The sequence below is a fragment of the Scophthalmus maximus genome, chromosome 13 (assembly GCF_022379125.1).
Source record: "Scophthalmus maximus strain ysfricsl-2021 chromosome 13, ASM2237912v1, whole genome shotgun sequence".
Classification (NCBI taxonomy): domain Eukaryota; kingdom Metazoa; phylum Chordata; class Actinopteri; order Pleuronectiformes; family Scophthalmidae; genus Scophthalmus; species Scophthalmus maximus.
In genome coordinates this window covers 7,780,006-8,068,363 of record NC_061527.1, presented here as the reverse complement: position 1 = coordinate 8,068,363, position 288,358 = coordinate 7,780,006, and the positions used below count along the sequence as shown (strand labels likewise).

At 42.4% G+C, this 288,358-nt stretch overlaps 10 protein-coding genes and 1 long non-coding RNA gene across 33 annotated transcripts in view; 3 read left to right on the top strand and 8 right to left on the bottom strand.

Moving 5' to 3' along the window:
- Positions 1-113: 113 nt before the first annotated feature.
- Positions 114-2,469, bottom strand: uba52 (ubiquitin A-52 residue ribosomal protein fusion product 1). Of its 2 annotated transcripts, none has more exons than XM_035647567.2 (5): positions 2,340-2,469; positions 1,778-1,889; positions 1,108-1,194; positions 721-823; positions 114-292 (listed from the first exon to the last, which is right to left on the bottom strand). In XM_035647567.2, the coding sequence occupies exons 2-5, from the start codon at positions 1,878-1,880 to the stop codon at positions 289-291; spliced, it is 297 nt and encodes a 98-aa protein (XP_035503460.1). In that variant the 5' UTR covers positions 1,881-1,889; positions 2,340-2,469; the 3' UTR covers positions 114-288. The 2 variants fall into 2 exon arrangements, with proteins under 2 accessions (XP_035503460.1, XP_035503459.1); XM_035647566.2 differs by having other exon boundaries at positions 114-268; positions 2,340-2,464.
- Positions 2,470-5,935: 3,466 nt separating this feature from the next.
- Positions 5,936-10,044, bottom strand: LOC118318159. The gene is made up of 3 exons (XR_004795631.2): positions 9,907-10,044; positions 7,775-7,879; positions 5,936-7,479 (listed from the first exon to the last, which is right to left on the bottom strand). It is a non-coding gene; the product is annotated as an uncharacterized LOC118318159 (long non-coding RNA).
- Positions 10,040-21,265, top strand: arrdc2 (arrestin domain containing 2). 2 transcript variants are annotated; one of them, XM_035647529.2, is made up of 8 exons: positions 10,040-10,172; positions 11,025-11,279; positions 17,848-18,065; positions 18,167-18,269; positions 18,371-18,627; positions 18,734-18,896; positions 19,351-19,511; positions 19,828-21,265. In XM_035647529.2, the coding sequence occupies exons 2-8, from the start codon at positions 11,027-11,029 to the stop codon at positions 19,879-19,881; spliced, it is 1,209 nt and encodes a 402-aa protein (XP_035503422.1). In that variant the 5' UTR covers positions 10,040-10,172; positions 11,025-11,026; the 3' UTR covers positions 19,882-21,265. The 2 variants fall into 2 exon arrangements, with proteins under 2 accessions (XP_035503422.1, XP_035503421.1); XM_035647528.2 differs by lacking the exons at positions 10,040-10,172; positions 11,025-11,279 and adding an exon at positions 15,721-16,144.
- Positions 21,266-56,067: 34,802 nt separating this feature from the next.
- Positions 56,068-61,058, top strand: LOC118318850 (interferon-induced protein 44-like). The gene is made up of 10 exons (XM_035648877.2): positions 56,068-56,229; positions 56,335-56,495; positions 57,096-57,144; positions 57,315-57,361; positions 57,611-57,662; positions 58,415-58,610; positions 58,861-59,013; positions 59,688-59,859; positions 60,055-60,155; positions 60,247-61,058. The coding sequence occupies exons 1-10, from the start codon at positions 56,084-56,086 to the stop codon at positions 60,436-60,438; spliced, it is 1,269 nt and encodes a 422-aa protein (XP_035504770.1). The 5' UTR covers positions 56,068-56,083; the 3' UTR covers positions 60,439-61,058.
- Positions 61,055-156,865, bottom strand: rabgap1l (RAB GTPase activating protein 1-like). Of its 6 annotated transcripts, XM_035648871.2 has the most exons (27): positions 156,714-156,863; positions 156,365-156,475; positions 152,531-152,752; positions 152,034-152,184; positions 150,262-150,466; positions 149,525-149,699; positions 148,417-148,574; positions 147,561-147,671; positions 145,832-145,898; positions 145,462-145,564; positions 143,605-143,771; positions 138,585-138,708; positions 133,872-133,965; positions 131,703-131,853; positions 98,049-98,162; positions 91,865-91,939; positions 89,567-89,692; positions 87,594-87,737; positions 85,172-85,213; positions 80,445-80,573; positions 71,157-71,249; positions 67,654-67,764; positions 67,121-67,225; positions 66,178-66,261; positions 65,567-65,638; positions 64,534-64,734; positions 61,055-64,002 (listed from the first exon to the last, which is right to left on the bottom strand). In XM_035648871.2, exons 3-27 carry the CDS (start codon positions 152,666-152,668, stop codon positions 63,847-63,849), a joined length of 3,096 nt encoding a protein of 1,031 aa, XP_035504764.2. In that variant the 5' UTR covers positions 152,669-152,752; positions 156,365-156,475; positions 156,714-156,863; the 3' UTR covers positions 61,055-63,846. The 6 variants fall into 6 exon arrangements, with proteins under 6 accessions (XP_035504764.2, XP_035504765.2, XP_035504766.2 ...); XM_035648872.2 differs by lacking the exon at positions 156,365-156,475 and having other exon boundaries at positions 156,714-156,865; XM_035648873.2 differs by lacking the exon at positions 156,365-156,475 and having other exon boundaries at positions 152,531-152,778; positions 156,714-156,836.
- Positions 115,875-122,982, bottom strand: gpr52 (G protein-coupled receptor 52). The gene has a single exon (XM_035648878.2). The coding sequence runs from the start codon at positions 121,245-121,247 to the stop codon at positions 120,126-120,128; it is 1,122 nt and encodes a 373-aa protein (XP_035504771.1). The 5' UTR covers positions 121,248-122,982; the 3' UTR covers positions 115,875-120,125.
- Positions 156,866-157,695: 830 nt separating the features above from the next.
- Positions 157,696-178,972, bottom strand: fam163ab (family with sequence similarity 163 member Ab). Of its 4 annotated transcripts, XM_035648595.2 has the most exons (5): positions 177,500-178,082; positions 161,712-161,811; positions 161,369-161,390; positions 160,647-160,761; positions 157,696-160,159 (listed from the first exon to the last, which is right to left on the bottom strand). In XM_035648595.2, the coding sequence occupies exons 4-5, from the start codon at positions 160,737-160,739 to the stop codon at positions 159,761-159,763; spliced, it is 492 nt and encodes a 163-aa protein (XP_035504488.1). In that variant the 5' UTR covers positions 160,740-160,761; positions 161,369-161,390; positions 161,712-161,811; positions 177,500-178,082; the 3' UTR covers positions 157,696-159,760. The 4 variants fall into 4 exon arrangements, with proteins under 4 accessions (XP_035504488.1, XP_035504492.1, XP_035504491.1 ...); XM_035648599.2 differs by lacking the exons at positions 161,712-161,811; positions 177,500-178,082 and adding an exon at positions 178,720-178,972; XM_035648598.2 differs by lacking the exon at positions 161,712-161,811 and having other exon boundaries at positions 177,500-178,083.
- Positions 178,973-189,293: 10,321 nt separating this feature from the next.
- tdrd5 (tudor domain containing 5) lies at positions 189,294-201,897 on the bottom strand. 5 transcript variants are annotated; one of them, XM_047336980.1, is made up of 18 exons: positions 201,775-201,897; positions 200,407-200,643; positions 200,037-200,248; positions 199,352-199,670; positions 198,846-199,021; positions 198,630-198,713; positions 198,020-198,076; positions 197,573-197,735; positions 197,088-197,212; positions 196,561-196,775; positions 195,240-195,449; positions 195,059-195,125; positions 194,642-194,842; positions 194,227-194,358; positions 193,001-193,066; positions 192,349-192,537; positions 192,019-192,202; positions 189,294-190,356 (listed from the first exon to the last, which is right to left on the bottom strand). In XM_047336980.1, the coding sequence occupies exons 2-18, from the start codon at positions 200,633-200,635 to the stop codon at positions 190,289-190,291; spliced, it is 2,697 nt and encodes an 898-aa protein (XP_047192936.1). In that variant the 5' UTR covers positions 200,636-200,643; positions 201,775-201,897; the 3' UTR covers positions 189,294-190,288. The 5 variants fall into 5 exon arrangements, with proteins under 5 accessions (XP_047192936.1, XP_047192939.1, XP_047192940.1 ...); XM_047336983.1 differs by having other exon boundaries at positions 198,846-199,015; XM_047336984.1 differs by having other exon boundaries at positions 199,352-199,658.
- Positions 201,898-202,026: 129 nt separating this feature from the next.
- Positions 202,027-211,981, bottom strand: axdnd1 (axonemal dynein light chain domain containing 1). 3 transcript variants are annotated; one of them, XM_035648463.2, is made up of 26 exons: positions 211,755-211,981; positions 211,003-211,151; positions 210,809-210,912; positions 210,436-210,529; positions 210,184-210,269; positions 210,017-210,073; positions 209,688-209,796; positions 209,200-209,321; positions 208,863-209,003; positions 208,646-208,750; positions 208,339-208,459; positions 207,941-208,042; positions 207,634-207,800; positions 207,315-207,384; positions 206,650-206,884; positions 206,280-206,508; positions 205,873-205,966; positions 204,962-205,152; positions 204,620-204,704; positions 204,358-204,492; positions 204,111-204,194; positions 203,733-203,777; positions 203,538-203,639; positions 203,319-203,410; positions 202,905-203,033; positions 202,027-202,797 (listed from the first exon to the last, which is right to left on the bottom strand). In XM_035648463.2, the coding sequence occupies exons 1-26, from the start codon at positions 211,810-211,812 to the stop codon at positions 202,791-202,793; spliced, it is 2,913 nt and encodes a 970-aa protein (XP_035504356.2). In that variant the 5' UTR covers positions 211,813-211,981; the 3' UTR covers positions 202,027-202,790. The 3 variants fall into 3 exon arrangements, with proteins under 3 accessions (XP_035504356.2, XP_035504359.2, XP_035504357.2); XM_035648466.2 differs by having other exon boundaries at positions 206,746-206,884; XM_035648464.2 differs by lacking the exon at positions 204,111-204,194.
- A 764-nt stretch (positions 211,982-212,745) lies between these two features.
- crb1 (crumbs cell polarity complex component 1) lies at positions 212,746-233,891 on the top strand. Of its 4 annotated transcripts, none has more exons than XM_035648711.2 (14): positions 212,746-212,956; positions 216,167-216,403; positions 216,938-217,133; positions 217,292-217,431; positions 217,702-217,884; positions 219,734-220,699; positions 221,903-222,474; positions 222,567-222,732; positions 223,478-224,429; positions 225,100-225,144; positions 225,847-225,969; positions 226,778-226,904; positions 230,810-231,085; positions 231,189-231,331. In XM_035648711.2, the coding sequence occupies exons 1-13, from the start codon at positions 212,881-212,883 to the stop codon at positions 231,050-231,052; spliced, it is 4,026 nt and encodes a 1,341-aa protein (XP_035504604.2). In that variant the 5' UTR covers positions 212,746-212,880; the 3' UTR covers positions 231,053-231,085; positions 231,189-231,331. The 4 variants fall into 4 exon arrangements, with proteins under 4 accessions (XP_035504604.2, XP_035504605.2, XP_035504606.2 ...); XM_035648712.2 differs by having other exon boundaries at positions 230,810-231,081; positions 231,189-231,329; XM_035648713.2 differs by lacking the exon at positions 230,810-231,085 and having other exon boundaries at positions 231,189-233,891.
- dennd1b (DENN/MADD domain containing 1B) overlaps positions 232,911-288,358 on the bottom strand; it is a 101,881-nt gene continuing 46,433 nt past the window's right edge. For 2 of the 4 annotated variants that reach the window (XM_035648718.2, XM_047337000.1), the window contains exons 7-23: positions 288,175-288,255; positions 286,796-286,855; positions 283,359-283,412; positions 282,671-282,781; positions 275,151-275,251; positions 273,159-273,204; positions 271,574-271,675; positions 262,261-262,386; positions 257,832-257,933; positions 251,611-251,701; positions 250,315-250,355; positions 248,914-248,949; positions 248,273-248,329; positions 247,202-247,291; positions 239,283-239,368; positions 238,724-238,946; positions 232,911-237,509 (exon numbers count right to left, since the gene is read on the bottom strand). In XM_035648718.2, the coding sequence (XP_035504611.1) occupies positions 236,622-237,509; positions 238,724-238,946; positions 239,283-239,368; positions 247,202-247,291; positions 248,273-248,329; positions 248,914-248,949; positions 250,315-250,355; positions 251,611-251,701; positions 257,832-257,933; positions 262,261-262,386; positions 271,574-271,675; positions 273,159-273,204; positions 275,151-275,251; positions 282,671-282,781; positions 283,359-283,412; positions 286,796-286,855; positions 288,175-288,255 (2,295 nt within the window). In that variant the 3' untranslated portion in view covers positions 232,911-236,621. Of the gene's footprint in view, positions 237,510-238,723; positions 238,947-239,282; positions 239,369-246,651; positions 246,853-247,201; positions 247,292-248,272; positions 248,330-248,913; positions 248,950-250,314; positions 250,356-251,610; positions 251,702-257,831; positions 257,934-262,260; positions 262,387-271,573; positions 271,676-273,158; positions 273,205-275,150; positions 275,252-282,670; positions 282,782-283,358; positions 283,413-286,795; positions 286,856-288,174; positions 288,256-288,358 lie in introns of those variants that run through there. The other 2 variants (XM_047337001.1, XM_047337002.1) reach the window with 2 other exon arrangements.

Below are 288,358 nucleotides of genomic sequence, written 5' to 3'. Positions count from 1 at the left end.
TTGTTGCTGTCAGTCTGGTAACTTTTCATGTAGTTCAATAACCCTGCTCAGCCCCATGACATAAAGTAATTCAAACCAACCACTACTGAATAATACAAGCCAGACAAGCAACATCATTTTCTTAAATTTATTTTAACACAAAATGGCACACAGAGCCAATTGAGTGAAAAGCATCTACTTCAGCTTCTTCTTGGGGCGAAGGTTGTTGGTGTGTCCACACTTCTTCTTGCGGCAGTTGACAGCACGTGGGTGCAGACGGGCATAGCATCTGTATCAGAAAAGGTCAGATCAGCTACAAGGAAACAAAACCAAGTTGATGGTCATATTCACAATGGATCATGCTGTTCTTGGGGAAACTAGGATGTTTACTTTAATCCCACATTTGAAAAGAGAGAAAGTGAGAGTCACCGACTAAATTCTGGAAAATGTGCAAACCCAATATCCACATCTGCCAACATTTAATGTCAAAACCATGGAGTCTCACAATTACTTGTTTTTCATTTCAGGCCATGTTTAGACAAACAACCTGCAATTAAATTTTTCATCTCGTCTTATTTATATGTAGTTCATTACTTTACTAGATAGGTGTGTGCTTAATTTTATTATTTTGTTGAGCTCTAAACTCAAACAACCATTTCACTTAACAGAACAGCAGCACTATACAAATTATATTCCCATGCCCTCATCAGATGATGATGACATCTGCAGGACTGGACTTACTTGCGGCAGATCATCTTGTCGCAGTTGTATTTCTGGGCCAGCTGTCTCAGTGAGGGCTCAATGATGCCACCACGCAGACGCAGAACCAGATGCAGAGTGGATTCTGGGGGCAGTTACAAAAAAAACCTTGTCGTCAATCTTAAGTTCAGTCGCATCCACATAGACCTACAGGAAGCCCTCTGTACTGTATATTTAGAAAATTCACAGGATGCTGTACAATCACTACACTTCCATAGCAAAGTTAATCCAATTTCAGAATTTAGAACACAAGTCACAAACACAGTAATGATAAGCTTCATTAGCACCATCATTCTTTCCCATTTAAGGCCATTTTTAGAAAGAGAATCTCAGTCATTTACAGTGTTAAAAGACACGTTGAACCATTACCTTTCTGGATGTTGTAGTCTGACAGTGTGCGTCCATCTTCCAGCTGTTTGCCAGCGAAGATCAGACGCTGCTGATCAGGGGGAATTCCTGCAAACAATAAAAAAAATTCAAATATTCAACCAATATTTATATTTCACACAAAACAGCTTTGTTTTTCACAAGGCAGAGATTCCAAGTGGCTGAAAAGATTGGATATTAGAGCTGCAACAGTTAATTGATTAGTAATCGAGTGCTACACTAATCAGCAACTACATTTATAATCGATTAAATACAAGTCAAGTAGTTTTTAAGGGGAAATGGTCAAAGTTCACTGATTTCAGTTTTTTAAATGTGAATGTGTTCTGGTTTCTTTGCTCCTCTTTGAGAGTGAGCTGAATATGTCTGGGTTTTTGGAAACGCCGTTTCCCACCATTGTATGGACCAGACGTGAGTCGATTTGACTCTGCTTTTACAGTATCACAGCATCTGTCATGTCCCTGAATGGAGTAAAGTGGTCTGACCAGAAGACTGCGTCTACCCGCTTGTCCTACAACTACACAGGGTCAACAGGTCAAACTATACACTGTTCTGTCAGATGGTGAGTATTGTCAAATTGATGTAAGAAAGATCACGTTTACTGGCTAACGTCAGCAAACCGTTGACTTCCATCGGTAGTAAACCTGTGACTCACCTTCCTTGTCCTGGATCTTAGCCTTGACATTTTCGATCGTGTCGCTGGGCTCCACCTCGAGGGTGATGGTCTTCCCCGTCAACGTCTTCACGAAGATCTGCATGTTTGCAGGCTGGAAGAGAAGAGTGGCGTTAGCCCCGGTTGCAGCTAGCTTCCTCTAAACACGCTCACTTTGACGGCGACCACAGAAACAACAACCATACAAGGATTATTAATCTAAGATTATATGAAGTCAACGTTTGTTTTCATCACCACCGTGCTGACTGTGAACGCGAGTTGCGGAATGTGGAGTCTGTTTGTCGGTGACGATGCTAGCTAGCCAGCTAGCTAGCTAGAGTTAGCCGCGCAGTGGACCCGGTGCGGGGCCTCGCCACATGCGTGTCGTTAGCGTCAAACTCTTGGGTCAGTTTTCTCCACTTTTCGCCCCCGAGTCGAGTCAGAAATACTTTTCAGTCGCTCACTGCTGATGTTAGACGAACAATGGTGTGTTCAAACCGCACTCAACGACTCCGAAATCAGTCAAATAAATCGTCAAAGTGTGCCGGACGCAACGTGTACCCACCCGGCCGTTAGCTGAGCCTCGACGAAAAGAGAGCGGAAGAGGCTGACGCCGAGCTACGTCACTTCCTCCTGCTAAGTATCCTCGGCAGTAAAATCTGGAGGGATTTTTTTTTTTTTAACACGGTTTTTAAATTGATTTTACTTAACTTTCTCTTTGAAAAAGCATAGAAAATAACACCCAAACTAATTTCTTAGAAACGTGTATTAAATGTAATATTATTAATTTAGTCTCATCCTCCAGAAAACAAACCCTGTGCAACAACCCTGAAATACTGTAACGAAATCACATTTATATTACAACTGACATCGTGCAGTAAAAAAAAAAAAATCAATGAATAAAAGCATGCTGTATATACGGCACTGTCCATAACTACGTACTATATTTATGTAAAATAATTGTAATATGTCTCAGCTTTAGATAAAAGGTTTAATGTAGTAATTATAATTATAATCCAATTCTGTGATATACATTATTTGAAATGAGCCATTTTGTATAGTCAGTAATTTCATTTTTGGAAATTCAATGAAGCTATAGCGTCCTCAGACAATTGTCTTGATGATTTTCATTAATTTAAAAGTGGAAATGGAACATGTTTTTCGATCCGATGTCATTGGGCAGGAGAGAGAGAGAGAGTGCTAAATGATAGCCTACCTGCGATGACAAATGAGTATACTGTGTCTAATACCTACCTTATTGGTGATTTTAGGCACTTTGGACATTTTCTTTCTCTTTTTAAAACTGTCCAAAATTGATCAGTGCAGGGAAAAAAACTATATTTTTGCCTGCAGCATCTCATCTTCACGGTTTCTGCTTATGCAACAAATGTATAAAATAACCAGAAACCAGAATTTTATTCAATAAATACACAGAGGAGGGCGACAGCGAGCCGTGTGAGTCACTCAGCTCATTGAAACACACACACAGACACACAGACACACACACACACACACACACACACACACACACACACACACTCTGTAATGACTGACAGAGGGTGTTGGGGCATGTGTGTGTTAGAGATACAGCATATTTCTGTGCTGAACACGACTGATTCAAAATGACAGACAGTGGCTGTTGTACTGACTGAAGTGATTTTAAGCCACATTGTGAACATGCATGAACACGACTGCACCATGTGTGAATTTGAACAGTACTGTCCTGTAAAGTGTATAATTTATTGCAATTTTGAATTAAATTACATTAATTTGTACTTTAAATACTGAGCATGGATTACTTTTTGTCATGACTAAAGCCTTTCCGTGTCATGTGATGTCACTACAAGTCAGACTCATGTTACTGTGCAAGTTGATATTGTAGGTTTATCTTAGATGGAGCTGAATTATGAATTAGACTCTTGTGTTGAGTAAGTCCACTCCAAGTCCAACAAACAACTGTTCTCATTGATTGATCTTATTATTTTTGATCAATTAATTAGTTGTTTTGTATTTAAAATTTTTAGAAAATAGAGAAAAAGTTGAATCACATTGAAATTGCTCGATCAACAATTATAACCTCCAAGTATATTCAGTTTCCAAACATGTATGACTGGAAAAAATGAAAAATATTCACATTCTAGATTTATCTTTTTAAATTCTGGCAAGCATTATCACCTGAGAGCGAGCAGTGGTTTTGTGTTTCCTTATCGTGGATTCGAATGGTACAACTCAATAGCTTTGTGTGTCTACTCACTGTATTCGGCCTGGTAATAGGACATCAGCCTTGCATGCATTTGTGTCTATGCAGGAGCAGCAACAGTATCAACATCATCATATTCCACAGCAGAGAGGTTTCCATGCAGAGGCACTGTAACATTTTGTTCACCTGCTTCAGAAGAAGGTGGCTCGCTTAACTTAAGAGTTACAGTAACGTAAGGAAGACATCGGCAGTATTAATCATGCCGGCAGTGGTGAAAACACTGATTCCAGCCGGTCCTGCTGAGTTCCTCCCGTCTACCATCATGCTATTTCTGGACAAAGACAATTCAGATGTATATTCAACCCAATTCCAGGAGGACCGCGAGCCTCGTTCTTCCCAAAAAGCAGAACCTGTTCGACAGCCGACCCCAGCCCAGGTGGACCACAAGGACTTGAGGCATATCAAGGAGTACCTGACAGAGGTGAAGGTTTCCTACCAACGTCACCCATTGCCACAGATGACCCGCACGCTGCGATGGACCATGCTTTGCACCAACTTCAAGATGCCAACAGACCCTGGGAAAGTTACTTTAATCACCACCCAGTCCCAGAACTTCCAGCCCTTCCAGGTCCCTCCCACCCCCATCAGACCACAACAGGCCATCAAGAATATCCAGCGAAAGGAAAAGCTTCCAGAAAGCACCAACAAAGCCACCTTCACTGCACACCGTGGTCTTTCTATTGTAAAAGCTGCAGTAAAACATCTAGGTACATGACATAAGTTTAATCAAACCCTTGCGCTGCATTTTTCTAAGTAAAGAAATAAACTCATTAGATTATGGATTAAGCAGTTAACCATTTATGCATGATGCAAACATTCATCATATTTGGTTAGGAATTTACCCTAAAGAAGTTGTTCATCATCATCATTCATCGTCTACCGCTTTATCCATTTAAGGGTCGCGGGGGGTCGCTGGAGCCAATCCCAGCTAACATTGGGCGAGAGGCGGGGTACACCCTGGACAGGTCGCCAGCCTATCGCAGGGCCACATACAGACACGGACAATCATTCACTCTCACATTCACACCTACGGTCAATTTAGAGTCTCCAATGAACCTAACCCCATTCTGCATGTCTTTGGTGTCTTCCTTGTGGGAAGAAGCCGGAGAACCCGGAGAGAACCCACGCATACACGGGGAGAACATGCAAACTCCACACAGAAAGGCCCTGGTTGAACCGGGATTCGAACCCAGAACCTTCTTGCTGTGAGGCGAAGGTGCTAACCACTACACCACCGTGCAGCCCCAGTTAAAGAAGTTGTTAAACATTCAAAAAAATAAATAATTGCCAGGATAACAAAATCATTGTCTTGTAATGAATAACAGTGAAAGAGGCTATATGTGCGAATCCTGCAGAAATAACTATGTTTAAGTTTAAAAATGTATGTGCTTCATTTTTTCGAAGAGGGCTTTCCCACAATAAAAGGGGACGAGCGCCATCGCAGCTTTGTCTCGCAGCACAACGACACCTTCCAGGGAGCCTGGAGCAGAGCTGCTCAGCCTGTGGACCAGGTAACACAGCATGTGACTTTTGGTCATGAGCCATCATGATAATTCAAAGTTAACACCCCTAGGCTGGAATATTTGATTCAAATGTGGATAACTCTGAACCTAAATATTGTATCAATAGTTTGAGGTCGTTACTTTACTCAAGCATTTCCATTTTCCCCTACTTTACACCTCCACTCCACTATATTTCAGGGGGATATGTACTTTTGATTCCACAGCAGCTATAATTACCAGTTACTTTGGGCATTCCAATTTTACATTGAAAACACCTTTAAAATCTTTTTTTTAATAGATTCAACAAACCAGTGACAGCATGAGCTCACCCTGGATTATCCTACACTGACTGTGACTGTCACTGTTTTCATCATGTCTTTCCTCCAGCACTCCTCAGTGATTATGGGTGACCCTGTGAAGATTGTAGAGAGAGAAACAACCCACACTGCGTCATTCAGCCGGCCCACAGTCTGCGGGTCTGCAGCTTTTCTGCTTCACTGTAAAGCTCCCGCCTCGTGAGTCAGTTTACACAGATATGTCAAGTAAAAGAAGTCAATCAATGAGATCTCTGGGTGTGAATCTTTATCGGTTGACATTTTATTGACTCTGAGGCCTCAAAAACCAAAATTGTAAAATGGTCTAAAAATCTGCTGTTGAATTTATCCCCCTTGCAAATGCAATAAAAGCAATATCTGTGTTGTTGCTACAGTCCACATGTGATCAAAGAGCATTTAAAGCTTAACCTTGGAAATTTCTCTGAGGACTCATGGTCATCTACTTCCAAAGAAGCCTTTTGTTATCACAAGCTGGGTGAGTGTTTCCTGCACTAAAAGTCCAGATTTTATGCTAAATTTCCCACAGTGACACTTTTAAAATTCTATTTTTTTTCAGTTTAATTATTTAGCTGCCAAATGGGCAAAGTAAAAACATAAACATGAATGACCTCATATTTCTTCTGCACTCTATATATTTGAGAAAACTGTATTGCGCTGATACTGTTTAGTGTTAACTTTACTTTTCTAAAACATTTTTTTTTATGATCTTTTACACTTGACAAGTATTTTAAGTATTTAGATATCACAGTTGGGACACAACTTTGACATGGGATCTCAGCCGTGTTGAAACACTCTCTTAGTAAAACTCCTGGATGACCTTGATATCCGCGTGTTACTGTACAATACACAGTCTGTGTATCATGACTTACCTTTTTCTTACTTATATCCTGAACCAGTCAGACCAATATGCCACAGTATTATAGATTAACATACCTCCTTTTATTTTCTCAGGCAGTCCGGTTATGACGACAAGGAGAAACTAAAATTTCAGTTCCATGCCCAAGGGGGACACTGATACGAGTTGCAACAGAGAAAGAATGTCAGTCACAACGAACAGAATCTCCTTCTCTGATGTGAGATAACAGACTCTACTTAGTTGTTGTTGTTTTGTAATTATAACTTTACTTGTAAATAATGTCATATACATTGTAAACTGAACATTCTTCACTTAAAGGTAAATGTATGACCTTTGCGCACATTTCACAATAGACTGTGGAGTTGATTTTGAGTTGGTATGGCAGTAAATTATGAAAGTCATTTTTTGACCATGCATGACTGTAACTCTTTGTAGCTGAACCACACAGAGCGTCCAGTGTATGTGCCTGGGCCTGAGCTGATGTCCAAAAGCCATGTAGAGTTCAGCCCACCAGCTTTGTCAGGCCTGTACTACACAACCACAGCAAAAGAGAACTATGGCAAAAAGGACGGAGAGCAGGCCAGACCAGCCATCCAGCTGCCAAGCAACATACTGAGTGGGCCAGGTGATGGATCGCTCCTGTGCGTGTGTATATAAGGAGGTACAGGCAGATATGAAATGTGTTTAATCTCTTTGGCAGACGCTGGGCTTAGCTTTAGCACCACCAAGACCGACTTTGTCCCTTCGAAGGCCTGCAAACAGACAGCGTGTCAGTTACCACAGAGCGTGAGCGATCATAAAATAAACTCAAAAATACATTCTCCATTTTGTGTAACAGTTGGGATAGAGAAAGTAGCGCCAGAGGTGGTAATAGTTGTGGTAGTGGTAGCAATAATACATCTCCATTTTTGTCTTTGCTCACTGTAATATTATATAATAATGATTGAATTGTTTGTTGTTGTCTTTTACTGAAATAGAACAACATCAGGTTTCCACTGTCCACACGACACTTCAGCACCACCCACAGTGAAGACTACACAGCCAGACCTTTGATCGTGCAGCACCCGGGCTGCAGCCAGCTCCTCTCTCATTTCGTCATCAAATGACTGGGAATCAGCACTTGGTCCTGGCTCCTGTGTTCTTGTCCAGTTCCTGAAAAAAAAAAGATAAAATCCAACCATTTTTTTTTATATTCAAACTTATTCTTCTCTCACCATGGAATTTCCATAATTGTGCAGTATTGGTTATATATTGATAGCTCCTTTTTGTGACTGTTAGTGTCAGCAGGGCTTCTAGACCAAACTGAGAATTTATTTATGAATAAGTGACTGAATGGGATATGAAAACAAATGACTATCACTTGAATTTTACAGGTTTTCCAACTTTAAAAATGTTTAAGGAAGTGACTTAAATGACATTGTGACACATGGTTTTTTTGTTTGGTAAAAAAAACGAATTCAGCTCTAGCAGTTAGGTGGCTTAAACATAAACTTTAGCCTCGCCTGTCATATTTAGACCAGGAAGCCTTGAACTCGACTGTCCTACTTCCACACTGTTTACACTGTCAATGTTAAACTGCTACGACGAAGGTTAGCGTCTGTTTCTGAGAGATTCTCATTCCCTCCTTCAAGCATGATTGACCACAAAACTCTGTGAAAACAATCCATGTTGTAGCAATAACACGGCCTTGACCCTGATATGCAGGTTCTGCTGATAAAAAAAAAGTTGGCAGGCGAGCGGATGTAAATAAACCGAATGTGGAGTTCATAAACCTGGTCCCACGGCAGCAGTCCAGGCATGAGCTGAATGTTTACTGACCAACAAATCCAGATTCAAGTACAAGGGGTACAGCTGCACTTTTTTAACCAGGACTAACTGAGAAACAATATCTCTTCAGCCAACTTGAATGAAATTTACGAGCTGAATATAAATCCAATATCATCCACTCCGTCATCACCTCCCATCTGGACTACTGCAATGGAGTCCTGTAGCCAGCAAGGACTTGAACAGGCTCCAGTATGTGCAGAACTCAGCTGTCAGGGTTCTCACCCGAACCAAGCCCTGGCAGCACATCTACCCCCCCTCTTCCATCTTCACTGGGCAAGTCCTGCATCATGAACAAAATCCTCCTCACCTATAAATCCCTCCATGCCCTGGCCCCCACAGCACATGTCTGACCTCCTCCACCCCTTCACACCATCCCAGAAAGAATGGTCCTCTGATATGGGTCAGCTCACCATCCGCCCAACCAGCCGGAGATTGTGGAAGTCCCTCACCCTCTGGAAAAATCCATATTACCCACCTGTTTTTAAAGGCTGTTGACCACAGGTGTCATCATCCCCAGCTTCTCATTTTTGTTTTCTGTCCTCGGATTGTTTTTATTTTTTCAATCTCTGTAAAGCGTATTTTTCATTTTGATGTAATTGTTACGTCTCATCATCCTGTGCCACACTCTGTCAGAGCCTTGGCAACCACACTCTCCCAATGTGTGATTAATTGTATTACAGACAGAAATGACATGGACTTAACCTGAGGATTGGGTCTGGGGCCCTTGAGTTTTTTGGTCAGTGCCATGTTATTTTTTTAAAACCAGAAGTAACCATATTTGGAGGAGTGGGTCGTTGGCCTGACTGTGAGCTAGTCCACTGTACGTCAACCTACACCTGCAAACATGCACCTATTGGATGGTACTAGCTGTCAATCACGCTGGTATACGCCGCAGTGCATAATGTGTTTATCATCTATTTCACTAAACTGAGACAACAATTTACAAAATGAACATCATGCTGTATTGGAGAAGACTTGAAACTGGAGATTGAGACCATAAACTCCTCAGGAAAATGTTTACTGACGTCATGAATCAAGTTTTCTCATACACTTCTAAAGAAACTGACTTATTTTTTTGCAGCCGGTAGAGTCGCCCTCTGCTGGTCATTTGAGAGTATGCATTGGTTTCACGCCTTCCAGACCCAATGACTACATCCACATTTTAATATACGGTCTTCGTCTATACCCCAGTGTTGCTGTCAAGTACTCTTTATATCTTTGAGTCGTTACATCTCTGCTCACTCACAGGTCTACCAGAAAAGAACAATAAACAGTTTCATTTTGAAAGGTACAAACAATTAAAAAAAACGGACAACACAGATTCATTTTGACAGGTACAGCTGGAAAATCACCTTGTTGTTTGCCCGACTTGACCTACAGTCAGCTGTCCACGCTGTCCCCCTCCTCCTCGTCATCCCCCTCCTCCGTGGTAAAGTGGGCGGGCGTGACTCGCATGTGTTCCTTATCATTGGTGTAAAACAGACAGTCGCCTTGTTTATAGGCGTTTTAAGACCTACCAGCGCTTATAAAGACCCGGTCCGCATTACACATTCGGTCGGATTCGACACGCAGGGTTGGCCTTTGGACCGTGCACCTTCGTGGCGCACACGTCCCGCGGGTGAGTGTTAAGAGTCTTTTAAAAACGTCAACGGTCACAAGTGTTGTATTTAAAGACGTAGTCCCGGGGTGTCCCCAAGCCTGATTGGCTGTCACGTGCACCCTGCTGATTACACAAATGACCGTTGGACACGCGCCGGCCGGGTGACGGATAATGTGAATAATATAGAGGAAACGGTCACTCGTACTCTGCCTGCTGGAGCGGGACTACTTGTCGTGGTGGAGGAATCGTGACAGTCGGTCACGACGACGGTGTTATTCACATGTTGCAGTTTGGGACAAGGGTCGCTGTTGTTCGACTGCGTGTATCAATGCGCCGAGCAAATACCGAATTGGTTTAGGAATCATGAAAAGATAATAATGATTTAGTGTGTGTGTGTGTGTGTCTGTGTGTGTGTGTGTGTGTGTGTGTGTGTAAATATTATATAATATATATAATTTGTAGACTTTTTTTTAGTGTAGATTAAGGGAGTGTTCAAGAGCCAATGTAAGACAAAGTATAACATTGTATGTTAATAAACCTTTCTAAACCATATTCGACAAGACAACCAAGACAGCCGTTGCTGCAGTGTCTACTGGCAGGGCTGGCTCTGACATGTCGGGGACCCTGAGCAGAACCACCCAGCCCCACCCTTTACAAGTTTCATTTGAGTTTCTGTTTAAGAGCAGCCCAGAAAGATTGCATAAAAAAAATGATGCACATTTTGTATGTTTTGGGGTTCCCTGGTGTCCAGAAAAGCCATCGCAGACTCTTCAATAATCTATGACCTTTTTTGCATTTTGGTTTACAGCACGTGCAAACCATTTCAACACAATCCTAACTTTTTGTTACCCTTCCTGTCTTCTCTCCTAGGAATGACGTTGAGCTCAATAAGGTCTTTCACGCTGGTGCTGGATGGTCCGGCCGATGCAGCGTTCACGGGCGGAGAGGTGGTGTCCGGCCAGGTGGTCTTGGAGCTCCGCAGGGACACTCGGGTGCACTCCATGAAGGTGCAGGGTAGAGGGGTGGCCACCGCACACTGGCTGGAGAACCGTGGCATGAACTCTGTCTATAATGACTACACGTCCAAGATCACCTACTTCAGGAAGAGACAGCATCTGATCAGAGGTCAGTGGTGAAAGCTGCAGACGGGCTCAGTCACCTGAGCGTTTTATTTGTCAGACTGGCTGGGCAGGGTGAATTATCTTATCAGGGTGCTTCTTGCAAACAACCCAATAGCTATCCTGCTGAGTGATGTATGCCATGATGTAACATTTAGATGATACAAATTTCTACGTTTTGCATATTAAATTTGGTAAATGATTCAATATAGACCTAGTTAGTTATATTTAAGACAGTTGAATACATTTTAATCACGCTGTTTCACAAAGCGGGTTCAGCTTCTGTTTAAAATGCAGAATAGTTCCTTCACTTCTTTCTAAGGAGGGATATTTGTGTCACTTGTTCTGACCTAGTACTTTCTTTTTGTCCCCTACTGTACTTCTATAATATTCTTGTAAGATACAATCCGTAGTTGGTGGATGAAAAGCTTGCCCTCTCTCTTCTACATAATGTGTATGAAAAACTGCTGATATGCTCGGTCATGTGCCAGCTGGTGGATTCTGTGTCTCTCCCGCTGCAGTTTACAAAATGAAGCCAGCTGGGCCTCATGTGTTGCATGGAAACGTGGGAGAGGAGTCGTCGCTGGCTCGTGCAGATACAGTTGCCAGTTAAGACTGAACACAAATCCATTAGTGCTGAGCCCAAATAATCACGACTGGGTTACTGGTGATAGGATGTTACTCTGTGTGCAAGGGTGAAATTCTCCTGGCAATAGGCAGCTTGAATACAGAGGCCGAATATATTGGCCATAGTAGCTGAGTAAATAAATTGTACATAGTGGTTAATGTTTAATTAGATGCCGAGTAAACAGTACATTTAGTTTTTCTCCCCAATCTGGTCGGACTGATAAATATGAACTGACACCAGATGAAGAGTCTCAGACCGAAGCTGCATTATTGTTGTAGTTGTTGTTGTTGTTGCTTTGGCAGAATACAGACAGCTAAACACGTTTCAAAGTAGTTGAATCTAAAATGTCATTCCATACAGCGTATCATCTCCAGGTCATTTAGTGCTGCAACAGCCTCATCCAGTATGAACTGTGGTCAAAGGTGCACTCAGGTCATTTTGTATATTCAGCCCACAACTCTGGCTAAATCATACACTGTGGCTGCAATAACACATCACCCATTAACTGGGATGCTGTACTTAAGTCCGCAAGTGACTCATATTTCAATTATTGATTGTCCATAATTTTGTATTCATTGTTTAGGCTTTAAAATACAGACGATATCAACACCAATCACCAGATACTATCAGTTACCAAAAATAAAACAATTTTTTTCTTTTACTTCTTTTTTTATATGTTTTAGACTGAGCGGCTGCAAAAAAACCCCCAACAACAAATTATTGTGATAGTAACATGCGATTCAGAAAAGAAAGCAAACAAATTTAAAAAATCTGTAAATAACAAATGTTTGGTATTTTTACTTGACAAATTACCAATGATTAACAGATTAATATTATAATGAAATGTATGTTTATTAATTAATTGTTTCAGCACAATTGTTCCTTCCTTCCGTTCTGCCAAAGAACAAACTTTCTTTTCTGGTTATTTTATTCACTCATGATCTCTGAGCATCTCTGTATAAATTCACATAGCGCATACTGTAGTAGATCCACATCCACATCTCCCACCCCTAATAAATCACCACAAGATGATGTGATCACTAAAAATCACAAACTTGTGATTTTGGGTTGTATGAATAAAACTGATTTGACTTGATTCGATGTCACCATGTGGGATTTCTTAATAATGCAGTTTTCACAGTTTCCTCTCTTAGCCATTTTAATACCTGTTTGCCTAATGCAGCTTTAATTACAGACAGATACTTAATACTAATACAAATAGGATATCATAGAATTCCACATAGCCATTTAAAATGTCCAAATGTCTACATGATATAATTCTGCTGATAAGGTAGTTTACAGATCTTCTACGGTGGTCAAATAAATATAAATCATAACAAAACATAAGATTTTACAAAATGAATGTTTTCTAGACTTTAGACAATTACTTGCACTAGTAAGAGACAAAGCAGCAATCAGTCAGTTTATCTTTCCAGGAAATAACAGCGCTAATTGTTTGTGCCAAGCTTCAAATTTCTCATGGACTTCCCAAAATCCTGTCAGGCGAAACATTTGTTTTATTCACCCACCACATTTGCAAATAAGCAACTTGGGCAAAGCACTAAATATAAATATGAAGGAGTAGAAACAAGGATGTTGTGTTTGGTTCTGTTTAGCTGTGACTGCAGCAGCAGCAGCAAGAAATGAGGAGTAGGTGAAAGACGGAGGAGAAAGGAAGGAAAGAGGAAGCGGTGGGGGATGTTTGAAAAAAATGCAGCCTGTGCTGCCGCGGCAACCAGGAAAACAACACGTGGCTCCCCTCCACCCCGCCCTAGACCTTGCTGCCAGCTGCTGTTGTCCATTCATTTTACAATATTGTGTCATTTTCAGTTCAAGGGAAAATGTATCAAAGACTCAACTTGTCAGACCACTGTGGAGTCTTTTCTTAACATGGGCTTGAATGTTGATATTTGTTTTACAATGTCACGCACTTCTGCAGCTCTTCTGGTAAACGGTGAGGAACTCTCAGGGCTAAATATGTTTACTTCAGTCTGAAGCAGACAGAGAACATGTTTTACAGCCATGATTAAGTTGATCACAGTGAGTCATTTGCACTTATCAGTTCCATCAGTCAGTGCAGGGAACTTCATGTTCACGTTATCAGAGACCAGACGGCCATGAAGGAGCCAGGTGCTGCTCCTAGTCACCACCAGGTGGCGCACTGGGCTTAATTTATACCACAGGCCAGAGTTTCTTGAATGTATTTACAGTAAAAGCGCCATGCACTTATTACTGTTATGCCAACCTGCATGGAGTTCAGAAAGAAAAATGACAGTCAGGGGAGACACTGGTTTGTCATATCTAGTAAGCATCGTCTATCTGATGCTTCACAACATCCCGAGATTCACTCCCATGAGTCCCATCTCCTGGCTGTAACTGCTTCCTGGTAGTCCTGCAGCTGTGCACACTGCCTCCACACCGCCAGTTGGTGGCAGTGGACAGCTAACTCCTCATCTCTGGGAACAAAGGAGTAAACAACTTTGTTTTTCTCAGACCAGACTTGATTTCTTGCTTGAACGCCATTGAACTGATTGAAAGGGAGAAACCCAACTCGAGGGTGACTGTGACTAGTTTATCGATTGCATTAGAAGAGTTTTGGAGGAAAATGTTGGAAGTGAGTTAAAGGTGTTAAAATACTGCACGGGTGCCATGATTCATGCAAGTGACCCAGTTGCTGCACACGTTTTCTTTAAGTAGTGTTTTGCAGTTCTGCTGTGCTGTTGGCGTTGTATCCCATTATTATTGAAGGTACAATTAGAGTAGTTGTTTTTCGGTTTCATGCTTTTGTGCATAGCGGTGTGTTTTCCATGTGTGTGAGCATGCTCTGAGCGACACAGAAGAAGTGCAGTAAACAGCTTCGGTCCAGAGTGAAACAATTTTTCTCCTGAGCTGTGCCGGGAGGGTCCTTGCCAGACTGAGGCATGATCAGTGGGCCTGTTTTCTTCTAAGAACCTGTAACCATCAATCATCATAAGGCTAGCCTGTTTTCCTCTGGGCTCCCTCCACACCCAGTCCTCATGTTTACTATGGTGCGTTAACGCTCAGTCTGGAATTATGGGCGCTGTGAGAAGAGATGCACCTAAGTGGCTCAGTCAGATGATAATTAATATTGATAAGGAAGTGGAAATTTTACTTGACACCCACGTTGTCACAAATCAGGTGATTAGGAGTCATGGTAGATGTGTCAGCTTTGTGACCGTACATTTAGGTTTTTTTTTAGTTTCATTTTCATAAAGGTTTCGGTTGTTGTAAATGCTGACGTCATGAGGTGGTTGCCTTTGTCCAGACTTGTTCTGATGTGTCTGCAATTGTCGTCTCCTCAGAGGGAACCATGTAAATGTTCAGGTGATTATTGATGATTTGATAGTAAAATAAAGCTATAGGTGATTTTATGGCCAGGCGAGTTGTTTCCTCGGTGTAATAATGCAACATAATAATTAACATATCAATCCAACAAGCAGAGGTAGTTTCAAACTGAGAGCTGCGAGTCTTTTTGTTTCAAGCAGCAGCAACTGACTTTACCTCTCTGTTTGAAAGTGTTGTTGTTGTTGGGAACAGCTGCTGCAGTGTTTGTACTAAAACAAATATTCCCCATTGGAAACTTTTCTGATAAGTTTTTGTGATTGACTCGGCTCTACTGACCGAATAAAGCAGTCAAATGAATGCTATGTCCTGTTGTTCACAAGTGCAGAAGTTAAAAGTCGGTGGCAGAGAAGAGCACCTGAAGGCGGCGCCGCCCAGCCTTCAAACCTCTCCTGAGGCCTTACATAATAACCCTCTCGAAGCCCCGCCCACTCGCTCCGGCTGCAAATAGAGCTGCAGACCCGGACGAGCACAACAGTCCGAGCTCCAAACAAGTCTGAAGACTTCGACATACTTCGACACACTGCGGAGCAATCGCACACTTCTCCAGAGGATTCGCACCAAGCTGCAAGAAGAAGAAGAAAGAAAGAAAGAAAAGAAAGACAAAATGATTTTCGACAAGTTGAAAAAGTTTGACATCGTCTTCGACTCGCCGGAGTTCGACTGTCCGCCGGTGTTCAGCAGCGGCGACGTGGTGTCCGGCCGCGTGCTGCTGCAGCTCGGCGGGGCGAGCAGCGTGGCATCGCTGAAGCTCCACGCCGAGGGCTTCGCCAAGGTCCACTGGACCGAGTCCCGGTCCGCGGGCTCCAGCACCGCGTACACGCAGAACTACAGCGACGAGGTGGAGTACCTGAACCGGCGGGAGGTGCTGCTGCAGGCAGGTCAGTCGGCTGACGGTGATGGAGAGAGAGAGGAGAGGAGAGGAGAGGAGAGGAGGGGGGGGGGGTGCACACATCAAAACTCACGTCCCCACTTTGACGCCAAACTGATGGAACAACAGTGAGAGGGTTGTATTTGTCCGGAGACACTGCCTGGTTGTTTGCAAACCGGGGGATAGTGTTGTTTCCATGAGTTTAGTGTGGGCACTTGAACACAACACAGTCCTTTTTTAAATGTCAACCTTTTAAACCCCACTTTGTTTTTGTACTTCCTGTACCAGGAAGGAACAAAAAACAAACAAGTGGTCATGATTTTATAATCTTGTTCTACCGTATTTGCAGAGTTGACTGATTAATACTCGGCGATGAAACAAAAAGGTGATTTTTTTTTTTTTTTTTTTTAATCCGGAGCCTTCCAAGAGGGATGTTTACTCTCTTGTTCAAAACTTCCTTGAAGAAATCAAAGTGAACATCCTGAATCAGAAAACGCTTAAAAAAACAAGGAATCTTCACGTCCAGTCATTCATTTGGCAAAAGCACTTTTGTTTTGGTTTCTGGTTTCTCTTGGTTTAGAATTTTTTTCTTTTTCTGTTGGTCATAAATGGATATGCAAGAATAAAAACCTTACAGTACCGTAAGAGAGTGAGAACATGCTCCGTCAGCTGCCTATATGCAGCTTTGTTAGAGTGAAAACAACTGTTGTCCTGATATGGGACGTTTCCTCGGTCGAGAGAAAATCCTGGGTTGTTTTTCTCGTGTGACGCGAGTGGGCAAACCTCGGCTCTGCCTTCATTCATTGGACACGGGGGTTGTTTTGGTCTCAAGTGCACACAGGAAGTGCACAGCCAAGGCTTTGTCCATTTTTATGGCGTTTTCCTGCTTCGGTTGTCTTCTTTGCAAATCTGCATGCAACCAGCAATTTAAAAGAACACAATATAATGGAAATCAGTTTAGTCCCTGGTGTATGAATATGTTTTGGAAGTGTGTGTGTGTGTGTGGGGGTTCACAACAACCCACTTGATCCATTAAGAGGATTCGACGGCGACGCTTTTGTAATTTGAAACAAATGGGAGCTTGTAGCCAACAAACGGACAAAACACATTGAGTCTGTTAAACGCAAACACGTGTTCCTGGACCTGTGCAGAGAGAGAGAGAGAGAGAGAGAGAGAGAGAGAGAGAGAGAGAGAGAGAGAGAGAGAGAGAGAGAGAGAAAAAACAGAGCAGATGAGACGGGGCTGTATAATACAGCTTGAGGAAAAACATGTCCTCGCTCAGCACAATGGAGCGAGAACCGCCCCTCTGAACAAGCACAGCGGCCATGTGACTGCAAAGAAACACAGGGAGATTTCGCTTTCAGCAAAAGTCGTGCTCAAACAATCTATTCATACTCAATCACCAAGTTGACATGATTGAAAGGATTTTTTTTTTGTGCTGCAAAGTTTTATCTGGACTTTACCTCCAGCTGTTTGCTTCCTTTCTTGTGCAGTATGAATTTCCTTACACAGAATCAGATAAGCAGTCATTGTAAAGGTTAAGAAACTTTATTTCATTGTCCTGAAGTGCTTTATTATTTAATGCTCTGCTTCCTGATACAAACATGACATCAACAGGAAGAGGCTGAGTGAAGCTACTCTGAATGTCCTGTAGAACAAAACGACGAGTGAATGAAGTGTAACTTAAATGTATTTTTTTTTCTTCCTCCTCAGATAACGGCGAAGTAATCGTCCTTCCCGCTGGCACACATGAATTTCCATTCAGCTTCCAGCTGCCAGAGGAGACGCTGGTCACCTCCTTCGAGGGGAAACATGGCAGCATCCGTTACTGGGTCAAGGTCAAGCTACACAGGCCGTGGGCCACCGTCAAGAAGCTGAAGAAGGAGTTTACCGTCATTGAGCCCATCGACATCAACACACCAACCTTACTGGTGAGCATCTCAGGCCTCACTTTTCAGGAATGTTTCATTACAAACTTGATTGTTTTCTTGGAGTTCTCGGCCACTTGCTCATTGGGTCTCATCATTTCCAGGCACCACAGGCTGGAACAAAGGATAAGATGGCGCGGGCATGGTATCGCAACTTTGGACAGGTGTCAGTTACGGCAAAGATCGACCGCAAAGGCTACACTCCAGGTAAGAGTCTAAGCATGCAAAACAACAACCTCCATAGATAAATTCTTTGCTGGCCAGATTAGAAGTGTCTGCAATTTGTAACGCGCTCTCCCTCTCTGCAGGTGAGGTGATACCCGTCTTTGCGGAGTTTGACAACTCTACCTCCAGATCCGTTGTGCCCAAAGCCTTCATCACTCAGACACAGACGTTCATCGCCCGCGGCACAATGAAACAGAAGCGCTCGGTGGTGGCCACGCTGTCTGGTGACATTGTTGGCGCCAGATGCCGGGAGACTTGGCACGGTCGCGCCATCAAAATCCCTCCTGTGGGGCCCTCCATCCTGCAATGCCGCATCATCAAAGTGGAGTACATGCTCAAGGTGAGCTTAGTCAACTGCGGTTTCATTTCTCTTGAGTTCAAATGCTTTCCTCTCTTTCCGCGCATGTTGCTGGATCCCAACCTTTCTCCGCTTTTCCCCCTAACAGGTTTGTGTTGATGTTCCTGGAACGTCAAAGATGTGTCTGGAGCTGCCGCTGGTCATAGGCACCATTCCCCTCCATCCCTTCGGCAGTCGAACCTCCAGCGTCAGCAGCCAGTACAGCGTCAACCTGGAGTGGCTGCGTATGGCCATCCCCGAGCAGCCTGAGCGTAAGTGTCCTTTTGTACATACTTGATTATTAAAGATGAACTTTTTTATTTTCATGTCACAAACGAGGCAGGAACATAGCTCAATTAGCTGAACATTGTTCAACATTTCATGCTAAAAATGGGAAGATAAACACTTGACTTTCTTTATCGTCATTTTCACCTTTTAAGTAATCAGTCAACATAATTCAAGGATGTTTGCTTGTCAGTGAGTCGGATTCACAAGGTCCAGCTAAAGTCAGAAGTTGCTACTTTTTGCTCTTGAAGAGTTTCTCTAACCTCTGAGTTTGTGACCCTGTTCCCTCTTTTATTAATATGATCACTGGGTCAGATGCCAACATGCATAAACAAACACAGGTTTCGATTCAGCTGAGATTCATGTCAGGGTTTTTGTTAGTGCAAAAGGCAGTTAAGTTGAGTCAGACCAGTTGGACTAATCCCGCCTCTTTCCTTGCAGCTCCTCCAGATTACAGCTCTGTGGTGACAGCAGAAGAGGCTGGACAGTGCAACAACACGGCGGTCTCATCGCCGGCTGATGACCTGAGCGGGATCCTTGAGCGCCCCCTCAGGGCTTTTGTCCAAGAGTTTCGCTTCCGACCTCCACCGGTGTACTGCGAGGTGAGTCCCCGACTGAAACAACACCCTCATCACCCACAAGTTCCTTTTGATTGGCACATACAAGGGCTCTTGGGGACTTTTTTTTTGTGCCGATTTAAAAAACAAAACAAAAAAAAAAACAACAAACCCTGCAGCACTTTTGCATGCCAAATTTTCTTTTGAGATGACAGGTGAATTGTATAACTGTACCTACATGAAAATATATCTGTGGGTGTAGGCTGAATAAAGGAAGATGTATTATAGCTCTGAATGTTTTTCCTTAGAGGAAAATTTACATTTTCTGCTTACTTAAACTTTCTTATTTTCCTGCCCATAGATTGACCCCAACCCTCAGCCCATCAACATGAGACCTCGCTGCATGACGTGTTGAACCATGAGCTCGGCCTGAAAGTCAACCGACTGAAATTAATGAAATGAATCAAGAGATTTGACTTCTCCCGGATTACTTCTCTATGATAAATGGTACCTGGTCCCACCAAGTGTTGTGGAGAGGGACTGGAGTGCCACAGAGAGGTCAGCAGAGAAGGGGCTCACAGGACCTGGGTGTCAGTGGCGGAGCTGCCACTTCGTTCCCAGTCCACAAAGTAAAGTGGACGCTTTCCTGTTCTGTCGAGAGGGAAGCAACTTCTCTACATCAGTTCCTGTCCTCCCCAAGTGATTTTTGGCTCACGACAAAGCGAGCCGCAATACCTCCCAATCAACGATTCCCTCACGTGAAGAGATTTTTGAGATTTAAGGAGCTTGGGTGGTGGACGGGGGGAGATCACTTGATATTTTTCAGGTGGTGAGTTGGAGTTGCAACTGGTGTTCAGACGTTAGAAAGTCGCTCTTGATAGGTTGACATATGTTAAGAAGTACATTGTCATCGTTGAGTGGCGTAAAGGAAGAAGTGCAATTGTCTATAATCTCCACTCCCGTTTGCCTGGCAACACAGAGGACTATAACAACCCACATTGCGAAGCATTGTGTGACTCAACAGCAGTGTGCCTGAGAAGATTTCTACTGTTACTGAAAGCACATACTGTATCTGAAGGTGCCATGGTGGAACAAATAAGCAGCTGTTGATGTATTTTATGCATGCAGGTAACAATATGTAAAAGGGAAAAATACGTATGCCTTAATAATCTGCAGTAGAAGTTTGTATGAGAGTTTCAGGGTGTCGTTCTCTCATGGAGATGAATAGAACTCTGAGCGAACTTGGAACAAAAAACGGTTGGATTGTATGCGGATGAATTCCAAGAAAAGTGTTGTGTCAACGCGATGGCTGGGGACACAGGTAGCTGTGGTTGTGGTCAGCACAGTGAAAAAGAGAAAACAAAGTAGGATGAGCAGTTTGTCTAAAGCTGCTTGTAGATCAGCTCTCTCAGCTGCTAAACAAAAGGAGGAGATGGAGACTTCTGAGCCATGTGGTCTGAAGCTTGTGATGGCAGCCAGATGCCTCGGTGCTGTGGCGCTCTGTGAAGCTCAGCCGCGGCACACCGCTCAGCGCTCAAGTGGAGCCTTAAGCTGGAGATGCCACTGAAGTTACACGGACAGAAAACATTCCAAAAAAAACGAACTCGAGGACCATGTTTTCTCCTCAACTTCCCAAAAAAAAAAAAACTGGTCTTCAGGGTCAGCTGTGCGACTTCCTTGGCATGCACTGAAAAAAAATAAAAGAATGTATTTTTATACAAATGCCATAGTTGATTTATAATCTTGCCAAAGTTTTGTAATTGTCTTTTTCTAATAATAAAAAGTAAATCTTAAATGGATGTTTGTCTCTAGAGTTTCTTTGAACCTTGACTGGTATGTGAGCTGTACTTGTTTGTTAGTAGAGCCCCTCTGTCTTCTGTCTAGCATGTTGCGTGCGAGTGGATTGGTACATCATGTTCAATGGTGTGAGTCAAAACTAAAATGATGCCAAGGGCAGACTTCCCTGGAGAAACGAGCCTCAGTCATTGGACCAAAACAATAATTACCGACATAAGTTGTGCCTGTGACAGCTTTGATATTGTCAACAGATGCAATCCAGTTCTTCTGGATGCCTCTGTTGCTCCATAAAAACTATAATATATAGATATATATATATATATATATATTATAAAAAGTTATTGCAACAAATCACAGCTGATTTGTTAAGTTCAGTAAATGCATGGATCTCATCTAGTCTCCTAGTTTGTACCATGTTTACATAAATTTCCGACTCCATGTATCTCTGCTATTTTTTGCCACTTGTGAACACGTAACACACAGGAACAAACCAGCAGCTCAGTGATTTGTACACAGTGTTACTCAAAGCTGTAAACATGGACAAAGGCCGGGCTGAAGAAACACAAGTTTATTGAACAAACTGCCTCAAAGTAGAAGCGCACGGTAGTTCAGCGCAGTGCTGTGGAAGGAGAAGACGTGTTGGAGAGAACTCACTAAAATCTGTGTTTGGGAAATTTCCCAATTAAGAGCCAAAACCATCAGCTGAGTAACTGATATGTAAATCGTCAACAATTTGGTGGATTGTTTGAGCATTAAAAAAAAACAGATTCTGTGGTTCCATGTACTTCACTGCGAGGATTTGCTGTTTATCTCTGTTTGAAAACACTAGTAACTATGATCCCATCTATTGAAAATGTGTCTGTGTTTGTGTGGCGTTGTTACAAAAATGGCCCGACGGAGGTGAAGCAACATTCTCTGATATTACGGACGAGCTCAGTCCTTCATCAGAGTGGTGTACAGGGTGGCAGTGATATTAGTGTCGTTCTGTGCACAGAACAATATAACAATATTCTGTTTGAGTAACCTTGTGTACAAAGTTATGTTGTCTTATTGGGAGTATTTCAATACTTTTTTAAAGCCTTTATCAGGATTTCGAGATGTGGCAATGGTGTGTCAGGGGCGAACATGTAAGACAATGTCAATGTAATTGAATCTGCCTGTCTGACTGTTTGTCTGTCTAAGCTTTCCAAAGGTCTTTTAGGAATAATTCAGTTAGAATTTTACCTTAATCTTAGTGGATCTTAGTGAACATCAAAGGGTCTTTTCAGGTCCTTAGTGAATGTAAAGATAAATGGCACAAACATCCTTTGACTATTGATGGTTAAACTTAAAATCAAATACTGCATGTACAGGACGAAAACTTTATTCTGTATTTGAATGGGACTCAAGTCAACATGAGCACTGGTACGCCCGTCACCCTGAAGTCTTCCAGGTCGACCCCACGGCAAACCCTGCGTGTTCAAAGGGACTCTTCCGCACAGAGAACAGAGGTGATGATAGACGTTAGCCAGATGTTTCATGACTTTGTCTTTCGCCATCTTTCAGCCTTGGTACTCGTTTATGTTTTGCTGTGGATTGATTTATCTGGGTAAGTCCCAGTGAGTCATTCAACTTTTTTTTTTCACAGATGTTTTGTCCTTTTAATTTCTAACGCTGTGTAACCTGCCTGTCTGGTTATGGTGTGTGATACCATAGCTCAGATATTCTTTTTGTTTATAGATACTCATCTGCATCGTCTTGTTTACCTCTGTTTGCTTGTGTTTTCCCAGTTGACAACTTATTTCTGTGATTGTGTATCTGAGCAGTCCGGTTGTAATGTGAAGACTATATAAAAAAGGGGCCTTCACGTTCAAATTCATTGCTTTGTACCACTTATCAGATGTTATTCATTTCTACCTTATGTTTCTCCATCTACTTACATATTCTTTTGTTGAGTTAAATTTAATCTGAACCATAAAAACAGTCCACAGGATTCTTGCAAATGGATCCGTGGCCCACATACTGTATTTGTTTCTACGTGTAAGGACATTAACTGTTTATTGTTTCACTGCAGTGTGTTTGTGTTAGCACCTGTTTCGCTCTGTACTCTTTTGTCTTTGCTTCCTCTTCTTGTTTGCAGCTGCAATTATCTTTTAACACAAAGAAAATAAGGTTTTGATAATCATGTAGTTATAACCCTCTAAACTACCAAGGATCCAGTCTGTCTAAATGTCAGTCAGGAGCTTTGCACTTGGCTGAGACTTTTAACATATAACAGTGAGTTACTTGTCACGTTTTTCTGAGGGCTGACGTCCTATTTTAGCAGGAAACTCTTCCTGTAGATTCAACATTGTAACCTACATACCTCCGGTCTTGCCTCTGGGTATCTGGTGGACATGCACAACAGGTCTTTTTGTGCATCTGTTTTCTTGACCTGATTAAGTGAAAGACTGCATTTGAGCTGCAACTCTTAATTTGACTCAAGAAATCCTAATATAGAACAATGACCTTTTTACAATGTAGACAACATCCAATTCAGTGTTTAAAGCATAAAAAAAAATCAAACACACATCATACACTCAGATAGATAATCTCCTCTCTGATGTCTTCCAAGAAATCTGTACATCCAGCATGCAGGCAAAGGGAAATATAACTTGACAATTTCCTGAGAAGACCTTTGTTCAGTGCTAAATTAAGTAAATATAACCACATGACCCTAATGGAGATGAAGTTCTTCCTTCTCGAACTGTTTTGTACAAGTTGGAACTCGTGCAGTGGCAGTGCATCCCCAGTCACTTATCACATTACTGCTTCTTGAAAAACACACTTTATGACCAAAAGTATCCTGACACCTTCAAACTTGGGACCAGGCTGCAGGGATTTGCTCCCAATCAGCTACATGAGTATAAGTGAGCTTGGGCGCTGGTCATCGAAAGAGTTAGGCTTAAGGGCTAAACAGTTATAAACTGGTGGTTGTTGGTCTGGAGGATATATTGCAGTAATCCTTTCCTGCAAACAGGCAGCTGTCATGCAAAATACTACTCTGTATAACGGTTTGGGTGTGCACTCAACAGGCGGTAGCTGCAGCATTTATTGCATATATGTCTGCAAAGACGGATTCCTCCCTCATTGCTCTCAGGTTCGTCGTCGTATGTCGTGCAAATCGTTAATCCTTAATTCTGTCAAAATCAATTTGTGATCTTGGGAATCCACAAATAAAACGGACTTTCCGTTAAATCCTCTTCCTTTAACTGTACAGCACATTAAAGCTGAGGGAGTTTAAGACACAATGAGACATGCAGTACAAGACTAACAGCCCCGACAGGTCAGAAGAGTCTTTTACGTTTTGTGGGAATGGATTTGCTGATGCAGCACTATGGTGACGCATGAACACAAGCAGCTGATGGGGCTTTTCACATAAATGAGGAGAAACTTCCTCATTTATCTTCCTCACATATCACATCTTGTGTGATTTAGTCAAGTCAAGTCAAGTAGCACTTTATTTGTCGCCTAAGGGCCAATTGGTTTTGTTCCTGTTGGATCAAATATACAAGGGAGCACACTGCAAAAAAGACTTAACTGTAACATCTTGTAATGAGACTAAAAAACAACAAAACACATAAGTCTCTCCTGTGTAAACTGTCATAGTCCGCCTGAATCATGAGAAAGTCAAGCCCTCAGTTGTCAATTATCTTCAGTCATCCCTCTTCAGGATTTAGATTTAGGGTTTTTTGCTGACTCGGCACATCAATCTTTCGATCTGCAATGATTGGACAAGATCAGTGATGACTTTGTCGGACGAAACTGTCATTACGTGCAAATATGTGCAAAATAAGCATACTCACATCCTTAAAATTATGATCAAGACCACAGAAACTGATGAAACTGCCAGTTAGGACTCCACTTAGGGAAAATGAGATGTCATTCAGAAAAATGGCCAAGTACCGCAAACAATGCCAATTCTTATCTGTCTCAGAGTCCTTGTTTTTTATGTTCACTACAAAATGCAGATGTTTTACTTTTCTCATGTGCAGATGAATGCAGCTGGCAAACTCATTATGCTGCGATTAAATGTCTAATTTACTAAGAATAATGAGAATTTTTTTTAAAAGCAGGACAACTGATTTCCTCCAGGCAACTTTTACGTGTTTCCTCTGCTCAGACGTGTCCCGACTGGGTATGAAAAAGTGTTAAGTTTTATCCAGAGAAGAAACAAGTAACAGTAGTGCCAAATGTTCCCTGAAAACACTGACTAATGCTTCCTTAAGACTTTAGAGATATGAAGAGTTGCACAACCAGTCAGCTCATTTACAAGAAAGGGAGTGCTGGTATCAAAAGTCCTTTATCTGTTTGCCAAACACAGTATCTCAAAAATAAAGCATATACGTGCATAACAGACAGCTGATAAAAAATGGATACCAGAGTATCCATATTCAGTGTCATATCAAAAAATTATATGAAAATATATTAGCAAAAAACCCACAGTACATTACTGCACATAACACAGGAAAGCAGAAGTAAAATGTGTGAAAAGGCAGAACATAAGAGGAACATTTTGTCAGTTTTCTGTGGACAATTGTCGTTGACATATCGATAGGACATAAAATTCAGGATATATACAATAATAAAAGTATGCACGTTTGACTTACTGGAGAAAAACACAATAACTGTGTTCTTATTCATTTCTTTTTGTCCTTATATGTTTAAAGTCAATATCGGCCTGCACACACAACCAGAGGGAACAGTGGCAGACAAACCAAAGCAAAGTTGCTTTCCCTTCAGCGCCGAGACGTCTGAATGAGAGGAGATATCATCGCTTTTGAAAGACATCATAACGCTTTGTTGTGCGCTCTGTTGCAGGGAAATGCAAGGAACATTGTTACATGTTTGAGTGTGCAGATTCATCCATGGCCAAATGTGTTTTGTCTTTGGAGACAAAGAATTTACTTCAATCTCTGTTCCGTCTCTGCATTTCTTAGTTGTGCCTCACGTGGGACTGAGTTATATACAACCTTGTGAAAACAAAGCGGGTGAAGTTAACAAGCCTGCCAACTTACAGGCAAAGAGGCCAAGCAGCAATGAAAGGAGGCTGGAACATAACATAATAAACTACAACACAAAATGCAATTTGCAGCAAACATAATTGCTGACTGGATTATGTTGAGGCAATGTATGTATTTGAATCATTCCATTCCTACTGAAGAAGTTTCCCACGAAACGTACTTGGTGTTGCAAGTTAGTTGTATGGAAGTGACATGAATCATACGGCAAAACAACGCAAAAGCAAGAACATCCAAGTATTAATAAATCACATTTATTCTTTCAGATGTTGATGAAAAGCATCAACTCAGAAATTATGGATTGCGACAACAGCATTTCAGTTTGATGTTTGGATGTTTTGTTTAACAAATGAACATGGGTTTGAATGTGCAGATTTCACGGTTATACATTGTACTATAATGCAATTCATCAATTAACCAATCATGTTTCCAAGTATTTGCGGACATTCAGTATTTTTATCTAGAAATACATCAAAATGAGTTATGTAATTACACTGTAGAAACTGTCCTCGTGTTAAAGACAACCCCAAAGGGTCAGTTTATGTTTAAACCACATTTAGCGCTCAAGCGAGATGCCGCGTCGGTCTTTTCAGCAAACGTCCCACACTGACATCAAGCCTCTTAGTGGCCCTCGGTCGCACCAGGGGGTTGAAGGACTTGTTGACAATGTAGGTCTCCATCCTTTACCCGTTACAGAAAGCCACACATGCCAAGCTTTATCTTGTCAGTCTTTAACTTGTACATAATCATACACGGTCACCACATATTCATCAAGTATCTATTATTTATTTAATCCATTCTTTAACTTGTTTGTTCAGTTTTCTCCTTTCGTTGTCCTTGTGTCTAGCCACATGTCTATTTATATCAAAGTACTGAGAGCAATTTAAAACCAGAATCAAACTCCTTGTATGTGTACTAGGCCAATAAAACAGATTCTAACTCTGATTTGAGTGTGTGTGTGTGTGTGTGTGTGTGTGCGTGCACAAGTGTGAGGAGGGTATCAGCTTGCGGGTCCCCGCCCTTCCCAAGGCTTCATGGAAATCAGTGTAACTTTAGAGGGCTCACGGAGCAGACAGCAGAGCTCTGCACAACCAACTGCTCCCCAGAACACTCTGTAATGGGAAAATACCATGTTGGAACAAACAATATCCCAAACAACATGCAAAAAAGAACAGCTTTGTTCATGTCTGTTCCTCCCCCCCTCTTGTCATTCAGGGTTCCACGAAATCTATTTGTTGCTTTGTGTTTCTCCTATAATCTGTCTCTCTTTTGTTGTCCCGGCTCTGCGATGCTCTTTGTTTGTGGATCCTCCTCAGCACAATGGAAGCTCCACACAGAGCCCAAAATGCATGACGTGATGAATTTCAAACAGTAATCGATCTTCAGCATCTTGAGGCGCACACAACACCATGAGTGACAGATTGTCAGATATCTCATCAGATGTGAAAGTGATGACCTCAGAGTCTAAAATGCAGCCTTTGGAAAGTGAAGCAGACAGCTGATTTTAGACTGTTAAACTTACTGATTAAAATTAATTCATCAAATTAGACAACTTGTGATAACGAAGATGAGTCTGACAAATGTAAACCTGTAATGTATTTTCATCATACACATTGAGAAAAAAATAGCATTTTCAGATTTGAACCAATGCATTATGCAGATTCAAGGAGTAGGAACATTTCCTCAACCCTTATGCAAACACTTATAGTTTAGTTTTTCTAAAAGAGAAAAATTTAAAAAAAATCCAAAATCACCAACGCTCTTATTGAGGCATGGTGTAAACAGGAATTATGAAATCTTACAAAAAGTCAAACTATCATCAAGTGTCTGGTTTTCTGTCTCACACTTTTCAGTGGCATCAATGACTCACGTGTAGATTCCAGCACGAGGCTGTGGCTATTTGTTCGAACATGAGGTGAACTGGACACATATATTCCCTCTGTGCTTTATGTGTAGAAAGCATATGCAAGCTATTTCCCCTGGCATGCGATGGTGCACGTGGCCAGGTTGTTTGGTCGGTAGAGCTGGCTGCCTGCCAGCAGGGAGAAAGTTTCTCCTCCTTTATGTGACAAACATGAAAGGAGCGCTCAGGAATGTATTTTTCTTGGATAGAGCGCAAGATTAGCACGTACTGAAACTGGCCCCGAGCTGCAGCGAAGGAAAATAATAGCGGGGGTAGGCTGACGAGACCAGTAAGTTGTGACTTGAACGTACTGTATTGCCCAATCCGCTTCCTTTCGAGGCCAAAAAACAACTCTGCGAAAACAAGTCAGATGTAAATACTCTTTGAGCTGAAAAAAGGGATGTAGCAGAGCAAGTTGTCAGACATGCATGAGGAGGAGGCTTGAGATAAACTCAGACCTCCAACTGAACAGACTCCTTTGCAGCTTTTCTTCTCTGCCAGCAAAAGTATAGCCATGTAGGTTTCACAGCTGCTTTACATCACCACTAGAGCTGCAACAGTTAAACAACGAATCAATTACTAATCGACTTCTAAATTAATCGCCAACTATTTTTATAATCGATTACTTTAAGTAGTTGTTTTTTGTTTTTTTTTTAGTCAAAACTCTCAGATTTTAGCTTCTTAAAAGTGAATACTTTCTGGTTTCTTTGCTCCTCTGTGACAGTAAGCTGGATATCTTTGGTTTGTGCACACAAAACATCATCATCGTCATCTTGGGGTTTGGGAAACACGATCGTCATCTTTCACCATTTCATGACATTTTATGGTCCAACCTACTAATCGATTAACTGAGAAAATAATCGATAGATAAAAAATAAAAAATTGAAAGTAGTCGTTAGTTGATTGGTCTGTTGTCAATTTCGGTGGGCGGAAAGCAACTGAGCCACATTGTTGGACCGAGTCTCTGATGCAGTAGTCACATCAGAGCGAGGTGTCAAATCTACTGATATTAAACAGCAGCTGAAACACTCCACAAAGTATTTTAATCACATTTACACTGCTGTGTCAAGGTGGCCTCTCTCTTCTGGGAGGGGAGAGTTTTGTTTTCACACACCATGGACTGGATGTTTTTTCTCAGAAAAAGGATTTCAACATAAATCTGCTCATATTTGATCATTTCCTCGAGTGGGTTTCTGTTTGCTTCCGGTCGCTGTTCTGGATTGTTGTGATTGGTGTGCTTCTTTTGAATGTGGGCCACATCAACAAAGTATTCAACAGGTATCTGCACCAGCTTGTTAAAATCCACCCTCCTCCTGGAACCAGTGTTTCTACTGAGAACCCCATCATCACTGCGGACAGGAACACTTAGTATGAATTATTTCACATGGAAAAATACGACAAATGCAGTCGGTGTGTCATAGAGTATATATGCATTGCATCTCGCTGCTGACTGTCTTTTACCTGGTCACCGTCTCTGTGACCCTTTGACCTCCTATTGTTTCCTGTTGTGCTGATTTACTGAAAGAACCAAAGCTGGCTGCACTCCCGCACGCTGCCAGTGGCACAGGATAAGGGTTTCAGCCAAACGCCTGAAATGTAAATATTACTGTGAGTGTAATTTGATTCGGCCTGTCTCGGACGTGTTGTTGCCTCGAGGCTCCTTGTTTGGAGTGATGTGATCTGCTGAGGGGAAGTGTAACTCCCCTCAGCAGATCGGGGTAAGGCAGTGGGCCGTAGCTGAGACATAAGGGGTCGATGTACCATGCCCTGCCTGCAGCAACAAGAGCTGAGGGAAAGAAAAAACATCAAAAACACTTTAAATGATGTAAGTGGGGGATAAAATATGTTTCTCTTGTTTATTGTTTACTTTCTCAAATGTTTGCTTGAAGGAGACACAGAGGTTGTTGTTGTCGTGGCGTTGTCCTATGCTAATAGAGAGTCAAGAGTCAAAAGAGGTCAGTGCCATGCCAGTCCAGTCTCTCCTACGCATTCACTGCAGATTACAAAAAAAAGTCACGTAAACATATTGAAAGATGCTCATTAAAACAAGAAATATTATCGTCAGCCTGACTTCCTGCTGAAGTCACTCACTGTTGAATTGATGTACAACATGTTTGCAGCACTGCAGTAGCATTCACCAAGGCAAAAACAACAACAACAACATCCCAGTGTGGACATTTTCTATACTGAGCAGACAATTATCCAGTTAGAAATCACATGACAGAGACACGACAGCCGTTTGAACTCCTTTCTTTTGGGGTCAAAACAAGATATCATAAGCAAAAGCAATAAGGGATTTCCATCATAGCCCCTTTCTCTTTTTCCTCTTGTATCTTTTTCTCTGTTACAGTGTACTATCCTCTTTGCTCGACCAGATCATCCTGTTTACTAGGGTGTCCCACGTAGGTCAATTTGTGATCAACTCTTTTTTCCCCTCGCTATCACGCCAGCTGTATGGATTATATAACACATCCGACGAAAAGAACACATAACAAACTATCGCTCTGTGGGTTTTTTAATCATGCTCATTTCTCACCGCTTATCTTCCTACAGCCGTCCCTGGGGAGGAAGGGCTGTCCCGGGTTTTGAAGTCAGTCTTTATGGGTAAGTAAACAAAGACTAATCGAGGAAGAGCCCCCATGTAAACAGAGATGTTGTCACTGTCAATAGGACTTAGATGCAGAGATAAACATAGGCTATAAGGTCAAGTTTGGAGATCTGAGAAAAGAAGAAGAAGAATGGCAATGGAGTGAAAATTGGGTGTGAAGGAAGGAGTCCACTTCTAGTTATTTCCAATGGACCAATCAAGTCAATATATTATATTTACTGTATATGATTTACCATGATGATGTCATTTGGGAGAATGTGAACCGATAGTTCATGACACCCAAAGACACTTTTAATCCTGAAGTTTTCCTGAAACTGCACATATTGGACCCATCCTTTTTACCAACTCAAAACTTGAACAAACAAATTTAACATGAATAGTAAATTTGGGCGATCATGGGAGATGACCGAGGCTGAACATACTTCTCTCTGGTCATCTGACCCGTACTATCTACACACTTTACCTTACTGTTAGGTCATCTTCCACTTCTGGTCATTTCTTCTCAACATTGTCATAATGCAGAGTTCTTAACATGCATTTTTATAAACAATGCTGATTTTAGAAATGAAAAGTGTAAACAAATGTATTTGTCTCAAGTGTGATGCTGTGTCTGATTTCTATACTCTAGTTTTAATCCCGAATGGTAAATTGACTGTATTTATATGGCGCCTCGACCAATGATGCTACTGTGTCTCCCTTGTGTCTCCTTACTGTATCCTTTCCCACAGAAATCTCTTCTTTTCCGCAGCTATGACCTAAAGCAGGTTCATGACAGAAAAGTTATTAGTTCACATTTAGACTTCTTGGAAAACGAGCAACACTCCAGTCCTTGGCGGCTTTGTGTATGACCTTTGGAGCTGTCAGCGTCATTGCTTTTTATGTAAGAAATCTTGATATTTCCCTCCCTTTTTTCCACAGTGACAGGCAGTCATCTCCAATGTCACTGTGGGGTTTTCTCGTCCTAAAACCTTCCGTATGAGGCCAAAGGCTGCCTCATTGACATCTATCTATCTGACCGTCATAAACCTGCACAAATCCATTAGTAAGAACAGTGTGTCTCTGAGCGGTTCACGTTGGTTGTTTATTCTTCCACTGGCTCACTCGGGATGACATGGTGATGGAGGGAGGGGGAGCTCTGGGGTCGGTGGTTGCATCCCTGACTCATGACTCAGTATTTACATGTGCACGTGTAGCTGTGCGCTGGCCTGCACGATTGCCTGCGGGAATGTCAGAGTCAAGCTACTTTTACTGTGTCACTGTGAAGTTCTGCAGAGGAGCTGTGGGAGGTTCAGTGAGCGGACACGCCACCGGACAAACCATCTTTTATTGAGGATTTATTCACACTCTGACTAAAAGTTACCTGTCATGTGACTCTGGTTCGTGTAAATAGCAAAAATCTGCACAGAGCTGGACACTGATTAAGTTGTTCTTTTGAGAAACGGATGACAGAGCCACTGTTCAGGCTATAGTTGCTTGAAGCCACTGAATTTTGCACACTGAATGGGAGCTTTTATGAGAGACAATATTTTAACTTCTAAGTCCCGACCTCAGGGTCTTAGTGTTGCATAATTGAATACAAAAATCAAATTTAGTCATTTGTGGTAGCAAATACGATTTGGGAGAAACATAATGGCACCTACATTATCATGTAAAATTGCATACAATAACCAATAACGTTACAATACAATACAATAACATATATGCCAATTTGCAAAATGTTCACTTACATCAACATTTACTGTTACATTACCTTTTACATACTATTACTGTTGCTATTCCTATTACAACTAAAGCATGACAAAACTTTATGTGATTTCAAGCAATGGATGAAATAATATTCAGCTGAAACCAGGATCCCTCTCCAACCTTGACCAAAGTGCTTATGTTGACTGAAACTCCCCACAGGTTGTCTGCTGCGCTTCCGTCACTGGACACAAAATGTTTCCTGCTGAATCCGGCCGTCCACAGGCTGATTACAGTTATCTCAGAATATAATGGAGTACTGCGTAAAATGTTATGTCTATTCCATTTTATTAGAATCAATCACACGTAGAGTTGTAGATGCAGATGAGTTTTATAAATGAGCATCACAGTAGCCGTGGGCGCATCATTTAAACATCAGCAGTTTGTTACCAGAAGAGTAGGAAGCCTTTTATGGCCACTATGGTCCTTTTTACCTCTTTTAATATTCGCTGCAAGTAACAGTTACATAACTGTATTACTGTAAATGGGCGTAGACTCCAATAAGCCATTTTCTGTGACCTTGGCGTTTACGTGCTTTATCTCAGGTGCTTTCCACTTTGTGGGAGGCGGTCAGGTTATAAACTCAGCCTTTGAAAGCTATAAAGTTGACTGGTGTGTGATATTTGAACAGCCTGTAGAGGGAAGAGAAACTGAAAAGGAAATAAAAAAAACGAAACCAGAGTATTTCACTGGTCTCTGCGGATCTTTTTTTTTGTTGCCCCGAATAAAAATATGTCATATGTTATTTTATGATTTTCAAACCACACAATCTATTTTGGGGGTGAATAGAGAATGTGCATGCCCCGACTTGACACTGACTTTCATTAGCAGCTTCAACATGTGAGTTTAGGAGGAGAAAAGAAAAAACTTTGGTACATTTAGTCCTCGTCTCTAACCGCAACTTCTCTCACCAAGAGGAAGTAAACAGTGCTCTGCACTTCTCAAAGTTAACCGAGATGAAGGTGTCGTGAGGTGGTGATGACAGACAGAATTTAGATATACATCTTACCACAAGTTGTACGTCTTTCTTTTTCATATAGCTCTCTTTCTTTTTACCCTTCAGTATCATGGAGATATTCACAGTAAAGACAAATTACCCACCGAAAAATTCATCATGTTCTGTTTACTGTAATAAAAAAAACACAGAAACAACCACCGGCAGCTCCGCCTGGTTTATTAATGAGATGACTCCTTATCTTTAAGGCTGCAATAATCAATGTTTTTATGTTTTCAGACTCGAAATGTGGCAGTGTTAATTTGTCAGTCGGACAGTCCATACTGAAATTAGTACAGTAGGGAGGCGTTAGCTCGTGTCTAGACTCATCACATTGGGCATTGTTTTGGTTTTTGGTTCAGTCTCTCCTCTCTCATCAGTCTCATTCCAGGTGGCAGATGTTTTTAGATCTGATAAACCAACCATCCCACAGTAAATGGCGGCTGGACAAAGTAAGTGACTTTAGCTACTGAACTGAGTGGAGCAGTGAGCAGAGAGATTGGTTGAGACCAAAACAGAGGTAAAAGAGAGTAAGAAATTGGACTTATGAGAGAGGTGATTTCATATAAATGCTAATTGTGTCTGCTGGATATGTAAAGCAGACAATTCTTAAATAACACATTCACCATATTAACTTCATACACCGTTAATATGTCAGTGTTTTGTTACTTTCTGTGTCATTTTGAGTAAGTGGGTGTTGATATTTTGCAATATTAGGCACCATATTTTGAAATCTGTTTTGCTCCATCTTCTCTCTGATATCTCTGAACGTTGGCCTTTGTATTTATTTTCCAAATGACCTAGTCGCGTTAAATGTCTTTCCAGTTGTTCACCTGACTTTAACAGCACCTCGGTCCAGATGTGAGTCTCTGCTCAAACATCCATTCATCAAACATTAGCGAGGAGAGAAGGACACAGCTGCCGTGCTCCTTGTACCAACTCCTAAGATTTAGTGGGCACTTCCCGCGGAAAACGCAGGCTTCAAATGGATCCCAGATGGGGTTTTTTTTTTTGCATAGCAAAACCATCCTCTGAGTTTTCAGTATGGAACGTATGCGACATGCTAAGCCTGCTTACATACAGCGGTATTGAGGGAGGGAAAATAAGAGGCAACTGGGAAGCTGGAATCACGCTTCACTTGAAGAGAAAACAAGAGTAGAACACGAGAACGTGGGAAGTATTCAGATGTGTGTCTTTTTAATTTCAATGGAAAACAAACAATTCAATTATCCCCAAACATCGTAGCATGATTCCTCTCAGTGGTGCTGTAATACATGTTTATCATAGAAGCTCCTGATTGGACACATTTGTTTTCAATTTTTTTTTATTAAAAAAAACAACCTTCATTGAATAATAAAGGTGTTTTGTGATGCCTACCCTAAAAATCCATACTGACATTAACAACTTAGTAAGGCGAACATCTGTGTTCAGACCTTCTGCTGTATTTAGTTTCTTTATTCTGATTCACGTGGTCCTTTGTCACTGCTGATGCAGAGTGAAACTAACAGTATTTGCCGATCGGAAATCTGACACCGTTGCCAGTTGGTTCGTGTAGTGTTGCTACGCAGAGCTGGGATTTGAGATCAACATTTCTGTGTGATGAAAAAACATCCTGAGGTTAAGACACTGCACACACTGAAAGTGGTCCTGCATCAGACAGGACACGGTTAGAAACTGATTTTGTTGTTCTACATCTCAGACGTTACAGGCGACTGCAGGCAACGCCAGTAAAATCTGGGAAATTGTCTCCGCGTCAGTTTTTCTAAATTCAAAGTGATCCAAAATGGAAAGGCAGACAGATGAGGAAATTCTTTGTTTTGTCCGTCCCTCGATTTTCATCGCAGGATTTCATGAAAGGAATGTGCTTGTGCTGATGAACATTGTGTGCAGCTGCTGTTGAAAACAAGCCTCTCATGAGTCCTCAGTGGTACAAACCTCACGATGATTCAGGATTCAAGATGTTCATTGTTTATTGTAAGCAAGTAATAAAGGACAAGAACAAGGACAAATGAATGGGCAACATGCGAAGACGGTGAAAGGATGAATCCTCGACATCTGCTGACTGCCCTGGCACAACATTTGACCAGAGCATTCAAACATCCCTGCTTCTCTCCCCATGAGGTTGACCTTTGTGGCTGCGAGTGACAATTGAATTACAATAACGTCTAGTACAGACCTTCTGTTTACGAATATAGCCTCCTTTTAATTCAACTGCTGCCCTCTCTGTATCTGTTATCCCTCTTATCCACACGCGGCCTCGGCGTTGGAGAGGGTAACAACAACTGGCTGTGGCCTGACGTCACGGCAGGAGGAGCGAGGTGTTTTTGTTCAGCTCGTCCCCCTGGAGAGGATACAGTGTCAGAGGATTGTTCGGGCGAGCGCGGCTGTTTTTGCAGAGTCCGCGCAGCAACTTCAGACTGGGGCCCGGATTGTATGTTTCTTATTTAAAAAAAAAAAAAAAAAAAAAGCCCGCCTGTTGCCGTCTCGAATGTCTGTTTGGCCAAGCTGCATTTTGTACAGAGATAAAAAAAAAACCATCGGCAATAACAAGGAGGCACATGGGAAAGAATGAGAGACATGCCAGACGAAAGTTGTGATGCTACACATGTGGCAAAGAGATGAAGATGAAGAGGATTATCATAATTACTTATGTCCTAATTCATTCATTTGATATATTTAGATTTTAGTAGATTTGAGCTGCTCGATGAGCGTTTAAAGTCGACACTATGGCACATGGAATGTGTAATATTTGCTGTCGTTTTTCGCGTCATTACTCAATGTTTTTTTCTTTTGGCACGTGCTGAGGTGCTGGTTTCCTCGAATAACGTTCTCTCTGACTTTTGGCGAGGGGATGTGACTTTGTGGAATTATGGCCTGTTTGCTACCAACAGACTGGGTTAAACAGAGGACAACCTCCCTCCTCCCTCATGACCACAACCCCATTGGACCATCTTCCTCCCAACCCACCCACAGCCTCACAGCCTCACAGCAAACTGCTACTTCAGAGGAAGTCCTACTGGTCCCGTGTCGGAGGGCAACACAACAGGCTCAACCCCATCATCCTCGCCTCCCTCTCCCCCTGCGTCTCCCCATGGGCTCCTCTGTCACTCCTCCTCGACTCTCTGCCTGTTTGTTTTTCATTGAAAGGAAAGGTGAAACCTGTCGGGGTTGTTTTTCTCCTTCTCTTGGCAAAGTGCCTTCTTTGAAAAAGCCCAGGTGTTGGCGAACAAGGGAGTCATCTTTCACAAAAACACGCGGTGGAGCGTTGGGTAATGGGGGCGGAGCGGAGGGGAGGGAGGCAGACCCGGCTGCATCTCCATGTCTCTGTCATCTTTGGATGTTTTCGTCTCTCAAACCGGTTGGACAATCTGCCAGTCTGTCAAAACACATTCCTCTTATCCGACTTTGAACGCGCGGTCACGACAGCTAGTTCTTTTCCACTTTCTTCTCGAAACAGTAGACTCTTTTTAAAGTAGAAAAAAGAAAACGTTCTTTATTCACTGGGTCCTCTGACTGGAACTTAAAACTGAACAGCGCAGACTTTTGGCACAACATTAGAGCAAAACTTGTCTGTAGAGGTGTAGTAAACACTTTCCATCCATCCATACTCTGTAACACTCCTCGTCCTGCACGACACACTGTTCACAGCATCGTCAGAACTTCTTTTCAAACTTTTTGTTGTCACATCTTTGGTCTATAATATGTCAAATAAAATGGCGGTTATGATTTTTCTAAAGCAGATGCGGTATCAGGGAACACTCGCCTGCTTCAGTGGAAACACTGACTTTTATTTTAACAAGATAAAAAAAGATTCATGCCTAATGATTAAGAGAACCTTTTTCCTTGACCATGAGGCATTATTTATGTAACTTATTATCATTATCTTTGTCATGTGAACCCCCCCCCCCCCCCCGTAATGTTGTAGAAACTATTCCTGCTGATATGACATAGAAAATGTCATCTTACATTAATAATAATAATAATAATAATACATTTCATTTATGCTACAAAAGATTAACTTCATAAACTTTTTTTTCCCCATCACTGGTGGACTTTTGTCTGTTGAAATTAGAAGAAAATTAACAATATCTGACGAAATCACGTCGGGATCAGCATCACTGGGAGGACTTTCCCAATATTTCAGGAACCAGTTGAACTACTTCGATGACATCAGCGTTAGAGCTCAGTGAGTGAACTGGACTTCCCCCTGTTTTTCAGCCAGACTCGTGATATTACTGCCACATTGCATCTCAGGAACTACAGAGATCTACTGTATTAGGGGTGTGGCTTTTTTTTTTTTTTTGGTCTCATATTACAGTAGTCAATGCATTTTTAAAAGCAAAATTGTATTATTCAGAGCCACAATTATCATTATTATTTTAAAAATCCTTACACTTTCATTTTTCCTTCATTGGAGGCCTCTGTACAACATGGGATCTGTAGACATCTGGAACAACAGCCACAGTCGGTCTGTGTCCGCCTGCGTCCGTCTGGATCTCCCACTCAGTGGGGAATCTTTGTGGAGAAACAGAACTAGGAAAACAGATTCAACCCCTGATGTTACCCCTGACAGCCATCCACCACGGCCCCCCGGGGGGAAGCCTCTCCGCCGACTCCTCGTCTCTTCTCCTGCAGCCAGAAGGCCCAGCTGGAGAGTCTCAAGGCCACTCAGCTGATCTAATCCGCAGCCTAGGTCACATAAACACACAACAGTGGGAAAACTACCAGCAGAGGTTAAGGTTGATGTTTCTGGGTGCTTGTTGTGACACTTTTCACCATCTTTGTCCTGAAAAACATGTTTCTTTGTCGGCACCACGGAAACGGCAGCTTCAGTAGATGACAGCAAAGTTCAACGATTTTGATCTAATCTGTGTTCATCGATCCGTGGGAACATACGGTATGCACGGTATGAACTTTCTTAGAATGACGTCCTTGTTAAACAGTATGTGTTTTTTCTTCCTCGGTGATGTGGTGACATTGCAGGAGCTGGACCAAAACTTAGGTAAACCAGAAAGTGCTATTACAGCTGAGCAGTAAGAACTAATAGTGTGAAGCTAACAAAAGTTTATAATTATTATTATTATTATTATAGTTTATTGAGGCTGTGTCAAAGAGGTTGTGACTGAACGCATCTCTTTTTGTGCTGTTGTAATGTTCTTGGTCATAAACAATCAGCCGAAAATTATGTTCTTTTAATTACATCTCCAGTCAAAATTACTAAAACGTAATTATCCTATTCACTAAGCTTTATTCAGCTATATTCTGTGTGTTTATAGCTATTGTTTTTGTACACAACTGACTGTAAATTTTCTTTTCCAAACTCCTCTAGCGGCTGTCGACCTGGTTCAGGGCGAACACAGTGTTTCACACACTTGTGCTGCGTTGCATCTGTCCTGCATTACGCTGCGACCGCGGCTCGCCCATTTTCTCGTCTGTCAAATGTACAGAAACGCACGCGACTTTGCAAAACAACAGCGGGGGGATTGTGCAAGAAGTCTCTGGTCACGCAATACCAGGCGGAACAATACCGTAGCATTGGAGAAGAAGAGGGGGAAGGGGGTAGAAAAAAAACCCAGTGGAAGTGAAAAGAGAGAAGAGAGGTAAAGTGAAAGAAAGGTTGAGAAAGAAGAAGACGGCAAGAAGCGAAGGAACACAGACAGTGCTTGTGTTTGAGAGAAAGTTGGGGGGAGGTGGGTTGAAGGAACTAGAGATGGAAGAATGATAAGAAGGGCAATGTAAACTAATAAGTAATACACATGGAGGCCGAGGTGTGCGACCGAAAGAGCGGAAGAGATGAGACACAAAGACTTCATTCTTAACTGTGGTATTTTTTCTTTAGGAAAATACAACAAAATTGAAATAGAAAAAAAGTCAGAAAAAAGGATTAAACAGAGGCAAGTTTGTCTTATACACCTTTCATACACCACGTGTTTATCAGTTTGTGTACACGATGAAAGAAAGATCGGACGGGTGATGCCACGCACAGACTGAGGCCCGACGAGGCCTCCCTGTATCTGGAACCAGGGAAGTGCATGAATGCCTCCGATACAGAAGGTCCATTGTGAGTCTTATCCCATCGGAAATCAGCAAAAACCAAAGGAAGGGACACACTGACTCTGGGACGGGTGAAGGAATGAATGAGGGCAAACAGACAGACTTGGTGAGAACACACTGTATCTGGCCGTTGAGCTCTGACAGGTGGATCAGCTGAGAGAAGAAAACAAAACCACCAAGTTCTGCAGAGCAGTAATATACACAAAAGAAACAACATATAGCATAATAAGAAAGATATGATAAAGATTAATCACATGTGATAAGTGAAAACTGGCTCCAGCAAAAAGACTGTTTGGTTAAAGTCAGTATCAGAATTCATAAAATCAAAAGTAAATATTTGGGATATTAAAGGTCAATATTTACAGTACACTTTAAGCTTGTTCTCCAGTTGTCTTAAAACTCTTACTTATGGTGGTACATGTTTGGCTGACAGACTGGTGTGCAATTAATTTTTTCAACAATCAAAACAGCGTCTCATATCTCAGCAGAGAGAAAGCACAGATCTGTGGCTCTGCAAGACATCGTCAGCTTCTTTAAACCTAGAACAGACCAAACAATCAAAGGCTTGACGAGTGAGGAGCGGTTATGACTGACACGAGAATAACACTTTCACTACTGTTTTTCACTTTTCAAAGCACTTTTTAATCTTTCAAAACTTACTTTCAGTCTTAGAAATCTCAGTTTTGATTCCCTGAATGGTGAAATTGTAAAAGAAAAGAAAATTCACTGCACAAAAGTACATAGATCACTTAAAAGTATGTGATAAGTATTGGTATAATGAATAGGACACCCTACAATAAAAAGTTAAAGTTGAGGTGAGAGATCTGTTATATATATTTCCATAAATAAGGTTCATTACCTTGGAGCGCATTGTTTTTCTTTTACAGAAACTTACTTAACAAATCCCCCTCAAGACTAAAGGTGACTGGGCTTTTTGCAAAAACATAAAAAAAACCCCAAAGATTTTGTATTAATCCTTGTATACCATTTTATTACCTGCATGCATTGTCTGATTTCAATATTTTATCGTGATTGTTTCTAGTGATCTATTGTAATCTGAATAAAGAAATCCATGTTAATGATACGGTCAACTCACACTGGATGTAACACATAATATGTACAGTTTATGAGGATGTCACACATACAAAGTATCTCGTTGAACTGTGCTGTGGTGTGATGGGCAGAGTGATCCCGCACTGCAAGTCACTCTGTTAGGGCTGTTTGTCTATATACACAAAGATATGCGCATATGCCAATGTATAGCATATGCAAAAACACAAACACACACACACACACACACACACACACAAAAACACACACACACACACACACACACACACACACACACACACACACACACACACACACACACACACACTTCCTCTGTGCAGCACCAGCTGTGTTGAGGCTCCAGGCATTTAAATGTAATAACATATGGTTGATGTGTGTGGTTGGCTGTATGCTGCTGCATGTGTGTGTGCGTGTGTGTGTGTGGGTGTTCTTTCTGCACGTTTTCACTTGTTTGGACTGGTGTGTGTCATGGCTCCTGTGCACAAACTGTCACTGCTCTTCGGCCTGCTTGTTAGTGTGTGTGTGTGGAACGTGGGGAAGATGAGACGAGACCGTGGCAGAAACACGAGTAAACACCAACAATGACTTACAATCAATGAACTGTGGCTGAATCCAAAATAATCTCAGAGGTGTTTTTCAAGGTGTGTATGTTTTCAGTGCAGAGTTTAGCAAACCTTCCCTGCTGACTCTGAGAAAAAAGAAGAAAAAAACACAGAACAAACAACATCAAGTCACTTTGTATTGACTCTGACCTTTGACCTCTTTACTGTTATTGTGGGAAATAATCGTGTGTCTTCACTGATTCTACTCTTGGCCTCATTGAAAACTGGAGATTTAACAAAATCTAGTTTTTATTACTGGGAGCCAACAAAGCACATTTGCCATCTGTATAATCTCTCCATGTCATTTCTCTATAGTGAAATATGAAAGAAAATATACACATATGTCTTTTCAAAAGACTTCCTGTGCAAAGGCCTTAAAAGCTGTTGATGTGTCAAGCATCATTTACAGTAAAAGGCAGCGATTTCTCCAACACGCCATGTTTCTGATTGTCTCTCACTTTCATTGTTCACCACAGATCACATTAGTTGCAAACACTCGCAGTAATTCATACTGTCTTTTCAGTTTGATGCTAAACTGATTTTGTATTTGTATTCAGCACAAGTGAGCAATGACATGATTTCCTTTTGTAATTGTCTTTTATGTTTGATATATATTTACACTATATTAATATAGTGTATATAACCTGTGGAATTCCCTTTTGAAACTGTGGAAAAAACTTCTTTGAACAAAAAAGTTGATGTGTTTTCTGAAGACTGACAACATTCAAACTAATTACAAAGCTGGAAAACTTTGTAGAGCGCCAGACAAACTTGCTTTCAGCATCAGCCCCGACAACAAAGAGGAAGTTGAACTCAAAACTGTGTGTATGTGTGTGTGTGTGTGTGTGTGTGTGTGTGTCTCTGCGGAGACAGCTGGGAACATCGGGCGCCACCCACTGCTCTGCTCTCATTGGCCGAGCTGTTGTCAAGTGCATTAAAGGTAAGACAAAAAAGAAAAAAAGTTTGTGGTGACATCACATGGCCCTTTAAACAGAGTTTAAATGGCCTGATGTGACTGAGCACAACCGGAAAAACAAAAGAAAAAAAGTTTCAGTTGTGTGTGTATGTGTGTGTGTGTGTGTGTGTGTGTGTGTGTGTGTGTGTGCGCCGAGGCATTGTGTTTATAACAATGACACCTTGTGGCACATTTGGTCGCCATGTATTTGTGGTCTCAACATATTTGTCCATATGTTAATGTGTTTAGGTCTCATTGGTTAACTGGTTGGTAAATATAATCGTTCATAATTCTAGGGATCCACAACTGGAGAAGGCCAATAAAAAAATTCTGTGTAATATACTCATAAACATTTGGTGCTTAACTCACACATGCTTGCTTGAGCGTTGCAATGCAACTGCAAAGCATCTGTTGCATCCAGGAGCGCTACTCGAAATGTTCCCGAAGAAGAGAAAAAAAATGGGCGAAAGCTCTGCCACAATAAATATCTGTTGTCTCTGTTTTCTATTTCATGTTCTCTCAACTTGCCTGTGTTTTATGCAGATAAAAATCAGCTGCACACGCCTCTATGCTGTGGGCAGACACACTCACACACACAGACACACTCACACACACACACAGACACACTCACACACACACACACACACACACACACACACACACACAAACACACACCTACTGTGACGCACGTCGCGCATGTGGAGTGGAGAGAAGTGTTTCCTGTGTTTCTCCGTTCTGAGCAATGTGACCCATCAGAAACACACTCTTCCCCCTCCTGCCGTTATATGGACTTCACTGTACATGAAAACATGCCTTTGTTTTTAATCTACACTTGTGCCTCTGATCTGTGTTTGTTGCGCCCGTAGCTGTTTGTGTGTGTGTGGCTGAAGAAAACAGCAGTGACGTCAAAACTGTGATTCACTGTGGAGTTTTAGATACCAATGTGTCCGTGAGCATTTCTCGCGGGAAAAAAACAGAAAGTGAGGAACTTAACTCAATTGTTTTTGAAGCCTGCTGACACAGTCACTGCTGGCAGGCCGTGCAACTCAGCTCGGACAAAAAGCCTCCACCACGCCACAAGTCTCTGGCTCGCTCTGTTTTCTCAAAGTCAATTTAACAATTTGTCAGGGGAAAGAAATCAACCCGCTCTTTGTGGTGGGTCCCTCTGGAATCAAAGAAATCAGAAATTTCACAGCGATAACCTTGGTCTGCTCAAGCCCGAACATGTCACGCTTGACCTGGTTTGGGGAAATGGAACCTGGTGCGACTGCAAACTGATGTCCGTTAGCGTACCATCCATTTATCTGAAGAGGTGGGCATTGCCAAGGGACTGGGGAGGGACCTTTCATTTACTGTGTATCCGCGGAAATATGAGGAAGTTGTTTCGCATTTTCCCTTTTGAACTCCAGAAAATGTGTCCTTGACTGAGTGGGGACTAATGGGAAGTTGGCTCAACAACATGCTTCACAGCTCCTCAACAACAGGAAAAGGCCTTGTAAACTTGGAGCCACTCTGGGTAAACCTTTCTCAAGAGCTTGACAATTCTCACGCGTGAGAATCATTTTGACTGCATTTCACATATACCACTGTAGTCATTGACGGATGAGGATTAATCTACCTGTAAATGCTGTTTACATCATGTTACAGTCATCAACAACAGGAATAATAAGAAATCAAAACACCTGCAATGAAATAAAAGCAAATTTATGATCAAGGACGACTTTACTTTTTGCAAAAATGCAGCCGAGTCAGAAAATAATGTTTATTTGAGGGATCAAATATCGCACAGTCAAAACAGACAATGGCAGACCCTCATAAGTACACTAATCCTAATGTATGTGTGTGTGTGTGTGTGTGTGTGTGTGCGCGCGCACATATAGGAGGAAGAAGTTGGAGGAAGGAGGAGGCGAGGGGTGATGCAGCCCCCAGCTCTGGCTCACGCCGGTTTGCGCTGCTTCTCGCTGGCCCGGCCCCGCAGCGAGGCTTCGAGGTTTGTTGGCGAGGCTGATGGATTCGGGGTGGGTTCGGAGAGAGAGGGGGTCATTCAGTGCCTCGACTGCCCTTCGCAGCACGGAGGGCCTTGGCAGGGCCACGGGCCGACATGCCAGACGGATATCTGCACGTGGAGAATGCTGCAGCGTGACCCCTCCCTCCACGGGGAATCAGAGATACTCCGACTTGTCATATGATCACTGATCCATGCGTCGCACAGACGCAGCATGGTGATATGATTTCCTGTTCATCAGGGACATTTTTGAAGAAGAAGAATCGTAAATCATTTTCTTCCGAAAATATCATCACATCAGGCGACAAATGGTGCATGGTAATGTTTTTAGCAACTCTCGTGCAGCATGACAAACCGTTCCACATGTCTGCTATGTCAGAGCATGCCAGTATATGTACTCCATACAGTCTTTCATAGGTTCTGCCACTTTATGCTTCACGCGCCAGCCGCAGCGCGTCGGACCGGCCGAGAGGCAGATCACTTCCACAGCTGTTTAACTGGAACATCAGCGGCAGCAACAGTCGCTGCGGCATGTGTCTGGTCACGTTCAGAGGCAACGAGCACAGCTGAGCTTTCACAAGAGCAGAGCGGAGACTACAGCGCGACGCTGTGCAGATCTGAAGAATCTCTGAACGCTGAGGCTCGGACTCCCTCTTCATGCCCAAACCTCTGTCACCGCCTTGTCTCGGTGGCCGGACCTCTGTGCAACAAACAAGCAGCTTGTGAATTCTTGGCGCTTCACGATTACACGCTCGGGCTCACTTGTAATTGTGTTTAAAACAAACTTAAACAAACAAAACAAAAAAATGCAAAGAGAACACACAGAGCGTTTTGCACTACGGTACGACCGCAACCTGTAGAGACTGATGTAATTGTGAGCGCTCTCAGGCCTGAGGATCATGCCGCGTTCCATGACACCTCGGAAGTCGGACCCCGGGAGGAGATTTGACTATTAAATTGAATGTTTTGCTTGAGAAAAGTCACCAGACAGTGAATTCACACTTGTCTTGATGTGTTCTACGGGGACTTCTCTGTCGCTTCGCTTGAACGCTATGCGGGAAAGCAAAGTCCTTCTAATGCAACACGCTGTTTTGACCAACGATTATTACTAGAAGGTTTCATTGAATGTTTGGCACCAGAAGATAGAGAAAACATTTTTTTTCCCCCCCATTTTTTCTGGAAGCAATAAATAAAATGCAGCTGGAGAGTTGTGCAATGGAAAAAAAAAAGGAAAAAAAAAGTGGAAGCGATTTTCAGCTGTGGCAAACACAGAAACTTTGCCCAAGTATGCTTTTCTTGGAATACAGCACACGTTTTTCCAATCAATGAGAGGGTGAGGATTTGGAGAGGAGACGCTCATTCAGGATTTGTGCTTTTGGCCTCTCTTTTTATAACCACCAATTATCCACTGAGGTCATTTATAGCAACGTCCTGCCTCATATCTGTTCACCTCCTTACATTCAAATGTTGGAAACTGAGCTCCAACCTCCAGGGGGTGTTTTGCTCGAGGGCACTTCGACAGAGTCTTTCTGTACTGGAACGCCACTTTCCCCGACTTGTTTCTCAGGCTAAGTCTGGCTTAGTTTGTGTATGGTAGTATTGCTGTGAACAAGAAAACAGCTCAAACACCCCTCAAACTATTATCTCTAGTATCAAAAATGAATCCATTAAACCCAATAAGAATCACAGGGCCTGATAAGTTGTTTTCATGTTATTCGCGTGAGTAGGGCGTCAACAGGAGATGGTCACACTCGGCTAAAAGGGGACTTTAGTGGACAGGAAATCCTAAACATTGTTTTTCTTCATATTCTCCCAGTGAGCGATTTGAATCGACGGGGTTCCATCTTCGAGAATAGTGCAGACTTCCATTCACACAACAATGGAGACAAGGCTCTGTACTTCTTTTTTTGTTACTTTCAGATTTAGATGTTTTGCAAAAATGACCGACAAAGTGTTCATCCTCTTCCAGAAGGGACAGGGAACGATGAGGCTTATGTTTTGAATTTGCACAACATCAGAGCTATAGCCGACAACATCTGATCGCTAAGAATTTGACAGAAATCAGTGTTTCAAAAATCCTTCATACAAACTTCATGTCTACTGCGAGAGAAATATGCACACGTGTACACACGTTGCTTGCTTTGCCAATAAAGTTGTGTGGCGTTGTCAGCAAAAGTAACAAAAGAAATGACCCCTTGCATTGACAACTGCTCAGCTGCTCCAGCGGTATAAAGCTGTCTTTGGCCACGCGTTGTAAAACCAGTGAGTCAGCACAGAGCGGTGACTATCTCACTGCTGACTCTCTGGGCTGCTGGCAGAGTTATGGGGTGAGGTCAGGGGTCGGGAGTTTGACCTCTAGCTGCGTCTCCTCCCCTGCTTCAGACATCTAATGAGGGGCGTTGACCCCACCGGGCTGAAAAAAACCCTCAAACAGGTCACAGAAGTTATCGTACTCTGCACGTCAAAACCTACAATCTGATCCGGAATAATCCCTTTTCACCATGTCGCAGCATTTCCATATATATTCTTGATATTAATTCATGCGGCAGCAGCTGCCAAAAATTTAATCTGTATCCATGAAGCTTCCTTTTACAAAGAGTTGCTCCTGGTAAAGATAAAACATCTTTGAAGAGTCTTAACAGTTTCTTTTGCGGAGGAGAAAATGGCTCTATTTATTTTAAGTTAAAAATGAATAGAGACTAGATTCTATATATCGTTTTTTTGTGTGGTGTGTTTGTGAAGTCATTTCTGCTCTTTAATCCACAGTTACAGAGTTTGAAGATAAATTCAGACACACACAAAAAAAGAAAATACAGTATTTTTCCCAAACTACACAATAATTTTACTTTTTTACATTAAATTAAACTCTCATATGAAAATAAAATGCCTAAAATATGATAAAAATAAAATATAATACTGAGATTTAAAATTGAATACTGAGATTTAAAATATAATTGTGAGAATGGCAACACTGGAAAATATAACTGAAATGTGTTTACAGCATCAGTTAAAGCCTTAAAATGGTGACCGACGCCGCCATGACTTGGCAGCGGTGTGTGTGTGTGCAGTGATTCCATGTTTGCTCGGATGAGTGAAGATGACTGGAAGTGTAACGTATATTAATAGATTGGATCTGATCTTCGGTGAAGAAGACAGCGGCCAACACTAGCTGGTCTTGGAAAATAAGTTTGGGACCTGGCAGCCGGCTGAGTCCAGGAATAGTCTCAGTTCTCATGAGCTCTGTGAGCGGCGGCCAGCTTACATCAAGACTGAGCTCATCACAGGCAGCGAGACGCCGCGGCCTCTGACCGCGCTGACGCTCTGTTATCGTGGTTTCATGGGCAGATCTCATCTGCTAACAAACAAGACCAAAAGTCAGGTCCAATCGCTCCTCTACAACCAGTCATCTCTGTATTTATTTGCATGAGCTGTGCCAAACTAAACTAAGTTACTTTTCCTTTTGTTTCTCCTGGCTGATTTGTGTTCCTTATTTCATGAGACCACTCGCGAGCCAATCAGTGCTGCATCCATTCCCTCGTCATCATCATCTCCTTCTTCAGCTGCTTCTGATCCTGATCACCATCATCATCATCATCATCCAAGACCTTAAGTAGCTCAGCACTTTCAAATCCATCATCTCACATGCAGTGTGAAATGTTTGAAGCAGGACGACATCATCACTACATGTTAACCAGCAGTCAACCAACTATCATTTGGTCGCTGTTGCATTAGAGTCAATCAACAATGTCACTGTCATGACCTTATATCTAAAGAATTAAACTTCAATAAGTACTGGGACCTTAACATGTTTAGACTATAGACAGATTCCATTTTCTGATTCCATTTTTAATTTCTTATCATTTTGCCCAATTTATAACTATCATAAATTGACATTTTCTTGATGGACTGTGGGATTATCTGATTTCTAGAGAGAAGAGACTGTTGGAAAGAAGGTTGGTTGGAGAAGCAGAGAATAGAAAAAGATGAGAACACTTCTACTCTACAAGGGAAGGAAGGGGTGGCTAAAGTTTTCACACTGATGTTTGTTGACCCTGATGAATAAGTAGTTCATAAGGAAATCAAGTAAGTCAGAACGTTCTAGGCATCTTCATTGTTACTGCACAAAATGTAAAGATTTGTTTGTGTTGTGTTGTTAGTTGCTTATATCACTGCAAACATTGTTCTGCCTATTTTTCATGCACACTTCATGCATAAAATGCAACACTAAGCAGTTTGAAACATTTATGATAAAAAGACCAAATAAAAAAATGAAATTTAAATTTAAACTTACATTTTGATAAAATGAAAAAACCTAAAATATAATGAAATAAAAAAAAATTGTAAGAAAAAAAAACTGATTGCCATTTCCCTCCGTCATTTCTGTTGTTAATTCATTTCATGGTCAGGAGTATTAAAATTGAATTGTTTTATGCCATCAGCAGATTATCTGCAGTTGTGTTAGGAGCTTTTTATACTTCATATAATAATTCACATAACTAGCTGAGTAAATACTGCTGAGGCCAGTGTTAGTGTGTTGACTGAAGGAACATCTTTATTGGCCAACAGTATATTCAGATCCCTAAAAACAAGACCGTCATCTTGTGCAACGAGGCTGAAAGGAGATACAGTTCACTTCCTTGAAAGTGTCACCGCTCCGTTTCATCTTTGTAGTATCCACATATAGATCCTCAGCTTATAGCTGCCTTCTGATGGCAGCGCGGGAACAAACTGTCCCACCGGAGGTACAGTGTGTGTGGAGCGTCACCAGTCCCAAGCATGTCTGCCCGACCATCGATACACCCAATTCGACCTTCTTGGGACGCCTCCTGATCCGTTAGGGAATGTGCAGGGGAACATCTGCCCGGCACTGGATCATCCCAACAACTCAACGCCACGGAATTTATGTAGCGCCTTTCAAATACACTACTGATTCACATTTCAGGATAAAAAACAACAACACACGCACAAAAATGATCATTCTAAGTCAAAATTTACAAAAAATTAAATGACAAATAAAATCCATAATGCAAAAATAAACTCTAGAGATAGAAACCTATAAAATGATAGTTAAAAAACTAAAAGCAATAGTTGTAATTGACATGATTTCAAATTAAAATCCAGATTTTAAAAAAGCTCTTTAATCCCTGTCCCTGCTCTAGAGGCCCGTACACTTCTGGGGAATGTGTATCCAAACTGTTCCTGGTGACAACAAGCGCATGACGGAGCGCCAACAGAAAAGGTTCCGCCAGTCTGAGTCAGAGGAAAGATGAGGAGGAGGACGGGGGGACGGGGGGACGGGGGCAGGAGGGGAGGGGATATTGCCCAGAGAGTCAGCCCATGCTGGTTCAGACCGGTTCCTCCCCCCTTCCCCTTCTCCTCTCTTGCTTCTCTCCCTCCACCTTTCCTCCAGTTGACTCAATTCTCTGGGTCTTCTGGGTTCTTTCTCCTGTTTCTTTTCTCTTCCTCACGCCCTCCACCTCTTTTCCTTTCTCTTCTCTCTTCCCTCCTTCTTTGCAAAGCTTCCCTCCCCTTCCTTCCTCTTTATTTCCCTTTTACAGATGCTTGGCTGCAGACTTCACCCTGATCTTCAGCGAGAGAGATAGAAAGAGTTTGTGCACAGCTTCAAAACGAAAACAATTCATCGTCTTGATATGGTTTGAATGTGCAAAAAGCCCAGTTCAGACACTGTTTGTGATAAAGAAGGCCACAGGCCAGTTGGAGAGTGTGTGAAATAAGAGACGCAGACAGACAGAAATTAAAAGTGTGATGACGCGTACGCGCGTGTGTGTGTGTGTGTGTATGTGTGTGTGTGTGTGTGTACGTGTGTGTGTGTGTTGCACGAGGAAGTAAAAAAAAAAAGACCCAGTAAAGAAAAAAGAAGCTTCTGCGTTGCACATTTCGTCAAACAACATAAAGAACATGACGTATTGTACAGTGAACATCACATGGAGCGCCCCACGATGGCAGCAGCCATCAGTAACACGTAACATGCTGCTTGTAGACAGAATTGGAGAAAAACAACCTCTAAAGAACAAACCGAGCGAACAGAGGTGAAGAGTAACACACGGAGAAGGATGCGCTTTGGTATTTCTCAGCAAAACGGCAGACGCTGGCTTCTCCCCCTGAGCAGCGGGGCCTGTTCGCCCGGAGGAGGCCGGAGATGTAAATAATGTGAGGCCCGAGCACCGTTTCCTTCTCCAGGCCGGCGGCCAAACGGATTAGATGCCTGTCAGCGCGGTGAGATCTGACACGAAGGCCACGGCTCGGCCGGCTGAGAGAGGAAACCCTGACGGAAGATTCTCGAACCCAAGATGGACTTTTTGTGAGGTTTTCACGTTCAGGCATCATAATGTCCACGCTTCCTGCGTTTCCGTTCATGTTCCTCGCGGCATGACGTCAGAGTGCCGCGCCATGGTTCGCTCCACGCAGAGCTCGGAGGAGTGGGTGAAGTGGGAGCTCTCCTCCTTCCCGTGACGAATCTCTGTGCCCAGTTATTTATGGCTTTTCTCGTACATACTCCTAACAACCCACTGCAAAGACATTCAATCTTAAAGTTGTTTATGAAAGCTATTTTAAGCTATCGCAAAAGTCCCGTGCACAAACATGCAGCTCTGGTGGCGGCCCGGACATTTGATAGCCCGACTTGCTAATTCAGGCTTGTTTACTGTCTGCCCGACGTGCAGCCGGCCGATTGGCTGAGCATGTTGACCAGCAGACTCACAGCATCTGATAATCCCTTCGACCAGCATCTGGTAATAAAGTTGGAGGCCTCGGGTTATCGAGATTCATCTTTACTACTGGATCACGATATCGCTTTTTTTGGTCTCATCGTTCTTCTCAGGTTGCAGGAATACAGTCCGACGCTCTGGCATCGACTCCTTCTTAGATATAGAGCATTAGTTGTTCTATATCTAATGTGGGAGTTCCACAGTTTGGACCCTTTCAACCGGCATTTGAACGGCCTGTAAGAGCCACAAAAAACTAAATGATGGTATATTGCACTTATCTGCACCAAATGACCTTTCTGTCTGTCTGTCTGTCTGTCTGTCTGTCTGTCTGTCTGTCTGTCTATCTGTCTGTCTGAGACAGAGACCACAACAACCCAGTGACAGCAAAGTGACATCATTAAGCACTTCCTGTTGACACGCATAACTATCATCGTCGCACTTTGAATTCCCCATCCTTCAGCAGACTGCAGAGAAGCGTCACTGTGATGAGGACGGCTGCATTCGAAATTCTGCAAGTTACAACAAGCTTGAAGAAAAGAAAATAAGAAGATACGATCTGTGAACTGCAGGGAAGACAGCACAGTCACGTTTGCCCATATTACTCATTCCAGGAGTGGAAGAGGAGTCGGAGAGGGCATTTCCCTCGTGCCCTTGCTCAGAGCAGCAGTGCAGTAAACAGGAGGATCTCTGTGTTTTGTTCGAGGACACTCTGACCACGAAGAATCAACCGTGAAGCGGCCTCCACTTCTGAGCACTGCAAAATCATGCTTTTGATTAAAAACAAAAGCAAAAGGAACAACTTGCAAATGCTTTTCTTGTCAGGGAAATTCTTTTTTTATACACTTGATGACGGAAAGGAAAGTCGAACTGTATTAATAGCTCCCTCCAGACATGGAGTCACAGAGCAGAAGGCAGGCTGCAGTCAGACACGCGGGGGCACAGCAAACTGTCGAGTCTGCACCTGCAGCGACCTGCAGGCAACATTCACCTTCCAGTGTGTCATTCTTGGAAATTTGAGAAAAAAACAACAACAACAAAAAAGCAATATGTGTATAGGTATACCTATATAGGTATACCCGAATGTCCCCATTGTGGGACGAATACAGGTATATCTCATCTCATCTTATCTTAGCAGCCTGTGTTCAATGTCATGCAGACTAGGGACATCACCTTCACAGGCAGGTTTGCCACAGTGGTGGTTGCTGCTCTTTCTCAACTCAGATCGAGTAGATGACCCACGTCACGCTTGACGTGAAGGCGCAGTGATTGCCTTTCCCCCGGCTGCCGTCCGTACATGGCACTGTGAACACGGCGAGAGGCTTTACGGCGGAGGACATCACGTCCCGTCCATCAAAACCCAAACGTCGCCCCCGTGACCTCCACAGGGCTACAGAGGAAGGAGCGCAGCAGGGGAAATAAATAGAGTAGAACAGAAGACGGGTGAAGCCCAGAAGACCATTTCCTATCTGTTGTCATCTCCTCACTCCAATATTTACTAATTCCATATTTGCCTCAGTCATATTTTCTGCCTAAAACTAGAATAGGACTGCGTGATTTTTCCATCATTGTTTTTATGTTTTTTTAAACAAATATACTTTGTGGGAAAATGGGGTCTAAAGAAATCTAACTGCAGTTGTAACTCATTTGATATAACTTCATGACATATCAAATGCCTGATGGGACAGCTGTAGTCAATATTTAAATCCAGTCCAAACCTGTGGCCTGAGGGATTCCTGCGTCTTTCAAAGACGAAGCCATGTTTCGGGTTTCAGAAGCGGACGGAAACATTACTAGCTAAACAGGCACAGTTTCCACATGTTTTAAAAGATATGTATCGTAAAATGTATCTATGTTAATGTCGTGCTGTATTGAAATACATAAAATGAAAAGCAAGAACTTCATTTTATCCGTCCCCCTATTTTAGAGCTTTTCGTCGGCCGTGTGTTTTTGACTGTGACGCAAACACTTCTGATGAGTTCTACTTGATCATCTAGTTTTCCCAACTGTCACACTCACTGCACTTTGGATTAAACAGGCGCCCGGCAGGTTCAAGCAAAGGGAGAGAGAGGAGTCGGCTGCACGTGTCACCCAGAGGCTCGGGGGGGCGGGGTGAGGTGGTGGGGGCTGGTTGTTGCCTGTGTCACACGGACACATTGTCAGCACTGCTCCCTGTATAGACGCCCCTACTCCCCCCCCCCATTCCCACCTGCAGCTCTCCGCTCGACGGACATCAGCTGGAGCGGCTGAGTCAGAGAGGAATCCGTCTGTGAACTTCCTGAACTCACAACCCCAGTCGATGACGAGGAGCTGCTGCGAAGGTGTTAACCATCGACGAAGCCTTTCTTCTCCATATCAATAATGAAATATACATATATATGATATTCACTGTCACCACTGACAATCTCTGCAGGCAGTGAGATACTGATACTGATAGATACTCGTACTTGTACACAAAACACCTTTATGCTGAGTGTGTATATTCGAGTAGGTCCGCTCACGTAGTATAAATCCAGAAGACCACTGGCGAGTCATTCCTTTAACGAACCAGGCATCAAAACAGCAATATCCAGAACACTAAGGCCTATTACTTAAATCCTTGCTACAATAAATAATTATAGTGTTCATCAGAATCTGTTCTTCAAGTGCACATTACACTTTATTTATAGATACATGACACATGTTTCCTTCTGGTCACGTCACACTTAGATCATGAGTTCTGTTTTGCACAGTTACTGTGTCATGGTAGTCTCATTCCATCCACAGGTTTACAGCCTGTACATGGTGTTTTGCTGTCAAACTGTCGATAGTTACACTCGCATTTTAATGACAAAACCTCTGGGCTTCACCCAACCTCACCCTCGCGTCTCTATCGAGAGGGTGGATCAACATCTCCCAGCCTTTCTTGCTCCAGAAATAAGAGCTGAAGGTCCATTATTCTTGCTGACACAGCAAAAATAAAAACAGCAACGCATGACCTCAAGGTCATAAAGATGCAGTAGCTGCGCCTTGTTGTGGGCTGTTATTATGCTTGATTAGTTACAGGCTGCTCGCCAGAACAGCCCGGACAAACCCAGACTGAACGACGGACGACCGACCTGAGAGATCTGTAAACATTATATATAGATATGAAGTTTTGTTGAGTAAGCTCCACAGCCTAACTAAGGTGCAACTATTAACAAGATTTTAGCTTCTTATCAATAATTGAATAAAGGTCTTTGGCAATTAGATCCCAGGAAGTTTTGTATTGAAGTAAAAGCCGGAGTCATTTCTTTTGAACATTTTAACGACATAAAATATGCTGAAATGACACATTCTTATGGATGGACTATCTGAAACAAGGCTACACAACCACTGCAAAAATATATGATATACATTATACATATTGTCTACAACCGTATTCACACTTTAAAAAAAATCATGGCAAAAGATATGCGACAATAGAGGTCAGTTTAAGGTTCATACAAATATTGATAGCCTAATTAATATATCCTAATTTGACCTGCGTCCAGGTTCAATAAAACTGCTCTGTGATGCAAAACTAATCCTGTCTCAAACAAGCCAAAGGAACAAAAACACATGACCCCACACCCACACACACATACGCACACACGCACACACACACAACTGTGCAACCAGCAGGTTTCCTATCTGAAGAATGGCGATCACCACCACTAATTAAAGATTAATATTCAGTTCGGAACGTTCTCAAATGATTAAAAGCTACTGAGTGATGACAATGATCGTGTATCAGGACGTATTTTCCTCCACTGCAGGAGGAAGTTTTGGATTTCAGGCGCGGGGGCCTCAGAGTTGCAGAGTGGATATGGTTTGACCTCTGCTGTCAGGCTGCAGGTGAGCATCTGCAGATCCAAACAATAGACTAGAGCTCCCTCTAGTGGATGTGAGGAGTAGAGACAATGGAAAACATGGAACTGTGATCCAGCCTGTGAACGTCCACAAACATGCCCATGTTTTACTAGTTTCATAGCAGAGGAATTACAGGTGAAACTAACAAGATTTGTTGCGTTCAGGTGTGACTCAGAGTATCTGACCCATAATCAAAGTCATAATTAATGGCTGCGCCTTTAATTCTCCTGCTATGACACATCTAAATGTGTGCTGTGAAGGAGCTCCATGACGCTCACGCGCTCCACGCTCACCCATCCCTGTTCTACAACACCAAAAGCAGCATTGCTCAATGACAGAGGTCCGCCCCAGACAAATGTTTCCATGCAATGTGTCAGATGGGGAGTGTTGTAAAGACAGCTGATCTGATATTTTTCTCGTGCAATTCACACCTGTACATGTTGACCACAGCCACGGGCGTAGCCGCGGGGGCCCCACGGAGACTGCTTATGTATAGGGCCCAGAATTTAATGCTACCACAACAATAACACGGTGAAAGCAAGAACTATAGGGGACCGATAAAATGGTGTCGTTCCTCTATCGCGGCATTTCACTGTGCAATCAGTTTCAATGACGTGTAGGCCAAACGCTCTATCTGCTAGGCCGCTCGGACCAGGGCTGCGACTGACGATCGTTTTCATAATCGATAACTGCGGCGATTCTTTTTTCTCGATTAATCGATCAGTTGTTTGGTCCATAAAATGGAGGAGATGTCAATCGTGTTTCCCAGAACTCCCAAGATGATGTTCTGTTTCGTCCACACACCAAAGACATTCAGTTTAACTGTCACAGAGGAGCAAAGAAACCAGAACATATCATCATCAGAATCAGTTTTGTTAACGGGTAACATACCAGGATTATTTTTGGGGTGTTATTAATGTGCATGTAGCAGTCGACATATATACACAGAATTAGAAAAAAGAATATAGAATGAAAAATAAATAGATAAAATTAAATAAAATTCACACTATTTACAATAAATATCTATAACTATATAGATAGTTACATATTCACATTCAAGAAGCTGAAATCAGAGAATCGTGACTTTTTTTTTTTCTCATAAAAACTACTTCGAACCGATTAATCGATTGTCAAAAGAGTTGTCGATTATAGTTTACTAATCGATTACCACCACGTGTCCTGATCCCGTCGGTCATCACCCGATCAAAGACACAGAGGGCACACGGCTGAGCTGCGAGTCACGTGGTCTCCATGGCGACCACGGTTTTAACTTTCACTTTCCTTTCGTCAGAAGAGCCGTCGCCCGAGTTCCTCGCCTCCCTTCCTACTGAGACCAGAGCCGCCGTCGTTCGCCACGTCCACACACAAGAGGCCAGGATGGAGAAACTGAACAGCGGGTAATGTTGCTCTACATCTTCTACAAGGGATGGAAGTGGATCGACTCACCTGTAACGTGTAACATCTTGTGATCCTGTGATGCACATGATTGTTTTTCTTAACAGCTTTGGCGGACCTCGTTTTGGTATCGCAACCCAGGATCTGGGTACTTCAAATACTTTTGCCAAACTTGCCAAAGCAGAGGAGCCCAAAGATTCTGCAAGCCTATTCAAATCTGCATTCGGGTCAACGCACAAACCAGCCACACCCACTTCAACAGTTCAAGGTAAGCTACTGATCTGTTCCACACCAAGTCTGCAGACACTGAAACAGTACCACAGAAAGGTCTTAGTGTCATAGTCATTCAGTCCAGCTCTCAAATAGGATTCAGCACTGTGTTCCAGTGAATACATGCTTCAAAACCTTTGACCAAATTTGTTAAAAAAGAAACACAAATCTGATATTGTTGGGAGCTCAACTGCTGCACCTCAGCTTGATGAAACCTTTCGCACGACACCGTCCTGTAACAAAGTTGGCCGCCCCGAGCCCCCGTACCATGTCACGGCTGCAATTTCCTAATCTCTTAAAAAAAAAAAAAAAAAGGGGGGAATCAAACGATAGAAGGTATTTGAACAATGATTTCTTTAGGAAAAAGCCTGAGAAAAAACTGTGAGCAGAAGAGTCTCTATAGTGTCTGTAGACATTAAATGTCCTGCAAAGTTCAAAATCATTCAATGCTGAATCAAAGCAGATGTAAAAGCTGCACTGCATCACTGCATTTCCATATGAATCTCCTTAATGTTGCAGAATCATTTGCCTTACTTGCATGATGCCTGTTTTATGACGGCCTATTCAACCTCTCTGACTCGTACGCTCTGTTCAACAGTGAAACAGAAGGTCAAAGATGAACAGAAAGACAAGGATCTGTCAGTCTTGTGAGTAAAGCTGTGACGTTCAATAAAACAAGCTCCAATCCTGTTTATGAGTAATGGCTCAAATGTGTCAGCTACAGTGGAAACTGCTAACTTTCAATCAGTTATCTTTGCCTTATTTGTCAATGGGACTTATATTTCTCTGTCCATTTCAACAATGCCGCTACCCCTAGGTCATATATGGCAGGAGAAAAGACGGACAACCCTTTTACTTTCACAGGTAAGCGACTGAACACTTTCCATGCTAAGAATTGCAGAACCTCTCTATGCTTGTCAACTCCAGTGTAGCTCGTGGAAATGGATGAGATCACTGTGCGTTTTGTCACTTATCCATCAAATCAGAAAAAAAAACCAACTTTCACATTTTTATTTGGCAGCTTCATTGTAATACGTGTCTTTTCAGAGGAGAGGAAACATTGTAAATGCATAATATTTCCTTAAATGTCGTTGACCCTTAATGTCGCTTCAGCAATTTCAGCCAAGTTGGAATCTCAGTGGAGAGATGTGCAGTGGACAGAAGGGTGAGTAAAGACGTTCAATTGAGTCAAGTTTGCAACTGTTTTATTTGGTGGGGCTTTAGTCTCCCATACGACCAGTCGATTGGTTGGTCGATATCCACCAAACAGCCACAACATTAAATCCACTGGCAGGTGAAGTGGATAGTATAACTTTGTTGCAGACCAAACGGCAGGCGGACCCCCAGTTTTTCACCCAGGAAGACGAGGCGCCGCCACGCTGCAAAACCTGGTCAGAAAGGAGCAGCTGGAAGAGCCCGACAAAGGGCCCAAGGCTTTGACTTGGCCTCCAAACTCCCTAGATCCCAATCCGATGAAGCATGTAGGATATAGTGGAAGAATCCATCCACAAAAACCCACAGGACCAATGTCCCAACACCACAGGACGCCCCCCCAAAGGTCCATTCTCCGAAGAGTCGGGGGGTGTTTTGGTGGCACGAGGGGGACCTGTACAGATTTAGGTCGGTGGCTTTAATGTTGTGGCTGATTGTCCTATATTGGTCAGACATCGCTGGTTGAACATTCATAAGGAGAAAAGCAATGCATCAATAGCCACCCAGGATCAATCAACCTGTGAAAAATGTGTAGGTGTCAGAATAAAGTGATTTAATATGCTGCAAGTATTAGCTTTTTATGTTTATTCATATGACCAATTGATTGGTGTAGGGGGCAAGTATGATATTAGCCAGATTTTCTTTGGTTGGCTACAGATATATTGATTTCAACTTTAAGTGAGCATCTTAAATTCCAACCTGTAGGCAGAAGACCAGCCTGATGAACACTGTCAGCTCCTACACACCAAGCTGTGAGGAGGTGACTCGCGCCAGGGTTCTCCTCCTCGGCCCCGTCGGTTCTGGAAAATCCAGCTTCATCAGTTCAGTCCAGTCTGTGTTTAGCGGGAGAGTGACCAACCGGGCCACGGTCGGCTCCTCCTCAACCAGCTTCACCAAAAAGGTACAAGCTGCTGCAGCAGCATGTACATTAACTGAGAGAAATGATGTGACACTGAAAAGAGTGTGGCCTTAAAGCCAGACGCTGATTCTGGAAATCTTAATTATATGAGCAACTCGGCCAACAAAGGAGGAATGCCCACACTTGCTTTCTCTTTCCCACCAAGTTTGTTGGTGAGGAACACAGTGTTGGTGCAAACTGCCTGTGCTTTCAGAGCCGTCCATCTCATGATCTTTCTCTTTGTTTGCATCAGCTGCAGTCCTTCAACATCTGTGGTCAGAAGGGAGAAGATCCCACCAGACTGGTGCTGTGTGATACAATGGGCCTGGGGGATGGGGAGATGACCGGACTGACCCTCCACGACATCCTGTCTGTCATTAAAGGCCATGTACCAGAGGGACACAAGGTACAGCATGGTTACAAGGTTATTCTACCCTGGGTATTGTTTTCACCCCTGTGTGCCCTTGTGTGCGGACAAAATTACTCACCAAAGTATGCACAGGGTTTCACCACACTCTGTGAGAATGCTAATTGAGAGGTCGTCTCCAAATGATTAACCTTTGGAGCTTATGGTTGAAGCGGTGGCCTCAGCCGAGGTCTGCCTGCTGCTGAGAACCGTACGCTTGTTGCATGAACACGCACAGCGAGAGGGTTATCTATCAAGTCTATGCTGAATTCTGCATGCCTGCTGACAACGGTAAAAGCTCCACGGATGTTTTGATGGGCCACTGACGCTGACGGGATTTCTACTGGTGTGTTCGTGTGAGAGCGAGAACGAGAGTGAAAGAGCTACAGCGGGGCAAAGAGCACTGCACACAGCTCTGCAATGAAGCAACGGCACTAAAAACTAAGTTAGAGACCTCTAATGATTTGTAAAATAAAATAAAAAAATAGTATCATTATGAATCTGTGGTGGGACAAATATAGTGTATATATATGCATATACAGTATATAGTTTATATATAGTACATACACCTCTCCGATGCTTTTATTTTCTATTGTGATCTTGGCCTGGTTGTCTCTGCTCATCTTCCTATTGCATAGTCTCGGCTCAAACAACATGTGCTGTTACACCCCCAGTTCCGCCCAGATCAGCCAGTGACATCAGAGACTAGCGGCTACGTGAAGTGGCCAAGCCGTAACGACAAGATCCACTGTGTGGCCTTTGTGGTGGACGCCTCTAAAATCGGGACCTACCCCAAAGGCTTGAGCTCCGCCCTCCAACAGCTCCGAGAGCACATCAGCGACCTGGGTGAGCAGAAGACAAACACGCCGTCAAATACCGCAACATTTTTAAGACAGTGACATTAAATTGGCCTTTAGCTACCCATTCTTGCAGTGTCTCCTGACTGTACTGCCTTTATATTTCTCTGACATCTGTGTTGGATTTTTTGCTGTGGTGCGAACTGTTGAAATGAAACAAAGAAACCTTCATGTGTCTTGTCAGGCGTTCACCAAGTGGCTCTGCTGACCCACGTGGACACAATTTGTCCAGAAACAGCCAAAGATGTCACCCAGGTTTACAAAAGCGCCAGAATTCAAGTCACGGTGGGTAGAAATAAACCAAATGGAGTTGGACAGATGTTAAGGTACTATAAAAAGTCATGGTCATTATAAACATTATGGTTTGTGTTTGAAGATGGGTAAAGCTGCAGCTCTGTTGGGTATGTCCACCTCCTACATCGTCCCTGTGAAGAACTACTCCTCGGAGCTGGACGTGGACGTGAACACCGATGTTCTTCTTCTCAGCGCTGTCGACCACATCCTGCAGTATGCCGATCTGTACTTCCAGGACAGTACACCGAAAGATACAGAGTCAAAGTTACAATAAAACATTCTCTGCTCAGCTTCAAATAATACTTCAATACTATCAATTTACCTTCAAAACATAAAAATGCTGCAGATTGGGGATTTAAAAGAGCTTATTAATCATTACTGTCTCATTAAGTTGTTTTTTTTACAGAATACAAACAGACAAAACTATAATTCAGAATGCAATCAGGAGTTTGTAATATTTTATTGATAAAATGTTTTCTTTTTCTTTTAGAAGAGCACTGGGTCATGTATACATGGTTTAGGAAAACTTGCTTTTTTTGTATTTGATATTCATTCTTACAGAAATTTCCTGTCTGCCACAGCATTTCAATAATAATTACACATTTTCTACACAGCACTATTTTTACTTTTTACTTACTATTATTTCTTTTTTTTTTTAAATTTATATATTTTTTATTTTATTACTTTTATTCAGTCTTTAATTTCTCTCAATGCTTCTTTTTGTAACATCAATCTGAAATAATGAAATTTAAGTAATTTCATGTATCGTTCTATTGCATGCCATGTGCATTTAGTTTGAATCTAAATTCCCTTTTAAATTTGTTTTTATTGCAACACGGTGTTATTCAATTCAGTGTTCTGCTGTTCAATAAAATCTCAAAGTGCACAAATGAACTGAAAAAAAGAAATTTATTAACGCAGGTCAGACAGTTAATGTACAGCAAACGGTGTTGGGAATCGCACCAGTTGAGGAGCAGTCGCTCCTCATGCAACAGCAGCGACCTGTGACCTCCGCACACACATTTACACCTCTAATCCGACTGCACCCGCTGGTCGTAGCAATAACTGGGGATTAGAAGTGAATTATAAATTGGCATCTGTCCTCTCAGCAACAACAATAAACAGTTAAAAAATAATTATGCTCTGTGCTCAGGGTAACTTTTTAGACAAACAAACACATCTTGAGATAGTGTTTTAAAATATCAGTGTTGAGTTAGTGCACATTAAACACGGGGGAGCTCCCTCCAACTTGGCCAAAGTTTACACGACACTGAGACCGTCACAGGGGGGAATGAGGGAATGTCCTGGAAATGCACAACACACCTGGAATTCAATGAGATTACACCAGTCATCTTCCTTTTTCCTGCTCTCCACGAAACTTGTGCACGTCTCCCGCTGGAGTTGCTCAGTGGCCACCAGCAGGAGGAAGGTGGTTGTACTGGGAAGCAAGCTACTAGTGGAAATGTGCGTGTCCGAAAAATTATATTCAGCAGATATTTCCTGTGGGCAGGTGAAACGGTGGATTCATGAAGCTGGTTCACTCAATCAGGAGCACAGAGAGGGATCGGCTGGGGACGGAGCAGTAGTGAGAATCTCATGGCACAGCTGACGCTCCCCGACGTTTCAAACGGTCGGATGCTTCTCCTCTCATCAGCCAACGGCTTCAGTTGTCAACAGAAAAGGCAGCCAGGTGAAGAAGAAACCATTTCAACTTCAGCCACTCGAGTTACATACCAGAAACACACACACACACACACACACACACACACACACACACACACACACACACACACACACAGACATGCACACATTGACTTAGTTTGAGTCCAAAGGCTGATTTCAGTGACAAGAAGAGTGGAGAATAAATCAGGACTGTTGACACTGACACTGACGCCACAAGCCTGTTAAAACGGCGCTAACGTCCATGAATGTTGTACCCAAAAAAAAAAGGCCCAGACTTTTTGGTTTACTGCTGTGTTTCTCAACTTGGCGCACAAACAAAAAAATCCTCCTTGTGTCGTTAGATATTATCATCTAAAAAATGTCACAAGTATGAACTGATTTCTTTTAAAAAATCAAAGAAAGCAGGTGTATTCCGGTTGATCTTTTCAGTTATCTTAAATGAGGCACCATCTGCTGTTTATCTGACTTCCCTTGCTAAAGACAAAGCAGTCCAATAAAACAATATGTGACAGAGGGGAAAGGTACAACGGGGGGTAAAGGTACAGCAGTGTAAAAGTTTGTTCATTAATGTTACCCTAGATATGTATTTAGGGATTCAGAGACTACACTGTATCATTAAGATAAAACCACCAAATTCAGTGCATTGACTCTTATCGACAGTGAATTGGGATACATGTATGAAGCAGATTAGACTTTTAAGATGGATCAAATCAGTGTTTGCATGTCCACCATGTAAGGAAAGAGCAAGAGAATGACAAACGCAGCTATGACGGCTGTTAGTGCAACTTAAAACGAGATTCACAAGGACAGATGAAAAAAAAAATTTAAAATATAGAACCAAGGTCAGTCTGCAGCTCGTAAGATAATTCAAACTGACCTTTAAAAGTAGAAAAGGGACAGAACAGATGAAGGAAGCAGATTGCCCATTTCTGTTGGCATTTCAGCTGACCCAACTAAAAAAATTTAAAAAAAGATTATATAAAAAAATAAAAAAATAAAATTGCGAATACAGGAATGAGACTGAACTTCTAAGGAATTTAAGAATAGATGAACAACCTCAAATGAGTTCATACTGTGACTGGAAGAGTAGCAGGGAGAAATGAAATCACTGCACGTCGTCACTTTGGCTCTTCAGCGTTTGGACCCGACCAGATCGATCACACACACTGTGCTTAGACATCGAGAGATCATTCAACTTCCAAACAGTAGAAAACAAAATTTAACAAAGAACTTTTCCTTATGCTTTTCTTTTTCTTCTCTTAAAGAACTGTACAAGATTATTAAAAAAAATCTATAGTTACTTATACATATTTATATGACAACATTGTTTTTTTAAACGTTATATTACTATAAAGAAATACAACTTTCATGTTGTTCTTGTTTAAGACCTTGGATGCAGTATTCCTTTTTCACATTTCTGTGGCTTCATATAGATTTTTATGCGGTTAACTTGTAATAATCTATGTGATGTAATTGAATCACTATCATAGAAAATTGTCCAGACTTTAGGTTTAACTTAAAAACATAATCTCTCTCAGTGAAAACGACTACAACTCTTCAGTAGCAATGTCTGTCCATGAGGTGGAGCTACATCACTGATCTACGTTAGGGCCATTGTTTGGATTAATTCAGTTTTTTCATAACAAAACATCAGCAATGACCCTTGAACCTTTGAAGGAATTTCAAGCCTCACTGGCGACCCATGCTCACCATCTCCTATGAAGCAGAGAAGTTTTTTTTGTTGTTCACTTAAATGGTTTCTTTAAGAGAAAGACAGGAGTACTGGTCCTGCCCGCCGTCTGATTCTTCCCTCATCTTTATCAGATATTACCAGTCAAAGAAGCTGGTGAGCTCCACCTCGCCACCAGTGGGAAAAGGAATACTGCATTTCGCTGCTGCTTGTTTCTTCAACTCGTGTTCATCAGCTCGAGTGTGCATCCCCTGCAGGGGGATTGTATAGAAGGAAGGAGGAGAGGAGGAGAGGAGGAGGGGGGGTTAACTAGGCAGGACCTTCCTTTGGAGAGGACGGAGTCTGGGAAGAGTAGCTGGCGGACGAGGACGAAGAGCTCTTCAGGGAGCCCAGAGTCTTGCTGAACCAAGAGTTCTTGGCCGCCTGGATCTCGTTCATCAGGACTCCCCGCTGGTGCTCGAGCTCCTGCACAGCGACAAAGAGGAGCAGAGAGGAGTCAGCAGGAGGAGCACGGAGGAGGACAGCACTCTGGATCAACTGTGGTCACATTCTCTCTTTTTTAAGTTCCTCTAACCAACACACTGCCGCTGTGTCAAGTGGCTGATTATTTTAACACCACGTAGTTACTTATCATATCTCCAACACATGAGCACTTGACAACAACTGACAATTCAAATGGACGACAGTCTTTTCATTGGACTAGATGGATTTTCTTCTCAGTGTTTATCTTTAAAAGAGTCACATTAAAGGATACACTTTTTTCTTCTGTGTGTTTACATTTATAATAGCTGTTCATTTTTATCAGATTAAAAAAAGATTGCAGGAGTCTGAAGCTGTTTTCAGACATGAACTGGAAAACAGTTTGCCGCAGGAGATTGTCTGAGTTGTTGTTGAAATTATCTACAGTTATTTCTTACTGATGTGACTCTGCAGAAGCTATATTTATAAATGATATGACTAATACTGATGTTATTGATAACACTGTCCCTCCCCGACCTGTATGCGGCATTTGGCCTCCACCAGTTGCAGCTTGGTCTGGGCCAGCTCCAGCTCCAGCTGCCTCAGCTGCTCGTTCAGCTGGTCTTTCTCCTCGTCCTGCGGCTCGGTGGATGTCCTATCTCCGCCGGGCGATGGCGCCTGAAGGGTCCCCAGGGTGCTGAACAGATCCCTGCAGTGCTCACAGCCCATTACTTTACTCTGCACGGACACAGAGATAGCAACGATTGGTAGGTAAACATATTGTACACATGCCCATGTGCTGCTAACGGCATGAAAATAATGTTCTGGGTTGTTTTTTTCATCTTTTTGGGAGCAGATGTAACCTGATGAAGACCTTAAGGGTCAAAACAGGGAACAGATTTTGCGTCAATATGTATGTATGTATGTATGCAAGTTACATTTTTTCCAGTTCACTAATTTCATTATGCGTAATATCTAACATGCAATAGGAGTCAATCGGCAAACTGAAGTGGTTATATTTCAGTAAACATTTGTTTTGTTTTTCTTTAGCTTTTAGCCTCTCTGTCTCCAGTCTAGTTTATTATAGCAACATAATGACTGGAAATCTTTAAGATATGTGCGCATGGCTGCTGTGGTCATGCGGTAAACCAGTCATCAATGTGACATAATTGGACATCTTACATACAGTGTCTCTCCCCGAGTGGTCCCTTCCTGTGTTGTGTCCCTTAACAACATCCTGTTTCGATGTGATGTGCTGTCTCAACACATCATTTTAAGAGGGGAATCATAATTTCCCGATCTTCATCCACCACACCCATAAAGCAACGGCAGAGCGCGTGTTTGACAAGGGCTAAACATGCCCCTGTAGGATTATTTGCGCAATCAAGTTCTTTATGGGTGTGATGATGTTACCGATTCGGGCTTGTCTGACTGTCTAATATAAACTCAGACACACAACATCTTCATTCTGTGATGCAACACATTGTGGCTTTAGTTAAGAGCTTTGATGTCTCAAAACCTGCATCTGCTGCTTTCTTAAGGTGCCCGTGTATCATCAGCGTCACCTCACCCTGACTATGTCCAGCTCTTCTTTCGTTGCTGCCTGCTGTTTTTCGAGTCTGGTACTCAGCTGGGAGCAGATCTGAAACACACAGAGAAGGTCGGGTTATATATAAGAGTTTGACCTACAAATCAAGAGATACACTGAGGATTTATTTAACCAGTGTTTGTCCAAGAAAATCATCTGAGCAGTGAGATCTTTTCCAATAATCCTCACATTCAATACGCGCAATCTGTGTTCTTTGGGCTTAACACGGTCTGTAGTTCGGTCTTCATTAGCATGTTAATCTTTCTACAGTATACATATAATACTGTTACTTTAAGCTGCAGGGAAGGATGTTGCATAAGTCATAGAAAATACATTTCAAACATTAATACATGTGGTGGATACTGATGAGAACTAGTTGGATATGAATAGTCAGAATAATACTGATACATCAAAAAGTTACAATTACTAACCTTTACTTCAAGAATTTTTTTTTAAGTTGCCGTGCTCACAATAAAAAACTAAACTACACTACAGTATGAGATAAGTAAATATACAAAAGAGAGGTAATGTTATTTCTTTCGATTTTACATAGAGCAGATGGAAATGGGTTATGAAAATATGAAATATCAAACCTGTTTGTATTCAGCTATGATCGCTGTGGTTTTCTTGATCTCCAGCTCTGCGATCTCCAGCTCCCTCCTGAACACTTCCTTCAGCTGCGAGCGGCAGAACAACACGACAAGAAGCAAAAAATAGTACGTGAGGACGACGAGCTGGCGGGACACGACACGATGGCATGATGTTTATAGATATGAAAATGTCAGGTTGATAGAATTCTGGTAAGAACTAAGAATGTTCACATCTAATCTAAATTATTATTCTAATTTTATAAAACTGAACACTATACTTCATATTTGTCTTTCTCTGAGGGTCAATAAACAATAACTCTACATGTAACGGCCACTTTGGGGATCAATAGTAACTCACTGACTATATCTCCAACAACTGCAGTAAATGTACAGCCAAGGCCACAATAGTTTAATTTATTCTTCTGCAAAGTCGGGTTGTGCTGTCGGGGAAAATATATGTTTTAAAGATGCATTTATTGAGGTTACCTGTGATAAAAATTAAATAGTAGTGGCCATAATTTGTTGTTTAGAGTTTAATTGAGCTGATGATCAATACCAATTACACAGCTCTCAGTATCATGTACAGTGGTGATATATGGGGATCGTGGACAGCTCCATCGAATCTCTGCTGCAACTACACAGCAAACTGGACTGGTTCTGTTGTGACAATATAACTTGTGATTATAAGCCACTTATGATACTGTTAGATTTTCTTTGTTCAAGCTTATTAAATTCAATGTAAATTTAAATGTCTTTTTAAGTAAATATGATCAAACAGTAAAGCCATTCAAACATATTCAAAAAAAAAAGATGCGCTGTGTTGCCTCACGAAAATTCAGTCAAAGTTCTGTTTTTCTTAATTACATATGTTAATAAAAGTAGAGTATTATACCAAAGCTTTGACGGAGACCTTTAGACCAACTGATCATTGAGGGGCACATGTTACCTGAGCCGTCTCCTCCTCCTGTCGTCTCTTCTCCTCCTCCGTCTCCACTAGACGTTGCTTGGTGCTCAGCAGCTCTTTGTTCAAAACGTCGGCTTTGTCTTCGGCCTGAATTCAGGTACAAACACAACAGCACAACGGCCCTTCATTCAATACCAAATCTGCAACAGTAGCACAGTAAAATTGTCACACAACACCAAATGCAGACCTAATTGAAGCAACAAGAACAGCAATCACAGATTAATGCAGATTTCACTCACAGGAGCCTCACGTTCAAATACTATTTACACATAAAAACTGAGAATTGTCTTGTGCAGCCGCAGTTATCCAGCGGTGCAGTGGATTGTTCAGTGAAATGCTTTATGCTGTTTCTGTTCTATCATCTCAGGTTCTGAAATGACTCTTGTCACAGAAGTCGGGAGTTGCAGCACATTTCAGAGAGCATTACACAAACTTACTAAACAAGTATTACTGTACATCCTCTTTTATTTTGACAGTTGTAGGTTTAAAAACGTCCTCTTCAGATGCTGCGTTACCTGGTCCAGGTCGTTCCGAAGGGCGATCTTACTGGTGACCAGTTCATGGGCCAGGTCATCATTCTCTTGTTCTAGTCGCATACTGGCCTCCTGAAGTCGACGGTTCTCCCTCTATGCGCACACGCGCACACACACACAAACGCGCACACGCACACACAAACGCGCACACGCACACACACACACACACACACACACACACACACACACAGAGAGAGAGACAAGCTATTAGTGTCTGCAATGTCAATCAAAATGTGAGATGTTCTTCAGAGCACCAGCTTCCAAATGATAACACCAGGAATCTGTTCGGAGAAGTGTTTTCTCTTGGATAAATCTCACAGAATTTAATGTTTGTGTATCATTTACAATAACCAACAGGCTTAAGCAGTCTTCTTCACGATGTATATATTTCAAAATGTTCACTTGGAGATATATACATTCTGGGTTTAGTTTAGTTTATTCAGCAATGTAATTGTAATTAGGTGTCTAAGAAAGTTATTGTGACATAAAATGAATAGTTAACAAGTTTTCCTGAATCTACTGATGAGGTAGAAGTCTCCCACTGCCCCCTCCGCCCACACACACACACACACACCCACACAATTGTGGACCATTAGAGAGGTCCCATGACTGTTGCTCTGCCTGTAAACAGTCTCACATGATGGTGGTGACCTCAGTGCGACGAGGCAGTTGTCGCTGTTGCGAGGAGTCACCTGACTGTGATGTCCTGTCCCTTTTAAAAAGATGAGCTCTGCTCACCCTAATTCACCACACCCACACAAACATATTCATGTAACAAATAGTTTAAATAAGTATAACTGGTCTGAACGTAAATTATACAAATACAAATATAAGTAAAAAATACGTGCACCTATGTACACGTTCGGTTACGTGGTGTACTCAGACTTCTCGCCTCTGTAAAAAGAGGAGCTCTCTTCTCTCCTTTTAGTTTCACATCTAAACAATTGTAAAAAAAATTAAAACATCACAAAACTATCAGCCAACAGAACCTGTGAGGTGTCAGCAAACCAAACAGACACAGGCTCTTTCTCCCTCTGATGCATTTTATCATGCATCATACAAACGGATACCAGCAGGATAAAGGAAAAATAACCTCTTGCCTGGCAGGAGCACTCGTGCCGCTCGTAAGATTCAATTAATCACTTCCTGTTTGCAGTGGGGTGGTGAATTTCATTTGGACACACAGAGGAAAGACCCACGTTGTCTCACTTAGCAGGGAGGGAAAGGTCTCCTCTGTTGCAGCGGTTGCATGGATCATGCTTTAGAATTGAACATCGAAGAATTTACACACAAAATCTATCTATCAATAAACACCTTGTCAGCAGAGCTGCTTTCAGTCAACACGGCCTAATCGGGTCCCTCGGAAAAAATCAAAACAGTCAAACAACTATGATTAAAGTCAACAACATTAAAAAAATATGTAAAAAAGTAAAAAAGTGTGCAAAAATGAAATCTTAGTAGGAGCAGAGGCGGCTTACCGTGCTGCCGTCCAGAGTCACAACATCCTCACATTGAGCCTCCAGCAGCACCGAATAAACCACATGATCCTGGCAGGAGTTTCCCTTCTCTATCTGACACTTCACTCTCTCTCCCTCTCACTCACTCGTTTCCTTTTTTTTTATATCTTGTATGAATATAAACACAACTACAAGCACAACTGCCCCAAAAAGCCACATGGATTTTACACATCTAAAGCAAACAAGACACGCACGAACATACCCCCGCCCAAACAATGCAACACATGAAGTACATACCTAAACCTGGAAAAAATAAAACCACATGTAAGATCGTGAATTGTTGAAGTACAGTAAGAATAAAGTTACTAAAACCCAAGAGGTAACTCCTTCGTGTACAATTCAATCCTGTGTTCACTTCCCGGCAGCAGCATATCTTTGTCCCCTTGTTCTGTTACAAAGTTTTTCCACTGGCTACAGAGGAGGTGGCTCCAGTCCAACATCTTATCTACAGTAAAAGTCTTCCTTCCTTCTCTCCAGAAGCAGCAGCTCATAACGCTCCATAACACCAACATGTCACTAAAGCCTTAGAGGGGGAAAACAATGGGCTGCTTTTTCAGCCAAGTTTTCTTGGCTTTGTTTTATCATTTCACTTGATAGTTCAGTGCAACTATTTGTTTTATACTTTTCCATTTTAACGCTACTAATTCTCGAATTAATTAAGCTTTTTCTTGACATTAAAGTTTTATGGACAAGGTGACTCGTGTGCTTAGCTGAAAGGTGATGTCACCATCTTATGGAACTAAGGCCGGACTCCTGACGAGAGGTTTCAGGAGCTTCCGGAGCAGTTTTTCCTCTCGGGGGGGGAGACGACGACGACGACTCCTTCTGCCGCGGCTTTTTAACTTCTACATACACAAAAAATCTACATAACACTCTAGAGGACAGGGAAAAACTGAAAACGCATAATATGTCTCCTTTAAGTACAGTATCTTTTCAAGTATAACTCGTCATCAAAATTATTACATTTCCCCTGTACAATTGCGCCTTAATTCTTGAAAGGTCCTCTTTAAGTGACCCCAATACTCATAAATATCTGTATAACACAGTAAGTGTGTGTTTTCTTGTCTTTCTTCATGAAGAATGACCTGGGCTTTAACTACATGATTTAGGAACTTGATGTTCAGTTCAAAACTTAAGAGTTAAAGAATAGTACAAAATGTCTTACTAAGAATCTGCTTGCTATTTATAAAAGATGCCTGCTTTCCTCATACTACTGTACATGAACAGTGAGTGTGTTTATGAGAGATTCCTTTGATTTTATATATTCATTCTGCAGATGAAAGAAATAAACTAATGCCCAGAGAGGATTTTGGAAAAAGAAGAATGACAGATTCAAACCAAGAAACAAAAAAAAAGGTGCTGTGTGCTGACAGTTTGAGTCTGTATGAATATTTAAATATCTGTATCACACCCGATGTTTTTCATCTTCACAGGAATCAGACAAGATAAAGTCCCTGCAGCTAAACGTCTCTGACAACAAGCCGGCAGCTTTGCCCAAAAATAAATTTCAAAGGTGTTTTGGGTCAATAACAAAAAAAAAGTCAGTGCCGTAGTGAGATGCCACATTTCAAGCCAGAACAGTGTCACACATATCAACAAAGGTACAGTTTGACAAACTGACTTGTGCTCACACGAGATTTCTAATCTTAGAAACATGGTTGATTTTAACGGATGTTGCAACTTCAAAGAAGCTCGAGTGTTGATCACAAAAACTCAGTCTAAGACTGAACACGATCTGAGAAGTTACTCAGAAAAAAGCTATAGGTGACAAAGTACTTGCTTGTGTTGTGTGCAACAAAGAAAGGGAGCGGCAGCCAGGACAACATGTAACTAAGGAAAGAAACAGTAAGATATGTTATATCACCATTTGTGTGTGTGTGTGTGTGTGTGTGTGTGTGTGTGTGTGTGTGTGTGTGTGTGTGTGTGTGTGTGTGTGTGTGTGTGTGTGTGTGTGTGTGTGTGTTCTACCTGGTATCGGTCGATGGGGTCCTCCTGTTGCAGCTGGCTCTCTCTCAGCGTCTGATACTCCTTCTCAAACTTCTTCAGCTTTTTGGTTGGAACCTGGAAAACAACAGGAAAAATGTTGACATGATCATTTTACTTCACGTACCCTGCCTGATAAAAAATGTCCGCCCACCATTGCCATTTGGAAGTAAGAGGAGAATGTGTGTTTTACGCAAGTGATTTTTTTAAGAGAATTCAATGAAGCTCCATAGTGCTCACTGCGGCTTCTCTTTCAAAGCGATAACTTTCTTAGTGACAACCAGCAGATCAGATGGTTGCTGGTTCTCAGCTGCTCCCTCTCACTGTTATTTTTCAGCCTTCTCACCTGGGACACATACAAATTCACATTTTTACCAGAGGAGTAAAAGGTCAGCAGCAGCTAGAAGAAAGTAGGTAAGTTTCATTTTTAAGATCTCTGACATTAAAAGAATCTCAAACTCTTCAGAAGCTGTCAGTACACGCTGCGAGTAACATGGACGAAATGTCACTGAAAGTCGAAGAAAAATGGGATGACGTGTGGACTAGTGTCACACTGTGCTGCTACCAATTAATTCATTTCATTCCATAAACAATAAGAAGCCACACACACACACTGGATAACTCAAGACTGCCATGATGCTCCCACTTACTGTCTTTCAGTATGAAGTCAAATTTTTCATCCATTTTATTTATTTTTTTCCATCTTGGAGATAAAGTTAACTTGAACTGTGCAGTTAGTTTAGTGTTATTATATTTTTCTGTATGCTGTAATAGTTTCTGTATGGTCATGTACAGTAACTCCCTTAACCTATAAAATACTCTCTCAATCCAAATCATGGAGAGAAGAAACACCTGAAATATTAGCAAGGTGTTTTTCTACATAGATGACTGACTGATATTGATCTGTATCTGTTTTTGTGTTTGTTTGTGTGCGTGTGTGTGTGTGTGTGTGTGTGTGTGTGTGTGTGTGTGCTTCTGCTTCAGGTGGGAGGTAATGTTATCTCCCCTGTGTGGAAACAGTGTTGCCATAGTGCCCACCGTTAGGGCTGGGGATTACAGGTCAGCCTCAGTCACATGACCCCTCCTTTGAGACTGTAGTGTGTGAGTGTGTGAGTGTGTGTGTGCGTGTGTGCTTATCCTTGTCCTTTACTCCTTCTGTTAACTACAAACAAAACAACACATCACTTCTTGTGTGGTTGTTCTACAACACAGTGAGTGTTCAGAGCAGCTGGGTCCAGGGCGGATCACTGCCTGTTTTAAAGCAATCGGAAGAACACACTGTACATTTATCTGATAGGGCATGTCGGACATTATTACTTAAAGATTAATCGTAGCATAGTCCTTTGGTCTTCTGTACCTCGGATGTTGCTGCAATAACAAATGGATTTTCTTTTCTCTGAAATCAATAAATGCTCTTCCTTTCTGCTTCTTTAAATTAAACTCATACTTCCGGACTCTACAGCACCCTGGTGCCAACAGATTTGACACAACAATGATAAATGACACTTATCCAGTGTAGAACAAACACTATATAAATCATTTAAAGCTCCACAACTAATTTTTTGGATTAATATTTTTACCTCTGCCAAGCCAATGAGTCCTCCAAATCATACGACGAACTATGTCGTGGGTGTAAAAACGACCTTGAAGGTCCAGGGACAACATAACAATGTCAAGAAAGATGACTGGGAACCTTTAAGAAGATGCAAAGCTCAGAACGTACATTTCACAAGAGTTTGACTATACACAAAAATAGAAATAAAATGATATCACAACATCACCTTGTGAATGAGTAACTAAAATGCTCCACCTCACGAGGTGGAAAACAGAGCATTGTGCAGTATACTTCCTTGATAAACAAAACAATCAGATAAGTGAAACTGAACCATCTACTTGTTCAAGGTGCCTACGTAGCCCGTCATTACCTGTCCCCCTCACTGACCTGCGGGTCGACCTTTCCATCTTCATGACCCCAAACACCGCTTAGCTGAATGAACGTCGCTCTTGAAGACACACAACTCCACAGGAGATAACAGAACTCAGACCTATTCTGTTGTTATCTGCGTGGGAAGAAAGAGCAGCTTGGTCCCTGCACGCTGGTTATTAATGGTTGCATTGTAACAAAACAACGACGAAGAATTGAAGATCCTGTAGGAATCAACACTGCCGGAGATGGGAGTTTGATTTCCGATATACGAGACCATTCTCACAGTCACGGTGCAGCGAGGTGTTCTGGATGCACTCGTTTATGTAGAAAGTTTGAATCAATATGAAGTTTTAACCTGCAGATATAGATTTAGAAAGTGACCCACTGTGCTCCTGTAAATGAACGTTTCACTCGGTCTAAAGAAAGTGGGACTTCTTATCTCCGGAAAGTTGATGATTTTAGTATTTTCTCCCGATTCTTGTTCTTGTCCTGGAGGACAAAAGGCCTCTAAAAACAAATAACCCAATTATGGTGCCCTAAATCCCTTTTCTGAAATGGGAGTGATAGTAACATTCCATTCATTTTGCTGACGCTTTTGTCCAAGGCGTCATTACAATCATTGATTTTTAACTCATATCAGAGGTAGGCAGGCTGCATTAAGGGCCTTGCCTTAGGGCCATGTCCTGACCGGGAATTGAACCCCAACCTTCTGTACCAAAGACAGTGGTGTAACATAAGCTATACCAGCGCTATAAACCTGCAATGTAGTAGAAGCTCATATCTTTGATTATATGCATTGTCAGCTGGGAAACCTTAGAAAGACAGGTGTGTTCCTTTTCTGACCACAGAGTCAATATAATTTACTGTACGGAACATCAAGGGAAATGGGAGACACTCAAGTTTTCCTTTTTAATAAATTTACAAAATTGTCTAAAAATTCTGTTTCTCTACGTTGTATTTCCAGATGATCGAGACAAGATAGTTGAGGGAAAATCAAATTCTTGATTATCTCAGCATATGGCAGCAACATGACAAAATATGAAGGAAAAAAATGAAGAGAATATACATGTAGAGAAGAGAGGAAAGAGAAGGAGAGAATGACGTGAGTTTCCAGAGATTTCATACACCTCCAGATTTGCCATCTTGAGTTGAACACACACAAACCAAAAAACCCTCTTCTTACTGGTATTTTCCATCTCCTCTCACACACATATTCAACTGATTCCTTCATGTAGTCTCCTACAGAATCTTCCCCAGTGACTTAAGACATGGGTCGTGTCATGTTTTCAAAGCTTCCAGTAAGTGAGGAGGTGGTTTGTCACAGATTTCCACGGGTTAACAAACACACACTGATTTCCCCCCCCCGATGTTCAACTTTCAACTTACACACAGGAAGTCAAATTTAGATCACGCTCACTGCAAATTTCAATTTTCTGTAAAAAAACAAAAACAAAATAGACACGTCTATGGGTTTTGTTGGATCAATCTTCTTTAGTTTTTGCCATGTTATGCTACCATGACACTTCTTTCCAGTCTTCTCTCTTCTGTTTTCTGTTAAAAAAAGTTTCCCCTCCAATATCCGAGGGATGTTTACCACTTTGAGTGTAATGTGATTATACTTTTGTTAAAATCCTAACTGAATTAGTTAAACTCAATTAATGTTGGCGACTAAGTCTTCTCAACACTGGACCCTGGTTGTTTGATAAGGACAGATTTCAGAGACCAGGGTCAGCTGGAGAATAGCAGCTGTTTCAGAGATTCAGTGTTTTGCTCAAGGACACTTCAACATGTCATGACTTTAAACCTGAGTCTGCCGAGTCGGCACCGTCCTGCTGGTAGAAAATTAGGAATTTGAAAAGAGAGAAGCTTTGAATGAAACAGAAATAATTGACAGAAAAGCTGAAGTCTAGGAACTGATTATGCAGCTCCAACACCCCTAAAACACACAAACACTACAGCAGGACTGTGTAATGAATTGCAACATAAAACTGGGCTGTGCTCACCTGACAGAGGCGAGGCTTATATTCAAACATACAGACCCACTACAGCTACAATCACAGGATCCCCAACTCCATGAGCTGCATCAGAGTGCTTATATCAAGTTTATTTATATGTAAATGTGCTTTTCAGTCTAATTTTCTCTCCTGCTTGATTAAAACCCACCCATTTTAAAAGGTTGGTTAATATCAAACAGAAAAGTTATCCAATTCCCTGACTTTTGCTGCCTTCAGACAGACTGCCGGACTTTAAATTAATATCATTGATTTATCATCCAACTGATTAATTAAGGTGACTTGAAATCAGTAAAACTATAAAATAAGTAATAATTCTCAGATCGCCACGTTGTCAACAGCATTACATAAAGTGCTCTCAGCAGTCAGACTCCCAAATATATTCAGACATTCCCAGCAACATTCACAAAAGAGGAAAACATCTCAAACACCATTTATTGATATTCCTGAAATTCCAGGGGCGGAGCTAAGCCTGCTCTGCTTTGATACGACCTGCAGGCGGGAACAGGGCTCAGTGCCTTGCTCAAGGCCACTTCAGTAACACGCACGGTTGCCGTCAGTTTCAGGGTTTCAAACCAGCTGAAGCATCATCACCAAACCTCAACCTGACCTCCCAGAACTTTCAGTGAAAATCTTTGAAGTCAGTTTCAGGACAAAGGGGCCTCTGTAATCCAGGTGATGCGATTAAAGATGCCTGGCGACAGAAGAAATGGTACCAGGCCCAATTTTAGACTCCTGACCTGAATTCCTGCAGCAGAAAATGGAATTGGTCCCAAACCTCTTAGCTGAAATCACGGGCAGTGGTGCCATGGGTATGATGTGTGTGTGTGTGTGCATTGGCTTTGTACTTATTTCAATATTCAAACTCTTGGACTGCCTATTTATGTAAGAGCAGATTTTATACACACACACACACACACACACACACACACACACACACACACACACACACACACACACACACACACACACACACACACACACACACACACACACACACACACACACACACACACACACACACACACACACACACACACACACACACACACACACACACACACAGATTCCAAATTTATATCAGTAATTGAAAAACACTGACAGTCATGAACCAGCTCTGTGTTTGTACTTTCTGACAAAGCGCTGAAACCTTAAACATCGGACGCACTTTCCGTAGGAACACACCAACACAAACCCAATGGGCACGAGTCTACACCGTTAACTACGTGGAAGAAAATGCAGTTTCTTAAGGGCTTTCTTAAGAAAACAGATAGAGATGAGGAAATAACTTCACAAAAACAAGAAAACAAAAGAAAGAATCTTCCTGTTTTTCTAATCTAACAAGTGCAAATTGAAAAGGGCAAGTAGAGCTGTGAATGTGAAAAAAAGAAAAAGTGACAAGACGCCAGACCTACCACCGGTCTGAGCGCTCTGAGAGGTCTGGAGTGGGCGACCAAGCGAGCCAGGGTGTCCTCCTCACTCGGCCGGTCCACCACATGAGCGTCGTACGCCACCATGATGGAAACCTCCTGCATCATCTTGACTCCTGCTTGTTCCCAGCAGCGAGGAGGAGGAGGAGGAGGAGAGGAATCACACAGAGGAAGGAAGAAAAGTGGTAGAGAAGGAACCGGAGAGGCGTGCAGCTGACAGGTTTTGTCTCTCTCTGAGACTGAGAGGAGGCGACTGGCTGCTTTCAACGGTCCTTCAGGAGCTGAGCCCCGCCCACTGAGAGGAGGAGGAGGAGGGGGAGGAGGAGGGAGCGAGATGGCAGTACAACACACCTGTTTGTCTCTCTCTTTCTCTCTCTCCCTCTCTGTAACGCTAGAGGTGTGCGACAAAGGAGGATGAGTTTGCTTTTTTCCCCTTTCCACTGACTGACTACCCCGCCTCTCTCTCCCTCCCTTCCTCACTGTGTTTGATTCTCTCTTTAGGGTTTCTATTTTTTGCTGCTGGTAAAAATAAAGATAAAGGCGTGTTTACAATATGCAGTGTGTGTGTGTATGTGTGTGTGTTTGAGGTTAAGTGAGATAGGAAGGAAGTTGTCAGATCAACCGCAGTGACTTGTCGCTGACAGTTGCACATCGTTCCAACGGTAAAACCCAGGAAGTCAAGTGAAAGCCACTTCAAGGCCGTCCGAGACGATGTGTGAATACTGCAGCAGCCTCCCAAAGGACCCTCCCCCCAGTTAAAACCACCTCCCTGGAAACATTTTCCCCCTCTTAAGAGAGATGTAACAACCGTGGGCTAATCTGTCTGTGTTTCTCTTCCTTTGTGCCCTTTTGTTTGATCATATTTTCTCATTTATCAGGTTAGAGAATTGTCTCTAATAGAAACGAAACAAGTGAAAAGCCAGATTTGTCTGCAACAGAGTAAGATGTCTGCCTTTACGGAGCCCTGTTTCATCTAGTTTCTGATACAAGCGGCAGCTCCATTTATGTATCAAGTGCCTGTCATCTCATTTATGCACATGTTTCTAAAAGAGGAGGTGCAGGAGATTGTAGACGTTTCAACGTCTCGTCCACGATCTCAACACTGATGTTTTGACTTCAGTGATGATGGTCAACTTGTAATTCAGAATGAAACCTGTCGCAGTCATCTACTGTTGCCCATGAGCTGTTCACTTGGAATATGGCAGCCAAGTGTGTTGTATCATCTGATATCCTTCTTCATCTCTCAATGTGGCTTTTTAGTTTGTTTTTCTTTTTCTTTCTCATCAACTCCCAATGCTTCTAATGTGCCTCTGTAACTCTATACTCAAATCTACAAGTGTCTCTACAGCATCCGAGTCTTCATCTAGACCTTTTGTCTAAATTATCCCGTCAGTCTCTTCTTTCTCCTCGGTAGGTTAAAAGTTTAGCTTTTGTGAGATTTGGTAAAAAAAAGGAATTAATCAGTCAAACCCTGGGCAGCAAATGAATGTACAGCATTTCTCTCCTTTTTTCCTTAGAGTCCTAAAAAGTCATCACTCCAGCTTCGGTCCGGCGGATGTTTAAGAAGGCAGAGAAATTCAAAATCTTCCCATAATCCCCAGAAAGCCTAAGCCACCCTACTACCCGTTGTGTTCATCTAGCCAAGGTGCCAGTGAATTCTTTCGATGTTTTAAGCAGCTTACGGAGTGCAGCTGATCCGATTTAGACGTCGACAGAGAAAAATATGTAAAAGGGGCGCTGAGGAGAGAGCAGAGTGGGTGGGTCAGGCTGGTTTCCCCATTTTCCCTGATGGCAGTTGAATATGGCAGGTCTTCCAACACTCTTCCAATAGACAGTACAGAAGCTACTGTCTTTCTTAGTGTAGAGGTCACCTCATGTACAACTGGTTGTGCAAAAAAAAAGAGCGATTGAAACCTCAGCAGAGAAATCTTGTGTAAGGCGGAGAAACACAACATCCAACACGAGAAAATTACAGAGGGGAGTTTAACAATCAGCAAGCGATGATCAATAGAAGAACGCAGGGAGACACGGGCTGTTGTCTGTGCTCCCTGTGGCTAACTCATCCTATCCGACCTGTTTCCATGATGATTAATTTAGTCAGTAGCTTCTGGTGTAAGTGTCTATATTCCTTTAAATGTGTCTGTCCACACAGAAAGGGGACAAATTTAAAGAAAAATGCTAGATCATAGAGTTACTGAATGGTTTCATGTGCATTATAACAATAATGTGAAGCAAAGGCGTATTGAAGCTGATCTGATTATTGAGACTGATGGCTTAGTGTGTGTTTATGCCTGTGAAAGTGTGTGTATTCAGGTAAGCGAGCATGTATAGGACATGTTGATATGTAAGTGCTCTTGTACAACATAACATGACAGCTCAGAATGCTGCAGGGTTGTGCAAGAGCATCAAAATGCTAGTAAACCACCAGAGATAATGTGAGTGAGTCACGGAGCAGGATATCCTGTGTGCAGAAAAGCGTCGTAATTCACCCAACATGGAGGGATCGCAAGCACTTAGAGCCATGTGTGCTGCCAACAAGCCATCGAACGTGACACTACGTCACAACCTGCTCACTCACTGTGAGTTTGTTTGGATCAAAAAACAGACAATGGCTGAAATGTAAGATACTGAGTCTATGTGAATACAGAAATAAATAAACAGAGAGGGGAGAGCGAGACAGAAGGGCGGAGGAAGGATGATTATCTCTGTCAACGCTTTCCTTCCTCTCTCACCACACACACACACACACACACACACACACACACACACACACACACACACACACACACACACACACACACACACACACACACACACACACACACACACACACACACACACACACACACACACACACACACACACACACACACACACACACACATTATCTTATACACTGTGTACTGTGTATTGCATTTCGTCTCTGGTGACCTCGGCAAATTCCCTAAATGCCAGCAGCCTCATTAAGGTCAACAGGAGGAGGATAACGTGCACGTAAGGGAATTTTTGTGACCACACGTCCTAGTAGGTTTTGAGGAAAACTATGACTGTTATTCACGTGATTAGTCTTTTATCTGTTACTGTCAGATTTCAGTCCAGACCAATGAACAACAACGAACAAGAAAGACTGATAATAGCAGAGGAAAGAACTTAACTATCTGTGAAAGAATGCAGTAACTACCTGAGACATTTTCCTTCCAAACCCCTCTCTGTCAGGCTTCTACAACACAGCAGAGATCTATCCACTGTATATCCAGCTGATACAAGCTTTTACCTTTACCTCTACTAAAGGTATCTCCTTCCAGCTACAAAGAAAGAAATGTCTTTCTTTGTTTTAGGCTTAATTGGAATAAACATAATGCGAGAGCACTGACGATCTCCGTGCCTGAACAAACAAAGAAACAGTTCATGCAAAAATAACCCAAGACAATCCCAGATAATCTAGATGTCACAACCTCACTTGTCTTTTTGACTGACAGATAATCTCTTTAAAGTGCCGTGCAATTAAAACAAGTGGTAACCCTACTCTGGGCACCACATGCAAGGACAGAAAAGATATAAGAATTTAATTACGCCAATGAACAGCTCAGCCGCGAGAGAAATAAACCATCAGACCCGGGATACTGCAACCAGACAGTTGGGATTTGATGTCCACAACAATCACATGTGTACTTGACATGCTCCTGTACCTCTGGTTTAATGTACGGAATCACACAAGTCTCTCCTGGAATGAAATGTGTGTGTTTATGTACACATTTATACAACAGGTACTGAATTTTTAATATGCAAAAGAACATTCTTCAAATGGAAGACACTAAAGACTTTTGTTTTTACTTTGTCACCTGCCTGTTTGAGGGCTAGGTTTAAGGCTCAGGGTTAGTGTTTATTTGCAGAGCCTTCTTACCTTGATGTTGCAGGCCTGCTCCATAAGCCTTCGGGCATTCTCTGCAGCTCTGTAACGTTTCGGGAGCTGGACTCTGAAGAACTTGAGAGCCCCTTCAAAATCTGCCTGCAAGAGGTCCTCTTTAGATGTCTGGAGAGACAGGAGGAGGTGGGAGGAGAGGGTAGATGGTGGGGGTGGTGACAGACAAACAAACGATATCATTAAGAGTGGGACATGAAGAGCACAGAATTACCTTCAACAGATTGTTCTCCAATCCAATCCTAGATTCAGGAAGAACAGACTGAAAAAACGGGTGACGGGTTATATTGATTTGTGTGAGACGACATTGATTTTATTTAGTTATATTACATTTCAATGACATTAGGTAGAAAAGGTTCTATATTATAGCTGTTCTACATTGTCTGCTCTTGAAAGATGAACACATTTATGTCTCTGACAGTAAAGTTGGCCTTCTACAGGAGCATCTTCCTAATCAATAAGTGTTCAAAACACACCAATACCACCATCTTGTGGTGCTCAGATGCAAAGACTGGAATCTATCCAGAGATACTATGTACATCAGATTGTGAGAACAAGGATTAGTCACATGGGTAGGTGTTTTCTGTCAGCATGGCCGTTGCTAGACAATGGTTTGGCTGATTCATTTCTAGTTCAGAAGAAGACTTTGTGAACAGCTAGGCAACAATGAACAGGGGACAGTGGGGGTAAGTCTCCTGTTTTGAATTGACATATGCATTTCAAGACTTTTCTTCTTCCATAAGATTTTTCATGGATCCTATCCAGGGAAGATTCAGGATTTATGTCTGAAAGCAGCATTGTGACAACAATTTAAATAACTATTGTTACTTTTGGAGATATGCTTCTTGTGTTCTTCTTCTGCCCACAAACCAACACCCACTGCTACATAACTCTAAACCCATCAATCCGTGCATGCTCATTTATTTCCTGTCATCCATCATGTGTTTCCCCGCCCCATCACCCGCCTCTCACCGCCAGCAGCCTGGGAACGAAGAGCCGGTGTCCCATCCCGAGAATACCCATCACCTTGGGGAATGATGCAGGGTCCGCTGAGGCCTGACTGGTGTGGGCCCCCTCTTCTGCCTTTGCCTGTCCATCCTCCACCGCTCTGCATACTGCTGGAAGGGGCAAATGGGGGGTCAGGGCCGGAATAGGGGGAGGAGATGCCAGAGGGGAGGGTGGAGGAGATGGTGGCGGAGTGGGACAGGGTGAGGGAGAGGGGCGGTCCCGCTCCGGGGCCAGGGTGGCAGGTGACTCCAGTGTGACGTCCAAATGTTCCAGTGGGTTTCCCTGTTGTCGGAGGAGGGGTGGACTGGGGGGTAGACAAGTTGGTATGTGCGAGCCAAGATTTCTTTTGAGGTCGGTGTCAGGCCAAACTGGCTGTGTCCTGGTGACTGAAGCTGATAATGCCACAACAGACTGATGTTCAGGACACCAGTGACGAAAGAAGCCAATAGCTAGTAAGAGGAAAACTGCACAGCCAGGCGACCAAGGCATGCAAAGTTAAGACTGATATAGTTCAGAATTTGGACAAGTGGACAAGACGTTGGTGTCGGCCACTCAGCTTGAACCACTGTCAGAGCCCAGACACGGCCCCAAGGTGCAACACAATAACAGTCATGAAATGATGTGCTGAAGCTGTTTGCAGCATAATGCTGAGTCTTCCCGCTACCTGCCAGACTCACTTTGTAATCCAGTCACACTGTCCACTATCATCTTCCTCTGGCAAACTCCCCCAACCAATTCAAATCCAGTGTACCGTTGCCTAGCAACAAAGCTGCTCAACACGTGGGCTGCTGCTCCGGCAAACGGCAGCGACGGGTGAGTACTGCACCTTTTTTTTTAATAAATTATTTTCCCTTCGTTGATGGACTTCAAAGATGGAGAGAAAATCCCCTGTCTGCACGACTGAGTGGCCTTAACGCTCACGGCTCAGGGAGACAACAAATCAAAGCATTCGATTACGTTTCCAAATAGCTGGCCACACCTGGATTTCAGCTTTCTTTGAAATGTAAAATGCTCTGAGATGACTGTGCGAATCCTTTAATCTGAAGAGACCCAGTCTGAGACAACACGGCAGGAGCAGAGGAGATGTGGTCTGTTCGCATGGCAGCCTTCAGGGGACGATGATGCACTGCATACTTGTGCTGGTTTACAGCTGAGTGGACGCTGAACTCGATGAGTCAGATTCAATGCAGATATGCGTGACTTCGGAACGAGGTAGTAAAACAGAACGAAATGACTCTTTGTTCTTCTTCTGCACTGATATAACCCGATGATCTGAACTGTGTGCAGTTTCAGTCCAGTCGTCAGCTCCGGCATGGACTCCAGCGTCTGTCCCTCTGGCAGATTTCCGTTAGCGGCAGCGTCCAAGCATCCGGTGGGTATCAGTCAGTCGATCCTTTCAGATGGTCAGCCAGCTCCTTCAGATGGAAAGTCACTTCTGCCCCTCAACAACACGGGTTTGCATACGTGTGTGTGCTATCAGGAGTGATGGTCCTGATGAAAACACACACACACACACACACACACACACACAGTTTTTCCCTTCCACCGTCTCTCTCTTGTTTCTGCGTCTCTGCCTTCCTGTCTTCCTGTACCCCACTCACTCCCTTTGTGATGCTAACAGCTAGCAGCTCGCAGGGGCGGCTCCGTTGCAGAGGTCTGGCTGGTGGTGAGAGGTAGCGTGCTGGAGAAATGCATAGCCAGCCAACAGAGTGGAGGAGAAGGCGGAGGTAGTGGTGTAGTGGGTGAAGACGAGAGAGAACAAGAAACCGAGGGAGAGAGGAGGCTCCACGCAGAAATCCATGGGAGGTTAAGATGAAGAAGAAAGAAAAGAACAGAAGAAAAGCACAGAGCTTTTCTACTCCAGCTCCAGATTGCTAGGGCTTTAGCTAAGGCTCCTGTTGTGATGTGGATGACGACTGCCCGGCAGGAGAGGGAGGGAGGTGGACACAGATGGAGGGAGGGGTGATGAGAGCGGAGAGGAGACTCGCAGGATGGAGAGAGGAGGGAGGAGGGAGCCTCGAGGGAGAATGCCGTCATGGCTGACCAATGGGAGGCAGGCAGTGGAAGCCCCTTCCACCCTCCTCTCATCCTCATTTGTTCTCCGTTCCCGACCATCACATCCACCACATCTTTCCCTCTATGGCCCACGGAATACATTATTGCTAAAACACAGAGCACGAGGGCTTTTTAAAACCAACCATGGATGATTGATTCGGAGCAGAAGGCCTGAGTGTGGCTGCATTTCTGAGTAATCTGAGATTAATACTATGATGGTTATATTTACTTAAAATATTTATACTGGAGCCAACATGCATATTTGGATTGACTTTAACAGATTGAATGTAGTCCTTTATTGGTATGGAAATTTAGACTATGCATTGGTTTTATGTAGAAAAAATAAACATTACATCAGGAGGTAATTGGTGTTAAAGAAATGGTTGTCTAACTCTGGGGCATCCCAAATAAAACGCTTGCCAATTTTCTGTCTCTTAAATTTCTAGCAACTTTTTTTTTATTATATCAGTATCTGTAAACTATCCGTAAAAATGCAAGCGACTCTATTAAAAACAAAGTTCGACAACACAATGATATAAACAGTCCATCATCTCTGAATGTTCTTGAAATTTCAGCATGACTTCCACAAAGACTGCCCCATCAAAAGAATGTCCACATTGAACAACCAGACCCCGACGTGCAATACAATACAGTTATTGAGAATACTCATAAATCCATCCCACCGCAAACCGATCCCATAACACAACCACCAGTGCTCTACACCACTCTGCTTTAATAGCAACAACATGCAGCTTTTAAGGTTATATTGAGGTAGTATTTTTTTTAAACTCAAGCATAAGTTTGTTAAGTGTCTGTATACACAGCTAGTTAGTTTTTTCCAGTGTCTTTGTCCCTTTTTTTGAAAATACAGTCATTTTATTTTTAGATGTCAGTAAATCATTATTTATCAAAATATAGTAATATTAATAGAGTTTATAAAATGGTAGTGTTTGGTCATTTTATCTTGTATTTGTAATGCTTGTATAAGCATATGTTTAGTCAGCATTTATCAAACCACATAAAAAAAATCTATTCTTAAAAATATTACATTTTCTGATTATAAATGATGCAATATTTGATCAAATATAAATAAATTCCCCACAACACAAAATCCAAGATGTGTGAGATTCTGCTCAGAATCTGATAAACGTAGACTGGCAGCAGGTGAGACACATCCCGCATGATGTTTCATATGATTAGTCTTTTCCCTTTCGCCTAATTCGTCTCGAAAGAGAGCTTCTCAATTCAAGATGAAGTTCCTGATATTAGCACTAGAGGGTGAGGAATGCCAATGAACTTAACCTCTTACCAGGAAACAGTCCACTTCCTCATGCACAACATCTCTTCTGCACAATCATGCCTCCTAAATCCTTGCTTTGCACTTATTTCCAAAAATGTCACAACAATTATCCTGTTTCTTAAATCCAGATAGATTTATCTTTGGTGCATAAAACAAATTAACTATCCATCTGATGACTAAAATGTTTAAAAATGAATTCATTTTATCCTTTATTAAACCAAAGTGGATCTTAAACCGAAAAAAACTATATTGGCAGATTTAAAAGAAATGGATTTTAGACACACACTTGATAGTTGAGCTAATATTAAGAGGTGGTTACATTCAAATGAATGAAGCGGGCACTAACCTTCAGCAAGGCCAGGGCTACGTTGAAGATGATGTTCAGACCCTGAAAAAGAGGAGGATTAGATGTGAATACAGAAAAAACTGATTCGTGTTCATGTTTGTCTGTGTTATTATTTGTGATTACATTATCACCAAAACAAAACATTTTCAGAAAGGGAATTTTATAGTAATTTACAGCTGCACTATGCGGCTTTATATTTTGGAAGCTTCCGATGGCTAATACACGAAGCTTACCTTCTCAAAAATATTGGTTTAATCTCTAAAGGATTGTAGACAGGTAAAATATCCCATGTTGGTGAATGAAGCTTTCCTTATCCAATCTGTGGCTTAGCAGATGCTTCTGATTTCTTACCGGTTACAATTTTTGGAAACAACTTAAAGAAACAAGATTGACAAAAACCTGCAGGAAAATATGACCTTTGACATATTTTACAGTAAGTAAAACATTCAGCATTCATACTATAAATGTTGGTTGTTTTTGAAAACTACTGAACTAATCATTAATATATTTAAATGAAAGGATGCTAAGGCATATCTTTTACAATACAGAGTACACGTAGAGAGGCGTCAAATGATATATGAACATAAATGCAGTGATAGTGTGATTTTTTTAATCCACTCCCTCTTTTATGATAAAATGACAGTGATTTTGGCAGAGAAAGAAAGAAAATGTAAAGCTGATGTCAGCACTGCAAGGGAACACCCGTCTCTTCCGTCTCCATGACAACCAATTCACATGGCAACACAAGAGCTAAAAATATCTGGACAGCTCTAAAAATAACCGGAGACAAAGAAAAGACGGGGAGCTCTGCCTTCAGACGCCTGTCTTTGAAGGCCTCAAGATGGTGCTACAGGGCTGAGGCAGGATCAAAGGTGTGCATGAGAGAGAGCAAGATCATCGCTGAGCATGAGTATCTGAGCGAGACAGATTCATGGGCAGAAATATATGAAAGGAGGGAGATGGGGAAATAGGCAGGGGGATGCCTGAAGGTTCAAGAAAGCAAAACATCAAAAAAGATTCATAAAGAAACAAAACGTTTACTCAATATGAGGAGGGAAGCCTTGGTCCAGTAGCTAGTAATATATAAATAAATAAATAAATGGTTGGGCGGGAAAATATAGTTAAGAGGGAAAAAATAATTATCAACATCAAAACTTTTGAGGAGAATTGGTCAAACAAAAAACAGCGGCTGACTGAGAGATACAGTAGGAGTGATACATAAAAGGGATGAGGAAAAAAGATGATGGTGAAAAGGATCAAGGACAGAACATGTATAAAGAAAGAAGATAAAATAATACAAATAAGAAGCAAACGAGGAAAGAACCAAGAGGAGGAGAGACGGCAGGAAGGGTGCAAGAGATAAGAATTCTGGTTTAACGAGCAGATTCTCATCATGCGGCTCATTGGGTGAGAAAGACCTGGGAAACTTTTAATTGTTCTGCCCGAGGACGATAGGCAAACAGAGAGGGGGGAGGGAGGGAGGGGAGGGGGGAGTGGAAAAAAGTGAAGGAGGAAGGCAGAATGAGAGAGAGGGATCGAGGAGGGAGGAAGTGGAAAGAGCTTAATGACTTGACTGATGTTTAGGTAATGAAACTTTAAAAAAAAAAAAATTTCAATAGGGAGCAACAATCGGTCAACAACTGACTAATGTCTAATAACTATTCTTCTATCTTTATGTTATATTTGCATCTGCAGAAATTACCGACCGGGAAGTGTTTGAGAGCGTTTTTTCAAAATGTTCCTCTCACTGTTTGACTGTGATCTCTGATCTCAGGGGAAGAAATTGAAATATAAGGACGTCACTGCGAAATGTCACTGGACGTTTTAGACGATAGAATGAACAACTTTTACAGTGAAAATAGTCACAGTATTGAGGAATACTGTCAGTGACTACAAAACACTATGGGTAACCGACTGGAGGTAAACTAGCGGGTTTTGGAAGAGTAACGCTTCAGAGGAGCTTTTTGTAAAAATGATTCAAGACGAATAGGAAGCAAGCAGTGATTGTGATCGGGTCAACAGTGATTGTATCAACCCTAAAAGGCCTGATTAGTGCATCCCTATTGATTATGTTGGACAGACTGAAGGACAAAAAGCAGATGGATTAGTGCTGATGCTGGTACAACGCGGTTTGAAATGCTCTCTAGCTTCTAACCACTGATTGCTGGTCAGTAGAACCAGCAGTTTTGACGAATTGCTATCTCTCCATCCTTCTGTTTCCTTTCATGTCGCCTTCCTACTACCTTGACGGTTATCATCCTCACCTCTGACCTCTGCTACAGCCTCCCTCTTCACAACCTCCTTATTACTATTTCCATCTTTCCAGAAGGTCGACACTTCCCTCACTCGTCTCTGGACAATGTGGACTAAACAACTCTACCGGTTCTCCTGGAACAATGTCGGGCTGTGAGTCGAATTGTACCTCGCAGAGCAGCAGGTCGGTGATGTGGAACACCATGCACAAAGGGAACTTGGCAGTGAAGAGGGTAAGAAACCATTGGGAGGCGTACATGTGTGCCTCCAGGTTCAGCTCCTGGAAGTGGGACCACAGGTCTGGAAGCTGCTCCTGTAGGAGCAGATAGAAGAGGCGGAGGAGGAAGTTGTGAGATGAAACAGGAATTACAATATATAAGTATGTGACTCCGGTTGTCATTTCAATTTTACATTATTCCATTTTTACTCATACTTTATTTAATCACGCTGTCGTACAAGATTAGGATCTCTTTCAAGAGTGAACCAAGAACAAAAGAAAATGTTGAAGAAGACCGAAAACACAGTTTGCCATTTACAAATCTGTATTGAAGTTTGCAGAGCTTAGCTGTTTCATTATCTGATTCATTGAATGCAAACAGCGCCAGAATTCAGCATTGTCCATGTTATACCATCATATTTACTTTCATATCGAATGAGTGGAAAAGGCAAATTCTTGTGAACATGTTTTTGTCATGAGGAGGAAAAGACCAGTGTCCATACAGTGTACAGTGAATAAAGGATTCAATTAGTCTTCATAGCAATCCACTTTGGCATCTAACACTTCGTATATGTCACATCACACCTGACGGGATCAGATAGTGAGCTCCCACTTAAATGCCAATAATAAGCAGTCAATGCTAACCTCCTTACATGGATCTCATTAGGTCGATGCTAACCGGGTGCTAACAGAGTTGATGCTGATGCTGAAAGACGACTGCTAGCAGGGCCAGGATGGATATCAGGGGAACAGACAGAATGTTATTTAGCCTATTGAGACTTCACATCTCCCTCACACGGACCAAGAATTAATTCTTGTTATACTCTATTAATTTCTGTGACAAGGAACAAGGCAACAACAAACATGTTCAAACTCCCAGATGATGCAATCACTAGTAATAAGATTTAAAAATGTGAACGTGATCAAACTTTTCTTGCTCTTATGGAAAATGTGAATATAGTTTGTATTTGCAACGTCCTTCCTTTTTTTTTGTGGCGCCCAGTATTGGTTCGTTGCACAAACCTTGCACTCAGTTAGTAATTAAATGAAACAGCCCAGGGGACCTTCATTCTCAAGAAAGTAAAAATGTTGGAAAATCGAATCTTGCCTAACTGAATGTTCCACGAGATAAGTCTTTACAAGAAGGATGGACGGATGGATGTGTAAAGTGAATTACATGGCATTTACACTAATGACACTGTCTGATAAACATTTCTGATTTTGAGCTGTAATTGTGATGGACCCTGTGGCTGAATCATTTAAATGTCTGCCACCAAGCTGTGGGATTAATAGTTTCCTCAACCATGGCCAGAGGTGACTAAAAAAACGTGGGATGAATAGAGAGAGAGAAAAAGAGTTTTGAAATGGAAGAAAAATGTCATAAATATTAAAAAACTTATATTCAGCTATTTCTATAATGACAATGTTAGGTGACACAGTTGTGTGGCTTGGATTGGGAATGGATCTCTCCCCCAGTTAAATCAGTAAAAAAATATCATATGTTAGAAAATATGTGGTTCTTGATAAAAAAAGTTGAAGGTACAAGCTTGTGTACATAAAAACTTTGAGTTAGAAGTTAACTGCGTCTCCCAATGTGCCTTTTAAAAAACAAACATCAAATCATAGCGTTTAAAAATTCTGTCACTAAAGACAGGAGAAAGATCAAGATTAATACTCGTGCTGCTCTGCTGGAGGCCAGAAGCTTGAGGCTACATTAGCTGCTACTAGGTTAATAAAGACATTAAGGACATCATTTAAAGAAAAAAATTGAAATGGGAATTAATAATTGGGTAAAATATTTCCACATTAAGAAGCCCCTCCCCCTTCAACAACTCCTTCATCCAACGGTCTAACCGTCCGTCCATCCAATCTTCGTAATTATACATCACATTTTCAAAAACTACAAAAATCGCTGCATCACTTACCTGCATTAGCCTCTCCAGCTGGAAGAACTTGCAGTGAAGATCCTCAAAGTTGTTCTTGTAGAGAGCTCTGAGGCCATATTCATACATGATTTTCACTAACACACTGAAGGCCTGTTCCTCGGGCATCTGCAAAAAAACCCCCAACGACATCACCTTTTAACAACTGGCCATGCACAATGTAGAATGTAGAAGCACAAACCAAAACAAACGGAAATACAGTGTTTGGAGCTCTTGAGGACATTTGGTGGACGAGACAAGAAACAGATCCATTCTTTATCTTGCCTGTCAGTTAAAGTTGGGCACTTTCTTGCTACCAGACCAGGCTCAAATTTCATTTAAAGAGATTTTGGTCAACTCCTCCCATCTGCCCCTTAAAGCAGATGGAAAACTAATGATATTTCATCTTCTACCATATCAGACAAGATTCAAATCAACATGGAAGGACAGAAGAAGGTGACGCTGTGAATGACCTCAGAGCACATGCTTGAAGGTGTCTACGTGTGAGAAGATGTTTCATATGTGAGCATGTTCTGCGTGTGTCAGTGTATACAGTAGGTGGCTCGGATGAATGGAGGTAAGAGGCATGAGAGAAAAGCTTAACACTGTTTCTGTGTGCATCTGTGAGGATATATGGGTCTATTTCTCCTCACACACACACACAAACACACACATTGCAGAGAGTGAGCTGAGGTGATATTTAATCAGAGTGACAGTGTGTGTTTGGGGCTGAATGGGCTCCTGCAGGTAAAGCTGAACCCCTATTAATATTCCTGACATCTCCCCTATAACCTCTCCCTTCTCCCTCTTCCTCCTCTATAACCTGTCTGCCTCCTCCTCCTCTATTACCGCTCTTTTTGTTTTTACTGCTCCTCCTCAAATTTACAGCCTCCTTCTCCATAACGTCTTCCTGTTTTCCTCGGCCCTCCTGTTTTCCGCTCTCCTCTACAACTCATTATGCATCCTCGAAATATTCACCCTAGCTCTCCTTCCAAAATCTCCTTCCACAATTTCCTCACTCCACTTCCTACTGACCTCTTCCCTACTCTTCACTCCCCTTCTCTTTAGCTTTTGCTGCCCTTGACATTTGGACTTCAACCAAACTTCCACCGCCCTCTATCACCTGCATATGTCACCTCCTCCGTCTCTGCCCCATCTGTCTTTTAACACCTTCTTTAAAATAAAATTTCAGGTGTGTTTTACACAGACACGTTCTGACACGTGCACAACCAACACTGAACATATAGGACAGAAAAAAAAAGTTAACTTAGACGTTTACTGGAAAAGGGAGATATAGAGCTCTGTGAATGCCAGTGACCTTGAAAAAGTGCATGAAAGCCTTTCCACCTTTTTCTTACTCCTCATTTTCTGATATGACACTGTCTCGTGCTTTCAGCTTTACCTTCTTTCACACTCCCTCATTCCCTCTATTCATCCAAATCATTCTGCATTAAACTCTTTTCATTCGAGTGGTCAGCAACTTTCTTTTCAGCCAGAGAGATTCTTTCTTTCTCCCTCGCTCTCTCTCTCTGCGAGCCTCCATTGAATCTGTTATATTGCCTTTGTGCCGTTTTATTTCACTTTGAACAAGCCAACGCACTTGGTTTCTGTAGAGTCAGTGAGGTGAAGGTGCAGCCGCACAATGCTGATGTATTATCTTTGTAACGGAGTTAGCATTGATCATTTGTTTGCCATCCTCAAACAAAGTCCTTTGTGGCAAGTTAACATTCCAAAAGCTCCAGAGAGCTTTTATTTTTTACATTACATGCTTACATTATATTCATTAGCGGACGCTTTTGTCCAAAGCGACTTACAATAAGTGCATTCAACCATGAAGTGCAATAATCATGCTAGTACATAAGCATTTCTCAAATCAATTATTTTGAAGGAATGGGGCAAGAGAAAGGCACCAGGAGAAGGTTCTCCTGTAAATGTATAGGTCAATTTAAACGATACATTTTAAAGCTTTAATATGATGTTGTGGAGAAATTATAAATATATATATATTATATACAATATTTCTATGAATATGTGAATAAAGCACAAAATAACAGCAAAAGTGTGACGTGACAGAAATTAAGTGACTCAACTCTGGCAATTGTTGATAATTTGTGCCGTATCAAATAATAATATATTGTAGACTGTGATGTTGTTTCTCTCAGTCCAAGTCTGCATGTGTGTGTGTGTGTGTGTGTGTGTGTGTGTGCATTGTATCAGTCTACATTATACGCATATCTGATGCATTGTGTTGATTAAAGAAAAGACCGGCGCAGTGGGTGGAGGGATGACGAGTTTACTCACGTGCAGCAGAAGAACAGCGGCGAAGAACGACTGACCCTGACAATAACCAATTTCCTCATCATAGACAGAGTAGGCCTGTTAGGGGAAAAGAAAGAGAGGAAATATTCTGTCAGCCAAACATCAGAACTCGCTGACATCAATAAACATTTTTCAAAATGTATACGTTGATGCTGTAATCTTGAAACCTACAGTTTTCTCTGTCTGTTCCCTTTCACTTAAACATGGTCTGGTATAAATTAGATAGCAATAGATAGATCACCCTCCTTGGCCCAATAAAACTAGATAACATACTTAATAGTAATATCAATACTTAGCAACATCATGGAGACGAGAAATGTGTGGTGATAAATTAAGAATCACATTTTTGGGGGCGAATTGATTGCGTAATGACCTGTGATGTGATAATGGGCTCTCTTACAGCCAAGGTGATCATAAACACACTGTGAGGATCAACGTCAGTCTGAAAAATACTCACACCCACATAAGCAACTATAGATAAACACTGATTCTCTTAAACAGGTGCTAATGACACCTCAAAAACTATACCATCGCCATGGTTGCGACATCACTGATGCAAGCGTGAATATCTTTCCCTCGCTGAATGAGTAATGTGATCCAAAGGGTTGTTTTGTTCTACCTTTGTCAGACTAAAACAACCCGCATTTTATTTTATTTCTGAAGCCTGAGGGACTGTAAATTGATAAGGGCAACTTTGATGTGTAGGAGAGATGTTTCCTTATTTATCTATAGGAATTGCAAACATTCTGGTACAGTTAATTCCGTGGAAGAACACATTTCAGTGAAGCAGTGGGGTATTTTGTGCCTTGCACTACAGAATTGGGAGAGAGGGGTGAGCGTCAGCTGACAGGCAGCCAGTTTAACTGCTACATGAAGCATTAAGTGTGTTTGGTCATGTTGCTAGAATTACTTGCTCTCTAACATAGGTTATGATAAGAACAAGAACAGTAATCAACTACGCTTGAGTCCTCCTGACAAATGAGTTTCTTGTGACCACGTTGTATTGTAATATTTATTGACGAGTCTCATTTTATCTTGAAAAGCCTAGTACCTTGTTGATCTGCCAGCCGGCCAGCAGTAGTCTTATCACTCTAATGTGAAGGTTGTAAGAGCATCGGTATATGCAGGAGACATTTCCTAAGAGAACGGTTCTCTCCGGTACCAGGATGTGTCCCTGCAGTGGGGCTCCAAACAGGGATAAACCACCTCTCCTGATCTCTACCTATAACCTGGTGGGAGAAAACCAGCCAGCCCAGAAGCTTAAACTGTTCAGGTCAACAGGACCAGAAATGAGCACAGACCTAGAGAACTCTGAAGAGATGAGACTGATCATATTCCCTATCGCTAGGCAGTTTTACTGCTGGTAATGTGATGGTGGAGGACAATTTCATTTGAACATGCTTATCCTGTATATTATGTATTTCATCCGTATCCAAAACCACATGAAATGAGTAAGATGGTAAATTTAAATACCTTCCTCACAGATATGTTGGCAGGATGCTCATTTTTTGATGGACACATTAACCGTAGCAGCAGTGCAAACCTGCTTACATTGGGTTAAAAGATTATTACCCCACTTTCCATGCTTGAAAAATTGGTGTGGACATCCAGAGCTCCACTGCTGATCTGTTTGGCTAATTTGGGGTTTGATGTGGAGGTAATGGAGAAGTCTTGTGGAGCTGTCTGGAGTGTAATCTACAAGCTGACATGCTTGATGGAGTGTGGCATTCACACTTCCCCAACTCGGCTCGGAGAAGTGCATACTGACAGATGGATGGGGGAGGTCCTGGTGGGTGAAATCTAAATTTGTTAGCCTGAGCAGATATAAGGCACAGAGGGATGGATTATTACAATGTATACGCTTTGAGTTCATTTTTTTCTTCTTCTTATAAACAACAGTGCAGATTTTTTAATGAAATGTGTTATTAGTCACAAAGTTGCACTGACAAAAAAATATGTAGGTAACAGGTTGATTCCACTATAGAGAGACAAAAATGTAGTCAGAACTTTTACCCCTATTTTTTATGATCTAATGTTTCAGATTGTTCAATATTTCAATTTCCATTGACTTTATAAAAATACCACTAAATGTCTCGACTTGACAGAGTCCATTAACAGCAGAACCGAGCCAGAACCAAATGGTGAAGTTTTTATACAGAAGAGATTACTGCTAAAAAGTTGGAAGAATGACTGAAGAAGAGACCACTGATGATTTTCCTAGATATGAAAGAAACCAAGTTGATGCAGAGTTGGTCAATTTTCATCGGAGTGCCATAGCTGATGCCAGTTTTTTCCCAATATATGGAAACCCTAACCCCCCAGAAAAACAAATAAAATAAATGTTGGATGACAGATTGCACTGAGCTTCATGGGCAGGTGAAACAGAGGCTAGGCCCCATGTGAAGTCATGACTTCAAGTCTCTGTAGCCTAAGTGACTATTAGTGGGCATCTGTTCTCTCAGTGTCCTTAAACAAGATAATTAGTTAATAAGTGTTTCACTCTCTCTTTGCAGTCCAAGTTCTGTTTCTATGGTCATATTAATGTTATGTGTAATATCACTTCTTCATTTTACAGTAAAAACCTGTTTCCTGCTTTTATAGGTCAAGGGTCAGTTTTAGCTTCACAGTAGAGAGGGATTCAGTGAGGCAAACTTTACATTTAAGAAATCCTGCTGGCATTGTGTTTCCACGTATATGGAAGTCTGATCAGAATGGCGGTCACCAGGATATAAATTAGTATCGTGAATAACATGCATGGAAATACTCAGTGAGCACTGAGGATACGCACCATTAGCTTGGTTGATGAGCCATGTTAATGCTTTATCATGTTTGCTTTTTTCCCCCCAGCTTTGTTTAAATTCAGTTTCCATGGAAATACAGAATAGATGCTCTTTATCAGTTTACCTGAGAGTCACCGGTTTTGAATCTCCCCACACCGGCTGAGAGAATAACATTCTCCTAGCCCTAAAAAACCCACTGACTGCTGCAGCAGGCCTAGAGTGACCACCAGTAGACAGTCTGAGGTTGTACAAGTTAGCCGGAAGTGTGACTGAGAGGAACATTAACAGCGAATGAAGCAGATTATCACTGAAAAAGAGCATGGCGTTCAGGTGACCTTCCCCGGAGAATAAAGGTTAGAAAATAAGACTACAGGCTTATCACTGAGTAAGATATGAAGATGAATATAAACTTTGTCCTGGATCCTCTGTGCCGGTAACAAACTCATGCCTCAAGATCCAACCAACCTTATCAGCAGCAAATCTACATGGATTTGCATACAAATGAAGGCTGGCTCGCCACTGACCTAGTTGGGTCTGAACTGGATGCTAAACCTTGCTGACAGGTTCTCCCTGAGTGCTGACTGGCCAAACTCTGCTTCTGCAGCACAGGGATAATACAAACGGAGCAAAATATCTGTTTGATCATTCTCCAACTACCTTTTATTTGAATGAATATCTATATTTTATAGATAGTAATTCTCCATTTACTGCTGACTGTAAAATAAACTACAAAGGCCCAGCAAAGGTGTGAAACGTTTGTACTTGTGCTGTATAGTTAATTTATGGTAGATCTTTTTAATTGATTTTTTTCCATACTTGTTCCTCGTGATCAAGGTTTGTTATATGACATGTTGTCAGGGGTTGGGTTTCAAAATCAAGACCAGAGAATTCTATCTATTTTTTTCTGAATGTGTCTCTATGGTTAATACGTTGCGTGTCAAGATTTTTGATTTTTGCATTGACAAATTATAAATTATATTAGAAAAATTATTCTATAAGTAAATGAACTTCACAGGTATAAAAACTGTAAGTTGTTGTAGAAGTCTACCAGTATCAGGATCCGCGAGCTGTTTTGTTTTTGTATAAATGAAACTATTCTGGTGATAGGATCATTGAGAACTCCCTCTAGCTCACTCCCCCTCTTGTACATGCAAATTTTACATTAGTGTTTGTTTTTTTTGTTTATGACAGAGCAGCAGGATATATTGTAGAGCAAAGCAAGGTCATCTGTGCATAACAGCCGTCTTGGTTGAGTTTACAGCTGCAGTCAGACTAAGACGAGGACAGTGACAGAGATTAAGACTGGCTTTAATACATTACAGTGATGCTGACCTTGCCTTTGGTCTGAAAAATAATGTCTTCCCAGTTAATTACTTCATGATGCGAGTCCACTGTGACCCTCTCCTTACCGTTTTTACTTATTCATTTCAATGGCAAAGCAGAACTGCTGTTTAGTCTTATATTGGTACCAAGCTTGTGGATGACGATGATTATATCATTGTACGTTAAATGTATTCATTACGTACTGTGGCACGATTGACATTATCCATGGTTAAGAATGCGTGACAACACAGTTGATTCTCAAGGTTGGGCTTGGCATATTTAAAGTTTAACATGTATCTCTAAAATACATAAATTATCTAAAAACTCAACAATTTCAGTTTTGTTTTCAGCCTTTTCACATTAAAGAGACAAATTGGGCGATAATCACCAATGAGCTCCTGATGGCAGCCATAGATACCATCTCAAATCCTCCTTGAAAGATCAGTTCCTATTGGAAACACTGGGACCGCTTTTGCTTGGTTTATATCATATTTCTTCGGATCCCAGTACACCTTAGTTACTGGTGGTGTTCCGCAGGGCTCTCTTATGGGCCCCTCTTATTTATTATTTACCTTCTCCCTTCGGGTGAGGTGAAATTTTGAGGGAATTTGGGATTAAATCTTATTTTTAGTGTTACGCGGATGACAACCAGCTCTATTTATGCACCATGCCTTCTTCTACTTTTCCACCCCATCCCTTTCTGATTACTAACTTGAAATTAAATCCTGGCTGTCTTGCAACATTTTCTAATTCAGTAGCAATAAAACTGAGGTTCTCTTTGTTGGTACTAAATTGATACTTTCTCTTAGACTGCTGACAATTCTACTGTGGTTAGGTAGGGTCTCCTGTTCTCTCTGGTCTTATTTGCAAATCTCTACACAAACATAAATTGGTTCAGAATGCAGCTGCTCGTATCGTTACTAAAACTGCGTCCATAAAACACATTACTCCTGGTCTCCAGATTCTCACCACAGCATCTGCCCGTTTAACTACCATGGGGTCCAGAGCCTTCGGTCGCTCTGCCCTTCATCTCTGTTCTCTCCCATATAACATTCATCCATTATGACAATCAGGAATATCTCTCCTCCTGCAGATCTCGTCTCAACATGCATCTCATTAAACTGGCATATTTGGTTGGATTTTTTTCCACTGGTTATGGTGGAATTTTATATCCATTTATTGTAGTAACCGATTACTGCTTTTTTGGTGATGCGTTGCTGCTTGTATATTTATCTGTCTTGGTGGATGTCTTTTTGAGTGCTTTGAAAGGCGCCTATAAATAATTTGCATGAAGACAAACTGAGGTTCTCTCATTTGAGATTTTCTTCTAAATTTTAGCCTCAAAGTCATCTCCTCAGGATCAGCCTGGCAGCACTTTGCAGAACTAATAATTGCATAATTCAGAATTGTTAAAAGGATGAATTTACCTCTGCCACAAAAAACATCCAAATCTTAACCATTCAACATAAGCCTTAAGTTTTTATAATAAAATCACAAATCTTTCTGCTAACCCAATTTCTTGCTTCAAATTGGATATTCAGAAACCATTTTTGGTGGTTTGTTTTAGAAAAATTAGCCAATTACATAACAACCACCATGTACAGTATTTCCACTTAGAAAATTGGAAGAAAAGATCAATGACTGTCCACTGAGGGTTGCGTACATCCTGTATGTCATGTAGGAAGGGTTCATGTTAATGTTGCAGTGAAGGCGAGTACTGTCAATTATATATTGCAGAGCCAACATGAAATGCCAAGAAAATTCTTGCTGAGCCTTGCCAGACCACAAACAGAGAAAAAAAACGAATGACTGGCTTAGTAGGAACTGACACACAGAAGAAGAAGGTTAAGCACATATTTCAGAATTAGATTTTCATCTTACTGCATATTTCAAAAATGTTCAAACCCAGCATTGAAGAGTTTGTACAAAGACGCATTCTGCTCCATAATGCCATAAAGAAAAGGAGGTCACATACAACAATACAGTGCATATTTAATCAAATTAAAAGAATTTGGAAGTTACTGACAGCCAACTACAAGCTCAAGGTCATAACTCGAGCTCACCTTGCAGATCTTGTACAGTGAATCTTGTCCATCTCCGTCAGAGTCCTTGAAGTAGTCGTGAGCAGGGAAGGTGCGGTGGATGTCGCGGGTGATGACACCTTCCTGGGCTGAGTCCTGCAAAACACATGGATTACAGGGTATAGACATGTGACCAAGTTCCAGTCATGTTCAGTTTTCTCTCATGGGTGAAGGAAATGCAAATTAAAAGCAGTTTTCTCTGAAACAAACAGTTGTTTCTCAATGGATTCATGAGTTGCAAGAGAAGCAAAGATTGATACCCCCTGCAACGGCACACTCCCCAGGCCTCAGTCACATAGTCTGCCTTTTCTAATCCAGAGCCACTGCAGTGTACACACATACCAAGCGAGGTGGCTTGTTTTCCTGTGTGCTTCTCACTCACAAACACACACAAACAGCACATACACAGGCAATCTGCCATCCCCTCCCTCACTTTCTATTCTCACTTTCTAAGTTGCACACTGTCACACACACAGTGCAAACAGTACCACAGAGAAGACTGGCAGCAGGGCATTCTCCAACAGCTCACTGCAAGCTGCAGATAAACCAGCCCTGAGCCTGACTGACCTTGATGTGTGTTTGTGTGTATCAGAGACAAACTGTGAGACTTGTGTGTACAAGAGCAAGTGTGAGTGAGAAATTTCATCTTTCTTGCGTCTTCCCTTTCCTCTTTTACTGACAAAAGAGTATGTGAGAGGGGAAAGGCGGTCTGCTGCATGTTTGGCAAACATAGCAGAATTGTCACGCTCATATTGTGAAAGGTCAGGAGGTCCCTTATTTTTTTGCTAATAATGAGGACTGTAGACTTTGTCCCGGTCTCTTCCACTGAACACGTGGATGGTTAGCATGAACATGAGGAATGATTAGAGCAAAACTAAACAAACAACCCCTTTTAGAGGCCATATGCACGATGAGCCTTTTTTCAGTGTACATATTTCCTATCGTTGTACACTGAGAACTTATCCTTTAAGAAATTAACCTTTCTAATGTCAGTGACCTTTAAAGACAAATGTTAAGTGCATATTTTTAACTCTACAGCTTTTTTAATGGCTGTTGTGCAGGAGTTTCTTGTTTTTTTAGAACATCAACAAGTAATTGATTACTTGACACAAATCTGCAACAATTTTAAAATTTTGATATCAATAAAAAAAGTTTATTACAGGCATTTTCTTTCAAATATCGATATTTGCTGGTTTTATTAGTATTTTACTACATCTACATACATCCTAATATATTAAATATTAATATACCAAGTAATTGATAAAATGATTAAAACAACTTACAGATTAATCACATGAAAATATTGAGTTACAGTACAGTTGTCCTTGAATTCAATTTCATTTAACTAATGTTACATGGCCATTTGTTTATATCGCTGTCGATTTGTTTTTGTTAGTCATCTAAGCCTTTTTCGGCTAATATAATAATATAATAGAACACAGACATTTGTAATCTCAAAAAGAAACCCAGCCAAAGGTTTATAACAGAATATTGACATTGATAATAACAACAACAGCCTTTTAGTAACCCACTTTATGTTTGATATTGCAGTCAACAATAAGCTAAATGTAGTAAAATGTTTGCATGTAAACAAGTATCATACGCGCGCGCACGCACGCACACACACACAAGCACGCACGCACCCACACACACACTAATGGGTTTTCTAGAAGCTGCTGGCAGAACCGTGTGTAATGGTTTAATGAGATTTGTCGTGTGGAGGTGGTGTGCAGTTCTGTGTATTATATGTCGGAAATGGAACTAACCGTTTTACATTGTGTTCCTTATGCGGCAGGAATGACGGCCGCGTTGACTGTCCCCCCCTAACATGTTCATGGTTGTCTTAAACTGACAGCAAAACACATTTTTTAAAAAGTGACACAAATGACTGATAAAGTACATTCATCAGTTCAAAATGACTGAACATAAGGTGTATCTGGATACCTTGAGTTATATATGGAAAGGATAGTTTTCAAAGAAAGTAAATCTCAATTAATAGTTAATCTGAAGCACTTCAGATTGTTGACAAATCAAATAGTTCATCAACAGAAAATTAACCAATTATTTTGGTTTAAATTTTAAAGCAAAGATCTCACTGTGGGCTCCAGTAAATAGTCTGCTACATTTTACCAAACGAAAATACTGGTGATTATCAGGTTTAGCTCTACTTACATTAAGGCCATACAGTACTAAACTGAGGCTTACACTGACATATGCACCCCCCATTCCCACAAAGCGCACTGATAAATTAAAGGGTGAGTTACTGGATGTTTTTCCAATACTTTTATTTTGTACTAGTAGTAGAAGAGAACAACCACATATAGACAAGTTCAATTAATTATTCGGCACGTAAAAACATTACTTTGAAATAATTATGGTCTAATGATAAATGTCTTACAGTTTAAGAGTTGGCCCATTAATAAGAAACCAATTTGTGACACTGTAATTACCATGGCAACATCAGCGAGGACCACTCCGAATCTGGTTGACAGTGGAAGTTGTAAACACTTTGATTTAATAAACCATGCATGCCTCTACTAATTAACAGCCTCATTACTCAAAAAAACAGCACACAAAAAAAAGAGAGGATAGGACGTCCTCTACTCTGCTTAATCTCCCTCAATCCGTCCTTCTTGTCTTGAAGCATTTCTATGTCTTGGCGTCATTCTCTCTCTCTCTGCTTTTCATTCTTTCGTTGGATTCCCTAATCCCATCTCCTTTATTCCTCTACTTATTTATCTCCTCCTGTTCTCTACAGCCACGTCCTCCCCTATTTTTGACTTCATCTTCTACTGTTCCATCTCTCCTGCTTTCTCCAGTTCCTTTTCTTCCCAGTTATATACTTTTTTTCTATTTAATTTCCATCTCTCATTTAAAAAAACATGAAAACACATTTAAGCCATATGGTCTCAGTATGCCGTCTAACAAGACCAGCCTTTTTTTCTCCGAGTGATGGTTCACATATTTCATGCACCAATGTGCACTTCCTGCTATTAAAATAACTGCTGTCCTGCTGAGCTGAGGAAAAAAAATACTGTACACACATACTGTAGAGAAGTGTGTTTAGTTTATAGTGTTTGCTAGGTGTAGAGTACATGAATAGGTGTATTCAACTGTGATGACTATATCAAATGAAGGCTAATTGAGAAAAAATTAAATGAGATATGCTAACTTATTTTTTATTAGTTACTTGATTATTACTGTTTGTGGGAATGTTGATGTTAATCCATATCTATCTATCTTTGATAGATCTGTCATTATCACCATAGGCAAACACTCATGGGCATAGAATGAGTAAGTTGTAGAACGTCTTCCACTTATTCACGTCACTGTCGTTCGATTTGTTTTACGGTGGACTGTTATGTTAGATTCACTGCAGCCCTGAGCTGATTAGTGCATGACTTTTTCTTTCTAACTGAGTTATATGCTGCTTATTGGGATGGATGTGAGGGCTGTGTGAAAGTGTGTGTGTGTTTGGTGAAACTGTCAGCTCTTTGATCTTTGCAGGGAGGCTGAGCTGAGGTGCTCATGAGACACTGCAGCCTCACAAGCGGCAACAGTTCCCAATCACAGTGCCCCAGTTCAACTTTGCTGGTATACACTATTAGTGCAAATACAAATGAGAGAATAAACCTGAAAACGTGCAGGAGCAGTACTGGTTCGGATAATCAGGATGAACCCAACGATGCCTGCGAGTACCAGTGGCAATAATGTGTTGGAAAGCCCAGGTCAAAGAACTCTGACAGTCTGTGCACAGATACCTTATACTGTGAATTTTGACAACAGGCTCTGTACTATAGGCTTAATGGGGCAAATCCAAAAGTATATTTTCTCCCTGTAACGCCACACACTGTACAAAACCTGCAAGTCATCGTCTTCTAAAGCTGAAAAGAGTTTGAAGTTGGCATTGACAGCTAGAAGCAGAGAGCTAAGCGCTGTCAGCACTTCCTCCATCATCCAAAAAGATCTTTAGCCTGAATATCTTTCCACTGCCACCACAGGTGAGTAAATGGAGACAGACGGAGAGATCCAGAGGGCCGATAGCCATGTGTTCACTGCATTTAGAGACAGGGGTAAGGACAGGGCTGCAAAAGAGAGGCCGCATCATATCTAAAGAAAAGTCTAGGCTCTTTTTGGTTCCAGGTAATCCTCTTAGTTTTTATGTTCCTCTTTTAGTTGCTGAAAAAGAGGAGTGGTTGATGGTTTGTGGTGCGATGATTTACACCAAAAACAGAAAAGGATTGCTGGATCCTTCCTGAATGGCAAAACCAGTGCATGCGAATATCAGTTAGCTGCTCCAGAGGAGTGACGAGGCAAAACCAAAGAGCCCATTAGACCATAAAGCCTGTGTAAAATAGGACTATATACACAGATATATGAGGGTATGACCGCCAGTCCATACACATGCACACAAATGTGCACTGCTGGATGCAAGACAGCAGAGATGTCAACGCAACCAAGTACAGGCAAACTTTCATTTAGACACAAACACTTATCTGTCAGTTGAAACTACAGACTGTTACACGAAAAACAAATGTCGGCCGGCGCACATACACTCACCTTTCACCTGTACACAAATGAGCACGGATGAAAATAATTTTTTGAGGGGAGATATCAATGTGGAAGCATTAAAAAGAGCATCAAAGACGGGAGATTACATCAACACTGTATACAGCATCAGTCTGAACTGTGAGTGTGAGTGAGTGTGTGTGTGTGTGTGTGTATGTGTGTGTGTGTGTGTGTGTGTGTGTGTGTGTGTGTATTGTTTGTACCCATCAGATTTATTCCCTGGTGGCTTTTAAACTGACTAGAGTGAAGGCAGTAAAACAAGACAGGAAGGGAAAGGGAGATGGAAGCAAGGAAAGAAATAGTGGTAGAGGAAAAGAGCAAGGGTGGGAGAGAGGGAGAAAGAGAGAGAGAGAGAGATCAAGACAGATAACAAACAGAAAGAGACAGATTGAGACAGAAGTTGAAAAAGAGAGAGAGATAAAAGAGAGGGCAGAGTTATATGTAAACAGAGTGGAATCAGATGCTTCCTCTAATTGTAGCCTGGGGGCTTGTTGGGCAGACATACCATTACTCAGACCTCACCCACAGGTAACCTACTTAACACGTGCAGCTAAAAATAAAAAGTGCTGATGTGACCGATGTGTCCAAACCTGCACTCCACCTCCGCAACCCTCCACATTCAACAGTCAAGAGGGTTTGTTTTTCTCTGTGTCTGGAGACACATTACAGCCATACAAGAGTGTCCACACGGGCAAATCACGTTTATTCATAAATCATGGTTCATTTATGATTGGTTAAGAATGTTGTGTTTTGTTTATTCGTATTTCAGGACTTACTTTCAAAATGTAAATGTTTACACGATATTCTCGAGTTTGATCTCGAGGATCAGTTCTTTGGTCAAGTTTACAATCGCGTCTTGGAAATTCATTCCGTTCTCTTTGCTCACCCTTCTTTCAGCGATTATCTATTTAGCACGTTTTCATACAAATGCAGTTTGAAGTATTTAGGAAAAAAGGGTTAGGCTTACAGCAACTGAAGCAGTGTAGAAACAATCTAACTGTCGGTGGTTAAAAATGTGATGATTAGCTGCTCTCTTCTGTTTTAACTGAACAAAAATGCTTTCAGTTTCAGCCACAGCGTGTGAAAAAGAACAGACTCCAGTGGCTGAAACTAAACTGCTTCGGCTGCAATACTTGAAGAGCAAAGCAGTAAAAGGGCAGATGTTTAATGGGGGCTATTTTAAATGTTAATCACTGCCCCAGGAGCCGTGCCTTCATTTATATTAAGCTTGGAGGCAACACAAAGCGAACACCTGTCATTTTACGATAAAACATATCATTCAGAAGTGGGTACAGCGGCGTTGACACCGGAGTTGTCCCATGTCAAGTGTGCTCCTGCAGCCAACAGTTAAAATCCTCTGTCCACTTATTGTTTGCCTACCAGGCTATTAGGCTCTGTTAGCTTCCCCTCTGTCGCCATAGGGAGGGAAGATAAAACCAGGCACATTTAGGACCACCGGTCACTCCTCTGAGGTGAGCTGACACTGAGGACTCGTGACCTTGGTGAAGTCTAGCCTCGCTGTCCCACTGCAAGTCTCTGCGGTATCACGTAGACAGGTCAGGTTTTTTCCACTGAAATAAAACCGGGCTGTACCTACAATGGATATGCTACTACAGTGTACTGTGGTACAGTATCAGGACTCACTGTCACTAAGTAGAGGAGAAGAGAGGAGACATTTGGACTAGAAAACAAAACAGGTACATTACTAAACCTCTTACTAACAGAGTTAATGACATATTTGAAATAACTTCTTAAAAAAAAAAGAGCATGTTAATAGTTCTACTACTACACCCTTTTATTAACCACATGTGTAGTGTTGTTTGATTTATAATTGTTTTACTTTACTGCATTGTTTTAATGCTGCATTTTAATGTTTTATTATTAGTGTTCTATATTACTCCCCAAAAGTCCACTGGGTGGTCATTAAAATGTTTAGATGAATCTGACAGCTGTGCAGATGTGATGGGCTACACAACAGTGGGGGGGTTACATTGTTCTAAGTACTTGGGAAAAACTTCTGTTGGGGAGCGATGAGTATGTCGCTGACATAATAAGACAGAAATTTGAAACTAAGGACAGTTAAACAGAATTGTTGGGTTTTCCTCCATGCATCGATGTTAAAATCATTGTTAGGGTTTTGGGATTTTGTGTCTAAAACCCAAAGGTTTCTGAGTCTAATCTTGTTTTTGATTCTGAAGAAAGGTGTTAATACTTAAAGTATGACCGGCAAAGAAAAACAGAGATATCGTGTATCATAACTTCAACCCATCTTCAGAATAACTGAGTAAAATTTATGCCAACACTCATGAGAGCTTCGCAGCACAAGGTCAATATGGCAACATTTCGTTTAGAAGCATGAGTCAGTCTGTCCATCAACAGCAATCCTGTCAAAATGCCTTTTGAACAACATAATAAACCACCTACCTGCTCTCACATTCTCACTCTCTCTGGATTTAAGTGGTGGGTAAATGATTAAAATGTAAATATGTAAAATCGCAGAAGCAGCTCCATCTCCTTATTATACCATTCTGCCGAAAGCAGCGAGCTATTACGTTACCCTTCTCTTCTGACGGTTATGTAACTCCTGGGTGTGGATGGGGCCCTCGGGTGCTGGCCGGTGAACCCTTCGACAGAGAGAGGTAGCCAGGCTTTCCTAAACCAATGGGGTGGGAGCGAAATGTGCCAGGTTCAGGCAGCTGAACACTCAGAGCCCACTAAGTCCCGGAGTGACAGCCCAGCCAATCAGATGTGATGCTGCTGGCGCTTAACCCCTGGAGGCAACCGTGAAGACAAATTGCTGGATACAAAGTCAAACTGAGTGTGTAAACTAATTACAGGGGGGAGCACAGCTAGACAGAGAAAGCTAAATGTTTTACCTAACAACTTCAGGAACTGCCACTTGTGTTGAAACTGATCACTGGATAAGATAACAATGTCCTAGCTGGTCTATTCCAATTGTATTATTAGTCTGAAGCGGTACATACAGAATCTGACAGCAAAAACATACACTACACACAAGGTGTCAGGTGAAGGAACAATCATGGTGAAAGGTTTCAAGAGATTTTACCACCAAAATGACATTCCAGCATCTCTCACTGTGTCAATATAAATACTATATTTGGTCGAATAAATCTCTTGACAACCACAAACAAACTGCACTTAATTGATTTATTTGGGAACCAGTGTGAGAGCTGAAGGAGGAGAAATGAGAGGGTTGTATCAGTGTTAAATCAGCACAGGCTTTTGGATTCTAATAAGAGACAACATATTCACCTTTATCCCATTCAAATTCAGAAATAATTATTGATTATTTCTCCTCAGACTCCACAAACTAAACTGCAATCAGCATTGTGTCAATATGACTCAAATCAACTGTACGTGGGCGTCTTAAATGGTCCAAGCAGCAGGTTTCTCAGCAAGTTTTACTATAAAACAAAATCCTAAAGCTGATGAGAACAATCTTTATAGATCTGTTACTCATCTCCACATACTGTCAAACCCGATTATTGATCCTTTTCTCAGTCAGAGGGTTTTCTCAAGGTGGCAAAGTTGTGGATCAACTGCATTAATTCAATGCACTTCAACACCATTGCCTCGGATAGGAATGAAGAAACAAAAGCAAGTAATGTGCCATTGAGTATTGCATCGTGGGATTAGAGACCAGAGACTGTGATGAACCAGCAGAAGGGGTGTTAAAGAGCACGTCTGTCGCAGTGCATGACCCTGGAGCTCCTCCATGTGAGAGTCCGGCAGCATCGTTTGTATTGTTATGGAAATCAGAGGCAAAATGATAAGATCGTATGAGAATCTAGATGATAGAGAATGAAAAGCACTAATATAAAGGATGACGAAATTATCCAAAGAGGCAGACAGACAGACAGACAGACAGAGGGAGGTAGGCTGAGAGAGGAGAGGTAGCTAAATGACGGACGGCCAGAATATTAGCGAGGCTCTTCATTGTCAGGTCAGTATCGAACATGACACACTACTGCTTTTGGGATCACAAACACCTCAAATAAAGTCAATGACACAAAATGAAAAGAGAGAGAAAGGAGCAATCTAATAACTGCATAAACCAGCACCTGTGAAGTTATGAATAACGTGATGTGACATCACCTTGATTGTCTTTAGAGAAAAAAGATGCATCTTCGTCAGAAAGAAACAAGAAACACACACACACACACACACACTCAGAGGAAGTATGAAAGATGAAGATGGATGCTGTTCGCTGCTAGCGCTCTGCAAACTTTTCCTTGTGAAGGTTAACATAAAATGCTTTTCAGGCAATTTAAAGGTCTGCCATTAATTTCCACTGAGGCACCTCCTGGCTTCCTTAGAAAAAAATCATTTGGGTTAACACCCACTGTGCTGACTGAGGTACAAACTACTGTGTACAGTATATCCAACGCCTACGTTGTTTTTTCCAATTGAATTTTGAACATAGCTTGAATCATGTTCTCCTCCTTATAGGGAAGGCCAGACAATCTACAATATGGGGGCTGTGAAAAAGTCCTTTTCGAAAAACTCCCAAATAAATGAGTGAATGCCTGGATGTTTGCAATGAAGAATTTAGAATGTAAAGAAAGGTGCTAATTGCAAAAGTAAGACAGGCAAAGAAAAAAACACAAGACTAAGTCTTTTCTCTTAGTCATACGACTGCCAGTCAGCCAGGCCTGATAAAGACTCGGCCCCTCCCTGCAGACACACCTGGCTCGATCAAACACTCCTCATCTCTCTTCATTTCGGTGGGACACAGTTCAATAATCTATTGGTGTGAGATTCAGAGGACGGCGGCCCAGTAATTAAAAACCAGCTCCCCCTGAGGCCTTTGTCCTTGGTTGCTGGCGAGGAAGTTTCTGCAGGCTTCCCTGGAGGTTTGAGGGATGAAGGGGGGGGGGGGCAACAGCTGGCCCACGTGGCAGATTGCAAATACATCTCTCTCTGTATCGCTGCCGTGGCATTTTAATGGTTCGGCTGGTTCTGCATTTCAGTTTGCAGAGCTGGAATTGCAGATGCAGCGTTCAGGCAGAAAGCAAAAAAGGCAAGCTCAGCTTGCAGTGAATTTGGTGACAAGCACAGAGGTTTGAGAAACACTTGACACAACAGCGAGCTGAATGCTAACAAAGCTGTTACTAGGATTAGAGCTTAATTCAACATTTTAAAATATACAGCTAAAAATATTAAGAGATCATGGCAATATTAATCAACAACTGATTAAGTCATCTATCAAAGAAAAACTGCAAACATTTGCTTGCAAAAGGTCAGCAATTCTAATCCAATTTATTATTTTTCCATATTTAGCCAACAACTCCTCATAGTCCGCTAGCTGTCAATTCTAGCAAAGTAGTTTGATTAATGATGATTGATTTTCTAGCAGTTACAGCAGTAAACAGTATATGATGACATATGCATGTTTTTCTACATCATACATTTTATCCATGGTATCCTTTTGATCAGCTAGACCAGTAGTTGTTGTTGACACCTTGGCAATGCACAACCATGAATTTGTGGAGTGGAGCTTCTAAAGGAGCACAACAGGGAGGGTTGTATTTATTTTGCTGTTGATTCAAAAAGTCTTTATCCAGAAACTCGTATATATATATATATATATATATAAAAATTTGTGTATGAAAAGGCATATATATAGAGAGAGAGAGAGAGAGAGAGAGAGAGAGAGAGAGAGAGAGAGATAGCTAGATCTCTATCTCTATATATAACCAGAACTGTGAAAAGCATTCTGTACTGTTTTTCTCTCTCACACACAAACAAAGAGCATCATTGACAGAGGTCAGCAGATAAATCCACCATCCCAGGTATCTGTCATTTCCTGTGTTGTGGTTTTTTTACGGCAGAATACAAGTTGAATCTCTTTTATGTGGGGACAGAAGACCCCAAGGGATGATAGAGGTGGAGTGGAGGGTCAGACAGTCAGTGGGTCCACGAGAGAAGACGGAGAGACTTTTGTGTGGGTGTGTACAAAGAAATGTTGTGTCCGCATGTGTCGACGGGCCGGTCTCTTTCAATTCACCTTGTGTGAAAGTCAGCCTGTGCAGTATCCAGATGCATATGCAACACTTTCTTTGGCTGCCTCCACTTTCCTTCCACTGCATGTTCAAAATAAACGCACGTTATAAATAAAGAGCCTGCAATTTTGGAACCGATGATAAGATCAGTTTTAATTGCACATTGTTTATGAACTTCAAATAAATTCTCTGAAACCTTAGTGCCTTTTCAGACTCAGGGTTTCCATAGCGACACAGAACCTCTTAAGTCCTGTGTTCAGTTGGGAAGAACCAGCAAGACAATGGGGACACTCGACTGTAACCAGGGATGTGGTTCTGGATAGCTTGCAGTTTTAGCCATACACATAATGACAGGGAAAGTACAGATAAAACGAGAAAATAAATATTGAACATTTTCTGGACAATATAGAGAGTGCAACCAAAGGATAAACATCTAATCTTCTCTAGCATTGAACCTGTACCACACGGTGTGGCTTGGTTTTAATGAAAATGCAAATGCAATGAATATTTATACCTGTACAGTGTATCTAATGTGATTCTAGGTTTTGAAAAAACAAAAAACAAAAGCAGCACCTAAGTAGTTGCAGATTTAACAGCTAACAATACAACAGTGTCTTATTTCTGCAGGTTTTTCTGGTGGACATTCATCATGCCAATCTCCTCTTCTACCACATCGCAAAGGTTTAAATGGATTCGGGTCTTGTGACTGGAGAGGCCACTGAGGTACATTGACGTCAAGTTAATGAAACCAGTTTGAGACATTCGCTTTGTGACGTCCTGCATTATAATGCTGGAAGAAGCCATTAGACGTGGTCAGCAACAATACTCAAATAGGCTGTGGCCTTCAACGAATGATTGACTGGCAGTAAGGGGCCCAAAAAGTGCCAAGAACACATTCCCCACACTGTTACACCACCACCAGCCTGGACTCTTGACACAAGGCAGGTTGGTTCCATGGATTCACGGTTTTGAGGCCAAATCATGACCATACCATCTGTGTGCCTGTGTGTCTGACGAATCAGAAATCCTGATTCGTCAGACCAGACTACGTTTTTCTAAGAGTGTCTGTGCCCACAGCAGCTTCAGTTTTTTGGTTAATGGCCGACAAGGGTGGAAACCGATGTGGATTTTTGGCCTCATTCTGATGTTTTTAATGTGAGAATTAACTAACACTCTTCACCAGCATCATTTTAAGTATTGCACTGCTGCAACCATTGATTGACTGGTCAGATAACTTGAATGAATTAGCAGGTGTTCCCATTAAAGTTCTTGATAAGTATATAATTCCTATACTGTAAGTTTTTTCATGGTTATTCTGTGATAAACACAAGATGTACAGATGAGACAGATAACAAAGGTTATTTATGTCTAATGTGGTTTCAGTAATGTAATGTTTTTCTTCTTTCTCAGCATGTTAGTTAGTTTATTGACTGACTGACTGACTGATTGACTGACTAAATGTAGCAGCTGACAAGCTGTGTGATAATTAATTTAATAAAAGACATGTAATCAATGTCCATAAAAAAAGAGGCAAATTCGCCAAAGAGTCCGGATATCACATTTAAAAAGTCTTCATCATGGCTATATAATTATAATGAAGACTTCTTGGAGATTTATTTAGTTGCTGTTTAAATGATAGTGAGAGAGACTCAAATGACAAACCAGCAGCGACCACTGGATCATGATTGGACAAAAATAGTCACATGACACATGCATTCGTTAGTATCACAATAACGTCTTCTTGTATTTCAATACAAGATTGAAGATGTTTGTATCTTGGTTTTGGTATTGGCTTTAGAATTGTAACATTCCAATGACTATTATTATTATTATGATTTTTTTTATATGCATCCAGTCTAAATGCCACAGAGAAACGACTAACCATATCAATGATGGCCTGAGGTAAAGAACTGGACCAACACTACTGAATAACTGCCTGACACTTAGGATAGAGGGAGATAAAGGAGGAACGAAAGATAGGAGGTAGGAGGAGGGAGGAAATATGCTAAGGAGCCAAGGGGGTAATTTGACTGTTTTATGGTATTTAATTTATCTAAAATGCCCTGACAGAAAATTAGAGAAGCTGTCTGTACATCTGCTGGCAGAGCTTCAGTACCTGAAGTCTGCAGGGAGGTTAACAGCAAAAAAGATTTGTCCTCCACTGTCCGTCAAGGTGATTGTCTTTGTTCAATGTATTAAAAAGCTAGACAAATGCTTTTGGTGTAAATCAAGCCAAATCAAATTAAAAACCAATGAATAACAAAAATGATGATGTAGATGCCACTTTAGTGCTGCGTTGACGAAAAGTGGACTGAAGCAGCTACAAAGCCAATGTTTTGATGATCTCCATTATGTCACAATAAGGTTCAAAGCGTCAGCAGTGGTGAGCTCATTTGTCTGACAGTGTTGACCATGGCAGAGAAGAACAGAGGATCAATCAGATCCAAGATACTTTGATATGGCTTAACTTTACAGAAATTACTTGGAAAATTGCAATTACACCAAACAAATTATATTCTAGATAAAAGGATACATGACCAATATAAGATGGCAGAAATGAGCAATAACAACTTTTTGAAAGTTTACATTTTTTAAATAACTACTGTTGCTCATTTGCTTTAATCCAAGTAATAAAAACCAACATACATCTGTTACACTGACTATTTAACAAATATTGCCATAAAAAGAAGATTAAAACTGTATTGAATTAAGTTAAGCAAGTTAAAAAAAATTAATGTTGATTTAGATTTTCAAATCCACTATACGATAGTTTTGTATCAAATTGTCTAGAATATTGATAGATGGTTATTGGTTACCATGATACATCTCCTGTACATTTGCTGCTGTTAGATTATTCAGTGCCTCTGACCACGAGGCATGGGGAGAATTGAAAGGTGATGGACAGAGGCGGTGGTGTAGATCACTGCCAGCAGTTGATCAATCACAGATATAATGATCATTACATTTGTCAAAGTGAATCAATAGCTGGCCCCTCAGTTCAGCTTCTGATATGAGTGCTGTCAATACAAATGTCAGATTCTTGTATGATATATTTCATCTTTTATTCATACTGAACCTTCTATAATAATCAAAACGATTGTTCACCTTAGCATTGGCAGAAAAACAGTGCTGTCCATAAAAAATAGCTATATTACATCTTCAAACTAATTTTTCAGGATGTATTGTAAATTCATGTATTTATTGACCTACTCTCAAGAGTGGGTACCATATTTTCCAGTTTTGAAAAATAAATATGACCTCTATGCCACATTTCTTACCCAGGTCAGGCAAAGCACTGCCTATATTATTGTTCTAATCTTAATGTGTTTATGTGTTGTATTGTTTTTGCTGATGCCTCCTTATGTGTTTCTGTGTGTTCACACCACACCACAAACGTCTCCGAGCAAGCTAACGTCGCTCACACTCACACATTCACACACAGGTTCGGTCGTGTAGTACTACATTTATGAGGGCCTGTATTATTTATGGTGTAATGCATCGCACACCTTTAAGCACCACAGCAACTTGGCTGTCCTTCACCCTAAATTTTAACCTCCATTTAAAATTTACCCAAAAAGACAAATCCTTTAAATAAGTCAGAACCATCCTTAAAAATGCTCTTACTAATCCTCATTCTCAAAAGACGTGAGACACAACTCTAACCCACAGAGTAAGGCTAAACGATCTGTAAAGAAAAATCATACAGTGAATAGTTTTGACAGATTGCAATTGCGATGAGTCACCATTTTAAGTCATCTACAAAATGAACAAGCAAATGGCTGCAGAATATTAACTGTAGGAAAGGGCATCTCCTCACCACCACGACGCTTCATTTATAATGGTATCTTGTGAAACATTTCACCTTGATCAAAAGATTTCTGTTTTGACAATAATTTTACTATCATTTATTTTATCTGGAAAGCTGTGCAAGGCTTGTATAGCTTGCCTACGTATGTTATATGTTTAAGCAAATGGAAAAAGGTGGCAAATGAAAAATTATATAAGGGTCACATTTACACCAAATTTTCTTGAATTTTCCATTCAAGCCCAAGACAAATATTAATTATTAATAAAAAAATAAATAAATAGCGCATCTCATCTCATCTCATCAGCACACAAAATTCTTCCTGACCAGGCAGATACAGTAGTTAAATTGGTTTCCATACTTGCTGCTAGCCATGGCAGCCCATGTTGCTCAAGGGTGAGAAGGGATTCCTTAGTTGTGTTGTCAGCGTTTAGCAAGAAACAAAAAAAGAGAGTGATGGTGCAACGGAGACTGAAAGGACAATAAGCAAAAAATTGCAGAATAAGACCTTTTCCAGACCGAAAGTGGAACGCTGAGAGCTACTTGCAACCAGGTGAAACCAATGTGCTCATTTGGGAGAGTCGAAGCACTTAAAAAATATGGAAGAGCAAGCTCTCAGTCGAGTGTCCACAGATGGATAGAGCCTAACAACCGTTGGTGATCACCAGGGTCCAATGGTGAGATGGAAGTGTTAGACTCTGACTTTAGTACATTTCCCAACACTTTCAGTGGGCAGGTGAATGAATGCTTTATTGCTCTGGGGCACTCTGACAGGATTCAAGTCAAACCTGTAATCGTTTTGCGACTGGATGGACGGTGTAATCTCTGAGCAGCCAGGACAATTAAAGGGATGGTGCCATTCATTAAAACTAAAAAGCCACTGTGCTTTGACTAAATGTCAAGTCCCTTCTGTGTGCTCTGCTGAGAGTCTCTCACAGTACTCTCATTGAACTGCAGATACTTTCTTCATCATCACTGTGGGCTGTCATGATCAGTTACTCCATGTAGTCTATGCTTTATAGCTAACTCACATTACAAGCCTTATAATATTTGGCTCACAAAGAAGTTACGCTGACTGAAACCTCAGCAGTAGGGCTTAGCAGGACTCTCTCAAAATGCAAGGCGACGCATGACAGCCCCACAGTAGCTTTACTTCATGATCGCAGGAGTGTAATGTGATTTTGTGTTTGGCTTGTTTCACTAATAACTTTCTGAACATTCAAAGTACAGCAAAGAGCGCGGCCAAAATGATGCACGATTGTTGAATCTGGTTTAACTTTTGCAGCAACGAAACATCATCCCACAAGGCACTGCGTTGTGTTTTTAACCAAGACATTAAAGCCAGTATGGTTATAAGGTGAAGGTGAGAGCATTTGCTGTAACTGAATAACAGCAAGCATGCTCACTTTTTAGCCACACTAGAAATTCTGGTGCTGATGAATAATGAAAGACGGCATGACATTTAGCTGGTCTACCATTTCAGTTTAGTCCAGATTGAAATATCTCATTAACCATTAGATGGATTGCTATAAAATTTGATACAAAAATGAATCCTAATGACTTGATAATATCCTGCCTATATTCTGACCATCCTCTCCACCACACACTGGACAGACAGCTTCTCCAAAGGGCTCATACAGCTTCGCTGTCACAAGGACCGTTACAGGAAATCTTTCCTGCCACAAACACTTCACCTCTGTCTGACTAAAAGACACTCTGGACTCTAGGGCTGCAAGTAACGATTATTATCTCGATTAATCAATTAGTCGTTTGTTCCATAAAATGTCATAAAATGGTGAAAAATGTCAATCGTGTTTCCCGAAACCCCAAGATGATATTTTGTTTTGTCACCATGGATATTCCGTTTACTGTCATAGAGGAGCAAAGAAACCAGAACATATTTACATTTAAGAAGCTGAAATCAGATAATTTTGAAAAAACTACTTGGACCGATTAAAAGATTATCAACATAGTTGGCAATTAATCTAGTAATCGATTAAGTGTTGCAGCTCTACATCCATCCATTCATCTATCTAATTAGCTCAAAGCGGAACAGCCTCACACAGTCACTGGAGCAGTGTAGCCTCAGTCTTGTAAATGATTAAATAAATGTTTACCAAAAAGTTCAACACTGCATATAACCTACTGTAAAGACACCGAGTCGGCTTCCACTCGGCTAACACCTGTCAGCTTACAGGCTGCAAGCCCATGTTTTCAAAGACTGAGGCCATGCAAGATGTATGAGGGAGTGTTGGTGTGTGGGAGTATGAGTGTGTCCTCCTTATGCCATCAAAGGCTTTTTGGTGGGTGCCGCAAGGCTCCACCAATAACACACAGAGGCAGGAACTGGCTTCCCCTCCAATTACGACTTCCCCACCTCAAAAGAGGGTCAGATGGTCCTTTCTCAATCACAGCGGAAAGAGGAGGAGGAGAGTGTCAGGATTCGAAGGGAAAGAGGAAGTGAGTGAGTGCTGCAATTTGTGGAAATAAAAGGGAATTCCTGATAAAGTGTCAGCGATGAATATTGAGCAGGCTTGGACCAGGATGCTGCTCTTGGTTTGGCTGAATAACAGTAAGTAGATCCAGTGCTATTTGGAAGGTAGAACAAATACCGGTTTTCATTCCAAAACTACGTTACAAACATAAAAAAAAAAGGTTGCATAAGAAGCTAAATACAAAAAGTGTACGGTGCAATAAATAACAATCACTGAGCAACTCTCGTGTGATGATAGTTACAGTACATGTGCAGCTTTTATGTTAAAAAATGACTAGAAAGTGTAACAATATAATTGTTACTGAAATCAACAATTTTAGAAATGATTATATCATCCTAATCAATCTGCTTCCTCTTCACCCTTTTCCCCTTACCTTCCCCAGCCCCCCCAAATTATTTGGTGCAAATAATTAATTGTTAACATATACAGGATACGATTCTTTGGAACAATTACAACAAAGTGGCCATTTTTCCCCAGATGTCTGTGTCCAAGGAAGAAGAGACACATGACTTCAAGTTAGACCTGCTCATTTGTGAGAAGAAGAAACAAAAATCAATAGACATTTTACCTCTCGCTAGATTAACAATATTCACACACACACACATCTTATTTCAGTGATTCTTACACATTCACTACATTTGAAAACACCTCAATATCCAACCATCTTGCTCAAATGCACCGTTAAAAACAGTTTGCTGAAGCAGGTGTCGGCTCCTCACACAGATCCCATCAATGTGAATCTAACTGGCAGCTAAACAGTCACAAGTCCACATCTCCATTTTCATTACTCCTCAAAACCGATGCCAAGTGGAGAAAACACAACGGGGGCTCTGAGGAGATTGACTCGTTGTGAATGAAAGTTGGCTGATTGTCACTACAGAAGCGCACACATTTCACAAAAGCAACTACACAAATGTCCATTTCTACAATTTTTTTTTACCTTTATTGGGTTGGCAGCAACAGCAAAACCATAGCCTTTGACAAAATCTCAAAATAAAAAAATAGATACTGTGTAATTTAACACACTCTGCCTCCTACTCAAAACATTAGCAGCCTAGTCGATTTAACACAAAAGGGTGCGCCATACGTCAGACTTTTTTTTCTTCTCTTTTTTGTTTGGCTGTACAGCAGATTGAAAACATTCACACACTTTACATACAGTATACTCATGTACAGTATAATGTGTAAAGGTATAAACATAATTTATTAAATAAAAACACATTTGAAATTTAATCAAACTCTTGACTAATCTCTCTTAAATAAAAGCCTCTATCAATGCACTTCAAAGTAGGACAACATGTTTGAACAGTTTTGAGTTTCTAACACTTCAGTCAGTCAGTGTAATACAGACACATAAAAACAATTTATTTTTTTAAATATTCATTTAATGGCTCTTGGATTTTTTTTAAAACCCTGAGCCAAGACACATACTTTAAATAAACTGCCACAAAAAAAGCCCAACAAATGAATTAGTATTTGTGCAACTTCTGACCAAATACAGTAATTTCCACTGTATTAGATTTAATCAACTTTTACATTATATGGTATTGGTCATTACAGAATTTAGTTTTCTCCCATCTTATATGTTGTTGTTTGTTACCAGACTGAAAATGATATAGCACTAATATAGATAATATCCTCACAAGCTATTAAAAAAAATGTTATTTTTATAAATCTAATATTTTACACGGGTAGGCTGTGTGTTTCCCTACTGTTATTCCTCATATATGTCAGGTGATATAAGTACAAAAAGGGCATTCACAGGGCTCAGACAAAACTGCTGCCTTCTCTTATCTTACAGATATGATGTAGATGTCAGATAATAGAACCCTCTGGAAGATATGTCAGTTTGACTGATAAATTAATAAATTCCATGTGAACTTATCACAAAGCCATGGTAAATCAAATCAAATGACAATGTATAATCAGAAATGTATATAGATACAACGTATGTTCATGTAGCTGGAAAATAGTTTTTAAAAAGTGCAGCATGTACATGTAACAGTTATTATTCTCAACATCTTTTTTTCACTTTTCTTACAAAATACATCTTTAGGCACATATACAGAACAATCTGTACTCCATTAAAGCTGCATAAAGCAATATTTCTTTTAATATTGACACTGAATCAAATGACTCCTGATCACATTAAAGGGTGTTGAATGCTGATAATCTCTCTGAGAATCAACACCCCTTACTGCAGGCTTTCCCCAGATGCTTTTACTGAACCGATTTGGTTATTGCCGTTGTCTGAATAGACGAAAAAAACAAACCAATGCTGGCAGATACAGTGTAAACCATGGGCAGCCACTCCCAGCACATAACTATTTCAAGTCGACAGTACTTTATGAACCTCATGCAAAACTGCAAAGAGCTGAAGTAAACAAGTGGCTGGTGAAGAAAGTAGAGCAAATATTTTTTTTTCTTCATTTAATAACAAGATTTTCTTACATTCATAAGGTGGCCAGAAAGACTACTGGAATGCTCATGTAGCTGTGTCTCAGCTGGGTGTGTAAATGGAGAATCGCTTGTTAAGAAGTCACTGAAATATAATAAGCAAAAGGCTCAGGGTCTTTCTGCCCTTAGTGGTAAAAAAAAAAGAGGAAATCACTTAATGCAGCTTTAAAATGACTTACACTGGTTACTGTTGAGCAGCATCAAATGGAGTTACAGTTACAATATTTAGGGGCTGAGTGAGGGTCACTTGGTTTCTAGCATTGACAAATATACACAACAAGTAAGGGCTAAACCACAGATGACCAACAATACTACGTGGGCAGAGAGAAAAATCGTTGGCTATAGTATGTGGCTGTGTTTTTGCGAAATGAATGACATTTTGTCACTGATCCAATAATCAAGGGAATGTGTACAAGGTTAATTGACTGGAATGACTTTAGTACTGTGCAGTGTAGCAAAAGGCTGATAATCGTAAACCAAAGGCAGTCTGGAGGGTTGCTTCAGCAGCACACATCATCTGCTCATCGTCTATCAAAAGAGCCCAGAATGGGAAACAGTCTCCAAAGTACAAGAACAAAACCGCAAATCTTTTCTTACCCAAAATGTACAGTACAGTGTACAGCCTCTGTCTGAAATGCTTGGTTTTGCCCACTTTGTTGTGATTGGTTAACAGACACGTGGAGGAAGTGTCGGCCTCTGCTCTCGCTGTACCTAGATTTGTTGGGGGCGTATTAGACGAGCGACTAGGTGACTTATGCGCTCCCGTAACAAATGCATTGGCCGGGACCACTGACGAGGCGTTTCAGGAGCTCCCATTAGAGTGGACTTAGAGATTTTAAATTTGCAGACCTTTTACAGACACAAAAAAAACCTCTATAACACACTAGAAGAGAGGGAAACACTGAAAAAGCATGATATGTCTCCATTAAGTTTGAAGAGTGCACACTTAATACTGTGTTCATTCCTCAAAACACTGAGAGGCCTGTGAGACATTCAGGCCTGTAGATTGAGAGAAATAACTTTTTTATTTCCACAAATATTGGAAGTGGTGCAGCTGAGCGAAAACGGGAGGGGGGGAATTTATAATAATGCACATTGTGCAGTCTGTAGTTAAACAAACCAACACAAGATAAGCCGATAGCTTTAAACCTTTATCACAACTAAGCATGTAATTTCAGATCAGTTCAATTTTGACCCCACAGCAATCTTCAGACAGATCAAGTCACATTAACCCGAGCCCCTGTTCACTAGCGCTGGGAAATCAAATCCACTGTCATCCTCAACAAGATAACAGTGTCGCCGATGAAAGGCACCTAAAACCAGGCTACATCTTCAGGTCAACACTGCTACTTCTCATCCTTACCTGTAAGTGACAGAGGCAAGTTTACAAATGAGAAAGTTTAATGAATAACAACGTGAAATTCAAAACACAGGATTTCTCCAGTTCTGTTATGTGTTCACTATCCAGAATACATGGCCTTCTATATACAGAGAAGAGGGATTTGATATTTATTTACTGGTTGGAAATGGCTGTCATGAGCACTCATGCATCAAACTGTTAGCAGAATACTCATAACACAGCCATATCAGGAATGTCACACCAATGGTGGGAACCCTGGCTCTGATGAGCTATTTTATGCAAGGAGGGGGGGTCATGGGAAAAAAAACACTGTGCTGGGTAGTAATCTGCCCAGAGCATCAGTTCACTGCCTTAGTTTAAAACCAGGCTAGGCCTGATACATCCTTGGTCTCCATTCTGGAAATAGGGTGCTTCTTTTTATTAGGGGTGCACCATTTGATTGGTGAGCAACGATAATGAGCTTATATCTTAATTGGTAAACAGTGGAGGCAATGCGTTATATATATATATATTTTTTTTTATGATTTTAATTTCATTTAAAGGTTTCAAAAGGTTTCTTCCTCTCAGAAGTTTTACAGTGGTTGTTAAAGATTATGTAGTATGCTTTTTGAACAGCTTTTTTCAATTTCAACCAATTGTCGGATTGTTGACATACCAATCATTATCAGTCGTCGCAGAATATGTGACCAGTGGATCATGAATATTTTTCTTGCGTCCGTCTCCTATTCGTCAAGTGTACAGACCCAACACAAAATACTTGAGCAGAAAAGGACTGATACCTTTTCTCTAAAAAACAGTCAAGGCCATTCACCATCTATTATTTATCAGCAGCATAATGGCTGTTATCATTGTCACTTTGTGTGTTTATACAGTTAAAAATTAACATTTCCATTTATAATCTTGAAACAAGTTATCTTGTATTTGCTAATGACAGTCAGTGAGGAGACATTAAGCAGAAGGTCAATTGAATTGACAAACACTATCTAAATGTAACAGGCCTGAAACTGATTTTTTTTGTCGGAGGAATTTTTTTGTGAATCTTTCAGAATTTACAGTTTTGACTTCTCACTAGTCCTGGGATGGTTGTTGACTATATAGGCAGATGTAACAGTTATAAAAGGCATGGGGAGACTAATTTCAATCTGATCCACATAGAATAGAATAAAACCTATCACAAGATGCCAAACTCTCATCAACTCTGTCTGTTTCGACACTGCATCCATCTTCTTTGCAATGGAATAAAGCATGATTTAGTGTGACAAAGGCAACGTCACTGTCAGCTAATAGGAAATTGTCCATGTTTCCATACATACATTCCAGGACTTTTCTCATTATGTGGAAGTCCTCCCTTCAGATGGAGCACGAGTTTGCCCTCTTCCTTGGTTTAGGCTCCACAAAATCCCTGTCGTCAGCTGCACAGTGGCTGAAGGTGCAAATTGTCTGCGAGAGCCTACGCATGCCCAGGCGGAACACACTATTAGACAGGCTGTAGATAACACAGTTGCAAAAGCTGTTGCTAATGGCTAGCCAGGTGGTGATGAAGGAAAGGGCAGGACTCTCCAGCACATGGGAGCTCTCCAGCATGAAGTAGATTATGTAGGGCAGCCAGAGCATATAAAAAACGCTGGTGATGCGAAAGAGCACCATCGCATAGCGCCGATCTGGTCCATGCCCTCCCTGATGCCCACCACTGCCACCCCCCTCTCCGGCCTCCATCTCCTGGCTTGGAAAACGTGCCCGCCGTTCACTAATCTCCCTATTGTGCTGCTGGCAAATGCGAAAGATATGGTAATAGGTAAAACAGACCACAAGTGCAGCAGGTGCATAGAGCAGGCACACTACAAAGCCTGTAAAAAGGGCAGAAGTTGGCCAAGAGTGAGCGCACCATTCAAAAATGTCCCCATGATATCCTGGCTTACCCCACCCAAAGAAGGAGGGCAGGAAAACCAGGCTCGAGTAGACACAGATGAGGGTGATGCAGCCTCGTAACCGGCATGGCGTCACCAGTTGGTTGTAAGATAGGGGTTTAGTTATGGCCAGGTAACGGTCCACACTGATACAAGCCAGGCAGGCCATCGAAACACTCTTCAGTACAGAGATAACATAACTGAACACCTGGCATGTGATGGGCTCCTGGACACTTGCCGGGTAGTGGAGCAGAGACAGGGTGGGCACCAGGCAGCTAAGACCAACCAGCAGATCAGCATAGGCCATTGTCTGGATGAAGTAGCTGGTGGTGTAATGGTGTAACAGGGGGGCACAGTGGAACACAAAGATCACCGTCAGGTTCCCTGCAATGATGAGCACTGTCAGAAGTACAATAACAGCAGTCTCTAGGACGCAAGTCTCCAGGCCTTCATTCAGCCCCCAGCCCAGGGGACAGGAGTGGTTGAAGGTCCTTCCAGGAAAGACCTCTACATGGCTGCTGTTGGCAGTGAGCACCGGATCCGTTGTCAGTTCAGACTCGTTCATTGTTCTGGGTGCAATCCAGGTGGGTCAGGTTTGTGGTGTGCCACCCATAAGGCAGTTGGCCTGAAACTGGAGAACTGCCTGCCCCCTCCCGCTCTTGACTGGGCATCTGCAGCCACGCTCAGTTGACAGTGCTCAATACTCTCTCTTGCACACTCATTCTATCTTTCACCTTGCTCTCACAACAGTGACTTGTGGAAAATCAATACAGGCTTCGGAAGATTAGGACAACCAGTTCAGCTCTCCTTTTCCAATCATTCATGGTTAGTGGAAGTAGTGGGTGGGTGAAAGTCAGGAGTAGTGAGGGGGAGAAAAAAAAAGCAGTATTTCTTCAGTAAACCTAAGGCAGAGGAGCGATAGCACTGTGGCCAGCATCTATCCCAAAGACGAGTTTCCCTCCTGCTTTTCCTGCCGGTCAGTGTCCTCATCTCCTGATTTTAATGAGGGTTGCCATCGGAAGACTGACAGCGTGTGCTGTCCTCACATGGGCAGAAAGCAGAGAAGATGCAAGAAGGAAACCTTCAGATAAAATTTACAGTGTGCGGTTACCTTTTAAAAAAAACATTTAGGCAACCGATTCTTGGGAGTGAAAATAAAGGCTTCATAAGAATCTCTTGTGTACCGTTATATCCATCCCTGGGAGTCAATGCTTCGAAACAATCCAAAGTTTCACTGTGCCACGAGTGCTACTGTGTTTACCACGATACCGCAGGCTTCCCTTATTTTGGTGGTCCTCTGATCAGTGTCTGGAGCCCGTGAATGCCCAGCTATTGTCTGAATCAAAACACAGACACAGGCTAGAACAACAAGGGGATCTCCGCAGGAGATAATGTCACAGCTCTCTCAACACACATGGCGCTGGGGGGGAAATGTGTTTGCAAGGCATCCCCAGGCAGAATGAGGCAACAAGCACGCCCATCAGAATGTCTGGATGAGTTCTGCCATTAAAGTCATGTAAAGTTTAAATCCAAGGGTTCAAACTTGCCTCTCAATTTTCTGGACTGCAATTTGCTGAAAGACAGACAAATGTAAGAGCCCAGTAGCTGATGAGCGCGTTGGATGTCAGACTCCCATGCAGGCAGGTGAAAGGACTCTCCGGGGGCAATGAGAGGCCAGCTGAATAACTCAGCGCTCCACTCACTCCTCCTCAGCAATCCTGTGGCAGACACTTGCATAGGGGTGTGTGGGGATCAATCAGCAATCCACTCATTTATCCAAATAACTTATTTGCATTTTCCTTGTGACATTCTGAGGCATCGACAGGGAGAGGTTCAGCACGTTCTCCTGAAGTGCCTTGTAATAGTCCTTTCAAGTATGAGCTCAGTTTTGGATGTATGGGATTCTATAGCCTTGTTTTTAACTCATCCCTCAGTATGTCTGTCGCCCTGAACAAAGCACCGGTAGTGCAACAAAAGGGTAATCCACTCTAGCAGCAAAAAGAAAAGAACAAGTCTCGGTCGGAGTCCTAGTCTGAAGCACTGTCCTCTGCAAACGTCCGCTTTTTAATTCCTTTAAACAGGACAACCCATGTCGTTACCGGATACATCCTCAGACCTTGGCATACTGAGAGAGATGAATGCAATGCATCTGTCAAAAGCAAGTTTATAATAAAAAAAAGCAGGGGGAAAAAAAGGATGACTGCGCTGATGGAAATGAGTAAAATCTGCAGCGGGGGAAGCAAAGGGACGAAGACTCCCTCAGCCCTGGTGCAGTGAGAAGGAGAGATGCTGTGACTGGCTTTCACTTCCCTCCCTCCCTGTCCCCCCTACCTCCCTCTCCACACAATCTCTCTAGCTTGCACACTCATTTCTCTCTCACTTCCAACACACGCACAAGCCCTCCCTCTTTCTCTCTCTCTCTCTCTCTCTCTCCCTTAGCCTCTCGCTCGTTGCCCCGCCTCCTCTCCTCCCAGCTGCACCTGAGGCTTCCTGCCACATTATTCTGCCTCACACACTGGCTCTCTCCCAGAGGTATATTTGGATACATTTCCTATTTACATATTACTTATCTCTCACAGTCTATTTTCTATTAACTAAATTCCCCCACCTACACACAACCACCCCCACAACCTCCTTCCCCATATTACTACCCCCCTCCCCTTAGAGTACCAATTCTTCCTCTCCCTTCTCCAAACATCAACCTAGCCCCAGTATGTTAGTATATCAGCAAAAACAAAATGTCACTTATATTCTCTTTACTTAGGTGTAAATTAGTGGTCAGCCTCAGCTTACCATACATTACACTATACATTAATGTATACTGCTATACCTAACTATACTTTTGTCTACTTCGATAATCCCAAGTTATCTTGGGCAACATCTTGGACAGCCAATTTCTAGTAAAATGCTAATGTCCTCTCCCTTTTCCAGCTTGGCTCCAAGTTTATCTGGATACTTTACTTACTTTGCACAATTATGCTTGCCCCAAAGTTTCAGTTGCCAGGCATTTTGGCTAGTTGGCTGCATCATCTGGCCAGCAAATGATAAAGACGCTGAAGTGATGGCAACCTGGCTAAAAGAAGGGCAGACAGACATAAACTGACGAGCGTCATCTGGGTATAGGAGATTCTTGAAAAAAAATAAAATTCAGTGCAACTTTGTTAAAATGACTGTTCTATTTTATTGATTTATTTTTTAAATGAGAGCCTATTAGAGCAAAGAGGGAGTGGGAGGCTGTAAGGTAGATGGAAAATGGCTACTTCAGGAAACAGAACTGCACCTGCCCTCTTCCAGGAAGACTGGAGTGCTATGATTATTTGGAAAAGGCAGCGGGGTTTTACACCGTGTGGACTCAACATTGACTGCATATGATTTAACAGTTGAGGTTTAACACAATGTGAATGATGTTACAAATGAACCATGGTTATCCTGCCATGCAGAAGGGCAACTCTTTAATTGTCACGGAGACAAGATATACTTCTGGACCTGTGCTGATCATTCGGAGAAACAATGAAATGAAAAACCAGAGAGAGTATTCAGAAAGACAGGAATACCAACAACACCAAGTGGCAAAGAGACGACTATGAAAGTTCTGCTGTCACTACAGAAGAAGCCAGTCAACGGAGGTCTCTCAGCACAGTGTTCTTTACTTTGGAGGTGGACAAAAACACGACCAGAAGGCCACGATTAATAATTCATTCTGCTCCAAAACAAGACAGCAGGGCCACTTGGAAACAAAGGTGGAGGATCATTCACCTTTCACTGCTTCCCAGCATCCCACCCTCACCCAACCCAGGGCTCCATGGCGATGCCAGTCTCAATAACATTGTGTTACCATAGGTAGAAGAGTTTACATCTACATGACAGGTGTTTATCTGATCGTCCTGGGCAACTTCAAGTACAGCGAAAACGGGAGGTAGGAGTTTAACAGGCTTCATTCAAGGAAATTTTACCAGGACACAAGTTTAAATATGTGGCACTTTTGTATGAAAAGCATCGCATAGCTCCAAATCAATCGACCAAAATAAAACAAATGACAAACTTCATAATCCAAATATGTTAATGCAAGGCCTACCTGTACAAGCGTTAGTTTTTAGATGCTGTTTCAAAAAGTCCATGTTAGAGACCCAATGTCTACTGAAGGTTAAAGGTTACACAACCAGCTGGACAGGAAAAAGCATATAACGGTCAGTTTTGGTCTTAAGTGTTTGCCAAGGGACAGCTAGTAATACACCACTGAAGCAGGGTATGATGGACAAATTGCATTGGATTCTGTTCTGCTAAGACTTCCTTCCAGTCAGAGATAGTTTATCATGATTTATGATTTAACGCTGATGTCTGTTGACACAACAACGTCAATTTGAGTCAGAAGTCTCTCTTTTATTTACTAAAAGTTCCAAATTTCGTTAGAAAGGAAAAAAATAAATAAAAAATGAAGTTGATTGTGAATGAATGCCTTTATGTGACTAAACTACAATGACAAGAAGCAAAATACAAATCACTGACAACCCTCTTGTTCATGAGGCTGGAGGCTGGAACACGGAAAGATCTGTGGTTAGGTTCGGCAGATTAGCTCTGGTTCACTGCCTGGATTCCAACATTCAGCAAGCAACCTCAGTGGACCAACACTGAACCTGCTTAGCGGGAAGAGGCCAGTATTTATATTTATCAGCAGTCAGCCAAGCTTTGTCTGGATTCAGATACGTGGTTGAAGGCACCGAAGAAGGGTCTGAGGCATTGACAAAATCAGCAGTCATTGCCTTTAGAGCAGCTTACTAGCTTGTCATAATTACTGGACATTGAGATGTCAGAGAATGACACTATTTAACAAAATTAAATCCTGGCTTCCACGTTAATGATGTGACGATTCAATTATTCGATCCAGCGAGAGCCAGACAGTTGTCAGACTGTCTGCTGCCTCTGATGGCACTTTGGTATCCTGCAGTACACCGCACAACAGACTATATTAAAGAGCAACACATTTATTATTATTGAGTATACTGTGTGTACTTTACTGAAATGCCATCTTTGGATTTTGAAATTCATATTTTGCTGTCACCTCTCAGTGCAGTTGAAGACATCCAATGTGAAGATGAGCTCTAAAGATGAGCTCTAAATCTTTATTTATTTTTATTATTGGAAAAAATTTCAAAGCATCAGATTATTTCTGGAAGTAATAGCTGTAATATTTAGTTAGTAAAAAATGGATGCCACATTCTGTTAATGGTCAGTATAACCGATGATGTATGAAGCAGACACAGTGGGAAGGGGCAAATGTCAATTCAGCTCCAGCACAATGTCACCATGTATAATGCACACACTGGGATCGCTGTAGTTGAATGGTAAGAGGGTAAAGAGGAGCTAAAGGTCAAAGAAAGGCTGCCTACTGAAATCACCATCCATCATTTTCATTTAATCTTACACCACATGGCGGTGAAGAGCTTCCTGACCGTTCAGGTTGAGGTATAGATATTCATTATTCTTTAACTCCTATTTTCCTTGCACCGTGTAGGTCAGTGTGTAATGTGAACCTAGTAGCCATCTGTACAGACTAAATGTAAACAATAAGCCTATGTACTTTCACTTGAGGGGAGTTTTTGACAAAGAGAAACTAGAATGACAAATGGATGTTTGCTGGATAAATGTCATTGTAAAAAATGCAGGTCTAACAAAACACAAAGGCAATATTTTTGTCAATAGAAACAAAATGCTGTATTTGTTAACTGCCTGTTAGTCCTGTATTATGCACATATCACTGATATATGTTTAAGGGTACAGGCAGTACTATGTTGCTGATTATGCTTAATTTTTCTTTTTCTTCCAAGCTAAGTAGTTTTAAACTTGTTGTTGCACCACAAATAAATTGCATTACTTCTATACCCTCTCTGTGTAGTAGATCCTAAAGTGTCATTTGACCCATGGATGAAAGTGTTAATTATGTTAACAATTCCTGCACATTTGTTGTTGAAAGCTGGTGCATCTCTGCAGTGAGGAAGAAGCACAGCACTGCTCTCGCTGTGAGGCAGCAGGCGGCATGAGGACTGAGACATAGACGTTTTGTGACCAAAGACGACGCTGTAGGGTGGATCATCTTAATCCGAACTGTCATATCAGTGTCAGCATGGCTAGGAGGCTATGCTAATGCACACACAGTGGATGTATCCACTACTGTATGGCAGCTCAACCACAACTATAACAAACATGGTTATTTATAATTCTTTTACGACCGCTTTGGCATTGAATGTTGATTTACATACACACAAGACTACATTGAAAAGAAAAGCCTGTAAAAAGGCTTAAAGTGAAACTCCAACTTAATACACTACAAGACATGTACCCACAGTATATGATTTTCGTGATGCAGAGGAAGAAAGGCAGTGTGTTCTTTTATGGTGCCTCCTGGGTTCCTGCTTTGGATATGTGAATGGGAGCTTCAGGGCTGCGTTACGGAGACATGCACAGGGCCAAGAGCGGAGAGGGTGCAGTGAATACACATACATTGTAAAGGGGGGGGGAGTGGAAGTGGTGTTGCAGCCATGTAATGCAGCTGGTCCAGACAGATACTAGGAATTAGGATGGGAGAGAGAGAGAGAGAGCGTGTGTGTGTGCGTGTGCGTGAGAAACGAGTGGTAGGGCACATAGCCAAACCAGAGGAGTTACGTTCATGCATGTTTTCCACTACAGCAAGGGTTTTTGAAGGATTTTTAAACTTTTTTTCTGGCAAATTCAGATAAATATCTCCAAAGGTGTAGCTTAAGGGGTTTCTTCGTTAATAGTGCTATGCCTGTCAGTGTACAAATACTGTGTACAGTACATGCATGGGCACCTACAGTGGATAGCGTCATATCAAATTACTCTTATTCATAGTTTCTTGTCAGACTCTATAATAACAATATTTAATGTAATAAATAGAATAACAGAGTTTACTTCCTGCAATGAATTAGACACAAAACAATACTGTGTAACTACTTTCATGTCATTGTATTAAGAAAAATGCATGGAGATGATTGCAGTAGTCAACTGAGATGACATTCCATTATTACAATTGAAAGTGAAAGGAGCACTCTTCTGTCAATGTAATGTTGCTGCAAATACCAATATGCTTACACTCGAGCCCAAACAACTCTCCAACTCACAGTCTTCCACAACTATCTGGTTTGAACAACATGCATGCGTGCACATGCGGTAGGTTTAACAAGGTTTGTACAAGTATCTGGTAGAATTCGGGACGGGTTTGAATCTAAATAGCAGCCTACTCTCGTTCCAATTATCCAAATATCAGGTAATTAATGAACTAAGGCAGAGTGTAAAGCGACAGAGGCGAAAGAAGACTTGTCATGGAGACAACTTCAAGCAGAATAGAGTCCATGGACCTGTGCAGTTACCATGGCAGCCTATCTTATGTATCCATGTGTCTGTATGTGGGTTATCAGGCGTGGGTGTAGTATTATCCCAGCCAGCCTGCATGACTGATGCTACCTTTGATTGATGTTAAATGTCATCGCTAAACTGCCGCCTGGTCTCAAAATGACTCATCATCAAAACGTAAAGCAGCACACAGACCAAGTCTAATTTCCCTGAAATTTTATCAGATGCTTTGTAACAGTTCCCAAATAAAAGTGATGGTAAAATACTATATGTAGTGGGGTTGGTATCGCAAAACACAAATAAGAAATTGGAACTGGTTTCTAATTAATTACAAGGGTTAAAAGAGAAACGTGCTTTTCAATTACATTCATCAGTTCCCGAAAGCACTATCTGACCTACTGCATATTGTCTTAGCCTGTTACATATACATACTGTAGATATACCGTCTGTGGTGGTTGTATAACAGTTCAATATGGTGGTCTCGAATAAATAAAATCATAACGGATAGTAGAAGTTGCCACGAATCTTTTAACCATCTAACTGGCACAGGTTGGATTAGCTAGGGAGAAGCAGCAGGATATTGTAAAAAGAAACATTGATGCAGAAGAAAATGTATAATAATTCCATTTGTAAAACAATCTCCTTGGAAGACCTTCAGTTTCATACGGTACTAGGCTCTTTATGGCCTGCTGTGGTGAAACCGCTGTTCCAGCTTCTGATTACAGCCGTTGTACCTGTGGAGATATCCTGACCTCTGTTAACATGCCGGCTGGGCGGTGTGTGAGATTGGCCTGCAGAGAGACGGGCCTGGAAATAGCTGGCTGGGCTTTTTTAAGCTGTAGGTTCAAGCGTGGCAGTACACCTTGGGCTTGTTCGGCTCGAGGGAGACAAAAAGGTTGTTCAAATGTCACTTGCAACCCCAACCCCAAAACACAGTGCTGCGCCAGCTGAGAAAGGACTTTTTTGTGAATGTCTCAGATGCCCTGAGGCCATGGTGTGTTTTTAAAACCGTGTGTGATGACTGTAAATAAGAGCAGCACAGTGATGAACATGGCCATTGCAAGCCATGATATCAAGCTGCTAGCCCGAAAACAAGGGCCACTTGCAACATGATTTATTAAAGGTAGCAGGTAAAACACTGCCCATCTATGTTGAAGCTGAACGTATGAGGTTGCCAAATAATTTCCTCATTGTCCACATTGTAATTTATAAATGAGCAGATTAAACTGTGTAATAGTTTGCTCTCATTACAGAATTGGTTTTCAAAGCAGCAGCAGCATGGGCATAAGTGCAATTTACTCGCAGCTCAAGACCGATCGATAAAGTTGTTAGACGTTTGGCTGCTGCCTTAATATCTTTCACAATGCTGGTTTCTGTAAAGGACATGGACTCATATTTTTCTGCCCTAGCATTGGTATTTTCTTGCTTCCTATCCACCAAGTTTGTTGATATCAAGGAAAGCCATGATTGTGTAATTCTGGTCAGATACACTGATGTTTAAAATGACAGTTTGGCTGATAGCCAATGCCCATACTGATGTTTTTCTGGGGGTTGTTTGTTTCTGTTGTTCATTATTCCTCCTTTTGTGCCACAAGAAAAGAAAAAAAATCTTCATTATAAAAACAGTTTACCATGAAATGAAACCGATAATTGTTGGATATTGTGTTTTGTTTTTGTGGACATACAATTCAACATCACAATTAAAATCAGTTCCATTGCCAAGCACAATGAAAAAAGAGAAATATGTGTTGAAAATATACAGGTTTAGGAATAGAAACCACACATGGCTTTGCATCCATCAGTTGTGCGACACTAACACAATGCCTGTCCACAACCGCAGGTGATACTCAGAGCTGATTACAACACCAGTACCTCCTCCACAAGGGCGACAGTCCAGTTACTTAGAATTCAATCAGCATTAATATCCTCACTGAGCCCAGACAACAGACATTATTAAGCTCCACATCGCCCTCGCTGTTGCTGTCATTTGCTTCTCTTCCTCTGCCCCCTCGCTCCTCCATCTTCCCTCAGTTCCATTCATCTGCTGCAGCTATTAATAGCCCCGCCACCCGCCAATCCATACCATCATTACTCCAATAAGTCGGAGGATATGGGGGTGTGGCCAAGCCAGTGGAATGAGAACAAATGATCTGAACCAAAGAGTCTTGGTCTTATGTAATGAAAGAGACAAGAAGGGGGACAGACTGAGATAGTCGTAAGAAACATTGCACGCAGGAAAGAAGAGAAGAATGAGCACAAACCAGTGAGGAACTGTAGAAGGGAAAAGACGGATGCAATAGAAAACAGAAAGAAAAAGCTGGGCAGAGAAACAGGGCATGAAGTACATCAGAGAGAAACAGAAATATTGAGAAAGGAAAAGAAAAGGAGGAATTTATAGAGACAACTAAAAATATGTGGCTCAGGAAAGAGAAATCTGCCAGCTCTCTGGACACCGACACACATTCCTATTCGCCAATTCTCCCCTCAGTGACTACAACCTCATATTTATGGGTCCACATTCTTCCATCTATCCATTTTTCCTTTTTCCATCTATCCCGCCTCTCCGCTTATTGATCGAGACAGGTGGTTTCACCCATCTCTGTGCAGCAAGGAGAAAGACTATCGTATTATCCATGAAATCAAGAATATCAGTCTGCTTTGAGTGCTTATAACGCCTGCTCCTACTGCTGCTGCTGTCGCCTGGTCCACTCTGGCTTTCTCACATTCATTGGTTTACAAAAAATTTAAGGGTGGGTCACAGACCTTTGTTACACAACAGCTTGATCAGATTTGGAGATTTAAGTCATACAATAGAAAACTGTCAAATCATTACTCACTATCGCAAAAAAAAGAAAGAAAACCCTCTGAAAATACAATACAATACAACAAGGAACAAAGGAGGTAAGAACATTTATGAGATTTTCAAAATATCGTCAAGTATTAGATGTTATTTTTCTATAATAACCTAGCAATCCACGCAACTAGCTCAAAGCTGCCTCAACATGAAAGAATGACTTTGAATCCCTTTTACATATGAAAACATTTTCTCCAAAGACACAAACTTACACTGCATAAAAAATGGTTATACATTAGCAAAACCTGAAGAACATCCAACAGTAAAAATACTTAAAGGTGCAACAATTCACTTGGAATTCTTGCATGCTCTCTGGGAGGCCAAAGAGACAAACACGAGCAATAAAAGCACAGCGACAGCAGCGCATGCATTTAAATGTCACAGCTAAACAAGAGTGTTCTCCAACGTAGCACTGTTCAAATGAACAGCTGTAACGGCAACATTGGTACCAGTGATGTTGTTACTCAGACAATCTGGAGAAGACACTAGAGACCCCCTTTCTCATCATAGTGACATGATATAATAATCCAAAACACAACCAAGACATAGATAAAAGACATAGATACTTTCAACAGTCAAAAGGTAATGCCAAATGGTCATATCTCCATATGACCATTTGGCATTACCACTCAACTTCTAGATCAATAATAAGCAAGTACACGCAGAACCTATGAAACATCTAACTGATTTCAAGATGAGTCCTGAATTGGCTCACAAAACATGAGACGTGTAAATGCAACTTCGCGTGTCAGGTGTCGTCCCCCCCTCCATGCCCCCTGGATCTGGGTGTGCGTTTACCTTGGTGATGAGGATGCGGTAATGCTCAAGCAGGTCATGGTTGTCGTGGCAACCTGACAGCAGCTGCCAGACCTCAGCTCTGAGCGGCTCAGGAATGCCACTGCGAACCAGCGAAGGCAAACCCTTTGGACGAGTGGACAGGTTCCCGTGCCTGATACATACATACACACACACACACACACACACACACACACACACACACACACACACACACACACACACACACACACACACACACACACACACACACACACACACACACACACACACACACACACACACACACACACACACACACACACACACACACACACACACACACACACACACAAAAGAAATCCATTTATTTCATAACCTCATTTAATCCGTCAGTTGAAATGTTAGTTTGACCTGCAGATGGACAGATTTGATAATTGTGTTTATATTATTGGGTTTCGTGGGTGACATTTTGGCACCAACAGCCGGGAGACCAATAAAGTGCAGAGTTACAAGCCTCTCACACTGACACAAATGCCATTTATTTTTTATGAACAAAATCGTTATTGACTGCAGTACAATTAGATCAGAATGCAACTAGGATTTTTCCTCACTATTCTGGCCAAGTTGGGCGGGCTGACTGAACACCGTGTATTCATACTGGTACACATCATTACAGTCGGAGCTGCCCTTCACAGCCAGAGACGAGCTCAAGGTTCACTGCCTCGCTAAAATATACTCAAATTACAGTATATCGTTTAGAAATAAAATAGTTCTACGAAGTAATAGTAAAACTTACATCATTTGGTAAATTGAGTATGGTTTTGGGTACAGTACAAAAATACAATACTCTACTATAGACCAGGGGTTTTCAAACTGACACTGCGGGCCTCCCCTCAGACAAAGTTCGGGGAAAAGGCGCTCCCATCGCCTATGTGATCATGATTATCCCATTGATTCAACAGACACTCACCTATTGAGTAATTGCCTGACATTGCTCTTTGACATAACTTCAGACCCCATCAAATGAATAAAAAAAAGATCTGTTATTAATTCAATCCTGATCCTGGGAAAGTTGAAAACAACTGAAACTGTCTTCAACTAAATCACACACATGTATGCTATTCTACGTGATCTCCGTTATTAAACAGCTAATGTAAAAAGTAAAAAAGTCACTTCCATGCACTGAGCCCCTGTGGGGAGGCCTGCCACACACTTTGAAAACCTCTGGTCTCGACCATTAACCGCAGTGCTGCCATGCTGTTAGCATTCTCCCACATGAGGAAATATCCTGCTTTTGAAAACACACTGTCAGCTCCTTTTAATGATGCTTGAAATCTCATCATAATGCGTTTGTTGAGGCCATATGAAAGCAATTTCCCAATGAACTACTTCACTTCATTGTGCTGATGCAACAGCAAGAAAAACAGGCTGTGAAATCAAATGAGAAGCCAAAAACATCTTTTATTCACTTAATTATGCCGAGCGTCTGCACCGAGAGCTATACGTTCCAATGCTCGTTGTTATAAATGCAAAGTATTAGACAGATGACAGTATGTGTTGTAGCAGATGAATTTATGGTCATATCTGAACGGAACTGTTTTCCATACAAATTGGGATGATAAACAATCAAACTGCAATAATGGAAAGGACCCCAGACCTGTGCTATTAATCATAGTCTGCATATTGAGCCAGAGCTACTTTTCAGCAACAATTTGTCTTGTCATAGTGCTTAAGGACTAAAATTCATGTCTGACGTAAAATACGGTAAATTATAAATAATAAATACATACATATGATCCTCTGAGGCCATGTTCAAGTACAATACCTTGCAATTTATTTATTTAAATAAATAACATGCATCTGGTTGTAATATTTCTGTTTTGACAAGTAATTCAACTTGAATTGTGTTTTAATAGCCTCTGAACTATTGTATTGCACAATAAAATACCTTTTGTTTTATTTAAAAACAAAAAGTATGGAAAAAATGTTGTCAATTATTTTGCTGCCATTGTAGTCTAAACTATCGCCCCACGTTTGTTTGTATATTTATCGCATTCTCCTCCTATCTTGCTTTGCTTCGGTTTCTATATCTCTCTGTCCTGACTGTTTATCCCCACCTCATTTATTCCAAATGTTTTTTACAGCACATGTCCACATTTCTCAGTCTTTCTCTCTGTTTTGAAGCCTTACCATCTGTTGAGGATTCCTCCCCAGGACTCCAGGATTTTCTCAGGACAGTCTTTGGAAACATCTCCTGTCCCACTGGAGATTTCACTGTCGCTATCTGCAGGAAATACAAACAGGCTCACATATTAACAAGAGATTCTGAGCATTAAATGGTTCAATAAATGGTTCATAAATCAAACCGTTGTTTGGTCTGAAAGATGTTCCACCACGACTCAGTAGTTCGGGTGAAGGTCACCAGAAGTCTCCAGATTGAAAATTTGAAAACTTTTTAAGATTGATGCCGCAGAGTCACCTGGAGGCAGGAGTGCCTGCACCTTCCATTATTACTGCTCTGCTGTCTGAAGGTTCGTGAGACAGACAACCAGGTGATCAGGAGAGCGAACCACTTGTGTTTAGATGCAGAGGCACTAATTGACTGTCTGGCCTGCTCTGCTGCTGAAGAGATGAACTGATACCCACACAGAGACCGCCCACTGGAGCAAACACACACACGGTCTTACACAGTACTGTATGTCCAGCACATATACCAACGTGTGGTTTATAATACTGCTGAAGCACCACATGTATGTGCAAATACACAGAAATGGATGTTGACATAGCAGTTTCTATATTGATTCTGCTCTAGAAATACAAAATGAATAGGCACTGTTATGAATTCATGAAAGTCACCTAAATACAGGGTAATTGGTTTATTGGAAGAACATATTAATATGACCACTGGTTAAAGAAAAAATATATCTACAGTTTGTATGATATTGAGAGAGATGGATAGATTATTCATAAACAAGTCTTAATCAAGATGTATGTCTTTTTTGCACGTCTTTAAAGAAATTTTAAGTCACTAAATGACTAATGTAATGTAATAAAAACAAAAACAAGGTTTGATTGATTAAATGACCCAACGTCCGGGTGCCTGGATAAAAAAAAAATATTGCGGGCGTTTTCACATTTTTATAAAGCCTTATGAAGAATAGAAATTATTTATTTTAGGGTGTCTGCAAACCTCATCAAGTCAATTTTTTTTTTTTTAAAGCCTCTTCGCCAACTGACATGAACATGAAACAGCAAAGTGGTGGCAATTAATGTCTCAGGGTGCTGGGCTTCAATAATTGGCTTCACTGAAATCTCACAAACAAAAGCAAAAAAGCAACTCCCATTCACTCCCATTGAGGCCTTTTCTAGGACCTTAACATTAAATAAGGAGTTTTCTACAACATACGACCACTATGTTCAACGCACTAGTGCACCTATACATCCTCACTTCCTCAGCAGGAGCTTTTCAGGTCTTTTATAAATGTTTGATGAGCCCTTTCAAATGGTTCAGACCCAGCACAAAGCTGCTGCCTCTCTCTCCTCAGATTGGCTCAGGCCACGTGGCGAGGAAGCGTGAGTCCACTGCCAACTTAGCAGGTGATGAAAGAAACAGCGAAGAAGGGCCATTACCGTTACCTTTTAATCTGGAGAGGGGCTAAACATTCACTGTGGGATTACTTTCAAATCTCTGGTGATGAAGCCACCGGTGGATTGGTTTTGTCTAAATTAAAGCAGACTGAAATTCCCTACTAGCATCAAAAAGATATATAAATAAAAGTGGGTTAAAAGAGCCACCTATATTTTCCATTTGATGTCCTTTAGTAGGTTTTTCACCTTGCTTTTCAACCATCACCTCTCAGTTGACAGCAGTGTCGCAGTCCATCTTAATGGAAATAAAATAAGAACAGTTTTTGTCTGTGTGCGTGCACATGTGTGTATAAGAAAGGCAAACAAAAACACAATAAGCAACCATCACAAAGCATGTTGTGAAAGGAAAAGCAAAGAAGAAAAAAAAGAAGAGAATTTCAGCTTCAGGCCTATTTTCCACATCCACAGCTTTCAAGGAAAAAGAAACGTCCACATAAATTGAATGTGTGTGTGTGTGTGTGTGTGTGCGTGTGTTTGTGTGTGAGTTTGCAGCGGTGGCATCTACACTGGGGGTGTATTCATTTCTGTACACAATGAGGCCAACCTCCAGCTCCACAGCCCTGACCGCCTCCAATTTTCAGCTCTGGGGGAGGAGAGGGGCGTTATAGAAAAGCTCTGAATGGCTTCCACAGTGCCAGTTGAAAGCCTTGGAGGCCGACTTGTGACTTTGGGTGAATCAGCAGTTAGACGATTTTTTCCTGTCAATACATTTCAGTTGCTTTAAGCTGGAAACCCTTAGAAAAGTGGCAAAGAAGGGGAAATGCAAAAGATTAAAATATGCCTACATTATTAGATGATGCTGTCATAATTAAATTATATATATAAATATTAAGAAAGTTTTTAAGTTTTCAAATGTTAGTGGTCAGAGGTCAATATTCAACTGCAGAGCTTTATCCATCATGCCTGAAAACTGAAAGAATTTGTACCTTGCTAAATTGTAAACGGTCCCCCACCAAGGTGGGACAAATGCACCGATAAATTATTAATCAAGTCCATTTCTTTGTATTTGGATATTTGGCAGATTTCATGCATATTTCTTTCAATAAAACATTTGAATCAATGGGATGACCTCCATTTGAAGTCCGTTGCCAGCTGTAAAGCAGCAATATTCCACACGTGGCGAATCTTGGACGAACAGCTAAGGGGAACACAGAATTGTGCACCTTTATCCAAACCAATAATAACATGCAGCATGCCGTCTGAATTGTGGCCAGGACACCTGCACCACAGAGCCAGTGTTCAGGTGGCCCCCTGTTTTATTATTATTATTATATATTACTTGGCTAAAACTGGGTCATGTTTGGGAACCACTGGAGTCTAACAGCAAGTGTTGGTGCTCTCAATGCTAATGCCAACTCTAATATCAACTCTGTGTTTTGTCACCTTTATTGGTCAAATGTATTTATTTTTTTAGATCAATCTGGGCAATTACAATTAGATCACAGCTTGGTTCATTGTGTATGGTGGTCAGCTCAGACTGAAACAATTGTATTATATTATATATTATTATATAATTTTACATTTATTTAAACAACAGGTAGTATTTAGATGGCTGGGAAGTTAAAATCAAAATTGTAAAAAAGATAAGGAAATCAAACAATTCAACTGAAGCAGGCTGTTGATTTAATTGTGTTCAGCTTTGCTCTGGTTTCCTTGTCCCTGCTGCTGAATGATGCTGCCATGACCACGCTTCATTGTACGGATGGTGATAAGCGTCATGTCTGGAGGAAGCCCGCCATGACAAAGTGAGAAGTGTGACCTAACGGTTCAATCTTGGATTCATCAAACCAAACAATCTTGTTCCTCACAGTCCTTTAAAGACTTTTATTGGAAAATCCAATCAGGCTTTCATGTGTCTTCACTGAGGAGTAGCATCCTGTCGTGCCACTCTGGCCATTTTGACATGTCACAGTATGAAAAGCACCAGTTTGAATAATGAAATTAATTAGTGGGACTGGAGAGCTGCATTGATGGTGGTCAATCTGGAAGTTTCCCCTATCTACACACAGCAGGGAGATCATCGGGTTTCTGGTCACCTCTCTTACCAAAGCGCTCCCTCGATTGTTCAGTTTCTCTTACAAACTTCTTCTATTTAAGAATTATGGAGGCCATTATGGCTCCTGGGAAGTTTCAGTGCAGCAGAATTTTTGAAGCCTTCCCCAGATCTTGTTTATTGCGCTGCTATGCTTTGTCAGCCAAGAGACCTTATATAGGCAATAGCTGATATTAAGTAAATTAGAAAAAAAATAGTAATAGGTGGACTTAAGGTGTAGAAAGAAATTGGAGGCACCCAAGCGAAATTTCAAGTGTCAGAGAAAAAATCAAAATAATTATGTCAATGTGATAATTCAGTTTATCCTTTTCAACAAATTTGCAAAAATCACAAAAATTCCCTTTTATCATGATCATTAAAATGTATTGAGAGTAAATTGTTGAGGATTCATTAGGATTTAAAACAATTTTAGCTAAAGGCTGCAACATAACAAAATGTGAACTAAATGAATAGGTGTGAATAATTGCTTAAAGCACTGTGCATGTATTTTGGCCAATGCTTATGTGCCTTAACAAAATTAAACTTGTGTTGATTCATGTGACAAGGCATTGCTACAAAAACATGATGGTAAACTTTGATTTCAGACCAAATATCTGGACATATGATTTCATTTAGATAGGATGTCGAAGCCTGGAGCCAGGAAAACAACTGCTGTTGGGATATATGGAATTTAAAGCCAATGTGGTAGATCAATTATTTTCTTTTTGGTGCCTCTGACGGTTCAGAGGAGTGCCCCATTTTTCTCTCTATGATATTGAGGCAAAGTGGAATTTGAATAACGCTAAGCAATGCAAGGTTGCATTTTTCAATCAAACACGATTTGGAAGACAAATTATGTTGCATGGTGGCATCTGTGTGTGTGCGTGTGTGTGTGTGTGTGTGCATGTGTGTGTGTTTGTCTGTGCCTGTGTGTTTGAAATTAGGGGGAAGGCATTCTGTTGAGGAATTCTGGCATCTTATCACCGATGTACAGGGACAGAGAAAGCCAAAATGGCTTTTCAGAGACTTAAAGAATGTAGCAGATTTACATATGAGTGATTATGTACTGTGTTATTTTTAGAGCACATTGTATATCATTAACTTACAACAGCAAGAGGGGTAGAAACCAAGCAACTAATGAGAGCAGGGGAGAAAAGGGGGGGAGAGAGAGGGAGAGAGAGGGAGAGAGAGAGAGAGAGAGAGAGAGAGAGAGACATCTATACCTTCATCAGCCTCCTCTTCCTCAGTGCGCGAGCCCAGTCGTCCACTTCCTTCATTGCTTCTCTCTGCCTCCCTCTGAAGACTAATCACCTCATACACAGCATCACTCTGACTCTCTGGTGCCTGCTGTGTACACACACGCGCGCACACACACACACACACACACACACACACACACACACACACACACACACACACACACACACACACACACACACACACACACACACACACACACACACACACACACACACACACACACACACACACACACACACACACACACACACACACACACACACACACACACACACACACACTAATTGACATTATCAGTAGTGAAAACCTTTGGAAATTTACATTAAAATGCATGTATCATTAATATAAACTGGGAAAATATATGCTTTTCTTCACATTACATGTAGCAGGTACAAACTGTGATCCAAATATAAATAGGGTTGGCACATCTAACAATTTTATTTCAGTAATGTCTGTGAGCACAAAAGTAAAAAAAACAAACAAACGGTTTGTCAGTAATCATAACAACACAAATGTTTATTTTATACATCAGTCATATTAAATGACATGTAAACTTAAAAGCACCCAGTAGGAAAACATTGACAATCTGACCAAGTGAACAACAGGAGGCAGGTCGCTGAAACAGAGGCTCAATTAACCGGGAACAATGAGCTGTCAACCAGCAAAATCAAGATTCGTTTCAGATGCTTTCACATCTGCAGATTGTCATTCTCTTTCAATGTCAGGACAATAAGTGAGGGAGCCAATGTGAAGGAGGGTGATATTAAATAATCCCCAGGGGGAAGGTCCAGTGCTGAGCCTCAACTACCAGACAGCTGCCCCTGCCCCAGCCCCATCCCCAGAAAGAACACCAAAGAACAAACCAACTTATGAGGGATGGAAGGAGTTGGCAGGCAGCCCCCTAAATGAAGCCATAAAGCAAGTGTAAAGCAAGTGGAAGTGACAGGGTGAACCACACGAGTCATAAAACCACGGGCAGTCGATCTCAGGTAACAACCTCACACTGGCACGGTGAGAAAATGTTAAATGCTAAATTTGTACAGAATGACCTTAGATATAAAACAATTCAGCTGACTCCCATTTATTGAACATGGGAGTGTTTTCACTTGTGTTCATATTTTTGTTTAAGGTCTTTATTAAAAACACTTAGCAGACGATTCATGAATTTCTGTGTTTCGAATGTTTCATTCAGTCTCCTTGTTAGTAATAAACTGCATTAGACATTTTGTGTGAACTTGTGCATTCGAACCATGCTGTACCAAGGAATTAATAACTGTTTGAGTCAAAACTCTAGAAAGCCAAAGAGATTCAGATGTTGCGGGATTTTATCTTGGTCTTTGGACTCATTCCCTCTTGGTTGGGTGCAGCTAACGAGGTATGTTCATTTTTAAGATGAATAAATCCATCAGTAACAGAGGAACTATGGTGTAGTGGATTTCCTGGAGGGAGTGATGCCAGCCAGGACATTAGTCATATGGACTTGAATACTATGAAGGTATATCAAAGACGACTGCAACAAGTTCATATTGTAAGTCTAAAGAGTAGAAAAATTGCTTAACAAAATTAAAAAGTTTAACCGCTTTAAAAATCTACTCCTTAAATCCTTCATAATAGACTAGCGGAGTGCCCAAGAGAACAAAGACACCAGCAGACATGACCTTGGGCTTCATAAGCCACTGATGTTTATTTCTGGTCTATTCAATTACTGTAGAGCTGTTGCCTCTCTCCTCCACCTGGTAGAACGGATCAATGAGCGCCATTGATCTGCCCACTCGCATGGCGTCTAATGACTAACTCAAATCAGTGATGAGAGCACAAATTGAGAGAGAATATCAAGCCCGGCCTATTTTTAGAGAAAATCTGAGCAGGCTTAGGTAACACATTTACTCTTCTACGGCCTCTGCCCGTGAATTTCTAACCCTACAGCATGAATTATTAACACTGATAAAACTGTGACAAAAAATTGGGCCGTAGACAAACAACGTATCATTCCCTGTGGATTTATAAGAAAAAAAGAACGAAAACATGATTATGTTTGCTGATATCAAAGACAGCTCTCCCTGCAAAATGTTGTTCTATGACATGATTACCATTTTGCCACAAAAAAAGCAGGACTGTATTAACAGCTAATGGGATTTTGCAACATCGCCAAGTGTTTTTCCCTTACAAGATTATTTTCATCCATAATCTTCAAGGTGACATTTCTCCTAAAGCATCTCTGCTATTGCTCTCCGCAGTTGGTCCCATCAGCTTAAAGTTCAAGCTCATCTTGAACTTTACACATCTAGAGTTTAAAAAAAAATACTGGTATCAGAAAGAAAAAAAGTCTGTTCACTTATAGAAACAAGAATATAAAGCTCAATCTTAGCTGAATTTTAAAGGGGTTTGCATCCTGCAGATATTGTTTTGTTGAAGTTTCTCCTGATCTCTTAGAAACTCCTAAACCCTAATGCAAATTATTGCCTTTTTCCTTCTGCCACAGTCTTGACTAAGAAAATGACTGGACTGGTGAAATCAACTTGGACTTGACAGAGATGATCTGGCCTACAGCTCTGGCAGGTTTGTCTCCCGGAAAGCAGACACCAAATACGTTTTCCAGTAAAGACAAAGACAAAGATAACATTCTGAGAGGTTAGCACAGATAATTAATAAAACTCAACACAATATTATTTTAATTTGCTCTTAAGTACAGCAGCAGTCCACCAATCTTCCATTTACCGAGGAGATAACTACAGAGGAAATCAGGCGGATGAGTCAGGCCGCCGCTGTTAATTACCCACATGCCAATAATGCGACAGAGCCTCTTATTAGCTCTACAATCCAAAGCTACCCCACACTTCACTGCTCTGCCAGCTCCCCACGGCCTACTAAAGGAGATGCGCTCTTTAACAGGGGAGAAGAGGCTTACGGCTTAACTGTATTTTTTTAAGCACCTGTACCAACTGTTCAGAATGGCCGTCCTTGTGTTGGTGGGAGGTAAGTAAATGTGCATTCTTCACTCTTCACATTTCAGTTTGCCATCGTATACTAAATGGCCAGTAAGCGATTCTAAAGCAAAACACGTTTTGTAAAAATCAGCGAATATTTCCTCATTGTCCGCTAGCTGTCGGTTCTGTGTGTGCGCGAGTTTTCGGCTCAGCCCAGGCCCTGTAAATCGAAATCCCCCCCCCCAAATTTTGCAGACCGCAACAGAAAACACTGTGTGTGCAGTTGGTAAACATCGCTACCCGACACTTTAAGACACGTGTTAGCGAATGACACAAAGACAGGGGTTTTGGACTAGTGGTTAGCGCATCGGTTTCCCATACCCGACCGAGGCTGCGGGTTCACGGCCCGGTCAGAGCATTTCAATCACAACAACAAAGAGAGAAACAAGCTATCTCCAAAATCACTTACTGCGTCTTTCAATGGTAATTTACACGGAAGATACAGTTTGTTTGTCGCTATAAGCAACATCACTCACATCAGTGGATTGTGGTTTCAGTTGCGAGGCTCCCAGAGATAAGCTCACAAGATAAACATGATAACTGACATGTAGTTTAGCACTGTTCATTTTTTTAGGAAACAAGTGAAATGACCTGTGCGAGCGAGAGGTTTTGAGCAATAGATCCTATATTTTACACTACAACAAGATCTGACAGAAACCGTGGTGTGGCAGGGGGAAGCAATGACATGTTGAACATCAGCGCACCAGCTGGACAGTTAAGAGGAAGTGAGACTAAAAATGAAGGCAAAAGTGTGAGATGCACAGATGGAAAGAGAGAAATAGATGTCAGCTGATGAGATATTTGCATCTTTTCCTTTGCACTTGTCTTTAGCTCTAACAACCAACAAGTGTTTAAGTTCTCTTGGGTGCAGCATTTGACTGTTCACTGACACACCAACGCGCCTTCCAAACTGCCTGCTCTGACCCCCTCCTCCACTCCACACATCCTCCAAGCTGTCCAGCCGCCCATCCACCTGCTCCACTTTTCCCTCGTCTTCTTGACAAGCTTTAGTTGGGAACTGATGCTGTTGTGGGCAGTAAGGCCCTTTGAGACGCGTGATAACATTGTGAGCCATTCTAACGAGTGGAAATGCTTTGGATGAATCACGATAGATTGGACTCCATTAGATACACGGATGAAAATATCAAAAGGTGTCATTTCTTTACTGTGAGCATTTATAAATCAGAATCAAATCTGTGTAAAGAAATCAGATTAATTACAGTAAACAAATTGGAAAAAATGCAAACTCCACTATCATAAAAAATGTCATTTTTCATATGATGCTATAAACAACTTTTGAAAAGGTTAAATAACCAGAAAAAAATCATCTGTTTTCGGCAAAAAAACCAAATAAAACTCATTTTCTATTTAAAAATATTATTTCACGCAGCCCTATTTATTAATTAAAATTGTCTAATTCTACCAGATATTAAATGGGTCTGTGTTGTTGGTTTGATGATTTTTTGGTGAAATTATAGATAATTTCTTATGATTGACTGTACAGGTGATGTAATGATATTCTTACGTGAGATTTTTTTATCCATGCCACTATCAACAATATTTCCATACCAGTTAAACCCCGCTAGCCACCAACTGACTAAGAAGTTAAGCAACCAATATGTCTATGAATTGATCATCCAAGACATAAGTAGCAACTCAAATGTTTGTTTCTGCGTTCCAACACTGATTCAATAAACTTTGTAATTTCTACTGACTGATGGTTAGTCTCATTCACACTTTGACAGTCTTCCAGAAATCGAGGCCATAAAACCCATCAACCAATCACTAAATAGGTGAAAACATTTTATATACAACCATCTTGATCTGGCAGTTGGCCCTGACTGACTAGACATTAAAGAACTAACCAGGTCAAAAAAACAGATTCAGACACGATTGTGGTTTAAACATACATTTAAACAAATATATAGTCAATATGTGCAAAGTAAATGAAAATGTGTGCAGGTACTTTACAGTGTAACAGTTGCAGTAGAAATACCTGTCTGAGTTTGAGGTAAAAGGTCTCGCTGAAGGTCTTGCGGCTGAAGTACCAGAAGCGTTCATTTGATGGATAAACCCTGACCAGAGTTTCCAGCAGGAAACGAACTGGCTCCACCACTTCGGTCACAACCAGGTCCACGGCCGCTGTCACGAAGACTTGCTTATCTGGACCGCACCAAGGACAAGAAGGAAAAACAAGAAAAGAAACCAATGTTACTCTGTACACTCATTTGGATTTCTTTTTACTTAAATGAATAATTTACTGTACTGTGCTTAGACCTATTGTCTATATTGTGAAAAAGGTTAAACTACAGAGATGGATACAATGATATATTGATTTGGGGTGACCAGGTTATGGGTCATCTTCCAGCTAAGCGCTGGTACACATTAATGAGTTGGTCTGCACCAACATCTTTGGCAAAAACAAATTATTTACGATGGTGATGTATTTTTTTACATTTTAACAAATGCTCAAAGCTAGTAAAACAATCAAACATTACAATAAATTTAGATCTTCATAAACGTAACTGGAGGCTGAGGATTGTTCGCTATTCGTCTGCTTAACTTCTGCAGGGGGGCGGGGAAATTACACATCATGAATCCTGTGGGAACGTCACACCCTCTAGTGGATAAGGACGTAACATTAAGGTCTCCAACTTTACAAATGGAGTCTATAAATGTATCTGTTATCTGTAAAAAGATTAATCTGCTAGATGAGCCCTGAAGCTAAACAGAATTTTATCATAGTACAGCAAAGGTTCAGGTTTTTTTACGTGAAAGTTCTTCATACACAATGGGGTATGAGCCTCAAACTAACAAATCACGTAATGCCTCTGTGCTGGCGACAGTTTAATTATAACAGAAGGATAAACAAATAGCGAAAAGGACATAAGGGGTAAAAATGTATTTCACAGTGATGAAGTTTAATTTGAATCAATTTGCAGAAGGACATAAAATAAGACCCACAGTCTTAATATGAACAGTAATTAAAATGCTAATTCAGAGAAATGATTTTGTAATAAAGGGCATTTTGCAGCTTCAAGTAACAATGAACTGCCTTTATTTTAGTGATAATAAATACATTTCTTTTGATGGTTCAGGTTCCCCAGGTTTACAACAGTTAAAGATAATTATTACTTAATTATTAATTAATAATAATTTGGAATCAATCAGCATAGACAGTAAATTTCAGATCAATTCTAGAGGATATTTAAGGCCATTTTGGACAAGGAATTCGTACAGCTGCATAGAATATGAATAAAACAAGGCAGGACAGCAAAGTGAATTGCCTGAGAACAATCTCCCCCACAATGCTGCTTTTAATTCTCTCCCTCACACGAGTGTGTCCGCAGTTCAGTTTGCTCTGCTGCCCGACACGTGTTCATGCTTGTGCATGTGCAAAAACGTGTCAAGCTTTGACAAGCACTGGGTCACAGGGGCAGGACACAGGACTTTGAGGTATGTTAGAGGATGGAAAAAAAGCAATTATCACGTCCAAGCACTGCATAATTCCTAGACATGCCCTTGAGGTTTGTGCAGGCCGATACGTCACATCTGTGACAATAATGTATGGAAATAATTGCTACTTCATGGACTACCACTCAAATGTTTCAGAACAACCAATATTTTTTGAGTGTTAATTGAAACTTAGGCAGTTCACAACCTTAATGGTACAAAGGTAAGTGTTAAATTGCCTATGCTAAAAAAAAAGAGAAATCGGGTCACAAATTGGGATACAACACCTTCTGATACATTATTTGAACAATACTGTACTGCAGGAAGTAGTGCTGCATATTACTATCAGGATTGTGAAGAAGGTTTCTAGCTTTGCATTTTAATTATAACTCATCCTCACCTTTGGGTGTGTCTTCATTCAGTGGCTGGAAGGCTGCCATGTTGGGGTTCCATGTTCCTGTGATAACGTAGGACTTCCCATCGGAGCTCTTCCCCATCGACTCCTGTGTAGGTATTCATCCAGTCACTTATGTTCTTGCAACAACATTAGTTGATATACTGTAAATCACGAGTCACTCTAACATGACATAAAGGTCATAGTGAGTTGCACAGGTGTTAAAACTCCAACTATGCTCATTCAACTCAATCTATTTGATAGAAAAGGGTTGTAATAATGGTTTTTATAAATCAGTGTTCCTCTTCTCCAGTGTTCCACAAACAAAAGGCACATTATGTACTTTTAACTGTATCTGTAACAAGTTGCTGCTCACCATGTCTAGTAGATGCATGTCACTGTTGCAGACTTTTTGTCCTGGACTCAGCAGCATCCCAAAACACCTGGAGGGAGGAAACAGGAGCTACGATCACAAATCAATACTCTTCTGCAGAGGCACAGTCTGCAGAGAGGAAACTTAAATATGGAAAAAACTAAAATGTAATTCACTGAACTATGCTACATAAATATCATAATATTGCAGTACTGTAATCTTTCAGGGATTTCCAAGCATTAAGCTGACAAGATTGAGAAGCAGGCAATTTGTAAGCTGATCATTTTGATCATCTCACTGACACTGCTGGCTGTGATAAACTTTGCTACAGCCTGACCATGTCAGGGATGCCCCTTGCACAAAATGCGCATCATAGATACAGGAGGTTAAACTTATTTATTTAATACATAAAACATTTTGTTTATATACCAATTTATAAGCTTCAGCAGAAAGCGCTTTCCAATTGAAACCCATGAAACGCCTCTTATAGGACATGCAAATTTAGGATCATGACAGTATATATATCAACAGCCCTGTGCCCATACATGGAAAATGGATGTGCCAGTATAATATTGCTATGAACTAATATGAAGGCATGTAAATAAAAAAATAAATAGGAATCAGCAGGGTACAATGCCAGATCATCTCATACGAAGTGAATATGCATTTCTATAAGATTATATACAGTAAAAGCTCATAAATACAGAAAAGAATAAGAAAACAAATGCTATTTAGGTCTTAATGTCACATTCTTGGATGGGTAAAGCGTTCGAACCATCATAATGCTTAAGTCCCCAATAAAATCTATACAGAAGCAGCGTGGTACACATTGTCTCCACATGAGTTACATGGTCTTGTCAAAGTCCCCTCAGCTTTAGGTTTGAAGGTGCCATCAAGTGGTCAACAAGAGGAATTCCTCGGTTTCAGAACTACACTCCGTAAGAATGTGTTTACACCCAGCTCTAATCCAGGATGGCTTAAACACATTTTACAAAGTCAGGGTGCAGATGTCTTGGGCCATTTTAACAGGATTAATAAGCGTGGACAGTCAGACACTCTTTCTGACCGTGGGGCCATTCAGCTGTGCAGCTATAAATACAGAACATAATGTACAGCATCCACAGAGCACATGATGCAAAGCATAAAGCTTTTTTTTTTTTAAATATTTAAAAAAAAAGAAATGTTGACAAACAAGCTGAACACCTCAGAGAGGATCAACTCTGAGCACGATAGGAGTTTTCATTGACTCTAAAAATAAAGCAGGGGCCAGGTGTTGGTTTCCCTCCGTAGCAATAGGAGGTAAAGGGTGAGGAAGAAAAGGGGGAGTGATGAAGCTGACCTAGTTTTTCAGTGCTACAGTGCTGCAAGAGCACATGAACACATAAGGGAGATCACACCTCATCGTACAACAAGGTTATAGATTTTGTATGCCATGACCACACCCACTCCGTTAGGAGCAGTGTTTTTGGCTCTATATCATTACTTCTTTTAGATTAGTTCATTTGTCCTGCTGAAACAGATCTACCTGTAACTCTGGTCCTACAGCACCAGCATAGCTGAAAACACTTTCCTTCCTCCAAGAAAAAAAGTATAATAATTGTATAATATGTGAGGGGTTTGGTGGAATACAACATAACACTAGCAAGGTTACATGGCAAGAAAAAACCCTCACCCCAAGAGGAAGGTCACCAGGGCCTCATTATGCATCCTCTATTTTTACAGTGTTCCTCACCTCTCGATGCCGAGCTCCTTGTTGCACATTTGCTGAACTGAGACGACGACCTTCTTCTGCACGCCCTGCCGCAGCTTGAAGAAGAACTTCTCCCTGTCCTTAGGCACTGGACTGTGAAGAGGAAGAGGAGGGGTAATTATATAAAACTTTGAGGATTAGATGTAATTCCATTCTGACTTTGTGTATTGTACTGTGATGTTCTTTGATGTTAACTGTATTTTTAAATTTACTTTGTTTTATATTATTTTTCTCTCTCCGTCTTAATAACCAGTTTCTTTGAAAAAAGGATTATATGATTAATGGTATGACTAGTTACAGATAAAATATGACATGTCTTTCATTAAGTCCGCTCCTGAGTACATTCAATTTTATGGGCATCTGCTGAGCTTTCATAGCAGCTTTTGTTCCAAGGGAACAGATAACTGTAAGAAAACCAAAATCCCTTTCTTAAATATTCAATATATGATAGAAAATGGAAAAATGGAAAAAAAACTGCGGCAATGAGTTTTATTCTCTTTCTAGTTAACAGACAGATGAAATAGTATTGCTGCAGCGCATTAACAGTGGAACAACTTACATTTGTGATAACCACAGTCTTGAGCTGATTAAGAAAACAGTGAGTGCATTTATGTATATCAGTCCTCCTTAAAAAAGAAATGAAACAGCAGCACTACAGCATTATAATTCATGGTAGCAGCATCGAATTTGTTCCATAGAAGGTAAAAGATATAATGACAGCTTACTTCTGAAAAAATTTATAACATTCATACTCCAGACTTTTGTGAGGACACCTGGATAATTTAATATAAAAAAGTGTGTGTATCTGCATCTGTGTGTGTACGTATGGACTGATTACCTGTAGTTGCCCTTGCCATCGTCCTCTTTGATCTCCAGCGAGACGGTGAAGGTGTAGAGGTCGCTCTCGGGCGGACTGGACAGCGTTGTGTCCCTGATGTCTGCCGGTCGAGAGGAACGCCGAAAGGCTGTGGAGAAACTGTAGAGGATACGGCTGACCTGGATGGAAAAAGAAAAGGGGAGATGATGGATTTAAGAAAGAAAATTAAGAAAGTGGGAAAGTTTAAAAGGTGAGAAGGACATCTATATATTTAATATTATTCAACAGTGATCAGAAAAGAAAAAAAATTAATGTTTCATAAGGAAATGATTAGAGAGAATCAATGTGCACAAACAGAAATTAGTAGAATATGAAAATTGAGGAGAGAGTAGAAAGTACTGGAGATGACTGAGAAAACCCAACAGAAGAACAGCGCCCTCTGCTGGCTTAACAGTGGCAGCACTATACAGTAGTAACTGCGTACCATTTCTACATCACTTAACAGTGACAACAATTTTCCAATATTAACCGGATAAAGACAACAGTCTGAATAAGACGCTGCCATGTAAACAGCATTTTCTGATTACCTTAACCCGAATACTCAGAATAACTAATAATTGTATTATTATAAAGGCCTATTTTACACGGATTATGTAAACATGTTTATGTCTTAATCATGATGATTCATTATGATATCCTATTGGAGTTTTTGCAGCATTTTGAGACATTTGCATGTATGGCAGTTAACAACTGCTTGACCTCATAATCGGACTATAATCTGTGACATGTAAACAGGAATATGAGTGGAATATTCTATTAGAAACGTATGTAAATATCGTAATAGAAAAAATATCTTATTCAGAATAATGTCAATAGCCATTATTGCTGTCCATGGTAACACAGTCAATGAAAGCCTCTGCAGCTATAGTCCAGACACAGCTGTTTTCTGATTTGACCTCTTCTTAGAGAAAATTGTGTTTGACTGACAGCTCCTATCTTCTGTTCATTTTGGCATCTAGTGGACCTGAACAAGTTGTACCTAGATGTTAAGGCATTGAAGTACAACACAGAGGGTTGAAAAGCATGTCAAGTTGCACTTTGTAATATGGAAAACGTGTATGCAACTCACAGCTTCTTTTATGTGGCAGGAGAAGACGTGGATCTGGAAGTCCTCAGAACTTCGGTAACTCTCGGTGAAGGAGAAACAGTCACTTTCCACCGAGTCCTCCCGTCCACGGGCACAAAACAACACCTTGTAAATGGGGAAGGAGGCAATCTCTGTACCTGACGCCTGGTCCACAATCCTGCAGAGAATCATTTTATTTAACATGTGAAATGGTGTATTTATCTAGACTTACAATCAGTATGGCAAGAGACTGAAGATACTGAACTGCAATTAATTAATGGCTTTAAGATAAGCTGCCCTGTTTTACTACACTTAATTCTTTGAATATATATATATATATATATATATATATATATATATATATATATATATATATATATATATATATATATATATATATATATATATATATATATATATATAAAAATATATATATATATATATATAAATATTTTCTGTCACGGCTAGGCTGTGACAGGGACTGATGAGAACGCGTATCAATCAATGGGCACAAGGTGAAGCTGGGTTAGCGTGGTCACAAATTAATACAGCATGGGTATTCGCGAGAAACATGAGAATAAGTCCACAAATATTGTGTAACCAATGCTTTTTGTTCTGTTTCTTTACTGCCAGTCTGCAGTTTAAATATCCTAAATTACCATTCTTAACAAACGAATCTTCTTTTCTTTAAATGACCCCAGTCTCAATCCACACAGTCCCTCTCTTAAAACATTATTGACCTGACAGAGCCATTTGGTCCGGAAGGGACGTGCAGGGTGATGGGGATAGGGATGGCGCTCTCAGCTCGCAGGGTGGTCATGGCACTCTGCGCCTCGGCCTCGTTGCGAGGGGCTTTGACCCAGGTGCAGCCCAGGTAGGACACCTTGTTAAACTGGACACTGTCCTCTTCTGGGACCATGGGGCTGGATGGTGCCGGACATGCTTCTGTGGACAGACAGAAAAGGTTGTGATGGTGTTCATAGTTCTCTAAAAGGTGAAAATGTGCCGTAGGGGATTCCTGTGCATATTCTAAGATAAATGGACATCCGTCTATTCCCTTCCAGTTGAGCTTAATTTAAGCCAAGACAAAGACACAACTGTCTTATAATCAACAGACAAACAACTCATCTCATGACTCTGGCATCACATCAGAGCATAATGAGAACATTGAATTTTCTGGATTTTCACATCCTGTACTCTAACAGCTCCACAATATAGCGGTGCATTCAATACGAGAGAGAGAGAGAGGAGCAGACTAGACAAGCCTACAAACAAATAAGGGTGTGAAAGTTGACTTTCACACTTTTCAAACAGGAAGTAGAACGATGAGCAACAAGTGGACTTGTACTCCTGACTTGACTCTTTATTGACCCCACACTAACCACTTCCTCTTAGCACACTGCAGTAAATGTAATGTCAAATTTTGTGTAACTTTTATGGTGTCGGACAAAGTTAAAGTTAAACTATTATTCTCAAGCACCCAAAAACGTTCCATCTTTTACCAGCTGACTCCTCTGTGTATTCACCAGCCACCACAACACAGGGAGGATGCTTAAAAGTAATTACATAGTACTATGCAAAAGTATACAAATGTCATCGTTGGCAACATTCTGCATTCAACTGTTTTTCTGTGGAGAAAGATGCGCCAGGGCTTCCTTCCTCTGTGACACTTTAAACCTGTCAAACCAGAAGTGATCAACACATTACATCATCTGCTCTTCTTATTCAAACTCTTCTTATCTCTCAAATGAAAGTGTGGATTTAAATCACACGAGCATGTGTGTTTTTGTATACAGTCGTTTGGCGTTAGATATTAAAGACTCATTTGAAAACCAGACCCATGACTACACAGGGATGGACATGAAACAAAAACATATGGAATGTCATAAAGCGACATGTGGTTGATCAGGTGAATCCCAGAAAATGAAATATATTTGCACCAGATGTAATGAGGAGAGGCCCCAGAGAGATCAGAGGAGCCTGTAAGTCGCTAATGTCTTGTACATGCCACTTAGGTAAACAGTGTTGAATCATTCAATCACAGTTAAGACTCTTGTTTTTCTGTACTGAATGTCTGGGTCGATGTGTCCTTGCTGATATAAAGAGCAGAGAGTTCAAATACCAGCCTTGTTGATCTGATACAATGTTGGCATGTCAACAGCCTTCATGCAGCTGCATTTTTTTTCAAGGTTCGCAGGTCAGTTTTAAACATTTTGTTATACAAGAATACTTTACACATTGGCATTTCCACACTGATATGAAATTCCGGTAAAACAAGGCTTAAGCCAAACATAAGCACTACCATACATAATCAGCTGTATTTCATTCCCCCACCTACTAAAAGCTGTGCAGCCAAGCCCACTGAAATATGACTATGTATGTATGTATACATGTCAATACCAGTAGGATTGTGGGCATTTTCAGCTGCAGTAACAATTACATTAGATGCTTTTTGACAATAAAATGTTACCAAATAAAAAAAAAAAAGACAGTAAATGCCTGAAGAATTTACCTGGAGGTTGTGGTTCCAGGAGTTGGCTCTCTGGGTCCTTGTTCTTCTCCATCTTTTCCACGCTGCTCTTCTCCACCTTCACCTGATCATCATCATCATCCAGCAGCTCCTCCATAGCTTTTTCCAGCTGCTCACTTCCATTACAAGACATCTGAGGAAGAGAGGAAAAAAAAAAAGGGAAAAAAGAGGACATGAGGCAATGAGAATCAAGGCAAGTTGAAACACTGAGGAATAGGAAACATTAGAGATTATTATTAGATAGATGATGACAGACTTGGGCTTCCTTGACTGACTCAATCCTTTGGCAAAAGTTTGTCTGCATGAAACTCAGATGCACACATGCAATGACTATCCTGGAAAACTTGAGGGGGGAAAAAAGGTTATTGAGCTGCTGTATTTGTAACTCTCTTCATTTTGGATACGTTCGTGTTATTTGAAAATGAAAATGACATATTGTACGATTCAGGTTTAAAAGTGTATCCGTGTATGGTACTGACCTTGAGCCTCGGTTTGCCCTCAGAGCCCTGCGGTGACCCGGCAGCACTGGGCTGTACCAGAACAAACTCCTCACTGGTGACGGTGGCCACGGACTCGGTAGAGCTGCTGACTTTTCCCAGTGAGGAGCGGTCATCCATGGCTGGCTGGTTTACTCAGGGTCGGCTGGGGGAGACAGAATCAAAGCTCTCCCCTTCCCTCTCCTGTCCACCCAGCTCTGTAGTCTACGTGCACAGCAAACACAGCAGCACTAAGCGGTTTAAGAAACGTTTTTTTCAATTCTTCTTTGAGATACTTTCTAAGTAATTGTGAGTTACAAGATCGTAAGTCATTGACATTGCTTAAGGTACTGTGTTCAGTTTTGTGTACAAAGCAAGTCAAGGCCAAACCAAAACAAAACACACCCTGCCAACACACAGACACACCAACAACTTGTGAGACAACAGCCAAACAACTTCCTGGTCGGCACATCAGCAGCAGCCCATTGTCTGCACATGTTACATCCTGCTGGCTCACTAGTTCAGCTGCGAGTTTGACTGAACAACAAACAAACAGTTGCAAAGCAAGCCGATACCTTACTGTAAGCAAAAAAGGATAAGTGAAACTTTCATTGCTTTGAACTTCTAATTAAAAACAGAATGAATAAAGCCAATTTCAGCAAGCAACCGCAATCAGTAATAGTTAAATGAAGGCCTACTGCTCTGAGTTTGCAAATACCACATTTACTCTCTTCTAAAACACATTACAAATCATCTGATCAACAGAACAGGGAACGAGGAGTTATTCTGGTAATCGATAATTAGCTTTTTCGGCAAAATAAGGATTCGTAAGGATTTGCTGATTCTATTTGTTTTATATAAAGTTAATCTAAATATCATTTACTAATATCATTGTATTGGTTTTTAATATTAATATAACTTTGGACAAAACAACACATTTGAAGACATCACTTGAACTGGACTTGAACAAATTGGGACGGGCATTAAAAAAATGACTCTTACAATTTATTGAATGAAATAATCGAAAGGAATAATCAGATTACTCTCTAATGAAAATAAAAAAAAAAAAATAGAAACAACAATAATGAGACAAGTCACTTATTGCAGTTTCCTTAGGCATTGCCGATACCAGTGCGTCAACTCCTAATTGTTTTATAGATTTTATTTTATTTTAATTCATTTGCTGTTTTTTTGGCCAACAAGGCACTGACAGTGAGAGTTTGTGTAAAGCAGCTGGGGTTTGAGATATGCAAAGTTTACGATGATGTTGTGGAAGAACACGCAGGCACGCACACACACACACACACACACACACACACACACACACACACACACACACACACACACACACACACACACACACACACACACACACACACACACACACACACACACACACACACACACACACACACACACACACACACACACACATATACACAGAGTTGAGAACAAAAGTATGAAGGGGGCATTCATTCGCTCACAGTGACATGATTACATGCACACAAAAGGCATTCATACACAATTAGCCCAGGCAAATTCAATTAATACACGCATGTGCATGCACACAGACATACATGAGAGAAGCAACGGGATCATGTGCTCCAATCACACCTATTCAATTACACAGCATGAAGCAAAAAAAAAGAAAGTGAACATTCCGACTGATTCACTTAGCTGAGAAGGAACCCAGATAAGAAACACTGATAGTGTCGAGGCATGATGGGAATTCATGTCATTTAGAGGAAACGTCCACTGTGTCTCATGTCTCTTCTTCTGAACTTCAATTGGATCTGAAGCATGTGATATGAACTCTCCAAACACACTGATTAATCATAACTTGTTATGGCTGTCTATGCAAGTACAGAACATCCCTAATGTAACTAACCAAGGCTTCGGTTTGTCTGTTTGCTGAAATATTATCATGTCAAAACTATTACACTAAAACATGGTTGGTGACTTTGACTGATTGAAGCCTGATTTGCAGGAATCCCTCAGCTGAACGGTTGTCATCCAGATTACACTGTTTCTTCTTTCTCTAAATGCCGCTGCCCTTCTGCTTTCTCTCTGGGTCTGTAATTTGAAACACAAGAGCAAATTTGCTCCCAGTCATTACAGCCGTCCTCAGTCCTAGTTGGCAGCATTGCTAGCCAACAACTGCCTGTATGGAAACTGTGAGTGACCAGTGGTGTAGACAGACTGCACAGCACCCACAGGAGCTGGACTAACCAACTGCATAATGTCTATGGGTGAATGTCTTTCTGAGGGTTGAGACACAATAGTATCAACATGCACACAGGGAAGAAAAAAATACTGTAATCCCTGTTTGTCTATTTGATGGGTGTTTTATGTAGTGTACGACGCTGGGTGCAAGATGCACGAGTGAACAAACGTCCGACACTGTGTCGAGTCGGGTGGCGGGTCAGACTTTTCCTTTTTGGCCATTATTCTTTCATCTGGTGACGGGTGGTGCACTTGGCCTCATGTCTCCTCTCATTGTAGACGCTGGGTGGCTACATTTTGGACGTGTGTCTCAGTCTACCTCCATCTGCTTTATGACTTGGCTGACCTTGCCATGAAGAACATAGCCGAGGCCGACCATGCCGGACCTGCTGGCAGCAGCTTTCCTGCCTCCTATTCGACAAGGTGATCATGGGTCACGAGCACACTGAACAGACCTGTCATTACAGCACGGCAAACCTGTTCAGTAGTTGTGAATATAAAGCCATTGTTAGGATAAGGCTTGGCCTGAGTATACTAACTTAACTTAACAAAATGGCCACCATACACATACATGTCCCCATCTATGAGGCAATCAAATCCCAGTTCATTAAAGTGTAATCTGTAACAATGGTGTCTTTGGATGGTGAAACTCCATACCGGGATTAGGGTGTGTGACTACAGCAGTGCCAGGGTTGGGCGTTAATTTCCCTGTACATGTAAACGTTGCTGGAAATCTAATTGCGTAAAAAAAAAAAAGCATCCATCAGACATCGTGTTAAAATGAACTCAACCAAGCCTCACTAAAGCAAACAGTTCAGTCTTCTATAATGTATCTGCATGGGACAGAAACCAGCTCCGCCAACAGAGTGTCTGCCTTTCAGTGACACTCAACACCCGTACGGCGAATCACTTCCCAGTCTAAACCCACAGCCAGCCACTGTCATATTCAAATAACACCTGAAGTATAAAATGCAAGATTAACATTCCCGACACACCAAGTTAGATTAATGGGGATCGCTCCATGTCAGAAACACGCCTGTCAGATCAGTGCGTCCGCTTGACAAGTAGTGTCAAGACACACTACTTGTCAAGCGGATGCACTGATGATATTGTCAGTGAGATCTTCCTCTGCACATCTGTACGCCCTGCGGGACAAACCAAACACAACTGGAGGACATCTAGTCACCTGACTCACCTGATGACCACTGTGATCCCTGTGGACGTGCTGCTCTCCAGCTGTGGAGTTTGTCAACAGCGCCTCTGCGGTCCCACACTGAACGAGACACTATCTTTCACTCTACCACGGTGTATTTTCCCATTAATGGCTGCGGCCAACTATTATGTTCCTGCTGTCACTGGTGTGCACAGGCCCTGGGTGGAACACACCACACCGCCTCTCGCAGCATCTGCATCTGCAGCAGCAGCAGCAGGCTACTGCTCTGTATGGCTGCGTTGTTCCTCTGTAGAACAGCAGCCGAACTGACGTTCAGTGCCTGAAACGACATTGGCATGGTGTCGCGCGCACACGCACGCGCACACGGACACGCTCCTCTCACAGAAACACAGGGAAGGGAAGGGAAGGGAAAAGAATTCGCTAGCGACAGGCTAACTCACCCGTACAGTCACTGCAGTGTTGTCCTCAACGCGGTAGTGAACACAAAACCCCACACGGGTTAGCAAGTGAAGGAGGCAACTGTCAGCTAGCTCCCAGGTGCATTCTAGGGGCTAAACAGGAAGTGCCAATGTGTTAGTGTGTGCGATGCTAAGACATGCGAGCTAAAGCTAAGTTCGGCTAACGCTAGCCAGCCCAAAGTCCAAAGAACAGTTGGGAGCAGTAGATGGAGCGGCGACACCCCGGCCGGCTCCGGAGGACGGAGGAGGAAAGCCACGTCCCCCTGCCCCGCTGCGTGTGAATGTGGCAGTGTCACGGATGCGAGCGGAGAGAACGGAGCTGTCAACTCACTTGTTGTCTTGTTGAGACGTTGTGGAGTTTTTTTCGCGTCGCTAGCTGTCAGAAGAGTTGCCGCGAAGATCGTGTGTGTCGACGAGGATGAATCACTCGGGAGTTTAGTACGGCGTCTTCCGGTTTGGAAATCTTAGAACAAAATTTCGCGCATGCTCCGTGGAGATTCTCCGGCCTCACGTGTCTCTCGCGTTCGAGCGATTCAAGTGTGGGTTTTGTTGTTGCCCGCTGCGTGTGTACATCTGTAGATATTCGTTTGTTTTTGACATGCAATGAATAACTGAGAAGCTTTAGGCACTAAATTAAAGTGAAGATGCTTTCGATAACAAGTTTTTATCAGTTAACTTCAAAGCGGCTTAATCCTTTTTTAAGGATATCCAAATAACCTAACCTCAATCTGTCTTTGGACTGTGGTGAGAACATGCAAATTACACACAGAAAGGCCCTGGGTGGCTGGCTGTTTCCGAAGCTGTGTTCAATCCAAGAACCTTCTTCCTGTGTGGTGACGGTGCTAACCACCACACCGCCGTGTACAGTAATCTGAAAAATCAAATCAGTGTTTGCTGTGACCACTTTTTATCTTCAAAACCCTACAGATTCTTCTTGGTACAACTGCAGGCAGGTTTTCCAGGTCCTTGGCAGCGGTGTTCGAGCAAACATGTTGGAGAATTTGCCACAGTTTTGTGGATTTGGGCTGTCTCAATGTCTTTCTGTCTAAAAGAGTGCTTTGTTTTTTAATTAATTTCAGCATCCGGGTATTTGCCTCATGAGGATAATTAGCTATAGGAAGACTAAAACATTACAGAAAACATAAGCTTCTCCTTTTCACTTTGACTTCTTGATTGAACTCGGGTGAATTTAATGTGAAAAAGTATTTCCAATTGAACATGTATAACACTGTGTGTGTGTGTGTGTGTGTGTGTGTGTGTGTCTGTGTGCGTGCTCAGTCTTGTCAGTAATCACACAAAAGCAATTTCGAGCAGTTACAAATCTTTAATTGTCAAAAGTCAACAATGTCATATATTACTGTTTCTGTATTTATTGGGTTAGATTTCTGTTTTGACAACATTTCTAAAAATCATTATTTTTTTGTCTATGTTCAAGATAGCTAGTTAAGTAAGTAGTAAAATAGATAGTTAATACAGTGGCTAAATAAATGGATAATGACAATTCATCCTTATCTGTAGAAGTGGATAACAAAATGGAGAAACACTGGTTTTACAGTACTCTCCTGAATCATCTTCAGAGATCCTAGCCCAGATGTGTCTGAATAGATTCCACCCGTTTCCCTAAAAGCAAACATGTTGCGCTTTTACGATGAACTTTCGGTTTGCCTGTCCTCCGTACATTTGTCCGACCTTTTTATTCGATCCAGAGAAAAGCCCACTCGTCTGGGATAAAATGGTCTTGGGTAGTTTCAAGATGTACAGTATAACAGCAGTGCAGCTGACCTCTATTCAACCTTGATGAAAAAATGAATTCAGAAAGAAACCAACGGATTTTAATTATGTTATATGCACTGATGAAATGAGGTTGGGAAGTGCATTTTTGTTGAATGCTTGAATGATAACACTAGGCCTGAACAAAAAATCTTGCAAACTTATCCAACATTATCACACCATGCAAGTCAGTGAGGTTTCCTTTAGACAGCCTCACTGAGTCCTGTTGCACACAAAAATACAAAGACAAATACCACAGGAAATATAATCTTGAATGGGAAGTAATTTCGGGAAGGTGTCATGGAGAAGATAAGCACTGTGAAACAGTTTTCAATCACGTAAATTGTATACTCCGACTTTCTCACAATGTGGGGGGAAAAAAATCATGAAAAGAAACAACATGATTAATTGCATTTCAAATATTCAACATCAGAGTAGTACAGGAGTATAGCAGGAGTGTAGACAAAATAGCACAAACTAGTAAATCACACTCCCTCATTCGAAATACGTCATGTTCAGATCCCAGGGTGCATCTCTCACCGTCAAGAAGATAGTGGGATCAAAAGATGCCTTAGTCGCTTTTTCACTTTTATATTTACATTTCAAACTATTTGTATCACTGTCAGTAAAGAGAAATTCAGTCAGTTCTTTTCAGGCTTACCAATGTTGCGTTCAAGGCCTCCGGCATCCTTGATTATTCACAGGTCAGGGCAGAAAGTGGTGGTTCAGCACTACATCTGGCAAACCCAAGAGGCGCAGAATTGCTCTATCCAAGATCCAGTTTTTAATGCTTATAGGTCTACCTACAGTATGAGGACACCATGGTAATATCTCACTGCACATGATATTCCTTCAATGAAGTTGACGAGATGAAAACTGCCGAAAGGAGAGTACTGGAGATGAAGAGCTGCCGGACAGCTTGCATAGACAAAGCTCCAGTCATCTGCACTCTTCTACCTTTCCTGTAACTCTAACATGCTTCCAGACATCCAGAAAGCTGCAAAGGGGATGCAGACCTTTCATTATTTTTGCCCTTGTAACTTTTTCAAATGTATTTCAGTCTCCATTAGGCCTATCATGACAAGGTTGCTTCACAGTTGCTACATACTTCATGACACAGTATTGTTTGTCCTTTTGGCAGTCATTGAGAAGATATGCAGCAAGAGAAACCCATTTTATATCTCTCAGTCAGTAAAGAAATTAGCCCTCAGTCAGTAAAGATACAGTAGCATAAAGGGACATTTTCTTACATGACATTTTACCGCTACAGTTTTATCAATTATATAATTACTGTCTTTATGGACATGAACATTTAAAATGTAAGGGTATAAAGTGAAGAGCTAGATTTGAAAGTCATCATTGCTTGTCACACACTTTAGTCTTCAGCAGTAGGTTTCGACAATCCTCACTTAAACCCCCCCAAAAAAAACAAATTCAATGTGATAATGTTTCCTTTATCCAGCAGATCCTCACTGCTCGCTGCTGGAGGTGTCAAAATCCCTTTTGTGATCTTGTTAGTTGTGGTGCTGGTGTGTGTAAGTGCAGACAAGAATGTCTGTGTGTGTGTGTGTGTGTGTAGATGGGTGGTGTAATGGGGTTTTGGTCCGGTCACACCTCAGTGCTAATGGCTCGGGTATTGGTGTAAAAATCGGGAGGCCTCCCTCGCTGAGTCTCCCTCAACAGGGAGCCTCGGACGGCGGGCAACGGCATCGCCAGCGCCTGGTTCTCATAGTGTGTGGGCATGTAGGTGATGCGCTCGCCGCCATTGCGCATCTCATCACTGGAGCGAATGTAGAAGGGCGAGTCGTAGGGCGAGCAACTGGGGCAGAAGCTGCGTCGCCCTCCTCCGGCTTTGGTGGGGTCGGAGGATCGCGCCGGCTCTGCTGGTGACAGGGACAGTGGGGTGACAAGTGACCCGTCCAGGCCGGTGACGCTGCAGGCATTGCAGGCAAAGTGTTGCTGAGAGATGGAGCCGCTGTCAGACCCATTCTTCTTACAGCAGTAGTACTACAGAGAGAGAGAATCACCCTAGCCTGGTCAAACTAAAGTTTTCAACTCAACAATTTCTCATAACATAAGCCAGCTGTACTTTGTTGCACGGGTCTACAATCTGAGTTCATACAGTATTTCTTTTCAAAAGTTAACATTAACCAATTGGAATCTGTCTTTTTTAGATTCTGGCACCAATTTCTACAACATCTCTAAAGCAATGCTAAATTCAAAGAGCAATGAGCAAATGTTTTAATGTTGGAAGGATAAAAGGCTTCACATCATGACAAGACTGAAGTTTTTTTGAATTATTGAGGTACTGTCTTTACTATGGTTAAGCTAACATATCAAAGTTTGAACTCTGCGAACTTGAAAGTACAAATTTGTACAGCATTTTGTATTAGTTTTGTCAGCATGATTATACAAGGTGACAAATAATTCATATAGAAAATAGTACTGTGTGTAAAGATGTTTGGAGTTAGTACATACATACGTACACACATACCTGGAGTCTACAGTAACAGAGCACAGCTATGATACACAGAAGTATCACTGTGGCCAGTATTCCTCCGGTTATGACAACAGTTCCAGCTGTCATCCGACCAGCTCTCCATCAAACTCTGTCACAGACACAAGAGGTCACGTCATCAACAACAGGCTCCGCAGAAGAGTTGAAGTTTAATTAAATCACGCAAATGTCAGTATTACAGTAAACAGAGATGCAATCTGCTGGAATATATTTCCGATACAAGTATGGTAATAGAGCGAACTCCAAAGGTCATTCTATAATTATGTGAAGAAAATTGAGAACATGCAGTACATTAGTTAGTTTGGGAAACACTGACTTTTCTACCCACAGACATTAAGGACCATCATTAAAGAAGCCTAAACATTTTTTTCAATATTTTTATTTCCTTTTTATTATGTTTTTTTTTTCTTATTATTTGTGTCTTTTAGTGCCTTGCTCATTAAAAGGCAACTGTATTTTTTGCAGCTGAAATGACCACATTATGTTTATCTTGTGTGTCTGAGTATAAAAATATATAGGCAACTTAATTTTGAAGCACCTAGCATCTAACTATTTTTAAATACACCGGAATCTCAAACATGTTAAGAGCCAAATAAGTTTCTTCAACACTTTAAACCAATGACTGAGGGTTGAGCAAATTTTGCCAATGCAAATTTTGAATTGACACAACAGGAACAAAACCTTGTTGTTATACTCACGTTCAGCAAAGTTGCTTAACACCTGAAAGCAGAGAAATAACAGGTAGTAAAATAAAAATGACTGATACACACAAACATATCAATCATCTATCTACAGGTGACAATTTGAAGGAAAAATGTCAATTTATAAGTGGGGAAATCACATATGTAGTTGCCTCTATACGCACGAGGGGTTGATGAGAATGAAATGATGTAAGATTTTGGATCAACATGTTAAACAGACAGTTCATTTTGTTTCATTTGTCACCTGTCTGTAGATAGATTAGGGGAAGACTAGACTGAAGTAGATTAGATATAGATTAGACAGATGAGAGTGCACAGAGAGCAGATAGACAAGACTTACATCAGAAGAGTGTTCCAAGGTTGCAAAGCAGAAGAGAGGTCAAGTCACAGGTCAAAGATAAGAGGTCACACCGTGGGATAGCCACACTGTTTGAACATCTCTGGAGAGAGCAAGGAGAGGGGGAAAGACGCAGGGATTGTGAGGAAATAAGAAGTGGAACTGTTGACTAAAGAATCTTTCAATATTTTCTCCATAAGGTGGCACAGAGAGAACAGAAAAATGTAGTTCAGTGTAATGCAATACCGTCACTCATTGTTTTGTTCTCTTGCAAATATCACAAACAATTTAATTTAATACCACAACAAAGTAACAACAATTCAATCTTTGTGCACATATTTACTGGCAGGCAGGTGAATTGTATTCAACCTTGAAGGGGGCTACAGTATCCACCTGCTGTAAATACACACATTTTCATTTCATTGGAGGCACTTTTATCATTTTTCTACTCAGACATGGTATCAATACATTGGAAACTTTTCAGTTCCACTCCAAAGAATGAAACAGAACATGGAAAACTGTCCAGGCAGACAGGAAACAAACAGAATCATTTAGATTGAAAACATCAGTCTTGAAATTCTCAAATATGCATATTGTTTAAGTATCTCTTTCTTTGTCTGTCTTATCCACACAAACACACACAAGCATGCACATGCAACATTGTGGGAAGAGCAGCAGTAAAAGTGATTTAGCAGCGATCGAGGGGCTCAGTTGGTCTGGGGATTAATCTGCAGGCTGAGGCTTGTCCAGGAGAAATGACATCTATTCCGTCTGATAAAAACATGTCAAATTGATGATTGAGTTGGAGGCCAAATTAATTTTATTTTTTTTGCAGATAGAGAAAAGAAACTATGGAAGGTGTTGGGAGTGTATGTATGAATGAAGGAAGTAGGAAACCACAAGAACACAAGAAGAGGAATGGGTAAAGGAATTGTAGCACTATGGGAACAGATGTGGATGGAGGTGGACACACACACACACACACACACACACACACAAACACACACACACACACACACACACACACACACACACACACACACACACACACACTTTCTGCATTATAGCGCACAAAGGTAATTTCTCGGCCTGTGACTTATGAGTCCTCCTGCATGATGTCTGTACATGTGGTGTGATTGATGGTGTCTGTCAGTCCATTACTGTGCAAAATCCGACTAATTAGAGATCAGACTAATGAGATCCTTAATCCGGTGCGCACATAATCCACAGTGCAACTCGGCTGACGAAAAATCAAGAATGTTGTTGTGCTATGCACATAGTGGCCTATGTAGCCCTTGGGCCACTATAACCCATAAGGAGCGAGCTCCTGGGGTCTGATAAGGAGACTTCTTTCTAACTTTCCACACCCTCAGAATTGCTTTGTCATCAGACGTGGTAGCCCCATCCAATGACTTACATGACATCACTTGAGGCATTTTATGAGACGTAGCACAGCTCTTCCTGGAGCAGCTTTTTTTCCAATATGCCTCTGTACTAAAGCAAATCCTTTAAGAGAGCTGGACACGATGGCCCATTGATTCACCACGATCATTCTGTGAAGTTTCTCAAGCTTCATCGTGCTTTAAAGGACACGTAGAGTTCTCTGGCTGACGTAGACAAAGCCCTGTTGGTGTCACGACACAGACATGAACGTCACGAAAATAATTTACCCCTTCGGCTCGTCAGGAATTTTTTTCTGATAATAAAATATATACAGTGAGTGTTTGTGCTACAAAAAACCCCACAATTCCATGATGTTGCAGCTCTCCCTGTTGTAAAGATTATGTGTGGGGTTGGGTCACAAATCACCTAATGCTAATACTGGGCTACATATCTCCACTTTGAGACGCGTCCCGGCGTCTTGTCCTGTCCTTGAACAATGAGTGAGGTGCGGATGTCTGCATATTCAACTCCTCAGAGGCTCATCGTGCATCAGTTAGACAAGCCAGGTTAGAGGGTGATAGGAAAAATATGTATGAAGAGAACTAATAGCAACAAGAAATTTCGACTAGAGTGACAGAAGCCGTCTGTTCCCCCCAACATCTTTATTTGAAAAATAGAAATACAAATGTGTGTTTCTCTTTTGAGACAGCAGAGAGGCTCCCTTGAAACTGGTAATATGTAATCTTAAATTTTGATTGTATTTACTCTGATGTGATTGTAAGGAGCTGGAGGTGCTGTCCGACTCTCACTGAGGAGCAGAGAAGGAGGCGGTGCTGCTGCTGCCGCTTCCACGGGCTGCGAACTGCACCGCTACACTGGCACCGGGCGCATAAACCATGTTCCTGTCACAAAGTACACTAGCCTTCAATTATTTGCGGAGACCAAACGGGGAGGCAAGCTGACAGGTTCCTCTTAACACCGTTCATCATAACTCAGTGCAGTGCGCGCAATCTCAGACTGAGTACACCACAATATTTTTCATAATTAATGCCAGCGCCGTGACTTGTACAGCAAGGAGGAAAAATGGAAATGGAGTCAGCGCTGTCATCACGTCATCCTTTACTGAGACACGCACACGCACACTCACAATCACTTACACACACACACACACACACACACACACACACACACACACACACACACACACACACACACACACGTCGCTATGCAAGCACTTTGAGACAAACTTGTTGTTTCGATTAATTTAAGTTTACTTCATTTGACAAACTGTAGAGACAATGAAATATTATGCATACACACACACACACACACACACACACACACACACATGCTGAGCAGAGAAAGCTGCATCAGTCACCACTGGGTCGAGATTACAGCCCACAATCCCCAATACTGGCTGAAGAGCCCTGTATACTGATAGGACGCATGCACACAGGCACGTACACAAACACACACACACACACACACACACACACACTGAAGAATTACCATATAGATCAGGAAATCCTAATAAAACAACCAATAGCAGCACAGCTGACAGCAGCAGTCAGTGCAAAGACAACACCATAGTTTAATTTAGTGACTAACCAGTGGACCTCAACACTCACCACAAATATCTAGCTGAAGAAATAAGTGTTAATACTGCAGTATAATATATATATATATATATATATATATATATATATATATATATATATATATATATAAAGTTTGATTCATTCTGGAACATTTAAGGCAGCAGAACTCATATTGTCGCAGCAGCCTTACAGTACTGTACATCCATAATGTATTTAGAAAGACAGCGGCTCAGGTCATCAGATTTAAAGTGAGATTTAGGCTTGTTGAAACACTTCACACACTTCACCTCGCCGCTGTCAGAAACCCACTGAACAATCAACAAGAGCAACAGCATCTCCATCTCCATCAACGTGGAAAACATGACGTTATATGAATAATACGTGCATCTCGGGTTAATCGTGGCCCAACAATTACGAAGAGTCGCTGCATTACTTTGTGCAACAGATTTGTTTTGGATTTTTTTTTTCTTCCCAAAAAGCATGTGTCTGCAATATTTCAGCTTGAAGCAGAAAATATATTTTCACCCCCCATTACAGCTCAAATATCTTAAATTGCACACTGTGCTGATGGCTTGTTATATCACATTTTGATACAGCCGAGTATATGTAGGGCTCATTAATTGTTGAATCACTGCATACAACCAAATATTTGTTCAGCAATTCAAATAAATGTAGTGAAACTATCATACAGTAACTGACTGTGTAGTTCATTCTGTTACGCTCCATTAGGTTAGATTATCCCGTGGTATGATACACGTCACTGGTCACCACCAGACTGTATTCAAAGTTAAAAGCTTTCACACCTGCAATCTCCAGCCTTCAGTATTTTGGGAGTTTCATCAGCCTTTTTTTTAATCAGTTAGTCGGCTCTTAAATGTGCCCACTTACATTATTGCTTCCCTCTTGTCTCCGTCCTGTAAGCTATTTTGTCTGCGGAATAAAATTCCCTCATGTTTTGAAACTGAAGGTTCCCCAGATGCTCTTTTTGGCAAATCAGAGTAATGAGAATACCCCCGTCTTTCTCCCTCTTTCCCTCTCTCTCGCTCCCTCTCTCTCTATGATGGAGTGTTCCCTCTGGAGTCGCGGCCATCAGTCTTCGGTAGCATCTGAAGGACCTTGACTGCCCCGGAAGATTTTTACAAGATTGATTCCTTGGATCTTAAATTGCTCAGGCCAGCAGTCGGGTCGTGTCAGTCTCTGGGCCTCCACACACACACACACACACGCACGCACACGAACACGCACGCACGCACGCACGCACGCACACGAACACGCACGCACGCACGCACACGAACACGCACGCACGCACGCACACGAACACGCACGCACGCACACCCACGCACACCCACGCACACACACTACAGCACGTTCTATTCTCAGTCTCCAGGAACATAAAGGCCATAGGTTTGATCTAAACACTATGTCCTGTCTGTATCAGACAAATGTTTGCAACGTCAAAACTGCCTTTGTGTGGTGAAAAATTACTGTGACACAATCTGAGGATTGTACAGTTTTATAATGTCAAGTGAAGGCTTATAAAATCTTTATGAAATATTTTTCTTCATGTAGTTCCAAAATATATACCGCTTAATTCTATTGTACTGTACTGTATTATAATAATAATAGTAATAATAATAATAAGTTTCATTTATGTCCTGTTAGCCCGTTTTGAATGTTGCAGAAGTCTGCTTGTGACATTGCAAAGCGAGACTGCATCTTTAAAATATATATTTTTGCTTGGTCTGGGAAAAGTTTATAGAAATCGGATTCCAATTCTGCCAAATCATTTTGTGTTTGTTCAACTTTAGTTAGCTCATGAAGATGAAAGCACAGTATGCACGTCTGAACTTTATGATCGGAGATCAATAAGAAGAATCAGAAAATACCAAAAGTATCAGAGCTGGTTCTCAATATCCAACCCTCAAGGTTTCATGCAAATTCATGCATAATTTCATCATATCTTTTTTTGTAAAACCACCATTTTCCGATCAAACTCTGTGGCTGCTGTCGTAAGTGGAAAGAACACAAGTCTTGCATCCAAATGGGATTCATGGTCACAGTTAAAATGTAATTTGTCTAATCCTGTTAGAGGCTTTCCTCTATCTCGTTCCTCTCTCCATCGTCTCTGTTGCGGCCCGGCGTGGGCGTCTATGTGTGTTTGCGTGTGAATGTGTCTTTCTTTTTTGCAACGCGTGGGTGTGAAGTGAATTCAGGGGGTCGCTTTAGAAAAATTGTTGGTATTTCTATTTCATAAAGATTATTCACCATAAAAGTATAAATCATGGGTAAAGTGTCAAAACAGGAACATAATCTGTTAAAACTGAACTGGGAAACTTTGAGTGGCGGCTCAGAATGAAATCAAAGGATTAACTGTTTGGATGATTTGCTTTTAGTTCATGTTTTGAGGCGACGACAGCAGACGGTCCTAGGCTCACTCGTGTTCGGTGGCTGCAGTGCAGCTCCAACTGTAAACCCTGGGAAAATATAGTCCCTCGGCACTCGACTTTCACTCATTAGCACTGATGTTGTGTGTTTCACTGAACACAGGTCTTGCTTAAAAGGGTTATAAAACACCACGAAAAGTCTACAGTCATGCTGGTGGCTCTGTGAAAAAGAAGAGACTAGATGAAAGGAAACGCTTGAGCGAGAGAGAGAGAGAGAGAAAGAGAGATGCAACAAAGCTTGGTGTCTTAACTCGGACACTTGCTAATTAGAACTACACACAAGGAACAGCTGAGGCCGATGGGAATATCCCTGGATGTGCTCATGACTCAAAGTGTCAGATTAATCTGGATTATAACCTGATGATGGCACTGGAGGAAAAGTCAGGAGGGAACCAGGGTTATTGAGAAGCATCCTAACAGGGTTATGAATATCGGTGTCTAACCTCATGACGGTAGACATTTAAATCTGAGGTACGATGTCATCAAAAGGGCACAGTTTTTAAAGTCACCAAATAAGAAAACTCATAACTCTGGTTTGGAATCCCAGAAATGGCATTTACTGTTTTGAGTGTTTGCTTTAATGAAGACATTTAATACTGATGTAATTCTCCATAAACAGTGCATGTGCAAGTATTAACAATTCCAAAATTTAGCTTAGGTGCCCTTTAATAACTTATAGCATCGTGTGTTGTAGGTGTAACATGATACGTGGGCATACTTGTGCTCATACTGTTCATTTTTTACTACTTCGATATTAGTAAGTTCATTTTTTTTTTTTTGACATTTCCCAACTGAAAACGGTATAAACTGATAGTGAGGGCCCTTAATCTCTCTCTCTTTTGATGGGCACTTTTCAAAGACTGCGCTTCAGAAAACGGTTCCATGAGATTGGTTCATTTTATCCACAAGGAAAAATTGCGATTCAACACCTTAATATCACCATAATCTTAGGGTTCCTTTTTACAGTGTTTGGACTCAAATTGACCATTTCGTGGGTTTTATTTGTTCCCTTTGTGCCTCATGTCTGCCCTTATTTCTTTATGGATTTCACTTAACAAATGCATATACATATTGTGCGCTAGTATGACTTATGTGGTTAAGAGTAACTTTTCTTAACACAGAAATCTTTCTAAAATGCTTGATTCAAGGTACTTTTAGAAACATCCTGTGAAGGCCCCACACATATGGAAAGGATGAGATCACACACTGTCATGTGCAATAAAGAAATCTCGCCTTTTTTTTTAATCTTATGCCACAGGAATAACAGAGTGACAAACCGGTTGTCACCATTTTACAGCTGCATGTTTATGACAGAATATGTCTCAGTGTGATAACTTCCTGGACACGAACACTCACACGTGACCTTGAAAACCCTGTTCCTGCACTGAGGGAGCCGCGGGAGCTCAACCAACCGTTTTCCCATCTTCCCTCTTGAGCTGTCGCAGCAGTTACAGCCCAGTGGGCAGAGATTGATGACACTGAACATTTTAGTTCAATTACTTGATTTTGCTCGAGGTCATTTGGGGCAAAGGAAGGTGAAGAGCCCCTCCCATGGAGGATCCTCTTGGCCCTATAAACGCACATGATCAATACACGCAGTAAAACAGCTTGGTCCCCGTGAAGATGGAGGGAGACGGGACGACGGAGAGTTGGAGCACAGTTTGACTTCGTCTCCGTCCAATCTGCACCATGCTCTGTTGCCGTATATACAGCTGGCAGATTTATAACTGGTGTACATTATGCTGTGATGCAGCTCTCCGGGCCACTGTGCTCCAGCCTGCCAGCTCCTGATTCAGCCCTTTCTACTCACTCGCTGTGACTCGAGATGCGGTGAATACCTTCTACTCGCGTGGAAAGTGAAAGATTCAGTACTCACAGTCCATCTGTAATTTGCATACACATGTCAAATTTAATTTCCTCCGTCTCCCAAAGAAACGACTATCACCAGATATCCAGGCCAGTGAGATGGCGACGGGCCTGATTTCTGCTCTCTATGGTCCTACAACAACTTTACTGCTATCACAGTCACGTGTACTAGTGTCCGCTACTGCTGATGACACGACAACTGAAGAGCAATTGTGACTAATACAACGCCTAAAATCACAATCACTCCAGTTACTCTCCCAGCCTCGACTACAAAATAAATTCTTTTGTTTTAAACACTTTTTTGAACACATGATTCACTCGAGGAAATAAAACTGTCTAAAGGACGGAGAAGGACCTACGAATTAGACCTTTTCTCAAAATCCGTCAGCTCGGATCACATCAGACAAAGCGTTGCCGGTGTCGTCCATTAAAAACCACGACGGGCTGCAGGGAGCAAACAGATTTGGTCGAACATGACACAAAACTTTTATAACAGTGATGATGAGATCTGATGAGGAGCCTGTTGCAACAACTGACCGAGACTCTAACGCAACTATCAAAGTTCACGTGCTGCACAAAAAAAAAATGCAGCCTACTATTATCTCAACAAAAGTTGCGGTCCTGCTGAAGTTCCTGTAGCTGCAGCAGCGGAGCCCTGAAGCTGTGGAGCAGCCTAAGAGTGTACAGGGATTTTTACGGCGACAATCTCTGCCATCCTGTTCATCCTCACTTACGGAGCACGGGTGAATAAACCTCCCAGCATCAATGCTGGCTCTGAGCTTGGGAACAGGAAGTAAACGTCCACCCAGTGAACAGGAACAACCGGACCACAGAGCGGAGACACACCGACTCACTCGCACTTCGAACTGGAAGATTGAATTGATTCTCTGGCTAATTTATGTCCCGTTCAGACGGACGCACAGTGACGAACTTCGGCGGGAGACGGGGGCCGACGTCAGGCGCGCGCGGCGTCCGCCTGCTTTACGAGGGGTTGCAGAGGTTTCATTATGGCTGCTCGGCTCCTCCCCCTGCTGTCCTGCGATATGCCAGCTTCTCTTTCACACTTGGCAGCGGGGCAACATCACCGAAGGCGCACCCAGTACAGAGGAAGCGGTGATGACTGTACCTCCATTCTGCTGGTCAGCAACGGCAGGCTCATAAAAGGAAATGAAATGGTCCAGCGTCTATCTCTGACGGAGTAATGCACCAGGAATATTACATTAGCATACATTCACACGGACGTTTTACCTGTGACAGTTAGTTAAGTGAGGGAGCGCAGCCACGGATGGCAGGGCGAGCAGGAGAAGGGCAGGGCTGCAGGGATGCCTTGCTCGGGAGCAGAACGGCAGAGGGAGAGGTTAGGGTTCAAATGAATTATTAGCCGTCTCTATGAACCAGTAGAGGAATCAAACCATCAAACCCACTTGCCTTTTCCTGTGGACTGATGCGTTTTACTACTGTGTGCAACATGGTTTAAATGCACTGGAAGGGGATTTTTCCACAGCTCATTCTCTCCAGGGGCCAAACAGACTGTACCCTAGTTCTGCTTTTATGCTTCTCACACTATACTCACTGTCATAAAGGTCAGCCAGCTTTTGCGAGGTTGATCTTCAAATGTGAATCACGGCAGCCGCGATCGGCCCGTCACCGTGGAGTTCGCAGAGCCGTCACACAACCAGTCCAGTGCCTGCCAACCTCAAGTCCCCCACCAAGCCTTTCCCTCGGCTGTAAAAGCGGATAAATCAGAAACACACTGGCCTTAAAAAACCACCAGCCAGACAATAAAAGAGCGAGTGTGAGTTCCACAGTGACGGTCGGGGCTATTTCAACACATTGAAGGTCAAGTGTACCTATGACCTTCCGCTGACGGAACGGTAACTGAATCCACTGTGCCGTCCTGGCAGCGGCAAGGGAGGAAACGCTTCCAGGACAAAGGATTCTGCTCTCCTCTCGTCACTTTGCATTAGTTATGTTGTCCCTCTCACCTAACTGTTTCCAAAATTTGAGTCTAAGTTGCTGCAACAACACACTCAACAACACAACAAACTCAGAGGTTTTTTTTGTTTTGCAGATGTGTCCATCATCAAAATCTCTTCTTTCTGCAGCCACAACATTTTTCATCTTTGGAAAACGTTGCAAAAAGTACGACACTTTTCTTCCAGATAATAACAAGGACTACTGGAGAGGAATCAGCTTTTTGTTTTCAGCTGCCATAAGAATGTGAGACACATTTTGGGAAAATGGTTTAAATCTTTGGCGTAAGATAAGCAGATAAAAGAGAGATCAGACTCAGCAGATATCCCACAACCTCCTCGCCCGCCCATTACATCTTGAGAACATCAGAACCTTGACTTACATGAACAGAAACGGGACTGATGAGCTTAAGGAAACACGCAGATTAAAGAGATACATTTTTACGCGGATGGAAGAAATTTGATTCCTATAAAAATTAGTCTGTATGCACGTCGTCACTATCTTGCATTTGAATGAAAAACCCTGAGTTTATTATGTCTGGCTCAAGGCATTAACTTGCCCTATGAAATGAACCTTTTGGATTATTCTCACATTTAAGTGAACTGGTGCAGGCAAAGATACCATCTGTTATGAAATGCATGTAATTTAAGTGACAATTTAGTTTATTTCCAAAAGGTGTCATATTTACGTTCATACATACATTTTTAGGTCAAATGAAGTAAGAATAATGTATTTGAAAACTGAAGAGGGCAAAATGGAGAGAAGGAAAATGATCATATATAGCGTAAAGGAATATATTTCTAGTTTCCAGGTAAAAGTGTTGACGTCAGAAGGATTATATTCAAATCTCAGCTGTGCAACATGTTTTATTCACAGTGAATATATATTTCAGCACATACTAAATCCATATTCATCTCAGGTCACAGGAATATTATCTGTGACCTATGTGATCCTAACTTTATTGCAGCTCACTCAGGGTACGAATCAGAAGTGTTGGATATAAGATTCAAGCACTGCTTGCGTGACGGAGGAGTTCGACATCTCAAATGATGTTGAATAAAACAAAGTCAGTGAGCTGGTGAGGGAAGTGGAGGAGATGTCACTGTCGCTTACAGTATCGTACAGCAGAGTGTGTGTGTTATTTGTGTGTGTGTGTGTGTGTGTGTGTGTGTGTATATAGTGTGTGTTTGTGATCCTCAACGTCCATGCGTGTCTTTGTGAGTATTCGCAAGATGACATTTGTCTGTTTGTGTCTGACGATGTGTATCTGACCGTGTGTGAGAATGTAAAGCCAAAGAATTGTGTCACTTTAAATGTGTCATGGTGCATGTGTTTGTCAGGCTGATTATGTCTGGAAATGTATTTAAAAGTGTGTGTGTGTGTGTGTGCGTGCGTGAATTTGTGTGTGCGTATGTGTGCGCGTGTTTTTTTTTTTTGATGAGTCACCACAGATACAGCAGCCAGCAGCAGTCGAGCTACATTTGCAGATAACAGCGTTTCTGTTCCAGAGGCCTCCGGCTCTGCCAACAAGCCTTCCTCTCGGTGGCCTCATCCTCAACCCGGCCTGGCCGCACTTCAGAGCAGCGCTCACATCCACACGTCCTCACACCAGCTGGCTATATTTGAACTGAAAACAAATGATACCTGCTTTTATTCGCAATTAACAGAGACGTCAAACTTGGATCTTTGTTGCAGGTTCAAAGAGTCAAACTTTGTGCCACCTGGACAATCCTGTTTCATGGGGCTAGACAAAGGTGGAGGTACTTGATAATACTAGAATAAAGAACAATAAAACGATGAACAACAACAAAACATCATTCATTGATGCGCAGGTTATGGCTCGTTGCTACATACTGAGCAGTAAGATCCTACCTCAACAACGTGTTGGATGGATTTTCACCACATCACTCATATACTGTATATACTCAGGAGGAGGGTATCTCCAGATGATTGTCTTCTGAAGCTGATTGGTCAAAGGTCAAGGTCAACAAAGATTTGGCGCAAAAAACACATTTTCCAAGATATCGCTGCAATTAATAGGACTAAAGAGACTGTTCTATTGATCAGAAAATGATTCCGCATTATATGATATATGATGGGAGACGTCATGAAGACGTTACAAGCAAGTCAGAGAATTATGTTATCTCTTCATGAGGTATCGCTGCATCCTTTAACACTGCAGACACGACCTAAAGATTTGACAGATCGAAAATAATTTGTGATCATACGGTGGGAATGACGCCATTATGGTGAAGTCAGAAAATGGCATCATATACTGTAGTTTAGTTATGCATTAACTTTTGCCACCGATACCATTAGAGTCACAGTCTACAGCTTGTATGGATCGATCAATAATTCGTATCATCATATGGTAAAAATGACATCATGATGTGCTTGCCTCCACCAAGGCAAACGCCCTACTGTACTTCGCCATGTTAAAGTGAGTAAAAAAAATGTTTTTTGATTTGTCTGCTCCAAATTTTAATGGGGTCGTGCCCCACCCCTCCACAAAATATAATGGACAGCGGTTCAGTAGTTTTTGAGGAATACAACATTAGGGTATATATAGAGCCCCGATGATTTTAATTCATTTTGAGATCGAATTTTGCCATTTGGCTCGACAAAATATGGAACTACAATTAAGTTAAACTGGCTCGAAAAAATATGGAACTACAATTAAGTCAAACTGGTTCAAGTAAACGCCCCTTATTTCATCGAACGCTTTACATTTCACGAGCAAAGTCTCATCTCGGTCTCATCCTCACTGGTGGAAAAGGTTATCCGAACATGTGGTTCGCCCGCCTGGTCACTGAGCCTTCACCTGGTCGGGATCTGCCTCTGCTCCCTAATGTTTACATGGTGAGAGCAGGGCTTGTATGGGACCCATCGCCATTACACTGTGCAATCACTTGTAACATCATAATGACGAGTTTGAGTCAAAAAGTTGTCCATTTCCACTTCAATTAGTATCAGCCTGACTCGGCCAGAGAAAGACATGTGGACATGAGGAAACGAGCGGGAGAATTGACTGCATGAGCAGCTTCCGTTGGGAACGAATGGATTTCTTATGCTTTTTTTTAAAAATACGTCCATGGCTAAGAGCAGCTGATAAGGCTGCTCAGACACCAGCTCAGTTTCAGCCGGTCGGTCATGGTGAACCTGGTCATGGTGGTTCACTGAAGCTGCAGTCAGACACCAGATTTCCATTTCCTGTCCCGATAAGGGTGCAGAGCAGTCTTGACACGGCTTGTCTCCCCTTAGTACACTCAACTCAACTCAACTGTACAACAAGAAATGCAGATCCTACAGCCAGGGAAAAAAAACCTTGAGGGCTTCTCAATAATTCACACGGCACTCCTGAAACACTGAAACACTTTCCCCTTCCCTGGGCAGTTTGTGGCCCTCCACACCAACCCAGCCCAAACCCCAACACAACAAACACACACACACACACACGCGCACACACACACACACACACGAGCGCGCACACACACACACACACACACACACACACACACACACACACACACACACACACACTTCACCGCAACTTAAAAACACCATTCCATGCATGCTGTCCCAGAAAATACATGGAGTGGAGTGTCAGCAAGAGGAAGCCAAACATTACTTTAACAACCAAAAGTAGGCTGAGTACAGCGGTCTGCCTCCCGAGAGCAAGGGAGTCGAGGTCTGTGACGCACAGACCTTTCCTGCGCCAGCGATGACTTGACTTTGATTCAAAAAGGGGCTCATTTGAATTCCACACGACCCAGAGTATGGCTCGAGTCTAACGGGTTCAAAGAGGGGGAACTCTCTATTGGCAGCAGAGGCTTCGTTTTAATTACAGTTGGCGTCGCGTCACTACAAAGAGCCCCCCGGCCGTCACAGGCCAGTCTTGTGTCTGGACATGATGTGAGATTGTTGCTCACACGTCTCAGAAAACACGACTGGATGACTTATTATTGACCAACCGGCCTTCGGTCGCCAAGATGCGGTTCTTACATGCATGTCATCGGTTGTCCGACCATGACTCCTGAGGAGTATAACACTTAAAATACAGACGTTTATTCATTATCGATTGATCTGTCGATTATTTTTCTCGATGAATAGATTTGTGCTTTGGTCCATAAAATGGCATAAACTGGAAAATCGAAAAATGTCGATCGTGTTTCCCAAACCCCCAAGATGATGTTTTGTCTCGTCCACACAACATAGATATTTGGTTTACTGTCACAGAGGAGCAAAGAAACCAGAAAATATTCACATTTAAGAAAATGAAATCTGAGAATTTTGAATTTTTTCATAAGAACCAATTAATCAATTATCAAAATAGTTGCCAATTCATTTAGTAATCGATTACTAACCGATTAAATGTTGTAGCTATATTATTGTTATTATTATCAGCTGACTATGGCACTTTATATCTATTTGTTTTTATAATTTATATTGTTTTTAACTTGGTGATATTTTGTGAGCAATGTGATCTTTTTTAAATATATTGCATTTTAAGCATTCTTAATTTCCATTGTATTTGTCCATTATCTGATATCAAAATCTATCTCTCCTGTATTTATACATCTGCAAAATGCAAAGAGTGCAGTATCGCAGTGTCATAACTTTTTCAGACTGATAAGAGACGAGTGTATCGCTGCTGACAGTAACACCGGAACATTTTTTTAAAAGGTTCCATCCGTCCAAAGAATTTCAACTTTTTTTCTGCATCACCGACGTCGATGATAGAAACAGGTTCTCCCAGCAGCGATAATGAGACGTGAGCATTTGTCTGGGTTAATAAGGCCGCTCAGCTCTTAACCATTCCCTAAATTAACTTGGGGATGATCAAATATTTAGTTTCCCAGCCAGAGAGGCAACAACTCAGCACTGACAGGCCAAATGTGGCGAGCGGCTAGTTGGATTTTCCTTCAGCTTTTTTTTTTTTGAACTGTTGGCACAGCACACCGTTATACAACCGTGTGTATTAAATACATTTTGTCTGCCGCTGCCGTGTTAGCCGTGACAGCCCTGACTGCAGACTCCAGTGGGAAATCAGCCCACTTCCTGTTGTATCATAGGCACTGGAGGTGGAGGAATTAAGAAGTGTGTGTGTGTGTGTGTGTGTGTGTGTGTGTGTGTGTGTGTGACGGAGACAGGAGGATATACCGAGGCTGCTCTACAGTTACCTAGTCACAGCCTCCTCTGTGAGAAATGGGTCAGAGCAGCACGGCAACCTGCCGCCGGGTGTTAATGTGTGTGAGATCAATCCACTCCACGCACACTACTTGAGATGAGATCCGCACATAGTGGAGGAATATTTGGGTTGGCGGTGATTCTGTTGTAGTTGTTGTTGTGGTTTATATGTTCAACGTGAGCATATTTTTTGACCTTGAGGAGAAACAGTGATCGCACAAAGGGATAACTTAACAACCATTTTCGTCCTATAAGTCTCATTGTGAAGCCCTGCAGAGGAATGCTATACTCTCAAAACAATTCTCACTGGTTATGACAGAATTTTTGCTCACCAGCTTCACCGCAGAGACAAGACGATGACAACAAAAAAGAAATATGCATTGACACTACCTCATACAGCTTCGACTCCTCACGGTCATTGCAAGCAAATGAGACAGATGTTAAACAAAGTCATGTCTCATACACCAATTTCTTTAAAAAAAAAAAATAGAAATCCCAAATTAGAAAAAATACATAAAATTCCCTTTAAGTGACTGCAGAATATCCATGTTATGCATCAGAAATGGAGGTCGCCATTATGCAGTACAGTACCTGGAACATTGAAACAGCAACACAAATGCAAGAAGACCTTTTCTGGTGTTGTGACAGATCAATATTGCAGAGTGGGACTCAGTATAACCTGGGATTTACTGTAGTCATACAGCTAAAAATCTGTCACCTTGTAGTCTGAAGGGGTTGCACTGCAAGTCATATGAACGTGTGACATCAGTTGAGTTTTCTAACGTGTGAGATGAACAATCTGAGTTCAGTGTAAAATGTGGTGGGCCACTTGGAAGTGGACCTCTCCAGCGTGAGCGCTCTGCTCATCCCAGAGGAACCCAGGACCCTGCACCTCGTGCCCTCTCCTCGCTGTCCAAAATGTATTTCAAATACAGGTGACCCACGCAATCCTTGCGCTTCCATTGCCTTAACCGTCTTTTTTCCAATTGAAATACCAGCAGCAGGCCACACAGACCGGACTTGAACCAGTGTGACACAAGATCACAGCAGCAGCAGCGAAATGGGGGGGGGGGGGGAATACCCAGAGACCCCATCTCCAGTTGAGCTGCCTCTCCCTCATCTCACCTCCTCTGGCAGCCATACAGGCACATTTCACGTTGAATTAAAAATGGAACGGATAGCTGGAGTCACATATCTGTGCAGGGAAATGAGACATTCTTTGTAACGGAGAGACCAAAGGTCCGAGCCAGAGACAAATCTACAACCTCTGACATTTGAATCCTGGAAGCCCCCCACCCCCCCCATCTCCTCCCTTTCCACCAGTGCGCATATCGCCTACCTGATCTGGTTACATGGTCCGTTTGTCCAACTCGGGGCTAATCCTGTGGAGTTTGACCATGAAAAGTCAGCAGCATTCTTATCGCAGCGGGAGGAGGAGGAGGAGGAGGAGGAGGAGGAGAAGCGCTGGGACTGCGCCGGAACTTCTCCAAGGATGAGCCGGAGTCCGGAGCGCGCAACGCCGCGGGGAAGACCCGACGCTCCCGCGGTGGGACCAGCCGACTAGAGGTCAGATGGAGGACCGAGGGGACCGCCAGCACCGGGGGACACCGACGAGGCGCGGCGACAGGCGCAAACATGCAGGTGGGGACGGCGGCAACGCATCGGGCCAGGCGCCTTTTACGCGCGCCAAACCAGTAGGATCGCCTTCACCCTCGCACCCGTCAGTGGTCGTCTGGAGACACCGACAGACCGGGAGAGGGAGAGCGACCCTGGGAGAGGGAGAGCGACCCTGGGAGAGCGTGAAATCGCTGCAATTCAAACGTGCACATCCAACAAGTGCGGGACGGGAAGGAGAAATGACGGAGTCCGTCCGCTGCCGGGCGGGAGGGAGGACAGGGAGGAGGAGGAGGCGGGGAGGGGAGGAGAGGAGCCGCCCAGCATCTCTCACACACACACACACGCACGCGCGCACGGACACACACACACACACACACGCGCGCGCGCACACACACACACACTCCCTGGCAAAGACATGGTACATTTCAGCGGGATGCGATGGAAACACGTGTGGAGACAGATACTGTTGTTCTTATACATGTCACTGAGATGAAATAGACTGGGGGCCAATGTCCCTGCACGTTTTCCAATTAAGTTCCCATTTGTGGTGGATGCCTGTCAGACAAGTGCAGGAGGGAAAGTCGCAGATACTTCAGATCACAAAGAAATGATGAGGCGCAGGATTTACCTGGTGTGTACAACACGAGGATTAACCTCAAATAAAAGGCCTCCACACACCGACACGTCACTGAAAGCAGAACGACAACCGTGATTCTAAAGTCACCGCCGATCACGACAGACACAAATCGTCAGGAGGTGAAGAAAATGGAATGAGTCTCAGTTGGTGATGGCTGGCTCAGGATGCTCCCGTTAGAAGAGAAAAAAGGAGGCTGGGTGGTGGAGATATTGTAACCAGCCCCTCCTCCCCTTCGTCCCCCAACGCAGACCACTGAGCTACAGTAATTGATTTGCCCTCAATCACTGGTCCCTTAATCTACTTACTGTTGGAAACCAAGTCCACGCACATATCGACAGGGAGAGAGCAGGCCCGAAGACTCCGATCCCACAAACTGTCGGGGAGATGAGGACGGTGGAAGTCACATCACTTGGCTTTGGGATTAAGACGACACCAAGTTCTCCTGCAGTATTTCAACAAAAGAAGAGCAGGTTGGGAGAGGAAATAGAGCAGAAGGACCTTTATTTGGTCAGACACGCTGCAAAAGAAATGCTCATGAGAGAAGTTTAAGTGGTTCCACTTTCACGAGTCTCTGAAGACGATGAGATGGTCTGAATCGTGCTCCTTTTTTCACATTTTGCTTTTGAAACTTTTGGTTAATGAATAAACCAACGCGCAGTTTCTCTGCGGAAGTCGAAGCCCACCAGCGAGTATTTCAGCGGGGCTCATTCACATGCTGATAATCTGATCTTCATCTCGTCACATTAATATTGTTGACGATACGAAATAGCAAGGTGCGCTATCACAAAGATTTGACAGTAATAAAATGGATCCAACTTTCTATCTCAGATCATGTTGTGAAACATCCCCGTGATCAGAAGGTGTGGACAGGAACTTAGGTATAGGAACACTTGTTTTGTCAGCTTGGTTTAAGAAAAGAACGACAGACAGAGGGAATTTAAAGCAAGGCACATTTTGATTTTGACATTTTTCAGAGTGTGTCGTTAGTCTGGATCCTCGAGCTCCTGTCCATCAGGTGTCATCCAAACAAATGAGCCCTCTTCCACTCTGGGGCTGAGCATGTTTCTGTTTGTCTCTTTGGCCTCACGATCACTGATCATTAGCTTTAGAGACATTCCCACAGTTATTTTTGGTAAATGCCCCCAATGCTACCAAAAGGCTTATAATAGATCATTCCTAAGAAATGCTATTGGGATCTTATTGAATACAGAGTGCCGTTTTCCTGGCAGGGAGTGTGCAGTTACTGTGTGAGCTGTGAAGTGTGTAAAAATGAAGGGGAGAGGAGGTTTCCCTGAACCAGCAGCTTCTCTTTGTGGTAGTTTCAGCTCCAGAGCAGAGATAAAGCTGCAGGGAGAGCTCGGTTGTACAGCTCCTTACGTCATCCCCGTGCACTCGGCTCCAAAAAAAACTGCCTTCGCTGCTGCAGACGGCCAATTCACCCTCAGTCTGCCCGGAAAATACAGACAAATACATGGCAAATGTCGCGAACGTTAAATACGCTTCGGAAGGAAGGTCAACCCAACACATTCCTGCGAATTAAACTGGATAAATCGGAATCACGGTGGAGTGCTTTATTAATAAACATGTTTTTTCTTTTAAATTGACAAGTTAGGCGAAAAGATTGATTCCACTTTTTGCGTCTTCACACTAAATATGAAGCTACAATGAAGGATGAACAGTTCGTTCTACAGCGTATTCCCATTAAACTATAATACACGCTGCATATGCAAGGAGAGATGATGTGACACTTAACATGATGCTCTCATTTCTCATTGCCCAGTAAACAGCCACTGGCTGCTGCTGCTGCTGCTGCTGCTCTGCCCGACCGGTGGTTGAAGCTGTGGATGTGATGGATTTGAAAAAAAAATTAAAAAAATGGATACAAAAGCACAGCGCTCATATCACGGCAGATGTTAAGGAATAGAGTGGCTGCAATACAACACAACACACCACACGACCATGTTAATCCACACACAAGCATTCAATTAATATTCACGCACACATACGACCCCTTGCATGTAGTTACGTTTTACACCCACAGTAAATTAATGTTTAACATCCAAGGAGCACGCATGGCTACAGTCAATCACAGCAACATTCAGCGGCCAGAGCTACACCAACCAACCAACGGCCACGACCAGTGCGTCTCCATCAGCCGCGGCAGCCGACGACGGGGAGAACTGGGTTAACTAGCTCCGCTATCTGGCTGCAGCTACAGCTGAGGGTCTACACATCGTGTGTCCATGGTGCAGAACCAGCGAGAGCGCTGGTACTGCCAGTACTTTTGGGGCGTGGGTTTGATTTAAACTGATGGTACTGGCCCTGGGGGAGGTGCGGTGAACTGCCCATGTGTGACGATAGACTGTATATAAAAATGGATGTGGGTCACCAGGGCCGTGAAAGTGAAGCCAACGCAGAAGTGCCTGAAACCGGTGTTCTCTCAAATGACCAGCAGAGGGTGTTTCTCCACTGGTTGCAAAAATAAGTTTGTTGCTATAGACGTCTATGAGAAAATGACTCTATACTTCTCACTTGACTTATAACGTCAGTCAACATTTTCCTGAGGCCTCAATCTCTTGTTTCAAGTCTTCTCCAATGCAGCACGATGTTCTTTTTTGTAAATGATGGTCCCATTTCGAGTAAAACAGACGATAAAGTCGGAATAACAACTCGGAAAGTCTGCGAAATGTTTGGTACACGAGTTGCCGACATCATACACATAAACATGGTGGAAGAAAAGAAAGGTTTTCGCTTAGTGGTTGAAAAACTTTTGATTAATGGTGCACATGTATGTATTACGTACCTAACATTTAATTAGTAATATGATAATGAGTTGTAATGGTTCGTTGCTGTAAGCTAGAGTAGTAAGAAAATTGTATTATTTATAAGCCTGTCACACCTGATTCTTTTTCTCCGCCTCCTGGTTATTATGCAAATATTGGAAAGAGGTCAATTTGCTGTTTAAATACTGTAAACACTCAAATACGAGAAATTTAGTTTTCAGCATCCATGTTCTTCGACATTCCGAACGACTTCACAGCTCGAGAGGCACGCGAATGTGCGACAACACCGTTGCAACATGTCAGCAAGCAGGCGAACAGTGATCGGTATTAATGAGTTTGAATTTGAACCATTTGTTTCAATAAGAGCTGAAGGCTCATCGGCTTGTAGGGGGGCAACGGTTCGATCCGTCTGCCAGACCAGCTTTCCATTACTCTGATGAGCCTGAACAGAGGGTTTGAGTCTCACAGTCAAGCTCAATATGGAGACGGATGTCGGCGAAACAGGCGATACTGTTCCACGTACTGAAATTCCCTGCGCAGACAGAGACTTCTTATAAAGATACTTTTTACTTGGATCAAACAGAGGACGGTCAACTGGACGCTGAGGATGAGCACGAACAGTCGCTGTGGTTGAACAGGCAAAAGAAAAAGAGTCCAATCTACACAAAACAACATGAATATAAAACGCAAAGTTCCACCGAGACTGTTTGACTGAAGTGCAGCGCCGTAATAACACCGTGCAGTGATCACTGCATGTATAAAATATAACAAAGCCGTGGGCCCTACCTGAAACAGACTATGCAATGAACATGCACGAATGATATGAGAAGCGCATACTGTATCACACAAGAGGGAGCAGCATCGCTATGGCAACCTGGGGAGTAAGAGGTCACTGTGTGTGTGTGAGAGAGAGAGAGAGAGAGAGAGAGAGAAAGAGAGAGAGAGAGACACAACGAGAGAGAGAGGCAAAAGCTAATGCTATTTCCTGTGCTGGGAGGCAGCTCTGACTTGATGCTTATCTGGACTTGCCCGTCCCTGGTAGTTTAGTCTGTTGTCTCTCAGGCCGTGTCCACATTGACGGCATAACGTTTTTTTCTCCATCTGAACACACTTATTGTGTGGGACGTTCAGGTCACTAGAGATGCTTTATTCAACGTCAGCCAAGCTGCACTGTGCAGCTGTGAAACCTTTCAAAGTGGAAATGGCATCGCTGTCAATTACATGACATCAAATCTAAACCTGGAATACACACCTTATTCCCATTACATTCCCATTTTTTCACGACATTGAAAGGAGTGGGAATCAAAAACTATTGTATTTGTATGTGGATGAGCCATTCGGTCGACTCAAGGGATTCGAAGCACCGCTGGACCCCAAACTTTTTGAATGATTCTATGCGAAAATCAACTTGGGAATGCACAGTGATCCGTATCAGTGGTCCCTCCACCGGGAAGGTGCAGCCTTGAGCGTCTGTTAGCCGTGGAGTAGCTGAATGCTTCATTTTACAGTGCTTCACTAGTAAGACATAACGTGTTCACTCGCTTGTTCAGCTTGGGCTGCAACATGGACGGCCTGAGCTGAAGTGTCTGAAGGTCGGCCATGACATCATGCTCCACAAGGCTCTTTTCCATGTTTGATTTTCAGCCGGTCAACGTGCCTTTAAAATATGAATTTGTCAACACAAGGATTTCCGGTGACATTTTAGTTACCGGAAGAGGAGACGAGGTCAGAGGAAGAAAAAGAGAATTGCGTTGGAGGAGGACAAATGGATTTCGGAGGAGCCGAGAGAATGAGATAGAGGATGAGAGAGGAGGTGAGAAGAAGGAGGAGGACGCGGAGGCATGAGGGTGATGATTGATCATGACTAAGAATTACGCTGCCGGCCGTAAGTGAATCCATTCATCAGGTGATCGGCTGCTCTTCATTCAGATCAACGTCTCATCAGTTAACTCAAGACAGAAAACATCAGTTTGAGATCGATCACACACTCCCACCTAACATCAACGCCGATCTATCTAACCCTCTGTGTCCATGCATCCATCCATCCATCCATCTATCAATACTAACTCAAGTGTAGATAAGCAATTTATCGAATCACAAAAAAGTAAACAAGAGTATGTGGTTCCGATTGTTTGACATAGTCTGAAACAGACTGTATAAGACTGTATACAATCATTGTATCAAGTGACGTCACACGTTGGTTTTGAACTGCCGTTATGAAGCCTCGAGTTTGGTATTATGACCAGCGCCATGTTGTTTTTTTAGGGGGGGGGGGGGGGTCTTCTGACAGCTCTTCCACTGTGCCGATTGAACGGACCAGCTGTCCATCAAGCGGTATCCACGCTACAGGGATTTGTCGTCTACTTGTCTATAAAACAAAACCACAATTTACTAAATGAACATCATGCTGTCTTGAAGAAGACTTGAAACTAGCGATTGAGATCATAAACCCCTCAGGAAAATGTTTACTGACGTTATAAATCAAGTGAGTCATTTTCTCATAGACGTCTATAGAAACTGGCTTCTGTTAGTAACCAGGGAGTCGCCCTCTGCTGGTGCTTCCAGAAAATACAGGTTTCAGGCACTTGCGCATTGGTTTCAATTTCTGGACCCGGTGAAGAAGTCCATTTTTATATCAGTCTATATTCAGCAATAAGCACTTAGAAGGCCCCTTTGTTGAGGAATACCTTTTTTTCATTGTGTGAAACACAAGCAAAATAACTCTGCAAAAAACTGTTTTTAAAATGTAGCTGTTTTTCTCTGATATTGTGGATCCGGACATTTGCCAGAACTATTCCTGCCAACCCCCCTATTAAATTGTTAGCAAAATGTCCAAGTGAGTAAAATCTGCTAAATCATCCAATCTCATCAACTGTCACTCTTGACCCGAGTGATTTTTTTCCCCTCCCAATTCTTTAAAACTATACAATAGTCATGGCGAATAGTAATGTGTCCTGCAAAAGCTGCAAACCATAGCTTTTGCTGCCACTGCTGGCAGTTCCCAGCTCTGCACCAGTGGAGGGCAGAACCCTGCTGATCCGTTTGTTCCGTCATCTATAGGAACGAGTTGGAGTCTGCTCATCCCAGATATGATGTATAGCTGACGGTCTTTTGTTCCACAAATCCCGTCTAGTTCACCACAGGGATTGAGTATGGAGTAAGAAGAGAGGGTTTAACTGACAGACATTCACTGTACTTGTCAGAGGTCAAACATTCTTTTCTACCGTGCCTATTTAACTGACATAATCTATAATGTTTTTTCAAGTTTTTCTTTAAATAGAGAAGGAATGCAAAAGACGAGTGGATGGGGTGAGAGAGAAGACGACGATTGAGGAGGAGAGAGCCAGGATAAAAGGCCGAGAGGGGAGAGTAAGGGAGGTCTACGGGGACAAACAATACCCAGTGATGGTGCAAATTGTCTCTGTTGTCACCGAGCGCGGCGGTTTGATGCATTGCATCGCTGGACCAAAGACCTTCTGCGAATGTGGACAGCCTCGGCGTATCTGCATATCGATTATTTGTGGCCGCCATAAATACGTTTTAATGGAACTGTCAGCGTGCGCCGTCACATATAAAACTGAGCCTGGAGCTCAGCGGCAGCTGGATGTCGCTGGCAGACAACGCTGGCCACATCTGCGGCCAAGTGGAGATCAGCGACGGAGGTCTGTGGAACCTGCACCGACTCCAGTATGGTCAGTACTATAATAACTCATAACGTGGGTGTTTATGCAGAACAGTCTCATTTAAAATAACTACAGGGGGAAAAAAGCTAATGCTTCCATTCCGAGATGCTGCTCTAACGTAGGACGTTATATGTTGCTCACAATTTAGATTCGCTCCTAGGAGACTAAACATGGTTACACTCCTGAAATCCAGATCTGCTGTAGGGGAGGACCAACTCAAGTTTAAACCGGGACACCGCAATCATAAGCGGGCCTTGAAGGGGCGAGGTGAGGGAATGTGATGCGGCATTATTCATCTGGACTCCCTCCATCTCTCTGTCCAACAGGCAGCTCTTCTCTCCCACCCCCCAGGGTCTCTTCAAGGCCTCCCGTTTATTCACAAAGCCATAAATTCTCACACTTAAAATGGCAGCAGGCGCGGCTGGAAAGGGAAATATTACAAGGATCAGCTTCTGCAGCCGCGGCTGTGATGCCACTTGTTACCCGGCGGCACAGTATCTACTCGTGACGGCGCTAGTTGTTGTAGGAGCTAAACATGCATCGGATTGATCAGTGATGATAGAAAAGCTTTCCTTTTTTTAAAGGGATATTTCACCATTTCAGTATTGCTCTATACTTACTTGTAATCTAATGGGTGAGGCTCTGAAAAAAATGCTAGATCCTACATTTCCCATAACTCCACACGTCATAACGACCGGTCGCGGCAGATGTTCCGCCCACATCTGAGCCTGATTCTGCTTGAGATTTCTTCCTTTTAAGAGAAAGTGCTTGCTCTTCTAAATATTATGAGGTCTCAACCTCACTATGTTAAGTGCCTCAAAACAATGTTTTTTGTGATTTGGCGCTATATAAATAAAAACTGAATTGAATTGAAAATGTAGTCTCAATAGACCATTTCTCCCTTTAATATATTTTTGGAACTGCAATCATGTGCTTGTAGAGCCGAGGAATGCAAGACGGTGTTTGACATGAGAATCCTTCAAATATGTAAGCATTCATCATTTTAATAGGTATGATCTTTGTCAACTGTACAACCTACTGTGTTTGACATTTTCTGTTAACATGTAGTTTAGTTCAGATCCGTTGTTTGCGACATCAGCCTGTGAAGCCCTTTGAGACTGTCGTGACAAGAGGTTTGAGAAATAGGCAGAAGATTTAAGCTACTTCCTCCTCTTCCCCCTGATTGTCCTAAAATTAATACAGAAGATAAGAATTCTGACACAGGGATAAAAATAAAGACGCCTCCCTCCCAGAAATTATCTTTCAGCAGAGTGTGACTTAACACGCACACACGATATAAATCCACACAAGCCTCAAGTACTGCGCACATACTCAGGCACACGCCGACATCCTAACTTGCTCACCATGTAAAAAGCAAACACACAAAGGAAACCTGTGATAATCCAGGAACACTCCAAACTAATTGTTGCAAATGGGGCCGAGCTAACAGGGGACATGTTAGAGCGAGTGATGAGAGAGGACAGCTAATCATTGCTTCGCATTTTGGTGAGCAGCATGAAAATGTATAAACTCACTGTGATGGTGCAATACGGAAGAAAAAAAACGTAAACACATGAAACTGTAGAAATTCCTCAAAAACAAAATAGCTGCTGAACAAAAGAGAAAGAAAAACTTGCTATCTGAGATATAAAGTTTGTGTCCTTTGTCTCCCTGTGATATTGCAACACATTACCATATATATATATATACATACTTTATGTATTCTGTAATAATTTAAAATGTTAAAACTATGTATTCAGAACATCTCTGGTGAAAAACCACACCACCTGGTGGCCATATTTTAGGTTTTGTACAACCAACACTTTACCGACTCTGCAGCTCTGAACAGACATTGTTAACATCTTCCAGACCTGATCGTATCAACGCTGATCCATTTGATCGATTATGTGATTAAACCACGGGGATCTTTTTAATCCAGCTCACAGTTTCCACTCAGGTGAAAACACACGGAGCGAGACGGAGGTAAGCCGATGCTCGTAGAGGAGCCAGAGCTTCATCCTGGTTAGTGAGCAAGAGTTAGAAGACTTTGTGACTGATCAGGGAGAAGATGGGATTGAGTTATGTTATTCTCTCAGCATATTCAGGCTAATCCAAGGAGCAAAGCAGCAGTGGTGAAATGATAGTGCACATCAACAAATGCACGAAAAAAAACATTTCTATAAGGCATTTACTTATAGGGGAAAAAGTGGACAAGAGCTGGAGATGAATTATACATTTAGATTTTTTATGAGATTTTGGTATTTGATGATACCGTGCTTCTTAATTAAAAAATAAAAACCTTGTTACTAAAAGCAAAAACCTTCAACCTCATACTGCGACGCTTTAATTATCAAATGCGAATGTAAAAAAAAAAAGGCACAAACTTAGCTAATCAGAGAAGCAAAGCCTGTGAAACATTAGCCTGTGTCTCCCTCTCACAGACTTACTGGAGGGTCTCGTCTGTAAATCTAAGACATCAGATCTTCATGCTTCATTCAGCAGAGAGGTGCTCTGCTGCTGTCGGCTGCTAATTCAACTGCAACCACATTACTCTCCTACTTAATGAGGTTTACTCTGCGTCTGCCCAACCGAGCCTCGGCCGGCATCAAGCACTGCTTTGCATTGTGTGCGCGCGTGCATTTGTAAAAGAGTACAGGTGATGTACTGGTGGCTGCTGCGTGCGATTCTGTGCAGGATTGTCAAGCACTGCTATTTTGTGTCTGCTTAAAAATCAGGACAAGACGAGTGTGTGAAGTCCAACGTTTTATCATTTTGTGTGTGAGCATGTATGCTGTTTTTAATGATTGTTACAAGTTGTCATTTAACATTTTTACAAAAGCAGGAAATGTGTGTGTGTGTGTGTGTGATTTAGTTTTTGCTATATTATACGGGATCCAAAAACTAGGAGATCCCACAAGGACTGTCTACAAAAATCAACCATGTCACCGGGTACAGGAAAATGAGGCCAATGTGGGCGAGACTGACACCTGTATTCTCTCGCATGACCAGCAGAGGGCAACTCCACTGGTTGCAAAAATTAAGTTTATTTCTATAGAAGTCTGAGTTCATGGTTCAATCTCTAGTTTCAAGTCTTCTTCAATAAAAGCATGATGTTCATTTAGTAGATCACGGTGTCTTTTAGAGTAAAAAAGGACAGCTTCATGGGGACCAGAACGATTGACAAGTTTAAATGACTGTTTGTGGGTTAAGACTTGGTTTTATGAGTAGCTTTATGTAGAAGTTGTTAGGCATTCAGTTGTGATGGTTAGGGTAAGGGGCAAAGGAAAGCATCATATCAGGTCCCCTCCAAAAGAGGTGTACACGGATGTGTGTGTGTGTGTGTGTACAGTATGTAGGTTAATGGTCTTCACTGTGTAGCAGTGTAACAGTGAGTGGAGGAGCCCTTCTCATCAGGAGCCTTTTAAAAAGCTAATTGGCGGAGCCAGGAAAGGTCAGGAGGCTCAGCAGGATGCAGACTAATGATCCACGACTCCACATTCAGCTTTATCCTTTAATCTGAACACAATTTGGTTTCTAGGCTTTAGTTCCAAGTGTCTATAGGTTTTCTTTTTCTTTTATTGGGAAATGGTAGAGATTTTGGAATTGTGAAGAGAACTTGAATGTATATTTGGACAGCTCCATAAGTGTCAGCTATGCTCAGATACGTGCAATGATGAGCGTCAATGATATTAGAGATGGTCCCTTGTTCTTGTCTCTTAAGTCAGTCATTTTTACAGCTTTAAGGTGCGGCTGCTCACATGCGGCCTCATCAGAGAAGCCGAGTCACACAAGTCAAATGCGGGTAAATCGAGACTTGGATAAATACAAACAGTTTGTGTCAGCAGGATGAGGCAAAGTATGGATTCATTGCTGGGGTGGAAGTCACATTTACACTGGCCTGAGTAGAGCAAAGGAAAAGGAAATGCACCACAGGAGATGCAACATTACTGGACCAACAACACTGAAAAGGAAAAATTGACTGGAGGATGTTTTCCCTTCAAGGTAAAAATATAAGGAGATAAAAGTAACAAAAGAACAACCTTTTTCTGATGCTCATTTCCTGGAGCACAAATTTAGGTCACTAGGTGGATTTGGAGATAAATACAGTTTGTGTTTCTGTTTCAGCAGCAAAACTTATAAGATTAAGTGAAGAAATAAGAGTTTACCGCTATGCTAGTAGACCCATGAGGCTGCAGTAAGTTTCTGTGCTGCCTTGTCCTACGCGTACCAATGCTGGCATGCTAAGCATAAAATATAGAATAGGAACTGGATACTGATCTCCAAAATGGCGTCAACTCACTAGAATACAAGTTCTAGTACAAATACAAAAAACCATGTACCTAATGACAGTGCCAAACAGGTTATGTCATTTTAGTAGCAAAAAAGTAATTACTATTCATCCTGAGGGGGGAATAGAAGGTCTGTATCAATTTTAATGTCAATTGTTTCAATCAATATAAACATTTTAACAAAAATGCAAAAAATTAACTCAAGTCAGGGGATCGCCAATGTTACACTGACAGGTCCATCCCCTACACCACCAGCGTGGATACAGAAAAAGACAAATTATGCAATGCAACTAAAAATGTCTGAAGTGGATTTCACAAAGCAAAGATAAAGTTATATCCTTAATTGGTAACGTGGTTTATATTAACAACTTATATCCATTATATGTATATGATTCTTGTCCTAATCATGTTTAGTGGTTGGATTAGTTTTAAGTGGTTGAAGAATAAAGAAAGATGTCTTTGTGTCTTAAAATTCACTTTACATTGGATCTATGAAAAAGAAACATCCACTTTCAAAACTCTCCACCAAGAATCATCACATGACTCAAGTTGAAATAGTTATATATTCAAAAATATCAAATAAAATTTATTTCCCAAAATAATATACATTTTTCATGACTTACATGTTACTGTAATGTTCATAATAGCAGATTTTTGAATAGTATCAACCTCCCCAGAACAATATAAAACTGATTTGTCATACCACAGGAATCTTGATGCCCTTGATGGTAATGCTTGACCCAAACAAAAAAAATGTTTTAAAACAAGGAGAACTCATAACCGTATTCACATTTAAAGACCAACCATCAATTTCCATATTTTTGTGTTTTTCTTCAATTAGAAAAAGGGAAACCAATTCAGTATTAACAAGCCAACGGAGCCAATCGTACAGTTTAACTGAAGTAGATTAGATTAAAATGACTTTGAAAATGAACTTCTTATGAAAAGTATTTGAACACTTTACAAGTCAGTGCATGCCTCTATTCCTCTCTGACAAAATGATTTACTTTAACAGTTATTAAGGAATTACTGAAAATATCCTTTCCTTAGCATTTGACTCATTCAGGTGTTTGGGTTGTTGGGAGTTGGTTTGGGGTTGGGGGCTGTACGAGGCAAAACCTACCTGGCCCCAAACCAAGGAAACAGGAAGCCAGAGTTGCGCGTGTGGAGCAGAGAAACAGGTGCACCTGGACAACAGAATCAAACAGAGCACAACATTTATGATTTATTACATAGTTACAGTTATATATGGATATATACTGTGCCTATGTATTGTAAGGGGCATTTTTTAAATTCTTGTGTCTTGAGGAACATTTGTTGTGCCGAACAAATTTCCCCAACACCTGATGGGTTATTATACTGAGTCTAACGATGTCCCTACTGTGAGTCGTGGTCAGAGGTGTTCTGCTGCGCGCGCGCGCGCACACACACACACACACACACACACACACACACACACACACACACACACACACACACACACACACACACACACACACACACACACACACACACACACACACACACACACACACACACACACACACACACACACACACACACACACACACCTGACAGTGACGTCCAAGCACACCCAAAGTACACTTCAACATCACTGCAGCAAAGTAAGAACTTCAACCACTGGACGTCAGCAAAAGCAAGACTCTCTGCTGTCAAGTTCCTTTTTTACCTTGAGAAGAAAAAAAAAACTGCCTAATAAACAATTAAAACTAGAAATGGTCGGTTGTACAGCAGCTCTACGTGAACAAGCGGAGCACTGACCACTCTGCAGTTAACAAAATGTGCTGAGCAGAGAGACACACAGCTGTAGGCACATCGAGAGAGATACAAGAGAAGAATCGCGACAAGCGACAAGTGCAGAGTTTGCATTTGTGTGTATTAGTGTAGATTATTTTTTTTGTGTTAAGTTTCTGCAATGTCAGGGTTTTCATGGGAACCCAGCATAAAATCTCCCAGGGCCAGGAGTCCAAATACAGAGAGGAGAAGCAAGTATGAAAATGAAAAATTGCTTTTAACGACAGCCATGAGCCTAAACGTGAAACACATTAACTACTTAGTATATTGCGTTTTCATTTGCATGTCTGCAGCTGTGTGATGCAGTCTGAAAACGCTGCAGTTCGCAAAAAGTGATTTGTAGACTTATCTGCGTTGACCCAAGCTTTTGTCATTACCACTGGGTAAGTGGAAGCATGGTGGAACAGCGGCATATCGATATCAGGACAAATGCAATGAAAGCGGCTTGTTGGGTCAAATAGCTCTGGTAACAGGTCTAATTGAATCTGTGTCAGGTTCTCAGCACAGGTACATCCACCACTGCAAGCAGCAGGACGGAAATCAATACGCCCTCTCTGCATCCATGGATAAACTCTAATTTCATTGAAGGCTTTTTTTCTGTGTGGTAGACAGAGAGAGAGATGGAGCGAATGTGTGCACATGTACAGGTTGATGAAGGTCATTGTGTAATCCTATTAGAAAATGAGTCTGTGCACAAGAGACGCAGGCCTTTGTTGTGTACATTAGGACTTTTGTCAAAAATTGCAGTGCCATACATACAGTACAAGCAGTGGTGCATTTTGTTTGCATATAATGATCAGAAATTTTAAAAACAACATTTTCACCATTCATCATTGACAAAACTACATTTGCTGAAATTAAATTGCTTAACTATTCTTAAAATAATGACTCTTCAAACTATAAAAGGCAAAGTATTTATTTTTCTATAAATCCGTTGTAGTTACTCACTTTGAAACCTATTAACATTATTATTAATTATTATTATATGCAGTGTTTAATATACTTAAAAAAATTCACTAGAGGTGTATATGTACCCTGATTGCAGTTGTGGATTTGTCCCAGGTCAGGGGTCAGGAGGCTGAGGGTCCTGAGGATCGGAGGGGGTCTGACCAACGGAGGGGCAGCGTCCTTTTTTGGGTGCTGCTCCTCATCTGGTGTCCGACAGCTGGAGCCGGAATTAATGCTGGAAGTTGTTGTTGGAGGACTTATGCTCAACATCTGGAAACAGAATAAAGTTATTTAATCAAATTTTATGAACATTTTATGAAAACAAAAAAACAGTTAGTGTTTAATACTGTAGTAAAAAAACTTTAAATCCATCCATTGAAATGCCTCTATAGAATAAACAAAGGATGCCGCCTCACTCTGAGATCAGCTTTACAGTGCTCTGGGGTTGTCTTGGTCTGGATCAGATCTGGAGGGGCGAGGGGGCTCAACGTGGGACTTGTAGGGTCAGTAGGAGGAGATTCATTGGACAAGGCCCGGGTCAATTCACTACAACTGAGTGTTTGGTTATTTAGCAGGGCACCAAACAGGTTGGAAGTCTGTGTCCCCTGCACAAGACACAACAATAAGACATCAGTGGCATTTGTTCACACTATTGCTATTTTTAACATAAAATCTGTTTGTCAAGACAAACAGGTCTTTCTACCATAAAACATTTTGCCTATTTATGCTTTATAAAAATAAAGGATACCATTACCCCCTTAAAGCAAAGGCTCCTATAATGTTCATAAAAAAACATTGACACTTGTAATGTATTAAACCTAACAGAGTTAACACTAGAACACGTCACAACACTGCTCAGTCTTTCAGTTTACCACATCATCTTGTTGCAGCTCTTCCACCTGTTGCTGTGTCACAGGCATTAAACAAAGAGAAAAACTTGGTGCGGAGCCAAACAAAAGGTAAAGGCTTCCATTACATATCTAAGCAAATTTTGAGCTTTGCAATAACACACGATGAAGACAGTGGCTGTGGATGGAGACTGTGTCAGGTGGCCATAATGTACTGTACCTGGATGTGGGGATTGACCTCACTGTCCGCAATAAACTCCAGGCCGGGCACCTCTTCCTCTTCTCCCTGAGACACAAAGAAACCTCCTTCAGATCGTTTGATTAAAACGTTCATAAATCATATACAGCAAATCCTGCTGCATGTTATATCAGACACTCTAACTTTGACAATAATATAGATTTCAACTCTAACTGGAAGCGGTTTATTTCCATAACCATCACAAGAAATTAAATATCAAGGAAAGAGGCTCTTTAAGGCTGCAAAAATAATTTCAAATTATTTTTTAGACCTAATTTAACACAATAAAAGAGATACTGAGACGATCTGCTAGGCTTATTAGGTGACAGTAAATTTAAGTAATAATAATAATAAGTAATAATTCAAAACAGCACGTTGCGCAGTCAACCAAGGTTTAAAAGTTTGAAGAAAAAAAAAATCAGGTGGTGACACATTTCAGATGAAGTCTAATATTTACCAGGTGGAATCAAACCTTCACGTCAACCTATCAGTTGCTCTCAGATGATTACAAAGGGGAGCAAAATAACACACACAGCTTCCCCACCTGGTGTGCGTAACCTTTCTGATACCTAATTTTAGAATCAACAAAACATTAATAACTACACTATAAATAAACAGGGTTTCTGTTAAGTCGCCAAGGGGGTTACGTTATTCATAGGTGGGGTGACTGTTTCCACTTCTTGTAAGCCAATAGCCATCAAACAGCCCACTGATTGGCTGTCATCCTATTTACTGGCAAACAACAAGCTGTGACCTTCCAACAGTCTCACTATACATTAAGCAGCATTGGGCTGACTCCGCCATCCCCCACCGCTTTCGCAGATGATCCGCGTGTTGGATCTAAATGTGTGCGCCGACTGTGTGTTGGTGTGTGTGTTGAGGGTGTTCAGTGCTGCAGTGGGTCTGCGGCACACAGTGTGGCTGGTTGAGATAAGAGCTATGGACCACGAAGAACAAAAGCAACATGGAAAGACTCAGTAAGAAGGAAGGAGTGTGAGACGGAGCGAGAGGGGAGGCAAAGAGTGAGCTCTCATAGATAAGAAACAACTGAGCCGTGAAGCTGTAAATCCACCACAAACATCCACGTAAACCCAGGACTGACACAAATGTTTTTTGTGTTGCAACCTTAAAGAATTGTGCATATAATAGCAGCAGGTAGGCCAGATTGTGTATGTGTGTATGTGTGTGTGTGTGAGTGAGTGAACTACCTCAAGTGTGGCTGACATTGACTGTTCAGGAGTGTTTGCTGGCTCAGGGCAGGAGGTCATCTCTTCTACCTCTGGCAGGTCGACCTTTCCGTCCCCCAGGTAGAGACTCACTGGACTGAACTGGACACAGAGCTATGGGAAGAATATTGCACCAGTGAATTAACTGATGACCTACTGTAGCCCAAATCAAAAATATTATTGATACAGCTAACTGTTACTATTACTACTCTTAATGATGTGGTGCATCGCATACAGTACAGAATTAGCGCAGTGGACAAACTGCTGACCACTTAAATGTTTGAGGCATGCTGGTTCATCTTTAACATGTTTAAAAAGACCCCTGCCAGCTGATCAAATACTGATAGTTATCAATGTCAAGATGCAAAAAAAAGGTTGTGTGTGTTTGTGTGCTCACTGCTGCACTGGCTGCAGGGCTGCAGGGTGTCCCATGTCCCTGGCTCAGCAGGGCCATGTGGATGTGGATGTCGTCAGCAGTGTGTGTGTCACACAGGTAGAGCTGCAGCACATCTCCAGTGTAACAATACAAAAAGCCCACCAGGATGCGCTCAGAGCAAAGCTTCTGGAAACAAGCTGTGGCCTTGTCAGTCCAGCTGCCCTGCGAGAGACCATCAACAACAACAACCACGGTCTTCCTCTGAACAATGAACGGTTAAAGCACTGAGCAGCAGTACGAAGTAAAATCAATGCAGAAAACGATTCTGCTAAAACAGGGTTGAGGTTTTGAGCTGACATTTTGGTACGGAACTCTGCATGACGGTTGACATTTGTCACCCGAGTGGGAATAAAATATTAGATCGTTTATCAAACTCACAGTGGTGGGTTTAATTCCAGCCAGTGATGATGGAACAGCTTGTGCTGGAAGAAACGAATAACATGACCTGGTAAACAGAGACATGTAGAAAGCTCAGCAAAAAACACACACACACACACACTGAAATCTCAGTAGTATGACCTATATTGATTAACCGCATCAATGTTCAAGATGCCCCTACTTCAGGAACTTGAGGTTGCCGCTCTGCACAACAGTCGTAACACCATAGTCCACAAAATACACCTCAACTTGAGTGGGGTTGATGATCCGGTGGATCACCACTCGGTAGAACCATATTCCATCGGGTGACACGCAGCACACCTGACCCTGTCGGACAAACTGCTTAGGCAGGCGGTAGCACTCTGACACCTTTGGACAGGAGTAACATCGTCTATAGCAGACAAGATGAGAGAAAGAGAGAAATATTAGGTGAGATGAATCAGGAATTTGACGTACGGTTTACTCTAAGGCAGTGCTGAAGAAGGGTTAAATTACATTTTGCGATGATAGCAAGCCTTCATGTTCTATTATTCCACTGAATTTCATTCAATTTTACTTACTGTCTTGAAAAAACAGAGAACCTAATATGGGCAGATACATTGCAGATGCACACAATAAATTAAAGGCCCATCATTCTTTGCTCAAGTTAAACGGTTAAGTGCATTTTCGTTCGAATAATGATGAACCGCGCTTTTGGAAAATATATCAAGTTTTTAACCGCCCATCAGAAAAAGCTACACAGATCAGCCATAACATTATGACCACCTGCCTAATATTGTGTAGGTCCCCCTTTTCCCGCCAGAACAACTCTGACCCATCCAGGCATGGACTTGAAGGAGATGCTGTGTATCTGGCCTCAAAACATTAGCAGCAGATCCTTTAAGTCCAGTGAGTTGCGAGGTGGGGCCTCAGTGCATCAAACTTTTTTGTCCAGCACATCCCACATATGCTTAACTGGACCAAGACCTTCTACTCATAATGCATCATGGTGACATCTCTTCCAAAGCTAAGCGACGGAAACACACCCGGCCATCCACATGATGTTAAAGAAAACGTGATTTATCAGACCTGGTCATCTTCTTCCATTGGTCCCACAGCTAGACCTGCAGTTTTACAGATTCTCTGACCCAGCTGTCTAGCCATCAGAATTTGGCTCTTGTCAAAGTCACTCAGATCCTTACACTTGCCCATTTTTCCCGATTCAAACACACCGACTAAACCTCCATTTGCTGCCTAATATATCCCACCCACTGACGGGTGCCATTGTAACGAGCTAAGCAATGTTATTCCTTTCACCTTTAAGCGATCAAAATGGTATGGCTGATCAGTGTTTATGTTTTTACATAGAGTGAGTGTGCCAGTCAGACATTAAGAAATTGTAAATACAGAAATATACTATGCATTATGTTATACTGTTTATACTGTTCAGCTACAAATAACAAATAAACAAATAAAAAAGTATTATGGTCTCAGTCTTTCAACCAAACTGCCAATTCCACCACCTCATCTCGATCATCATGTCCTCCGTAGCCCGCGCCTCCTCACTGTTGCTGAAGCGGATGTAGAAATGTCCCGGCGACTCCACGTGTTCCACCAGAAGTTGGACCAGCTCTTGAGCTTGACGATGCATTGGCGGTCTGAGGCGTTGACTCTGCAGGGCATCCAGGGGCACTGCAGGGCTGTGATGCACCTGAATAGTCGGGTACATCTCAGGCATCTACAGGCAGATACATACAATAAAGAGGCAAAGTGAGAGTTATGATTAATATATGTAACATTTTCTTCTACGGAACATGACAAATTAAGATATTAGAAAAACTTAAGTAAAATTGTAATTACAGGTTTGCGGGCTGTCTAGGCCACATTTGACATTTTAAGCAGGGTGCACCGATAATGGGCCAATGACAGCTGCCTGTTATGTGCAGTGTAAAGTCATGATTCAAAGTTGACTAAATATTCATTTAGGTCTCTCTCTTTGAGAGCATCCATTGTAATGTAAAATACTATGGTGAAAAAGATGTTCCCGAACCTTCTGTTGGATCTTGGAATTGTAACTGGTCTCTAGCTCCTCGTCCTTATCGTCCGCTGTGATATCATCATTGTCTGATTCCAGTTTTCCTTCCCAAGAAGATTGTCCACAGCGGAAGTAATAGCCTGTAAATGGCAGCTGCACACTGTTAACAAAACTCTCCAGTTTCATTTGAGTCTTCATATAAAAGAGAAATGAACTCCATGCTTAGTTAAAAGTCATTATTCCACAGCCATCACATGATAGCACATTAATTAATACAATTCATTGCAATGGGTCACTAGAAAAGATTTAATTGCAGAGACAGAGGATACACTAGTAGTGGATAAATAAATATAGAGGAATGGAAAGAATAAACTTAATCTACTTCAACCAACTCTTTCCCCATACATTATTTCCAACACTGAATTGGTCTGTGCAGAAGTGAGGAAGCTAATTTCTTCTCTCAAGCTTTAAAAAAACAATTTGTTCCAAAACTGACACACCTGATTGAGTGCTGTCACTCTCCTGAATGTCCACGACTATCCAGTGGTGTCCATTGTCACCCTCTGCAGGTTTGAGGTGGAAGGTGTCACTCATGGCGCCGACCAGTTCAGTGACACTGACAAAGCCACTCTGTTGCAGCGGCAGCTCCTCCCCAAAAACTTTCTGATGTAGTGGAAAAAAATAACACAAAGATGAACTGACCAATAATGTCACCATGTATATTTCATCATGATTATCTGATCTTTCTAAATCTGTAAGGTGCTCAAAAAGAAACAAAATCCTAATCAGTTTAAGTCAATTCTTTTCATTTTGCTAAATCTGTGAAGTCTGACTTGTGTTCCTCAAATGAATTACTTCTCAAGCCCCCAACCCCATGACTAATATGGCTTTCCTGTATCACTATGAAGGCAACCAGCAGTACTGCATGAATGTTTTTTTGTTTTTACCTTATACTCAGCCGGCAGATTGTGCACCGATAATCCACCAGTGGTCTGACCTACAACCTGCAGAGGTATGAGGATGCAACGGGTTTGATTACAAGACTAGAAACCATGTGTGTTGCTTACTTTCTTCACCAAAATAATTCACAAGTTTGTGCCAGATATACTGAAATTCCCTCAAGGCGTTCCATAGATCCTTTTTACAAGAATTGATGGACAGACGCATGGACAGCCTGAAAACAGAAAACCGGTCGCAGCTGTCGCCTGTGCAGTGACGTTAATCAGATGTATGACAGCACTCCAATTAAGATGTTTGTTTGCTAAGTTGTTTGCTTTTCATTATATGTTACTTTGTTTACACACTGGTGTTTAGCGAGAGCGACCGGACGATGTCTTCAGATCATGACAGTGATGATGAGAAGTCTATGTTACAGTCAGTCCTTACGATACAGACATGCAGGTGACACACAAAGGCTCACATTTCAACGCTTACAATCACATGGTTGATAACCTTGGCTTGAGGTCATTCTTGCCATGAAATCAACACATAATAGAGAATTTTATTCACGAGTGACGTATTAAAAAATTCCACTTAGAAACTTGCAGGAAGTCTGACCTTTCGCATTTTCTCCTTCAGCTCCGGACTAATGGTGCCAGCTACTCCATTCTCAAGGATTCGCTGGCGAAGCTCCTCTTCCAGCTGATGTTAAATTTGTTGAGAATGAACAGAGATATAGTATATTTTACTGAAATTAAATTATACTACAATATATCTTTTTCCCCCACAGTTCACTTAACATATACAGTTTCCTCATTTCAAATGAGAACAAACCTTGATGACACGTTTCTGAAAGAGCTGACCTTCCTGGCAGAGCTCTGGTTCAGCTTCCTGGTTCTTCTCAACCACGATTGGCTCGTTACTGACAGTTACGCACAATTTACAGTCAGGGCCCAAAGTAGTCTCAGCAAGAGGCTGGTTCAGGTGACCCTGCTTCACCGGGACTTGAGTTGGAGAGCACAAAAGTGTTTCAAAATGATAGGAGCCCCCGATCAAGCAAAACTTACAATAAAATAATTTCACACAGTTTGGAGAGTGTTTTGTGTTAGTTTGTCATTACTGACTTAATAGCTCCAATAACACTTCCATGAAAATTGGACAAATCAAATTGCCACCCAATCTTAAAAAAGGCAAATGTGACCAAAAGATAATGGATATGGATTGCTAAATAGAGGCAAATTCTAGAATTATGTTTAAAAAAGGGTTACGGCATCAGTTTCTCCACAAACAAATGCGTTTACGTTTACCACTTATGTTAACCTACCCCTCTAATAACAAACCTGGGGGTACTGTTGCTGTCTGAGCTCTAGTGCCTGGCCCTTTGGATGCCGGCTTTTCATTTATAGGCGATTTTTGTTTCACAGGTCCAGTCTTCTGTGTTGAACTGGACGGTGTGAGCAGTGGCCTGGGTACCATGTGTTCCCTCAGGGTCAGAACTGAGCCCAGCCTGCTCTGCTGGATGAGGATGAGGTCTGCCACTGCCTCGAGCATTTCTCCGATGGAGAAGAAGCCGTGGTTGTGGATGCGCAGGGGGTGGCCAAAGCAGCGCAGGAAGCTGCACTCCAGATCAGATAACCTGAGAGGACCCTGAGAGAGGAGCTACTTCATTATTCAGACTGGACAATATTTTGCCTAGTCTGAATATGCCTAACGCCTAACCTCCGCCAAGGCTAACGCCCTATTTCGCCATGTTAAAGAAAGTGAAAAAAAAATCCTTTTTATCTACATCATCTCAAAAAAAATACTCAACGCCACACCCCTCCACAAAATTTCCTGAAAAAAACCCATCAAGTAGTTTTTGGTCTCACTTTGTCATTTTTTCCCGTTTTAACAAAAGAAAGCTTAGACATTCTTTCTCGTGGCAATCAAACATCTGAAAAACGTAAGATTCAAAAACAGTCAAGCTTATTATGGGGAATACACACAATAGGTTCTGGTGAGAAACAATGAATAATGAGGTCGTACCTGGGCGAGAAGGAAGCGAAGCTGTGCCCTGAGCTGGCCAGGGAGAGCTGGAGGAGCACGTCCTCTTCTAGGAAGGACCACGGAGGGGGACTTGTGATGGTAGCGGGGCAAGAAGTAGCCAAAACCGCCCCTGCTGACTTTCTTGTTGCCCTTAGAAATGCGCTGCTTGGCCACCAGCTCCTCAATGTTCCGGGTCGACTCATTGCTAACAGCTGCAATGGTGGAAACCAAAGTGAGCGCACAATATATTATTGTTCATATCTTTAAAAAGACAACAGAAATGAGGTCCTGGGCATTAAACACTACTTGGCTATAGTTGAATTCAATGCAAAGAAAATGGAAGCAGTGTCCAAATAGAGAGAGACTTTACCCTTTAAGAGAATTCCACCGTCTGCCCTGAAGTTAATAGACACCACGTCGGGCATCTCCTTCACCATATCCATGACATTTCTGAAGCCCAGGAGTTTCAGGGGAATGGGACGCCCTATCATAGTGACATAGTCTTGCCTGAGATTATCAGGGTCCAGACCCGTCTTGGATGATATGAGCAAGGAGCGAATATGCTTCTTCAGCTCTGCAAAAGCCTCTTCCTGGTTCATCTTGCCTGCTGACGTATGGACAAACAAAACAAGACAAAGCAAGAAGCAAAATTGAACAAAACATAAAAGTAAATCCTGAGGCCAACCAGGTAGCACAGTGGTATGAACACCAGAGCAGTGCACTTTTATTCTTATATTGCACAACAGCTACAATGCACGTTATTGTTGATTGTATTTTTCTAGTTTATCTTATCTACCTCGGTTTTGTTTTCTATTCTTATTTTTTTATCTTATTACATTTTCCCCTTGTGCTTCAACACTTTAAATTAAGTATAAATCAAGGTTCATCTTATCTTACTGTACATTACAGCTGCAACAGGTAATCGATAAGTAATCGTCTCCTAAATTATTCACCAACTATTGTGATAATCAATTAATCGGTTCAAGTAGTTTTTATGAAAGAAAGTCAAAATTCTCTGATTTCAGCTTCTTAAATGTTAATATTTTCGGGGTTTTTTGCTCCTCTGTGACAGTAGACTGAACATCTTAGGTGTGAGGACAAAACAAAACATCATCTTGAGCTTTCGGAATAACACAATTGACATTTTTCACCATTTTATAACAGTTTTTGGACCACACGATTCATCGGGGAAAATAATGGTCAGATTTATCGATAATGAAAATAATCCGTGGTTGCAGCCCTACTGTGATGCAAGAACAAAGTTACAATAATGGAGTTTTAGCTGCTTTGACTCAAAAGTCTGAAATGTTCAGAATGACCTTCTTTAATACATAACCATGGTCACATGTTTGCACTTGAAATTCATCTTCTTCTTTCTTTTTAATTGATAAAAACAGAAACGTTTTACAATTAGCCATTTTTTAAATTCTTACCTCATTCAGTAGGTAGTTAACATTTAATCCCATTTTAGGTCAAATACACCTTAGCTACAACACCATGAACACATCACCGCCAACTGCGCAGGGCTAAGTTGAATTAGCCTCCGCTCTCTCCTCCACACCTGCTGCCAGCTAGCTAACTAGCTAGCTAGCTAGCAGACAACCGTTCGCGCCAATTATGTAATAACAAAACACGACCTATGTGCTTTGTTGACAACATGTACATTAATTAAAAAGTTTGATTTAATGTAGTTTGGAATAATCCAATAAAACGTTAAGGTGTTTTTTTTTCCAGTTACCTGTCCAGCTCGGTTGAGTTCACCGAGCTGTGGTCGAGCCGCCAGGGTGCGAACCATTTGAGCGGCGCGTTCAAAGACGCGGAAAAAACCCCGTCACGGTTACAGCGCGTAAGAGGGGATTTCAAAATAAAAGCAACGTGATATACAGAAATGAATTGAATGTTGAATCATGAACGGACCTGTTTTCTTTCATGTTGATAAAATCAGTAAACTTCCTGTTGCCACAGACCAGTTCAGTTCCACTTCAGATCGGCGGTAGACTGCGTCACAGTGGCACTCAGACAATATCACGATGTTCTCTGAACTACGGTTCTGAAATGGAATTTCAGAATAAAAGCCGTCAAATTTGTTGTTACAATAATAATAATAATAATTTTTTTAAGGTCAAATTCAAATTCATATCAAGAGGAAGAGTCCTGTTTTTCGCAGACCCGTTTCGCTTCATAGCAATAGTACATCACCAACTTCGGCTTCATGATGGGTCTCGTGTACCATTTTATTATAAAGGTTGTCCCATGTGTTTGGAATTCAACAAAATCTTCACAGTTCACTCCAAAATTAAAGATTCAGGAAAAGTCTTACTCTCTTACTTTTTTTTCCAAAAACATATCATGACATCAAACAAAACCACAGCAAACCAATATAGAAATGATTACATAGTCGTTTTCACACAACAGCCTTAGAATACTGGAAAAAATGTCAATACTTGGATGGCAACGCTAGTTAATGACCATTCTTTATTTATTTATTTATTTTTAGATCTATGTGCACTGCACTAATTTGAAAACCTGTGAGATGATACATGAGCTGGTATTATGTTCCTCTCCGGTCTTTTTTCTACAAGAGAAGACACAAAACATAACATCCTATAGGGAGTTGTAGCATCTTCTAATTAGATGTCACATCAGTGTTTCCTGGTCCTTTTTGTGGTGTCTGTTGGTTTGGCGTCAGGAGCTGTTTTCTGTGGAGGAGCTGGGGTTGCAGCTGGTGGTGATGAAGGTGGTGGTGTTGTTGTCTTATTCTCTGCAACACAAACAGAAAGACATGCACTTCCTCTACACTTTAACGCTGCCTGTTAATGCCTCTCCTCCTCAATTAAAAGCCATAAAAGTGAGTTGGTTAGTCACTACCCAGGCTCCAGACTGGGTCGACCCAGCAGTTGTCTCTCCAGGTCCTGAATCTTTTCCAATGCCGCCTGCAGGGCCTCCTGAGCTTTCAGAGCTCGCTGCTCTGCACTCTGGACCCGCAGCTCAGAATCACTGTCAAACACACGGAGAGAAGTCGAGATGCCCTTTATCAAGTTAATAGAGTAGATCAATAACGGAAACTTGGCTGATAAATGGACTTTGAGCTAAGTTATGTCCAAAAGTGACTGACGGTGACCTACTGTAACAGAAAATCAGTCAAAAGCTGCATTTAAATTGATATCTTCACTGTCGTCCTTTTCTTAAACAGTCATAGAAAAAAAATAACAGTTAATATGAAAAAAAAAGAAATTTGATAAAAATCCTGTGTTGCACAACACAATAAGAAAGTAAACTTACTGTAGTTCCTGCTGCAGTAGTCCGACTGTGGTCAGATCACTAAATGCTCCCTGAGCTTCATCTGTTGCTGGACGCACAACAAGTTCATCAGTCTGACAGACAAATAGACAGACAGGTGGTCAGAGAGAGAGACAGACAGACAGACAGACAGACGGTCAGAGAGACAGACAGACAGACAGGCTGTTCAGTACAATATAAAAAGTTGTTTATTTGTCTGACCCCACTCAGATGGACTCTGTTCTCCCCCAGTTTCCTTTGTGTGATGTTTCCATCATAGCCAATGAGCTTCACCACTAGTGTCTCACAAACCGTTAGCTCCCCCTGCAGGACGAAAACAACAAAGCTCTTTTTTATTAAGTAGTGTGTTTCTTTTAGAATAAAAAAACACACACATTTGTTCAATTCTATTAATACCTCACAAACTTCTTGTTTTTGTGTTTCATGTCCTTCCGCAGTGATCTGTGAACAAACAAGAGTACCATCATCATCACAATTATCCAAACCAAACAGGACGGAGGAGTCTAATTAATTGTAGAGTTACACAAAATGATATTTGCAAACAATCAATTGAAAATATCTGTAAAGACAATAAAAGAGGGTTCAAAAATTATACAAGACTCATTAAACGTGCAGATGTCCCCAATAATACAACCATAAAGGCTCTGGTCCTTAAAGACACTTGCAAAGAGCAGATATTTGCTGAGACAGGAGATAAAATGAACCTTGATTGTACAACAAAAGCATGTCATTGAGTTTTTTCCCTCATACGCTCCAGCTGTTAATGTGACTGACATGTCTCGGTTCTGCCTCAGTCTCATCTTTGACCTCCTTGACCTCACTGTATCCTGTAGGCTCTGCCGAAACGTCTTCCTTCACCTGTCACAGTCACACATTTTCTCCAGTAATGGAAATACTTCAGTTTCACGATTTAAGCAACAGCAAACAACCACGCCCATCTTCACCATAATGTCTTCTATTTGATCAATCAATCAATTAATATAATACACTCATGTGGGTTGTATTTGAGTTGAATGCTCACCACGCTGTCCGCTGGAGAAGCTACAATGTCACTCCTGGAAGAGGTGGCAGGCTGTCTGACCGGCAGCTCCACCGCACCAGCTTTCACCGCTGAGAGCAGGATTTTACAGGTCTCCACCCAATCAACGCATTCCCGCTGAGAAAAGTACAGTACATAAACGCATGTACACACATTACTTAGGTTTCCTGAGCTGAGCTTGACATTAAAGGTTTACACTTCAGTATGGCTCCCCCTTGTGAAATGTTAGAATATCTGATCATACCTGCAACTTTCTGCACTCATTCATCTCGTTTTCGCCCTCAGCTTGATGTGGCAAAATCTGCTCCTCCAGAATCAGCTTGTTAAAGCTAAGGTAAAATAAAACAAAAAACATTTCCCAATGAGTAAATCCACTTCTGCTGATCATTTCCTAGTCTAATATCTCAGTTACATCAAATCTTAAGGTAGCACTTAAGCTATCATGTCGTCTGTGTGTTGTCAGTTATTACGCATACTCTGAAGAGGTTATCACTGTAGACTCTAGTAAAATTCAGGTCAGTACTTGTGTAAGACAACAAAGTTTTCTTATTTTGCTACACAACAACTGTTACACAACTTCTGGTACCTGGTGATGTATCTGGAAAAATCGTCCAGTTTCTCAGCCACGATGTTGGCGCGCTCATCCAGTGCCTGCGGTGAGACGTGTTTAATGTACTGGTGTTCCTGATGGCTGTCCTGGTCCTCACTATGGTCCGGTACCATGAGGAGCAACAGATCCAACATCCAGCGGGTCTGAGTCATGTGAATAGAACTGACCTGGAAGGAAAGAGACAATCACAGTCAATCTTTTGATATTGCATTGATGAAGAGAGAAAAAAATCCAAAAAAACATTTAAAATGATCAGTCTCCAGTCAGTCAAAAGCTGCTTTCAGACATGCAACAAAGTCCGTACATTTTCCTGAACTTCTCGGGGTTCGTGTGTGAAAACAGCTATTGTGTGACCAGAATAAAAAGAAAAGCAAAAATGACTAGTTACAGGGAATCACTGACTGCATGAATGCACCAAGGTGTTGGAAAAGAAGTGAACAACAATAAGGTTATACAAAGAGAAAATAACAGGCGTAAATAACAGGAGAGAAATGTGGTTTAGAACCAGTGCTGCAGAACAAACTCAGGAAATGAAGCTGGCAGTAAAAAGGACCAGACAGGAACAGGGAAAGATTGGAAAGATGAGAAGTGGACTAATTAAATCGATCACTTCCATTTCACACTCAAAAACATCAGATATCAAAGTCTGAATGGAAATTGTGTAATAAGGAAAAAACTTATCTTAAATCAGTAATTGCTGATAAATACTTGTACACAACCAAGTAGTAGTTGTTTAGGTGTGTTGTCCTTGCAACACCTGAGAATTACATTTCATGGGGCTGATATGTTTGTCCCACTTGATGTGAAGGCCTTAAAGTGACAGAGTTTTGCAACAAAATGTGAGCAAATCTCGCTCGACAGTCTGACTGAACCTGGTTGGTTCTCACCTCCTCAATGAGCCTCTGGTTCTCACCATCAGTGAAGGTGGACAGACTTATTATGAATCCCTTCACTTTGTTCAACAGCTTCTCTGTCTCCAAACTGTTTGAACAAACAAACACACAACAGAGCATTTTAGACCAATGCAAAAAACTACCAGGGACATTTTTTAATTTCAGTATTAAAATACCTCAATTTATTTTTATGTTGTATTATTTTTTGTGATGGCTCTTTAATACAATCACAGAGTCTTAGATTGGTGAGAGGAACTGCAAATTTATTCAGGGTGTTATCAAAGTCAAACAAAGTACCACCTTGTATTAAAAAGTATTCTAAAAGAGTGATACTTGTAGAAATGAAACCTTTGGCAGATATAGATAGAAGATTTGGTAATGCCACTGAAGGCAAAACTTACTATATGTTGGACTCATCTTTGTCCCTTTTATTCCCTTTTCCTTCTTCTGTCTGTGCAGTGGAGACATTCTGCAAGGCTTCTTCAGCCAAACTCTGCCAATTGCACAGTGCCTGCTCCAGCTTCAACCAATCAGAGACAGGCATGGTTTCTGGCTGGCAAATGACTGCGTCAAGCTTGGCAACCCAGGACTCCATAAACCCGAGCAGAGACGCGATCTTTCCGTGGACCCCTGAAACAGCAACACTTAAGTCAATATCTTGAGGATTATCCTCCACGATGAGGCCCATAAATACAAGAGATAGATATATGAAAATTCGGTGACCTCAAAAAACTCAGTTCTACACTCATTGGCGTCTCTGCTGGCGCTCACCAGTCTCTCCAGTGGCTTGTGTGTCCAGCTGTTTGAGGAGCTCAGGTAGGAGCTTGACCAGCTCTCTTAGGACCGGCTCATTTGCAGGAGGCTCACCTTCAGGAGAAGAGTGTCTTCTGAACAGCTGAAGGCTCATATTCAGCCATCTTTCCTGGACACGGCCAAGCTCGACCAGTGTCTGCTGGCGACAAAAAAGCTCCTCACCTTGGTAGCGCTCACACTGTCGGGCCAACATCTGAAGAGGAGCGGACCACAGGGGAAGTCTTGAGAAGAAACTTAGATATTTGGAATTTTCACATTCATTTATATTCAATCGTTGTAGGATTTCCACACACATGACACAGATAAGTGGTCGTTTGTGGAAACACATGAGACGGATGAGATGAAAGAGGAGGACGACAGAGGTGAAACACAGCAGACAAGTGACAGCATGACATAGATGACAGGGATCAGATGTGGCCAGTGATGGTAAATTTGAGAGATTAGACTGATGCCACAGATGATGTAATTGGATCAAAAACATTACAGAGTGTATAGAGTTCAAACACACAATGAGATTACTGTTAGAAATCAGAAAGATGTCGTAAATAAGAGACTTCAGACGAATGATTAAGGTGAAAAAAACACCAGATAGAACAAAATCATGAGTAAATGTGCCGTCTTACATTTGACCACTGCTTTAAATCAGCATGAATCTTTTCCAGTGTAACGTTCTCATATTTTGGGTATGGACTCCTTGAAATAGAAAAAAAAGCATCATTGGCAGAACACACACAGTTCAATCCACTGTTCTATAAATTGCTCTCAAGGACTTTGCTGAGTGACACATCTTCACTCTTCTGGGCGTTGAGTCAAGTCCCAATAAAAGTGCTGCATTAGGCTGTTACAGTTTAAGGAAAGGTTTTCTTTAACTAATGGCGCTTTATAATAATAAATAATGATGAGGGATTGAGTAATCTTCTTTGGTGTCTGAACTTGTCCTACTTGTTCTGTGCGTCGCAGAAAGCGATCCACTTGGTGATGCCCAGCTGGAGTCCATTCATCTCTTCACACTGAGCATGCTCAGTCTTCTTCATGTGGGACATGAAGGCAGTCAGCTGATCTTCCCAGTGGTCAGTCAGCTCCATGATGATATTCAGGTGCTCTGTGTCCTACAGCGGGATGGTCACTGACATAGTCAGAGTCTAACTGACCCAGCAGGCATACTTACAAAGAGTCAAATGTGGAGCTCAGTGTTTTTTTCACCAGGAGCAACACGGAAAATGTTCAGAAGTGGGAACTGCATCATTACCTTTGAAGTGAGGTAGAGGATGCAGTGCTCTGCCGTCTTGGACCAGCTCTGCTCGTGGACATGCAGCTGACTGACCAGCTGCAGCTTCTTCACGCTGATCACCTGACCATCACAGAAAAGTTGACTGTACTTGTCTGGATCAAAAATCAAGTCATACTGCCTGTACTAAACATCTTGGAGTAGAAATTTGATCCATACAACCCAAAAATTACATTGATAAAAGTTAAAAACCGAAACATATTACCAGCCATGAACAAGGTTGAGCATATTATGAAATGTTACCCAATGATGAGTGTGCTTCAACGCCTTACATTGCTAACTGGAGCCTCCGGCGAAGTGCGTTATAACTATCCACAATAAAAACTCTTATTCCTTCTGAAAGATCGTGGCTCACACACCTTGAGGGCAAAGCAGAAGGTGAGCTGGCTCCAGCAGTCTCTCTCCTCAGTCATCTGAAGCAGCTGAGCCTCGAGGCGACCTCGCTGCAGCTCATACAGCTCGTGGTAACCCTGGACCACGCTGAGAAGAGCACACGGACCATTAGAGAGGAGAACACCAGGTCACCTTTTGTTCTTTTGCACCGCATGCTTACTGAATGAACTTTATTATTGATAAACTTGATGAAAATGTGACTTGGACTGGATGAAGTTCAGTTCAGTGGTTCATTGTGGAGATCTGGCTATGTAAGCCTAACGAGGGACTAACTCCGAGTCTGTGTGCGTCTGATCAAGTGCCTCCGCCAGTTTCCTGTGAGCGTGTTCCGCCTGCTGGCAAACAAAGGCATCATGGTCTCTGATGTTGGACAGTTCCCTGTGAATAGAACACAATAACACATACACTCAGAAATAAGCAATTAGAATCACACCGACATATTCTATATGCACCATGACCCGGCTGCCTGACCCTGACCTACTGTACGTACGTGCTGAGTCGCTGGATGGATGTCCGGATGTGGCGGATCTCGTCGGTGAGCCGGCGGTCCAGGGCGCGCTGTGCCACTGCTTCGGTGTGCAGAGCCTTGAGACGGCGGGGGATTCGCTCCAGCAGGGACTGGTAGCGCTGTCTGGATACACAAATATGAGAGCTGCTGGAAAATATGCTTGCTGGGAATCAGTAGGTTGAAAAGGTTGTATAGTTTCCAACAGCATGTATTATGTTATGTCACTTCTTATTCACATCATCTGGTTGAACCTGGTGTCGAGGGCCGTAAAAGCTGAAACTCCCTCGAACAAGTGGTGAGGTCTAAGCAGTGAGCTCACCTGAGCTTGGCAAGCAGCTGTCCCCTCTCCGCACAGCCCACGCTGACCTGCCTGATCACTTCATGGAAAACAACGTTGTAGATGTTCTGCTCAACCTGCACCAGCTCCAGCAGACCCTCAATCTGTAGAGATATTTCATTGCACTATGTAAAAAAACCCGTACAATTATTATTTGGTCAAGACGGAAATGTTACCGGCAGTGTGCACTGGTCTACTTTTTCTTGTAGTCAGTCTAGTAGACATGTTCATGTTTGCTTTTGCAAGAGCCTCTTGCCCTGCAGACCATTTTCACTTCTTCTCTGCTTTTAATAAAGCTTCTTACTCAGTATTAGCATGAGCATCTTGACCTGGGTTACTTTTATCAATGTTTCAGGATCACACTTATTCTGATTTCGATTTAAAAGTTGTCCCAATGTATTGTCTGTTCTGCAGCACGGCACGAGCCACAGAGTGCACACGGCAGCCTGTTCACGATCGGCTCATCTGACCTGGGAGAGCTGAGTCAGCTCCTCACTCTGATGATCAACTCCGGCCTTCTCTAGCATGTCGTCCATCATCCTCAGCAGCTGGATCACTTCAAGTCTGCCACTGGGTCTCCTGGACACACAGAACACACACACACACACACACACACACACACACACACACGTAGCGCTTCTTATCTAAGGGTTTTTCCTAGATGACATTCGTTTCTTATCTAATGGTATGAAGTTCTATGACTTACAACTATTAAGCTGCACTATTAGTAATTCAGACAGCCGAATCTCAAAGTGAAGACTAAAGTTTATCTGTAATTGATTCATTTTTTTTTACTCACAGTGATGGAAATAGCCGAAGCGTGTGTTTGTCATCCTGCAGCTTCACTGTGAACGCACTGAGGAAGAGATGCACCATGAGAGTCGCCAGACAAACTGAATTCCAATTTGACAAGAATGATGATTGACACAATTAATACAGTGGATGAGCAGAGTCAAACAGACTCACTCCTCATAGATCTCAAGGCCCCGCAGCCCGTTGTTTTTCACAATGCGATATTCTTCTGGGATCAGACTTTCGGAGATACTCAGGCTCTGAAAGACAAAGTGCAGAAGTGAAGGCTCAGCGATGAAGGCAGTAGTAGGTTTTCAACTTTTGAACAAACCTCCGAGGTACTGTTATACTAATACAGACTTTAAATCTTTCGGATATCGGTTTATGTTTTTTCTTATTTCTTCCCCATTTATATTTTTGGCGTACCTGTGTGTCAACGATGCCATTCCTGTCAGTCAGTGGTGGGAGGGGGGTTATCTTCCTCTGGTTCACCATAGCGTCACACAGGAACGAAATATCACTGCATGCAACACCATTCAAACAGATGAAAAAACACACACATCTAAGCACCTTATTTCATCTACCCATTGCTGAAAAGCCAAATTTAAGACTTTTTGAGGCTGTTGTCCTGAATCTAAATTATTTAATTAGTTGACTTGAGAATATTAAATTCAGAGAACCTGCAGCTAGTTTAGTGTCAAGATGAAACGTGCAGAAATGCGTTGCTGTAATTACTGACTCTCAGCTCAAATGAAAACGTTGCAGTTAAAACAACACTGTCCATCTTGTTGGTCCTGACCTTCCGGCTCCATTCAGGGACGTCGGCTGCTCCAGAAAGTGTTTGTATTTCTTGCGTCCAAGCGGGTGATGCCACACCGCATCTGGCCGTCTTATTCCACAGCCCTTTGAAACACAAAGTCCTCTTATCAAACACTGGTGTGAACTGAACTTTGGCACCACAGAAACAGCTGTCTCCTATACGCTAGGACGCACCCTGCAGTGCCGATGGTGTGCCGTGTGCCCCGGCGTGCCGACAGTGGAGGTGAGGCTGGCCAGCAGTTCATCGGGGATCATGTGGTTGTCGAAAGGAGGAAGCTGTGTATTTCGTCTCTCCGCCGGAACTTCGAAATTCAGTCCTGCCACTGAGAAAGAATAAAATTGTAACTCAGACTCTGACCTCTAGGAGGGGATAGCCCGTCTCTCACGGGTTGATATTTCTATATATTGTATAATAGCACACAAGGAGCAAGGAGATTTGACACTTTGGACTTGTCATATTGGTTTGGTTTGTCAGGACAAGTGGGATAGTGGACCGAGAGTGGGATCCAAATTAAATATAATAATCAGTCACTATTTCTGTTTTAAGTTTACATGTTTTTACTGTTCATGTCTTTACTCCTTTGATTCTATTTCCAACTCTATTGTTTAACACTGTAGTTATGATAAATGTGAAAAGAACACATCGTTTTGTAAGCAGACCAGTGTTTCCCCTAGGTTTACTTGTTTTGGGGGGCGGGTAGTGTTAGGGCTCCTTAGGGTTAAGGTTCACAAATCACATGAAGTTTCATCCACAATCTTTCATACGGGAATGAGGAATAAGGTATATAAGGAAAGTGACCTGAAATGACTTCTGCTTGGCATTATATGTAAAATACAATTTTTTTTTAACAAAAAATACAACAACAAAATAAATATTAAAATCCATTTGACATTTCGGGGGGCGGGGCGTCCTCCCCCCCACTGACCTCTGGTGTCCCGTCTCGATGAACCCGGCGCTGAACCGACTCTCGGGGTCGCGGACATCTTCCTCCTCACGGTGACAATGTCCCACTGAGGCTTTGGCAAACAAGTTGGTCAAACTTTGACAGAGTCGCGCGTGAGGAGAATGAAAGAAAACCGAACAGAACCGTCTCTTCCACCAGAGTCTTCAAGAACGAGTCTTCCCTCGACTCCGGCTGCGACTTCCTGGTCGGAGTTGCCATGGAAACGCATGGCGCTGAAGTTTCATCTTACATCCACACTTTGTGTTGCCTTCGGAGTTGGACTGTTCGGTATTTATGATAAAGATTACATACGACAAAGATAACAACAACAACGACGATGATGATAATAATAATAATTAGTTATAATCTATATCAAAATATATATTTAATAATAAAGGCTACCAATCACATTAGAACATCTTCCAACCCAACTGTCTATTTCATTCTTTGACTATTCTTTAACTTCACTTGTTTTCTTTCTTTTCTTTTAAAACATTTTTTTTCTTCTTTTACTTGTTTCCATGTTTTCTCTCACTCTAACATAAAAGCAAAGTGTTTTTTTATATTGAAATATGTCACGTTGAACACAAAAATGAGGCTCGTGTGTTCGTTGATGTCAAAGTTTTGATGACATCATCCGTTCAACTAACAAATCAACTGAATCAATGATTGCAATAATTCAGTTTTTTGATATAAGTCAGCAACTATTGTGGCTGGAAAGCTGCAGTAGGCACGTGTTGTAAGGTGCTGCATGTAAGGCTTCTTTTTTATACTTATCTTATACTGCATAGTTCATCTGCCTAATGTTGTGTAATTAAAATGTCCCCTCCCTCCCACGTGGTAAGGACCCGCCACTGCACGCTGGAGGGTGTGTGTGTGTGTGTGTGTGTGTGTGTGGGTGGGTGTGTGTGTGTGTGTGTGTGTCTGTGTGTGTGTGTGTGTGTCTTGTTTCCTGCCTCCTGTGTGATGGAGGCCCCTCGACGATGCTCCAGAGGAGGAGAAGTGTGCACCCAGTGGATCTGAGGGGACCACAGATGAGTCGCCGCAGCCAGATGCCAGATGAAGACGGATCCGCGCACGACGAGCAGGATGATTTCCCGGCACGATTATGGATTTAATTCGGTTTCTTCATTTTGAAATACTTGCCTGCACGATTCTCATCGCATCTCTGTTTGTGATAGATGGTAAGTAAATGCTCTTTTTAATTTTTTTTTTATCCCAGCTAATCTCTTCATTATTTCATTGTATCGTCTAATTGTATGCTGTAAATGTATCATCATAACTTTTCTGTGATTTATCAACTTATAACCACCTGTTATGTCTGTATAGCCTGCTTAAAGCATTCATCTAATTATTATTTTGGGGATTTGTCCAGTTTCATACAGGAGTAAGATGCATCCCCTCGTTATGCAGGAGACTTTTCTTTCTCTCAAGTCTGCAAATACAATAATACTAATTAATAACAAGTTTATTTTAATAACACTTGTCAAGCAAACATTTTCTTAAACATCGGAAGGAATCAAAATAGTGTCCAATATGATACCAGCCTCTTTGTGTCGAGTTTGAGTGTAGTAAGTGATTGGCTTCTTGCATTTCAACCAGACCATGCTTGGAATTTCAATGACATGGCTGTGAGCTGACATCATTGTCTATTGTGACCAACACATTTTCTAAGGACTGAAAAGCTAAAGATTAGTAAAAGAGATCTAACATCGGGGGGCAGTGTGCTGACAGATGAGCGAGAGAGCGGGGGGAAATTGGTGGGGGGTTGGGGTTGGGTTGTGATGACGGGGTCAAGAAGGGGGGATGTATTTTTGTGTCTCCACAAAACACCCAATAACACTCAGTCCTCTTATCACCTCTGACACAAGCAGACAGATGCACGGGCCACATGCATCAATCCAGAGGGTCTGCAGATAGGACCGAACAAAGACCCCTGGAGGGAATTTGCATGAGAAAAAGCCGTACATGCTGTGGGGAGGGGATGTGCGGTTGGATGGAGCTGAGGCAACGAGCAGGCCCGGCTCTGAATCCTCTGAGCTCTGCCTCAGGGGAATACTTAAACAAAATAAGTATGAGGCAAATCTCTCAGACACCTCTTGTCATGATTTCCTCAAACATACTTTCTCCCATGGTTTTATTTCTCATTTGAACAAACGTGTCAGAGTCTGTCTAACATATAGAAGATGCACTATAAACTGATCCTTGTAACGCGTGCCACTGTAATATGGGCATATGGTCAGAGCGTCGCCGCTGATACCCACGATATTCCATCACACCCCTGGGGGCACTCGGCCCATACCTCCGTCACGCTGAGTCCACGTCTAGACGTGTATAAGCTGCTACAGGAGAAAGCCTGCGTGCCGTCCGGGGAACTGATTGACCCCCAACACCACTGACAGGAGACGGAGCCGCAGTCGGTGATGACGGAGCACCAAGTGTAATTGCGCTCTTCTGTGTCTTCACAGTCGGCACTCAGCCTGATTGGACCATTGAGGGATGATTACCGTGCGTGATTGCTGGAATATGTCTGCTCATATCAGCCACACTTGTGGCCGCACAGCTTCATAAGGAAGTCGAATCTTTCTCGCGCCCATCAGGCAAAATACATTTACTCAAGCACTTTGGCACATCCAGCCAATTTCCATGCGTTGCTTACAGAGCTTTACACAATTTGTGGTGCAGTCTGATTAGCATGTAATGGAAGCGACACTTGAGCAGCTGATTCCTGTTTTGAGGCATCGTGCCTCCGTGTCCCCTCCCGCACATTCCACAGATTATGTGGATCGTTGCCTCCGAGCTGGTCCCGTTGGTTCTGCCTGGGGTGCGGCAATGTTGAAATGCCTCGATGTGCCACTGGTCTCTGATATTTTCTTGCATATTTGTTGGGGCTGCAGGGGGCAAGTCTCAAGGTAGATGTGATGTATGATCCTAGAGGGAAGCAGTGAAGCGGGGAGACAGGATGAGAAGTTTGATCTTCAGGTCAAAATGAATTTCGCTTTTTAAATTTTACCTTACCAACTCTTGGTTATATCTTATAGAAGTCATATTTTGCAAACATCCAAAACTCTAACATGGCAAACTGGATTTGGAGAAATGACACAATCAGACAGATAATCATATTTGATGTTGAGTATTGTGGTTTATTTTTCTCTTAATTTGAGAATATTAGGAGGCCTTTTAAGGGGGAATCAGAATCAACTATTCTAAACTGCAGCTATCAAAATTTTAAAATGTGTTAATTAATTATTATTTTAATTTTAATTAATTAACATTATTGCCTTATTTGGTTCTTTCACAAGGGAATTCTGATGGAGTCTAACTTTAAAGTAGCTTTAAACTTCTTTAAATTGTGTATTTTGTTGGTGGACTAGTGCTAACCCATCCTATGTATGGAATTGCATTGCAATAAAATTATCTTAACATATGATAAAATTTATGAAAGTGGGGGAAAAAAGCCTGATTTCAATTAGAAGAAACAATCTCTATCAAACAAATCAGTAGAATGTGATTTAACTTTAGTGAAGTTAATATGATGAATTAGTTGGTTTTTTTTAATAGCAAACAAGATTTAAGACACGCAGCATCAAGTCTGGCACAGTTGGAGAATCAGTGCTGCTGTGCGTGGATGAAGTGCTGATCCTCTAATTAGTATGAAAAGCATGAAATAAGACTCAAACCCAGATCTCTGGACTCATGCCATTAACACCCTGATGATTAAAACACAACACCACAAAAGGTAAAGAAATAAATGCCTCAAATTATAGGCCCTTTAACTCTATACCATTCTATCTATTTCTATGGAAATATATATTTGTGGAAGTAGACTGAATGCTGGAGCCAAACAGTGGAATTGGTCACCATGGCAACCAGCCATGACGCCCAACGTGGCTTTGTCCTGACAACGGCTGGACTCAAGTGTTTGGTTTTTTTCATAGCTAGATAGAGACAAAAGAGCTTCATGTGGACATGATCTAAGTCATTATAGGAAGTGGCATGTTTGCTCCACTGATGTACAATAATGCAAACAATTATGATATACAGAAGTAAATGTGGGTCATTCAAGGGGATGTTCAGACTGTTTTTTTTTTCTTTTAGAATAGCTGTGGCGTCTCAAGGTGTTTGACCGTGTGATGGAAAATTAGGGAACTTTCTTAAATCACCACTTAACACTTTTACAGTATTTAAGATAAAAACAAGATGCAATGCACTTTTAGTTGTAAAAAACAAACAAACTGCCTATTAATCATTCTGTTCAAAGACCGAAACAATCAAAATAAGAAGTAAAATATTGAAAAAATGTCTTTTTTTAACAGGAAGAGTGAAAATACAAATTTGTGCCAACAAAATCTGATGCTCAGTGATATTCAAACATTCACTTGATCTCCTCACAGGTGCATCTGCCGACAGGCTGCCTCCGACCGTGGACCCGTGCTCATCCAACCCGTGCCAAAACAGGGCAATATGTAGAAGCCGCAGGGACGGCTTCTCGTGCTTCTGTGTGCCGGGGTTCCAGGGGTCTCGCTGTCAGATCGATGTGAACGAGTGTGCCTCACAGCCCTGCGGCAACGGAGCCACCTGTGTGGACGGAGTGGGTTCCTTCTCCTGCCTGTGCTCGCCGGGGTTCACCGGTGAGTGGGAAGAAACGTGTGCCTGCGTCTCACCACGGGCATCCCAGGGGGGAGACGACATTTCATTCGCTAAAAAGCAGATGTCATAAAATTAGCGATTTCATTTGGAGATTCCTTGCAAATTTAAATTACTGCAGTTCTTACAGTGTCCAAGCTCAGTTTATGATGAATCAAACCTTCCCTCGTGTCAGACTGTCCCAGTGAGATTACAATATGAGCCACTGTTACAAACTCAAGGGGCACAAAGTGTTTAGTGTGTTCACTGAGTGTGTTCTCACTTTTTCTGGCAGCAAAAATGTAAAGTACATATAAAACGTCCCCCACTTTGAATGGCGTTAATATATATTTTTTAAGCATTTACAGTGAAGGGACGTATTGTTTACACTGTACGGTTTGTCGAACACCTGCTGACCCTCGCTGTGAGATAAAAGCAGTCAGCATATGATCACAGCCAGTCCACAGAAAAGCTTTTATATTCGTGTACGTCTGGCGCAAACCCGCCCCCTGGCATCTGTGTTGCTTTCATGTTCACAGGGGCCACTTGTGGGGTCCAGATTGACGAGTGTCAATCACGGCCGTGCCTCAGTGGCGGCGGCTGCCATGGCTACGTCGGTGGCTTCACTTGCACCTGCCTGCCCGGTTACCGAGGGCAACGCTGCGAAATAAACATCGACGAGTGCCAAGAGGCGCCGTGCCAAAATGGGGCTCCGTGTATGGACGGGGTGAATGAGTAAGTAGCCCATAGAAGAGAGGCCGTTAGGAGGAGCTGAACTATTAGGTTTAGTACAGATTCACACATTTGAAATCAAATTGACATCTATGAACAAACGATGTGATTATTTGAATTTCTGAATCACAATCATCATGATTATTGTGTCGCTGTGTCAGATACAGCTGTGACTGCTCTCACACAGCCTTCACAGGCGCACACTGTGAGACACCAGTACCACCGTGCCACTCCGAACCCTGCTTCAACAGCGCCACCTGCAAGGACGGTCGGGGCAACTACACCTGTGAATGCTGGCCAGGTGAATCAAAACACGAGACACTCAGGATAAAGACGAGATGAGAGTGGGAAATGAGTTTGCAAAGTGTATTTAATCACGGGTCCCATGCAGCCATAATGAAGCAGCGTATAATATTTGTTCTCACTGTTCTAAAGCGGTTATACTGTGTTTACAGAATCTGTTCTGGACATTCTGACTCTGTATGTTATCCACGTAGGACGTCGTACACAGGGGGCCGGTCAATCCCGCGCGTTGTTCCCATCTGAAACACTCTCTGTGTCCTCGTCTCAGGGTTTGAGGGGCACCAGTGTGAGATAGACGTCAGCGAGTGTAGCAGCGGCCCCTGCGCGCACGGGGGCCACTGCATCGAGAGGTCGTGGCGGGCCCTGTACGGCAGCGAGCCTCTGCTGCCCGAGCACTATGACCAGCAGCATGCTGCAGGCTACATCTGCAGCTGTCCCCCAGGAACCACGGGTAATTCATTCACAGTACACAAGAGTCTAATGAGAAATATACAGTATTTTTCAAGTACAGTATGCGGGGACTTGTGTTTTTAACTCTGATGTAGATATATAAATACATATATTAAAAGATAATAGTGGATGTAGTGTGAGGGACAATTTAAATGGTTATGTATTGCTACTTAAAATATATACTTTATATATATATAAAAATATTAATATTTGTGAAAATATTTTTCTACACATTACATGTATGCGGTTTTATCTCTTGTTGAGGTGAAAGAGGAATTCCTCCAGATAACAAATCACTTCATCCCAAATGGTATCTTGCTGTCAAGTTGTACTTTTAGGTTATTTTCACATGACTAACATATCACCCACTGAGACCGCCTCGCTGGTTTGAGTGGATTAGTTTTCCTTGTTTGTCAACAACTCAAATCCCAAAAATGCATTGCAACAGCAAAATCTTTCTAAAATGTCATGAAAAAAACCTCAGTGCACTCAATGTACTTTGTCCACAATAGTACCAAAATAACTTTCAATGAAAAGCCAATGTTTCTATAAATATCCTTACGTGACACAACTGCATCGTGACCTTGCTGTGGTTGTGTAAGGCCTGAGTGAGAAATGTGAGCGTGCAGATTAGCTGAGCGAGTACTTACAGTAGGTCAAGCAAACGTGGTCTCGGGTAATGTAATCGATGATACTCTTTTATAATAACGTTGACATATTCACACTGCATCTGTGCCTAGACACGTTGCATCGTTGCATTAGTGGAGGGTTACAGTCAAACTATACAGACATTCTTATGTAACCAGAAAAAGTCCATAATCTCATTCCGCTGCTTTCACAAGACTCGATCCAGAGACGCTATCAGACTCCCATACGGACTTTGTTTGATCCAGCACTGTAGGTAAGACGGTGAGCTGTTGCCTGCTGAGAGTTGTGTTCTAAAAATTGAATACCTGCCAGTCGCTGTGGCACTGACTCAGTCAGGTGGCCAAATAGCATTAGTTTAATCCCCAGGATCTGGCTTTGCTGGTCTCCTGACTGGAGCTATTCAGCCCTATGTGGTTGTGGAGAAGTAGACGGGGAGCAGACCTCCACTCGGGCGGCCTGTACACACACACGCGCGCGCGACCTAATATGATGCAGTCAGACAAGTTTGCAGCTATTCTGGGGGGAAGAGTGACGGCATGATGTGGACACCCGCCCCGTGGATTTGGGGAATTGTGTTGCTCGGAGCAGGTAACAACAAAACGTGTGTTTTTGTTTGTATAGATATTTAGTATTGTACAGGAATCTATTCTCTTATCCTTCCATACCACCAATATAAAACCGATAAACAACTTATTTGAAGCTGCAATGCCCTTGTTGTTATGTGCTAGAGAGCTTAGAGTTGTTGCTGTGTATGACAAAGTGCGAGGTCAGGTTTGAATCTGAAAGCATCTGTAGCACAACAATGCATGCAAAGAGTTCTCCAGACAAACACAAACTAACAATCTGTAGGGGATTGTACATGGACTAGTAAAGTCCCTTATTAAGCAAGTAAGGCACCAAAGAAAAAGAGCCACGACACAAGGATATGGAATTAAATGGGGGGAAACACATTGGCATGTTTCACGTAATGGCACAGCAGCATAATGCATCAGTGCGACTTTTTTGTCAGTGTCAAACTCACATCGGGGAAATGGTTTTGCTCACAAGACGACGATTACCTTTCCAATGAGCGGACTCATCCACGACGGCATGGTTTACATCTGCAGAGACGTCTCACATTCGCTCCGCAGCTGCAGCCTCATAGTTTCAATGAATTTGTGAGTTTGCCCGACGTAACGTTGTTGTTTTTCTTGCGCCGACAGGTTCCCTCTGTCAGGAGGTGATAGACCAGTGTGATCCCAGTCCCTGCCAGAACGGGGGCAGGTGTGAGGGCCACGTTGGAGGCCACAGCTGCCACTGCCTCCAGCAGGGTCCTGATGGAACTCTCTACGGGGGTGTCAACTGTGACGTGAGGCTGGTGGGCTGCGAGGGACACGAATGCCAGAACCAAGGCTCCTGCTCTCCTTTCCTGCTGGACGGGACTCAGGGCTACACCTGCTCCTGCACCGCCGGGTTCAGCGGACCCCTCTGCGACACCCCCACCACGTTCTCCTTCGAGCGCAGAGGCTACCTGCTGCTTCAGAGTCCCCTGGCGGACGCGGCGGTCTCCTGCAACGTCACCCTGAGCTTCAGGACCGTTCTACCCAGAGCGCTGTTGTTCCAGTGGAGCAACCGGGGCCTGCTGCTGAGCCTGGAGCTGGAGGGAGGGCGGCTGCGTCTCGCTCTGAGGAAGGAGGCTTCTGCCGCGGCTGAAGTGCAGGGCCCCGGCCAGGCGCTGGGGCTCCCACACAGTGTCACGGATGGAGAGTGGCATTCCGCGGAGGCCGTGCTCGAAAACTGGGTGCTCAGCCTGAAACTTTTGGACGCCGCCGGCGGCTGCGGGAGCCAGCCGTGCCACAAGGCGGCCACAGTCCAGGGCCCCCTGGTGGGACTGGAGTCGTCCCCCCAGAACACATTCATTGGAGGAGTGCTTCAGGACTCAAGCGGCCCCAGTGACGACGGCCCGCTTCCGGCATTCATCGGCTGCATGCGGGACGTGTTCGTGGACTGGCAGCTCGTCGTCCCCGGGGAGTGGCTGAGCGACTCTGCCGTGAATGTGTCCCTGGGCTGCAGCCACAGAGACCGCTGCCTGGACGCGCCTTGTCAGAACAGAGGGCAGTGTGTCAACCTGTGGCAGAGCTACCAGTGCAGGTGTCCAAGGCCGTACGAGGGGCCGGACTGTGAGGAGGGTATGTCTCCAGCTGTAGTCGTAGATCTATTAGTGCCATCAGATTGGGTTTGATTGTTGTACCAACAAAACAACGACAACGTGAAGACATTTTTGTCACCAGAAATCAGATATCAGGCATCATAATTAAGCTTTGAGATTTTTTTTTTTGTCAATTTCATTGAGGGACAGAGCAAAATACCACAAAGTCACGCTCACTAGAGCTCTTCGGCGGGTCATTAAATAACCTCCTCGGTTGCTGATGTGTAGCAGAAGATGGGAGAGCGGAGCAGGGATGAGGCCAGTCAGAAGCCACGGTAAAGAAAAGACACAGCGATCCTCTTATCTGACGCGCTGGATTAAGGATATAAGAGATTCTATTTTAAAAGTACACCGAGGAACACTGAAGGGAAATTACACCCCAGTTCACTGAGCTGCGGAAAACTGACCATCAGGAAATGAGTGACAATTTATATATATATATATATATATATATATTTTAATAAATTGGTTTGCAGTTTTTCCACAAAAGTTTTCCCTGAAAATATCATTACATAGTTCCAGTTTTTCCATTGAGGATATCTATAGCCATCCTGAGTCTATCCGAGCAGATTACCGAGCGCAGCGTCTGATGGGATCACATTTACCTAACTGCACAGACATTCAAAGTGTCCGCATGCACACAAGTCCAAGCTTCCGCACGACATGCCACATTCCGCATGACCTCTCTGCGTGTCCTCAGTGTTGCTTATCAGGTGGCCACACCGCAGGAGAAAGTGCTGACGGCGTGCACAGATCATGAGGGCTGGTGGCTGCTTAGATTTCCTCTTGTCTGTGTCCGTTCTTCTTTGAACCGCAGCATAAACTGCTTGAATGACCTTTCCCCCCCTCAGTTAGTTGAAAGTTTTGGTGGCGCCACAATCTGTCATAACGCGTCATACTTCTCAGAACAGATGACGAAAAAACCCCCCGCTCAAATCACAGTCCTGAGCTGAAGATAAAAACTGAATAATTAGTTTTCACTACAAGCAAAAAACTTCAACTACATGATATTCTTGAACTTGTGAACCAGCTTTTGTCCTCAGTAATCAATCTAATGTCACATAAGAGCTGGAAAGTTTTCTAAGATGTTTTCCCGATGCTGAAAACCAGACAAATTGCTCTTCTCTGACAAAACACATTTCCTGTCTCATCCCCGTCAACTTTTCCTCGCCTTTTTTTGCAGAGCATGTGACGGCGCGCTTCGGGAACGAGGACTCGCACAGTCACGCTGCGTTCACGGTCGCTGATGATCTGGGTCACAGCCTCTTCATCTCCCTCTTCCTCCGCACACGAAGGCACAGCGGACTCCTCCTGGCGCTGGCTAACAGCAGCAGCGGCGGCGGCGGCGGCGGCGGCCAGTACATGCAGATGTGGCTGGAGGGCGGCAGGGTCACGGTGCAGGTCAACGACTCTGAGAGCCTGAGGGCGGAGAGTGCGGTCGACGACGGGGAGGTGCACTTCGTGAGCGTGGAGGTGGCGGAGGGCCGCATGGCGCTGCACGTGGCCGCCCAGAAACAGGGCGACGTGGAGATCCGGACAGTCCGTGTCCGAGCGGGAGACACTGTGTACGTGGGAGGCCTGTCGGAGAGCAGGGCCACCTCAGCGTTTGGCGGATATTTTAAAGGCTGTATCCAGGACCTGAGGATCAATGACAGCAGGCTGCAATTCTTCGGGCTGGACACGTCCGTGAGATCTTACCCTCTGGAGTTCATGGAGAACGTGACCGCCGGGTGCTCAGGGGACAACGCCTGCAGTGTGAGTAGAATAAACTCACCAGTTCCTACACAGTACAGTTAGACGCCATGCGACATTGGTTATATTTTTCTATATGAATGTCTCATCTCCAGAGGAACCCGTGTCTCAACGGGGGGATGTGCTACTCCACGTGGGACGACTTCACCTGCAGCTGCCCCCCGAGCACCTCAGGGCGGCGCTGTGAAGAGGTCCGGTGGTGCGAGCTGTCCCCCTGTCCCGCAGAGTCAGAGTGCAGGATGCTGAACCAAGGATACGAATGTAAGTGGAGTCCAAATACATAGACGACGTGTGTACGAAAAATTGACGTAGTCGCCGCCGGGTCCAGAGAGTGAAGCCAATGTGGACGTGCCCGAAGAAGCCTGTGTTCTCTGGAATCACCAGCAGAGGGCGACTCACTGGTCACGAAAAATAATTCAGTTTATTACGTCAGTAAACATTTTTTTGAGGAGCTTGTGGTTTCAATCACTTCAGCTTCAGGTCTGTTACTATGAATTTTGCTTCCACGTTCTTCTGAAATACCCCCGAACCCCAAAACGGAGTTGGTTACCTCTTGGACCATATATGTACATTACTTAATCCTTGACCTTCTTTGTGGGATTGCCGGTGACCATGTAACACGCGCCTCAATCTGCCCACGCGGTTCACTATGTGTGCTTGATGAAGCAGGATTGGCCCGAGGCCAGATTATCCTTTTCTTTTGCGGGGATTAGTGATGATTTACTGTGTCACCCGTCTGTCTTGCAGTGAGCCAGCCCCTGTTCACTGATACACTTACCTGCTCCTTACACGTAGTTGTGATAAATGACCTCATATAGTTGTGTAAAAGGATTTTAGTGTTATCAAACAGGCCACGTGTTTGTTGTCTTTCAGATCTCTAAATTAGAAATCTCAATACACTTGTTGTATTCTGGTGATAAAGCCAGTAGATAATGAGATGCCATGTGACAAAGGAAGTGTTAAGGGTGCAAGTATAAATGGCAACTATTGTCCCCTCATCTCCCAGGCTATTCCAGTGCGACCTTCCTGAACGACAGCACTGTCATGTCCTACCGGGGAAACGGCCAGATTGTCCGCAATCTGACCAGCCTCTCCCTGAACCTTCGCACGCGGAGGCGCAACGCCGCCATCCTGCATGCAGAGAAGGACTCGGCGTTCATCACGCTCTCCGTCCAGGACGGTTTCCTCACCGTGGAGCTGCAGAGCACCGCCGCTGCAGAGGAGAGCGAGGCGGAGGGAGGGGAGGGAGGGGAGGCCGTGTCGACGGTCAGCCTCAGCAGCCGGAGGATCGTCAGTGATGGCGAGTGGCACAGTGTCCACGTGTTCATGGCGGCGCCGTGGGCGCACGCCTCCCGCTGGACTCTGTCCCTGGACGATGACATAGAGGAAGCGAGCACTTCCCGGAACCAAGGGGGCAACATGGACTTCCTCAGGCAGGGGGTGGATATCTTCCTGGGGGGCCTGGCCCCGGATGCCGGCTGGTCCCTGGTGGGATGTCTGGGCACAGTGGAGCTGGGCGGCATCGCCCTGTCTTACGCCGGCTCCGCCGACGTGAACCTGCCGCGCCTGCAGGCCGAGCAGTTCGTCCGGACGTCGCCGCGCGCGCCGCCCCTCGGCTGCAGCGGGGCCCCCGTGTGCGAGCCCAACCCCTGCCTGAACGGGGGCCACTGCCAGGACCACTTCAACACCTACAACTGCAGCTGCGCCGAGGGCTGGGCCGGCCGGCGCTGCGACTTCTTCACCGACACCTGCGCCCCCGGCCCCTGCGTCCACGGCAACTGCAGCGTGAACGGGCGGACCTACGAGTGCGCCTGTGAGTTTGGCTACGGCGGCGTGGACTGTGAAAACGAGGTGGACGTGTGTGACAACCACCGGTGTGCCCATGGAGGCACCTGCCTGCACGGGCCAGACAGGTACGCCTGCCTCTGCCCTGAGAACTACACCGGACCCTTCTGCAAGTAAGTGTGTTTTTCTGGGTATAGTGAAAAAGCTAAAAGAATTAAAGATAATGAAAATAGTAGAGAGAGACAATCCCAATAAGAATATTTCACGCTTTGAAGATGACTTTGCTCTGCTATGAACAGTTTTGGAAGCCTAGTTAGATCAGGTGAACACAAAATACACAAATAAATGTTCCAAAACTGTGCAAGGGGCCGCAACGCAACGCAACGCAACACAGAGACCCTCCACTGTAAGCGTCTCCGCATGTGGGCCTCTGTTCGGCTTCTCCAACCACGCCCGCGGTGCGAGTCTCAGAAGCCGCATTCTCTATTCTAGTGTCAGCCAGCGAAGGCCTCAGTCTGCCGCCGCGTCTCACTACACACGGCTCTCTGGTTCAGCGGCGGCTTCTTTCCCCTGTCATCTGCCGCTTGCCTCGGAGAGCCAGCGGGGGGAACGCCTCCAACCATTTATCCTGTAAACACACAGCCTCTTGCATTTCTTTTTTTTGCATCTCCTGCACAGGAAAAAAACCCTTTTGCACGTGTCTCGCCGAGCGGGCCACCGAGACAAACGTCTCCCCTTCAACTGGGAACGTCTAACGCTGTAAAGTTTTCATCAGAATGACTTCTTTGTGTTTGTGTCTCTTTCTACCCACACCCCGCCGCCGCTCTTCTTGTTCCTCTGCAGCGAACGCACTGAAGAGATTCCGTGGTACATTGTTGTCAGAAAAGTGTAAGTACTCCTCGTCGTCGTCGTCGTTGTTGTTTCTTTTTCTCCTCCTATTCCTCAGGTGTTTCGCCATTTGTTCCCTGTCAGATATTTGTCGCTCAAATTGTCGCGTGTCCCGGTGGGTTCTTTTGGTTTCGTAAAAATGTGCGACAAAACGTCGAGCAGAGCTAATGTTAACGGGGCCTGTGACATGAGTGACAGTTGTAGTTCCAAATGTATTCCTGGCATCTCAATGAAAACTTCTCCTACCAAAATTGCACCCTTTAATATTTAATTATATTTTATATTTTCAAAATATTTTGTGCATTTGGAGATATTTTTGTTGCCCTCGAGGGGATGAACTTCAAGTTTCCCCTCAGATTCATAACATTCTGGAACAGCGCTGCTGTGCATTGTGGCAAACACAAGGCAAAAGAGCCGAAGGACAAATTGTTGTTGTTGTTGTTGTTTTCATTCCTGTGATTGGACGTCCTGCTGGAGGTCGTTAATCTTATTGTCCTGTTCGCCTCCTAAACCTCTTTGCCCCCCCCGTGAGGAACAATGCAGCCCCCGTCTGGCCTGATCTCTGCTCCCCCGATCCAGCGAGATGAAATACCCTGACTACTATATGTACCATATACTATATATATACTGGCTACTGACCTCGAGAAAAACCAAAACATGCATTCACCCCCGTCCGTGTGTGGTTGTCTCTGACCCTGCCAGGCGACCCAAGCTGCCGGTGTCCGTGTGCGGCGACGACACCAGAAACTACACCTGCTTCAACGGCGGCAACTGCACCGACCGAGAGCTGTCGTGTGACTGTCCACCGGGCTTCACCGGACACCGGTAGGAGAGAGAGAGGGAAAATACACCGTTATGACCCGGTCGAAACCTGTAAATAAGTCCAATGGATCCAGGGAAAATGGGATTTGCCTACGTAGTGCAGACGGACGTCAGCTCCTCCATTCATACTTCACAAGCTTTAGCCCATTTGCTTCTTATGAGGCAAACAGCTGACCAGTATATTCATGCAGGTGCACGTCCAATGTAACCTGGTAGCAGGGGTAGAGGAAGAATACATAAATATATATATTCATTTAAAACAAAAATGTTTTTATTGGTTTTTAGTGTCAAACATTTCCACATCATTTGTCATTGATGCATGAATAGTGCAAATTTGAAAAAGTCTCTCAAAAGTACACACATACCGACACAATACAGTAAAGAGATCAAATTGAAGTTGAAAGAACTGTGAAACAGTTAGGGAGTAGTCTGTTTCCTTGTAAACTGACTAATGATCTTTGAAAACAAAATCAGGCAAAAAAGGCACAAATGTCGAGAACCACAGGTTTAAATCTTTTAACTGATCGCTGTGTTTTTTTATAACCCTGTTAGTACACTGTGAATGTTTTTGTGTAAAATGTTAATCTGAAAATTTAGCCATATAGCTGTCAGGTAAATGTGGAGGGCAAAGTCCAGATGAAATGTACGAGGAAGCATAACATGGAAATACTCAACTAAAGTACTAATATCTCAAAACTCTCAAAAGTTTGAAGTCTCCCTCGAAGAACAAAGTGTCTCTGACCTAACTGTGGATTCTTGTATTGTGTGTGTGTGTGTGTGTGTGTGTGTGTGTGTGTGTGTGTGTGTGGAGGTGTGAGCAGGAGGTGGACGAGTGCCAGTCCAACCCCTGCCTGAACGGGGGCTACTGCCGCAACCTGGTCAACAAGTTCGTCTGCATGTGCGACATGAGCTTCGCTGGAGACACGTGCCAGATGGACGTAAGCGACATTTACTTTTACGTGGCGTTGCTGCTGTGGCAGAACCTCTTCCAGCTGCTGTCCTACCTCATCCTCAGGCTGGACGACGAGCCCGAGGTGGACTGGGGGGGAAACGACTGAGCGCGCACGCGCGCGTGTGTGTGTGTGTGTGTGAGAGTGAGTGTGTGTGTGTGTGTGTGTGTGTGTGTGTGTGTGTGTGTGTGTGTGTGGGACTATTTAAACAGAGGCGGGTGAACTTGAAGTTCTGTCAGTGATTACTCACCGGGAGCCCGGACCAGGCATTTATCAGCTCATATTAGGGTTTAATATACACCACATGAAACCACAGAGCTGTTTCTGTGCCTTAAAATTAGACTTTGGTCATCAGAAGCACTTTATTTAATATCTCTGTTTAAATTACTCAATTGAATTTACTTATTTTAAGGGAGACATACTAGGCTTTTTCACCTTTTCCCTTTCCTCTAGTGTGTCGTATAGGTTTTTTGTTCCTGAAACGCCTAGGCGTGGATCACAGAGACGGTCGTCCCTCCATAAATCACGTCGGGGAGCTTGAAAGCCGCTCGCTTTCTGTCGATCGACCAATCAAATAATCGCGCGCGTGTGTGTGTGTGTGTGTGTGTGCGTGTGGAACGAGGCGCGTGCGGCGCCGCTGCCGTGGTCTCAAAGGCAGAGAACATAGTCTACATTCAACAGAGCGCTGTTCTGGGGGAAGTGAGGCACATGTGTAAAAAAACTGTGTGTTGTTTGCGATGTTTGTCGCGGAGGGACATCCCGTCAGTGTTCGTCTGAACCGGATGTCGGGAGCTCCGTGCGGATGCGCGTGTGAACTCTCACAAACAGCCACCGAAGCACCTACAGGGGCTGACGACGACAAGTCGCGACGTCTTGATGCGCATTCAGAGCTCCGTGCGTGTGCGTGCGTGTGCGTGCGTGTGCGTGTGTCTGTGTGTGAGTGTGTGAGTGACTGACTGCTGAGCGTTGTTTTGCACCAAAGAAGAAGTTTCTGTCTGTAAACCCTCCTGTGCGAGGCAACCAGGCATTGTGGAGCCTGAATCCCCCGCGGCTCGGCTCCATCGACACCTACGAACACTTGCCGCGTAGCGCTGCTCGGCCGCTGGACCCCGCATGTGTCCGTCGTCTCAAATCCTCCGTGTTCGTTACTACATGTGACTTCTGTCTCTGTCTCTCCCTCGTCACGTTCTGTCCTGGTGTTCCAGTCTCTGTCTCTGTTGTCGTCCAATAAAACGAAATCTCTCTCTCGTTGATCGACCTGTTGTCTGTCCTCTTTTCATCTCTTCTCACTTCATCCTCCTTCCCGCACTTTGGTTCAGTTGTCCAATTTTCGCCAACTTTTTGTGTGAAGCTCCTCCCTGCCACTGATCCTCTCCTCGTTGATATCGTGACCGCCCTGACGTCGACTCCGGCTGACGCCCAACATGGACACCTAATCTCTCTTAACAAGATGTGGTGTTAGTGCATCTCAGAATAGACCAAGTTCAGAGACACACAGTCGCCTGTCGCCGTCCATCGGCCTTTTGGTCTGAGGTTCATGTTCACGGTTTATGAAAAGAGGGTTTATGGCATCCTATTTCCTGTTTTCCTTTTGTTCTTACATCACAATGCTATTGTGCACAGAGCCAGGCGAAAGGACAGATTTTCGTTAATGTCTTCAAACAATAGTCTTATGTTTTTTTAATGTGCGTTCAAATATGAGGCCGCAGCTGAGTGTGTCAAATCAAGAAGACATCTCGTCATTTTTGGTTAACATAAAATCCTCCTGCGTTTCCACTGACACTGTTTCCCTGTTGAGCTGCAGTGAAGTGATAGTGATAAAAAAAAGTTGCTGCTCAGAGACTGTAACTTTGGATGTTGCCTCCTGTACATGGACGACCCGACGCCTTTAAACCGGACTGCGGTTTGAGTACGTTTTAGCTGTAGGCCTTTTTTTCCTCTTTCACTTAAAACGCATTAGGATTGTTTGAACAGAACACAGTACAGTATTCACATAGGAACCTGACCATTGTTTAAAGATGGACCTGGAACAATCTATCCTCACATGTGGAGGACGGGGATCAAATATCCGAAGGGGATCAAATATCCACGTTGTTTGCATCTATGAAGGACAAAAATTTAAAAAATAAATAAAGTTTGTGACGAAAATGGACATTTCCGTATTTTCTACATCTGTTCATTTTCCACGTCTGTTCATTTGTACATTTCCTTCATGTCTTCATACTAACCCATTTCATCTTTTGTCTTCACATGTGTCACGTTCCGGTGTCCACATATTTTTAACCACATGCTGTAGTGAGTATGCAGCGGCACTCCTCTCTCGTACACCTGCCTTTTCTCTCCCATCTTGTAAGTCTTTGAGCGCTTGTGTGTGTGTGTGTGTGTGTGTGTGTGTGTGTGTGTGTGTCACAGACCTGATGGTGCGGGAAACGGGGGGGGGGGGGGGGGGGGGGGAGGAATTGGGGAGCAGTTTTTCAGTGTCGGCACTGATGTGGCCGTCCGCACCGAGAGGAGCACTGAGAGGGAAATGTGCTTTCGCCAGCAGAAAGAGCCGCATCTGCCGCTGAAGTGCAGCTTCAGCAGAGAACTGGTGGCATTCACAGAAGTTGGGCCTGCTTCACAGAAACGTATGAGGGCAGCTTATCTTGCAGAGGCACACACACACACACACACACACACACACACACACACAGAGAACAGGTTGATAGTGCTGACAGCAGGGAAGCATAGCTGCCATCCCTCTGTGTGTGTGTGTGTGTGCGTGTGTGTGTGTGTGTGTGTGTGTGTGTGTGTGTGTGTGTGTGTGCGTGCGTGTGTGCGTGTGTGTGTGTGTGTGTGTGTGTGTGTGTGTGTGTGTGTGCAGCGGCACTGCCGAGGCTCCAGGGCGGCCTCGCCGTGTACCTCAGAGACTGGTTAGTCAGACGTCTCTGTGTCGGTGTGTGTGTGTGTGTGTGTGTGTGTGTGTGGCAGTCGGTGACTGATGGCGGGTCCTGGCTGCAGGCTGCTCCGGCTCGCTTGTGTCACACTCGCTCTGGCAGCCAACTGTGCCGCGGTGACAGGTAAGCACTTTCCGGGAGTCAACAAAGAACCTGTAGCAAAGGGGAGAGGAAGTGTAACGTCTTACGCAGCATCGAGCGCCAGTGGAGGTTATTTTTTGCCTCGGGGTTATGGAGTGGTTGGATTTTTATTAGAATTATGTTTCCACATTGATTGCTCGGTATATAAGTTTGCTGACTTCTGAGATGTCCTTCCCCCGACACACAGCCTTGTGTCAACCTGACAGGCTGAGTGCGGCGCTCCAGTCGCGAAGGGGGTGTCAGCCAGAAATTGTAGTGTGTGTGTTGCGCAGGAGTGATACTTAGAGCTGCTGTGCTGTCGGTTAACCTTTCATCAGCCGCTCGGAGTGCCACGACGATCACACCGACCAGAACCACCCACGTAAGTGCATCTGCTGCTGCTGCTGCTGCTTGATGAACGTTAACAATCGCTCACCCGCTGCACCGGAAGCCTTGATTTCACCCGTGATTCACTGGGTTGGCCTGGCGAGGTCAGGGAATCTGTGTTTGCATGCTGGGGAGCTCGTGTTTTCCTGGTTGGTTGGTGGTGATGGTGTTTTTGTGTTTGTGTGTCTGTGGTGTGTGTGCAGATCGCAGGGCCCCGGGGCCGCAAGTTAAAAAAAAAATGAATCTGCAGGAGGTTTCACGAATCATTCAAACGCCTTCAGACACTGTACGCACAACAGCTTTTCTTCCCTGCTTGAAAAGAATCACCTGTGTGTGTGTGTGTGTGTGTGTGTATGTGTGAGCGAGCTGCTTTCGGCGTGTTTGGAGTGTTTTGTGCTGATGGGATCATCAGGCAGCATGTATCGCCCGCATGTGTGTGATCCTCCACAGACAGAGCGCGCTCCGCACAGCTCGCGGGTCGCTGCCATCGCGACACCGTGTCTCGTGGGCCTGGCGATAGTGGCGGCGGCGGGGCTGGCGCTGGCCGTGGCCAAGCTGCGCGAGAGGCGGCGGACGGAGGGCGGGTTCGGCCCGCGGCAGCTCGAGGCCGCCGGTGGCCGCGGCCCACCTGCCGAGCCGGGGAACACGTCGACGATCAGCACTTTGGCGGCGCGCGTGGAGCGCCTGGTGTAGTGTGTGAGGCCAGTCAGGAGAGGAGAAGTGTGTGTAAGAGTGTGCATGGCGTAGAGAAGCGTGTGCGAACATCTTCTTCTTTTTTAAAAAAAAATTCTTGTAAGAATCTACTCCTCTTTCCCCGCCTCCCCCGCAGCTGACCTCTGAGGGTTTGACCTCTGACCTCTTACTGTCCATCGGTCTGGCGTCAGTCGTCCTGCTGCTGGCCTTCGTCCTGAGCTCGGTGGGACTGGTGGTGGCGCTGAACCGCCGCGCCACCCGCGGCACCTACAGCCCCAGCCGGCAGGAGAAGGAGGGATCGCGGGTGGAGATGTGGAGCATCACCCAGCCGCCGCCCGTGGAGAGACTGATATGAGAGGCAGACGGGGGGGGGGCGGCGGTCGCCACACGCAGGGCGATGACCGCGTCCTCGAAGTTATTCAGGAAACACACCTGATATCATGTACGTACATCAGGCTCAAATGGTGATCGAATATCTGGGTTGTGCATGGAACCAGGGTTTTTCATGTCGCTGTAACTCCACTCTGACATGACGGCTTTCTTTCATCACTTGCAAATACAAATGCTGGAAGTCTGTAAAATCCTTTGTGGGGAAAAAAAAAACAGAAGAAAGAAAGATAGCCCAGTGCTCGGAGCAGGCCCCACAGCACAGGTCAACTCAGCGCCTGCTCCGGCCACTACAGGGCCTTCATGTGTGCCTGGAATGCCTCACAAGTAGAAAGTAAGTCGTTTTTTTCAAAATATCTTATATTATGTCATTAGTGATTGTACAAAAACACAATATTATATTAACAGACTGGCCACTGCCTCTGACAGATTGACGCAGCTGCAACTCATAGGGTGCGTTTGAGATTTACAGTACAGTAGGTGTGTGAATGATCAGGCATGGACAATAATCAGGAGTATTGGCAGCGCTGAGGTGGGTGGAGCCCCCCCCCGGATCAGATTATGTTTGAGGGGACCAATAAAGACTTGTGTTTCATCCATCTCCCAGAGATGTTTGGCACCTGGCGTCACCTTCCGGCTGAACATCATCCGTCTACACGCAAAAGATTTTGAGCTCAGGAAGTATCGAGTCTCTCAAATCTCTGTGTCCATATTCTTGGAGTTGATGGACCAGTGAGGACTCACAGAAAAAAAAAAAAATCATCTCACACACACACACACACACACACACACACACACACACACACACACACACACACACACACACACACACACACACACACACACACACACACACACACACACTTTGTCTTAAAACCTCATCCGGAAACAAGCGGAATGAGTGACAATATTATGACAATGTATGTATTTATTATAGGTAATTCTTTGTGTATTACGTGTCTATACAGGATCATTTTCACCGTCGTCGAGAACAGATTTGTGAACCGTCAGTAACGAGAACTGTCCAGGCTCAGTTCTAATGTTGATTGTGTGTGCTGACCATTCCCCTTTATTATTATTTTGAAAAATGTGAATTTTATTTTGTAGCTTTGTCGGCAAAATGTCTGTAAAATCCTCCGGTTAATTAAAGTCAATTTTATTTGTTTTTCTTTTTTTGTCTACAAAGTGTTAATGCATTTAGGATCGGTGTAATGAATCGATCCACAAATATGTGAGCACTAATCAAAAGAGATGATGAAGATGCTGGAGCTAGATAATGTAATAAAGTTTAAAGTATCAAACAAATTTGCCCAAAAGATGAACAACAGAGTTCAGGGGCTCTGGTTTGTCCGACCACGTGAACTGTTATTACACAATAAACCACATTAGGCAATTTTGTAAAATAAAATGCAAGTTTCCTCCCCCACATATTATGATTCTACCCGCTGATACACAAAAAAGATTCCAGTGATGCATAAGACTGAAACAGTGTCATTTATTTTGAGTTCACAGTGCATACATCACGTGCAGTTGAACCATGTTACTCGTCAATAGCACATCATCAGATTGACCTCCGTTGAGTTCTCGATGAAAACATGCGTTCGAGCACAGAATCAAGGAAATCAGTAAATGGCAAAGAAGAGCAGGGTCAAGTCATCGTTCAGAAACACCCACAACAGGAAATGACACTAAAGAAGTCGCTGGCCTTGGTAAAGTCCAAACCATCATAGTTTGTCTGTAAAACAAAAAAAAGCTGCTACGTCGTCCGTCCCGCTCACTCCAGATTTTCTATTTCAGGGACACTTATACTTACTATATGTTTATTGATAACTCTTACTAAACACCATATTGTTGGAGTATTGGGCTTCTTTAGTTGTCACAAGCGTTTTAGACATTGAAATGCAAATCCCCTGACAATCATTTCTGTTTTTCACCCTTGTACATGAGTGTAAACAGGAACAGAGCTACTGAAGCTCTTCACATCCGCCTCCACTCAATTATCTCTCCCGAAAAACCTCTATGGCTAAATGTAATGGTTAAAGAAAAAAAGGAAAAAGGTAGAAATGATTTCCTCTACGTACCATGAAAGGCAGATGACGTTTAAAGTCTACATTACCCGTGGCAAGGCAGAACAAGTGTCATGTTCATCCCCAACGTATTTTGATCTGATGGAAGTGCTCAACGCTGAAATGATAATTAATACCTAAAGAAAAAGATCACATGGGTTAAACAGAACACAACACGTACAGGTCCGGACATGCAGACACGACGGGGAGCGTTGTGCCGTGGACAAGTGTCAGTCTCTGTCGGATGCTTCTGAACTCCAACGGCTACATGGGACATTTCCGTTATTATTCTTTCTCTATATTTCTTTTCTTCAAAAATAAAATCTAAAACATTCAAATATTAGGCGTCTTTTCTTGGTTTCTTTTTTTTTTTTTTTTTTTTTTTTACAACATATAACACCAATCATATATTATTCATGTAAAATATACTCAGGCCAGAAAAAATACACATCTATTCAGTTGCAAATCATTTTTTTCCATCAATGTTAAAAATCACCTAAAGAAACTTACAGTTAGCTCAGAGTCAGTGGTCAAGAAAGAGAGGAAACAAGATGAAGAAAGAGAGAGAGAGCACAAACTATACGCGACAGTACAATCAAAAAGAAAGTACCTCAATCACAAATGGATAAAATAACCCAGAGAAAGAACACGGGGCGGGAACATTCACACTGACCGAGGCCTCCAGCTGGAACCTCCTGACGCCCATGACCTTCTGATGCTGGTTCCCTAAAGTTCCATTCAGGTCAGGTTCCTTTGTCCGTCTGTCATGTAAACACAGAGATGTTCAACAGTGTGGAGGTGGTCGGACAACGCTCCTCTGTTACACTGAACCTCGTTGATTTGCGCGGGATGCTTCCTCTGACTGTATAAGGCACAGCACACACGCCTGAAACAATCGGCTCACGCGCCGCCGGGAAAATAATTTGGTTCAAGTAGAATCTTACAATATAATGTGAATAGTACTCTTTTGATCATTTTTTAAATATTTGCATAGTAAATAAACTTTGTTGCGATGAACGAGGCCGGTACCAGACATTGTTCTGGGGTCAGTTTCTTTCTTCTTTTCCTTTTTGGAATTACTCGGACTGATTCCTGGGCTTTTAGAAGCACGCCAGAGACTTTATGAGCCAATCGTTAACGCAGAGCAGCACTCAAAAAGTGGAGGAATAGCTGCTATTAAACTGCCACACCGACTGGCGTCTGGCATAAATCGTAAGAACAACGAACTATAAATGTTATAATCCCAACACGAGCCTTTTCCTCTCTCTCTTTCTTCTTGTCTCTGGGTTCTGCGGTGACTCAGAGGACGGTGGGAGCCCACAGTCTCCGGACACGGCGTTTTCTCTCCACAGGAGAGTCTGGTATAGGAATAGTTTCGACCCTGTGCACATTACATCCATGTAGCTTTTTCTCTCCGAGGAGAGCTGTATTGCTGCATTACAGTACAATCATCAATCACTGCGTTGCATCATTACAGTGTGTGTGACTCGAACCTAGAAGGACAGAGATTGCATTTCCTCGTGTGGGACGAGGACGGCGGCGATGAGGACCCCGAGTCTTACGAGTCTGGCGATGATCTGGATCTTTCTTAAAAGTCCACAAATCCCAGACAAACAGCAAAAACACAGAGTTTTTTTTAAAGACTGAAAATGGAAACTATGTGCAGTGTTTGTGACCCACTTTAAAAAGGTGACATCATCAGTGCGCCACAAACGGGGCAAACGGGGCGGGGGAGTCTGCAAGCAACGGGAGGCAGAACGATGAACAGCCAGTTCGGGTCTTTGACATGAGATGAGTCGATCACAACACACATGTACCGTATTGCCAGTTGAATAAAGTACATCCACTCCGAAACCTCACGAGCTCTGCGACAAACCGGCCAACGTCTTTAAGGGCGAGAGTGAGAATGAGATGTCGCTGAAATCGGTGAAAAAAGGCAGAAATTTAGGAGAGACAACACGCGGAGCAGAGGAGGAGATGATGCAGGAGCAGATCATCCCTTTAAACTCTGAGTGTATTTGCATCTCCCCACAGAGAGGGGGAGGAGGTTTGAACATCTCATAATCTGGAATGTAATTTAAAACATCAGCTCAAAGCACATCATATATTAACTACTCTATTAATACAGATAAATACAGTGCTGCTCGGGCACATTGTTCTGATTACAAAGTACCTGTGGCGGTATCTGTGGATTAAGACACCAGAGTATCATATACAGATCACATGTCCATTTAAGGCATGGTGATAATAAAAATAGGTTTTACATAGTGTGTGATTTGTTTCAAAATCCTGTTTCGCTTCGTACCAACTAAGTAATAACTGAGTATTATTATATCATGTGCAAATTCAATTGAATTGAAATGTTTGGAACACTGACGGTGAGTCGAGGAGAACAGGTTGGCTACATATACTTTGTGCAAAAAAATTATAATTCGTAGGTCACCGTTCTGTGTTACAATGCGTCGTTCAGAAATGTAGATGATTACAGGTAAAAATGAGTATGGTGAGTAAACCTGCTGCAAAAAACTGTTGTTTGCAGTTGTAATTTGGGTTCATTTCTTAAATCAAGTGGAGCGTTTGTGTTTTTGTGCTGCTACTATCACAGTTCAGACAATTTTTCACGCATTTTGAGAAATTCAAACTTTGTAAATTTGACATTGTGATACTTCATCACCCATATCACATGGAAGGAAGATACTGCCACTGTGGTAAGATTACATTATTTTAACCCGTTTTCTAAAACAAATTTGAAATTTTGCTGAATTTCGATTGGTAACCTTGTCTTTTGAGTTTTCTTGACTAACTTTGGAAACACGTTGAGATATTTATGTTCCAATGTGAGGTGTCGTTTCCTCATAAATCAGGGATCTTATCATATGAAGACAAAGATGGAGGATAGATGGAGAACTCTGCAGAGCATGATTTTTCCGTCGTGTCTGTCTATACGACATCAGATTGGTTTGTGACTTTTCCTGATGGCAGGGTGTCGAGATAAAAAACAAACAAACAACACAACTTCAGAACTGATCATGTCCTCTGAGTCTGCAGCCGATCGTTACAGACGAATAACAGTGAGCGTGTTTCATCAGAACCAGACTCGGAGTCTGTGACGTCCCTCAGGACTCGTCCGTGGCGTTGCCCTGGACCTGGTGGTGACTGTTGTTGCAGTGAACCTGCGAGAGCTGCAGGCTGGTGTGGACGACCGAGCCGAGGCAACACCGGGCCTCAATCTCCTCGAGGAGGCCCTGATCCTGACCCACCGCTGCCCCGGAGCCTCTACCCTGACCCAGACACAGGCCGAGCCCCAGGAGCCCCTCCTTGGACACCTCCTTCTCCCACGGGACCGGCATAGCGGACTGTCTGTGCCTCGACGGGCACCTCTCGCCCTCCCGGTGGCCCTTGCTGCCCTGCCTCTGAAGGGCCTTCTCCTGGTAGTGCCTCACCACCTCCTTGGACAGCACCTTCCTCCTCAGGATGCTGGTGGAGGAAGTCTGGTTCTGGGTCTGGGTTTGAGGAGGCTCAGTGCAGGCCTGGGGGTCTGAGATGGCCCGGGACCGGCCCGCTGGACCAGGGGACTGGTCCGGGTGAGAAATCGGTGCTGGAGAACTGTGAGTGTGAAAGAGGGTGGGAGACGGCGGAGCGGCCGTGAGTCTGTCGGACAACACGGGCGAGTAGGAGAAGCGGTGTCCTGGTTGTCGTCCTGGAGGTAACAGGTGAGGGTCTGAGTAAGAGTTGGGCTGCGGAGGACTAGACAGGGGTTTGGAGACATTGGCGGCCCGGGCCGGGGCTGCAGCGGCGGTGACGGGCACCGGAGGAGGAGCTGCCGCAGGTTTCTTCGACACCTTCAGGCTGCTCTTGTTGGGCTGTCTCCGTGGAGATGGCGGGAGGTGTTTTCCGTGGACTGCGCTGTCATCCTGGCCCATGTTCCAGCCCCCCTGATCCTCGCCACCAGCACATCCGCTCTCATCTGCAGGTTTAGACTCACCGGCGGGCGTCGGTTTGGTCTGCGTCAGAGGAAAGAGAGGAAAAAACATTTAAAAAAGGAACTTGATGAAGAGTCCAAAACAATATCTGCCCTGTGAGTGTGTGAACAAAGTTTTCGTCAACGCCATCTGCTAAGGTACACAACTGTTTACTGTAAGGGAAGCACTGATGTCACTGCAAGTCAATATATCAACTTCTTTGCACAATGAGACATCAAACTTGATTTTTTTGTGTGACATTATGATAAATGATGTTATAAAGGTCCATTAATGCAGTTCAATTAATAGTTACAGTAAGTCTTTATTTGTTATGTTTTTGCAAACTATTCATACACTGGCTGTTAAAGTTAAGGTTATTTATTGATTATGAGGCTGATCTAAGCAGCTCTAAATTAAAATAATTTAGTTCATTACTGCTTTGTAATAAGCCGTTATATTTGACTTATGATAAACTACAATTTTGAAGACTTTTTGAGAGTAAACCATAATTCTCTGTGTAAATATTATAAATCTTGAAGGCCACTTCTAAGCATTTCTTCAGTTTTAAATAGCCATGGTTATTCTGTAAAAGAAAATGAGCAATGAATCCATATTTAAAGCTAAAAAGAAACTTTAAATGTGTTGAAGTATCCGTAGTTAAAAACAAAAGACAAAATAAAAAAGGAACTGAAAGTCTTCATAGATCTTGCAATAGAGATGTTGTGCAAGTTTGTGCAAACTGTAAAGTGGAATTAATCAATCTGAAAGGTCCCTTTCCAATAAGACACGAGTGACAAGGTACATTCCCTGATCTTTTCCTCAGTCCATAAATGTAACTAGGGCGCAACTAACGACCATTTTCATAATCGATTAATCTTTCAATTATTTTCTCGATTAATCGGTTAGTTGTTCAGTCCATAAAATGTCATAAAATGGTGATAAATGTCAATCGTGTTTCCACAAACCCCAAAATTATGTTTTGTTTACTGTCATAGAGGAGCAAAGAAACCAGAAAATATTCACATTTAAGAAGCTGAAATCAGAGAATATTGTACTTTTTTTCCATAAAAACAACTTGTACCAATTAATCGATTATCAATATAGTTGCCGTCTAATTCAGTAATCGATTACTAATCGATTAATCGATTAACTGTTGCAGCTCTAAATGTAACATCACATTTTCTGGCCACAAATTATGTTTATTTGATCATTAGCTCCTCTCAAAATCTAGTGCAGCGTTCCTTTCGGTCGCGTACCGGGGCCTTGTAGTCCAAATCCTCCACGGAGCGAAAGAAGTCCAGGCTCTTGGCCGCACTCAGTTTGCCTTGGTCCAACGACGTGGTGTTCAGAGAGTCCAGGATTTCCTCCAGCAGGTTCATCTGGCCCGAGTGGGAGGAGTCGATGTCGAGCTCCAGCGAATACGAGTCGTCGCTGTCCCCGGCGTAGGATGGGACGTCGCCGCTGTCTTCGGAGGAGATTCTGTGTTGAGAGGAGGAGCGACAGCCACGGTCAGAGTCCATCAGTGTGTCATAAGAGAACATCAAACACATCTGCTGTAACAATTCTGTCAAATTCCACCCTTACTGAATATGTCCACTTGGGGGCAGTGTTAGCACGAGTAAGAATAAAGAAGGGCTGCTTTGAGATACTCTTTTCAACAGACCATCAACTTTTTCTCCGTAAAATTGAAGCGGTCAGGCAGTAAAAGTTCTCCTCTCTGGACATACATGACATGCACACTTCAAACAACCTGAAAACAGCACAAGTGACAAAACCCCTGTGACGCAATGGGTCATAAAAATACAGAGTTCTTACTTGCTCGCGCTGTCCAGCTCATCATCGTCGAGCCCGTAGCCGAGATCTCGCGGGTCCATGCTCATGGGAGACTTGCTGAAGTTGTGCTGTTAATGAGGAAACCATAGCGGAGTGGATGTAGTTAAGACAAAAAAAAGAAAAGAAAGAATAACAAGATAAAACAATACAAGTGGACCCAGGGGGGGTTGGGGGTCTCCGCTTAAAGATACAGAGCTCCTGTGAAACATGGAGTCTAGACAGAACGTGGTTCTGCTGAGGTACAGTGCGGCGTCTCGTGAAAAATAGGACTTGCGACTCAAAGATGCAGGTCTGTGTTTGGTTGGTCCCCAGAAGACTTGAAGCACTTGTTTTTAATGAGCCTGGACCCTCAGGGTTGAGACTAAATTTGTCAAATTTGAGTTGGTGGATAAAAATCTTTAACATCCCGTGCTGTATTTGATCAAACTCAGCATTAAACGTGAACTACAAGCTACTTAGGCGCTGCAAGGTAGGACGAGGGGGCGGAAACGGCATAAATGGTTTGTGTTGCGAGACCCGATGTATGTGATTGTATTTGTCACTCGTGTGCGCTGAGTGATCGGTGGGCGCTGCGGTCGTCTGACACAGTTTAATAAGCCACCTGTGTACCGTGTTTAATGGGCGACTTAAAGAAGAGACAGAAGCTTTACAGAGCGGGGCAGGACTCTTCCCCCATGGGAAACCAAATCTGCCCCCAGGCCACTTATTATTATAGCTTATGTTAATACTATCTTTCATTTTCCAGTGTACACTCCTTGCTTTTTTTTTTGGCCAATTTACCTTCTTATATATTTTGCCGCTCACCCCGTATTCTTTTGGAAATATCCTCAAATGATCCTTCTGCCTGTGTGTTTCTACAGGCACTCATAGGGCACAGGGAAAACATAACTGTTTTCTCTTTTTACACCTATTTAGCTCCACCTCTATTTTTCCTCTGCGTTTCTCTGTAAACTCACGTGAGCCACATTATCAAAGCGAAAAAAGTTCTTCACAACCATGAAAGTGAACGGAGGCGTTCAGAAGCGAGGACAGTCGGGTTGGTGCGCTCGCGTTATGGTTCTGGTTACCAGGACGACACAAATGTGAAGCAACATTTACGATGACAGGCCGAGAAAGGGAGGAGGGACCTAAGGAACTTTAAGAAAAAAAGAAAAGAAAAAAAAAAAGAAGGAATAAAATGAAGATAGGTGAGGAGAGACTCCTCAAAGACCCCGAAAAAGAATGATGGGAACGGTGGGGACGGGGTGGGGGGGTCAGTATTGGAACCGTGAACCAAGCCGGTCTTGATTAGCCGACGCAGTGCCAGCCAGACAGGCGGAATGTAACGTGTGACTGGCCTGGCCTCATTTGGGGCCTGTGTTAGGCCAGTGAAGAGAGAGAGAGAGAGAGAGAGACACACACACACACTCAAAGTCACATACGCACTCCATTACAAAAAAAACAAAAAAAACACAAAGAGTTAAAGTGCCATTTTCTCCATAAAAGTCAGCGGAGGAGATGTGTGCAGTAGCCACTTAAGCCTCTCAGCCATCGGGCTAAACACGAACACATGTGGTGGCGCTGCTGATTGGCCGAGCCGCTTCCCTTCCATGGTAGCTTGGAGCCATAATGAAAGAGATTTCAGAGGGGCTCAGGCCTGGGATCCCTAAACAGCCTTTAATGGATTCCTGTGTCAGGGCAGTAAATCTGGGGCCAGGGCCGACATGCCAGCCAGCCAGCCAGCCAGCCAGCCAGCCAGCGCAGGGCCAGCAGAGCGAAGATGCACCTGCGAGACGCGCGAGACAAATCGAGGAAAATGCTGACAAAATAATGACAAAACACATGCACTGTATGTTCACGGTGCGCGCCGTCATTTAGTCTGCTCGCTTGTGCGACGGAGGAGGGGCGGCGCTCGGGGACGCGATGGGCCTCTCTCTGCATTTAGGTGTTTATTAAAGCAAGGTGAACCCAAACACGAGCAGACACAGGTCATGACGCCCGGCCCTCTGATCTCCGTTACAGCTTTGGTGCCGTCTACCTGGGAGGAAGTTCCATGGGGAGCGGCAAATGGATGGTCCCGCTCTTCGCGGCTTTATCAATTTGTCATTCCCCTCTCTTCACCGTGACCCTTTAGTGCCGCAGTTAAGATTAAACTATTTACAACAACTGAGCATTTTACGACAGAAGCGCCAAATTTGGCACAGGAGTTGGTTTATATCCCCCCTTTCTTTTTCTCCCCCTCTTCTCAAGGGCCGACACATTGCATTCATTTTACTGGTAATGTGAGATACACAGTGCGCTGCTGTCAGTTGCTTTAACACAACACTCCTGCTCCGTCAGAGCTGTTGAAACCAAAAATAGCCAGTCAATTTAAGATCTCAAATTAGATGTACTGAATATATTTATTAAAAATGTAAGAAATAGAGAAACTCTTCAATTGTAGAGAGATCATTTAAACCAGTGCAAACGGGGTCCCATGTTAAGTCTGTGACAGCTCTGCCACCATCCAGTACAACCCCAGGCCTGACGGGACAGTGGGAAGCATGACGTGGCAGAACAACAGATTATAATAACGCACATTCATTAGCTTCTCACTGTCGGCTAATGCGAAGCTGAAAGGTGAAAACGAAGAAAGAAAGAAATAAAAAAAGCGGTTCCCCCTCCATGCCTTCCTGTCTCCCATTTCTCCCCGCGTCACTCTGCTGTCGGTGACAGATGTCTCCGTCTGCCTGGCTCTCGCTTTCCGAACAGAACGCAGAGAGCGAAAGAGTCAGGGTGAGACACAGCAGAGGGAAAAGAAAAAAGGTCAGGGTGTTTCAGTAACTAGCCCGATCCAGTATTTTAGAAGAGGAAAAGAAGCCTTGTGTGTTTCTGAAATAAAAAGGAAAAGATTTGACATCTCCGCTCCTCTTGTGAACTGCGCTTCACTCCGAGGGAAACATTTTATGTCATAATTATAAAATGCAGATATTAAAAAAAAGGAACTCATGCTCTCCTGGATTTAATACAAATTAAAGTCTTTTAACAGTTTTGGACTGTGAGAGAAAGACGGCAAAGTTATCCTTTATCCCAACGTTAAACGTTTTTATTACAGTATGAAATATATCTAAGGTGTCTTTTAAAAAAGCCTTAAACTTTGATATAAAACAAATTATATTTCATTTCTGTAGTCATGAGGGGAAAATAGTCATCATCATCCAGTTGAGTCTCTCTACTTGGAGTAACAAACTTTCCCCTCCTATTCCCTTCCTTCCCTGCATGACTGGTTGTGCGGAACAACTATGCTTCTCTGTGACAGGGCCAGACGCTAGTGGACTTTAATAGCCAGTCTTACATTATACATTTCATATGGTATTTCTGAGGGGGGACTGATCTCACAGCTTGGCAGTGTATGTAAAGCCATGCCGGTAAAATGCAAACAAACCTTGGGGAGAGGCACAGCCTTTGCAGAAGTATGGCCAAGTTCTGTGTCTGCCTGTTTAAGAGCTGCTCGCTCGAAAAGGGGGGGGGGGGGGGGGGGGGGGGGGGAACGTTTGAGGCAAGATCCACTGCTTTTTTCTGTCCAACTGGCCATTGCTGAAAGCACACTTCCTTTTCGCTTAAAACATCAGCAATAAAAGAAGGAGAACGTGCATTATGCTCATTCTGTCGGACTAAACTCGTCCAGTAAAAATCACCAGGTGTCTTTCTGTGAATGGGAGACGTGCAGTTCCTGGACGGTGCCAGGAGATGGCACTTTGGTTTCAGCAGGGAAGCTGCTTGTGTGGAGAGAGAGAGAGAGAGAGAGAGAGAGAGAGAGAGAGAGAGAGAGAGAGAGAGAGAGAGAGAGAGAGAGAGAGAGAGAGAGAGAGAGAGAGAGAGAGAGAGAGAGAGAGAGAGAGAGAGAGAGAGAGGCTGAGCGAATTCAAGGCTACAAACACATACAAATAACCATGTAAACACACACACACACAAACACACACACACACACACACACTTTGACGCATCTTTACTTTTCATCTAAAATATTTATCCAAAATATAAATCTTACAATGTATATTATGAGCATATTTGAACTATTTTCCATTTAAGAAAAACATAAAAAAGGCATTTTGATGAATTATAACAAACGCATAGTATGCTCTATAATCTACAGTATACAGCACATATACAGTGAAATCTTTATTAGCTATTCTGTTTACTCAGAAAGTCCATGTCAGAGCATTTTCAATCATGCACTGAATATAATGGACACACAATGTCTATGGCTTACATTATGAACAATATTTCATAAAGTGAAGTGTTGCTATATTAAAATATACACGTCAGTGTAGCCATATTTGAATAGTTCTTCATCAACGCACAGATGTGCATTTCCCCGAATACAACACTAACACTTCACAAGCCATGTGTACAGTGTACATATGTGTCCACTGGCCATGAACACATGAGCTGTCTCCCACTGATGGAACACACACACGCACACGCACACACACACACACACACACACACACACACACACACACACACACACACACACACACACACACACTGAAGTAGCCATGTGACTTTGTTACTCCCGTCTACGTCTGTGTTCCCTCCCCGTTCCCCCTCCACATGGAGCTGTGGGGTGTTTTCCAGGCTGGCACCTCTTCTGCCTCAACAGGTGAAGAGTCCGGAGCCCCGGGGGGCTGAGCCCGGCCACAAGCCTGCTGGCTGTCATTGTCCATAACACCGTCCCAACCTCTCCTCTGCTCGGCCCTGCTCTCTTAACAGCTGTCATTCTGTTCTGCATCCAACCTGAGGCAAAATGCTAAATGCGTGCGTGTTTTTGTGTACATGGAGCGCACACACACACACACACACACACACTCACTCACTCACTCACTCACTCACTCACTCACTCACTCACTCACTCTAACACACACACACTCACTCACAAACACACAAGATACATGCTTGTGTACAAAAGGGACTGAGGTGCAGACGCGCTTTCTATTTGCAGATGCTCACAGCACAATACCACATAAAACAACGCACATCAGAAATACAAAATAATACTTACAGAAAATATACAAAAAACAGAGGTCTGTCACACACACACGACCCAGAACAATGGCTGCTGTTTATTGTATCAGACACAAGTCAGCCGTCGGACTCAGTCTTGTTTTTTGTCAAACGAAAGGATTACTCCTACATTCTTAATCTAGCTCACCAAACACTACAAATCACCCACATTGCTGGATACAGCTGAAGTATAATACGCACATGACGGCGGCACTCTCACTTTGGTAGACGTGTTGGCTGATCAAATGGAATATGAATTTCTTAACTCCGATTTATTTTTTGCTATGATTAATTAAAGGAGCTTTTCCGGGATCATTCATTTCATTTCAAGGACAGACTCAAGAGGTGTTTGCTAAAAATGATGAATGATAAAAATGTATCAGGACTTCTTTTTCTTTTTTTTAAATTCAGGAGGTTGGAATGTCTTTAATCACATTCAATTTTTTTTTTGTGGGGAGCTTCTGATGACGAAGTGTTTTTTAATTTATCCGGCAGATGAAGGAACATTTGTTTGTTGTCACTTGGTCAAAGGTATGAAGATGCAAAGAGGAAAGAGGGAGACAGAGAACACAACGCAAATCATATGTCAATATGTCCCTTGGAGTATAATATAATTAAAAATCCTTTTACTGTAGTAGAGGTGAAGGACCAGTTTTTTTTTTAAGAAATAAGGAGTGTTATCATCATGTGGGCAGACAGAAGGATTTGTTGATTGAATGGACAGAGACATTGGTTTGACTGCAGCGAGGGACAGGGACATGTTGCCAAGTTAAAAACAAGGGTGGGCCGAGCATTAGAGGTCTGTGTGTGGGCACGAGGAGAAGAGGATAAAGGTGTGTGGGTTTTTTTTGTTCATGTTACTTAACCTTTATTTAACCAGGTTGGTCCCACTGAGATCAATTTCACGTGCCGGGAACAGCTGGTCGAGACAGTTGTGGGGCAGAACAACACTATCAAGATTTCATAGGAAGCAATCTCGGAAAAAAAACAACGAAAAAACGAGAAAAGGTAAGAGACAGAGAGATAAGAACAGTAGTTACTGTATGTTTTCCCTCCATCATCTTCGGACGGTAACTGAAATATAAATACTGAGTCTTAAAAACTGTAATGTGAAAAAGTAAATTCATTGCGAGAGTAAATCCCAAAACATTTGCAAGAAACCTAAAAGGAGTCCTTATTTCATTACACTCCAGCCAAATCATTTTTCAGTGGTATTTCATAAACAAAAAACAAGAAGAAGCCTTGCTCTGTTCTTCGTTTGTTTTGAAACTCTCTTTAAAACAAGAGTTTTGAAGAGTTTCAGTCTTTCAGGGGTTAGTGCACACTGACAGCCCATAAATTATCAAGGCTTTCTGGGCTTCTCCATTTTCAGTCTTGGTTTCAGTTGACAGAAGAGAATCTTGGCTCGCCAGACTTTACGAAAACACACACAACACCAGGGTTGGTAGGGATCGGACTGGATTACCCCCAATCCGGACTAAGAACTATAATGTGACAAGGCGTGAATGGGAAGCGTTGTGTACTGTACGGCTAAAGAGAGAGTGGTGGACTATATATGTATATGCTGTATGGTAAACACAAACAGACAAAACCAGTGCTGTGGGACATGCTACCCTGTGCCCTGTGTGTCCCTCCTCTTTCGGTCCCCAGGGACCCGTTACTGTGGCAATGAACAGGCCTCAGTGGCAGGGACAGGGGTGTGCAGATCCTCAATACAGTGTGTGTGTGTGTGCACAAATCAATTGCATGTTAACTTTTAATCTGCGTGTGCGCGTGTTGGCCTAGCTTTGTGTGCGCAATAGCTGGGGGGAGGGGGGTGTCCGAGGAGGCCTTTAGAAAAGCCCTAATTGCCGTTCCTCTCCCTGGCCGTCACACCTTCCTCAGACTTTCCAGCCTCATCACACACACACACACACACACACACACACACACACACACACACACACACACACACACACACACACACACACACACACACACACACACACACACACACACACACACACACACACACACACACACACACACACACACACACACACACACACACACACACACAGGAAGCACAATGCTAATTAGAGACAGCAAAACCTCTCCTAATCACACTCTTACATGACTGTGACCAAAATGTCAGCGTGTGCATGCAGGCTTTTTTAAATTTTTATTTGTCTGTTTCTAGACAGAATTGAGATTCCATTTGTCTTTTTTTCTCATTTAGCAATAAGAGGTGGAGAAGCTCCAGCTGGGATTATATAGAGGATATAGATACAGTATGCAGTGGGAGTTAAAACTTAACTTCCAACACCAAGAAATAGAAGTGAACATCTTCATTTACACTGCACCACAGCGTCTCCTGATAAATTTATTGATGAATGTGTATTTTGTGAGCGTGCATGTACTTGCTCATCGTTTGCCAGATCGGCACACAACAAAAAAAAAGAAAAGAAAGTGCTATCCACTTATGGTGCACAAGCAAATTCTTCAGAGGAAATGCTGACCAGCAGATGAGTTGCTTCTACTGTCCATGCTGTTCAGAGAAAAATACTGAATGTACAACATGAGCGTGTTGACAGAATGAAAAAAAATGCTTATCATTACAGTTGGCATCCTGACAAACTACTGTACTTCCAAGAGTTGTTACAAGAGAAAAGGAGAGTGGGGGAGAAGGGGAGGAAGAGGAGAGGGATGAAGATAAAAAAAGAGAAAAATGTGGGGATGGAGAGAGAGAGAGAGATAGAGAGAGAGAGAGAGAAGCAGGAGACAGAAAGAGTAGAGAAGTGGAAGACTGCAACATTGTTGGTATGAAGTCAGTGTAAATTTAGTTAACTCATTTACTGACACGTGTGTGTGTGTGTGTGTGTGTGTGTGTATCATACCCGTCTCATCTTCTGCAGTCTCCTTGGAGACAGGCTCTTGGTGCTGGTGGGAGACCCCGCACAGACCATCATCCCTTCTTCTTCCTCCTCCTGATAGAAAGATGAAGATGATTGTGTTACAAATGAATTTGAAATAAGATATCCCTTAGTTTGGATGATAATGTGGATTTGTATGTGACCACACAAGACATTAAATGCATTTGTCCCCCATAGAAGTTAATCCATTTCCAATGTAAGAATTACTGTCAACAAATCCCATGAAGAGATGAATTGTAACAAGTAATGAGTCTACAGCCTGATACAGCGTATTCCCCTGTGTCACCTGATCTTTAAACCCCCTTAAAACACATAAATGAAGCACACCGTTACATTTGGTGACATATTCCTTCACTATGATGAAAATGGACCCTGTATTTTATCTTAGTCAATCCCACTTGAATCTGCAGGTGAAATAGTCCCCCCCAAAATATACTGTTTTATCAAATTATTTAATTAAATAACCAAAATGTTTTTGTAAGGGACAAGCAGTAAACGCAGATTAATGAAACTCAAATTCATTTGTCTTCTCACTGCACAGGGAAACTGACTTCATAAATTAATATGATCCCAGCCCTTCTTATTTGCCTCCGCTGTGTTTTGTGCGCTGAACGCCGCACGCTGCTCTTGTTCGTCATCGGTGCCCTCTCGCCTCGGCTTCCCACTGACAGATCAAACTGCTTTTGCCTTATCAAATCCATCAGGCTTATGGAAACATACACCTCATTACATTAGCTTTGAGGAAATCACAGGCTAACTGATGAAATATGCAGACAATAAAAGAGAAAGAGGGGCTGGGGCTCGGATGACATGACAGGCCATAGCCAGAGGGGCGCTGGTTAAAAATGTACAGCCTGAACAAAGCGCTAAGCAGGCTTCAACAGTCATTAAAAGCCCCTGCGTCAAAATCACACACTACATGTAAAGCAGCCTTTCCGTGGGTGTGTGTGTGTGTGCATCACAAAACGAGTGTGTACATGTGTGTGTGTGTATGCTGAAATGTGTCAGAGAGGTGTGAAGGTCCGTGCTGCTCACCCTGGCTTTAAGTCTGCCCTTAATGTCCCGGATGCCCCTCTTGGCGTGACTCTTGGCCTAGGTGGAAAAACACACACACACACACACACACACACACACACACACACACACACACACACACACACACACACACACACACACACACACACACACACACACACACACACACACACACACACACACACACACACAGATTGCTAATCAAAACATGTTGCATTAACATTCTGTTCTGATTTCATGTAACATCAAGAAATGCTTTGATCCCCGTGGCAAAAACACGGAGACAAAAGGCTGGATAAGAAAGCCTCGCGCACTAACAGGAGGCGATAACATGAAAGGGCCCCCTGACCACCTATTGCACTGCACATAACCACACGGCACTGCTCATCAAACACCGACTCATCACGAACAACGCTCCCCACTCGCTCCACAGCCAAATGCGTCAGACACATTATTTTGATTTCATTTTCATATCTTCCAGCATAATGACTAATTTTTTTTCCTCTCTAAAGAACCCGCAAAATGTCATCCGAGGTCTGTTTCAATGATTTTTTTTCCTCCCAGATTTGAGGATTCACTTTAAATACGTACAGTGTTGATCAAAGCGCCGATGTGGCGCCCGTTTTTTTTGCAGCACATACCTTTGTCACAGCTGTGTTGATGAGGGCTCCTCCCCTCTGTGATACACAAAGACAATTATTTGTCAGACACTGAAATACGTTTTAAGGGAGTTTCTCCCCCCCCCCCACACACATTCAAACCAATTATCATCATGTATCTTCTTATGAATTATTCCTTTACAGTATATATAAATATATTTAAACACACTGAATTAATATTAACCTACAAATATTTTTACTGTGATTAAAAAGAACACTAACCAAATGTGTTATTAAGGAGTTTTGCCTCATTACTGCATCATTCAGTTTTTAATTTTTTTTGATGTGATTCGGCATATACTTGCCCTACTGTGATGCACAGTATACTATATATCACCCAACCCCAAGGGCAAATGTTCAACATCAAACAACCAAAGCTCCCACTGCAGCTCTACAGAGTATTGTAATATGACTTCAGTTAAAAAAAAAAAAAGTGGTGACATCAAGCAAAGTATCATATTGCTGAGCCATGATAAACTGCATGATTCACAGCATTCAGGAGGTTTTTATTTAGAAGCCGACTGAAGCAGCGACGGAAGGGACTGTGCATGATTGATTTCTACTTTGAGTTCTGCAGACTGACATTATGGTGCCCAATATCTCTGTGTGCGTGTCTTCCTTTCCCTCACTCGGAGTTGCTGCTTCTCTCCTTTGGCGTCTCACTCTTTTCCCTCCGTTTGGTCTTTAGTGTGAGCACAAAGCATCAGCTAAACGGCTAAACAGAGTAAATGGCAGACAGTGTTTCAGAAGTCGGCAGAGGGAGAGAGCGAGAAGGGGCCGAGGTGAAGGCCCCTCTTATAGATCCCTGTCAGTCAGGAAATGTGAACTTTAACAAACCTTTGAAGAGCACTCTAGAGAACTAATTCAGCCTTAGCTGAAGGCGTGGGGAGAGAGGGAGGGCGAGGGAGGGATACTCCGTGAGTGAGAGACAGAGGGGGGCTGTGACAGAGATGAAAGGAGGGAGAGAAATAAAGAGAGAAAGGAGGGGAGGAAAGCGACAGAAGGAGATGAAGAAGGAGGGAGAGATCTATGTTCTCGGGTCGGTTCAGCGGAGTAACGCCCGTGTTTGCTGCCAGATCAACATGTCATGTTGGAGGACGTCTTGTCACGTCAAATCACTTCTGTCTCCCTCCCTGTCTGCCTCCACTGTCCTGCTGCACGCGCCGCTTCACACACCAAAGTGCACTCAAGCTGGATCTGTACATTCAGGCAGCCCCTTCATTCCGGAGGCAGCACCAGGACTTCAAACGGAGTCGTGTCAATCACGCATTCAATTAAATATAACTCAGGAATAAAATGAGTGAAACATAAAAAAAAAGAAAGAAAAAAAAGAGCCATAGATAAAAGCATTTAGGTGCGAGATGCACGGCAATCTGTGGATACCTTTACAGTGTGCATCCATTGCTGATAAGACCGTGAATTACCTGAGGGGATGTATAAAACACAGGACATATGAATTAATCATTTCGCACTCAACAGCACAGTATGAACATTGCAAAGCAAAGGCACCTATGGATATTAGACACAGTGCTATAGCTATAAACACTTACTGGGAATATTATAGATGTGGGCAAATCTATTTTCGTATGGTTCAGGACAAACGTAGTGAGTGTTGGAAAATGTGGCTGAAGAAAACAATTAGAAATATTGACTATGTTCTGCAGTATGTCTTCTTTCCAGTAAACTTATTAAGTTAAAAGTCCTTTTCATCTCTTGCCCTCTAACCAATTATAAATGAAAACAGTTACTAATGAAAATTATCAAGAATTTAACCTTGAATTCATGGATTTATGGAGGACTGTTTCCTCCATTACGGATGACAGTGTGGGTTTGGGTCAAGATCAGAATAGATGGGCCTAATAAAATGATGGGTATTTAGCTGCAGCATCTGGATGGCATTTCTTTTTTTTGTTGTTGTGTGAATATGATTCAAACCTGAGGTGTTACGATCAAAACAACCTAATTTGTCTGAGCACTCAAACTTCTGATGTCTCGTGCAAAGTCTTCACATGTAATGAAGCTCATTGCTGCCAACATATTATCAAGTCTTCCTTCAATCTTCTTTTGCCACCTTCAGTAAGATTTACACGTCACCTTTTTACCACTTCCAATAAAAGACTTTTGCGACAAATGACTCCCGAGATGGATGCGAAATATTTTTAAAAAGGAACCAATTCCACTCATATACTGAGCTTTTCACTGATTTTCAAACAGCTGAGAGCAACTTTTGAGTATGATGAAAATACTGGCTATATAAATAATGAAATTCTGCTCTTCAAAGGACAATAAAGTTAATTAGTGCATTAATATTTAAAGCGCCTTATGTGGTCACAGGCGTGTTTATGAACATTTTTTACAAAAGCATTCAAATGTGACTCACATACTAAGTAGCGGAGGACCAGAATGTTTTCAAATTGTATAGTATATTATAGTATTTTCCACATTCTCTAATTAGTTTATCATTGTTTGCCTTTTTCTACATTTTACTGGTTTTGAGAGAGTTTGTTTTTATTTTAGGAACAGAAGTGTCTTTTTGATTGTCATAACTTTAAAGGTTGCTCCTTATTTATGTTCACAGCTTTTAGAACTTACTGTAGTACAATAACTTCTGCCTCGCACATGAAATATGGCAAATACATATAATGTGACTAATTGATGGACAGGCCCAGCATTACTCACTTCCACAGAAGCCCCCCTCTGTGATCTCCTCTTCAAACGCGTCGGTGAAGCCGCGGCCTGCGTTCAATTTGGCCAGCCGTCCGTCGATGAACTACGACCATAAATTACAACATGCTTATTAGAGAAGGGAGGGGGGGGGGGGGGGGGGGGGTTGAATGTGGACACACTTAAACAAACACACACGCACTTACACACAGATTCAAACACTCCAGCCCCAGTGGGGTGTTATTAATCCTACCTGACGGAAACTACATCCCAAGATTAGGTGGGTAGCAGGTAATAGGGATTTGGTAATGTGGAGCAGATGAGGGATTAGGGCAGCAGACTACATGCTGCCCACTGTCTGAGACATGAGGAAGTTTCATTTCCTCCCAGTGTAACATTGAGCGCATAAAACTCCGTCTCATAAATATTGACCCAACAGTCAAGGCAGATTTCATGAGCACAGTCACAAATGCACTTCAATATTATGTTGTGCAGGAGCAATAAAACATTGACACAAACATTTGGGATTAACACAATAACATAATATTAAAGCAAGACAGTAACATTAAAGCATGACCAAATAAAAGTAGGGAAAAACACATCAAAGTGTTTAGTCATTTATCCAATTATAATATTCCAAAGACGACAAAATATGTATATACCATCTTTCTAAATAGTGAAAATGAAGAAAATCTTTAGATTTCATCGAAAAAATGATGTGACTGTAGATCACTCAGTCACACAAACGGTGCACTGTTTTCTATTAACTGAGTCCAACCAGATTGACCCCTAAGTGCTGTTGGTTTCCTGTCCAATCACTTATAATATCAGCAAAGAAAATAAGACATCAAGAGATTTGGGAACATTTCTGGTGAACCAGAAAAAAAACAACCAAGCAGCTGCTGTATAGTATTTCCCTTTTATTTTTTTCAAAGCACTAACTTTTCAACTAACTTTTTGTGTTTATTTAGCCAAAATGTTTTGTTTTGTTTTTAACCTATAATAATAATAATCCATACAATGTTTTTTTTGTGTGTGTAAAGGTGGGAGGGGAATAATCAGCAATTCTGTCATTTGGATTTAAAACTGAAATGAATTCCGACAGATGACTGCATTAATTAACAATCGTCACCTCCTACCTTTTCAAACACGTGTATTTCGAAGAAAAAACACCATTTTTTTTTTTCAACAGAAGCTACACACCGCCTCTGTCCAAAGTGCAACAGCAGTGCAGGTTGTTGCAGGGCGCATGTCCGCAGGGACCGTCTGCTAACTAGTGACCGCCACAGCCACTCGCTCGTCTGGTCAGAGGAGCTGGAAGCTCATCATTAGATCATTTTAATGAGAGGTGAGACTGCAGGTTCCGACCGCTGCTCCGCTACTTGCCGGGCCCAATTAGTGCAGATAATCAACCCAAATCATCACCTATCCACCCCCCATCCCCCTGCACACACCACAGACAACATTAACCCGCCTCACTGTGGCCCTTAATTAGACATTACTCAACAATGGCAGACTGTGATCACCGCACTCGGCGCACATGCCGACCAACCTCAGCTCGCGCACACGTGCATGTACACAAACACAAGAGTCGAAGACAAAGGCTCATTTTCTTTGTTTTGAGAGTGAGTCAACAACAAAAAAAATCTCCCTCAAAGAAACACTAGGAAAATTCAAATTAGAGCCCAGGCGAGCTTTACGGTGAAGAACAATTTCACTCCACCAACACTCAAATGTTTTTGCTTTAATTATTATTTCTGTGGAGGAGGCTAGGTTTTCACGGCTGTCCATTTGTCAGGGTCAAGAAAGAGACCAATGGGGCGGCTCTAGGATTTTAAAAAGAATAATCCTTTTCTTTTACATCGTGAGAGAGGATGTTTTTTTTGGACATTTTCACTAATTTCCCAGGGAATAATGCATGGATCCTGATAAAAAAAAAGAAAATCAAAATAATCAGGCATATTTTGGGGACTTAAATCTATGGTTGTGTGCAATTTTCATGATCTGCATTGTTCTGTTGGATTAGCTTTAAGGCTCGATTGCATTTAAGACGACTCTCGGGCCGTGGCTGTGGTAGGTTCTCTACTGTGTGTGACATTCTTACCAAAGAAAGTCAAGCCAAACTACGTGCTGACATGATGTCAAATCAAAGCATAAGTACAGATCCAGGTGCACCAATTGTTCCACCTCTTCATGTCTACATGTCATCTTGTTTCCTGCTGCTGCTGTAGTTGGAAACAGCAGAGAGGAAGAGACCTCCCATCTGGCTACCAGCACACTGACTCACTCGCCGGCTGGTCAGAGTGGTCAAGCTTTGTTTAAACTGTGGACCTGTGCAGCCAGAAGTTGGGATGAGGAGTTAATATGAAGAGAAACACGGGGGAAGCCTCAAGGAAATGTTTGTGGAATTTGATCACGTAAACCGAGGGATGTAGCGTATATGTCATCTGACAGGAGGTTGTTATGGTTGGATTCGGGTTTACAGCTCACCAACATCTTTGCTAGATATTAGAGCTTAGACATCCAGACATTGGCAAAAAGGAAAGAAGCCAAGGAAGTAAGTGGCACCCACTATTGGTGCTTGACGTGCTGATGTAGAAGTCAATCAAGCATAAAAATATTTTTTTCTAAAAAGCCACTGATATTTAAAATATAAAGTTTGATTAAAAGAAAGCTGAGACACAAATTTCTTGAGAAGAACAAGAGAACAAGCTGTCTCTGACATTCAGCTTTTCCACACTGGGGCCAGTGTGTAGCAGCCATTACTGTTATTGTTGTTATAACAACATTTATCTGCCAGCTAACTGTAAATCCTGTAATAAGGAGTCAGTTGTAGACTCAGTCGAGTGGATGGAGTGACGCCACACGCACAGACTTTTAAATCAAATGATTTGGTTTTGCTCCTTTGCTCCTTTCTGAGCAAGAACGGCTCATTCACATTCATTTAAACGGAGAACAATGGACGATTATTGATCGACTGTCCACAAAGACTCTGGCAGGACATTACCAGGCCTCCTGCAGACTCAATAAAAAACTGTACGGCTCAGTAAGAATTCATTGACTGAGTCTCTGGTTGCACAGTGCACACAGATGATCTTGTTTGTGTGCTCGTGAGTAAATAAGAGTGTAGGAGCTGAAGATGGTTTAATAGGAAGCGGGTCAGTGTAGACAGGTTTTCTTCTGCAGTCTTGGTGATGGACTCTCCCACTTGTTTTGTTCCGAACAGAGAAGGACGGAAAAGGAAACGGAAAGGAAAAATCAGGGAGCAAGAGGTGAAACTGTGAGCGGCAGTACCGGCAATCCGGTCAAGACGAATGGGAGACGTCCGTATGTATTCAATTTAGGGTTGACTTACTGTCTGTATTTCATTGGGATAGAATAAAATCATAATTGAGAAGAATGAGTATTACAAGACTTTAATTGTAATTCATTCAGAAAAATGTAGTATTTCAAGAAAAAGAAGGAAGATATTGAAAATTAAGTTGTAATTTATTCAGAAAAAAGTCATTCTTTCTTTCTTCAGATTGGTCCCGATGCTAATGGTGCTGATGTGCCAAAAGAATTAGTATTTTGTTATTTGTGAAACCTATATGCTCCACATTCCTCATTTTAAAGCAGGCGACACATAGCCAAAAATAAGGATTTTAATTACATAGTGTTATGACTTTTTCTTGTAACATTACAAAGTTATTCTCATAATATTATGACCTTATTCTTGAAATATCAGAAATGTCTTTACCTTAAAGTGGCCCTAATAATCTGATCACTTAAATACTTATTTTATTAATTTAGCAGATATGTTTGTTTGCTTAAACTTAGTTTACATTCATTTTATTTGTGGCTGATTATGAAGCAAAGAAGCTGCTTTAGATGGAAGGAAAGCAAATTCATGAAACAAAGAATCTGTAGAGAAACTATTTCCTGCCGAGATGGCAACACCTCAAACTCAGGCAACACCTCGACATCACACGTGTGTGTGTGTGTGCTTCAGTGTGTGTGTGATGTATGTTGTGGTAAACCAATGCCATTAATATGGTTTGAATTTGGTTCAGGTTTGACCTTGTGCTGCTGACAATCCCTTAGTTTGACCATTGTGCAACTGAATAAATGACATATGTAATTTAATATACATCTAATAGATTAGATGAACTGTTTCAGTCTGATGAATAATCGAGCAACACGACCTGTTTACATATCTTAGGCTATTAAATTACAGCCATGACGCCCTCCATTAACAATCCCAGTTGGAATTATGGTTGTTCACCTTGGCTGGGGAAGAAGGAAACCAGACAAAGAAGCAAACATCAACATTAATAGTAGTAATAATAATAACAAGAGGGCCTTGGCGAGCCTCCTGCTGGTCGGCGCTCAGGCCCTAATAATAGTTTCAGTTGGTTGATCAAACAATATTTGATATATATTCACACACACACAGACACAGACACACACACACACACACACACACACACACATTTATTACTCACATTACTATGTGGTAAAATACTAATTATGTTTTTAAATATGGGGAATCAGCAGTTTTACTCACAAATAATGTGACTTATGCTGACAGTTAACACAAAATATTACAGGACAAAAGGTATACCATATAAAAACAGTTGGTATAGAAATAATCAATAAAAAAACAAGGAATTGTGTACAAAGCGTTTACAAAAATGTTTGTATGCATGCGTGTGGCCAGGCGAGTTGAATATTGTTTGTGTTTGTGAACGCGTATGGGTCAAGGCCAGAGCAGAGCTCGAGCCGACCGCTGGCCTCCCTCACTTTACTCAAAAGAGGAGTGGAGGAGATAAGCTCATCCCATCCCCCGTGCTGGAGAAGGAGGAGGAGGAGGAGTAGGAGATAAGGGCCTGTTTCCCAATGCTACCGCTGAGGCAGGAGTCAGCCGGGAGGACACTTTGAACTGATGCTCGCTATCTGCTCTGCCTGGGAAAAATTATAGATGGGGCAGAATGTCCAGAAAAACAAAAGGCTGATTGAGGGCCGCTGTGCAGTAACTCTCAGGGGTAAATCACACCACTATCACGGGTCAGGGAGCACAAAGAAAAATTCAAGGGGTGAGAGGAAATTTTCTTTGGAGCCAGAGGTGTCTCTCCTCTCCAGCTCAGGCGCTGTTAAGTTTAGTATTGCTGAGGGAATTTTTGTGGAAAAACATATTAAGTATACATGAGTGATTTTAAGGGAAACTCGTGTAACCACACATGAATAAAGGATTATCTCTCACTCTCTCTCTCTCTCTCTCTCTCTCTCTCCCTCACACACACCAAACCTAACCTTAGCCTAACCTGAAAACATGTCTTCACCTTAAAGCTGAATGATGTATGGGGATTTGATTTTTGTCCAAGTAGTCATAATGCCACTGGGTAAACAGATTCAGGTTCCCACATCGGGGGCAACAGGAGCGACACCTAGACCCCGTCCTCACTTTCTATAGTTACACTCATTGACATAATGAATTCCATGTCACCTTACCTTGACCTCAATCTAATTCTAAACATGAACCCCTAAAGCCAAGTCTTATCCCTCAAAAAGCTCTTCCAATATGTGAGAACTGGACAAATAGTCCTCACAACCATACAAAAACATTTACACACACTCTGCATACACTGCACATCAATACATTATATTTTGAGGGACCAAGGTAGAAATCTGGCCACATTTCCACTTTTTTTTTTCGTGCACAGACGATATGGTTTGGTACAGTAAATTACTTTCAACATGCCTGACTTATCGTGGTTCAGTTTGCACATTAGGCAAACAGTGAAACATTAGGATGAGTGTTCAGAGATAACCACAGTAAACAGTTGTAGGGGTCAATAACCATCTATAATCCCAGGCCCCTCTCTCTTCTCCATTTGTCCTGACTCTGAACAACCGAACTGTCAAGATACTAAGTGCTTACTCTACCCAGTTGACAGATTGCTGAGCCTAAGGGGTGCTGGGAGAATTTTTTTATTACAAACAAAATTGTATTTATTTTAAGACCAATTTTCTGGAGTTCATGTCTGAAAATAGCTGTAAAGTAACATATGTGGCCAGAATTCACACATTTTCATGAATCAGAGACATTTTACTGGTTCAGTATGAAAAATTGAGAGAGACACACACACACACACACACACACACACACACACACACACACACACACACACACACACACACACACACACACACACACACACACACACACACACACACACACACACACACACACGTACCTGTTTGAAGAGCTGCAGGTTAACAGCCATGGACAGGAAGCTCCTCAAGGTGCTCGAGCGGTGGTTCACAAAGCTCTCCTCACAGAACGTGATTGGCTCCCCCTGAGGAGTCCAAGGAGACATTATTGACAAAAAATTTAAATACACAAATGTTTCTAATTCATGTTGGCTCCCTGCTCATTGTATCAATCTGTTTTTCACCATGTTTGCTCAGTTCAGAAATGGGCCACAGGAAGGAAGGCAGATGTGTTTGGTGGGTAGGGGGTCTGAACTGAACACCGGGGTTTATAATATAATTCATATCAATGAGACACTCACATCGTGTCTGTTTCCATTATGCACTTTTCTTACAATGTACTATTCAATCTGATTTCTTCATTACGGAGCTTAAGTGATCCTGAAACAGAAAATGAGTGTAAAAAAAGAGACAGGAAGGAAAGAGGAAGGAGGGAGAAGGAGGAGGCAGAGAACGTCCCTTATAAAATAAATAATTCCCCTGGCTGAGTGAACACAATCTTCCCCAGACCAGAAGACGGTGTCCCAGTAAACTCCCCAGTACTCCACACTAACACATCATCACATTATTACTGTTTCTTACATCATGTCGGTCGGCCTGTGAGCTATAGACACGGAGGATGACAACAGAACCACTGCAGGCCAATCACACTCAGCCCCACGGTCATTTCAAATTCATGTTTTCTCATAATTAACATAATTCTCACATATTTCAATGATGCTCCAAATTCTGCTGGTGTACAACAATGTACTTTGTCTGTTCCAGGCAACGAGCACAGCGTGGCACACAAAAACAACTTAACGACACTGGAGACTAACCCCATTTTGAGGGATGATACCAGTGGCCCAAATTACATCACAGGAACACTGCTCCACTTACATCACTAAAAGTTTTTAAGGCGTATTCGCGCGTTAAAAGCCAAGTTGAAAGTGGCCCCAGTTGTAGTTTTAATCAGCTTTGTCTCCATCTGGCTACTACAGCCTCGGACCATACTGCGGCAATAAAAGGGGAAAAAAAGACAAGAGAAAAAAGCCTTCTGAGACTATCTGCTGCTTTACAATAAAAAAAAACTTTCCAAGTCCACTTTAAGAGTGGGTCTGTGTGCACATCAGTATCCTACAATCCAACACAGGCTTGCACCGAATGACGATCGCTACCCCGACAACACAACAACAATAAATGAATCTTGTTTTAACACAGTCACCAGGTTTGCCATTCATTCTCACTCGCACCTGGTACTTGCAATGATTGAACACGTTTTACTGAAACGTGTAAGGGTTTAGCCATTGTAGAGTTAATTCCGAGGGACCATTGTTAACTTCCCCCCGAGGCTGCTGTCACCAGGACCACCATCCCAGGGGTGAACTTTTTTTAAAGACTCTAAACTTGGTTTTATCACATTATTTATGCTCATAACACACACAATCCATACATGTAACCGTGAACGTTCTCTCAAGGCAGAATTGGCTGAGAGTGAGTGCTGAGCAGTTCTCCATGGATGAATGTTCTGATCAAAGAGAAGCTGAATTTGAAATCAGTAAATAAGACATTATCAGTTTAGTTTAAGACTACATGTATTTGTCATATTCAATGTAAATGTGAGCTGTTAATGGGATCATGGTGAAAGATGATGTAAATTAATGCCAATGTATTTCTTCCTTAAGGATTCAATAAATAAACAGATTACTGGTATTAATTGGTATTTCATTTAAAGGACAGAGAAAACCTTTCATTCTAAAGTTTAGAATAGACATTGATCATGTAGTACATATAACTGTATATACCCTTACTGCACTATACTCCATACTTTACTGTATATATCTGTCTATACTGTTCCATTACATGTACATACTCTGCAGTCTACAGTTTTTTGCACTTCTGGTTAGACACTAACTGCATTCCGTTGTCTCTGTACTTGCACTCTGCACAATTACAATTAATTTGAATCTAATCTAATCTAATCTAATGTAGTCCGAGCTTCCAGCCTTTTATCGTTCCAGTGTATTAGTTTTTGATTTTATGCCTTTTATAGTTTGTTTTATTTTGTCATATTTGCTTTTAGTGTTTTTGCAAGTCAATATCTATGTTTTTTGTTGGCTATTAGGACACTTTTGTTAAGTGCAGGTTGCTGTGTGACCGTAACGCCTTTGAAAATGTTTCAGCAAAAACTGGGCATTCAAACCTTGAAGTGAGCTTCACTGCAGGACTGTTGTATTTTACTGCCTTTAGTTTCAGCTTGGTGTTCCTGTATTCCTAAATTAGCATCAGAGTGTAGACCTGCAATGGAATATGTCTGTTTGCTACACATGAAAATAAGCAATATGCTATTAAACCTGGTTGGAAGATATGAACTAGTACATGTCCGCTTGAGTAAAACTTGAGGCAAACTCTGCCCTACATAGGTAGTTGAGCGCACAGCTCGCAGCCTTGGCTTCATCAATGGTGGTGAAAACTAATTTGAATTGCTATTTCAGGTTCTTCTGCCAGACACGTGTGCTGCTCGGAGCTGGTGAGAAGCACCTGGGGGGGAGCATTGACGTGAGATAAAACTGATGACCTAAGAAATGCTGTTCTAATCAGCTGATTGCTTCTCAACTCATTATCATTTTCCAGTATTGTTTCATTTACAACTCAGCAAGACTCCCACCGAGCATCCACACCCCTCCTTCTGTCGAGGCATATGGGCCCGTGAACCACAGCGCTCGCCGCAGCTCCGTCTACCAAGATCTTTTCCTCAGCTCAGAACAACAACCAGTAAAGTGATATATTCCACAAATATCAGAACTCGGGGAGTATCATCACCAGCATATTCTTGAATGCAGATGTGCAGTTTGTGCATGTTTGTGCGTCTGCATGTATGCAAACCCAGAGGTGTTCATAAAGATAACATCTTAAACAGAAGCGTGAGTGAATTGAGAATTTACTGCATCTTGTGCTCACACACACGCGCACACGCGCACGCGCACACACACACACACACACACACACACACACACACACACACACACACACACACACACACACACACACACACACACACACACACACACACACACACACACACACACACACACACACACACACACACACACACACACACACACACACACACACACACACACACACACCAAGTCTCAGTGCTTGTGTCAGAGGGGAGGCAGCTTGTTCGTATACTGTCTGTATGAAGAAAAAAGAGACAGCATCAATAATGTAGCATCTTGACTCCGGTAGTCCACAAAGTCCAATTAATCTCAAAGCCAAAGGAACAAAGGGCTCGCTATTTGACAAACAGGACATGCTGTAGTTTGCTTTGCTCTGACTCAGGCTTGATAAGCAGAAAAGATATAGAAAAGAAATGTTAGGAGGGCTTAGTAAAGGAGAGTAAAACACCAAAGGTGGCTAAAAGGGATCTTCAAAGGGAACGTCCTGACTCTTTTCAGTTCCTCTGACATTTCACTGCCTCAGACAGGCCCACCTTAGCTCTGCGCTCCGACTGAAAACACACCTTTTACCTTCAGTCAAAAGTGCCCCAGTCCAACCAGAAGCCAGTGAGATCTGAATTACCCAAACTGAGATCACAACGACAGTATCTGCTTCATATTCTGAACAGGAAATATTCATGTCTGCGAATACCTCCTTCTTTTGGACAAAAATACAGTCTGTGGCCTTTTTCCTTCTATATATTTGGTGGTCTTGTTATTAAAAGACAATCCAAAGAGGTGAAAGCACTGTGGAAAAGTGTTAGTTAAAAAGTTTGTGGAATCTTTTGAACTTCTCTGAGGGGGCTGTGCTGTATGTGAGAATGCAAACGTTCGCAGATGTTGCTCCGGACATTCTCTGGAGTTTCTCCGACCGCGGATGTCCGACGGAGCCTATGTTAGAATGCAGCAGGAAAATCTCCGGAGGATTCACAGGCGAGTGAGTGAGTGGGCGTGTTGATGACTGCAAACAAAAAACGTTGCTTTCCGCAGCAGAGTTATCCGAGCCTCCTGCTGCTCTACCCAGACGCCACAGAATGTTCCCATTCGATTATCTTGCTGTTGTGAACGCGTCTGACTCTGACAGTCTCCTGCTGCGTTCGTCGTATGCAAACTGATGTCCGCACCCAATTCTACGGACATTGTGCGGAGATCATGTCTGAAAACAGCTTTGGTTTGCTGCTTGTTGGTTATCCAGAGATGCATTATTTTTTCATAAGAGAAGTTGCTGTTTTTGATCCGCCTTTGTTGTATTGGCAGTGAAGTTGAAAATTAAATATTTAAATGCAAATTATCTGCATCGGTAGATACAGCGAGAGGAAAGTGAGATGATGTTCCATTTATGTAATTTGGGTTAGCTCTGGGTCTGTGTATATCTCAATATATAATATGCTACAGTGAACAAGATCAATTTTTATTGACACTGGATACTCACGGGTTTATATCTGAGGGCATCGCGGTAGGATCCGAACAGAGCGGCCTGCGTTCTCAGGAAGGCCCGCGCTACACCACTTCCTGTGGCAGTTGACTGCTTCTTCAGCTTGCTCTTCAGAGAGGACACCTGGTGGAAACATGAAGAGAGAAAGCGGGAGAGGAAAAAGAGAGATGGGGGGGTGGGGGGGGGGTGAAAGGGGTGGAGAGGTAAAAGTCAAATTATCACCCCTGAAATTGGCGGAGGAAACAGCTCGCCCATTCTGGGTGTGAAGTATCACATTTGCAGGTCATCTTGAAAACGCAAAGAAGAGAAGGGGAACAGCTTCACCCTTCCCTCCGAGCTTATCTGTTGTGCTGCTGCGAGCACCTGCTGCTTTTGCTAATTGAGCAGAGGATGGGGCGGGAGGGAGGGGACAGAGGAGAGGAAATGGAAACTCACATCCTCACTCTTCCTCTTTCACCCTCTCTCTCTGCATGCTGCCACCCCCGCTTTGCTACCCATCACCTTCTCTTGCCCCCCCCCCTTCTCCATTTCTTACTCCCCTCCTTTTTCTTTCTCTTGTTTTCCCCTCCCCGGTTGGCTCTCCCGGACTCCCTCCAGAAAGGGACTCTTGACATAAAATGTCTTTAATTATTTTCCTCTCTCCTGGCTCCGTCTCCAGGACTCCAGGCGAGAGTGGAGAAGCAGCAGGCCCGAGCTTGTTTCAGGATGACAAAAGATTCACCCTGGCCACTGGGCCCTGGGGAGTCTGGGAAGGAAGTTGTCAAGAGGCTCTCCTCACCTGCTCAGCAGTAGTCTGACTGTGCGGTAGCAGAGCGAGGAGGCGGCAGAGACGGCGAGGGACTGCCACTCTCTGTGTGGGCTGGGCCAGCTTTGCACAAAAGCTTGATTTGGTTGCATTGGAGGTCTATATTACTGTAATGTATTGTTCGGTGTGGGGGCTGTAAGCAGTTGCACGGGCGTGAATCAGGATTTTAAAAGAAAAACCTATACAAAACGTTTAACCTTAATCAATGAAAAATTATAGAAAGAAAGATTAATTGTTATTCCTCCCCGAATAAGATTGCATTAGTTTGTTCTAGATAAAGCTCAAAATGCTAATATTAATGCTTAATCTTACTACATAGAAGAACTGTGCCAGGGCCTGGTCTTCCTCATGGGCACAACTACAGCCCAAATCGACCATATTTCTCTAGGTGAGGATGTTCTACCTTCTTACTTCACCTCTCTGCTGCCTGAATATGGGGTGAGAAAACTGACAGGACATAACGGATAAAGTGCATGTGAAACAACCAGGAAGAGAGTAAATAAAAAAGATGGGTTGGCAGTCTGCCTATTAGATCTAAGACTATACTGCATATGTCCCCAGCACATTAAATCATCTCCTTATACAGTGCAACATTAAATGCCGTGTGCTCTGCTGGTTCTATGATCAGTGTGTGTGTCATATATTCAGATGTTATTCCTGAATGCGTTGATTATTTTTGCGTTTAATCGATTCATTGTTTGGTCCATAAAATGTCATAAAAGGGTGAAAAATGCTGTCTGTTTCACCTCAACATTATGTTTTGGTTTGTCCACAAAAGTTACAGAAACCGATTAATTGGTTATCAAAATAGTTGCTGATTAATTTATTGGTCGATTATTAATCGATTCATTGTTGCAGCTCTTTTCCTGACTGATTTGTCCACTGCTGTAAATGAACAAAGAACATTTATTAGACTTATTTCACTCTTGTAAAAAAAAAAAAAAAAATAGGAGCATTTATTTTATTTATTAATAATATTAGCTTTAATGCTGCATCATTGCTAGGGAGTATAAGACAATCAATTAATCTGAGGTCAAATCTACCACTAAATGGCTCCAGTTGGTCTGTGATGTGATAAAGTTTGATCAGGTCTATATCAAACAGAGGTGGCCAAATATATCACGCTGTGAAGCTGCAGCGTTGGAGGGATATCGCTGTCTGGCGACTGCAATTAGCCTCTCTGGAAAACTTCAGGGAGGAGAAGCCGAGTGTTAGCACAGCTCATACAGAAGACAGGCAGAAATAAACAGAGAGGCGTAGAGAGGAAGAAAGTGAGACGGAGAGAGTGGCAGCCTTAAACTGGGACAAAGACAAAATGAACAGCGTCGACTCCTCTCCCCTGGGCTTTCTCACTCTCCACCACGTCCCCGTGGTGCCACTGCAAATGCTCCCAGGCATCAAAAAGAAAGTTTATCACGGTTAAATTAACAAGTGTCATCTCCATATTCACTCATTGTGCTAAATGCTTTTATGTTTATGTAAAGCCCTTTCTGGAATTAATATTTCATGTTTATGTGCATTTTCACATATTTTTTTCCCATCCTTGCAAATCATTAAACTGTCTTTTTCGTGGGGGGTGGGGGGGAATCAAAGCGAACACAATGTCAGTCTAAGAGGAGGAGGCATACCCTAAAGACTGTCAGAGAAGATGGGATAGTGGAGTTTACTCTGCACACAGAGTTCTGTGCAGCAGCATTGAGCGGGTGAGAGCACTGCAGTGGCAGACACTTTTTAATGAGGCGGGTACACAATCACTTGTGTTTTGCTTCCCAGTGTTTGAGAAAAAATGGGTGATAAAGTGATAAGCTTTAAGTTGCATGGACGGATATTCAGGGTAAAACAATTAAGCATGATGGACAATATTCTTTTTAAAGTCACATCTGGTGATTAATTCATTTGTCGCACAACAAATACAGCAGCAGTGGATGACAAAACACCAGAATAGCCTTTTGCTAATAGAAAAGCATTACACACTCTCCTCCTTCAAATATCGACACAAAAAAAAGGCAATTGTACGGTTAGTAATTGGATTTTGAAAAAAAGCGTCTACATCACAATCATCAGGTATGCCTCTGCGGTAATAGCTCTGTCAAACTAATTAACTTTTACACTTTGAGTGAAGCTAACGAGATGCGTACAGGCATCAGAGGAAGGCCAAGCTCTACAGGTGATAACCCTATTTGGCAGTGACATTTTTTAGTGTAAAGTCACAGTGGCGGTGATTAGATCAAAGGCAGAAAGTCCCCCATTGGGTCCAATTAGAACTATAGCATTGTACAGGGAAGGGGTGGCAGGAGGGGAGAGAGAGGGGTGTGTGGTTGTGGGAGAGGGAGGGGAAAAAAACTGTTGAGTTATGATATTCATAATCTATGCAGAGAGGCCTTTCCAGTACAGGTCTTCTCCCCATAGCTGTGATCTTTTCAATTTACATCAAGGGAAGATGGTCGGGGATGAAAGCAGGGCATCCAAGGCGCACAGCCCACAGAGGGCAGACATGGGGCCTCATTAAGGCCCGGCCCAGCCAGCCCAAAACAGGGTTTGAAGTGCGTCACATAAAGAGCACGGGTTCAAAGGTCAGACACGGAACAGATCTCCATTTAACTCTCCAGCTGGAGACGGTAATTAGCAGGTGCAACGATGATCCCTGCCTGACTGTAAGGGATGATACCGCTGTAGGTGACACCAGGCATCTGTGTGAATGTGTCTGTGCGTGTGTCCGCACACACGCCGCCGTGATGCATTGCTACCGTCTCTGTCAAGCATCCATCGGGGTAAAAACCTCACGTCACACTCATTTGCAGAACACTCAGGTGCTGTATATAGTAAATTTATAGCAGCACACAAGCTTAAAAAAACCAAAACATAAACACCTCTCACAAACGAAGCAAACAAGTGCTACTGCTGTCTTAAAAAACTTAATCGACCAAATTATCTGAGTTCTATCACTTTATGTTGTGAATGCAGAAGCAATATTTCTGTACGGAGTGATGATATGAACACTCTGTTAAAAATCATAAACGTTCACGTCAAACAGAAATACCTAATCAAATAAATAATAGAAATAGTAGAATAATAGGAAAACAAATATAAATCTAAACATGCCACATGGTAGGAGCTGGGCTGACAATATTACATCTAAGATTAGCTAAATAAAAATAAATTAAAAAAATCAGTAAACGAAAGTTGCACGAGTATATATTTAGAATTTTACACTTACATTTTCACTTGAGCATTAAAAAAAAAAACTCCCCCCAAATAACGGCCCTGACACTTGTCTGTTATAGAGTAAATAAATAAATAAAAAGTTGGGTTTTCTTCTCACAAAAAAAGAATGTTTTGTTTAAGATTCTGTCCAGGGAAAGAAAGCCATGGGGACGCAATTAAAGAACTACAAAGAAAAAAATAGTTATGAAAATCTCCCACTTTCTTTTGATGTGCTGCAGTCTGAACTGTACACACATGCGCAAGCCGTACACACACACACACACACACACACACTTGCAAATCTGAACAAAGGCACACAGAGAGGCGGCATTTGTTCTCACACGCATGCACAGACATGCATGTAAACAATGAGCATGTAACTTGGAATATAGAAAATGCATCCCTTCATTCAATTCAAGATAAAAAATTATATATCCAGGAGCTTCTTTTTAATTAACTCCTTTTTTTTCAGTCTCACAAAATAACTGCACAATTACGGGGATATTACTAAAGTTGACGGGGTGGAGTTAACAACAATCTCCTGTAACCAACCACATGATATCACTAACTAAAAGGCTGAGGTAGGATTGTAAAAATAACTTCAGTTAAGAGGAAATAATTATGTAAAAATCAAGAAAGACTAGAATACATGGACTATTATTAAGGCTTAGTCATACAGCATTATACAATGCTGTATGACTAAGACGTATATGTCTCGCTGCCCTGCAGTACAGTCAGTACTTAGTCAGGTAAAATAAAATAAAAAGTGATAAAGCAAAGCTGTGAAAAAGTCTGTGTATTTTAATAGGACTTTCCCACCGCCATGAGATTCTCCCCGGTGTGAGGTTACTTTGTCAAGCTGACCTCTTCTAGCAGCTGAGCGGCGGAGTTTTGCATACATAATTAACTGCAGCTAAATGTCATCTCTCACTTCAATAACGAACGCAGTGGGTGATGCTGCTCTCCCTTTTTGACTTTTAATCCAGAGCGAACCGTCGGCAGGAACGACTATGTGAAAATGAAGTGCAGCTTTTAAACTCCACAGGAGTAAATGAGCGTCTGGTAAGACTGCAGAGTCGGCGTGTGCACGAGTTCGGCGCCATTTAAATGAGCAGATTGACGTTCGCCAGTTGGTAAAGTACAAACTCCACTCAGCGACGCAATCACACACTTTGCTTGGAGCACGGTGTTGTGTGTTGTAGCACCGACACCGTTTCTGGCAAAGGACAGTATGTCACTGAGGTGGAGCAACAGCATTCCCAGCCACTATGTAGTTAGTACAGTGTGTGAGGGGCTTTGCTGTAGATGGCTCCGTTAGACTAGGACGACACCAGTGAAAAGAAAACACTCTGGGCTGAACTCAAAAATGAGGGGGATCTGGTGGTCAAACAAAATCTGTGAGTAGCAAAAAGTTTACTCCTGAGCTAGATCTGAGTGTCATTGATGAACATTCCTAGCCGGATAAAGTGCGGGTGTCTCTGTGCATGTCTGTGCATCTGCGTGCGTGTGAGTGTTGCTGCTGTCTGCTGTGCTCCGTTTGCAGATGATGATGATGTAGATGTTGTTTTCTGGATCGGAAAAATGAGCGCCAAATTAAAGCCGCGATGTTTGATTAAGTGTGCCAGGTGATCTCAGGAGACGCGCGCAGACACAACCTCAACCCCCTCATTCATTTGTAAACCTCCGAATGCAGGCTTGAAATACAGGAAGTAGGAGTGTATGCTGTAAATTTCCCCCTTGATTGGGAATACAAATGATCAAATGTGTGAAGGCTCGGAATGTATGGGTACACGGTGTCAGCAAAGTAGCGAGAGGCAGAGAGGAGGAGAATAGAAGGAATTAGGCTGTGATGTGAAAAAGAGCATCTGAAAATAAAGATGTAAGCTGCATTGTAGCACCTCAGCTTGAATATGTGGCACAGAAAGAATAATACATGAAAAAAATTCTCCCGCTCTTCCATCATTGGTTTGAGATCAATTGCTGGGATCAAATACAAATCTGATTCAGTCGCACACTGTTTGTTTTTGGGATTAACACACTCCTAATTTGCTATTCTTGGATACTTTTAATGACTAGTGCGGTAAACAGCTCCACCGACGAAAAGCCAATTATAACTTTATCAGCACAATCTCGGAGTGCGGAAGAGGAACTGTGGATCGCAAAACAGAAACAAAAATACCTTGATCATCCAGGCAAAAACTACAGCTTCTTTTATTGACTATTCAGTTTGCTTGTCAACACATTGATTTTACTGACACAAGCACAGTCTCTCTGAGATTAATATGATTTAATAATGGGGATTTTTTGGGGGAATATTTCTCTATATTTGTCTAATAATATCACAATGTTTGTGTAAAAAAAAAAAAAAAAACTGTAAAAAAAATTGCAAACTCAAATAAAGAAACAAAAACTTCCTTGATCTCTATCTTTTTATACAAAATTCCAAATATACTGGATTCAATTTGAAATGTTTAGACTGAAACGATGAAAGGAGAGAAAAAACTGAAAATAAAAAACTAAATGAAGAGATTGACGTCATGCATTAATTTTTACATGCCCAGAACATTTGCAAAGACAAATGCACATTTAAGTTGAACCTTTGATTCATGTGACTTTCCAATTTAAAATAAAATGTCAAAAGTTAATCTCCAAAGATTTTTTGCATCCTTTTTTGATCCATTATCAATTACTCTCTGATTCAGATCTTTCCTATTCCTATCCTTTTTTTTTACTAAACGGAAACACCACTGGCATGGTAGCATTTGTAATAGTCAATAAATCTAAAATATTATGTGTGAAATTGTGGGAAAAGACCATTAAGGGGCGGGCACTGGTGGAGCCGGTGTAGGGGTCCTGTCTGAAAGAGGGCGGCTAATTCGGGACAACTGTGAACTCTGAACCTGCTAAAAGCATGGCCACTGGTCAGCCGGGCAACGTAATAGAGTCCACATGTGCTCACAGTCTGCACCGCCATAATTAGACGGATTTCTTAAGGTTTGCTTAAATCAACATCAGAGTGCTTTGTTTCCCCTTTTTAGTTAGACTTGAAATACGCACACAAAAAAATGCCTGTGGCCTTTACCTTTTTAATCCATTACATGTTTTATACAATCACACAAAGCGATTCTAGACTTTAAAGTAAGAATAATAATTACATTTCACAATGAATAAAGTGTGTGAAGTAGCCCGTGTGAAGTAGCCTGTGTTACAGTGCAAATTACATGGAAATGAAGAGTTTTAATAGCTCTGAAACAACGTGCGGCAGTGGCAGCTCAGCCAGAGAATCGCGGAGCGTTAATCAAGATTTCAGGCCTCCTTTTGACAAACTGCACAATGCCTCAAACATCTCGGCGTGTGTGTAAACACAAACATCAAATGCCATGTGGCATGTCCTCATCGCTAACAAGCAAACTAACAAGAGACCTGGAATTCCACTCAATTAGTACCTGCTCGCTTCCTTATTAATCTACGAGCCCCGGTGAAAAGATAAGAGGAGACAGGGAAACAGAATGAAAAGGAACAAAAACAACAACAACAGTTTGTTAGAATAAATATATTGATGCCAGTAAAGCTTCTGTTTCAGGTTTGTGTAATTTGACATGATATGCAGGCTATGTTCTGTCATTAGTCAGGAAAAATGGTGAGTAGGGGATCAAAGCAAAGAGGCTCCGAGCCTGCCACTTAATTTATCACACGGCAAAGACAAAGGCTTTTCTCTCTCTGCTTCTGTCGCTTTTCAAAAGCCCTGACTCCTTTTTATGACAAACTCAGTTTGCAGTTTAATTTAGGACTTGAGTCCCTGGGTGCAGAAAAGCAAGCAGGCAGGAAGTGAGAAAAAGGTACTGCAGCCAGACAAGCGCACAGGCAAAGAAGCAAACAGCGGGTGGAAGAAACGTCCGGGGCTGGCGGTAAGTACTCCGAGAGAGAGAGAGAGAGAGAGAGAGAGAGAGAGTCAAGAACGGAGACAGGTGTCACAAAACTCAAGCAGCCCAGGCAGGCGATAAGGTAGGCAGGCAGGCAAATGGTCTCAAAGTAGTAGGCAGGAAATGGTATAAAATGTAGGAAAGATCACACCGTTGCAGGTAGTAAGGAGGCATTCATACGCGCTGGCAGTCGTAGTAGGCTGAGCAGTGCTAAATCAGGAGAACCAGAGAAGTGTGGGAGTGCGAGAAGGTCTGGAGTCTGCTGGGCAGGAGATTGAATTATATACTGCTGTTAGGGCAGGAGTCCAGTAGGCGGTGGAACCTGAGTATATACTGTTAGGAGCGTGGGTAATGGTTCGTCCACAGCCTCAGCGGGGCCTCGGTGCCTCACAGAGGAGCCTTGATAGACACACAGCCGGGAAAACAGCTAAACAAACAGGTTCCTGCTTTGACAAAGACAGGGAAGACAAGAAAGTGTGTTGTTCTCCCTGTTTGCACGTGTGTGAGTGAGTGAGTGTGTGTGTGTGTGTGTGTGTGTGTGTGTGCGTGTGTGTTTGAGTGCGTGTATGAACGTGTGTAAATGTGCAAGTGACCCTGACGCCGCGGTGATGCTTCCTGTAGCACTGACCGGCGTCGGCGCTCCATTAATTAAAGAGACGATGCGCTGGCAGGTGGCTTCACTGCCCACACTGGTAATTGGCCCCCTTCTTCCCACTCTCTCCCCCTAGAAAATCACCCATCTCTGCCTTTTCTTTTCTTTCCTCTGCCTCGCTCCCTCCTCCTATCTCCCGTTCTCAGGAACGTGCCAGTGGGCAGGCAGAAATGCAAGACTTTGTGAAATAATGATTAGAATGGATGGAGATGAAGGGAGAGGAGTTGCAAATTTTCCCACAAGCCTCTGATGGTCGGGGAACACTGTTCGCCTTCAAGCGTCATACGACGCGACGGGAGTTTACTTTAGACAGCCACAATACGAGGAGCCAGTGCTGCTGTCATTAATGATGTTGGGAGGGGACAGAGCTGTGCTTTGACAAGTTTCTGCATGTGCATACGTTTGTCTGTGTGTGTGTGTGTGTGTGTGTGTGTGTGTGTGTGTGTGTGTGTGTGTTTGCGTCCGTGTGCATGAGTGTGAGCATCTGAGTATGAGACTGCATTGGAGGACCAGAGAATTTGTGTTTATGCGAGTGAAAGAGGGAAAAATGAACCTTGTGTGTGTGTGTCATGTTTAATGAGACAATAAAGGTCGAGAATCTCTGGAAGGTGTGTCTGTGTTTTTGCACGTGTGTCTCTACTTGTATTCTACGTGAGGACAAGTTTGACTTATAGACGTTACAAGGTGAGGACATTTTGGACGTGTGTGTGTGTGTTTGTGTCTCACCACGTCACTGGGCAGGTTGTGCAGGTCATCAAAGGGACTCTCCAGGGTGTTGGTATCCACATTCAGAATGACCACATCCTCCAGCGATCGACTGCGAACTCTCTAAAAGATGAAACGAGCATTGTTGTCAAATTACTGTCAGGGAAATTAAAAAAAAAAAGTGACCTCTGACTGGTAAAATATTGAACAAATCTACACATGCAAATATTATAATATGTCATATGCATGTAGAGCTTTCATAATATTAAACTTCTTTAAATGAAAATATGTTTTTGCAAAATTAATTGGAAATTTTACATATTTATTTTTTGTAGCAGCATTAAGAAATTTTAACATTTTACTTCTTTTTTTTTTTTTTAAACAATAGGTATTATGCCAGTAAATTCCGTTTGTTATTAACTGGTGAGTTACTGCATGTTTGGCATATTTTGAATAATAGAGTTATAAAGGAAATTTAATTTGGTTGATTATCAAATCAAGTTAAAATGTGAATACTTGGTTTGGCCCATGTGCATTTCCCAACAAACAGAATCAATGACGTCCTGTAGCACGAGGAAGGAGAAAACACTGGCCGCATTTAAAGCCACACTGTCATCACACTCCTTTACCATTAATAATGAAAAATGATGTTCAGTGGGCGAAAGAAATATTAGAACATCTTTACTGTAACACAACAAACCCACAAAAATGAAGAACGGCACTGAGAGGAAACATTTGGACTGTGCAAACATTTTCTACTGCACCAAAAAACCTCATGCATCAACAACAGCATGGTGACGCTCTGCTCTGTGCATCCTGATGGCGACAAATTCAACAATTATTTCAGTGTGGTACAGGATGCAGGCAGGTGTGGGGCGGGGGGAGACGGCGGAGTGTGTGAATTTCTAGTTTGTCACTTTTTTGACAGCCTGTGCAGTCGAGGCTCACATGCTGATCTGGACTAATTATGTAGTGGCGGAAAGGGGGTCTGTCACGGATGCAGAGTGTGATAAATACAGCCACTGCTGCGACTGTCAGACAAATATCACACACACGCGCTAGTGTGTGCATTAGAACATATGCATTTGCACAATTGTACACACACAAACACACACACTAACACTTGCACACAAGCGCAAATGTGGAACATACATTCACACACAACAGCAGTGTTGGTGACCCCCAGCCAACAAACAGGGTTTAACAATGAAGTTAAAAAAAAGCAGATGCTTTTCCTGCTTTTCTCTCAGTTTATTTCTTATTACTGGTAAAAATGCAGTGTTTTTGATTCAAAGGTGCCAAAGACTGCCTCTCTGAAATGTAATAAATTAATAAGTTATTCTTTTCCCCATGGCAGATGCGGCGTTACAACATAAATTTAAAGCACATTCCCTAAATGTGTTTTTTTTTTATAAAATCCACTGACCCTGAAATTCATAACATATATCTCAATCAAATTAGCCTTTAACATCTGATATACACATTTTACACATATGCATCAATTTATACAATCATACCTAATTATGCACATACAGTATAATGATGTAAATTTCTATACATGCACATTCATACGCATTAACACATACTCACAGATTGACTAACATACCTCCAGCAGACTAAGATGAACTCCCACGAAGTATGGCATAGGGGCACTGTGGATGGGGAGAGGGGAAAAAAAAAGCTGTTAACAATATCAATATAAGATGGTTAAGAAAAATGTATACGGAGGTATAACAGACACACATGAAAAAGGAGAAACTTTGATGATAGGCGTGCTCTTTGACTAACAGATTAGTGGCTCTGCAGAAATCTATTAAATCACTGTTTTGATAATATATTAATCTTCAGTTATTTACCAAATGATAGACACAAATAAATTAGAGCTTCTTCAATGTATTGAGGCGTTACTTTACTCTGTACCTGTCACCCGACTGTGATAAAACTTGTAATTGCATGATAACTTAACATGTCACAGACTAAATTATTAATTTGTGAAACAAAAAACAAAACCAAGACATATTGAAATAATTCAATCTAAGACTATTTAAAAAGTTAAATATTTTTTTTCCAGGTGAGTAGTGGCTGTGTAGAAAATAATCAGAACTGTATATTTAAATTTTTTTCAATTATTTACCCAATGACTGGACTGTTTTGGTTAAAGTTGAACAAACAGATGTAGTTTCGATTTTCATTCACTAACTTTCACTAAAGAGTCAAAATATGATTCATAGTGGTTTCGTACATTTTGTTCTAAATTGTCTCATATCAGCAGGAATTTATTATTAATTAGGAATGACATTACAGGGAGAAAAAAACGTTATTTTACAACTTTTATTACTACTAATATCCATTAAAATGATAAGGAATAATATCTTAAGAGTTTTTCTGTCAAAAATAGTAGATTTAGAAAGTATGGAAAGACTTAACACAATGTTAAGAAGGCTAGATGTTAGATTTCTGCCAAATAGATATGCTTGGCTATTTCTAAGCATTTCCTATTTAGTGTCATATTTATCCTCATACTAAAAGTTAGAGGCAAATAAATGTTGAAACAGAGAGTATGATTCCCATCTACCAAGATGGATGAAATCAACTTAACAGTCAAATAACAGAAACCATTTTTACGATGAGGCTTACAGAGGCAGCAGCGATCGCAAAGCGTTGGGTCAGTGTATGTCTGGCCAGAATGATTCAGAAGCCACAGGCTGGTAATTAACTTAAAGCAACAGCAACACAAGCAGCAGGCCTGTGTCTCTGCACTGTAGTAACCGTCCTCTCTGTTTTATGAATGTGCAGCACTGACTTACAACCCTACACACACACACACACACACACACACACACACACACACACACACACACACACACACACACACACACACACACACACACACACACACACACACACACACACACACACACACACACACACACACACACACACACACACACACACACAGCATGTAATATTCAATTATCTAATTGGTGCATGGAAAACACCCCTGTGATTTAATAAGGTAATGATGAGTCTTCACAGAGTGTTGAAAATCACATTTTACTGTCAGTGATGAACAGCTTTTTGCTCATGTTTCCCTCATGGTAAAGCCCTGCACTGTACTGTACTGTAATGTACTGTACTGTATGAACTATGAGCACTAAAAAACAGCTCCTCTTACAGTAGCCGACTTCCCCATCAGAGGTTGACCTGAACGCTCGTAGACTCGCAGATGAGCCGTTGAGTCCTGCTCTCCGTTCAGTTCCAATCAAGTCGATCCAGATTTGTAGGATTTGCGTTGGATGGATGGTAATGAACCCCTGAGAGGGCTAAGATGATGAGAGCGTGGAGCCGGCACTGGCATGAAATATGGAGCAAGGTGATCTGGGCTGTTCATTATGTTGAGGGGGCCACACAGGAGAAAGCGCACCACGAGAGATCGTGAGAACTACTCGCAGAACGGGTGGGAGAATGTGCGAACATTTGCATCTGCAATGTTACAGCAGGGGTTTAGTGGTAGAGCTCGGCGAATGACCGGCACACATGGTGGGTGTGTGCGCGTGTGCGTGTGCGTGCGTCTTTTCTCCGAGGGGGTCAGCCTTACCAGCAGTAGTCCAGAAGATGTGGGGGCAGTACAGGGATGAAGATGTGCTGCCAGTACATGGGAAAGAGCATAGCAGTCGCACCGTGGACACATGCAGTTAACTGCAAAGAGAGACAAGAGGACAAACTCGACATAAGTTTCCACAACAAAACAAAAATACTCCTCTGTGCTCAAAGTTTGACTGACTGCACTCTCAAGAAGTGCAGCAAGATGAGGAAGAGTATAATACATTTCATTAAATGCACAGATATCCCAATTTGTTCTCAAGCTTGCTGCTGCTGTGACGTTGTTGATGTTCTTTGATTCCATTGAGTTATCACTGACAAACATGTTGCTACCCTTTTAATGCTGCTCACAAACAAAAGGCCCGAGAAACACATGGTACACTGACATGATGCCTCAACCAGTTGACAGGAGCCTTTCTTTAACCTCAGGAACACAGCCGAGGAGGGGAAGATGGATGAGGTGAAGAGGAAGGTATAGAAAAGACTGACGTGAAAAAACTGCTTTACACACAAACGTGTGTTTCCTGTAAACTGATTCAAATGTGGTGGGCCGCCACTGCAGTGATATTGCCAATATTGCACATGGCGTTTCTTAATCTAGATTTAAAAAATAATTAAAGGCGAGTTTCTAGCCTGTTTCAAACAAAAAAATGAGCACAACTACCATCCCAGTGTTCATAATTAACTGCTTTTCAATTCAACGTCAAAGTAAGAATTGTGCTGCGACCTGCAAAAAAAAGCAACAAAGGGAGCCCAAAACAGTGCTGCCAGTAACTATGAAAATCAAAATTACCCCAACTACGATGACTAAGAAATTAAAGAGAAAATATGGAATAATTAACCTCTTTTTTCAACAAATAATGAGACGGAATCATACGAAGATGACAATCCCTTTTTAAAGAAGCTCTCTAGATTGTCAAACCAACATAACAGATAAAAATTAAAGTCATTGTCTCCAGTGTCTTAAAACCAGCACCCCCATCTTGACATCCCCGTCTCATAAAAACCCAGCCATAGTAATGACCTGCAACACACACACACACACACACACACACACACACACACACACAGGGAAACACACACACACACACTCATACACACACGGCAGGAGAAAGAGGCTTTAGCTCATCCCCCAGATTAAAATAACATGATTAAATATGGAAAGAGAACAGAGGTCTGAGGGGCTCCTGCGGGACTTCATTAGGGCAAATTGCCAAAGAATGAAACATGAGTTAGCCAAGAGAGACTGCGGGCTAGGCCAATACCGCCGGGACCCCGGAGCAGCAGCCGCTGTTATACTGCTGCAGCTTCACAGTCAATGTGTGAAGCGGACACACACTATCACACACACAGGCACAACTACCAGGAGACCCCCTGCTCACTGACACACACAGTGTCACAATTGACCGGCCAAAAGTGGGCGAGCTCGGCGGCTGAAAAGCACCGCTGCCAGAGGAAAAAGAAAGAGCGGGCCCCACCCCGCACAACCCGCCCCAAACATCAAGCCTGGACATCTGAAAAGCTCACAACAAAAAGTGTGCGTGTGTTTGTCCATGTGCCTCCCTCCCCGCATGTTTAACTGCATTCATTTTTCATATCGGCCTGGAAAAAGACAGCAATGATCTTTTTGTTTTATTGTCTCTCACACACCCAGTCCCACAATAGTTAGGACTTAATCAACATTTAATTGGTGTCTTGCTCTGTGCATCTGCATATGCATATTTACACGGCCTGCCGTCTTCAAATAAAACAACAATGTGCCAGGCTCCTGTCAGGATTAATTCCCAACAAACAATTTTTAAAAAAATATTTTTTAGCTTAATTCTGAAAATAAATCAATGCGATGAATATTAATGTGTGAAAGTGAAGCACTTGGTGGAAGAGCTACTATCAAAACCGACACACCCTTCTCACTTTTCCAAAGCAATGACACTAACGGGCCATTAAATCGTGATGAAGAGAGGTCAGCCATCCGGCTACGACTAAACAAACACACGTGTGCACGGCACGGCACGGCACGCACACATTTAGCAGCGAGCCAACAGGCAAGTGTATCCCTCCTCTGGGAGTGCGAGACAAGCCCCAGCCATTCACTGGTACCAGGAGGTAATAGCACAGAACACCTCGCTAACCAACTCCAATTATCTCCACCAGACCTCAAGGTGAGTCGCCCAATTGGCATGATTTACTCTCAGGTTGAAAGGGAAAACAGGAGTCTCTCTATCTCTCTCTCTTTCCCTCTGCTTCTCTCCGTCCCAGGCTGGGTGGCTGGCTTGGGGGAGTTGGCTGGGGGGGGGGGGGGGGGGGGGGGGGGGGGCAGTGAAACTAAGATAATGATTTATAAAGCAAATCTCGATTTCTGTTTTTCTTTCATTTGCTATCTCCAAAGCGATGGAGGTGGCAGTGTGCCTGAGATAAGGGAACTTGGAGGGAACTGCAGAGGAGTTGTTCACATATTTGCTCCTCTAATTCAGCCTAATACAAATCCCTGTGTCCTTGTACAGGTTTTAAGAGAAAAAAATGAAGCAAAAAGTAAAGGGAAGATAAATGGGGGGGAAAAAAAGCGAAATTGCACTCCTCTTTTTTTTTTTTTTCATCATTTAGGGGTGGTGGTGGTGGTGGTGGGGGGGTGCTTCACATAAGAGTGGGTCATGAGAGGCTAAGGCTGATAAAATATTTGCCAGGCTGATAAATAATAGATGAGTGGAGCCAAATGGCTTACACGCTCCACAAAAGACCTGGGTGCTTAATATTCCATTCAATGGAGAATCACAGATACAGTCCCCAAGAACAAATACAGGATTAGGTGCTGGGTCCAGTCCTCAGGGACCAGGGCTCTGCCTGGTAATGAGGGGCTGCCTGACTCTCACACTGTGCGCGCGCGTGTGTGTGTTGCCCCTTCCTCTGAGAGAAGCTAACCGATTATACAGCGACAGCCTGCTTCAAAAAACAGCCAAGGTCTTTGGTTCTACCCTGAGAGCTTTCTGAGCGCGCTGTAGCCGAGACAGAGAGAGAGTCCATTCTAACACTGGTTTACCCAGATCCATTCCAACGACACTAAAGGAAGAAGAGACAGAGAAGAGAGAGACTTAAGGAGATGAAGAGGAGGAGGAGGAGGTGAAAGTGGGAGAATGAAGAATTAAGGGGGGAAAAAAATAATTTGCATTTGTAACTTTGAAGTTGGGAGCCTTAAAACAAAAGCGAAGAGGTCACTCTCTAGTTTTGTCAATAAGGTGGTCTGGGTGTGAATCAATTGCTGTGTCTTGATCCCAGACTGTGTACTGACAGTGTACAGTATGTACTACATATTAAATGTCTCGGCATATTGCTTTTGCAGTTTATACACATATAAAAATGTGTCGGATGTCAATGAAACTGTAACTCTGGAAGGACACTGACAGTTAAACTTCACAAAAGAGACAATAAAATGCCTTTCAAAAGATTTAATAACTTTTTTTCGTTTGTGTTCACATAGCTCTTTTACCACAATTCATTATTTGTTGTAATATTTTCCAGCTGTGAGCAGCTCCTCCATATTTTTAGTATGGACACACCAAGCACTAGTAATTGTCACTTTTACGCTGTGGACAAACCGCATAGTTAAAACTACATATTAGTATGAAGTATGAATACAGCTAATGTGCGGGGTTTTTTTCTACAGAAAATTTACTGGAGAGAAGAATTATGACATATTTCACGTAATTACACATGGACAGCTACAACTCACAAGTCATCGCACTGCTTTCCACATTCATACATTACAATAATCAGATAAATTAGTCCCAAACAGCAACACAACTCCACAGCAGGGATGTTTCTTTTCAACACGACAACGCTGAGCTCTGCAGACTCCGTCACTAAGCAGTGTGTTCCCGCCCACACCATTCCTCTCTGCCTAAGCAACTGGACATGTTGAAGCCAAACGGTGAGGAGATGGAGAAAACGGCTACTGTGGGGACTTCATACGCCACTCAAACTTATTATTTTACATATAAGGGGGCAGTGGAAAAGCTAATTAATCCATTATTCCCCAGACAGAGAATGTTACCAACTCCTATTCCGTTTGCCTAAATGCTCTTCATCGATGAAGGAACCTGTTGGACATTTTTAAATGACAGTGAGAGCTGAGTGTGAGACAAATAGCTGCTGCTGCAGGCAACGTAATTCAATTTGACAGGAGGAATGGTATCAACAGAGTTGTTCTTGACCTCCTCACACCAGCCTTAAACACTCATTTCCCCTCCACCAGCCTTTCCTTCCAACTCTATCCCTACTGACTCTCCAAATTTAATTCTCTGTTCTCCTTCCCCCCGTCTTAAGTTTCATTCCAATTCTTCATTTCTTATTCTCTTTTCCCCCTCTCCTCCTGCCGTCCCTCTGTACTTTGCCACCTCTCGCTCAATTTTCCTTTTTTTAATTTTTTTTATTTGACGCGTTAGCCTTTCCCTCTCCCCTCGCCTGCACCAACTAAGTCGCCAATTACCCGCGCGCCGCTCTTCCTTCTGTTGACGTACACCGGTGTCAGGCCCGGCGCCACGCAGGTGTGCCACTAACAAGTAGGTGGCACGGGGCGAGAGAGAGAGGGGGCACACAGGACAACGCAGGTTACAGCTAACGCCAGGCCGCCCACACACGCCCTGATTCTCTCACAGAGAGACATTCAGCATAAGGTACAAACACCTGTGAGTGCAGAAGACACGCACAAACAGATGCATGCGAAGAAAATGCCCAAACACCCACGACATGCACATGTGCACGGCCGCGGTGGCACGACACAAATGTTAAGTCAGACACATGGCACAGGGCTGAAATAGGTTTATTGAGGGGAGGGGAGGGAAGGGGGGGGGGGGGGGGGGGCGGCGGCGTCCCGATGTTCTGCAGATGCCCGACAACAGAGATGCATTAAGACACCCAGGAAGGAGGCGGTGAAGTCAGAGAGGAAGAGAGGTGCAAGCCAGAGAGAGTGAAAGACAGAAGGACATAAAATATCAGTGAGCAAAAATAACTAAGATGGAGGAAAAAAATAGAGAGATAGTCAGAAGTCAGGGAAAGAGAGGAGAGGAACAACAGAGGAAAAGGCAGGAAACAGAGAGACAGCTGGCACTCTGGGGCATGGTGGATGGATAGCTCCTTGTTAGCATAGGCCTGACAGGCTGATGAGAGGGCTGCTGTCAGCTGGTGCCGGGGCTGAGCTGTGTGAGTCTGGGCGAGAGGCAGGGCAGAGGCTGGGCTAGAGAGCTGGGGGGCCTCGGCAGATGAAAGACACGGAGGGTGGTGGGGCGATGGTGGTGGGGGTCCTCCCCACTGACTAGTTAGAGGAAGGGCCGATGCAGCCCTATTATGCGGCCCTATGACAAGGCTGCACGCTCGGCTGGCTCCCACCCCTGTGCCACCGCCGACCGGTCTTTTAAAACAGTGGTACCATTCACCTCCGGTCACGAAACAGCAATAAGTCAACTGACGCATTGTTGTAAGATCATGATTTATTCCTTTGCTGTTGGCTGCTGGCGAGACACGCCGGCCATGTACCGACAGACTGACACAGTGGGTTCACCGGGGGCTTTAACACAGGCAGCACCTAGAGCAGGCAGAATAAATGCAGTATATCTGTGTGTGTCTTTCACTCTCTCTCTCTGCTCTTTGAATTCCCTGTTTCTCTCTGCTTGGCTGAGAGGCTGGACAGGCGGAGGTGGTGAAAAGCAGCTGGATGGTACTAACGATGTTACTAACAATACCTTCCCTCATACATCCTCTATCTGCGGCAAGCAGACTATAGAAACATTACCTGTCCCTCCGCCGACTGCTAATGCTCCCTTTAACAAACATTTTGACAAACTCTGACGTTAATTATATATTTCTTAAGATATTTGATCACAGGACAGTGGTGCGGGATAATGAGCTGCACTCTTTTCGGCTAAGTATGTATACGCTTACGTCGCTGCCTTCGAGAATCATGGCAGCCATTTCCACTTGAACTAGGTGGTCAATCTACCCAGCAGCAAAAATAACGCATCACAGGAGCAGTTATAACACAAAGCCTGCTAGTAATCCCAGTGGAGATGTGAAAATACCTTTGTACAACAGTGCCTGACATATATCGCTACCTAACCAAAACACCTCTCCCAGAGGAAGATGGATGGATAGACAGATGAGTGGATGAAGGATTGCAGAGGATAAAAGGCTTACAGAGGTAAAGGTCTGACGTGGAAGCGCTTAAAATATCCTGGCGGCATATATTTCTTAAACCAAAAACAAAACAAGCCAAGATTGGTCTCTGCGGAAAACTGTAAATCACAGACAAAAAAAAAAAAAAAAAATCACCTCCACCCCCCCAATTCCTTCTAAAAAGAAAAACACCTTCACCCTTGAGTCTGGTAATTTACATTGTGTAACCCTTGTGTCACAGCACAGCGTGCTGCCGAGACCCCGAGAAAAGGTGCTGCTGGTCTAGAGAGCTGAGGGGAGACAGGTGAAACTCTCCGAGGGCTGAGTGGTTTTCACAGCTCATACTGATTATAGCTCCGGAGGGATACCCTGGTACCACTTCCTCCGGCACCCATCACCACCGCAGGCCCCTCTGGCTGTTCAGTGTTCTACAGCCTTGTAGATACAGAGGCAGGACCGGCTACACCGCAGATACAGATAGGACTCGGATGACATCACTTCCCTCTTCCATCTCATCTGTCATAAACATTAGGCTCTGCCTCATCGGTCTCAAAGATAAGGAGGGGGGGAGGAAGGAATGAGGAAGAGGGGGAGAAAGACACAGAGAGATTTCCTCCCTCATACAGACTGAAGTGACTTTAAATTATGTGAAAGAGCTAAGACACATAATAACGGATAATTTAAGGCTTTTGGGCCATTAATATGTTGCAGTTATAAGACAAACAGTCAAATATAATCCCACTTTAATGTGGATTTCACAGCTTGTCAGAGCTCGGCGATACCACGGCTGCCTGACTGCAGCAAGTCTGGGTGGGGAGGCCGACAGATCAGTTCAGCTCTCTCCTTACAAGTAGTGTAGCCAAGTCAGATAAATATTCTCATCATACTACTTAGGGTTTGATATACTGTTTGAATATTGATGAAGGGAATCATGTTCAATCTTGGGAATAGTCCTAACATTTGAGCTATATACTTTTTTGGCAGAGTAATTCAATATCTGAATTTGATATGAAGCCAAAAATCACAACTGTGACTCCATGATTGTAAATTAGCATTTTTTTGGGGTGCAAGAGTGATACTGGTAGTTTCCCACAGAATCTGACGTGGCAAATTGCAAACACAAGGCAAAACATTTTATGACTGAAATCTGCATCTAAAGCTGGACTAAAATATTTAGGAAACTTGCTTCTGATGCCAAACCCTACACCGACAATGTTTTGGCATCAGTCACCGGTCAGGAAGTTGGGACGATTTAACTGTTTTCTAAACTACTCTCTCCTTGTGCCTGACAGAGCAGAGCTGGTAACTGGCTGCAGCTGAGAGAAGGACTTGGGAGGGAAACGGACTCACAGTGCTAAGCTTGCTTGAGGTAATGATGATGCGTCGTTCGTGCAGCATACTGGCGTAGAGCTGGAGCATGTTGTTGACGTCCACGGCCACGAAGTACTCCGTCAGGTTCCTCTGGAGATAGACAGGAACAGAAGGTACGTAACAAACTGTCTCTGCTTACAGTACAGAGTCGATGACACAGTGTGCCATTAAGAGAGACGCGTAGTACTTGGACTTCCACCTCTGCACATGGTGTTTTGCAGTAAAAAAGAAATGCAAAAGAAATGAATTATAAATGACATTTAAGGTTTTTATCCATACATTATTGTCACGTTTAGAAAATAGATAGTGTATCAATGAGTGTTTCTTAGAATTGTCCAATTGATTACTGTTCTAATCTGGTTCCCCTTGCCATGAAGACTTGGGAATGCTCAACTCGAGCTACAATTTGAATGCAAGCTCAACAAAGAACATGTGTTCATTTTGAACCCTCTAATACCCATGGCAATCACTGAACTTCAACGGGAAAAGTAAAAGCACCACAGGAGATAAAACTGAAACAAGACGATGATGCAATCATTTCAAAAGGTGACAAGTGTATCTGATTAAAAGCGATTAGAGGCAGAGATGTTTCCAGAAGAGGGGGATGCTCTCTTTGACTCCCCTCTGTCTCTTTTCTTTTCTTCCCCCTTTTTCCATGTGCACTTACACTCTCAGGGATCGTTGGCAGTCCATTGATATCCGGGGCAATGAAGTAGGAGTGCTGCGAAAACACAAACGTGAGGGAGAGAGAAGAGGGAAGGTCACAAGCGAGGCATACCACTCACAGAAGAGAATGAGGGGAAGACGGGGAGGGGGGGAGGCCATTCACTTTGTTCTATGATTTATGGCTCATCTTCAGCTCTGTCTATATGAATTGCTGAGCTGGTGTCTGTACTGTGGGGATGCTTTTATCAGGCCTACAGAACAGAGAACGCTCAATAGCGGCTCCGTTCCCCACAGACACAGACTGGGGTGATGTCTCCGGTGGAAAACTGAGTCTTTATTTAAGCATTAAAAAGGCGTGTGGAGCACCAGGACACAAAAGTATGCACGCACATGTGCACACGTGTGCATCCACACAGATGCACGCACGCACGCACGCACGCACGCACGCACGCACGCACGCACGCACGCACGCACGCACGCACGCACGCACGCACGCACGCACGCACGCACGCACGCACGCACGCACGCACGCACGCACGCACACACACACACACACACACACACACACACACACACACACACACACACACACACACACACACACACACACACACACACACACACACACACACACACACACACACACACACACACACACACACACACACACACACACACACACACACACACACACACACACACGTTGTTTAGAGGATCACAGGGCTGCCTGTCTCACTTTGGGAGAGCAGGGCAGGTTCAGTGTTCAGATCAAAGGGGCCTGAGAGAAGTGTTGTTTGGAGACAGGTAGACAAACCACCAACTGAAACACACTATTGTGTCTCTCTCTCTCACACACACACACACACACACACACACACACACACACACACACACACACACACACACACACACACACACACACACACACACACACACACACACACACACACACACACACACACACACACACACACACACACACACACACACACACACACACAGTCCTGTCTCTACATCTCTCTAGGCCTTCATCCCGACCATCTGTTGCAGGTCTTTGCTGAAGTCCACTGTAGTGTGTACAGTACTTCTACGTTCACAGTAAGTATAATAAACATTACTCATCTGTTAACGTGTGACTACTACAATATTGACTTGTAAGGAAAGTTGTTGAACAAATAATGTCAAACTAACAAGTGTTTTCTCATTTTTTCAATTTTTATATCCAGCACCTGAGAGTTGGTTGTAAAAAAGGAGCTGCATTCATGATCCAAGTCTGATTACAAAAAAAAATTTCCCCATGCACATGAATGCGCATCTGTGGCAAACTAAACAAACATGTATATATATATTTTAAAATGCTGTTCAGATAAATTCTTTAAATAAAAGTGACAACTTGACAGATATACATTATAACACAACAGTAACATGATTTAAGATTATGCAAACATGCAGAGACATTCGATATCAGCAATACCAGCGAAAGTACCACCACTGGGAGAAAGAGACGTCTCTGATTGTAGAGACAGGAGATGTCGAGAGAAGAGAGAAAACCCGTCACAGCCAGAGAGAAAAATTTAAAAAAAAATCCACAACAAAGGAAAAATATCAGCTTTATGTTCTGAGCAAAGTTATGACAATTGTTTTGATGTGACATGATACATGTTCAAAAATCTGGACTTAATTGTGTGCTATTTTGAACAACGCAGGGTTAACCTTAACCCATGACATTGTTCAATGAAGCAAGTGCTGCTGATCGGTTGTGTTCTGGTGCTTGATACTGAAATTCCCCTCAATTTTCTAACAATCCAGCTTCTAAAAAGACAGAAGGCTTTGAACAAATAAATCATGAACTGATATTATAAAACAGAAAATGGCAGCACATGACCGCTCACATTTGTGTCTGTGGTTGACAGTGGAGCATTCAGTGTATTAGGTGAAAAATGTGAAAACGATTAACATGTGTAAACAATTCAACGTCATATTCCCGGAGAGGTATCATTGTTGTTGTTGAATGAAGCTTAGAGGAGATGAACATGAAGCGCAACCAAACACTAAACTGGAGCCAACACCCGTGATTTTTTTTTTCCCCCGGGCAAAAGATCGATGTTGACGGGCACAGAATTTGACCTTCTTTACGGAAAGTGAATCTGTAATTGTTGTTCAATTATTACAGCCACATTTTGTGAATATTTTACACAGCTACCATAACAACTTAAAACTGTAAATCGACATAAAACAAACAAACTATTATTGTTAATATTCTGCCCTGGAGTTATGTGCAGCTGGAAGAGTAATGAGCGCTTGATGTTTTTAATTTCTTTTATTTACTCGAGCTTGGGTAAATTTTCATGTGCTGAGCTCCAGACTTTTCTCTTTATGGGAAATGCAATGTCTAGTTTGTAAATATACAGATGCTGTAGAGCCAGATGTAGCCTTAGTTAGCCTTAAAGCTAATGGTTTACTGTGCTACTACATATAATCAGATAAGGTACTAGACAGCTAATGGGCATTACTGATCAGCTGTATGAGTTTCATAGTACAGAAATACTGAAAAGTTGAATCTTTACTGTCATACGAGAGAAATAAGCTATGTCTGATTTATGAATACTTTAACTGAAGTAAGACTTTCCTCTCTATTACCCACTCATCTTGCCTTTGGAACATTTGTCACAGCTTTACCCAGAAACTGTATCGACATTTTTTAATAATCTCAACTGTAGAAAACTTTTCCGGGAGCACTTTTGTGAAATAAAGAGTTCCTTGTTTCATAATCATCTTTGGTAAACCTATTTGAAAAGAGGAACAGTAACAGGGTGGTTTGAACTAAATCAGTCAACAAGTAAACTGTGATAAAAGATCAGGCCTCGGGGAAATACAGTAGAATTGAGGCAGTAAGTGCCACGTACAGTAAACTGTACAGTATAAATCTCTTTTTTCCTTCCTCTTGTTGCTAAATAGTGTTTCCTTCCCCATTGGGCTACAAATTCATGGTATTGTGATAATCACGAGCCATGCTCCTCAACTCAACCCAGGCTTTCATTGGCTGTTTGCTTGCTTATTTCTTTTTTCTTGTTCTTTCGATGACATGTTTATATAAAAACATTGAAAGTGGGTTAACTGGAGAGGCATCAAGGAGATTTTTTGAGCACAATTGCCTTTGCTTTACACATAAAAACTTTTGATATTCAGAGAGAGAATATAGCAGAGAGGAACGGCATTAATCATTTACAAAGTTTGATTGTTTTCCAGAGGAGAAGAAACATACACCAAGGCCCAGGATAGTTTGTTTTTGTTATATTTAAAAAGATAGTGCAGCTTATTTGGCCAAATTGGAAAGCCGCGGCTCCCATGCGATTAGTACAGCGGCGGTTTCATATTTCACAGCAGCCTCCTTTCCCTCCTCCCATTTCTGCTGTTCACTCATTCCCCTCCACTCACCGGCTCCGTGCTCCGCCGATCTCTCAGTACTTGCCCAGTGGCAATATACAACTGCTCATTCTTGCACAATGAGAGAGAGGGGGAGAGAGAGAGAGAGCAAAACAGGGTTCACACATGAAAGGGGACAATGATCCTTCTCCTTGGCTGCCATGATAAAACAAAAAAACACTCTTTTTAGGGAATAATTCTGCTTCATCAATTAAATATCAAACTAGTGGCTCCTCCGGAAAAGAGATGAAGCTATCACCTCAGTTCTCTGGGGCTTCTTTTCCAATGAAGCTCTGAGATTCAGATGAAAAGGTTTTGTTCTCATGGAGAGCTGATTTAAAGAAAAAGAGAGAAAAAAAACACCTGACAAAGAAAAAATAAATCACGATGAATCTTATTAGACCCTGTTAACCTTCGTAGAGATGTATTGATTACCTCCTATTAGTCTTGTTATGTTGTATATTCAACTGTGTAATTAGATGGGTATCCTTCGGAGACCTATGCCGCAGAGAAGACCCAGAGTTGCTTGTTTAATTGGTAAAAAAAAGGAGGGTTCGTCCTCCAGGACAAAGGCGAACACTGAAACTCCTTTTGATCCCATTACGGTGTGGAGTCTTAGCAACTCAAAAATAACTACTCAAAACACTGCGAGTTAAGCAGTCCCACTGAAAAGCATTAAAGTCTACTTAGATTGGTTTGGTTTATGGGAGTGAAGGCGGTTTGAGAGTGAGTGTTTTATGTATGAGCTGGAAGCCTGCGAGGAGAGAACTGTGTCAGAGTTACCACAAACACAGGCTGACTTTGAGGGACCGGGGATTGTTAAGCCATTTCAGTTTTTTGATAAGCAGGAGACACGACGAGTTGTGAAAGGGCCCTTCAAGTTTAAACATGTCCAGCTCAGGCTTATCACACGGAAACCTGTTAGCGCCACTTCTTGTTTCCAAACAGAGTGTCAGTCGCGGGCCCTCTGCGCCTCTCTGTTCCCTGCCTACAGTATCTTAACCTCTTCCTGCCCCCCACTTTCTTTCTGCTCTGCCGTTCCCTCATCTATCTCCTCTATCTCAACCTCTTCACCTTGTTGATCTCTCCCTGTTCCTGCTCGTCTGCCCTATTTTCCTTTTTTTTGTTTTGTTTTCATGCCATGTCTTTGACTCCTCCTCTCCTCTTTGTGTCAATTTCACTTTGGTTCTCATTATTCCTCCCGCTTTGTTTCCTATTTCCCTTCCTATTACACATTTTGTCTTTAGTGCCTTTAACTCTACTTTTCACTACTTCTCTTTATCTTCTCCGCAGTCTCTTTTCTTGATGCAACACACTACTGGAGTAACCATCCTGGCCCTCTCTCCCTCTTTCTGTCTACTGATAAGGGGGAATATAAGATCTATACCTACCACACTCAGGTTGACTGGCGTGAAGGGCTTTGGCACAGGCAGATCATAGAGCGAATTCAGCATGTCGTTCAAGTCATTTTCCTGGGGGGGGGGGGGGGACAAACAACAACAAGAAAAGAAAAATACATATAAACATTTCTGTTTTACTTTGTGCTGTTGATGTCACGAGTTATGTGTCAATCTT

Excerpts from the sequence above, each read along its gene's own strand:
- uba52 (XM_035647566.2), bottom strand. The coding sequence starts at position 1,880 with ATGCAGATCTTCGTGAAGACGTTGACGGGGAAGACCATCACCCTCGAG. Across the intron at positions 824-1,107 it reads AGACTACAACATCCAGAAAG|AATCCACTCTGCATCTGGTT; the intron begins GTAATGGTTCAA and ends AACTGCCCCCAG. Across the intron at positions 269-720 it reads GACAAGATGATCTGCCGCAA|ATGCTATGCCCGTCTGCACC; the intron begins GTAAGTCCAGTC and ends TTTCTGATACAG.
- arrdc2 (XM_035647528.2), top strand. The coding sequence starts at position 15,871 with ATGATTTTCGACAAGTTGAAAAAGTTTGACATCGTCTTCGACTCGCCG. Across the intron at positions 18,628-18,733 it reads AAGTGGAGTACATGCTCAAG|GTTTGTGTTGATGTTCCTGG; the intron begins GTGAGCTTAGTC and ends TCCCCCTAACAG. Across the intron at positions 19,512-19,827 it reads CTCCACCGGTGTACTGCGAG|ATTGACCCCAACCCTCAGCC; the intron begins GTGAGTCCCCGA and ends TCCTGCCCATAG.
- LOC118318850 (XM_035648877.2), top strand. The coding sequence starts at position 56,084 with ATGGCGACCACGGTTTTAACTTTCACTTTCCTTTCGTCAGAAGAGCCG. Across the intron at positions 56,230-56,334 it reads ATGGAGAAACTGAACAGCGG|CTTTGGCGGACCTCGTTTTG; the intron begins GTAATGTTGCTC and ends TTTTCTTAACAG. Across the intron at positions 56,496-57,095 it reads ACCCACTTCAACAGTTCAAG|TGAAACAGAAGGTCAAAGAT; the intron begins GTAAGCTACTGA and ends TCTGTTCAACAG.
- gpr52 (XM_035648878.2), bottom strand. The coding sequence starts at position 121,247 with ATGAACGAGTCTGAACTGACAACGGATCCGGTGCTCACTGCCAACAGC.
- rabgap1l (XM_035648872.2), bottom strand. The coding sequence starts at position 152,668 with ATGGATGACCGCTCCTCACTGGGAAAAGTCAGCAGCTCTACCGAGTCC. Across the intron at positions 87,738-89,566 it reads AGCTGGAGAGGCTAATGCAG|GAGCAGCTTCCAGACCTGTG; the intron begins GTAAGTGATGCA and ends CTGCTCCTACAG. Across the intron at positions 67,226-67,653 it reads TTCGGAACGACCTGGACCAG|GCCGAAGACAAAGCCGACGT; the intron begins GTAACGCAGCAT and ends ACCTGAATTCAG.
- fam163ab (XM_035648599.2), bottom strand. The coding sequence starts at position 160,739 with ATGACAGCTGGAACTGTTGTCATAACCGGAGGAATACTGGCCACAGTG. Across the intron at positions 160,160-160,646 it reads TCTGTTACTGTAGACTCCAG|TACTACTGCTGTAAGAAGAA; the intron begins GTATGTGTGTAC and ends CTCTCTCTGTAG.
- tdrd5 (XM_047336980.1), bottom strand. The coding sequence starts at position 200,635 with ATGAACCAGGAAGAGGCTTTTGCAGAGCTGAAGAAGCATATTCGCTCC. Across the intron at positions 194,359-194,641 it reads GCCCTGCAGCCAGTGCAGCA|CTCTGTGTCCAGTTCAGTCC; the intron begins GTGAGCACACAA and ends TTCTTCCCATAG. Across the intron at positions 190,357-192,018 it reads AATCCACAACTGCAATCAGG|GTGCACCTGTTTCTCTGCTC; the intron begins GTACATATACAC and ends TCTGTTGTCCAG.
- axdnd1 (XM_035648463.2), bottom strand. The coding sequence starts at position 211,812 with ATGTCCGCGACCCCGAGAGTCGGTTCAGCGCCGGGTTCATCGAGACGG. Across the intron at positions 208,751-208,862 it reads TCCATCCAGCGACTCAGCAC|GGAACTGTCCAACATCAGAG; the intron begins GTACGTACAGTA and ends TTCTATTCACAG. Across the intron at positions 203,034-203,318 it reads CTACTGCAGCAGGAACTACA|TGATTCTGAGCTGCGGGTCC; the intron begins GTAAGTTTACTT and ends TGTGTTTGACAG.
- crb1 (XM_035648711.2), top strand. The coding sequence starts at position 212,881 with ATGGATTTAATTCGGTTTCTTCATTTTGAAATACTTGCCTGCACGATT. Across the intron at positions 224,430-225,099 it reads TACACCGGACCCTTCTGCAA|CGAACGCACTGAAGAGATTC; the intron begins GTAAGTGTGTTT and ends GTTCCTCTGCAG. Across the intron at positions 226,905-230,809 it reads GAGACACGTGCCAGATGGAC|ACAGAGCGCGCTCCGCACAG; the intron begins GTAAGCGACATT and ends GATCCTCCACAG.